We start from the raw sequence: 288358 nt of genomic DNA on the forward strand, positions 1-288358 counted from the left end.
AGAACCCTAAGTCTGGGTCTGTCCAAAGACTTCAAAAAAAAAAAAAAAGCCTCAAAACAAAGTGCAGAAAAAGCCTTTTGCACTTGACCTCAAAAAGAAGAGACAGAAGGTATTTTCCTGAAAAGATAATTTCCCTCTACTTTTTTGGTCTCTGAGATTTACCAAGTTGATAATGTTCTTCTCCATCTTAAAGCCCGTCTGCTGCTGCTGCTAAGTCGCTTCAGTCGTGTCCGACTCTGTGCGACCCCAGAGACGACAGCCCACCAGCCTCCCCCATCCCTGGGATTCTCTAGGCAGGAACACTGGAGTCAGTTGCCATTTCCTTCTCCAATGCATGAAAGTGAAAAAGTGAAAGTGAAGTCGCTCAGTCGTGTCTGACTTTTAGCAACCCCATGGACTGCAGCCCACCAGGCTCCTCCGTCTATGGGATTTTCCAGGCAAGAGTACTGGAGTGGGGTGCCATTGCCTTCTCCGTCTAATGCCATTGCTGCTAAGTCGCTTCAGTCGTGTCCGACTCTGCGCGATCCCATAGACAGCAGCCCACCAGGCTCCCCCGTCCCTGGGATTCTCCAGGCAAGAACACTGGAGTGGGTTGCGATTTCCTTCTCCAATGCATGAAAGTGAAAAGTAAAAGTGAAGTCGCTCAGTCGTGTCCGACTCCTAGGGACCCCATGGACTGCAGCCCACCAGGCTCCTCTGTCCATGGGATTTTCCAGGCAAGAGTACTGGAGTGAGGTGCCATTGACTTCTCTGTCTAATGCCATTACAGAAATGCTAATGAGGCCTTGTCTGCATGGACAATATAGCCACATTGCTGTCATCCTACCTGCCTTCCCCTTTGCAATATGAGTGTCTTGGGAGTAGGACCTACATAGTCTCTGTTCCTGTAAGGAACTCGGAGTGGGGCTCTTACCAGGTACTTAATTATCATTTACTAAATAATGAATGGCAGTCACCCCCTTATCACCTGGATATTCATACTTAATTAAAGTGAAACAATAGAGCAAAGGATATAAATCTACTTTAAATAAAATGAGGCATTTTGTCCAGTGACCCAGTACCAAATTTCTCTGAGCTCTATCTCCTATTTGTCTTTCAAGTGAACACAGAACAGTTCTTAATCTAGTTCCTCTTTCTCTTCCAAGTTTACCTGATATGTCTAAGCCAAAAAACCCTTTAAAATATTTCAGTGAACTTGCCTGCTACACACATATAATTATCATATAATACACATTCCTACATATATGCCAATTAATCTTTTAAAATTTTCTTATTCTAAAAATGTTAAATAATATACTAAATGTACTGAATGAATATTGTTCATGTGAGCTTTGCCTTCACATGTTGCCAATCATATTATATGTAATATAATTGCAACATAAGGTAAAGGAGAAAACCCTCAAACTTATAATTGATATCAAATATAAGTAAACCTGTACTTACTGATTAGCTTAGACCAAATTTTCTTCAATCATTGAACTATTTCATAAGGACTATGGCATGTATCACAGAGATAAAGAGCCAAAATTCAGAGAATATTATGAAGAGGTAAAGCCCTGCAAAATTTGAAATATCTCAACTATTTCTTTGAGATAATGTTACTGATGGGTTAGTTTGCTCTTGTCAAATTTTTCACCTTGCCCCTTTCAATTTTACAATCTTATTACTGAACCAAGATTGCTAAGAATGTTGCATGTTCATTCATTTTATAAACCTTTTTAGAAAATATAATCTCTGTGTTCATTAAATGCATCATTCCTGAAAACAAAGATAAGACCTTTCATAGGTGAATTATTTAGTCTACAGATAATTTAAATCCTTTGCTTTATCCATGGATAAATATTTTTTCATTTCAGTTATCATTACCACGCTGAGAAGATTAAGAACTAATAGTGGGAAGCAAAGACTTTAAAAGGTATGGATGATAATATAGATCCAGCATATAGTTTAAAAGTGTTTCACTTTTCTATTCTCCTTTTCATCACTGTTCTTCAATTTCCAATTTCCCCTAGGTAAGCATGTATTTTTAAACTATAAATGACAAAGCAGATCTCATAACTCACTTAATATCTGTATAATGAATTAACTTGGTAGTTGACCTCTGGCTGACATTACATTTTTAAAGGGAATTTGGGGGATGGGTGGAGAACTACATCTCAAAGCCACTACTGCTTTTTGTATTTGCCTCTAAAATATAGATTTCATAAAATCTGCTTATGTTGTTACTTTTAAAAGAGATGCAAATAACTTTAGACTCTATTAAAAGAAAAAAACAAAGTACAAATTGCATTTGGATTTTCTAATATTCTTGATTTCCATAAGTTAACGTATATATTTTAAAAATTCTATCAGGTGATTAAATTTATGAGAATTTTGAGGAAAAAAAACAGTAGCGGAGGGTACTAGTTATTAAAATACAATATAAAGCTATATCAGTTAAAATAAATTGATATTGATGCATGAAATGAGACAAATGGGACATGATAAAGCAACATATATTGTAAGATGTGATCCTTAATATGGGATAACAGGATCTGTATCAGTGTCAACTGGGATATTTTTGTTGTCTTGAAACTTTGATGAAATCCCAATCTCAGGACCCCAGGGATATCTGTTTCACATATTCTAAACAGAAGAACTAGACACATTCCCCATGGCACTTACTAAGAAATCAACACAAATCCTGATAAGGAATTCATAGGGGTTTTTCAGAGTGAGGCTTTCTTTGGAGACAATTGTACCCTTGGTAGAAAATACTACACATTTCTCTTCTTTGCTCATACTGGGCAAAGTCATGCTTTTTCAACATCTACCACCAAAGTGAATGGAACTTCAAGAGAATTATTCACCAATTCTGATTTGTGTGAACAAAAATCAGTTCAGTTGCTCAGTCACGTCTGACTCTTTGTCACCCCATGGACTGCAGCATATCAGGCTTCCCTGTCCTTCACCAACTCCCAGAGCTTGCTCAAACTCACGTCCATCGAGTCAGTGATGCCATCCAACTACACCATCCCTTCTCCTTCTGTCGTCCCCTTCTCCTCCTGCCTTCAATCTTTCCCAGCATCAGGGTCTTTTGCGAGGAGTCAGTTCTTCACATCAGGTGGCCAAAGAATTGGAGTTTCAGCTTCAGCATCAGTCCTTTAAATGAATATTCAGAACTGATTTCCTTTTGGATTGGCTGGTTTGTTTCCTTGCAATCCAAGGGGCTCTCAAGAATCTTTTCCAATACCACAATTCAAAAGCATCAATTCTTCAGCACTCAACTTACTTTATGGTCCAACTCTCACATCCAAAATGACTACTGGAAAAACCATAGCTTTGACTAGAGAGACCTTTGTTGGCAAAGTAATGTCTCTGCTTTTTAATGTGCTGTCTAGGCTTGTAATAGCTTTTCTTCCAAGGAGCAAGTGTCTTTTAATTTTATGATTACAGTCACCATCAGCAATGATATTGGAGCCCAAGAAAAGAAAGTCTGTGGAGGGGAGGCATTTCCTCACACAGACTGGATGTTTCTGAGCTCTGAAAACTTAGGTCTGATCTGGTGCTGCTATTAAAACGGAGTGTGGTGTGAAAATCTTTTAGGGAACTTAATCGAGGTTCTCTAGAGTGTGAGAAGTGTACCATAGAGATGAGAGCCTGATTCTCCCATAGCAAAGTTTGAATGTGACAGGCTGTCTTGAATTGCCTGAGATGGCAGGTCAAAAACCAATCTATAGATTTGAATGGATTGGGGGTTTGTTTGTCATAAAGACACCTTGGAAAGTAATGCTTCTAGACTAGTCCCATTTTGAAAGGCTTTCTCCAAAGAACTTCCTGCCTGGAGGAACAGACTTTAGGAGGAAGAGGCTGTAGAGGGTGTACTAGGAAAGCAGGAGCTGACTGGGAGTCTTAGGAGGTCAGCAGGAGTGTACATCATCTCTAAACTGGGCAGAGGTCCAGGGAGCCAGAGAGGAAGAGGTCTTCAGATCACTAAATCACCCCTTAAGAGATGGAGTTAGCCTTTGGCTACCTGCCATGGAAGAGAGTTTTCAACATCTGGCCAAGTAAAAAAAAATACGTTTGTGCTCTTTTTTGTCTGATTCCCAGCTTCTCTTATCCTTAACTTAGAAGGGCCAGAAATAGCAGTGAGTGAATGGAAAGGAAGTAATGAATAAAACCAAAACCAACCAACTGCACCTTGGAGCAAAGAGAAGATACTTTAAATTGAATGTAAGGTACACATTTTAAAAATTCATTTGGTTGGGAAATTTTAGTACTTGAAAATAAGGTCTATTTATTAATACCTCAAATTGGCCATAAAAGCCACCAGGCTCCATGACAGTTTTAAAATATGTCTTCAAATTCTTTGACATTCTTCCTATCAAGAGATAGAGTATCTGCCCCTTCTCCTTGTACCTGGTGAGTCTTTGTGACTGTCATTATGAATGAAACACAGCAAAAGTAGCTCTGGGTGACTTCTGAGCCTAAATCAAATAGGGAATGCCCCTGGCCTTCTGGCTTCTCTTGGACACTTACACTGTGAGCCTTCAGCTACAGTGGAAGAAGTTTGGCCATTCATGCAGGTCGCATACAGAAACCATATTGAGACAGAGATAGCAAGACAGAGATAGAGGTTCATTGAACACTGGGTTGCAACCAAAGAGGTGAGTGAAGTGCGTATGGCATTTGCCTTGGCACAAAATTTAAGGGAGGGGTACCAAAAAAACCTAATGATCAAAATAAATCATATTTTAATGCAATGTTAAAAAATAAATTTGAGGAAAATAATGAATGAAACATCAGCATTTTAAATAAGGACAGGATCAGTATTCCTGATTATTCCTTTTTCCTCCCACTTCAGTATGGCTCACTCAGCAAGGCTGGTACTCATCTGATTAACTACAAAGGACCCAAGGCAACTTTCTGGGGTGATGAAAATATCTGACATCTTGATTTGTTGGTGTCTATATAATTATCAAAATGGACTGAAATGCACATTTGAGATGTGTACATTTTATTGTTTGTAATTATACCACTCTCTATTTGTGTATAAGTATTTGAGTTGTGAATAGGCATGGAATCTAATTCAGTCTAAGGAGTGTTGAAGGAATGCTGCAGGAGGTGTGAGGGACAGAGTTTCATTGGTTTTTAAAAGCAAGTGAGCACACTGGATGGTCTGTGAGCAGCATTCTGTGTGTATGTGACACTTGGGACTGCCCTGTTTACCTAGCTGCCAGCCTGAATATGAAGCTGACACATGGAGATGGGTGGGGTCAAAAGAGTCAGAGCCAAAAGGGCCAGAGCCCTAACTGATCTATGCCTGATTACTGGGTTTCCTCTGGACATGAACCAGCATCCATTTTATTTAAAAGTCAGTTTATGTTGGATTTTCTATTACAAATTCAGAGAGACACACAATGAAAGCAATAAACAGAAACAGGAGGCAAGAGGAGCCAGTGGTGGGCAGAAGTCATGAGTCAACAGAAGTAATACACCTAGCGTTGTGAACAGAACCTACCATTTTCCAGGCACTGTGCTCCCACAGGTTGAAAGACAGGACATGAGACAGACAAGATCTCTGCTCTCATGGGGTTTAGAGGCTAGCTGGGGTTGGGAGACAGGATAAAGGACAAGCAACCATTCTGGACAAATGGTGACTGCAGCCCTGAAATTAAAGATGCTTACTGCTTGGAAGGAAAGTTATGACCAACCTAGATAGCATATTCAAAAGCAGAGACATTACTTTGCCAACAAAGGTCCATCTAGTCAAGGCTATGGTTTTTCTAGTGGTCATGTATGGATGTGAAAGTTGGACTATGAAGAAAGCTGAGCACGCAAGAATTGATACTTTTGAACTGTGGTATTGGAGAAGACTCTTGAGAGTCCCTTGGACTGCAAGGAGATCCAACCAGTCCATCCTAAAGGAGACCAATCCTGGGTGTTCATTGGAGGGACTGATGCTGAAGCTGAAACTCCAATACTTTGGCCACCTTATGTGAAGAGTTGACTTATTGGAAAAGACTCTGATGCTGGGACGGATTGGGGGCAGGAGGAGAAGGGGACGACAGAGGATGAGATGGCTGGATGGCACCACTGACTCGATGGACTTGAGTTTGAGTGAACTCCGGGAGTTGGTGATGGACGGGGAGGCCTGGCATGCTGTGATTCATGGGGCCACAGAGAGTCGGACATGACTGAGCGACTGATCTGAACTGAACTGACTGAAACACTTAAAAGAAAGTAATACAGGGTAATGTGGCCTGAGAGAGACTACTGCTTCTGTTGGAGCAGGAGAGAAGCCTTCTTCACAGAGGTGATATTTGACCTGTGACCTCAATGAGGAGGAGATGTGAGCTGTATGAAGCTCTGAAGAAAAATCTTTTCAGGTAAAGATATAGCAGCACATTCCCAGAAGACAAGAAAGAGATGAAAGAGTGGAAACTCCTTAAGAACTTTAATGTGCACTTGGAGGTCTGGTTAAACTGAAGATGCAAAGTCAGAATTTTGGTATGATGACTGAGATTCTGCATTTCTGACAAGCTCCCAAGCAATGCAAATATTTCTGGTTTATGGACCATATGTGGAGTAGCAAGGCCCTACAGAGTTGCTCCCCAAAGTGTGGTCTACAGCTTGGTCCACATTGACATTTCAAGTTACTTTGAATATCTTTATATTAATTTAACATTGATGCAACATCCATGCATGTAATCACTTTTTTAGTAATCTATTTTAAGCACAATGGGCAGTGATACACTGGGAGTTTAAAGTGCAAAATATGACTCTGCATAGATAGTTTGAGAAACACTACCTGAGAGCCTACAGTGCTACAGCTGGAGAGACTGAATTATCTTCTATAACTGCTAAGAAGCTGGAAACTGTGAAGAAGCTACAAAAACTGCAAAGAAGCTACAAAAACTGCAAAGAAGTTGGAAACAAGGTATGATGGAGACTAGAAATAAAATGTCAGGTGCAAAAAATGGGGATTAGGACAATCAACATTACCATTATCACCACACACATGCATAAAGACAGACAGACAGATAGCTAGACACACACACACACACACACACACACACACACACACACACACAAAGCTTCCATACAGAACTCGTGGCAGCCAGGCATCTATCATCTATTTCTCCGATAAACACCCAGAAATATCCTTTGTAAACATTTCAATGACTATAAGCCAAGACTTCCTCCTTCTGGAAATTAGAGTCTCCTAAGTGCTATTTCCTCAAAAGTGAAACACATGGGTCAAGAAGGCATCCCAAGGATAGAGACTAGAACTGTTTATTGCCTCTTTATTAAATAGATCAGAACACTAAGGATCACCAGACTTCCAAGGAACCAATTTAAACAAATATTTTCAGAGGAAGATGGAAAACAAGTGAAATAGGGTAAGGACTATGTGACACATAGTGTCATAATTTGACACAGTGAGTCAAAATTATGGTAGAAATGCAGAGACTCAAAGAAAACCTGGTCTGTAGTGCTACATCCTTTGAAATAAGCTTACAGTTTTCTCTGCACATTTGTAGTATAACCAGAAATATATCACATTTCTCAGTGAGTTTCACCTATGGAAACTCTTGTCTTTCCCGCATTCCTAGCTATTCTTTAACAACTCCTACTAGATGACAGAACCCCGTGTGTTCCTAGGAAGTTGAAAGTACTGTTTAGATCACTGTGAATGGCTTAATATGTATGTTTTATCAGTTTGAAAGCTTTTAGTTGCAAATTACAGAAGACACAATTCACACTAGTTTAAGAACGAAAGGATATTTTTTGTCTCATGTAAATGAAAATAGAAAAGAGGGCACGGACTTCAGGTAAAGTGTGATCTAGTCACCCAGTGGCACTCTCAAAAACACAATTTCTTTTCTCTATTCTTTCTGTCATCACAAAGGAGGTGTATTACCTAAAAATTATGATATGACTTAAGCAAGTTCTCATTATGAGTATTGCTTATTTATTTTGACTTTTTTTTTGGATGACTGATTTATACTCTAATAGTATACATGATGCAGAAGAAATACTTTACAGGAGAGAGATTCCAAATGTCATTCTAGCTGGTATAAACTCAAGTCAGATTATTTGGATGTGTTCCACCCCCAAAACAAGCTCTTCCTAAAGCTTTCTCTTAGCTTTTCCTCACTGCACCATAATTCTGTGGGACCATGAGTAAAGAGAGTCAAGGTCAGATGGTCATGACCTCCCAATGCCCTTTCTTTCTTCCTCTGATAAGACCCAGTCTCACACACAGTATGCAGTGCCTGTCTTCTTCATCTTTTTTTTTTTTCCCCTTCTCTTCTTCTATAAACAGTTTGTTATATGAAGAGAGACAGATTACTCTACATGTTCTCAAAAGAGATATAATTTTTACATTTTTCACATGCCTGGCATTCTCTCTCAGCCATACTTTCCTCCTAATGGATTTCTTGTAGACATATATTTATTATCCTAACATTCTTCTTTTTTCAATCTTGTCTGTTTTCAATTATCAAAAAAAGTTAAAGATTGTTTAAAATAGCCTATTTTTTTCTAACATTGAACAAACAGAAGAAAAAAAAAAAGTATCCAAACTCCTTTCTTTTAGTTGAGAAACTGCTGCTGCTGCTAAGTCGCGTCAGTCGTGTCCGACTCTGTGCGACCCCATAGACGCAGCCCACCAGGCTCCTCTGTCCCTGGGATTCTCCAGGCAAGAATACTGGAGTGAGTTGCCATTTCCTTCTCCAACCAGAGGCCAGTTAAAATCATAAAGTTATCCAGCCAACACTGAATATAAAAACCTTTCTACAAACTATGCTGCTGCTGCTGCTAAGTTGCTTCAGTCGTGTTCGACTTTGTGCGACCCCATAGATGGCAACCCACCAGGCCCCGCCGTCCCTGGGATTCTCCAGGCAAGAACACTGGAGTGGGTTGCCATTTCCTCCTCCAATGCAGGAAAGTGAAAAGTGAAAGTGAAGTCGCTCAGTCCTGTCCGACTCTTAGCGACCCCATGGACTGCAGCCTACCAGGCTCCTCCATCCATGGGATTTTCCAGGCAAGAGTACTGGAGTGGGGTGCCACTGCCTTCTCCTCTACAAACTATAATAAATAAAAAATGAATATTTGTTATATATTCCTGCTAATCCTTAGGCAGGAAGAAATGTAAATACATCAACTAGTTTGCATTTAAATGGAGCATTATTAGTTAATAACAGACACAGCAGTTTAAAGATATGGAAATCAACCATTGGCCTACAATTAGAATTCCTCCAAAGTCATTTAGTCCTGGGAAAAGGATCTGGTTCATACACAATACTGACCTGGGGGCCCTGTAGTAACATCTACCAAGTGAGGGAGGGACTGGATCGCTGTCAGGAAAGCAGAACAAAGACTCTTTTGCCTGGGAGGCAACTTTCTATCTTGATGGATCATACATGGAATTTCCAGGATTTCTTTCTGGCAGACACTAAGGGTTTTGAGTAGACAAATTGGACCTTTCGCCAGTATCCGAGTTTTATATACTTAATTGATATTTGTATCAATACTTGTTAAATTATTAAAAAATCTAGCTAATACTGGAAGTCCACAGAATTTTTCCCGTACAAAATTGGTCTGAACATTATTCAGATTTGATAGAAACAAATTAGTGTGCAGAATGCTTCCCTGGGAAAACAACTGGGATGTAGACAATGTGCCTAATTCCCTCATCATCAGATCTGAAGACTGTGCTTGACATGAAATAGAAAGAATAGAAAGAATCATTAATCTATACTTTATCTGCTTTATACTTGGGCTTTTTCTGTAAGATTTTATTTTAATTAAAAAAACATTTTTTAAACCAGTGCAATAAACCACACTGTCTTGTTTCTACCAGAAAGCGTGTGTCTGGGTTAGAACAAGCATAAGAGAAAACAGCAGTAATAATACGGGTTTACTTCGAAAGGAGATGATCTTGAGTGGAATCATCCCAGTGCTGGATAGTTTTATGGAAGAAGCAATGGAAACAAAATGCTTTTTTGACCACTGATGTATTACCATTTAAGCTGGGCATGTACAATTTGCTTTGCTAAATGAGACCAGAACAACAGTATCTTTTAAACCAATTCATTATTTTAATCTCATGTATAGACTTGCGACAAACCAAAATATTAAATTTGTGTATGCTTAAAATGCCATTTTGCCTTTCAAGACTCTCAGAATACCTTTAGTCGCTAGGTATGGCATCATTTTCCTTTTGTACTTCTACAAACTAGTATTTTATGCACTTCCTTTACATCTGAGAATTACCAGATTTGGAAAAGGACGAATGGAAGGGCTTTGCTCTTCAAAGAGGAGGAATCATCTGGAATTTTTAAGCAATAAGAGAATTCTTTCCAAATGGGATACCTGGAGATGTCTTTACGACAAGAAAATGAAAGTTATATAGATAAATCATTCATTTCTGCATTCATGTATTTAGCCCATGTCAACTGAACACTAATTAGATATGAAACATTTTTCTGTGCTCTGAGGATAAAATGTGATGTGGGCACTTCTCTCAAGTAGTTTATGGTCTCAGAGAGAATGGAAAGATTGCATATATAACTAAATGCATAAACTAAATGTATAATTATAGAGTAGGATGAATACTATGGAACAAGTGTATAGATGAGAATGTATCTCAATGGGTTTATCCTAATTATGGGAAACATGGAATAAAGTCCATGGCAGTGCTATTCACTGAAATACTGAACTGTGAAAGATGGCCTGAGCAGAAATATCATGGCTTCATTTTGAGTAATCTAGGTTTGAGACAGATATATAGAGGAAAGTCAAATAAACACTCAGATGAAGACGTCTGGATTGAAGATAACAGTTTAGGAATCCTTAACCAATAAATGATAAACCAGAGGTGAGAATGAACTGACTTAGAGATAGAGTTAAAAAGAAATCAGGGCCTATCATTGAGTCTTGAGGAATTCCATTTAAAGATTAAAGAGTGATTAGTTGGCAAAGAATATCGAAGAGTGGTCTGACAGAGGCAGAGCAGCTTTGCAGCTAATAAAGGTGATGATTCTGGGTCCTTCTTTTGCCTGGGAAAAGCCCTAGCAACAGGTTTACATGGTACCGTAGTTTTGTAAAATGTTCACAGGAAGGATATCTTTGTTTTTCTTTTCTTAAAGCAGAGTCTCAAATTGTATGAGCTTCAGGACTCACACATCTGCCCCTAAGAGGAAGGCGTAAAATCAAGAGAAGGTGATTGCATGGAAAGACAAGGGGAGGGAAACAGTTCAGGGAGAGAATGTGAACACTTACGGATGCACCTGAGAAGACAGGAATAGGAGGCGAGAGACATATCTATTGGATTTAGTGGATGGAAGACCACTGTGTCCCTAGTAAAGTCCCTTCAGTGCCCTGATGGGCCAGGAAGCCAGGTTCGGTTAGTTGGTTTCAACAAACTTAACTGTGAAGGAAAAGGGGAAAGTGTGGTAGCTGATGAGAAAGGAGCTGCTCAGGAAGGTTATTTTCTTTTTTCCTTTGTCCCTCCATCCTTCCCTTTCTTTTTTCCTTGCTTCCTTCCTTCCTCCCTCCTTCCCTCTCTCCTCTCTTCCTCCTCTTCTGTCTGTCTTTCAGAATGGTGAAACCTGAGAGTGCTGATTGAAAGGTTACACAACACAGAGGTGTGCTGAGGAGACAAGGGGAAACCTTAAGCTGAGCTGAGCTTTCCGCTTATTATATCAACTTTTATTTTCAAAAGACTCAGAGGAAATGAATATCCATATACTATGAAGAAATCTAGTCAGTATTTTTGTTTCACTGGTGGGAAAAACTAGACGAATTCATAATGTTTATAAAAGCACAAGGGTCCTTGGGCTGAGGATACTCCATCCAGGGCACTGAGGTCACTTTACTCAATTCCTAGTCATTTGCAGGCAAATGTTTTATTTTGTAGCTTTCTGAAAATATCCATTTAAAAACTCAAACCAATTTCCCCCTGAAGTCTTGTCTATTTTATAACCTATTTCCCCTCAAATAGTTGGTAAATATTGTAGAAATATATACAAATCGCTTTTTAAAGACAAATCAAAAATTACAATTCTGCCAAGGAAAAATAGATTTTTAATTCAGGATATTAAATACATTCTTTAAACATTCTAATTGGGCTTTTGCGTATCCTTTAATGTATGCCCTAATGTTATACTTATGTATTGAAAAGGGAGCAATTTTCTTTCCCAGGCAAGATTCCTGGGACTCATGAATCGAGGATTTCAGAAAGATAATCTTAATCGGCACAAGATAGAAATAAATATGCTTTTTCTGGCACCTTGTAATTCTGAAGCCTTCTTACATTTTTTTTGTGTCTTTTAGTTCGATTATTGTCAAAAAATGGACACTGATGAGCTAAAAGTTACTTTTTTACAAAGTGAGATTAGCGCCCAGGCATCCTCACTAAAGTGCTTCTCATCACTTTAACAAGCAAAGAGACAGACAGACTGTGAGAGAGTGTGAGGGAGAGAGAGACAGTGTGTGTGTGTGTTAGTCGCTCAGTCGTGTCCACCTCTTTGTGACCCCATGGACTGTATGTAGTCAGTCCATGGAATTCTCCAAGCAAGAATACTGGAGTGGGTGGCCCTTTCCGTTGGGATTAAAAAGAAAAAAAAGAGGTTCTCAGATTTAGTAATAGGGCCTACCAGTTTCCAAAGGTTGCCAGATTCAACAAATAAAATCAAGGCTGCTCAGTTAAATCCGAAATTCAGATAAACAATTTTTTAGTGTATAGAAAGTGAAAGTGAAGTTGCTCAGTCGTGTCCGACTCTTTGCGATCCCATGGACTATAGCCTACTAGGGTCCTCCGTCCACGGGATTTTCCAGTAAAGAATACTGGAGTGGGTTGCCATTTCTTTCTCCAGGAGATCTTCCCGACCTAGGGATTGAACCCAGGTCTCTCGCATTGTAGGCAGATGCTTTACCGTCTGAGCCACCAGGGAAGTGTAAGAATTTAGTGTAGAAGAATATTCCAAATATTGCATGGGGCAGGCTTGTCCAAATGAACGCTTCTTTTTTTAAAAAATTTGACATTGGAATTAAACGGGGCTTCTCCCCAGCAACCTCGCAGAGCCCACTCCCCACATCCCAGCCGAGCGCCCGCCGAGCTGGTTTAAACCCCGGGCCGGCCGGCTGGGCCGCGCCCCCTGATTGGCCGAGGCGCGCCCGCCGCCCCGCCGGCCGCAGGCGTCACGCAGCCCGGGCGGCCCGAGCCTCGCCGCCGCCAACGCCGCCGCCTCCGCGGCAGCCCCGGTTGGCGCAAGTGCGGCGCGCGCAGGGGGAGGGGGCGACGGAGGCTGAAGCTGGCGTCGGGCCGCTGGTGGCCGGGCGGGATTAAGTTTCTCGGTCGCACGGGAGCGTCTGTGCGCGTTCATCCCGAAGCTCCTCCCCGGGCCGTTACTTCGGGACAGAAGAGAGCAAGCGTGGGCGAGGCGAGGCTCCCCGCGTCCCCACCCTCCGCCCCTTTAGCGTTCCCGCCGGGGGCGGCCGTCGCGAGCCGGGTAAGCCGCGCCGGGGCCCGGGCCGGGAGGCCGGAGCGCGCCCCCGCGGCCTGCGCGCACCCCGGCTGGGAAGGTGCGCGGGTGCCGGGGGCTGGGCGCTCAGGGCGGGCGGCGGGAGGGGTGCGCTTGCCCCACCCCGCGCTACCGAGAAGACGCTGCTTTGGCTCTTGAAATAAGGGGAGTCTGGAAGTTTCCTTTGCGACTCGCCGGGTTCCCGAGCGGTTGTCCTGGTTCTTTCAGCCACTTCCCTCCTCTTCTGCTCTTGTTGACTCTAAGAGGCTGAAAAGTTTCATCTTTTCGTTCGCCTGGAAGGGCATACTAAGGGTGCCAGCGAGAGGAGTCCCGGGCCTGGCACGGGCGCCTGTTGCTGTTCGCTGCACTGGCCGCGCCCCAGGCCGGACGCCCACTCCATCGCTCCGCGAGGGTGGGCAGGGGATGGGGATGCGCCCCTAGACTGGCGATCCTCGCCTCGGCTGCAGCGGGGCACCCAGAACCGGCGGCTCACTGGTACCCGCCCCCACTCTTCACCCGTTCCCCTAGCGCCCGTGCCCTTAACATCTCGTGTCCGCGTTGATGGGCGCATTTTGCTCTCTCCTCCTTCCACTCTGCCCCGCCACCCCCAGCCCGCGCCAGTGGGGCGCCTTTGTCTGCAATTTCGCAGCCTCCGGATGCCGGATGTTTCTAGGGAAGCGCTGCTCTGAATACGCTGTGCGTGTATGTTTGTTTCACCGGTGGTGATGGTGTAAATTCTTGCTTGCGTTCTTATGGAGGCACAAAGGCTAGGCTATTCTTTCCTGTAGATCGCGTGGAAATTCAAGCTGGGACTGCGGAGAGGAGGAGGGGCCGTGCGAAGGCCGAGGGTGGCCGACTCTGCTCAGTGTCCGGGGGCGAGTCGAGGGAGGCGGGATGTCTCCCTCCATCTCCGCGGCTGGGGTTGCTGAGGTCGCTCTGCTAGGGCAGAACCTGGGTATGGGCGCTATGTGCTGTGGGCGGAATGGGAGCGGGTGGCAGCTAGTGTTTCAGAGATACCAGATGAGAGGTCCTTACTTTCCCCGGCCTAGAAGGAAACCTCTCCCAAGTTCTTTTGATGTCGAGAGGGGAATAATCTGAAAAGTGGCCAAACTTGTCATCCAGCTTTGTTGGACAGCTGTGGCGTAAACATCCCTTTTTGTGTTTCTCTGAACATTTCTCATTTAGGTTGCCTTTTAAGAATAAATAATATCTAGTCTGAAAAACTTACAAGGTGATGGCAGTGGGATTTCAGGATTACATGTACATTTGGGTATAGGTGACTAAAGTGAACTTTATGTAAGAATTGCATCATCTAAATTTTCTTAATACTTGCTTTAGCCCTTGGTAGAATTTAGGCAGTTGAATTAAAAAACCCCACAAAACTTGAAGTTCCTTGGCTAGAGTTCTAATGCAATGCCAAGCTCAAGATGAATGCACCTGCCCTCTTGCCTGAGGGAGGGGCTGGAAGCTTTGGAGGGTGGTGGAGATAATTTTGTCTGGGGTGCCCAGATTTCCTGCTTGCTAATGGGCTAGTTTACACATGGGCGACATTTATCTAGACTGGGCTGTACTGCACACTCTGCTCCTCACAGTTGACAGGAAAATCCTTAAAAGCAGAGATTTGTAAACTTAAGGGCCATGGGCCAAATCTTTCTGCCGCAGCCTGTTTTTTTTCCCCTAAAGTTTAAGAGCTTTGGATGGTTTGTACACTTTTAAATGGTCGAAAAACACAATCAAAAGAATAACATTTCATGACGTGAAAATTACATGAAAATCACATTTCAGTGCCCATAAAGTTTAATTGGAGCACAGCCACATTCATTCCTTTTGTCTGTGATGCATTCTTACTGTTGGTATCTGCTTTCACAGAAGCAGTGACATAGTTGACTGGTTGCATAGTTGAGATAGAGATGGATAGCCTTCAGAGTCTGAAAAGTTTACTGTCTTACTTTACAGAAAAAGTTGCCAATCAAGATCAGGCTTCAGAAGTATCGCTTACATACTCCCTCTTGTGATGAGTGTATTGTTTAATTTCATTGCCTTTTAAGTACTGTTTCTGGTATCCTAGGAAATGGCAGACTGTTCCCCAGTAGTTGGACAAGTTAATGTGTTGGATTTTCTCATTTCCATGTTTCACTCTCAAAAAGTTTTCTTAACCTTTTGGCATCTTTCTTTTTTATTATTTTTTTTTTTTGTGACTTTATTTATTTATTTATTTTTATTCTTCCAATTTTATTTTATTTTTAAACTTTACATAATTGTATTAGTTTTGCCAAACATCAAAATGAATCCGCCACAGGTATACATGTGTTCCCCATCCCGAACCCTCCTCCCTCCTCCCTCCCCATACCATCCCTCTGGGCCGTCCCAGTGCACCAGCCCCAAGCATCCAGCATCATGCATCGAACCTGGACTGGCAACTCATTTCACACATGATATTTTACATGTTTCATTGCCATTCTCCCAAATCTTCCCACCCTCTCCCTCTCCCACAGAGTCCATAAGACTGTTCTATACATCACTGTCTCTTTTGCTGTCTCGTACACCGGGTTATTGTTACCATCTTTCTAAATTCCATATATATGCGTTAGAATACTGTATTTATGTTTTTCCTTCTGGCTTACTTCACTCTGTATAATAGGCTCCAGTTTCATCCACCTCATTAGAACTGATTCAAATGTATTCTTTTTAATGGCTGAGTAATACTCCATTGTGTATATGTACCACAGCTTTCTTATCCATTCATCTGCTGATGGACATCTAGGTTGCTTCCATGTCTTGGCTATTATAAACAGTGCTGCGATGAACATTGGGGTACACGTGTCTCTTTCCCTTCTGGTTTCCTCAGTGTGTATGCCCAGCAGTGGGGTTGCTGGATCATAAGGCAGTTCTATTTCCAGTTTTTTAAGGAATCTCCACACTGTTCTCCATAGTGGCTGTACTAGTTTGCATTCCCACCAACAGTGTAAGAGGGTTCCCTTTTCTCCACACCCTCTCCAGCATTTATTATTTGTAGACTTTTGGATCGCAGCCATTCTGACTGGTGTGAAATGGTACCTCATAGTGGTTTTGATTTGCATTTCTCTGATAATGAGTGATGTTGAGCATCTAGAATCTAAATGTTGAGCATTTAGAATCTAGCCTAAAGTAGGGTTTCTGATAAACAGAAACTATATATTTAGTTATTTTAAGTTTAATATAGATAGCTATATCTCAGGGTGTTCTGCAGTGAGTTCTGGTGACTTCTAGTTACTCTGCTACCTGAGCAGTTTTGATAACTATATCTTTATTTATGTAGAGAGAAGCAGAGGTTGGGGGGTGTCATAAATTCCTTTCCACAAGTGAGTTGTCACTTACACAAAGGTATTTTAGGGGGCTCCTTGACTCATCATTGCTCGTCTTGCCTACCTTATTTGTAAAACAAACAAAAAATCGATGAAGTTTATCTCAACGTATTACTACTAGATTGCTCACATGTGATACCTTCCCTCCCGTTTCCTTGGCTCTTTTCAGTATTTCTTTTCCCTTCACTTGTTTCTGGTTTCCTTTCTTCCTTTAACACACTTCACTGTATTGCCTGAGCGCAGTGGTGGTTGTTGCTGGGGAAGGGAGAGGTGGAAGTCAGGTTTTGTTGTGTTCCAAATTTCTGGCATGTAGGCAGTGCCCTGTGTGGTCCCTGCAGTCCTCTTTGTGTGTTAGGTAACTTTTGAATGCATAAATACGGTGTCAGAGTAGAGGCTGTCCCCAGAGTTGACTACATGTCTGCAAGGCTTGGTGCTCTGAGATATTTATGGAAGGCCTTGAAATGTAATTTGGAGAAGACAATGGCACCCCACTCCAGCACTCTTGCCTGGAAAATCCCATGGACGGAGGAGCCTGGAAGGTTGCAGTCCATGGGGTCGCTGAGGGTCGGACACGACTGAGCGACTTCACTTCACTCACTTTGAAACGTAATTTCACATTGATTCAGGTCTTCAGCTGCTGTGGTGGAGGGGCTCTGCTTTCCAAAGAAATGCACCCATTGTCTAGGGTTTAGATTAAGGGATTTGAAGCTGGAGAGTAGCAATGAATTGCCTGGAAGATACTGTCCTGCGTTAAGAGCAGATGATTTTCTCCAGATTACATCTGAAGTCTGATGTCATAGACTTGATTCAGGTTGAGTTGCTCCATTTTGTATATTTACAATATGCACAAAGCCCTCTGTGCTTTTCACAAAAGATCTTTGGGCAGAGATAACATATTGGATTGGAAATGTCCCTATATGTTATTAGAGCAAGATACACGTCTATCAGCCAAAGATTCTGTAATTGAGTGAAGAAGTAAACACCTTCCTGTACAATTCAGGACAGCTTGATGGTGCATGTGAATGATGATATAGCACCAGTTGTATTTTCTAAACAGTCACATGTGCTCTTAAAACACATTTGGCCTAAAGTAGCAGTTCATTTGATATTGTTATTAATACATTGTTACATAACATTATCAACCCCATCTTTAAAACAAGAATGGAATTATTTTGTCTTGTAAATTAGTTTCCTGCGTAAAAGAGCATCAGTATAAATACAATTGGAAATGACATGTAGTATGGTGAAGTTGATATACTGTGCTTAAATAATTATAGTGGATTCCACATGGGTGGGGCTTCCCTAGTGGCCCAGACAGTAAAGAGAATGCCTGCAGTGCAGGAGACCGGGGTTCGATCCCTGGGTCGGGAAGATCCCCTGGAAAAGGAAATGGCCACCCACTGTAGATTCCTTGCCTGGAAAATTCCATGGATGAGGAGCCTGGTAGTCCATGGAGTCACAAAGAGTGGGACACGACTGAGCGACTTCACTTTCATTTTCCACATGGGCAGCTAAGAATAAGGAGATGAACTGTTTCTAGATAGAGAAAACTGATATCCTTGATTTCCTGTGAGATACTTCCCAAGAAGGTCTAAGATAGTCATTCATTGAGTAGATAGTAATAGATTAGGAGATATGAGAAACTGAATTAGGCACTGGAGAGAGCACAAAATAAACACAACGTTCCAGAAGATTACTGTCACATTCTTAAGTACTGGAGGTTAGAACTTCAGCATATAAATTTGGGGGGGACCCACAATTCATGATAGATTCTTACAGACACCGTAAGGCTCTCTCAGACTGTAGGTTGTAAACTCGTGAGACCTTGAAACACTGGACTGTTTCGGAGTCAGGGAGGGAAGTCCTGTAGGAGGCTGCTGTGGTGGTGTAACTAAGCATTACTGTGGTAATTTGATGTTTGGAAAGAAAGGAAAACTGTTATGTGAGGAAAAGGGTATATTATCTTTGGTCTGAGGCCACTCATTTTGTCTCTTCTGATGTTCACTGGGAAATTGGCCTTTTCTTTTTGTAGACAGAATTCGTTTTAAGTGTTTCATAAAAGCATCAGTTTTCTTAAAATATTTTTTCTCTCACAAAATGAGTAAAACATTAAATTTGGCAAAGATGAACTATTAGCATTGTCAGCATCTCGTGATGCTTTTGGAGTGTGATTAAAACAGTATAATTTGTTATTTAGATTATATTGGCCTGACAATTGTGTGTATATCCTGTGCACATTTTTGTGGGCAAATATTTGGCATAGTCTTTTTTCCCCCCAGAAATTTATTCTCCATTTTGAAAAAATATAATTTAAAAAGTAATTTATATCCTATATCATAAAATAAAAAAACTTTTTTGAAGTGATGAAATTGTATTTGTTAGAGAAATGTTAAAGCAGTTCTTGGAGAGCTGAGTTTTTTTTTTAAAAAGGTAAAACAATACTTAAATTCCTGCTTTTTTTCTTCTTGACTGTGGTGGTTAAATTTGTTTGGTCTAGGGAATTGTTATCTATATCTTCCTTTTAGTTTTATTTACATCTGCAAAATCAGCATTCATTATTATGCTGTTGTAAACCAGTCTACCTCCATATCTGAGGTGCTATAAATAAATAAATGCAGGAGGGGAAAGTGAAAAGTAAAACACTTATAAGAAAGGAAATAAAACAGAAACATCAGTTACTAGACAACAAAAAAACAAAACAAAAACTTAAGGAAAAACCTATTTCGCTTGTGCTGATGATTTAATGTTGACAGTAAGAATACATTTAGGAATGCTTTCCATTTACTTTATTACTTATGTTTTAAAACATAAGATAGTTTTTTCTTTTAGTGACTTACTTTGATGATTAAGAAAGCACATTGAAAAATATGGATGACATAGACAGGTGTAAAGAAACTGAAAACTTAGCTATAGTTCTCTCACCTAGGTGCTGCTGCTGCTGCTGCTAAGTGGCTTCAGTCGTGTCTGACTCTGTGCGACCCCATAGACGGCAGCCCACCAGGTTCCCCTATCCCTGGGATTCTCCAGGCAAGAGTACTGGAGTGGGGTGCCATTGCCTTCTCCACATCTAGGTGCTATCCCTCCCTAAAGAAAACAAGTATTTTGTGAAATGAGGACGCCCAGCTTGTTTTGATATACAAGTGAACAAGTACAACTGTTGATCAGTAGTTTTCACTAATTGTCATTCTTCTCAGTGAGGATAATTTGAGATTATTAAACATCCATACATTTGAATTGACATTAACAGCATCCGTTAGAAGCAGTGTCTCTTGACTCTTTAAAGAGGTATAATATGGCTGAGCATCATGTGGTACACAGGATGCCAGTGGAGAAGGCGTGTTTAAATCTTGATCTGGGCTTAAAAGTAAATGTTTTTATAGACCTATATAGTTAATTTTGGATTAACTTTACAATATGTAATTAGGTGGGCCCTAGAATGCCTTCGGAGAAGGCAATGGCACCCCACTCCAGTACTCTTGCCTGGAAAATCCCATGGACGGAGGAGCCTGGTAGGCTGCAGTCCATGGGGTCGCTAAAAGTCGGACATGACTGAGAGACTTCACTTTCACTTTTCACTTTCGTGCATTGGAGAAGGAAATGGCAACCCACTCCAGTGTTCTTGCCTGGAGAATCCCAGGGATGGTGGAGCCTGGTGGGCTGCCGTCAGTGGGGTTGCACAGAGTTGGACATGAGTGAAGCAACTTAGCAGCAGTAGCAGCAGTAGTATGCCTTGCTTCAGGGACCTAGCTGAAAAAAATGATAATGGGAATCTGTTATCCATTGCTCATAAGACATCACTAAACTGACAAAACTGTGACAATAGAAGCATAAATACTAAAGATTATTCTACAGTTGAAAAGGTCCTCTCTGATCTATACAAGGAATGGCTAGCTTCTCTTGTATGTTGCTAGTTCTCCTCTTCACCAACAGGTCCAGTTTGTCTGAGGCTTTACTGGATAATGTTGAAAAGGTTTAAGTCAAGTATCCCGTCTTTCTCCCCCCATCCACCCCAGGCTTTTGAAGGTAATTTGTTTTAGTAAGTCAAACATGAAGTCTGCCTCTGGGCAACATTTATTTCCTACTTTAGCACTGGAGGAGCCTCATCTATAGGAGTCAGTGAAGTTTTGACTGACATTGACCCCCTGCTTGGCTACTTCATTCATGATTTATCTGGGAGTGGTGAATGTATTCATGCTATTCCCTTTTAGAAAAAGTGCAGTGCTGGAATGCCTCTTTATACTGATTAAATCTGCAGAATATACATATATTTGTGTGTATTTATCTCTCTTATCAATTAGTTCAGTTGCTCAGTCCTGTCTGACTCTTTGTGACCCCATGGACTGCGGCAAGCCAGGCTTCCCTGTCCATTACCAACTCCTGGAGCCTACTCAAATTCATGTCCATTGCGTCAGTGATACCATTCAACCATCTCATCCTCTGTTGTCCCCTTTTCCTCCTGCCTTCAGTCATTTCCAGCATCAGGGTCTTTTATTTATTTATTTTTTTCATTTCATACGTGATATTTTACATGTTTCAATGCCATTCTCCCAAATCTTCCCACCCTCACCCTCTCCCACAGAGTCCATAAGACTGTTCTATACATCAGTGTCTCTTTTACTGTCTCGTACACAGGGTTATTGTTACCATCATATATATAGAATTTAGAAAGATGGTAACATCAGGGTCTTTTACAGTGGTGGCCAAAGTATTGGAGCTTCAGCTTCAACGTCAGTCCTTCAAATGAATATTCAGGACTAATTTCCTTTAGGATGGACTGGTTGGATCTCCTTGCAGTCCAAGGGACTCTCAAGAGTATTCTCCAACACCACAGTTCAAAAGCATCAATTCTTCATCAGTCAGCTTTCTTTATAGTCCAGCTCTCACATCCATACATGACTACTGGAAAAACCATAGCTTTGACTAGATGGACCTTTGTTGGCAGAGTAATGTCTCTGATTTTTAATATGCAGTTTAGGTTCATCATAGCTTTTCTTCCAAGGAGCAAGCGTCTTTTAATTTCATGGCTGTAGTCACCCTCTGCAGTGGTTTTGGAGCCCATAAAAATAATCTCTCTCATTGTTTCTATTGTTTCCCCATCTATTTGGCCTAAAGTGATTGGACTGGATGCCATGATCTTAGTTTTCTGAATGTTGAGCTTTAAGCCAACTTTTTCACTGTTCTCTTTCACTTTCATCAAGAGACTCATTAGTTCTTCTTTGCTTTCTGCCATAAGGGTGGTGTCATCTGCGTATCTGAGGTATTGATATTTCTCCCGGCAATCTCAATTCCAGCTTGTGCTTCATCCAACCCAGCATTTTGCATGAATACTGTGAATAGAAATTAAATAAGCAGGGTGACAATACACAGCCTTGACGTACTCCTTTCTGATTTGGAACCAGTCTGTTGTTCCATGTCCAGTTCTAACTGTTACTTCTTGAACTGCATACGGTTTCTCAGGAGGCAGGTCAGGTGGTCTGGTATTCCCATCTCTTTAAGAATTTCCCACAGTTTGTTGTGATCCACACAGTCAAAGGCTTTAGCGTAGCAATAAAGGAAAAGTAGATGTTTTTCTGGAACTCTGTTGCTTTTTTGATGATCCAGCGGATGTTGGCAATTTGATCTCTGGTTCCTCTGCCTTTTCTAAATCCAGCTTGAACATCTGGAAGTTCATGGTTCACGTACTGTTGAAGCCTGGCTTGGATAATTTTGAGCATTGCTTTGCTAGCATGTGAGATGAGTGCAATTGTGTGGTAGTTTGAACAGTCTTTGGCATTGCCTTTCTTTGGGATTGGAATGAAAATTGACCTTTCCCAGTCCTGTAGCCACTGCTAAGTTTGCCAGATTTGCAGGCATATTGAGTGCAGCACTTTCACAGCGTCATCTTTTAGAATGTGAAATAGCTCAACTGGAATTCCATCATCTCCGCTAACTTTGTTCGTAGTGATGCTTCCTAAGGCCCACTTGACTTTGCATTCCAGGATGTGTGGCTCTAGGTGAGTGATCACACCATCATGATTGTCTGGGCCATGAACTTTTTTGTATGGTTCTTCTGTGTATTCTTGCCACCTCTTCTTAATATCTTCTGCTTCTGTTTGTTCTATACCATTTCTGTCCTTTTTTGTGCTCATCTTTGCATGAAATGTTCCCTTGGTATCTCTGATTTTCTTGAAGAGATCTCTAGTCTTTTCCATTCTATTGTTTTCCTCTATTTCTTTGCACTGATCATTGAGGAAGTCTTTCTTATCTCTCCTTGCTTTTCTTTGGAACTCTGCATTCAAATGCGTGTCTCTTTCCTTTTCTCCTTTGCCTTTAGCTTCTTTTCTTTTCTCAGCTGTTTGTCTATAGCCATAGCCATATATCTATCAATATCTTTGTCTGTGTAAACAGTCCCCCTTGGCCTGAATTTTTCTCCCTAGGCTGCTCTGTTAAATTCAATGAGTATCTGTTGGGTACTAAACTCAGGATGTTTAGACTCTCCCGTTTTCTCAAGGAGTGAGGAGGGCTTGTTTAAGTATTTTACTGAGGTATTAATATAATCAAAATTCACATATGATAAACTTCATGTATTGAAATTGTATAGCTTGTTGGGTTTTGGCCCTTGTGAAACATCCTGGCAGTCAAGACCGAGCATGTCCATCCCTGGCAGATTTTTTTTCATGCCCCTTGGTAATCCTTTCCTGCCTTGCCTACTTCCCCATCTCCAAGTAACCACTGATCTGCTTTCTGTCACTGTAGATTAGTTTGCATTCTCTAGAGCTTTAAATAGATGGAGTCATACAGTGTGTTCTTTGTGTCTGACTGTTTTGACTCTATTTTGGGTTCATCCGTGTTGCCTTTACTTGTGTTTTTTTACTGTTTATTGCTGAGTATTAGTTCATTGTATGAATATACCATTCAGAGTTTTTTTTTTTTTAATAATTCAGGATTTTCTTATACTTCGTTGTCTTGTAGTGTGCTTGTTTGGTTTCAACTGTGTTGAGTCAGACTTTTGTATTTGATAGTTTTACTCTATCTTCTTAAATTCCTGTCCCTTTTTGATCAACATAAAATTTGAATACCCTTATTTAATGTTAGTTGAAGTTTCAAAATATGTAAGTTATGTTTTGTTTAAAAAAAAAGCCTAGTAAATTGTAAAATAAGGAGGTTTAAATTTTTCTAATTTTTGAAGATGTCCGCTAATTAAAAAAAAAAAGTTGCATGAGTATTGAGGCTTTCCACAAGCTTTTGTATATGACATTATGAAGTCACTCTTAGTATTGAGCCCCGAGCTTTATTCCAGAGTACTTGCCTAGTTCTCCTGACCGTTGGACATATTTTTGGTAGCTCTTACAATTTTTGAAAGTTTTATTGGTTACTTCTTTTGACAACTTTATGTAACAATCATATAGTGAATTGGATAACAAAGGAGTAATTTGGTGCCTGAATTATCCAAATAATTGCCCCCCAGTGTATGTTACACCTAAGATCATTGGACACACCAGGAATTGGAGAAGGGATAGTCATTATTTTATGAAAACATGTTATTCTTACTGGGGTCATTCAGATTTCTCAGGCCATTTTTTAACATGTATATGTTTGTTGCTACTTTCTCATCACTTGATTGAAATTTTGTGTAACAACAAAAACTACAAACCCCAGAACACCACCATTAAAGCAGGTGCACTCTCTGGATTATTACAAAAGTAAAAGTTGGTTTATAATCTTACTTTTAACAGCCCTTTGAGTGCCATAGTAAAATACAGTTAATGTATGTGATTAAATAGTAGATGGGTTAATTAAGAAGCAAATAGTCATGTTTATTGAAAGAGTAAGATCTTTTAAATTGTTTTTAGAGAGAAAATACCAGGTTGTTAGGATGGCCTTAGTGAGTCCTATGGAATTACATAAGGTAACTAAATAGTGTAGCCTGTTATAATTATTTCTGAATTAGTAGTGAGGGGATTGAATTGGTCCACACTTACTTATCTTATATGGCTAAGGTTTGTGTTTGAGTAGGTTCATATTACTTTTGACTTCTTTGTATAATTTTCCCTTAGCTGAGCCACTTGGAATCTGGCCAGCATGATGGAAATTATCAACTGATTTTCCTCAGTGTGTCTTCAGCAGTGTAGACTACCACTGCCTAAGGAGCATATCAGCTGGTTTAGAGAGTGGCATCTCTTTGCTGTCAGAGGAATACTGCATTCTCTCTAGAAAGCTTTTAGTACAGGTTATGAAAAACATTGGTTTCAGTTACTATGGACAGACTTTATTTTTGAGTGTTTGCCTGTTCAGTTAATGGACAATCTAGAGGTGAATTTGTTTTGGTTTAGTATGGAGGTCAGAGAAGGCACTGGCCCTCCACTCCAGTGTTCTTGCCTGGAAAATCTCATGGACGGAAGAGTCTAGTAGGCTGTGGTCCATGGGGTCACTAAGAGTTGGACACGACTGAGCAACTTCACTTTGACTTTTCACTTTCATGCATTGGAGAAGGAAATGGCAACCCACTCCAGTGTTCTTGCCTGGAGAATCCCAGGGACGGGGCAGCCTAGTGGCTGCCGTCTATGGAGTCACACAGAGTTGGACACGGCTGAAACGACTTAGCAGCAGCAGCAGCATGGAGGTAAATAAGAGAGCCTGATCACTGATTTTTTAGATTTTTTTTTTCCCCATGTTTTGCGTGCTTGTGTGCTCAGTTGTGTCCAACACTTTGCGACCCTGTAGACTGTAGCCCACCAGGCTTCTCTGTCTGTAGGATTTCCCAGGCAAGAGTACTAGAGTGGGTTGCCATTTCCTACTCGACGGGATTTTCCCTCAGGGATTGAACCTGTGTCTCTTGTGTTTCTTGCTTTGGTAGGCAAATTCTTTACCACTGAGCTCCCTGGAAAGCCCAGATTTTCCATGTATGTAGATACTATTTCATCTTGGATCTGGCTGGAATATTTTGATTCCACTAGGATTTTGAATTTTTCTTACAAATAATTGTTTGATGTCTAAGATATTTTGATTTTCTGTATTTAATTTGACTTGATTAAGGTTATTTTCCATAAGTCAGGGACTTGCCTTGTGTCTCAGCTGGTAGAGAATCTGCCTGCAATGCCAGAGGCCTGGGTTCGATCCCTGGGTTGGGAAGATCCCCTGGAGAAGGGAACAGCTACCTACTCCTGTATTCTGGCCTGGAGAATTCCATAGACTGTATAGTCTATGGGGTTGCAAAGAGTTGGACTTAACTGAGCGCCTTTCACTTTCCATAAGTCATTTGTTATCACATTGGTATAGGAACCAAAGTGATGTCAAATGTGATGTCAATGATGATCCTTATTTAGGGTCAGCTAAATAAACAGTAACCTGGCCTAGAGTGTTGGCCCTGGTGGGAGTTTTTAAGTACCTGTTGAGAGTGATAAAGCATGAAGAGCCCTTACTTCTAATGGATTTTTACTCCTAAAGTAATTCTTATGTTCTATTTTTAAATGTCTGTGTTTCCCAGAGTTCCAGTCTGTTCTCTCCTTAATCTCTATTTTCTCCCTGATTAATCTTCTTTATCTTCAGCAACATCTTTAGGCCAGGGATTCCCTGATTTATACTTCCAAATTTTTTTTCTCCTTAGATTCACTTATGTAATTGATTCATTCTTTCAGCAAATATTTATTGAGTGCCCACTTGGGGCCAGCCACTGTTTCTGGGGCTGGTGATATAGTCCAGTGAGAAAAAGAAATCAACAACATTTAAAAATACAAATAAAAGTTCCTACCCTCATGGAGCCTAAATTCTATTGTTTCCTGTTTTCTAGACATTTCAAGCTCAATATGCCCAAAAGGAATGCATTTCTACCCCCTTTCTCTAAGTGACATTTCTTTTTCTGCTCTTTAAGCTAATGATGCTCTGGTATTTTTAGTTTCCCAGATTAGAAATGCTAAGAGTTGACCTCTGCTGCTGTCATTCAAACATTACACCTGTCCCACACACACAACTAGTGGTCATTGGTCCTTTTAATACTCTCTAATGTGTGTGTCTGTATCACTTCTCTTGTTTCTTGTCATTAATCTTGCTCACATTTCTGCATTCCCACCCCCCTCCACCCCCCACCCTACCCCAGGTCTGGGCTGTTTTTAACAACCTAACGTCTGTTTGTTCTATTATTAGTTCTTTTCTATTTTTTAAAACGTATTTATTTATTTCTTTTGCTGTGCCAGGTCACAATTTGGTTGAGAATTGTGGGATTTTTTCTTAGTTATGCCGTAAGGAATCTTCAGTTGAGGCTCATGAACCCTCGGTTTGCAGGATGGAACCTGGGCCCCTTATGTTGGAAGCTCTGAGACTTAACCACTGGACCTCCAGGGAAATCCCTAGTTCTTTTCTATTTTTGATGAACTATGTAGCCTATTGCCAGATTTTTTTTCCCCCAGAAAACAAATTTTAGTAACTCCCCCTCTTCCCTGCCACCCCTGCCCCATGTATCTAAAATTCACTGCTCTCCCCCTGTAGGGCAAAGTCCCACGAAGGCCATGAAAACATGGCTTTCCTCTCCTGTCTAGCATGGCAGCCTTGTGCTACAGAACCATTGTCATTAAATTATGTGGCTTTGTTGTCTTAGCAGGTGTCTTTCCATTTATAAGAGATGCCATTCCCTCTCCTGGCTGTCCCTCATATCCCAAGTTGCAGGTCTTTCAGGACGATTCACATGTCAAGTTCTCAGTTTTTTCTTCTGACTCATTCTGATAGCATTGGTTCCTTTTACTCTCCCAAAATTTAGCACATCTTGTTGCAGTATAATTATGTACTGTTTTCTACAAAATTGAGAGCTCGGAAGCAAGGTACCTGTCTTTATTTTTCTTTGCCATATGGTTTAGTGATAGAGGCAGATAGTACGGTTTGTTTTTTTTGAGGGGGGGCTTAAAGTTTATAGAATTTAGGATGGCTTTCTTAAAAAAAACAAAAACACAATTATGAATGCAAAATTAGATGTGAAAGTGTGTATTTATTTGTATGAGAATGGAAGTATCTGGTGCAAGTATCTGCCTGCTGAATCTACCTGTGCCTTATGCTTTGGAAAATGTAAGTGCTTATTTAAAACTTGCTAAAATAGTGCTGTGTATATATAATTTTTTATCGTTATTGATTTTCTGAAGTTAGGGATAGGAAACAACAGCATCAGTCAGCCATTCTGATACCAATACCGTTGATATTAATAATAATGCCTAATGCTTCTGCTAAGTCGCTTCAGTCGTGTCCGACTCTGTGCGACCCCATAGATGGCAGCCCACCAGGCTCCCCTGTCCCTGGGATTCTCCAGGCAAGAACACTGGAGTGGGTTGCCATTTCCTTCTCCAATGCATGAAAGTGAAAAGTGAAAGTGAAGTTGCTCAGTCAGGTCCGACTCTTAGCGACCCCATGGACTGCAGCCTACCAGGCTCCTCTGTCCATGGGATTTTCCAGGCAAGAGTATTGGAGTGGGGTGCCATTGCTTCTATAACTTCCCATTTTCTAAACTTTTTCACATACTTTATCTCAGGAGATTCTGATAACTGACTCAAAAGATAGTGACTCAAATGTAATGAGTTTTACTGTGTTTGGATACAGGAAGATTGAGTTGCAGTTCTTCCTTTGAGATCAGATTTTACATTGGCAGGGAGATGATTCAGTTCTTCTGGGCATCTGTGACCTTAGTCAGCACGCCCTCCACCTCCTGTTAGCCTGGCCAATGCTAAGGACTTCTCAGGGCTTTCTAACTTGCTTTGCTGTCCTTCAGCTTTCTATTTCTTCCCCCTTTCAGTTTCTTCACCTCAATATTTCTTCTTCCTTTCTTCCTGTTCGTTTATCTCTGTCTTGTCAGACACCCCATCTATTCCCTCTCCGTCTGTCTCCTCTGGTTGGTAACTTAACACTTTTTAAAGTGTCAGTTATTTGACTAAGCTGAATTTTGGACTACACTTTCTTTGGGTTCATTTCTACTTCTTTGAAGTATTTTAGAGCGAGTGATTTGTGGGATCTTCAGTAGTACAAAAAGTACGTGTATTTTTCAGCAATGGGAAAGCTGTCCTAAAGCTAAATGCTTTATTTACTACATAGGTAAGACATAGTGTAACTTACAAGACCAAGGTCAGAAATGATCAAATTTTCACTCCTGTTAAAGAGTTACGTTCAAATTGGAAACAGCAGATACTCAGTTCAGTTAAGTCGCTCAGTCCTGTCTGACTCTGCGACCCCATGGACTGTAGCACGCCAGGCTTCCCTGTCCATCACCAACTCCCGGAGTTTACCCAAGCTCATGTCCATTGAGTTGGTGCAGACACTAGAAGACGAAATAATGATAGCAGCGGCTTTTGTATGCCTGTTTCTTCTAGGCATTTTGCATATGTTACTGTTAATGCTTACTTTACAACAGCAGCTCCAAGAAGTTAACTTGCCCAGAATCTCAACTAGTGAAATGGTAAGAATGTTTTTTCAAGAGAGCCTTATAGTAGCAGTTTGGGACCTCTGAAAGCATGGCTGTTTGAGGCTACTTATCTGAAGGTAAGTAGCTATTTTCTTTCTTGTAGTATTATTATTAGAGCACAGAGCTATGATTTGGTGGAAAGCACTTGACTTTCATGTCAGTCAAACTCAGATTGGCTTTTAATGTTAGCTCTGTTGCTTACATACTTCATGAGTATAGGAGAAAATACTTCAATCTTTCAGCCTCAGTTTTCTTACTTGAAAGTGGGTATATCTAATATTCAGCTATTGGTAGGTTTAAACATATGCATGTTTGTGAAGCACATATTCTGTGTTTAAGAAGATAGGGATATATGACAGCTATTTCATAAATGGTTTCATTTCAAAGAGTAACAATAAATGCCAGTTCATTGTCTAAAAAACTCACTTATGGAAGAGTTATTATACTAGATGCAACAGAAGCCAATTCTTATATACAGTTTTATTATCAGTTGTTATTGAAGAGCATATTTTAACAGTCTTAAATGACACATTATTGGCTTAGTTGTGGATTACAACACACCTGCATTTTAAATATTCCAGTGGTGACTATATATGAGGAAACCTTTGGCTCTTTAAGAGAATATTTGGTGGTTAATTTGTACCTGAGCAATAAAGTTGCTTTAAAAAAAAAATCCACAAAATGACATGGAAAATGAAACAGTTCATTGTTTAGGGAATTTAATAGACACCCAATCTAACGGAGTAAGATTTTTAAGCTTATTATTTCTCCATTTTTCTTCTGCCCCCGTATCCTCTTGTAGATGAATTAAGACTACCTTTGGTTGAAACTTTCAGATAGTTATTGATGTTTTATTATGTAAACTTTGCAGTGCCCCTGCATAATAATGGCTGTAGAAATAGGATTGTTTAATAAAAGGTCTGAGTTATGTAATCTTGGGAAAGTTAGTAATCTCTTTGACCTTTTACTCCTTATCAACAAAATAAGGTGTTAACAAATTGTTTTGGTAAAAGGTCACAAACTTTTCTGATGTCTTTAAATAAGATATTTGAAATTATTAAGCATTAATAATTGCAAAAATGCATTAGTTTCTTCTGCCAGCTAAACTTAAGGGTTCTAAATGCTCCATGACAAATATGGCAAAGAATGGACTTAGAGCAAGAGAGCATTATCTTTCGTGAGCCCTTCTCAGCACATGCCTGGTACTTTTCAGCACATGCCTGGTATTTCTCAGCATAGCAAAGGGTTGTAACTGAGTCAACATGGGTGCAGATCTCTAGTCACCACAAGCATAGTCCAGGAAAGAAAAACAGCTACGTTAAGTCACATTTCAGTATGCCGTTTTCTTCCCAGAGGGTTTCCTGTTGGAAATTTGAGGCTGCCCTTTTCTGATTAAAGTTTGTAAACGTTGTCTGTGTTTCCATCCAGATTCAGCAAAGGGAAATCATGAAAGCCACAGACGGAATTTAGGAAGCACTGATTGATGGGGAAAAATAAAAATATCTAACTACGTTTAGTACTTACAGCTAAATGATAGCTAAGTGGCGATATTATAGACAACGCTTCATAATTTTTGTAGAAAAGATTCCAGAACAGGAAAAACTGTTTGGGAATGGTGGATGTAGAGTTATTTTTTAAATCATGGGGCAAAGCCCTTGGATGACCTTTGATGAATAGCATGAACTAGTTGGATGGGGAGGTAAGTTGAAGCAGTATGGTTGTGATATTCTGACCTTCCATCTCCTAGTTCCACAGTGTATCTGTGTTGAAAAGTATGTCTCTCTTTACTGTTCTTTAGGGCTTTCCCCTAAGGAATCATTGAGTCACAACTGACGAAGCCATCAATTGTTTTGTTATATGCCAGTATTGTCACTGAGATCTCACAAATTCATCTCTGAGAGGGCAGCCAGGAACGACAGAGCTTCGTCTATCACCTCCTCTTGCAGTAGGTCAGTCTTAACACAGAACTGACTGGCAGCTGCCGGGCCGTGTTACAGGGTCCTGTGGGGACGCTTTGTGTATTCGTGCTTTTTCTAAGCACCAGGGACACCATTGGCCCTGCCCACTGGAGAATTGCTTCGTTCCAGGCAGGCAAAGGGCAGGAGGCAGGCGCCTGCAGTACTTTTTCTGGTGGATTTTGCCAGCTAGAGGAATGACACCTGAGGATCCTGTGGCAGAGTTAATCCCCCTGTCCATTTTTGGTTTCCCTCAGTTCAGTTATACGGCTGGAGTGAGTGCTGTATGAACAGCTGGCTGCCTCTGGAGTCTGATGTGGACCCAGTGTTGTTTGCCTGCAGGGGCAGCCCTTGGAGGGATTCCCCTGCCTGGTTCTGTCCAAGAAGTGCGCCCAGCCTGTTGCTGCTTGGCTCTCAACACTGACAGTGTGGTGGCAAACAGGAGCAAACTGCCCACCAACCTAAATTCCTGCGTTTAGCTAGGGGATGAGAGAACAGAAGAGGCTAAATCTTTATTCTCAGAAGCATCTAAATCTTTTTACGGAGTCACCATATTTGGTGTGAGTTGATTTGGGCAGAGGGTCCCTTTCCTGTAGGGGTGATTGCTTTAAGAGAGAACAAAATGGATGGAAAATACATAAAAATGGTTGCCCAAGAGAAGGGATTGGAATCTCCAATTCTCTAGCAGTGTGTATGTGTGTGTCTCCTTGGTTGTTCTTTAAAAAAAAATAGATGGATGATGGAGGAGGAAGGAAATGAATATAGTACAACGGACTATAAACTTAATTGGTTTGTAGTATATTTAAAAAAAGTCTGGCCTTTCAAAAAGTCAATTGAGTAATAAAGCAGCCTGGGGTTCTAATCCCAGACACACTGCTGATTCTTATTGTTTAAATTGTTATAGTTATTTTTTAAATTATAGTTCACCAGACCTTCACAAACTTGCATTTGTCTGTGCCCTATGTGTTTTTTAAGGCTGCTTTCAATCATAAAATTGACTTTATCTTTGAGTGTGAGCAATAAATAAGGAGCTTGACTCAAAATCATCACAAAATATAATTTATGTGTGTGTTTCTAGAAGTGGATATGAATCTGGCAAAATGTATGTATAAAATTAGTATCTTTGTGCTTTTAGGAAATCCGCAGTTAAGGACAGAACATGTTATACCTTTTGAAAGGACAATGAACCTTTCACTTCAGGCCAACAGTTTTAAAAATAAAAGGAAGTAGCTTTCAAAACCAAAATAAAGTTAATGAACATTAAATAAAGTTAATGTTTGTTAGTATAAACACATTGTTGTGTAAGTGTGTCTGTAAGTTACTAAATAGCCTAATATCTATATGTATTTTCAGTAAGTTCTTTTCTCCATATTAGAAAATTCCTAGGAAAAGGAATGAGATGATTATTATCACCAAATTTGTTTAGAGTATGTAGATTCCTGATCAGAGTAATGATTATAATTTATGTATTTCCAAATGTGGATTAATATGCCATTTGCCCATATTATAATTTTAGCTTAAATATATTGTGTGACTTTTCATAATATTGAATCATCATTTACATATACATGAAAGATAAGTTTTCTTTCAACTGAAACAAATTTATATTTATGTACTCTCTTGGGTTGACCCGTCATTTCCAGTGGTGGGGTTTTAGTTTGCTGTGTGTGTGTTTGGAAGTAGAACAGTAATAGTCATTTATCACTTCCTGCCCTGCTGCTCAGTCTCACTTGGAATTAGCTAATCCGGGGCCATAGATCTGCTTCGGAGGCTCTTATCTCACAGGGCTTGGTAAAACTAGAAGCAGTACTTCTAGCCATCAGAAAATCAGAATAAATTTGCTTTTAATGGTACAAATACAGATTCCTTATGAAAACTTTATAATGTACATTTTATGATGTGTATATTATAGTGAATCCTCATGTATCCATTATTCACTTTTAATAGCCACTGTTTCATGTCCAGTCATATTTCTTCTGTCCTCTTCCATTTTTTGGAAGAAAATACCATGCATTTCACCACTTTATCCATAAATACTTCAACTCAATTAATTTTAATACATTTTAAACATTTTAGACATTTTAAAACATTCTAAAATTATAGTTTCCTTAAAAAAGTAGAGAAAGCTAAAGTCACCTTTTGACCTCTCTCTAATCAAAAGCTACCACTTCCATCTGTCCACTCCTAAAAGTAACTATAACTGTAATTGATTTTAGAATGTGTCCTTTTATCAATAACTCATTGTTGTAATGATGAAATCACATAAATACCTTTTTATGTGTAGCATATATTATTATTCTATATATTAAAAATTATAGGTTGACATCAGACTGTTTACAACTCTCATTTTCATTTTTGAGATACAGATTGTGAGCCTGTTCTTCAGTGAGTCTAACCTGTTTATATTTATTGTGAATATGGATATCTGAATTTATTTCATTTCTCTTTTTTTAATGATGCTTTTTCCTTTTTCTTTATTTTCTATATTCCCAAACTCTTTTAGATTGCTTGAGTATGGTTTGTTCCATCTTTTTTCCTCCTGGTTTATAAATTGTAAATTCTATTTTTTTTTTTTTTTTTAGTGTTTTAATTTTAACCTACATGTTTGGCTTATTTTTCTAGTGGAGTTTGAAGTGAAAGTATTTCTATTCTCCTTTGACTAGAATATTTTAGCCAGGAATATTTTCATTACTTGTGAATGTTTTCCTCAGTTACTGTGGTTTCATTTATAGAATGAAACCTTATTAGTCAGATCTCCCATTCCTTTATCAACAGTAGATTTATGATTTCTTTGATTTAAGCCTGATGACTTTTCTCAGGCTCTGATCAAAACTGAATCCTTTACAGTATTTTATTCACCTGCTGTAGTAGAAGTTCCCCATGCTCTGTTTTTTTGAAGTAACTATCTCTCTTGTAAAATTCTTAATTGTCTCAGTTTTCATATTAAAGTTGTATTTGCTTGTAAGTCCCCTCAAATCTTTATTGGAAGTAGAGTATCCACATGAATTAAAGGAGGAAGGGTTCATCTTAAGAAAGATACTGGTTTATTTGGGATGTGATAGTATGATGCTGTACCGAAGCAGAGTATGATAGGTGTGTTTGATTGGAACAGAGAGCCTCATACAGATTACCTTTGGCAAAGTGGAGTGCACGGTAAAAATGGATGTCAGTGGCTGTTTCTTGGGGGCCAGTTTTACTTAGTTTTCCTCTCATTCACTGTGTTGGGTCTCCCAGGCTATACTTGCCTCTCTCCTAATGTCAGCTGTGTTCTTCTGTCTCTGTCCACTGATTTGTTTCTGTCTCTCATAACTCAAGCCTATGTGTGCTCCACCTTAGCTTCTTCATTCTTACTCATGCTTCTATCTTTTCAACTCTAGCTCTACTACTAATTGGTTAATTCTTTCAAATTCTCAAGAGAGAGACTCTAGCCCAGTTTTACCTCTTAGGTCAGCACTTAGGTTGTCTTCCATTGAGAGAGGGGCCCACCCTTTGCTTCCTTGGTTATGGTTGGAGGAGGGGGGCATAGCATAGTATGCAATGGCATATTCCTTGGAGCAGGGGCTGTGGGAAGGTTGCAGTCTGCAGTAATTAGTTCAGGCTGCTGTAAATAATGCCATAGACTGGGTGGCTGAAACAGTAGAAATTTATTTCCCCACTGCTGTAAAAGGCTGGGAAGTTCACCCTCAAGGTCTAGCAGGGTTTGGTTTCGGGTGAGAGCTCTCTTCCTGGTTTTGTGGATGGCCACTTTCTCACTGTGTACTTCCAAAGAAAAAGCATGGCTTTTCTTTCTTGCTTGCATGTGATAAGAGGGGGAAAAGGAAGGAGGGAGAGGAACATAGATACCTCTTTGTCTTCTTATAAGGTTTTCAGTCCTCTTGGTTTAGGACCCCACCCTTATAACCTCATTTAAACTTGATTATTTCCTAAAAACCCTATCTCCAAATATAATCTCATTGAGGGTTACAGCTTCAACAAATGAAGTTTGGGGGCCTAGCAGTCTTATAAGGCACTGTAACACTCACTCAGCCTTTTAAACTCTTGATCAGGACAGAGCTTTATGTCTAGAACATCATATCACTTACTATTTTTTTTTTGAATATTCTCAATCTTGATGGTGTTAATATTACCATCCGATCAGTAACTCAAGCAGGAAAGCTGAGATTCTTCCTAGACTCATCTGCCTTATCTTCACATCACCAGGTCCTGTTGCTTACAGCTCTTAATCCTCAGATCTGTCTCCCATTTTCATTTACTTTTCACTTTCATCTCTTTGAAAATGCTTCTTAACTGGTCTTCTTGCTTCCAGTTTTTATTTCTTTTATAGATACTCCACACCATCACCAGAATGATCTTTCTAAACCAAAGATTGGCTGTATCACTCACTCTACCAAAAGAAGCTTCAGTTTTAAATAAACTCTTCACAGATGGCACCCAGGGCCCTCAGTGATTTACCCTGTAGCCACATCTGTTCCTCGCCACCTCTCTTTTCCTTGTCCTTCAGGCCCAGTCCAGGCCTAAGTAAGGGCTTGCAGTGCTCAGAAGGTACTGTGTGCTCTTGCCCCTGTGTGGGCAGCCTTCCATCACCCCTTCTGTCCTACCTCCCAACTGTTTTTTAAAATTCCATGCACGGGTCGCTGCCTCCAGGAAGCTTTCCCTTTTCTCTTCAGTTTGGGTTTGATGGCATCTCTCTTTTGTATTCTTATTATTTCCAATGTCTGTTTGCTTTTTTTTTTCTTCTTCCATTCACTTGGCCCATGAGTTCTCAGACTGTGTCCTCATTCCTCTAATTCTCCCACCCAGAAACATGCTCATCATGTAGGCACTCTGTGAGTTGCTGAATCAATAAATAAGAGAATTTGAGTTCTTTTGTAAGCTTGTGACCCATCTCAGCATATTCATTTTGGACAGGTAATTTATCTTTTCATTTTATAAAAGAAGGATGAGACCATCAATCAGTATGTGACTTACATTAAGGCAAGGTTCCTGGATACTAGATTTTCTTTGATTTGAAAGAGCAAAAAGAATGAATAAATTCTATTATTATTGAAGGAGTTTGGAGAGATTCATAAATGTCAACTTCAAAAGAAAGATTTTGTTCACAAATGCTTTTCTGATCAAGCCTGTAAAAATGAGGGAGAAGTCCTACAGAACAGATGCTAAAAAGAGCTGACTATTTTCTGTTGGATGATTGCATGATGCTGGTGGGTAGCTGGACAGTTTTGTGCTCTTGGAACAGTAGTTCAGTAACCCTAGAATATGAATTATGACTGCCAGTGTCAGTTTTTCTGTCATGGCCAATTGACTTTACGACAAATTGCCTACAAATGACTACAGCCTTGCATTTGTCTACTAACTTCAGGTAGTGCTGAGGCAGCTAAGAATGAGATGAATGCTAAATTTAAATGCATTAACGGATGCTGAGCAACTTTGACAAGCCGTGAACCATTGCAGCAAGCTCTTTTAGTGGTGTACTTCTTTTACAGTCAAAATAGTTAAGATATCTAGAAAATTGTATGCATTTGGGGCAGTTTCTGTTAGTAGAATTATTTTTAGCATAAGACATTTTCACTTGTTAGTTGCCATATAATCTGTGTTGGGCAAGAATGATTTGTTTTATGTTTCAAGTAATGATTCTCAACTACACAAAAGCTGTGCCTGCACATTACCAGTACAACTTGTTGAAAAGTAAAATGATTCCTAATTAATCAGTTTCTGTTTCTAAAAGAAATGAAAGAAGCTGTTTGATTTTTATCCTCGATTGGAACCAGTGTTATCAACCACTTGATGGAGAATCGAAAGGTCACGGCTAAAATCATAAAGAGGATTTTTAAAGGATTTGTCATTAAAGTTCTTCAGGAATCATAGAGTCCTTAGATTAAAAATGGTTTTTAAAATTTGCATTTTTCCTAAGCTAATATATACAAAGTAGGCTTGCCAGATACAATAATGGATCCCTGGTTAAATTTGAATTTCAGATAATCAAGTTAGTGTTTAGTGTGATTATATCCCAAGTATTTTGTGGGATATGCCTGTACTAGAATTTATTCATTTATCTGAATTTCAGATTAAACTGGGTATCCTTTATTATTATTTGCTAAATCTGGCCACCGTATACTGACACAAAATATTAAAATCCAGAAGAAATGCAGCTCAAAATGTTCTGTTCTCCACCTCTTGACATCCAACCACTAGTGTCTTTGGAAAGCTTGCAGGAATAGTCTAGGCTTTTATATATATAAACATTTATGATAAGGGTTTCTCTGAAAGAATAAGCAATTCTACTTCCACGTAACTGACTTTAGGTGAACTTTTGGATGCCAGGGTGTTTCACAATTGAGAACTACTTACTCTGTGCTTTCTCTGCAGACTCCTCATGAATCAGTGGGCCTCTGAATCCATAGGCCAACCTCCATCCCCCACCAAGCCATGACTACTATTTATCTTTTGAAGTTAATTTTTCATAGAGGAAAGAGCATAGAACTAAATTTTATTGTGCATACCAAGTACTCATGTAAGTAATTGTATTCTTTCAAAACTTTATGAATACCATTCACTTGTAATTATAGATTCCAAGCTCAGAAAAGACAGATGAGTGACATAACAAGGGTGTAGAGCTAGTAAATGGTCAGGCTGAAATTTTAACTCAGGTCATCAGACTCTCTCGTCAATGCCCTTTCATTACTGTCACGCTTCCTCTGGGGCAGTTGCATTAACTACATGTTTGTAGTCCTGGACTTCCTGCTGTTGGGGTATCTTTCCATTTGTTTGTTTGTCAGAAGTTAATAATTTTTTGAGAGAGGACCTAATAATACTCTTTTATGAAGGATTCTTATATTGTCCTTTAAGATCTTCCTATATTTTTCCCTGTGAAACCATGCAAGGCTTGGCCTTGGAATGCTCATCTACATGTGATCAACATTAATCATAAAAACAGAGAGGTAGGTGTTTTGCAGTGAGCTGAAAATTTGTATGTTTATCTCACTTCTCATAACAAACCCAAAGAGTAAGTGTATTTTCTAGGAAACTGAGGTTCATATGATAGGCCCCTTGTTCAAGGCTGTATCACTCTTAATTTCACATTAGAGTCAATGCTCTTTTTTCTTAACTTTTTATCTTTCTGAGTTAAGTTTTCATAGGGGAAAGAGCATAGAATTAAATTTTATTGTGCATACCAAGCACTCATGTATATAATTTTACTTTTTCAAAACTTTATGAGATTTTCTAATACAAGTGTCAGTACTTGAGCTGTTTGACTATTTGAAATGGAGTCATTTTAAATTGTCGGGCTTAAGAAAGGTCAATAGGTATTATTCTCAGAGTTTACACAGAGCTAACCATCAATGGTCTGTGCATCTGCTCCTGCATACCAGATTCTTCTTTTTCTCCCAAAGGCATTCTTTCTCAAACAGGGGGTCAGCTTGTTCCTTCTCAGAGAAGTCCCCTGTCTCATCTTTTAGATGAAAAGTGAGGATCTCTGGTTCTGAATTCCTCTTCTCCATTGAAGGAATGACCCACTGACTTCTGATGACTGTGGGTTTTCTTCAAGGGGAAGGATCAGTACAACTTGGAGTCAGTTGTACAAAACTGTTGGACAGCAGAGATTCAGGATGAGCTAGTGATGTGGGTATTGTCAGCGGAGACCTGCATCCCGTACTTGAAAGAGTTTAGATGAGTATAATCAGAGAAAGATAAGATCTGTGTGGGTTGAAGGAGTTTTTTTGAGTAGGGAAAAAGATTATTGACAGGAGGGTATTTTAAAAATGTAAAATATCTTTGGAATGTTGTGCTCTCCTTTATTCAGTTTTTCATCCATGGTTTAATATATCTTGCACTCACTCGCTGATTGAGCATCACAGTTCATTTCTTAATTGGTGTGTCTGAATTGTCTTCCCAGTTAAGACTAGGAGCATTCAACAGCAGGGTCATATCTTCTACTTTTTATCTTAAAAATATTTTTTTGCCTACAGAATTTCTTATTCAGAGCCTAGTAAGCTCCTTCCACTTTGGGTAAGGATCTGTAAGTGAATCCAGAGTTATAGTGGTCTCTGTTGAGGAGCTTTTAAGGAAATATTTTGGATACTTCCACCAACTTACTTGGGGCTTCCCATGTGGCTCAGTGGTAAAGAATCCGCCTGCCAATGCAAAAGATATGAGTTTGATCCCTGGTTTGGGAATATTCTCTGGAGGAGGAAATGGCAACCCTCCCCCAAATATTCTTGCCTGGAGAATTCCATGGACAGAGAAGCCTGGTGGGCTACAGTCCATTGGGTCCCAAAGAGTCAGACATGACTGAGCAACTGAGCACCAACTTATTTAAAATAGATTTTATGCCTTTTACCTTATTATACAAATGCAATCTGTATACATTTATGCAAATCTTATTCAAATATAAGATAATTTTGAATAAATCCTAAAATGAATACTTTTTTTTTTTAACCTATACAGAAAACTATCTTATCTCCACAATATCTTAATGGTCAGAGGAATCATAGTAGTATCAAGTGGTTTTTAAAATATTTAGTTTTAGAACATAACTTTAAAGTTGTAAAACATAACCATTTCATTTTCTTTTCTCCCTAGAGTTCCATTGTAGTCGTTGGTTTATAATCATTCTAAAGAAGAACACTGAAATTTGGAAAAAAATGTTAGAAACTATAGGTAAGACCTATTTCTTCCTGTTTTGATAATGATTTAAAATTCTTCCATTGGGATCTTTGAAATATGTTCTACATATTAAAATTCTGTCTATAATAATTTGGTTATTTTTTTTATCCACTATCATTGTACTAGGGCAATGTGTTTCGATATTTAGATGGTTTCATACGAAGTGTTATCAAATCACATCATTTATAAGCAAAAGTTAAAAGCATATGAAGTGTTCTACCAAATTTGGGTTTTAAGAAAGCTTAATGTAAACCCAGTTCCAATTTATGAACTCAGTTCTGGTTAAAGTTTGTTTCTGGATAGCACCAGAAGTATAACAGTATTTTTAATACTGAAGGTCATTGCCTGTGTCTTACTTTTACTTTACTCTTGGCAGGTTAAATAGTACTGAGCTTTTAAGTTGGTAAAACTGTTATAACAGTACCGAATAGGTTGACAAACTTGAGTGACAATTTATGGTAGTTTAATTTCTGCAGTAGATAATTTAGGTTGAAATATCCAACAAATTTTCTAGACTTCTGTGTTGATCTTTTTTTTCCCCCACACTGTACTGCTCTTTAGTTTTAGAGAAGCTAGTTTATAGAACTGGTTTCAGATATGTCAGGTATGGAACATCCAGTCTGTCATGGTCCCTTATCTGACACTGCAGTCTTCACCTTTTCCTGGGAACGCTTTGGGTGTGATTATTGGAAGGTATTGGAAGGTATCTGTGATGCCTTGATGATCATGGCTGATACCTTGACACCTGCAGGTTTTGAGGAGTAGTGGGAAGTGGGTGGCAGGAAAGGAGGAACTGTTTTTGTGATCATGAGGATCATTACTGTTGACTTTTGTTCCTGGTACTATGACCATAATAAGAATGCATGGGTGCACATTTCCTATCACCTATTTTATACTAAAGTCACACAGAGTAAAGACTAATAGTTTACATAGGAAAGTTCCTCATAAGAAAGTGGACAGCAAAGGGGAAATACAGAATTATTTAAGCCATTACCTATAATCTTCATTTTGTAAGTTATTACTGAGTTGTACACCTTTCAAGAATTGATGTGAGAATTCATACTAGATTTATTTTTTGAGATACCATGGGAAATATGACCTAAAATCAGTTCTTAGGCATACCTTTATTACTGTTTGCTTTTAAAATTCTGCATATGAGTGTTTAACTTTGTGCATGAACTCATGGTCAGCATTAGTTAATATTTTAGTTTCTCCATTCCTGCATAATCATATTTTTGCTATCAAAAAATGTCTCTAGTGATAGTTCGCACTCTTTTATTACTATGATATGGCAAATATATTTTAATAGATATCGTCGAGAATATGTTAGGGCATATATCTTAGCAGTCTCCAGTATTTTTTAAAAATTGTAGCTTCACTTACATGGAAGGGAGAGAGGGAGTGAGAGTGGGATTTTGAGAGATGTTTTTAACTGTTATTTATGGTAGCATTGAACTGTCTAGAGTCTTGCATGTTGGATGTTAGGATTATTAAGGATGCCCTTATGGAAAATACTAACTTTGGCACCTTGGTACCTTACACAGGTGATTAATAAATAAATTGTATTCAGTTTTATGCTTATGTACGTATGCTATTTAACTTGGAGGTGAGACATTTCAAGCACTAAAAAATTGTGTTTTTGAAGGAATATGTGTTATTGTAATGTATTTTCAAGTAAATGCAAAAATATATAATGCATTGCCTCTTACTTAATACATGAAATTGTTATATTTTAACTGTTATACTTCATCAGTGACATTATTTACCTCTACTTATTAGTTATATTTCTAATTTTTCTTATATATACATTTTTAATAAAAAAGAAATAGCATTTATAAGATCACAGAATGTTTGGTTTTAATTAATTTTTATAAAAGTTGAAACAGCTGGTATTAGAAGCATGTCAGATATGCATCATCTGAATTTGTTTCCATACTTAGTTAGTTGCATGTACCGTACACTATAACCAGTTGGCTGCTTTTAAACAAACTTTCTTATTAGAGGCTTCAAGGTTTGAAGAATGTATTTAGAGTGACATGTTTTAGTCCCTTCTTTTTTCCAAGTCAATTTTCATGTCTCCCAAGAAATAGTTTTAGAATTTCTATAAGCATGGTTTGATGCCTGTCTTTTGAATCCTGTTACTGACTAACACTGCTCTTTGGTTTAGACAAAAATCGGGCCCTGCAGGCAGCAGAGCGCTTGCAGGCCAAGCTGCGGGAACGTGGGGATGCAGCAAATGAAGACAAACTGAACCTTCTCAAGTCAGTGCTGCAGAGCCCGCTCTTCAGCCAGATTCTGAATTTTCAGACTTCCATACAGCAGCTGAAAGACCAGGTAAGACATGGTGTGTATCCACAGGAGGCCTGCAGAGCATGGCATAGAGCTTGTAAAGTCTCCTGTTTTTTTCTGAAAGGCTGATTGTTGTATGTGTGAATTAATTGTTAATGAGGTCATTTAAACCTCCAAGTGAGACTTCATGTTCACTGTGGCTCCCCACTTGGCTGTGCCCTCAGTTATTTTCTTAATGGTCATGGCTGTATATTGTAAATGATATGACATTGTGTTGAAAGCTGTGGGAAAATGGAAGAATGAGTTCCTGCAGGAGAGGAAGATGATAAAAATATGTTTAGGGTGGATGGCTGTAGCTTGGTTTCCATCATCACTGTGACTCATGGTTCATGTGATTGTGCTTATTCAAATTCAGACATTCATCACACTTAGAAGATTTCAGATGAGCCTAGATTTGCATGTGTAATCATGTATGTGAAGAAAGGAAATCACCTCTATGTTGACAATAGAAGGAATAATTACATTGTCATCACTTAGAGGCATTGCAATTCTCACTTCTAAAAAGAGTGTAAGTAGCAATTGCTACCATGACAGCATCAGATGGTGATAAACATTAGGACTTCTAAATGTAACACAGTGTTTATTTCTGTAAAAATTATGAGCACTAAAAAGTCCTAGCGTTTATATTAAAATTGAAACATAATGCAATGACAGAATGAAAACTGAAGTCATATGGTCACTGAACTTACTTAATGTAATCACCATTTCTCAGGTTTTTTAAAAATAGTTTTTAAATGGTAGTTATCCTCACAAGGTTTGAAGTTTATCTAATTATGTCTTCAGTCCAAGTTAATTCTCATTCTGATGTTTTTAGCATTAATCTAATGGTTATGGCTAGCCAATATTCTGCCTTAAAAGTTTAACATGAAACCTGAAGATTAGTTTCATAATTCAGTTGAAGAACAGCTTCAATTAACAACAACAAAAACCCCAAAATCTGCCAAATGGAAAAAGAACAGTAGTAGCAATAGAGAAGGAATTTGTTAAATGTCATATAACTTCTTAATCTAGCTATTTTAATGACCCCCCCCAAATTAAGTACATAGATCAAGAAGAATCTTTAAAAATATTTCTCTCAAGTGAATTTGTACACACTAATTTTAAAAGTGATGATCATGAATTAAGAAAAAGAGGTGGATTCATTATATATAATTGTGTTTTTTTCCTTTGTAAATTATTGAAAAAATTGGTTTCAGGTACTCATTTTCAGAATGGATTGGCATTCTTTTGGAGAAACCAGTATTATGGATATTAGTATAATTATGGTATAGAAAATTACCTGGTTTTTAAACAATGTGAAGATGTTTTACAGATATCTTCTCCCCTTATTGTATTATGTGGAAATATGACTTGAATGAGAGGGAAAGCTGAAAGAAAAATTACTAGTGATTATGTTAGGAAATGCTGTTAGTCTAGTGAAGCAGCTGTCAAAATGTCCCTGCTATCTAGTCTTATGTAAGGGGAATAGCTTTTGTACTTGACAGGTCTGCTGAAAGGAGGGAAGAAAAAGGACTGCTTGTTGTTGAGCTTGTTTTACCCTTTCCGAATGGAACTAGGATATGGGATCTGAAACTATTTGGGGCCCGTGTAATTCAACCTAAAACTTCTTTGGAAATTACTGAGGATAATATCATGGAGCCTCGTAGTCTAGGACTATGGACAGTATGATCTCATTTTATTAATGACAAATGCTGTTATACAGTTGACCCTTGAATAACCTGGGTTTGAACTGTACAAACTTGTATTTTCTCTTCCTTATGATGTTTTTGATAATGTTTTCTTTTCTCTAGTTTGCTTTATTATAAGAATATGGTATATAATATATATAACATACAAAATATGTGTTAATTGACTATGTTATAGGTGAGACTTTAGTCAGTAGTAGGCTATTAGTAGTTAACTTTTGGAGGAGTCAAAGCTATAATACTTGGATTTTTGACTGCATCGTAATTGATGTCTCACCCCACTCCTCGCCCCTGTGTTGTGCAGGGGTCAACTGTATTTCAAGGCTGTGATGTTCGTGAATTATGTAGGTGTGTTTGACATGACTTTCCTGTTTTCGGCTCATTGGTCACCTCTTCAAATAGTGAAAGGGACCGTGGAAACTATCTGTTCATCCCCCTGCTGATTATAACAGATTAGTTTACAGAGTAGAGCCAGAGGTGGAACTTGGACTTCTTGGCTCCCAAGGCGCAGTCCTTTCCCACGTTTGACCCTGAAGCTTGTCTTACATCTCCCCCAGACCAAGGTTAACAGTGCCTGGATGCCATGAGTTTAGTGTCTGTTGAAACCATAGATAACGTCCCACAGTTTTTGTACTCTTCACTTTACTCTCCATTCTTTACCAGTTCAAAATCATTTATTTTTTTCCCTTGCCTGACTAGAGAAAATTTTCAAAAACTTGTAATATTTTCTGTTTTAAAGTTAAACGTATATATTCTAAGTGTTATCATGTTAGATTTAAATTTTCTATATCATTTACCAACTGCTAATTTATTATTATTTGTAATTTAATATTTAAGTAGTGCATCTAAGGAGTGAGTAGCTATACAAATCTGATGAATGGCCAACTTTTATTTATTATCTTTCACCTAAATTACATTTTCAAGTATTTAATTTTATATGCATGATAGGAGCAAGTTACTATCTCTGTCTCTTTTAGTATTACTGTAAAGTTTGACCCCTTTAATTTTTCTCTGCCATCATTCTGCCTTTTAGAAGCAAAGGGAGTGAATAATTGAAAAGCCCAAGGTATATTCACCATATGGGGAACATGATCATATTGTTGTATTAATGACAGATGTTAACATGCCTTGTTGAATTAAACCTACTATTTTTTTTCCCCTTTTCATTACTTCTTTTCAGTAATGTTTGATTTTTCCAATTTGCTTCTTCAGTATTAAGACAGCCCTTAGAAATCAAACTGTTTCCCTTTGGCAAATTAAACACTTGACAGGTGTGTAACTGAGAGGGCAAAAAAGCCATGCCCTGAAGGGATGTGCTATTTAAATATTGTCAAAAATATTAACAGGTCTGAGAGTATAATTGATGCCTCTGGTTAACTCTGCCACATTGTGTATTGTTCTAACCACCAGCTAAAAGGATGTGTGCTGTTAAACCTAAATAATCTCTAATAGCTCCAGTTCATTTCCTATTGCATGATCCTGTTTAAGTGAAGGGGGGTGGATAACTGTGACTTTGTGTCAATGATCTGTCAAATGCAAATTCTCAAGTAGTGTCCTCTCTGTCACCTAGTCATCCAGGCTAATAACTGCAGGGCTTAATGCATATTCATGACAAAAATCCAGCTATTGTGGAGGAAATAAACACGTTAGCAATTTAATAATAGAAACTTGTCAGACCAGAGGATATTGGATTAGCATATTTATTCTGTAACGTTTGTCCAACCCAATATAGGTGGATGCTACTTTCCTGATTAATTAATTGCCTTGCCTTCTGAAATGACTAAGGGTACTAAGTTAAATCGGAAAACTGTGAATTAAAATTATTAACTTTATTAGAAAGGACTGATACTTAAAATTGTCATTGCTAAGATTTTTTAAAATTATGGTTACAGAGCCCAATTCTAACATTGAAGAAATGATGTGGATATCAGGGTTACAAAAGCTGCTGATCTGGAAAATTAGCCTTGGGGCACAGTATTCTGGAGGTTTCTCCTTGTCAGGGATTTCCAGCCTTTTTGGAGTATGGCACTCCTTATTTTGTTGTTGTTTGATTTCCAGGTTCCTGGTTTGTTCACCTTTCTCACAGGGAAGTGTTGGCTTACCTATATATCATCTAGATGCATATGTGTATATATATAAAAAATTAAACCAGATTTTTCTAGGTTTTTATTTGGAAATTTTATGAAATTTCTTGGAATTATTGGAGAGACATTGATTTAACTTAAAACAAGTATTGGAAATTATTCTTCAGTGTTGATTAGAGTAATTCAGTCCTTTTTCATTTTTATTCTCGAAAAATATGGTCTTCACGGTATAAAAGTCATGGTTTTATATTTCTGTGTTTCTAAGTTTTATCTTTTCACATTCTGAAAAAAGTTTGGGACAACTCCTGAGGGCAAAACATCCTAATAGATGGTGCAAATGTAAATCTAAATAAAGATCAAATAAAAATATTAGAGAACTAGATATACCAAGTCTCTTGGGTGGCTAAAATTGAGTATATAATTTAATTCTCATTTCCCAGGACAAAGGCAAAAAAGAACCAGATGATTGTATATTGCTCAATATGAGACATCATTCAATAAACCAAATTTTCCCTTGGCAGTGGGAAGGGTATGGGAGCTCATGTTTTTTTTTTTTTTAATAGAAAGCTCATAATCATTTAGTAATAAACCTTTGTTGAACACTTAAAATAAATAAAAATGCAATGAATAAGTAAGATGGAGATTCTTACCTATCTAGAGGGAAAGAACATATATAATCTTATGTCATTAAATAGAAAAACAAGCTAAGTGGTATAAAAGGAAGAGGGAGGAAGAAATTACTAACTTTGACTAGAGGAAAACTTCACATTGGAGGTGACATCGAAGATGGGTTTTGAAAAATGAGTAGAAGTTTTCTGTAGAGATAGAGGGAATTATTTCAGGTAATGGGAAGAGTGTTTAAAAATGTAGAGCTGTTCTCAGTTCAGGGTTACTGTACACTTTCTCTCCAGGGGACACTGAACAGTGTGTGGAGACACTTTAGATGGTCGCACTTGTGGGTTGGAGGGGTGGGACAACGCTAGAGGCGTGTAATATATGGAGTCCCGGGATGCTGCTCCACATCCTCAATATAGAGGACAGCCCCTCAAACAGGGAATTGCTGGGTTTAGAGAGTCTTCAGTTCTGAGGTTGACAAATCTTGACAGAGAGTCGAGGATATACCTGTGTTATCAGAGAAATAGGGTATGGGAGGCTATTGACAGAAGAGGAAACTTTGGAGCCAGACTGTGAAGGCTTTAGTAAGGTTTTCTGTTTTTCTCTTTCTGTTTTTTATCATCATTGCTCTTTTGCACTCAGCTTTCCATATCATTTTTTTTTGTAACAAGTTGAAGTTGTATCAACTTTATCTCTTAAGGTGCTATTTAATACAATATTTTTTTTTCTGTTTATGTTGCTTTATTACAACAAAAACAAAATATTGTATTTAATACAATATTTTAACAATTATTTATTTTTATTTCTGCACATTTTAAAGACTGTAGTAAAAAACATACCACATAAAGGTGCTATTTATTTTTTTTATTTTTTTTAAAGGTGCTATTTAATACAATATTTTAACAATTATTTATTTTTATTTCTGTACATTTTAAAGACTGTGGTAAAAAACATACCACATAAAATGAAGGTAAAGGTTTTAATGACATTTTGATGGATAAGACCCTCACATATAATTGTAAAATACATGAATCATTCTTCAAAGGGCTGTTTCTTTCATCTTTTGAAGTCTGAAATACACTAAGGATACACACTAATTTAGTAATGACTTTTCTGCTAAAGCATGCATGAGATAATGTACCCCATGTATATTTTTCTGATCCTCTGTCTTAAAACAAAAGCACACTTTATAGAACCTAGAGAAGCAGGCAGTCAGTGTGTACTTCAGAGTTTTATGTCTGTGTTAGTTGCTTAGTTGTATCCAACTCTTTACCACCCCATGGACTGTAGCCCACCAATCTCCTCTGTCCATGGAATTCTCCAGGCAAGAATACTGAAGTAGGTTGCCATTCCCTTCTCCAGGGGATCTTCCTGATCTAGGTATCGAACCTGGGTCCTGCACTGCAGGCAGATTCTTTACTGTCTGAACCACCAGGCACTGACAGTAAACTTCAGAAGGTCACTTTCAAATACCTGACATCAGCAGAGGGTATTAGATGGAACATCACCATGCTGGGGCCTGCCCAAAGAGCCACTCTTCTGTATTTGTAGGACCGATAAATCAAGTTCATGGCCAAAGTGTTGAGGTATGCTGCTTTTAAGCAGTAATATCAACACCTCTGACATCTTGCATTTATGATTTTTAGATTGATGAAAAGTTGAAAATTTTGATAATTGAGCACTTGCTTGCTCTGTTTTGACTTAGGTAATTAATAAACACCCACTATTTTGTGTAATTCTTGTCTCAAAGAGCAGAAATGCCTGTGTTTCCTCAGCCTGATTTATTAACTATATAAAAGATGAAAATGTAACCCTGTGTTGATGGTTTCTAATTTGAGACTGAAATGAAGATGATTCATCTGTAAGCTTGCTGTCAGGAAAAGGGAAATGACTACTGTCTCTCAAGAATGCTTAGGTTAAATTATGACTTGGTGTGAAGGGAGGGGAATGGAGAGAAAGAATATATGCCTCAACCTATTAACAAGAATTATCTAGAAGTCAAATAGAATTCTTCCCAGTTGATGTTGCCTGTGAGAATTAAAAAATATTTTTCTTACCCTTAAAATGGTTTTACTTTTATGATTGAGCATTACAGCAGCCTAACAGAAAGTGTCTGTAAGACTTCAATGTACATTATCTAGGAGAAGTTACGAGAAGAGTTGAGTCTCATGTTTTTGCATTTACCATAAAGTTTATTTACTGTCAGAATTTCAAATACTTTATTTTTGGTACAATAACAGCTTTTAAATGTTTGTTCCTTTAACTAAAAGTTTGTAAATATAGAGCCTTTGAAGGGACTAAAATTCTTGTTTTATCCTGGGCAAGAAGGCAATGTTCAAGCTTTTTATACAGTGCTGGATTAAAATGCAACACCATCTTGCCATTGAGTATGCATGTGTGTCTAAAACAGCAAATGGTGCTAATTGTATGGTGTTTTTGTGACAAAGTTAAATGGTCTTCGGAGAAGAGGGAAAAAAAAAATAAGAAATTTACTGAGTATAATCTAAATCAGTTTTTTAACCCACGAATTTAGAACAATAGAGGTTGATTTGCATTTGAAGTATGGCAACAGTAAGAACCATTCCTTTTAGGAAACCCTTGTGTGCTATGGACTCTGTCTCATTTATTCAGTCCATCAGTTTTTTGAGGTGGGGTTTCTCCACACTTTGTCCAGTGAGGAAATAGGGGCTAAGAGAGATTATATAACTTTATCTGGACCATACAGTTATTCGTTGGTAGATTTAGGGGAAGAATCTAGGTCTGTGTGACTCTGAAGCCAATATTTTTTTTTTTCCTTCTAATTTACACTTTTTCTAAGTCCTTAGTTCTATAACATAAAGGAAAAAATAGGTTTAAAAAAAACAGTTAATAGCAATCATAAAGAGAAATGAATTTAGTCTTTTGTAAATTCAAATGTATTAAAATTTGCTGTTTCCCTTGAATTATCTCTCCTAAATTTTAATCAGAAATCCTTTTAAATATAAACCAGAAGTTTCATTCTCCTTTTATTTATAATTAGGCAAACTTCTAAAGTAAATGGACTGGGTAGAGTAATAGTAAGATGGAGAGCCAGCATGGTAAAGTAACATCAGTTTTCATGTGCCCATTTTCATATATTTATACTTGTCTAGAGGGTTTTATTTTTATTTTTCTCTAAGCAGACTGTGAACAGTGAATCAATTTTATCTTCTAGAAATGTGGGACTGGTAGAAAAAACACTGCAAACATTCTAACATGTCATTTGTCTAAATTTTTAATTTCTAAAATTTGTGGTGACATTCGAAATAAAGTTAATTTTTATACCTTTGCCCCTTTACTGTAGAAAATTCCAGCATACTTTGATAAGAATATTATTTTTGGTCAAGCTACATTCTTTACACTCTTTTTCTTTGGAAATTTTGTTCAGAAAGCACAGAAGTGTTGAGATTTAAATAAAGGAAAGACATTCTGTAAATACACATCAACACACATGCCTAGACTAGTGGTGTATATGCTGCGCGCCACTGCGCCATTTGTTCTTAACAAGCATGAGAAGGGGCTGAAGAATTCATTTGTTTGGAGGTTTGTTTGGAATCCATTTCCCACTTTTGGGATAAAATCCATGACACGTTCATCTTTGAATACCTTGTTCCTAACATGACACTTAACTCAGACTCAGTAAACAATTAATGATTACATGAATGTTCTTGAATATTCAGAACTGTTGCACATTAATAATTTGTCTTTCCTTGCTAGATAACTAGTTTTTTATATCAATAAACTAGCCACATAACTAAAGTTACTTTGAAGACCCCTCATTTTTCTCTTAGGAACCATATTAAATAGATACATCACTCATCATTCATCATCATCATAATTCACTTGGAAGGAGTTCTTACTGTGTGCCAGGAGCTCTTCCATGTTTCATCATTACAACAATACTATAAAGCAGAGGATAATATTTTCCTCATTTTATAGAGGGGTAATGGAAGCACAGAGAGGTTAGGTGAGGGAGTTGGTATTTGAATGCAGGCAAGCTGACTCCAGAGCTCAGGTCTTAATCATAAAACTCTGTTGCTTTTTGTTTCACTGTCCTTGTAAACAGTATAATGAACATAATTTAAGGAATTCCTGGTTATCTCGAGGCCTTCGTTTTGATTATCTGCTCTCAGATGCTGGCAGTGTTGTAGTGTTGTTCAGAGACCGACAATGATCTTAACCATGAGTTTATTTGTTTAAATGAAAAAAATATATATTAATCTTGACTGAGCCCTTTTTTGCTCCTCCTTTAGTTGTAAAATGGGAGCTAAATAGCATGGATTTTAAAAATGGAAGGCCTAAGCCCAGTGTTTACCAAGAGCTCAGTAAATAACCCGTTCTCTGTTTATTGCTTCCTCTTCTGTGGAGATTTAACGTTCTCAGGCCGTGGCTCTCAGTTTCCTCTCATGACCCCATTACATTCTTAAACATTTCTGAGGACCTCAAAGAGCTTTTATTTCTGTGGTTTTATCCATCAATATTTATATCAGGTTAGACATTAAAATTGAGAACTTTTGTAAATATTTACTTAGTAGTACATAAAAAATAACAGTAATAAGCCCATTACATTTAAAAGTTGGTGAAAAGAGTGGCATTGTTTTACATTTTTGCATTTTTCTTTAACATGGCTCAGTAGAAGATATCGGATTCTCATATCTGCTTCTGGATTTGATCTGTTTGGATTTGTTGTTTTAGTTTATGAACATGAGAAAATCTGGCTTCACACAAGTATGTAGACGGAAAAGGAGAGGGGTGTATATAGCCTTCAGATAATTGTGGTTAGTTATCCTTATTTGATAGGGCACCAGTCTCTTGTTAGTTTCTTAGAGGCTAGTTGCAGTGTGGAATCTGAAACCAAAACAGGGAATACTTCCCTGTGCTTTGAATTTTTACTTTCATTACCCATGCATAATTTTATATTACATTGGTCATTTGGAAAATTTGAAAAATAGAAAAATTGCACTTCACCTTTCATTACATAGTATCAGAAAATTAGACTTGCTGATATTGCTTCTGATCTTATCAATGTGTCTTTAAATTATGGAAAAGTGTCAAGCCCAGGTTGGCAGATGCAAGTTTTTCAAAATTCTTAATTTTTACTTGAAAGCTCAAATTTTACTACTGGCAACAATTACTGTCAGTTGTTTTCTTTGAAGTGTCAGGCATACTTTATTTTTGAGAAAGTGTCTGCCATATACCAAAGTCTGTATAATCAGTTTTTGGATTTAAGTCATTTTTCACGTAATACAGTGCCGATGAAAAAAATAACCTAGTTTAGCTTGCAACTCAAACAATAGTGCTTTTCTTGTGACGATTGTATTTTTAATATATGAGAAGTACTTCATATTTACTTACCACTTTGAATCACAGAATTTTAAAAGACATACTTTTAAGAGTCAATATTGAATAAAATTAATAGTTTTTACTACTACTACTTTACTACTGATTTACTTTTGAATCACACACACACAAAAAAGGACTTTTGTATGTGATTCTGTGGTAGGGGAATAGACTTGTTCTTGCGAAGAGGAGCTGAAAATGATTTGTTGCCCTTTTTTTTCACAGCCTTCCACAGACACCTCTTTTATTACTGTCCCATCCCCTAGAGCCGAATGTCTTGAACATTTCAGGTGCTGAATAAGTATTCCAATGAAAGAAAGGAAGGTCTCATAGAAAATGTAAAATTATACACTGTTTTGTCTTAAAGCCCCACTCGCCGCAAGCCCCTTCCCTTCCTTAAAACTCGCTGCTCCATTTTGTAACTTGTTTAGTTCAGGAACTGTGAGCTACTTTATGTCCAAAATAGTCTCGTCACATTAAGCAAATCTGCTTTGAACATGCAATTCAATTTCTTTAATTAGCTTTAAAAATAAGGATCATTAAATCAGAGTGCCACCATCAATTACTGTGCTAGGGTTTGCCTGTTCAATAATGCATCAGAGTTGTGCTCTACTCAGTATTTCTCTGAAAGATTTATGGAAAAGGAGACCTCCCCTCTCTTGGTTCCAAACTTGAAATAGAGCTTTATTATGTATAAAATTTTTTTCCTATTCTGCCATTTTAGGTGCTGTATTTCATTGAATACTATCAGGATTCTATCCCTCTTTGCAGTTCATATTTGGGATCAGTTCCAGAGAGTGTTTTACAGCATTTTTGTAAATTCACAAGAAAATAAGCACTTTTCTTGCTCTGCATGAAGAAAAGACAAGGTGTGGAATACAAAAAAAAAAAAAAAAAAAAGTCCACAGTTCTGTGAGGTGCACCTGTTATGGCAAAATCCTCAGAGTGAGCCTTGCTTCTTATTTTTCACTATGTTGAGGAGTAACAAACAGAAAATTGGAGAATTGAACTAGCAATATATATTTATAAATTTGTTTAAAATCTAACTAAAACTGGGGTTGTAAAAGCAGTAGTCATTTTTCTTACTTAATTTAAATAATATATTTTAGCTTGTAAATGATAGAAATATAATATTTATCAAATGTATATAAGTGTTTGGGTGATTTTATTCTCATTGTTGTACTATGAATTCAGATTAAGTCAAAATAACAGGACCACAAATTAGGTTTGGATGATTTATATAGTAATGCTTTGGGAAATTCAGTTTGATCCTAAGCAATCATGTTCATAGACAATTACACAAGTATTTCTGGAAAGATTTATGTTTGCCATTAAATAGAGCTAGTAATGTTAACTTCTTTTCAGTTAACAGCCTAAAAGGGATAGATAAAAAGTAAGAAGTCAGTATTCAGCATTTTGAAGCTGTTTTAGTTAAATGAATTTATTTGAAAATTTTCTGTTAATCTTTTTGACTATTTTTGGAATGATGTTTATTTTGAAGAATAGTATATTTATTATTGAAAACATAATAAAAAGCAGTTTATAATTTAAAAATCTTACAAGTATATCAGCCTTGTAGTAGGGTGGGTCAAATACCTTAGTATAAAAGTATAAGATAGTGTAATGATTGTTTTTCTTCTAATTTGATGTGCAATTAAATGATACGAGTGTTAAAAATTTATAACCTTTAAGGAACAAATTTAGATGTGCTTCAGCAGTTAAGACATGTTTGCTGAGGATTCATCTTGACTTGAGCACTTGTAAAAATTTATTTTGGGAATGGGAATTAGCCTCTTGAATCTATATCAAGCCTGTGGAAGGTAATCTATCACAGTAATAGGCTAAACTTCATCTTCAGATCCATTTCTTCATTTTCCTTTGTTTATGGTGAATTTTAGATAACTGAACTTTCAGTTTCTGTCAGAAAAGATTTAGCTCGATACATAGAGGTTATTCCTAACCCCCCCCATTTAGGAGAAGTGTGTATCATTCACACTTCTTTTTTTGTTGTTTATCATTGAAATGTATCGTTCATTGGGGCACCCCCAGGTTCTCTGCTCTGATTGTAAAACTTACTTGTAAACTTAAAAATATTAAGCAAGAACATATTCAGTACAATTAAAGGAAAATTGCATAGCTCAAGGATTTTTCACAAATTGAATGTAGAAGTATGACCCTTTCCATAAATCACAGTGTAGAAAATTACCAGCACTCTATAATACTCTCTGTTCCTGCAGTCAGTCCTAACAATCCCAAAGGAATCACTTATTTTTTCCAGATGATTTGAGTTATGTTGACATATATTCTGATGCTGGGAGGGATTGAGGGCAGGAGGGGAAGGGGACGACAGAGGATGAGATGGCTGGATGGCATCACTGACTTGATGGACATGAGTCTGAGTGAACTCCGGGAGTTGGTGATGGACACGGAGGCCTGGCGTGCTGCGATTCATGGGGTCGGACACGACTGAGTGACTGAACCGACTGACTGACATATATTGTTGTATAAGTTTAAGATGTACAACGTGATATTTGAGATATTTGATACATGTATACATTGCAAAATGATTATCAACAGTAAGGCCAGTTAATACATCTGTCCCTTCACATAATTAACCATTTATATGTGTATGTGCTGAAAACTTTAAAAATCGACTGTCTTATTAGCTTTCAAGTATATAATACAGATTATTAACTGTAGCCATCATTGCTGTACGTTAGATCCTAGAATTTATTCATTTCTTACCTGAAAGTTTGTGCCCTTTTGACCAACATTTCCCCATTTCCCATACCCTGCGGTCCCTAGTAACCACCGGTCTACTCTTTGTTTCTATGAGTTTGGCTTTTTTAGATTCCACATGTAAGTCAGATCATACACTGTTTTGACTTCCATCCCATAGATAAGTATTTGAATTTTATATATTAGAGTCTGAGTATATATACTTTTGTACATGGCTTCTTTGTCTTCGCTTAGTGTCTATGAGATTCATTATCTTGTTCTTTGTAGCTGTCTTTCATTTTTCATTGCATGAGTACACTGGAATATATTTTTCCTTTCTTCTGTTGACTGTGAAAGAAAGTGAAAGTGAAAGTTGCTTAGTCGTGTCCGACTCTTTGTGACACTATGGACTATAGAGTCCATGGAATTCTCCAGGCCAGAATACTGGAGTGGGTAGCCTTTCCCCTCTGCAGGGGATCTTCCCAACCCATGGATTGAACCCAGATCTCCCACATTGTAAGCAGATTCTTTACCAGCTGAGCCACAAGGGAAGCCCAACAACACTGGAGTGGGTAGTCTATCCCTTCTCCAGTGGATCTTTCTGACCCAGGAATCAAGCTGGGGTCTCTTGCATTGTAGATGGATTCTTTTACCAACTGAGCTATCAGGGACTGTTGACTATAATTTTGCCTACCCCCTCCCAGTGTTTGACTGTATTATAAATAAAACTTCCATAAATGTTCTAACATGTATCTTTTGATGTTCACAAGTCTGCATTTCTCAGGAGTGAAATTTCTGGGTCTTAAGGTATATATTCAGCATTTGTATATTCTGTCTAGCTGTTTCCCAAATCAGTTGTCAATCTCTCCTTATAATGTATGAAAATCCTCGTCCATATCATTGCCTTTACTTGCTACTGCCAGCTTTAGTATTCTTCCCCCTCCCCCCATTAACTACTCTAGGGTACTTGTAGTATCACATTATTGATTTAATTTGCATTTCTCAATAATGTTGAATACCTTTTTGCATGTTTGTTGGACATTTAGAAATCCTCTTTCGTGGAATTTCTATGTCTTTTGTCCACTTTTCTGTTTTGTCAGTTCAGTTCAGTTCAGTCGCTCAGTCGTGTCCGACTCTTTGTGACCCCATGAATTGTAGCATGCCAGGCCTCCCTGTCCATCACCAACTCCTGGAGTCTACCCCAACCCATGTCCATCCAGTCAGTGATGCCATCCAGCCATCTCATCCTCTGTCGTCCCCTTCTCCTCCTGCCCCCAATCTTTTCCAGCATTAGGGTCTTTTCCAATGAGTCAGCTCTTTGCATGGGGTGGCCAAAGTATTGGAGTTTCACCTTCAGCATCAGTCCTTCCAATGAACACCCAGGACTGGTCTCCTTTAGGATGGACTGGTTGGATCTCCTTGCAGTCCAAAGGACTCTCAAGAGTCTTCTCCAACACCACAGTTCAAAAGCATCAATTCTTCGGGACTCAGCTTTCTTCACAGTCCAACTCTCACTTCCATACATGACCACTGGAAAAACCATAGCCTTGACAAGACAGACTTTTGTTTGCGAAGTAACGTCTTTGCTTTTAAATATACTATGTAGATTGGTCATAACTTTACTTCCAAGGAGTAAGTGTCTTTTAATTTCATGGCTGCAATCACCATCTGCAGTGGTTTTTCGAGCCCAAAAATATAAAGTCTGACACTGTTTCCCCATCTATAGACATTGTCAGTCCTTCTCTTATTGACTGACAAGGTTATTTTTTTTAATATATTCTGAATACAACTTTTTTGTTGAACATACGTATCACACCTGTCTTTTTCTGCTTTGTGTTTTGCCTTTTGACTCCCATAATTATATCTTTTGATGACCAGACATTTAAAAAATGTATAATGTCCAATTTATAAAACTTTGCTGGAGATTTATCTATTTTATTAATCCATTTCTTTCAAAAGACCAACTTTTGCCTTTCTTGAATTTTCTTTGTATTTTTAAAAAAATTTCCTCAATTCTGGCCTAACCTATGTTATTTTCTTCCTTTTTTGGGTTTTGCATGTTCTCTTTTAGCTTTTTTACAATATGCTTAGCTCATCGCATTTTATGCTTTCATTTTTCTAAATATATTCATTTAAGTCTGAATCTAAGCATTGTGTTAGCTGCATCCCATAATTTTGATTTGTTTTATCTTATCATTTAATTAAAATGTTTAATTTTTAATATAGTTTCTTTTATCCATGGTTTACTTAGAATGTATTGCTTAATTGACATGCTTTGGTTTTCATGTTACCTTTCTGTTATTGGTTTCTAGCTTACTTTACTGTATTCCGAGGTCTCTATTTGAGGTTTGTTGACACTTGCTTTGTGAACTGCCCGTAGTCTACTTTGATAACCATTTCTTTTACATTTGGAAGGAATTTAACATTCAGCAATTGTTGAGCTCACTGTTCTATGTATGTTAATTAGGTCAACATTATTTAGAATGTTTCCTTATTGATCTTTTTTTCATTCTGTCACGTCTGAGAGAGACATGTTATAAATTCTAATTATGATTGTGGATTTATCTATTTCTCATTTGCCCTGTTTTTTAAAAAATTAATTTATCTTTTAATTGAAGGATAATTGGTTTACAGAATTTTGTTGTTTTCTGTCAAACATCTTGACGACTCAGCCATAGGTGTACATATATCCCTTCCTTCTTGACCCTCCATCCCATCTCCCTCCCCATCCCATCCCTCTAGGTTGATACAGATACCCTGTTTGAGTTCCCTGAGACAGACAGACTGAAACCACAATCACAGAAAACTAGCCAATATGATCACATGGACCAGAGCCCTGTCTAACTCAGTGAAACTAAGCCATGGTGTGTGGGGCCACGCAAGATGGGCGGGTCATGGTGGAGAGGTCTGACAGAATGTGGTCCACTGGAGAAGGGAATGGCAAACCACTTCAGTATTCTTGCCTTGACAACCCCATGAACAGTATGAAAAGGCAAAAAGATAGGACACTGAAAGATGAACTCCCCAGGTTGGTAGGTGCCCAATATGCTATTGGAGATCAGTGGAGAAATAACTCCAGAAAGAATGAAGGGATGGAGCCAAAACAAAAAATATACCCAGTTGTGGATGTGACTGGTGATAGAAACAAGGTTTGATGCTGTAAAGAGCAATATTGCATAGGAACCTGGAATGTTAGGTTCATGAATCAAGGCAAATTGGAAGTGGTCAAACAGGAGATGGTAAGAGTGAATGTCGACATTCTAGGAATCAGTGAACTAAAATGGACTGGAATGGGTGAATTTAACTGAGATGACCATTATATCTACTACAGTGGGCAGGAATCCCTTAGAAGAAATAGAGTAGCCATCATAGTCAACAAAGAGTCCGAAATGCAGTACTTGGATGTAATCTCAAAAATGACAGAGTGATCTCTGTTTGTTTCCAAGGCAAACTGTTCAATATCACGGTAATCCAAGTCTATGCCCTGACCAGTAATGCTGAAGAAGCTGAAGTTGAACTGTTCTATGAAGACCTACAAGACCTTTTAGAACTAACACCCAAAAAAGATGTCCTTTTCATTATAGGGGACTGGAATGCAAAAGTAGGAAGTCAAGAAACACCTGGAATAACAGGCAAATTTGGCCTTGGAGTACAGAATGAAACAGGGAAAGGCTAATAGTGTTTTGCCAAGAGAACACACTGGTCATAGCAAACACCCTCTTCCAGCAACACAAGGACACACAAGATGGCCAACACTGAAATCAGATTGATTATATTCTTTGCAGCCAAAGATGGAGAAGCTCTATACAGTCAGCAGAAACAAGACTGGGAGCGGACTATGACTCAGACCATGAACTCCGTATTGCCAAATTCAGACTGAAATTAAAGAAAGTGGAGAAAATCACTAAACCACTGAGGTACGACCGAAATCAAATCCCTTATGATGATACAGTGGAAGTGAGAAATAGATTTAAGGGCCTAGATCTGATAGACAGAGTACCTGATGAACTATGGATGGAGGTTTGTGACATTGTACAGGAGACAGGGATCAAGACCATCTCCAAGAAAAAGAAATGCAAAAAGGCAAAATGGCTATCTAAGGAGGCCTTACAAATAGCTGTGAAAAGAAGAGAAGCAAAAAGCAAAGGAGAAAAGGAAAGATATAAGCATCTGAATGCAGAGTTCCAAAGAATAGCAAGGAGAGATAAGAAAGCCTTCCTCAGCGATCAATGCAAAGAAATAGAGGAAAACAACAGAACGGGAAAGACTAGAGATCTCTTCAAGAAAATTAGAGATACCAAGGGAATATTTCATGTAAAGATGGGCTGAATAAATGACTGAAATGGTGTGGACCAAACAAAAGCAGAAGATATTAAGAAGAGGTGGCAAGAATACACAGAAGAACTGTGCAGAAAAGATGTTCACAGCCCAGATAATCACGATGGTGTGATCACTCACCTAGAGCCAAACATCCTGGAATGTGAAGTCAAGTGGGCCTTAGGAAGCGTCAGTACAAACAAGATAGTGGAGGTGATGGAATTCTAGTTGAGCTATTTCAAATCCTAAAAGATGATGCTCTGAAAGTGCTGCACTCAGTATGCGAGCAAATTTGGAAAACTCAGCAGTGGCCACATGAGTGGAAGGTCAGTTTTTCATTCCAGTCTCTAAGAAAGGCAATGCCAGAGAATGCGCAAACTACCACACAGTTGCACTCATCTCACACACTAGTAAAGTAATGCTCAAAATTCTCCAAGCCAGGCTTCAGCAATACGTGAACCGTGAACTTCAGATGTTTAAGCTGGTTTTAGAAAAGGCAGAGGAACCAGAGATCAAATTGCCAGCATCCACTGGATCATCAAAAAAGCAAAGAGAATTCCAGAAAAACATCTATTTCTGCTTTGTTGACTATGCCAAAGTCTTTGACTATGTGGATCGCAATAAACTGTGGTAAATTCTGAAAGAGATGGGAATACCAGACCACCTGACCTGCCTCTTGAGAAACCTGTATGCAGGTCAGGAAGCAACGGTTAGAACTGGACATGGAACAACAGACTGGTTCCAAAAGGAAAAGGAGTATGTCAAGGCTATATTGTCCCCTGCTTATTTAACTTATATGCAGTACATCATGAGAAACACTCAGCTGGAAGAAGCACAAGCTGGAATCAAGATTGCCGGGAGAACTATCATTATCCTCAGATATGTAGATTATACCACCCTTATGGCAGAAAGTGAGGAAAAACTAAAGAGCCTCTTCAAGAAAGTGAAAGAGGAGATTGAAAAAGTTGGCTTAAAGCTCAATATTCAGAAAACTAAGATCATGGCATCTGGTTCCATCACTTCCTGTCAAATAGATGAGGAACAATGGAAACAGTGACAGTTCATTTTTTGGGCTCCAAAATTACTGCAGATGGTGACTGCAGCCATGAAATTAAAAGATGGTTGCGCCTTGGAAGAAAAGTTATGACCAACCTAGGCAGCATATTAAAAAACAGAGACATTACTTTGCCAACAAAGGTCCATCTAGTCAAAGCTATAATTTTTCCAGTGGTCATGTATGGATTTGAGCTATAAAGAAAGCTGAGCACTTGGAGAATTGATGCTTTTGAACTGTGGTGTTGGAGAAGACTCTTGGGAGTCCCTTGGAGTGCAAGGAGATCCAGTCAGTCCGTCCTAAAGGAAATCAGTCCTTAACAGTCATTGGAAGGACTGACGCTGATGCTAAAACTCCAGTAATTTCGCTACCTGATATGAAGAATTGACTCATTTGAAAAAACCCTGATGCTGGGAAATATTGAAGGCAGAAGAAGGAGACGACCGAGGATGAGATGGCTGGATGGCATCACCCACTCAGTGGACGTGAGTTTGAGTGAACTCCAGGAATTGATGATGAACAAGGAGGCCTGACGTGCTGCAGTCCATGGAGTCACAGAGTCAGATACAACTGAGCAACTCAAGTGAGCTGCACTTTGCTATATTCACTGGTTAGCTCTATAATTTTCTGATAGTATCTTTAGGGTTTTCTTGGTATAGTATCATGTCATCTGCAAACAGTGAGAGCCTTACTTCTTCCTCTCTGCTCTGGATTCCTTTTATTTGTGTTTCTTCACTTGATTGCTGTAGCTAGGACTTCCAAAACTGTGTTGAATAATAGTGGTGAGATGGGGACATCCTTGTCTTGTGCCTGATCTTAGGGGGAATGCCCTATCTTTTTGAGATTATCTTTTTAGATTGCCAAGATTGTTTCTTAACTTGTTTGTTGAATTGACCCTTTGTCTCTAGGGATTGTCCATTTTTGTGTCCAGTAGTGTTTCTTGACATCTACTTGTCTGATATTAGTTCTGTTGTACTAGACTTCTGTTGGTTAATTGAAGTGTGATGTATTTTTTTCCCTTCTTCCTACTTCATCTTTACTATATCTCTTATTTATTATTAATTTATATCTTTGGTAATCAGTATGCATTTGATTTTTACTGTGTTATCCAATCTGACAATTTTAGTCTTTTGGGTATTTAACTCCTTCATATTTAATTATTTATAAATTTGACATTTTTGTTTTCATATTCTTTTATGCCTGTTTTGTATTAGTTAAGTTTTTAATATCATCTTCTTCCTGTATTAGCATGTTATTTATACTTAATTTTATTATTCTTTTATTGATTAGCTTAAAGATATAGTATCCCTGACCTATTTCAGTTAACCCTAAAAAGTTATTTTGAGTTAATTATGTATTCACAGAAAATTTTCAGTATGTATGGTATGTGTGCTTCATCAAGTTTCTTCCAGTGGTTCCAATCTTAGTAAAGCATCATGTCACAAAACTGGTATTGATAAAATGTGTGTTAATTTTTCAAATTTGTGTTATTTTTCTACTCGTGTAGATTTGTGTAACTACACACCATCTAAGTACTGATCTATCTAGCACCACAAAGATCTCCCTTATGCTACCTTTTGTATCCAGCCATATATTCCACACCATTCCTGACCCTAGAATGGTGTATATGTATATAGTTTTTAAAGAATATTAAAAGTTTAATAATTATGTGACTGTTTGATATTATCTTTTTTCACTCAACATGATCCCTCCAAGTTATTGTGCATTTTAATATTTTGTTTCTTTTTGTTGCTTAGAATTATTCTGGCTATGAATGTACTTACTGGGGGATACTTTGTTTCCAGTATTTTACTCTTATCAATGAAGGTACTGTGAGCAATTTTGTACATGTTTTTTGTGGACATAGATTTTCTTGTTTTTCATTTCTCTATAGCAGGAGTGCCATTACTGGGTCATATGGTAAATATACTGTATGTTTCAGAAACAGCCAAACTGTTTTCCAAAGGCACTCTACTGTTTTACAGTCTTTACATTTCTCCACATCCTGATCCGGGTGTGCCATTGCCATTACTTGTTTTTATTTAGTTATTCTTTCAGGTATAGAGTGATACCTCATTGTGCTTGTAATCTGCATTTCTTTAATGGATCAGATGCTGAACACCTTTATGTTCTTGCTTGTCATCTCTGTGTCCTCTTTGGTTCAATGTCTGTGTCTTTTGTTCATTTTTAATTGAATTTCTTAAACTTTTGAGTTTTGGATTTTCTTTATGTATTTTAGGTCTGACTTCTTTGTCAGATATACATATCCTTAACTTGATTTTACTTTAGTACTTGCACTACTTCCTGGAAAATAAAAGGAATTTAATATATTTCCACCCCTTTAACCTACTCCTGTAGTTTGTGTAATTGTTCATGTAGTTTAATTCTACATGAATTTAAAACTTCACAAGTTTTAGATTATGTGTCATAACCAATTTCTGTTGTTTCACTCACATTTTAAACCCCTTCCTGTGCTTTTCAGTGTTTTCTGCATTCAGGAAATTCCATCAGAGGCCATTTTCTTTCTGCCAGAGAATTCATTTTGGTATTTATTTTGTCCCAAACTGAGACAATGCTTTGTGTGTGTGTGTGTGGGGGAGTTGTTCTGAAAATGTTGGGTTGTCAGTTCTTTAAAATTTTTAAGTCAGATGTCAGCTTTATTCTTCTTTGAAGATAAGGTCCCTTTTTGCTCCGGTAGCTTTTAAGGTCTTCCCTCTGTCTTGGCTTTCAGCTGCTTTACTATTATGTACTGTGTAGACAGCCTGGAAGATGGACACCAGATAATCTGTAGTTTCTGGTAATTGTGCTCTTGTATGATAACCTTCTTGAGTGTGGGCTGGGCTTACTGATTTACTTCTAATGAATAGACTAGAGCAGATCTGACACTTTCTTTTTGATCTTTTAAAGTTTTTTGTTTTTTTTTGTTTTGTTACAGCTTTTATGCACATTTTCTGATTAATCTCAGAGGAAGGGTTATTCTGATATAGTTATTTACAGAGGGTGAGCTTAATTGTATTCAGAACTAAAGAGAATTCTTGTTTTCTTGGAATGCTGTTATAGAAGATGCAGCTGTCTTAGTACACCTGAAAATTAGTTGTTTGCTAGGTGGAAAAGATGCGGTCTTTTTCTCCTGTAACATATATTGACTGATGGTCAGAGGACTAAACACTTGTTTACTCAGGTGTTTTCTTGTCTGTTTGGTTCCGTAAGTATAGATGTATTAAAAAAGTCATTTTAGAGTAGTCTGTTTGGTTCTGTAAGTATAGATTTATTAAAAAAGTCATTTTAGAGTTGCTTATGCCAGTCATAATTATTTTTATATTTGTAGGGTTCTATCATGTATAAAATATATGATGAGATATTTTTCTCTAAAAACTTATTTAAATTCTTTTGAAAGACTACATAGATGATAAAACAATTGTTGGTGAGTTGGTTGTGTTAGATAAAACTGTGAAGAAGAAAGATCTCATTAAAGGTTCTTTATTAAAGTTATTTCTCGCATGCCCATGTACTTGCTTCACCTTTTAAAGAGAGAGTGACTAAATTTGAAAAAAATCATATTGTATGAGTGTGATTTATACAAGAAAGAAGATGGGGACCTCAGATACATTAAGGTATTTGTAAATGGCTGTGCATGTGTTTTGCGTTAAAACAGTGTGCTTAAATTGTATAATTGTCCTTTGTTAATGATTTTTGCCTTATCTGACCTTTTAGAGTAAGTGAACCTTTTGCTGGTTCTGACTGTGGCTTGTAAGAGAGCCTCTTCCTGTCGTAAATACTGAGATGGTATTTCATATTACCATTCACAAAGAATTTGACAAGTTTTTAACTGAATACCTTACTTAATTTTCATTTAATTTATCTTAGGTGTTGGCACTAATGAAACATCCCTAATTAAATTAATACATGTTTATTTAGTAAGAACATGAAAGATCTTTTTAGACTGAAATAGCCAGAAGCTAAACTGAAAACATAATTATTTAATGACTCTTGTTCATCTACGAGTAACTTCCCTAAATAATACAGATTGTATATCTGTATAATCAAATCACCAGATAGTTGTGTTTTCTTCTGCTTATTTTATATTGTGTAAACCAAGATGGGAGTCAAGGTCTTTTTATTAACCATCTGTACTGGGTCTGCTGTGAACTGACTAGTCACGTCAGAGAAGATTTGCTCCTATCCTTCCAGGAGATTTTATTTCAGAAAACCATTTTAATAAAGCTGTAGCAGAGTCATAGCTGTGCCTTTGTGTTTTTCCCTATGGGAATAAAATTTCAAATTAAAAAACACGTCTTTTGTATGGTATAATTAAATTATAGTTTTTACATATGTGATCTCTTTGCTTTTACATTTGTATAGACCTCAGTGGCTGGATGGAGATAGGAGGAGTCATTGTCATTGGTTAAGCCTTTAACAAATTTGGAGAAGACAGTCAATATCCAGTATCATATAGCTTAATATGTATATATAACTTCACTCTTAGAATGCCTTCACACCTTGTCTAACATAGTTTCAGCGCTTCTTCAGCAGTTAACTTCATATAGACTCTTTGTTCTTATAACATGACTTGTTCATTCTAGCTCACTGTAGCAAAGCTCCAATTATTTTTTCCCTATGCAAACATCCCATAGGCATTAGGTCTTGGTGTGCGAGATCCTCAGCCTGTCACAGATTTCATGATCCTGTCTGCTTCAACCTGTACAGTGTATCTTCTCCTGGCAGACTTTATTGAAGTTGTCATGCTCAGGTTTAAAAAAAAATCAGGTTTGGAGTAAGAAGCTTCCTTTCGGGGGAAAAAAAAAAAAATTGATCATGTCTGCTGTAGATTTTAAAAGAAGCATTTGAAAGAATTCCCTGAAGCTTCTTCCTCGAACACACTGATGTCTTTTTCATTTGCCTTTATTGATAGCCAACCAAATAATTGTGGATTGTTGGTAACTATGGTGATTTACTGAATTTCCTGTTTTATTTTTCACGACAGGTAACAAACTCTTAGGCATCAGTTGGTGACATATTGTGAAGTATTTTGATTGCTTCTGTTAGTGGAAGCCATTTACTAATGTCTCCTTCCTAGAAATTGATATCTAAATGATTGTTGCCTTGTGTATAATACAAAGATGACAGGAAAAGATATAGGTCATAATCTACTTACTAAGTGTGTGACTTTGTGTAATCATCTCATGTGTAAAATGGAAATGGTGATTCTTGGAGGTTTGTTGGGCAGATTAAATCGGAGTAGATCCTTAAAAATTGAATAAACTGTGGCGGATTCATTTTGATATTTGGCAAAACTAATACAATTATGTAAAGTTTAAAAATAAAATAAAATTAGAAAAAAAAAAAGAAATTGAATAAACATTTATTCTGCAAATGGATATTGAATGCCAGCTCCATGCAAGACACTACCATAGAGAATGAGGATACAGTAGAGAATAAAATCGGAGAAGGCAATGGCACCCCACTCCAGTACTCTTGCCTGGAAAATTCCATGGATGGAGGAGCCTGGTAGGCTGCAGTCCATGGGGTCGCTAAAAGTCGGACACGACTGAGCGACTTCCCTTTCACTTTTCACTTTCATGCATTGGAGAAGGAAATGGCAACCCACTCCAGTGTTCTTGCCTGGAGAATCCCAGGGACGGGGGGAGCCTGGTGGGCTTCCATCTGTGGGGTCACACAGAGTCAGACACGACTGAAGCGACTTAGCAGCAGCAGCAGCTGCTGCAGAGAATAAAATAATCAGGTTTTATTGATCCACTGCAGTATTCTATGTTCTAGTCTGTCTCTACAGATTGGGATGGAAGCTACTTAACAACAGAGAACATGTAGGTGATAATAAGCACCATGAAGAAAAACAGGGCAGAGTCAGCTCATGGAGCGTAATTCTGGGATGCACTGTCGGGGAGCCTTCTCTGAGGTGATGATGTTGAGTGCACTTGGATGAAGTAAAGATGTAAGCATGTAGATTATTGGGGGAAAGATGTGTAGCCTTGATGGCTAGAGAGAGCAGCTTAGTGGTTTGAGGAACAGCGATCAGTTATAGCTGAAGCTCTGTGTGTGAAGGACAGAGTGCTGATGAGTTTAGAGAGTGATCCAAAAATCAGAAGACTATATCATTGATATAGTCTTCTGATTAATTATAAAAAAAAGTTATATTCCATATACTTTATATAAAACTAGGTCTGATTGTTTGCACTAGTTGAATGATTATTTACCTTAATGAAAATTATTATTGTTTATATTTATTATTATTTAGTATTAATATGTTAATATTATCATTTAATTTTATGGATATATTAATATTTAGTATAATATTGTTTGATAATATATTCAGTTCAGTTCAGTTGCTCAGTCGTGCCCGACTCTTTGAGACCCCATGAACCGCAGCATGCCAGGCCTCCCTGTCCATCACCAACTCCTGGAGTCCACTCAAACCCATGTCCATCAAGTCAGTGATGCCATCCAGCCATCTCATCCTCTGTCATCCCCTTCTCCTCCTGCCCTCAATCTTTTCCAGCATCCGGGTCTTTTCAAATGAGTCAGCTTTTCACATCAGGTGGCCAAAGTATTGGAGTTTCAGCTTTAGCATCAGTTCTTCCAGTGAACATCCAGGACTGATCTCTTTTAGGATGAACTGGTTGGATCTCCTTGCAGTCCAAGGGACTCTCAAGAGTCTTCTCCAACACCACAGTTCAAAATCATAAATTCTTCGGCACTCAGTTTTCTTCATAGTCCAGCTGTCACATCCATACATGACTACTGGAAAAACCATAGCCTTGACTAGATGGACCTTTGTTGGCAAAGTAATGTCTCTGCTTTTTAATATGGTGTCTATATTATTAGATTATTTAGGTCTGTATAACAGGCACATGCAAGTAACTAGAATATTTTTCCAAAATGGAATGATCTTTTTTGTTGTTGTTTACTAATGTTATTGTACCTGGAGCTAGCCATACTGTGAAGTTTACGGGCACTGTCCTTCAGAATGGCAGCTCTGCCCAAACTTGAGACATAAACAGCAATGAGTTAAGCTCCAAATACAGAGTTGGTAGGAAGAGTCCACACAGGACCACTCTCACTTCTGATACCAACCATGTATGTTGAGGAGGTTCCGCAAACCACCCTCAGGTTCAGTAATTCATTAGAAGGACCTATTGAACTTACTAAAAGCTGTTCAACTCATGATTATGGTCTGTTATAGGGAAGGATACAGGTAAATAATTAGCATAAGAATGAGATGCACAGCACCGAGTCTGGGAGCATTCCTGATGTGACGCTTCTGTTCCTCAGGAAGTATTCTCTTCCCAAATTTGTGTGTGTGACAGTTCATATGGAGTATTGCCAACTCAGGAAGCTCACATGAGCTTGGTGTACACAGTATTTATTGGGACATTATTTCATATGTATGATTAATTGCCCATGTGAGATGACTTAGTTTCAGAGTTTGAGTGGATATCATGTGGCCTTGGGGCCCACTGTGAACAACAGAGACACTTCTGTCATCTGGAAACATTCCAAGGATTTAGAAATTACTTCTCTGAACTGGAGACAAAGGCCAGGCCTCTCTTTGGGAAAGACCAAATTCTTTACTGCATAAGTTGTTATGAAAATTCGAGTAATATAGTAAGTAAATGTCTCCCTGGATTCCCATATCTTGGGGACAACTATGTCTCCCTGGATTGCCATATCTTGGAGACAACTATTGCTGTATTGGTTATTTAGTATATATTGTTCCAGGTGTTTAATAATTTTTTGAATGTACATTGAACTATACTTTAGTTATTGTTCATTAACAAGGCTTTTTCACTTAAGAACCTTATGTATAGATGTATGTGTTTTTGTGTGTTTAAACGAGTACCTTGACATTGAATGCTAATTTTTTCCATATAATTAGTGTTTAAAACTTTTTCCACCTAGAAATTGTGCTTCATTGAACATCCTTGCATGTACATCTTTGTGCGTTTTTCTAATTTTTCTTCTTGAAATAGAGTTGCTGAATAAAACAGTATGGACATTTTGAAATTTCATAGTGCTTCATTATTACCCCTCTTGGGATGATTTCTATGAGGTAGCTTCTGGAATATCAAAATTATTAATAATCTCCTTATTACTCTTAGGTAAACTTTGCAACTTCAACAATTTCAAATGTCGAGTATGGTCACATTCCTCATCTCAGCCCAGGTGTAATTCCTACTCTACAAAATGAATCATTTTTATCATCCCCAAATAATGGAAATCTGGAAGTTCTTACAGGATTCGGTACTGCACATATCAATGGGAAACCTGCTTGTGATGAATTTGATCAACTGATCAAAAATATGGCCCAGGTAAGAGCATTTGTTCCTGTTAGTTATGATAGAATGTGTCCTGGATAATTTGAAGAATACTTGCATATTTATATTGCATATGTTAAATATATACTTTAAATATATTATTATAATAGACAATATGGCAACGATATATTTTGTTTTATATTCTTTTATAAATTTTATTACATTTTACTGAAAGTGAAAGTGAAGTTGTTCAGTTGTGTCCGACTCTTTGCGACCCCATGGACTATAGCCTACTAGGCTCCTCCCTCCATGGGATTCTCCAGGCAAGAATACTGGAGTGGGTTGCCATTTCCTTCTCTAGGGGATCTTCCCGACCCAGGGATCGAACCCAGGTCTCCCACATTCCAGGTAGACGCTTTAACCTCTGAGCCACCAGGGAAACCTGAACATTTTACTGAACAACAATGTAAAGTATATCTTAAATGTATATTATACTATGATATATATTCTTATTTATGAAGACATTTTTAACATTGAAAAAATTAGAATGAAAAAGATGCAGATTTCATGTAAGTTTAAGTGCTTCAGGGATTTTTCTAAATGAAGGTTATCTTAGAAAAAATTAAAAAAAATTTAAACAGATTAATGCCACTAATAAGACTATGACTGCAGTGGCTGGCATGTAATTATATTCCTTGCTTCTTTTTCTGGATAGGGTCGCCAGATAGAAGTTTTTGACCTCCTCAAACCTCCATGTGGAGGCCTTGGGTTCAGTGTGGTGGGACTGAGGAGTGAAAACCGGGGAGAGCTGGGTATATTTGTGCAGGAGATCCAGGAGGGCAGTGTGGCCCACAGGTGAGACTGTCATTGTGACTTCCCTGTTTTTGATACCACATTCAGAAGGGGCTGCTCACCCTAGAAGAATTTCAAGAAACAAAAATGCCTAAAAACAATATAAAATGTTATTAAACAGTTTTTAGAAATCATTAACATTGCTACAATAACAAGAAAGTCCTTTGAAAGCAGAGTAACTTTTAAATATAGTCATGACTTAATCACTTTTTAGTAAGGAAACAGAAATTTGACTAGGACATTATTCCCGTTGTTTTTAAACAGGCTCTTTTTGATTAAATTTAAAAATTATAGAAAAGCATTCAAGTGGTCTATGATAATATGAGCTGGATTTTATTAACATGCTCAAAACAACAACTAAGAGCTGTATTTTATTAATATGCTCAAAGCAAAAAGTAAACATATCCTTCTTTGCATTCATCTGTAGAAGATAATAGCAGTACTAAAATACAACGTATAGGTTGAATGAGTAGCTAAAAAGAAGATGGCTGTTGACTGGGAGTGGTTGACTAGGTTAGGTCAGCTGGGGCCAAAGCATATATATTTTTCCCTTCCATTTTTATTGAGATATAATTGACATATAGCACTATGTAAGTTTAAGGTGTATAGCATCATGATTGGACTTACATAAATCATGGAGTGAATATCATGGTAGGTTTTGTGAACAGCATGTCACATAGAACAAAATTAAAGAAATAGAGAAAAAATATGTTAGGAGTACAATTGCAAGAAAAAACTTACGTAGTGTGGACATTAGAAAATAGAATTAAAAATAACCTGAAAATGCATGCCAAAGAAGAGGTCATTTTCTTGAGATCTATCAGTTCTCTTTTATTCCCCTTTTCATTGTTAGAGATGGAAGATTGAAGGAAACTGACCAAATCCTTGCTATTAATGGACAGGCACTTGATCAGACAATTACACATCAGCAGGCCATCAGCATCCTGCAGAAAGCCAAAGATACTGTCCAGCTGGTTATTGCCAGAGGCTCATTGCCTCAGCTTATCAGCCCCATAGTTTCCCGTTCTCCATCTGCGGCGAGCACAATTTCAGCTCATTCTAACCCGGTGAGTACATAAGTTTTTCAAGGGGAACAGAACATATTTTTCTAATTCTTTAAGGTTTTGCACAGGTTTGCAATTCCTGTAGATTCTTTGTAATTCTTGAGTTTTTGCCTTTTTTGTTCTTTTTTCCCTTCTGTGCATAGAATATATTTTATGCAATTATGATTAAGTTTCTGGCTTCCAAAAACTTTTATCTTTATTTATGTAGCTTTTTAACTTGAATTCATTCCTAAAAAAGGAAAAAGTCCCTTAAAAAATTGACTATCTGTAAACAAATAAAATCTTGACTTTACTTTTTAAGTTGTTAGAGTTAGCTATCAGTGACTTTAACAGGTCATTTTATTTGGGGGCATCCCAGGTGGCTCAGACAGTAAAGAATCCCCCTACAGTGCAGGAGACCTAGGTTCAATCCCTGGGTCAGGAAGATACACTGGAGAAGGGAATGGCTACCCACTCCAGTGTTTCTGTCTGGGAAATTCCTTGGACAGAGGAGCTTGGCGGGCTATAATCCATAGGGTCGCAAAGAGTTGGACACGACTGAGTGATTAACACTTTCTCACTTAACTTGAAATCTCATGCAACAAGATTTATGTAGAAGAAATTTTTAACAGCTAACATTTTTTTTTCTCTTTTTCTTTGATCATCTTTTTTTAAATTCTACAAAGGATCTTGCCAGTCTGTATCTTTAACTGGTTAAATGGAGCCACTGTAATGATATATTGATAATTTCAAGAAGCAAAACTAATACAATTTGTAAAGTTTAAAAATAAAATAAAATTAAAAAAAAAAAAGAATGGTTATATCAACAGTAGTAACAACCTGTTGAAAGAAAAGTGTACTAAATAAAAGGGACCCTGTTAAAACTCATTATTATGTTTCACTCATTTAATACTAATCACAAAATAATATTCATAGAAATCTCAACTACAATAAAATTTTAGTTTTCAAATTCACATGAGGGCTTTGTTTTCAGGTTCACTGGCAGCATGTGGAAACCATTGAATTGGTCAATGATGGTTCTGGTCTGGGCTTTGGCATCGTAGGAGGAAAAGCAACTGGTGTGATTGTGAAGACCATTCTGCCTGGAGGTGTAGCTGATCAGGTAAGCTATTCCAGCAGTTACTTTATGTTTTATATGATAATACAGCTTCATCTTGTATATTTCTGTCAAAAAGAAGAGACTTTGGCTTTAGATAAGGTCGGATTCTTTTGTTTCACTGGGCTTGTTTGTAAAATTATTTTCTTTGACTTGGGGTGAAATGCATTTCAGAAGAGACCTTGATTTTCATTTACAGTTCCAGTGATCTTAAGACTTTCAAATCAGAGAGGAAAGCCCAGGTTGTGATTTTGATCATTTTAAAGGTAGATATTCTTTATTATGATTGTAAGTCATTTTTATAAGCCTATCTATCTATTTTATAGCTACAAGGTATTGTGGAAAAAAAGAATATTTCATTACTGAGGGGGAAAAACAAGAGTACAGCCTATTTTTTATTACTTAGAGTAGTTCATTAAGCCATTGCCATTTATGCTATATAAAATTGTTGGAATATATGTGAGAAAATAGTTACTAATTGTGATTTATATTTTAATTTGACAAGTTCTCGTGTCTTCTTTGCCTTGATAATAATGTTTTGTGTATGAAGCTATTTGCTTTTGCATGTGTATTTGAACTTAGGAAGTCAGGGTTATCAAATATTGTTCATATTGGTAAATAAAAGGCAAATTTATGGGCAACCTTATTAGTAGAGGTATTGAGAGTAACTCAATAGCATGTGTCTTTTCTCACTTTTAAGTATTAGCCAGTATCAAGTGAAATCTCTCTAATTGACAGACTTGTGATGAATAAGCTTTCTCTTCTGTATAGAGTTGCACTAATACTGTAGGTACTTGCCACATACCACTTTTAAGTTCAAATTTGAATTTATTAAAATTAAATAATATTACCACCTCAGCTTTTCTATAAGATGAGCTATATTTCAAGTGCTCTGGAACAACAGGCCCCAACCTTTTTGACACCAGGTACCATTTCGTGGAGGACGGTTTTTCCACAGACTGGGGTGACGCAGATGGTTTCAGGATGATTTAAGTGCATTACATTTATGTGCAGTTTATTTCTAATCTAACGCTGCTGCTGATATGATAGGAGGTACCGGTTCACAGCCTGGAGTTGGGGATCTCTACTCTAGAGCAGTATGTTGCTTGTAGCTGCCATATTGGACACTGCAGAACATTTTAATGACTGCAGAATGTTCTTGTGGACAGTGCTTGTATGGAGGCTTACCAGATCGGTGTTCACTTCCCTTGTCTATCTGAATTTACATCTTGCAAAGATTTCATCTGCAAGCGAGTCCTTTAGGGATATTTATCTTTGAAATGGCAAGGCAGAAAGTTGTGATATTAACTCAGAGCTTTTTTTGTGGTTCACACTGCATTTTGAGTAATATATGTTTGTATAGTGAGTTATACCTCATCTTTCAGTTCAGTTCAGTTCAGTTGCTCAGTCGTGTCCAACTCTTTGCGGCCCCATGGACTGCAGCATGCCAGGCCTCCCTGTCTATCACCAACTCCTGGGGTTCACTCAGACTCATGTCCATTGAGTCGGTGATGCCATCCAACCATCTCATCCTCTGTTGTCCCCTTCTCCTGCCTTCAGTCTTTCCCAGCATCAGGGTCTTTTCAGATGAGTCAGTTCTTCACATCAGGTAGCCAAAGTATTGGAGTTTCAGCTTTACCTAGTGGCATTTTCTCTCTTTTATTTTTCTCAAAAAATTCAAAGAAGGGCAAGTGCTTTCTTGCATCAAGTGTATAGAAATCAAATTGAAAAGCTCATATAAGTTATTGATTTAAATAATATTTATTTAAATATTTTGGTTACTTATATCACATTGAATGATGTTAGGATGCTTCAAAAGAGGGTTAGCACTACACTATGTTTAATGTACCAAGAATTCACAGTATGGCTCTTTTTTGTTATTCCCATTCTCTCATTTAGAGTTTCTCTGATGAAGTTAATAATAATAACAACAAGCTGACTAACCAATTCCTTTTTATTTAGCATGGGCGATTATGCAGTGGAGACCACATTCTAAAGATTGGTGATACAGATCTAGCAGGAATGAGCAGTGAGCAGGTAGCCCAAGTCCTCAGACAGTGTGGAAATAGAGTGAAGTTGATGATTGCAAGAGGTGCCATTGAAGAACCAACAGCACCTACCTCTTTGGGCATCACCCTTTCCTCATCCCCAGCTTCTACGCCAGAAATTCGGGTAAGGATATAAAAAGTTAATGGGAAGGTCATTGATTATATCACTTGGATGACAGTGATGTTTGTTTAGAAACTAGATTTATTAATGTTAGTGTATTATTGCTAAAGAATGAAACAAAATTCAAATAGAGAATGTTTTAGCACTAATAATAGTTTATTGAATAGGAATACTATCTCACAAATGAAGGATAGATTGATTAATGTTTTGCATTTTTTTCTAAGCAACACTTTTATGAGGATAAGTGTTTTGAAGTATGAATAAATTTAAATGAATTATATGCTACTAATACCTAAAATGTTTTATTCTATATTTTTCTTATTTTGAAGGTCTTCTGTTAGGTGGGTTATAAGTTCTAATCTTTCCCTTTCAACAACTTGCTTCTTAGTGTCTTTTGGAGGGCAAGGTGGATGAATAAAACTTATAAAACCTTTCAATATTATTGTTTTAAGGTATGTCATATAATTGTTATAAGATTTGTAATGAGAAGTCGCTATTCTTGACCTAGTTATATAAGTTTTTTAGACACAAGTTATGCTTTCAGGGTGGTAACAAAAGCTTTATTCATAGACAGAGCATTCATTCCATCTTTGTTCTTGATCTGCAAAAAGCTAGAATATTTCAAAATTATTATAGTGTAATGTTATCTCAAATAGTTAAAGTCACACAGTGTCATGGATTAAATATCAACAACATGATTTTATCCAGAAATTTCTTGAATATTTAAGAAGAGAATTATACTCACTTTCTATATGTTTTCTAGCAAATTCTAGTTCTACATTCCTTTCTTGTAGATCTAAAAGCAGGTTTTTTTTCTATTACAGTTTTTTTTTTTTTTCCAAATAGTTGCTACCAATTCCTTTTTTATTATTCTAACCTCCTCTACAAGCCCTTTAAAACTTTATTAGAACACTTGAAATTTCCATGAATCTGTTGTTTTTAGGATTGTGTTTGGTTGCTATTTTTTGCAGGGAGAAAAAAGTAAAGAAAGCCTGTTTATGAAAGTATTTAAGTGGCATTCTTTTGTGGTAAACAAAACATTTTATTCAGCAATATATAAATGATTGCAATACCGAAAACCACTTGATGTAATTGAAAGCTTAGAAAAATATCTATTCTGTGCATATCATCATTTCTGAAGCTTGTGCCCCTTTTAAAACCATTCGATAGTCAAATTGCCACCCTCTAAAATAGCACTTGCATAAGTCTTATTAAAAATAGAAAACACATTTGTTACAATTGAAGCAGATTTCATCCTGTCATTTTCTTGTAATTATCTAAACTTTAAGCTTTTGCTAAGTTTGCATAGATAATTATGTGCAATGAAAAAATAAATCAAACTTTACTATAAAATTTTATATCTCATTTAGGTGACTATCAGTGAGATATAGAGTATGCTTAAAGAAAATCAAAAAGCATTACCAGCTAGCCCCATTCTGCCTGTCTATTCAAATCATAGCCTTCTTTCTTCTGTGATCTTCCCAGGGTACTTTCTGGAATCTGCTGACACCACACCAGTATATAATACCAGCAACTTGTTGATGACTTACTGCACTAATCCATTCATGCTTTATTCAGGGAGCCTTGCCCTTTAGTCCAGTATATAATAACAAGTCTACATATTAGAGAATGCTGCTTCCAAATATCATTCCAGGGTGAAGGAAATCAGCATGGGAAGGCATGCTTTCCTTCTAAAGGGCTTTTCATGTTGAAGTTTGAATTTATAAAGCAAATACAAAGACAGTTTTAATTAATATTTGGTACCTTTCACTGGATTTCAAAATAACCATCAGTCTATTAATATTTTATCTGGAGGACAGGTTCACCTTCATGATGTTCGAATCAGCTTCTAAGTTAAGACAGGAATAATGGCATGTCTTGAGCAGGCAGTGTGGCCCTTACATTCTAAGGGGGTTTGCATACTATGCATCTTTTAAGAGCAGGGGCTCTGCAACCAGCACCTCTGCATTTGAATTCTTCCTCTATTAGATGGTTCACTGTGAGTCCTTGGAAAAGTTTATGTTCCTCAGTTTCCCTGGATAAAAACTGACAGTAATTGTACTTGATTCATAGGCTTCTTCTAAGGAGTAAATTGATTGAGACATATCAAATGTCTATTATGTAGAAACTGCTCAATGAATGTTAGCTGGACTTTTTCTTATTCCTGATAGACAGCTGAGCAAAGTGATGCTTAGAAAAAGTCAATGACAAAGCTAGGTTTGAGCTTGTTAATGTGGATTCAAAGCCTTATTTCAACTCTATTATATCCTCTAACTTCTTCAAAAAGGAAGTTGAGCCACTCCTGAAAATATAATCTGTTAATAAGAAACTAATTTTTTTATGATTTTCACAAAAAACCAATAATGTATTTCTCTGAAGAGGGTGTTCAGCTTTACTCCTGACATTGCTTTTGAGTAAAAATGTGATGCTGAGGCCAATTTGTCAAGATTGAAGGAGTAATCCCTAACTATAATTCTTTAGCAGAGTTCTTTAAGAACTAATTACATCATACCTTTTCTAAATGAAGAGTGTGGCTTGAAAAAGCTTGTTTTGTTTGTCTGTGTGTTTATTTATATGTTTTTTTTTTTTTTTTTTACAAATTGTATTTCAGGTTGATGCTTCAACTCAGAAAAGTGAAGAAAGTGAGACATTTGACGTAGAACTCACTAAAAATGTCCAAGGATTAGGAATTACCATTGCTGGATACATTGGAGATAAAAAATTAGGTAGTTTTTAAATATTAATATTCTATTTCTTTTATCTTGGCAATTGCCTCTAATGTCTTTGTCTTATGAAATACTGAATCAACATAATATATTTTCATGTGTCTGATGTATTTTCATGATAAACTGATGGAAGTTTTTCTTTGGAATAGTGCAGGTTACTGTGATATTTTATTTCACATAAACAAAACCATTGTCTTTTTCTGTAGCCGAGGTTTCTAGTAGTGATTTTGTTTGTGTGGTTTGTTGATTTATATCTACTCAGAATTAGGACTTTATTTTTAGGAGAATGGAGGATGGGTATTCTTTGAGTGCATTTTGTAAATAGTAAAACAAAACGAACTTGTTTCTAATCTTAGAACCTTCAGGGATCTTTGTTAAGAGCATTACAAAGAGCAGTGCTGTGGAACATGATGGAAGAATCCAAATTGGAGACCAAATTATAGCAGTAAGTAACACGTTTAATGACAGCTTTGTTAATTTTCAGGGTTGAGAGATGCATTCTCCTGGTTTACACCTGGTTTACAGGTAGCTCTGTACTAATTTAACCTTTTGTGATTTTAGGTGTCATTATTACTCATTATATTATTAGGTGGAAATCAGAGCATTGGATAGAAGGTTTATTGATGTCATTTCTGAAAGTGGGACTCTTTCTTGAATAGCTTCTGATAGATCTAATTTCTGGTTTTAATGAGTTTGGTACATTAATAATCTTTCTTGTGTTTTAGCTGCAGATATTCTGAAGATAAAGACCATACATTATAACTTTTAGTGTATTTGAATCTGAATTTGAGTTGTGTGCATTTTTTAATATCAGCAGAATGACAGTATTTTGTTGGCACCATGACCAAGGCTTCTTTAGCTATAAGAGTATAAAGAAATAGAGTCAGACCCTCTTAGTTAGATCAAGGCAGCATTGTTTTCCTAGTAACATTAGTATGTTTGACCATATAGCTGTTCAAGGTGGTGTAAAAAGAATCCAGCTTTCAGTTCTGTGTTTAGTTGTAAACTGACCTACCCTAACTACTTTTCAGAACATGAGTCCAAGAAGCCCCGCATCAAGGGCTTTCTGGTTAAATAAGTTTAGGGAAAGCTTCCTGGGATACAGTTTCTTAGGGATTCACAGTACACACTGAAAAATAAAAAAACTGAGAAGTTTTCCAATAAAGAATCTTGTTTAACTCTTTTATTTCAGAGGTTCCTAAACTTTTGTAATCATGGGTTCTTTCTTCCCCCAAACATATATTAATATTCTCTGTAGTAGATTTGGAGAATGCTGATTTATCTTAATATGCATTTGTTTATATTTTAATGAAGTCTCAATTTTCCCCTTGAGGTCTTAATAATAGTAAGAAAATAGAATGTTAAGATAGAAGAGTCCTGCCCACTGCAGCATTATTCACAAAGAGCTAAGATGAGTAAGTGACCCAGAGTTCCCAGAGTTCCATCTGCAGATAAATGGATAAAAATGTGTTCTATACATACGTAGAATATTATTTAGTCTTATAAAGAAGAAATTTCTGTTACATCCTATGACATGGATAAACCTCGAGAGCATTATGGTGAGTGAAATCAGCCAGGCTGTGTGCTTCCACTTGTATGCAGTATCAGAAGTAGTCATGCTTATGGAAGCAGAAAGTAGAACAGTTACTGCGAGGGGCGGCCTAGAGGAGGAGACGGGGAGCTGTTGTTCAGTCGGTTTAAAGTTTCAGTTTGCAAGATGAAAATGTTCCAGAAATGTATGACAACCTGAATATACTTCACTCTACTGAACTATACACATAAAGATGGGAAGGATGGTAAATTTTATGTTTTTGTGTTTTCTTTCACAACTAAACTAAAAGATAGAGATGTTCTTTATCTGTATGTGTCCTTTGCTTCTACATCGCAATTCCCTGACTTTGCTTCATCTTAGTTCTATAAAACTCCTAACTACACCTGTTCACCTCTTGAAATCTGCTCTAAAGATCAAGTTGTGCACGTCACATAAGCTGACCGTATTCTGTAAAAGAGCTTTCCTGTTGTATCTCTGTTTTAACATACAGTGAAAATTCTCTACTTTTTTTTTTATTTTGGAGGAAAAAGAGAAGGAGAGAGTGAATATAATATACACATACTCTAAATCTATATAAGTGATAAAGAATTAAAAATTGAATACATAGCTAATTGGCCCCCCAGGCTATATATTTTAAACCAATAGAATGCTTTCTTAAAAATCAGCATTCTTGAGCTAAAACTCAGGAGAACATACAAATTTACTCATTTAAAGTATATGATTCAGAAACTCTTAGTATGTTTATAGTTGTGTCTTCATGATCACAGTCAATTTTTGAACAGTTTCATTTCCTTTGAGAGAAATCCTGTCTCGTTAGCAGTTACTCCCTAGTTCTTAGATCCTCCTTGCCCTGAACAACTACCAACCTACTTTCTGTCTTTTTAGCCTGTTTTGGACATTTCACGTAAATAGACTCATTCAATAAGTGGTGCTTTGTGATTTGCTTCTTTTGCTTAGCATAGTGTTTTCAAGTAGGGTGGAACAATGTCCATCCATGTGTAGCATCATCAATTCTGAGTTTATTTTTTTAGTTGAATAATATTCTATTGTATTAACACACCATATTTTATTTATCCATTCATCAGTTGATGGACATTTGAGTTGTTTCTACTTTTTGGCTATTATGGACAATGCCACTATAAACATTCATGTATAGATTTTGTGTGGATATATGTTTTCATTTCTCCTGAGTGTATATTTGGGAGTATAATTGCTGAATCATATACCTCTATATTTAACCATTTAGTGAGAAGCAGGATTCCTTTACCTATGATATTGAGATAAAGAAACTTTCCTTGTATGATTTTTAAGAAAACCAAATAGGTTATTTATTTAAAATACATAGTATACTTGGTACATAAGTATGGTTTAGTTAATTAAGCAGATATTTATTGAGAGTCTGAAATGATTACACATGTAAGTCTCACAAAATCTTCCCTTCAAATTTGTGATTATTTGCATTGATTTATAACTGGAATCTCATATAAGTTTGCTTGGACAAGTGCTAACGGAGATTGTTGACTCATAAGTGGAAGCACCTTTTTTCTGAAGTATTTTCTTGCTTTCAATAAAGTCACTGCCTTTGCTCTCATCAGTGTTATGATTTTTTATTTTTAGCAACATTCTCTTACTTCAAAGTTAGAAGCACCTTGATTTTTAAGAAATATCATGCAGTGCTTTGATCATCCATTAATTTTGTGTAAAATGCCATCATTTTATATAGTCTTTTGAGAGATGGGTAGGGAAGTTCTTAACGCTAGTTGTTTTTCACGACTGCTGTCTTTAATTTTTTTTTTTTTCAATTTTGTCTTGGCAGCAACTATTTTGAACTATAATGTTTTTATTTTTAATTGTTGAAGTGGAGAGAGGATTAAGAAATTATTTTCTATTATTTAAGGATGTATTATTTAAAAAAATAAAGTCTTTTATTATAAGATTCCTGTTTTATGAATTATGCTCTCTTAACCCCTAGGGTGTCACTGTAGGTATTACAGGGGCAGGAAATAGAGCCAATGAGACTTTTTCTTTACTACATAAGAATTAATTTAATAAAGCAACTCTATTTTGTAAAGTCAACCAAACTTGTCATTAGACAAAAAGTCATATATTAATTTTTTTAGGTTGGTATACAGATATCTTTGATAAAAGCAGTATAGAATTATGCATCTGATTTAAAAAAAATGTTATATAGGAAATGTATCATGAAAAGAAAATATGGAAAGGTATCAGATGTTGCCTTTGCTATTCTGTGACTTTGTTAGTAGTCTCAATTTCCCTCTTTGTATGTGTGTATAATTATAGGCCGTGTTGGAGGAGGGCTTGGCCAGCTAGATTGAGTGTACTGAGGAGGTGGCTTTTCCATTTGTTCTAACTAGGATTTCTCCCTTATAATTATTCATAGCAGTGTCTGCACTGCACTGCCATCTCCTCAAGATGGCACCCAGACAGTTTACTGTCATTGTGCCTCGTTCCACAGCACTTTTGTCTCTGCGACAGTTGGGTCTCTTATTGTGATAATGAGGAACCAGAGCTGGCCTGAGCCCTCATTCAGGTTTCAGTGCCTTGTCCCATATGTATGACGTGTGTAATTATGTTGAGCAGAAAGTGCTTCCATAAGGCTTGGGGTTTTTATGTTTATTAATCACTTCTTCATTTTATTAATAATAGTACCTCTTGAAATCTGCTATTAAATCAAATATTAATAAAAGTTCCTGAGTAACTTTTCAGTACAAAGCGCCATGCACTATAATTTTGGAAAAGTACGTACCATTATTCGCACATTACACATGAGGATCCTGAGAAACTCTGAACCAAAGTCTAGGATTAAAAGTCTGTACTTATTCCATTACAGCAATTTCTTCTGTGCTAGTACCTGCCATCTGGGAGGTTTGAGTAAGGAATATACTTTTAAATTCAGGTCATCAGGTTTTGGGGGGAAAAGGAAACATGTTTTTTCTTTACATAATGAACTTTATTGCTACTTAGTAGACAAAATCATATACATTTGATTTTTCTTAAACCACATAAGGGATTGAGCTGTAGAAATCTATTGCACATGAAAACTTGCAGCCTAAGTTATGTGCATTTTAAGAATTTTTATGGCACCTCAAAGTTGAGATTTTTGTGAGATTTTTCTCTATGGTTACCCTGAGAATAAATAACATGTTTATTTCTTTTAGAGTAATTTTTGTCTTTGAGGTCTAAAGGACATTAAATTTGAACATGGCTTAAAAAGCTCTTCTAATAGAAACCACTCTTAATACTTTATGATTTTAACATTTCAGAAAATTTCCATGTATCTGTACTTAGGATTGTATTAGTTTATACCTTTCTATTATTTATTTAGTTTAGAAATATACCTGGTATGTATGGTTGTATCAGCACAGTTGGATCTATCATAATATACTTAAGCACCTCTTATTCATGGAGAGGTATATTGTTTATAGTGGTTTGCTATTATAAATAACTGTGTTACATACCATTTTGTATATCTTTTATGGACCAAGACTTAAAACTTCTAAGTTTGCTGTAATAGTGTTGTTTGGATTTGAATTTTACTTATTACTCAGCACTAAACCTTGTATGTCACATTTTTCTCACTTGGAGTTTTAAATCTGATTAATTGCTCAGTCAGCTAGAGTGTTTTTTGAGTGAATTTCATAGGAAGAGAATGGTTGGTAGACTTTCAGAAGCTTTTCTCTCTGAGAACCTTTTATGTTGCCTTTGCACACTTGGACAGTTTGGCTGGCAATAACATAGACTTCACATAAAGAAGACCTGGGGGGATAGTCTTAAACAGCTTTTTAAAATTTGTCTTTAGATGTCTATCTTCTATAGGCAAAGGTCTTCCTTTTCCCCTGGAGGAAATCTTGGTCAAGTTATTATTCTCAGAGTAAAATGTCCTATGGCCAATCAGGATCACCAAATACAGCTCTAATTTAGTAATTAAAGATTTCCCATCCTAAATGATATTCTAATTTCAACCCCCACCCTGGCCTAGCAGAAGCCTACTATGAACTGGTAGAGATAGAGAGTGCACTCCTAGTCTGTCTTCCATACCGAGCTTTTCTTTTCCTCCCTCCCCTTCTTGTTATGCCTGCTGACCCTTACCAGCATGAAGGAAGAGAGTAAAAGACAGCAAGGCACTTCATCCCTGACTGGCACTTCCATAACATGGTTTTTTGCTCTGTGAGCCTGGCTCATGCTTAAATGTGACAGTCACTTAGGGTTCCTTCTTGGGTTTCTGGGAGACTCTACTAGAGATATTTGACCGAGCGTTCCATGACAGATGGTGGATTTTTCATCTGACTGACTCTTCTTCCCTTTGGCTGCAGTTTCTCAACATTCTGCTCCATAAATTCTCATTTTTGGGCACCATCATTCCCTAGGGGTACTCTTGGGTAGGTTTCAACGTGGCTCCAGCCTGGCTTTCTCGTGTGTGTATGCGTGTTTGTGTGTGTGTGTGGCCCCCTTCTGATCTGTGCCCAGACAGAGTCAGGCTGTCAAACAGTTCTCGATAATAATAGCAGTTTTCTCTTGTTTCACTGTCAGAGCAGTTAAAGATCCTCGCCCTTAACCTCCTGATAGAGCTAAACACAAGGTACTTACTGCATCCTTCCTTACAACATGTGACACAGCTCTTTGAACTTGTGGTCATAGGTTGAACATCTGTGTAGGGATTTATAGCACTCTTCTCTAAAAAAGCAAAGCAACCTCCTCTTACTTGCTGTTAAGTCACTTCAGTCATGTCCGACTCTGTGCGACCCCATAGACGGAAGCCCTCCAGGCTCCCCTGTCCCTGGGATTCTCCAGGCAAGAACACTGGAGTGGACTGCCATTTCCTTCTCCAATGCATGAAAGTGAAAAGTGAAAGTTGCTTAGTCGTATCTGACTCTTAGCGACCCCATGGACTGCAGTCTACCAGGCTCCTCCGTCCATGGGATTTTCCAGGCAAGAGTACTGGAGTGGGATGCCATTGCCTTCTCCGACCTCGTCTTAAGTCTTTGTTAATCTCTAACAGCCCAGCCCTTTAATGTCCTAAATGTGTACAGATTATAATTCCAGACTGCTTAAATTTCTGCTTTGTGGTCTTCTCATAACACACTTTGGTATAAGATATAATTATAACATCTCATGCTATAATTGATGCTATCAGATGCTATCTTATGATACTATAGGATAACATCATAGCATCTCAACCATAATTTCCATTTTCATATATGTTACACTGAGTATAAAATTTTGGGTTCATAATTTCTTTCACAAGTTATCTGCTCACTCTGTTTCCTAGAAGGTAATAGGCTTTTTTCTTTTGATTTTTGAAATCCAAGAATTTAATTAAGATTTGTCTGAGTGTTAGTCTTGTTTCTAGTTTTTCATATACCTCTGATTTATAGAGGCAGATTTCTTTATCTCCTCATAATTTCCTTGATTATTTTTCCTTAGTTATTTCCTTCTCCCATGTAATTTTTTGTAATTATATTGATTTTCTGCTGCTGCTGCTGCTGCTGAGTCGCCTCAGTCGTGTCCGACTCTGTGCGACCCTGTGGACTGCAGCCTACCAGGCTTTTCCATCCATGGGATTCTCCATGCAAGAATACTGTAGTGGGTTGCCATTTCCTTCTAGATCAGCCTTAATATGTGTTCAGTCTTATTTCCCTGATCATTTTTATCTACCTGTTCTTATCCTCTGAAAACATAGGAAAATTGCGTATTCCTATCTTCCATTCCATGATTTTGTACAGTATGTAAAATGCTGTTGATGCCTTCATTGCAATAGTTTTCTTTTTTCTTTTTTGGTAGATACTTGTTTCTTCTTTGTATGTATTCTCTCCACTTCCATAAATACAATGAAAAATGAATCTCTTTGAAAAGAAGCTTCAGAAAATATCATTCTGTTCCCTGCAGTGACAGTCTCATTGGAAGATATTTGTACTCACACTTCAGGGCACACATTTTCTTTCAGACTGTGGTATTCTATTCCTGTGACCTTTTTTTTCCCTCATAGATCTGTGAGAACTATGCTTGTGCAAAAGGGGGATGAGATGGATTTTTATATAAATAGTTCAGGAATTGCAAAGCAAGAAGGAAGGAGACAGTTTAAATTTGCAAGTCAGTTTCACTTGTAGATTGATAGACTGTAGAGGAAACCAGGAGAACAGGACGAAGAGCATGGTGTGTCTGTACTGACGGGTGGTTTTCTGTGCGTGTTGTGGACTTGGTTGGGGTCGTGTGTGGATGCATGTGTGTGCATAGTGTGACTTCATTGCGTGTATATGGTTCTGTGTGGCGTATGCTCCCAGCTTGGTGTGATGCCTGGCACTTGATTGGTTTTTGGAATCACCAGTTGAAGTGCACATGTACCTTCTGACTGGCTCCTGTTAATGAAAGACGGTTGTTGGATTTTACGGATGTTTCATCTGGCAGACCACACAAGATGTTCCCTCACATGTAGATGCAGCTGCCCTGCCTTCAATCTGGTCATATTCAGACCATTCCTCATAGAAGCTCCTCCAAGTTATTGGTATAAGGACTTGTCTTCTTCCATGGTTTCCAGTTTTGTTTTAGTGTTTTCTCTGTTGTTATATTTTAATTCATCTTTCTAAAAGGGGATCAATAAGATAGAGATGGGAGGAAAGAGGAGAGAGTTAAATACCTATGTTAAAGTTGCCATTTAGTACAAAAGTATCATACAAAACTTAACTTGCAGAGTATCAAACTGATCATTTCAATCAGAGGTCTCGATTTTTTATTGAATATCCTCATTGTTTAAAAAAAAACAAACTATGTCAGTCTATCAAGCGATCAATCGATCTATAATCTATTCCTTTCTCCTTCGTATTTATATATGCTATATGATATATAATGCATCTTGTTTTATATATTTATTATATATTATTTTATATACAGTTAATATATGAATTATATATATGTGTATATAGAACTAAATGAGATTTAAAAATATATTTAATTATGAATTTTATTACATTCTTCCAGAAACCTCTACAGTAAAGGTACTTCATCTTGGAGATCACTGATAAGAGGTCTTATTGTAGTTCTCATTCATTTGGTAAATATTTGAATGCCTACTATGGTCAGGACTGTGCTCAGAAAAGCATGATACTTGCATAGCCATTTTACAGCTATTTCACAATTCAAAAAGTGTATCAGTGACTTTGAATTTCAGCATTAATTGTATTGTACTACTTTTTCAACTTTCCAAATTTTTCCTTTTAAAATTTTATGTATTTTAAAAATTAAGCGTTATAACCTGCATTTATTTATTCAGAAATATAATTTGCTTCACAAGTAGATCTTTGCTATATGAGCCAGTTTCCCATTTGTGAATATCTACTCTGAAAACAGCACTGGTTTTGTTGTGTTTGTGTGTGTGTGTGTGTGTGGCCGCATGGCTTGTGGGTTGTGTTCCCCGCTCAGAGATGCCTGAACCTGGGCCGTCAGCAGTGAGAACACAGAGTCCTAACCACTGGACCACCAGGGAATTCCCAGCATTTTGTTTTGCTGACACACAGAACCTGTCCTCTTGGAGGATGCAGTCATAGACCAAATAATGCTGGAAAACATAAAATTAAATTTCTGATAAATGCCATGAAGGAGAATTGGTAAAGGGGGCTTTAACTATAGTCATGGGCATCAATAGCTTAATTGTGGAAATAACTATTGAACTAAGCAGTTATGGGCTTTTTCCTCAGTGAATAAATTAGAAATAGTGTGGGCTGGAGAGGGCTGTCCAGAGAATCTAGACTGCGGGAACTGAATTTGCAAAGACCTCATGACTGGAAGGAGTGCTGCAAGTCAGAGAAAGGGAAAGGATCCTCTGGAGCTGGAGGGCAGAGAAATAGACAGGATGCTGCAGGACAAGGTCAATTATGCAAGGTGGGGTTGACACAGGCAATTCTAAGCCACACTGAGAATTGGGAGCACATCTTAAGGATTGTTCTATGTAAGGCGGGGTGGGGTGATAGGATCATATCTGTAGTTTGCAAAGATCATTGGGGCACCCTCAAGTGTTTTGTCATTTGTGAACAGGAAAAAGGGAAAATGTTTTTTGAAGAGGCAAAGATATAAAAAAGGAAGGTAGTTTCGTTATCTTTCTTTGGAATTTGTCAGCACTCTCAGTGACCACTTTCTTTACGATCATCTATACCTCTATGTCCTACCTTGTATTGGTTTCCAAGCTTGACTGTGTATTTGGATCTCTTGAACTTCCTGATGTTCAAGCTGTTTTTAGAAAAGGCAGAGGAACCAGAGATCAAACTGCCAACATCCACTGGATCATGGAAAAAGCAAGAGAGTTCCAGAAAAACATCTATTTCTGCTTTATTGACTATGCCAAAGCCTTTGACTGTGTGGATCACAATAAACTGTGGAAAATTCTGAAAGAGATGGGAATACCAGACCACCTGATCTGCCTCTTGAGAAATCTGTATGCAGATCAGGAAGCAACAGTTAGAACTGGACATGGAACAACAGACTGGTTCCAAATAGGAAAAGGAGTTCGTCAAAGCTGTTTATTGTCACCCTGTTTATTTGACTTATATGCAGAGTACATCAGGAGAAATGCTGGACTGAAAGAAACACAAGCTGGAATCAAGATTGCCGGGAGAAATATCAATAAACCTCAGATATGCAGATGACACCACCCTTATGGCAGAAAGTAAAGAGGAACTCAAAAGCCTCTTGATGAAAGTGAAAGTGGAGAGTGAAAAAGTTGGCTTAAAGCTCAACATTCAGAAAACGAAGATCATGGCATCCGGTCCCATCACTTCATGGGAAATAGATGGGGAAACAGTGGAAACAGTGTCAGACTTTGTGTTTCTGGGCTCCAAAATCACTGCAGATTGGTGACTGCAGCCATGAAATTAAAAGATGCTTACTCCTTGGAAGGAAAGTTATGACCAACCTAGATAGCATATTCAAAAGCAGAGACATTACTTTGCCAACAAAGACTCGTCTAGTCAAGGCTATGGTTTTTCCTGTGGTCATGTATGGATGTGAGAGTTGGACTGTGAAGAAGGCTGAGCGTTGAAAAATTGATGCTTTTGAACTGTGGTGTTGGAGAAGACTCTTGAGAGTCCCTTGGACTGCAAGGAGATCCAACCAGTCCATTCTGAAGGAGATCAGCCCTGGGATTTTTTTGGAAGGAATGATGCTAAAGCTGAAAGTCCAGTACTTTGGCCACCTCATGCGAAGAGTTGACTCATTGGAAAAGATTCTGATGCTGGGAGGGATTGGGGGCAGGAGGAGAAGGGGACAACAGAGGATGAGATGGCTGGATGGCACCACCGACTCGATGGACGTGAGTCTGAGTGAACTCCGGGAGTTGGTGATAGACAGGGAGGCCTGGCGTGCTGCTCTTCATGGGGTCGCAAAGAGTCGGACACGACTGAGCGAATGATCTGATCTGATCTGATCTGAGAAATATAGAAGAATATTTTAAGAGATAGAGAATCCTGGGCCTTACCCTGAGACCCGCTGGCTTATAATTTCTAGAAAAGGGACTCCATCACTTATATTAAAACAAATGAAACACCCCTGTGTGATTCCAGTGCATCTGAGCTAGTACTGGTCCCCAAACAGGTGTTAGCCCGTTCCCTAACTAGGGGAGTACTCATTCCTAATTCTGTTCTCACTGACCAGCAGTAACCACGTGTCTCATGGGTTGGTATCCTTTTATTTTTACCATGTCTTGTTCTAACCATACCATAGGTAGATGGCACAAACCTTCAGGGTTTTACCAATCAACAAGCAGTGGAGGTGTTGCGACACACGGGGCAGACTGTGCACCTGACGCTAATGAGAAGAACTAAGCAGGATGCTGAACTGGCGTCACGGGAGGACGTCACAAAAGACGCAGTTTTGTCTCCTGTTAATGCAAATGTTAGCAAAGGTGAGGACACGTGAGTCTGATTTTTCGGTTGGACTCATATCAGTTTTTTTCTAATTCTGAAATTATTTAAATAACATCTTTGTTGTGACTATTCATTAGGAACCAAGTAAAAAGGGATTTTAATACAATGGGGATTAACTGCAACCAGGGATTTGTCTGTTAACTGTAGAAACAGCTTCTGAATAAAGCAGATTTCTGTCCTGTTTTCTCAGTTACCACTTCTCATTTAGAATCATGTACAGTCATTTCCCTTTCTGCTTTTGCCTTACTTTGGGGTGTCATTGATACATTTTCTCTTTAGGGGGAAGTTTGTTCTGCCTAGATTATGTATGTGAGCCCTGTAATGTTTCCAAATTGCCCAGCCTTTTCTCGAAGGAATCCGCTTTAAGTCAGTGTCTAGGCTTGACTAGCTCGGTCAATAGACCGTGAGACCCTCATTTCCACATTTAGAAATGTCATTCATAAGTGTTTGTACATGAACATCTCTGAAAATTACCAAAATTCCCGCGTAGCCCTCTGATGTAAGCATTTATTCGTAGAAGTCAGGCTGCTGGTTTGAAAGTGTGTTTCATTTCTCAAACTGTTGACCATTTATTCCACACACTACTAATTGCAGACCAGGAAACAGGGAGGCAAATCCCAGGGGAATTTTATCACCTCTTTGTTCCATTAGCAGGAGAACTTTCCTGTAAGTACCTATGATTGTTGAAAACTTTAGATACAAAAAGTTAGCTCTCACCTAGGTGTTCAAATAAAGTGGAGTTTGAAAAAGTCAAGTTGCTGGATTATATTACAGGCCCAAGTGCTAAAATCTTCTTATCTTTAAGATAATTATCAAGAAGATGAAGATTCTTTATCTCTGAGGAGAAACACCAGCATATTACCAATTGAAGAAGAAGGTAAACACATGGAGCCAGGTTATTATGATATTTATTACTTTTTTTAGAGAAATGACTTTTACAGATGTGGTTCAACCTCTATGGATATATTATAAATTATTAGAAAAATAGCTTTCAAAAAAGAGTGTTATATCCTTGTTTAGAGATGTGATTAAGTGCTCTAGTTGTTTAAAATTGTTTATTTATAACTGGCCGATTTTCTTGCTGAATCAGTCTTCGTTTTTTAAAAACTAGAACCTTTAGAAATCATTCTGTTACCTACATGGTTTTATTTCATTCCCCTTATTTCTTAAGATAGAACCAATATGTCTCTTACTGAACAAGCAACAGTAAAGGGTTAAAGCATTTAAAAAATAAACATAAAAAATGAATCTTTAAAGTATAAACTCTTAAATGAAAGTATGACTATTTTGCAGGCTTTTTCTCCAAATTTTTTTCACACTGCTTAAAGAAATTTTAAGGCAGCATTGTTACACATAATTATGTCAACATGTTGCTGCCATCTTTCTGGGCTGGGTGGTCCATGCTTCCTTTACCTGTCATATTGCTTTAGGTGTTTGGCATACTAAATCCACTGAATGAAGCCCAAGACAGATTTCCTTATGGGAGTTCTGCCCTTCACTAAATAGTTACATCAAAGCACTGCAGTTCATTAAAATATTTGCTCCTTCATTGTTAAGTATTTTTCTTGCTGAAAATTGTGATTTAACTTTTTTGGTTTAAGTGAATATTTGTTTTCACAGTGATATCCCAAGAGTGAGTAGGATTCTCAGGTGTTAATCACAGTCTGCAATTTTTACACTAGTAAGTGTAGGAATTATTTAGGATAAAGTGAATATCACAAGAACTTTGTTGTTTAGTCGCTCTTTCATGTCCGACTCTGTGACCACATAGACTGTAGCACGCCAGTTTCCCTGTCCTTCACTATCTCTTGTAGTTTGCTCAAACTCATGTCCATTGAGTCGATGCCATCCAACCATCTCATCCTCTGTTGCCTCTTTATCATCCTGCCCCCAATCTTTCCCAGCATTAGGGTCTTTTCCAATGAGTTGGCCCTTTGCATCAGGTGGTCAAAGTATTGGAGCTTCAGCATCAGTCCTTCCAATGAATATTCAGGGTTAATTTCCTTTAGGATTGACTCGTTGCTGTCCAAGGTACTCTCAAGAGTCTTCTCTAGCACCACAGTTTCTGGAAAAGGATAAAAAATGTTTCAAAGCATGAAACTCGAGATAGTAGATGGAGTGAGTGTAGTGGAGGGCCTTAAAGGCTCAACTGTCTGTTTTACTTCGGTGATGTGCGTTGAGAGTGAGAGGGTCTAGACTTGGGATCAGGAGTCCCACAATCTTTTTAAAATAAAGGAAAAAAATATCTAAATGATTCTAGTGCCTCTACTCAAGTGCTGGTCCTCAGACAAGGGATATGATATCGTTGCCTCTTCCACAGAAATTCAACTCATTGTGTGAACCTGGGCAAGTCATTTGACTTTTCAGTAACAGCAGAATTGGACTTTCAGGTTTTTTTAAGTATGCCTGGAATCTCATCTTGGGGCATTTGGGGAAGGGGGAACATGGAGGGTTTTTGTGACTGTAGATTGATTGAATGAATACAAATCTTTTATTATTAGCTTACAGATTCCTACTTTCTTTATTCAGAATCTCACCCTCCTTGAATCACTGCTCACTTGCATAACCACTGCAGAATCAGAGAAATGGGTTATGGGAGGAGGTGGGACTGAACTGACCCTCCTGTTTTTAACTCTCATCAGGTTGAAAGGTTTCCTATAATTTGTGTTCACTCCTGCACATGTATCCTCTCAGCACTGAATATGCTTTTGAAGAGAAAAATACTTATTTTGGGCAGCTAGTCTCCAGATTTTTAAAGAAATACATAGTTTACTATTTCTAGTTTCTCAAGGAGAAAGCTGAATATTATTAATTTAAAGCATAAAAAACCTGAATAGGCCTGGAGTGAAAGCCCATTCATTCCACTAACAAGCAGGCAGTTAATGAGACATCTGAACTTTAGAATACTCTTTAAATTTGAGAATTGAATGCTAAAAGTGATGTTGAAAATCTAATTTAGGGAGTAGTGCCTTGTAAAGATTTTTTTAAAAGACAGCATTTATGAGTGAGAAATATGATGGCATAGGAAATCCTTGACTATGACTTGAAAATTATCCTCAACCAGTTTATTTTGTTTTAATTCAGTATTGTTTACATAATTATTTTGTGACTTTCTTCACAAAATAGATTTCACTTTCCTTTTTTTTTTCAACCAATTAGTATGATTCCTATTATAGGGATTTAATTTAATCTACATTTCCCATTTGTTTCTTATTTTTTATTTATATTTTCTCATTGTACATGGAGTACATGGAGTTGCATATATTATTTGTTAATTTCTTTTGTTTGTTTTTTTCTGAGTCATAGCATGTTCCCTTCTGTACTGTGTAGAACCAAATGAAAATGAAAGAGATTAACATAGAAGGCAGCATAGTGTTTTAATAGGCACTAGAGGGCCATCAAGTGAATCCTAGAGCTACTTAGAGTCCTTATTCTTTCAAATAAAAGTTAGATAATATATGGATACTTTAATTGAAATACAGTTAAGACCTAAAAGATATCTCTTAAAAGAGAATAGTGTTGGAATATACAGTTCTAAAGCGAATTGTTAAAATGAGTAGAGAAATAAGAGTAAATCATATATTAGGAGAAGAGTCAAACTTATTATTGTTATGTCGGTTCTTCCTCAGTTCTTGTGTCATTTCAACAAAAATTTGGTATGACGGACTGAAGGGTTTAGAACAACAGACAGTTACAGCTCAGTTCAGCTCAAGCAGACAGATCTTTTATCAGACAGACATGGGAGCAGGCCGACTCCAAAGGAGTTGTCATCCTCCTCCTGAGTCCTCTTGGTGTCCCCCTTTTTATACTTTCTGTCTCCTCCTTTTGGTTATGCCCTGTGCAAAATGCAAAATAGGGCTTGTACTCACCACTGGTTAGTGAAAGTGAATGCAAATGGGCACCCTCTCAAAGCCTGTTGACAACTGCAAGTTATATAACAGCAGGATATGTTGTTTACGCCTTCCCATAATTCAGTCTTTTGTCAGATGTGTGTGTGTGTGTGTGTAGAGGATTTATGGACCCTTAGTGGGCTCCTTCCTAGCTACCTCAAGGTTTCCTGGAGGAGCCCCTGTGGTTAGTGTGCCTTGGGCGCATGTGCCGGAGTTGGACAAATCTGTGGTTATTTTGTAGCATATTTGTGAGCTCCCCTGGGTGTGTCTAGGATGGGCTTTAGAGATCAGCTTGCATCCTTTTCAGCCGGGCCACCCTCATTGCTTATGCCTAACTTCCTACCTAACAGTATGACAGACAGGTTCTCATCCTGTGTCTCTGGTACAGAATATTGAAACATGGAGATTTTTGTAGTATGTCACTAATTGTGTCTACTCTTCCATTAGTGTCAGCTGAGAGAGAAGAAATAGAAGATGCTCAACAACAGGAAGCTGCCCTACTGACCAAGTGGCAAAGGATTATGGGGATTAATTATGAAATTGTGGTACGTTAGCTTCCCCTCCCCAACTTCCTAACTTGTGAACTGTATTTGAGCGGGGAGTTTCTGACAGTAATAAAGGTGACTATTATAAATAGTCAAAGATGTCTATTGTAAATAGTCCTAGAGAAGTTGCAAACACCAGGGTTTTTTTCAAAGACCTATATGTGCTTATTCAGATATTAAAAAATTCAAATTGGAGAAAGTTGGATAGTAAATAACCAAGGTGCTAAAGTACATGGAATGGAAGTTTTAGAACTTATAATTCATCACTATTTCTGGTTGTAGTGTATATTATATAGGTAAAATGAAGAGTTTTTCTGATTCTCATTCCTGGCATTTATGGAAATAATCTGTATAGAATGACAGAATTTACTTGAAAATAAAACAAAAATCATCATGACTTAGTACAGAATTGTAAAAAGAACTTTTTCCTATTTACTCTTTATCATTCTTATGCTCTTACTCTTCTTGAGGGTTTTTAGTCTGCATGCTTTTTTCATTTTACTTAGGCCATAGTGAACCATTTCATGTTTATGTAATGACTTGCATACCTATTGTAATCTGCTATTCTAAAAAGTGTTTTAATGAAGTGGACATTGATTATGAATCTTTAGGTATGTACCAGCAAATTTCAGGAATTTCAAAAGGAACAATAAAGTACTTGGTTAGGTAAAAATTTTGGTATTGCTTATGATGTTCAAGTAGCTCTAGATTAAAGGTGATAAAACCCAAGAGATAATTACATATAATATTAATAAAAATAACACTTACTGAGTACTTTGTGTCAAGCAGTATTCTCAGTGTTCTTTTAATCCTCATTACAAAGTGTTTTTTTAATCAATTTGTATCAAATAAGATTTGAGTAAGTACAGCTGTGACTACCATTTTAAATTGAGTCAAGAAAGAATACAACAAAGTCCAGCTTAATTATGGTTAGTTTAGCATGAAACGAAAGTCGGGAGGCTCCTCTGTGGGGTGGGGTTAACATGGCTGGCACGCACAGCTGAGACTGCACTCCTTTGGGTCATTCTTGAGTGGTAAGAGGACGCTTTCACTAGCCACTCCTCACAGAGGTCAGAATGGAGAGTGGACTTTCAACTGCCCTTTGTCTACATGTTATTTTGGTGGCACTTCCAGTAATGTATCAAGGTTGAAAATTTATTATAAGTCAGAAAGGGCTAAGCTGTTTATAGGCCCTTATCAAACACAGGAAAATATGACAGGTCTGGATTTACAGTTGCTTCCTATGTAGTTACACTGCACAATTGAAGTAATAGGAGGAGTGGGGTAGTAGAGAGAAGCATTGATAGATGTATTTGGGGACATGGATGGCTGCATGGAGGAAGTGATAACCTAAATAAGGAATTGAAGGATTTTGTCAACAACAGATTTAAAACTCAGATAATGCAGCTTCCAGTATTAACTCTGTGCTCATTATCATTAAGATTTGAAAAAGATCTTTTATAATTAAACAGTATTTTTCTCAGTCTCTCTATCGCTCAGTTCCCTTAACTATAAAGGGGATAAAGCAGATCGTCTTTAGTATACTTTCTGATTTTAATATTATAGTGATTGCACTGTCTGTAAAAATAGTGATTTCCTAATGTTCTTCGTTATTTAGAGTAACAGTAGAAAATAAAAAGTTTACTCTCCCGTTTTAAGCTTTGATTCACTTTTAAAGACAAGTGTTGTCCCCTTGATACAGTGTGCGGTCCAGAGCCTGGGCCATGAGTTCAGACTGCTGAGGTTCAAAGCGCTTTTGTTAGCTGTGTGACTATTGAAACTGACCTCTCAGAACCTCATTTTTGTAAGTTTGGAAGCAGGGATAGACATTGTACCTATTTATGAAAAGTAAGTGAGATAATCTGTGTAATGGGATTAGTGTAGTCCTAGCACATGGAAGGTGGTAAGGGTGTGTCTCTCTGTGTGTGGTTTGAGCTCAGGCTTCTGGTTTTATCAGTGGTCCTCTGACTACCCTCCATCTGGTATTAGCATCTTCCATAACACAGAGTGTCTTGGAAACTTGCACCTGGCTGCTTCCTCTTGGTTTGTGTTGGTTCAGGGAACTAATAGACATCAGTACTCTTTCCTAGGCAAAATGTTAAAGGTTTGCAGCTTTAAAATAAGGTTTTTGAAGGTTTTGTGAGAAATTTGACCTTCTGGGGGGTGAACATAAAATACATATACAGAAAAAGAAAAAAAATGAATATTAAAAATCGTGATGATATTTCTCCTTTCAGGTGGCTCATGTGAGCAAGTTCAGTGAGAACAGTGGGTTGGGAATAAGTCTGGAAGCAACAGTAGGCCATCATTTTATTCGATCTGTCCTCCCAGAAGGTCCTGTTGGACACAGTGGGAAGCTTTTCAGTGGAGATGAGCTGTTGGAAGTAAGCAAGCTATTCCATCTTCCCCTTCGTAAATAAAATTCTGAAAAGGCTGTGGGATGCTTAATGTGGTAAACAATTAAGTTCTTATTTTAAGTTCCTCCTCCAAAGGGTACTTGAGAGAGATACACAAGTAAAACTTTACACAGAGCAGAAATTTCCAATCTGTATGTACATTGATCATCAGACCTAATTCCATGCATGGTTTTTGTTTGTTTTAGGTCCAAAGAATATAAAAACTGTCTTTACATTTTTTTAAACATTCAAATTTTAGAATAGGTAATATATTCACATTTCATAATCACATATAAGACAAAAATATTCTCCAGTGAGAAGTGTTTTTTTTCTGTCCCAACCCTTCATTAGGTGTAACTGCTTATTATTGGTTCTATGCAATCTTCCAGATATTTTTAATGAATATGTATGAAATTTGAACTTATTAATTTATCCTACTTTTAAAAGGTATTAGTATATAATAAAATACATGCCATTTTTTATCTTGAATTTTTTCATTTAATGGTAATATATCATGTTAAAACAAGCTTTATTCTTTGGGAATAATTTTATTAATTCTCCCTTTCCAAACTATTACACAGGCATATGAAACATGGGTGAAAGCTAGTGATCTTTCTGTGACTACTTTAGAAAGTCTAGTTCCAATAAGAGTGTAGTGTTGCATGTAAATTATTTTAGGCAACACTACTACAGATCCGGCCATAGTTCTGAGCATAGTATAGCTATGATCATCCCTTGAGTACAATTTATATTAATGTCATAAAAAATTGCTTTGAAGTGTTAGGAAGTGTTCTTTCTTGGTCAACTTTTCTTTTTGCACAGGTGAATGGCATAACTCTACTTGGGGAGAATCACCAGGATGTGGTGACTATTTTAAAAGAGCTGCCTATAGAGGTGACAATGGTGTGCTGTCGTCGAACGGTACCACCTACTGCCCCGTCAGAGTTGGAGAGCCTGGACTTATGTGACATTGAACTAACAGAAAAGGTATCAGACACGCAGATACAGGAGACTAATCTGAATGTATAATGGGAAGGCTATATGGCATTTAAAAATCTTTAAGCCTTTTTTTCTCTTACTTGGTACTGATTTCCTCACAAATCCTGTGGCGTATAGGATAGATCTTGGAGTCAGATAGACATAGGTTTGAATCAGGCTTGACCCTTACTCTCTCTGTGACCATGGGCAAGTCACTTCATCTTTCTGAATCTCACTTTTCTTGAGGTAAAGTGTCAGTCGTTAGGTATTATTGCAAAATAGGTGCTTCTATAATTTATTTATAGTATTCCTATGAAATAGACACTTGTCCCCCTTAACAGAGGGAAAATTGAAATATGAAAGTAGTGAATATATAGTACATATCTAGTCAAAGATACTTTGGGTGATAAGAATAAACGTGAACGTGAAGTCGCTCAGTCGTGCCCGACTCTTTGCGACCCCATGGACTGTAGCCTACCAGGCTCCTCTGTCCATGGGATTTTCCAGGCAATAGTACTGGAGTGGATTGCCATTTCCTTCTCCAAGGGATCTTCCCAACCGAGGGATCGAACCCGGGTCTCCCGCATCGTAGACAGACACTTTACTGTCTGAGCCACCAGGGAGGTCCTCATAAAACCTAGCCAGGCCTAATTCCATGGCCCTGGCCCTAGCCCTTGCCCTCGGCAGTGGTTCACACCCTGAAGAGTGGCTTCTCTCTGGATCCTAATAAATCCACCTCTTATCACTTTGTCTCTCAATGAATTTTTGCAATGAGACATCAGAGCCTGAGTTTCATTCGTTTTGGCCGAGCTTGAGTCCCGGGAGAGAGCTGAAGGACAGGAGGAAAAAGCAGTGGGAAAAACGTGCCAAGGAATCCCCTTCATAGCCCACCGGAAGATTTGCTAAATATCTGACCGGTGCTCACAGTTTCATTGGCCTGATCCTTGGCACAGAGAAGAGAAAGGACAGAAGAACCCCCACCGGCTTGGGTAACAGCTACTGGGGCTCAGCAGATAGCACCTTTGGGACATGCTGCGGAGTAGGCTCTCCAGAGTCCCTCAGTTGTGCCCCTGCCGCCCGCCTGTTCTCGGGAGGTTCGAGGAAACAAGAAATGAGAGATTGTAAAGGTCCCTACAGCCATAGGAGCGAGGACCTCTAACCTTAACCGGAGGTCTTCTGGAATCTGAGACTGGGCCGCGTGAGCTTTCTGCTGAGTTCAGTTGTCGCTGTCCCAGTTTCCAGTACGATGGGCCTTCCCCTGCGCTGGGTTTCTTCGCCTTAAGAATAGGGGAAAATAAGAAACATAATGCCAAATTCTGTAGAAATCAGTCTAGCACCATACGTGTCCAGATATATTTTATGTGATATAAATGGAATTATTACAATAAACCAGGTGGACAGATTTGCATCCATGGTCCTACTGTACAGTAATTGTTAAAAAAGCAAAGATAACATTTAAAGTAACATTTCATCATCAAAAACATGTTTTTCCTATCTAGTGTCTTCAAGAGATATACAAAACTGAATTAATCTAGATTCCCTGTAATTTATTTGACTAAAAGATGCTAATGTTTGAACCCCTATTTTTGTGCCAAGTGCTTTTTAAATATTACCTTACTTAATCCACAAAAATTCTTTGAGACGGGTAACTGTGAAGCCCAGGTTAAGAATGCAGCTCAAGGCAACACAGATAAAATAAAAATAATAGAGGAAGTCTTCAAGCTAAGGCCAGTGTGTCAAGTATCGTCTTGCCACTGTGCTTGTTAATTTATTAATGAAATAATCACGTGCACAACTCATAGGATTTTAGAAACCTTGTTTGCTCAGTGTGTAGAACTTATACATACAGCCATTTCCTCTTGAATTGTTCTAATTTATCATAAGCATTCTTTTTCTTTAATATCAATAATAGCTTTACATTTCTTTTTCTAACAACAGATGTGATTCAGACACTGATGAAAAAAGGTGAAAATTAGACAATATTATGCTGCTAAGATAGAATCACTATATATTTTTATGGAAGCTCTTTGAAACATACATTTTAAGTGCCTATTACAAGTTAGGTTATTTCTAAGTTGCTACCTTAATTCATAAAGATTTCTTGGTAAACTGTTGCTGCTCATATGTGAATGCTATATTCTGGACAGATGCTGGGAATCTCCCTTTTCCTCATAGTGTTGGTATGTACATCTGCAGATCTAGTACATCTGAAATAAGAGCTGTCTGGTCTGTTTATCCAGCCTCACATAGATCTAGGTGAGTTCATCGGGTCCTCGGAGACAGAGGATCCTGTGCTGACAATGACTGATGTGGGTCGGAATGCAGAGGAAGTTCAAGGACCTTTGGCTATGTGGGAAGCCGATATTCAGAACATAGAGCTGGAGAAAGGGAGCCAAGGACTTGGTTTTAGCATTTTAGATTACCAGGTAAATATATCCTACTTCTAACAAATTTTTTTAAAAAAAGATAACAGATGCTAAATGCATATTGTTACTGGCAGAGCAAAAGTAGGTAATACTTTAGAGTCATCAAATATGTGTCTTGTTTCTAATCTTTCAGAATAATAATTTATAATAAGATGATTATTATAAAGCATTTTTTTTGACATTGAGATTTTTGAGCTCTTTTATATTTCAGCTCTTGGAAATTTGAAGACTATGCAGAATACTTTTTAGGAATATCATAGAAATACAGTTTTCCTGTTTCTTTGGGGAATATATCTAAATTGTTTTTATTTCCTTGCTCTTAATGGATGGTTCATATTTGAACCATATTTGGTAAGACAGAAACTATCAATACTTTTTTTGTCTGAAGTGAATGATAGATATATCATTTTGGATATATTGTAAATTCTCATATTATTTGACCAAACTTGATGAATAATCTTAAATTAGGTCAGGTCAGGTGTAGCAGCATCCTCGTGCTGCGCTCGGTGCCGAGTTACTGAGGGGATGCTACTGCTGGGTGATGAGGTGCAGCTGCTGCTCCTCATTAATTAATACTGAGCTGGAAGGCTGTCTCAGATGACTCCAGAGAGTTGTATTCTTTCTCAGGCGTGGTTCTGGAGTCTTATTCTAATATTAAGGTTGCTGTGTATCAGAAAACTGCATTATCAATTATGATATGGCCTCCTTCTGTATTTCTTCATTCCTAAAACAAGCCCTTTCCTCAGAACACTCATATCTACTAATGTTCCACAATAGTAACAGCCTGTCAGTAAATGCCGCTGTTAATAATTCATTCATCTCAGATGATAGTTATAAAGTTGGACAGTTTATCAATAGCTGAAGTCACACTTTTAAATTTACCTATAAAATTTAAAACATCTACTTGGGAACCATTGAAAGTGGGGATGCCATTGTTTAGGGTGGACTCTTCCTACACTCTTCAAAATGGAGATTGCCTTCACCCAGACAATTCACTGGAATTGTTGTATGGAATTTGTAAAAGACACTTTGAAAAATTTACCCATCCATTACAATGCAGAGAGTGCAACCTGTAATAACATTTTTAAGTGTAGAGAGGAGTTGCCTGCTCTTTGCTTTCTCGTCCTTTCAGGATCCAGTCGATCCAGCAAGCACTGTGATCGTCATTCGTTCTTTGGTGCCTGGTGGAATTGCTGAAAAGGATGGACGACTTCTCCCTGGAGATCGACTCATGTTTGTCAATGATGTTAACTTGGAAAACAGCAGTCTCGAAGAAGCTGTCCAGGCCCTGAAGGGTGCACCATCAGGAACTGTGAGAATAGGAGTTGCCAAGCCTTTGCCTGTAAGAATTCAGATTTTATTGATTTCTTTTTATTTACAAATAAAAGTGACTTTCAGCCTTTTTGCTTCAGGTATTTTCATGATTGAATCATGACTTTTGATACTTTTCATCAGCATGGTTATTGGCTTCATGAGTGTAAAAATTTAGTTTTGAGTAATTTTTTTTTTAAAGGATAAAGGAAAGAAACAGCCAGGAAGTTCAGAAGTAAATTTAAAAGTTAATGTTCTGTGGTTCACTTTTAGCTTTTTTTAATTCAAAAATAAGGTCATGATCAATATACAAAGAAATGTTTTCAAAGAAATAGCCTTTAAAATATCTATACCAATAAGTTGACGTATTAGAGAAATTAATAACAAGAGCTAACAGTGGAATCTTCAGTTATAGTGGAAGAAATAGAATCTCTGTCAGAGTGGATTACATCCCGGTATTCTGTTGACTTCAAAATATTTGTTGTATAATTACTGCAGAGCAAGAAATTGAACTTTCTAATTTAGGTACATCAGCCTGTAGTTCTCCTCCTGGGAGGGAATAGCATTCATGTTATTAATTACTGCAATATAAAAACAACTAATAAATTCATGCTACGTAATGTCAGTATGATTATTTGGTACAGTGATTGCAACGTAGCACTTATCATTGAATTGCAATGAAATATTAGAGACAGTCTCAATATTTGTGTTTTTTCTCAGTGTATAAATATATTTTAAGTAGAAAAGACAAATAATATTTTCTCTTAAATAAACATAGACACATAGATATATTTGCATAAACATCGAATAAAAGTCTGTTGACGTCAAAGAGTTTATTTAGATTGTAAGCTTGTTGATGTATTTAAAATATTGAGTAGATTTTTTATGCTCTGCTTTTCATTCCATAACAGATTTTGGTAAGCTGTGAAAATGTATTTATGAAAACAGGAAGAAAGGGAAGAAGAAAGGGAATATTAAGCAAACCTTAAATTAAACCAGGATTGTAGGAATCAGAACAAGGGTTCAGTATGAAGAGTGTAAGAATGAAGATAGTGCATTATGGGACTCTACATATTTATTAATATTGACCATACATTTGGTTATGGTCTTTCTGTTACACAAAGAAAATGCCAAACATGATCAATACACGTGTTTTACTTCCCTTAAGGAAAAATTAAGTGCCACTTAACTCTGAAGCAATCTTTTTTTTTTTCCCTAGCTAGTTCCAAAATAAGTTTCTTTCATATGAGTATTTAGTATTTCAAATTGAATATGCATTGCAATTGTGATAAATCTCATTTATATGAAGTCAGTTTTACTAAAAATTAAGCTCATATGTATGGGCATAGAAGATAAGGATTTTCTTTCTCTGAAATACTTTTGCACATATTGGTGATACAGGGTGATGTAGGCAAGACAATCTAAATGTTTTAGCCTGTTTTTTCCTGATATTGTAAGAAGAATGCTAGGTTTTCCATCACTGTGATCATGGTTATAATTTGACTCCTCAAGAGTGCAATATAAGTGTATCGTATACATACAGAGTTGGTGGTGTATTTTAAGCCATGCTAAATTAAGAGACTTCATTGAGAGTTTACTAAAGGTCCTTGTCAAAGAAATTAACATTTTTTAAAATAATCAGGAGTGCAGTATAAGTATATTGTATACATACAGAGTTGGTGGTGATGGTTGTATTTTGAGCCATACTAAATTAAGAGACTCCGTTGAGAGTTCACTAACTATCCTTGTCAGAGAAATTACATTCTTTAAAGTAATATTCTAGTAAGGAATGACAGAGAGATATTGGTCCTTCTTTTTAATGTTTTCTTTTTCTGCAAAATCTTCTATATCTTAACACCTAAAAGTCGCCTTATTTCTGTATTCAGAAGTCATTGTTTAACTTGAGTATTTGGTAGGTGACCAGAAGTGACCAGAAGATTATTATAATGTAAAAAATTGTTGATTTTGATAATCTTTGTAAGAAGGGTGAAAAAATTTGTAGAAAGGGATTCTCATCTAACAGATGATGTTGGTATTGGGATAAACATTCTTACTGTGTCTTAAAATATAAAACTGTTCAACATGAATATTTATTATATTTCTTGCTCATCATTTATGTTAAAGTTGTTTGTTTATGATGACTTTATAACTTGAAAACATTATTTGAAAACTTTCCAATTTTTCCTCCCCACTTTACTTTTTTTCTCCCCTCTCCTCTGCTTTCCCTTCCCTCCCTTTTTCCTGTTCCTCCTCTTTTTCATGAACTCATCCTCAAACACTGAGCTTCATTCTCCCTGCAGCTGTCCCCAGAAGAGGGTTATGTTTCTGCTAAGGAGGATTCCTTTCTCTACCCGCCACATTCCTGCGAGGAGGAAGGGCTGGCTGATAAAGCCCTCTTCAGGGCTGACTTGGCTCTGGTTAGTAGTGCACTGGCTTATCAAGCTTTCTTTCAAAATCTTAAATGTCTTATTTTTGCTTTTCAAAACATTCTGAAGTCTTACTGTATTCTTTGTTCATTATATTTTGGAAAACTTAACATTTTGTTTTCAACTTCAGTAGTTCTCACAGTTCAAAATGAGAAGAAAAGCAAACCATTATATACCTGAAAAATGTTGGATTTGTGGCAGAAATTCAGTTAGGAGTGTATTATGTCAACATGTAAATTTAATCTTTACATCATACCAAAAGTTATTAAAGCACTTGTTTGCTCTAAATACATACTTGAGTATCTCTAAGCATACTTTAACTGTTTTCAGTATTCATAGATCAGTTATTTTAGCTTCCTTTTAATGGTGTAACAGTTATATTATTTCATTAGATATTAATAATATGAAAGTCACATACATTGGTTCACTTACGGATTAAGAGTACAGAAGCTTCCAAAAGAGGGAATGTTCCTGTTTTCTATGAATACGTGTTTGTTAACATTATTGATTTACCATTAGGGACCACTAGAGGCCAACTTTGTTGGGTGAATACATGGTTCTTGCTCCTGAGAACCTTATGGGCTGGTAGAGGAGCCAGTGCTATGTTAATAAAGTATAAAACTAAATACCAGATATAAACATGCATATGCATATGACATTTATACAAGTGTAAAAATTACACATCCTGTTCCTAGTACTTCTTTCATTAAAGCCAGGTTCCTGACCTAAAATTTTTTTGGAGGGCTGGGAAGCATTCCTTAGTGTGACTAGAAAGGAGTATTTTAAATTCTTGTCTTAGTGGTGTTGGACTAGAGAGAGGTTTCAAACCTGTGAAATTCTCCGTTAGGTGTTTATAACTAATTGTGCACATCTTGCTTTGATTCTAATAATCCTATTGTTGAAAGATATGGTTCTTCTTATTAGTTATTTTTCAATTGCCAGCTCCTGAATCAGCCATTTGGAGTTTTGGTGTATATTTTAATCAGTACAGTTATTTCACATTATAATTCCAGGTAACTGGAAAAAGTATTTTTTTAAATTATAGAAATATTTAAACTTAGAATTGCTCCAAGCCCTTGGTTGTTACCTTTTGCCCTTTCATTGATGAGACAGAATAACCCTCTATGCTAGCTCCAGTTTGTCTTTGTTCTATTACAGTGGTTAGTTTCTGATGTGTTGAAGAGAGTGAAGAGGTCCTGCAGAAAATAGAATAGACCAGAGAATGATACGAGTATGCCCTTTAGTCTTAGTAACAGAACAGAATTCCCATCTGATACTATTGTTTTTATTCCTAGGTGAACGCAAATGATGCTGACTTAGCAGATGAATCTGCCTTTGAGTCACAGTACTCTCCTGATAATGACAGTATCTACTCTACTCAAGCCTCTCTTTTATCTCTTCATGGCAGTGCTTGTAGTGATAACCTGAATTATGGTCCCTCCCTTCCATCTTCTCCTCCCAAGGTACAAAGGAAATGCCATTTTATTTATGAGAGAACTTATTGCCCAGAGATCATTGCTAATGGGATTTTGTGGGAGTGGCATGTTAAAGACCTTATGTTTATGCAGTGATGACTTCACTCTTAAAGTGCAGTTTCCTTTAGGTGGTGTTAGCTGAGTATCTTGTAGACTCCAAGGTACTATTTAAATCTGGGTTCTGTGATACAGTGTGACAGATACAAGAGTTCAAAACTTTGATTAGGATTTGCATATTAGACAAAAATTTTAATGAAATGTATTTCTTAAATTGTGTTTTTGGTAGTGTCTACTTTGGAAAAATTACAAGAGTAACTTTATTTTCTGAACGGTTTTAAATCTGATTTCCATGGAAAGTTGGTTAGTAAAATAGTCCTTGCATTAGTTTGTTATTTATTATCTAAGTTGAACTTAATGCCGTCATATATTTTTATATAAAATAATGCCAGAGAATACTTTATGTAAAAACCACAGTGAATAGCAAAGAATGTTTAAGTCACTGGAAGTGAATGAAGAATTTAGCTACTGTATGATATGTCTGTGCCATGGACATTTTAGAAATAGATTACTGGTGTAAGTGCCTCATCCAACTCTATTCATTTTCTTGGTGACACACTCTATAATTTTTTTTCCTTTCTTTATTTAATTTTTTTCTGTAATTTTTAATAAGTAACATTTTATAAAGCTTATTCAGTCTTTTGTGTGTGAGATGATATATCACTGTTTGAATTTGGATTTCTAATTGGTTATGAAGTGGAACAGGTTTTCATATATTGGCCATCTGTTTTTCATATCCAGCAATGACATCTTCATATCTTTTGGTCATTTTATAATGGAGTTGCTTATCTTTCTATTGATTTCTTGGACTCATTTATATTTCCTAGAAATTTAATAAACAGAGCAATTTAGTGTGTGTTTATTTATGAATGTGTATATTTTGAAAATCTGAAAATGCGTAGGAATGATTCCTTTTAACTTCAGGAAAGAAGTTATTCTTGGAGAAAAAATGAAAGCATGGGAAAATGGTTGTATCTGTAATATCAGTACATTATATCCTTTTAAGAAGAAAGAGAAATTGAAGAAAATATGCCAAAATATTGCTGTATGTTAAATCTGGGCAAAAGGTTCATATATGGATATATTTTCCTTATTTTTCCATGTTGGAAGTATACTGTAAATGAACATAATCATTACAGTAAAAGATTGGAAAATAATTCTTTTTTAAATATATAAAGTATATATTTTCCACATAAATTCAGTGGGAAGGAAATCTGTATTTATGAGTCGGTTGGAAAGTAGAATTTCAGTAGGCCTTGGACAATTTTCCTCCTTTTCTGATTAACAAAAAATTTTTTGGCCAGAACATTTTCAAAGCATTTTCTTTTATGTTCAAGATGCACCTGTTATCCTTGCAAACGATGCTGGGCAATCTCCTTGAATTGGTTTGCAAGGTATAATCTTGAATGGAGCAGCTGCTCCTCTCTCACCACACCTGAGACTATCTGACTGAGTCCTGTCTGGAACATACTCCTTCTTTAGTGGCCTCAAGGCTGAAAGCTGAGTTCATCTCCTAATGGAATCTTCTAATCTGCTGCATAGCACGCTCCTTCTTGCCAGTGGGACATATTGCATTGTTTAACTTAGTAATTGTTACTTAAAGGGATTACACAATGTGCATACTGAGAAGCATATATTTTACAGGGCAAATGCTGGCTATGTGCAGCACAACATTTTGGCTTACTGAAGTCCAAGGCAGTTTACTCTTTTGTTGAAGCAAATTTTGGCACGCTGGCCTATCAACTGAAATATTTAAACTACAAAACAACAAAGGAAACACTAATGAGGGTGTTTTAAAACACATTGTGAAACTCCTGTGTGATTTCGGTTTTCTTAGAAAGTAGGACTGTTTGTGTATCGTCGTGCATCTTTGCCACTTTTTTGGCTTGTTTGTATTTGTTTTGTGGCATTTTTTTAGTACTAAGATATTTTGCTGGAAAATTGAAAAGTTAGATTATTCATTCATCTTCCTATTTCTTTGCACTAAATTTATTTTTAAAAGACAGAGCGGCAGTTTGTTATAGAACTTAGAGCCGACCATTTTTCTTAAAGAAAAGTGAGCTCATTTGGGGATTCTTTAATTGATAAAATGATACCACATGTGATCTTTAAGAAAAAGAGAAACCTCCATACAGATTTGAAAGAAGGATAAAAGAGTGAGAGGATCTCAGTGATTCCTCAAATTTTTGACTTTGCTAATTATGTAATAATCTCGTAGCCTTAAATGGTGACTGGAAATGCACAAATAAGTTTACCTGTTTTCTTTACCCTGATGAGAAGGCTTTGACCTTTGCCAGGCATGCTGCTGGAAGGGCTAAGAGCTGATCACCCAGAACAGGGTCTTATTATAGAGGGAGGCCTTCTTCCTAAGCGCAGAGCCTGGACCTAGACCACTCACTGCCTAGATTAGCACTGTAGGCATACATTGAAGCTCCTCTGCACAGAATTCTCCCATTTGGGGGATCATTCTGCCTTTTTTTTTTTTTTTTAATAAAGGAGTTGTGTTTGCTTAATTTGATTAATAATCATTTAGGGACTTAGGGGAAAAAACATTACTCAAGAATCTGAAAAATATGGCCATTTCCAGCGGTATTTGGATTAATAGAGTCAGGTCACTGAAAGGTGGACATTAAAGGCAAGAAGCTGGTGGGTTTTCTCATTCTTCTAGGTTTTTCATTACTGTTTTTATCCTCGTTTCCTTCTAAACTCCAAAGACATAATAGAATGCAGAAATAGTTGTTTTAGAAACTTACTAAATACTTGTACACTTTTGTTTTAAAGCTCAATAATGGTTTTGTGGGAGAAGATACTTTTTCTCTATTTTCACTTAATAGTCCAATCAGTAAAGGTTCAGTAGCTGTGTAATGCATTTCCTCTTCTTCTTATCCACACGCCCATGCACCACACTCCCTAGTGTACCCATGGTCTCTCTTCTTGCTCCAGCGATGAAAAGATTACCAGTTTGGTGCATGTCCTGCATTCTTGAATGCTGGTCCCTGGAAATGCGATTGATTCTAGTGTAAGTTGAGCTTCATGTTTGTCACCATAGAAACCCCTCTTCATACCTTTACAAATCAAACAAAACCAATGGATTCCATGCTTTAAAAAAAAAATAAAAATCTACATATTTGTAGGAATAAATCTCCACTAGTGTCATTCTGTAGCATAAAATATTGCTACCTTCACAGTTATGTTTTAAATCTTGATACCAGTTTTTATTACTTTGTGGAGAAAGGATCTCAAAAACTGATTACATCACTATAATCAAGATGATGAGAGTGATTGTGGAAATCTTAGTGATAAAACTATGAGCTAGCAAAGGTACTAAAGATCTTACCTTCTCTCTCAGTAGGGTAAGAGTACAGATAGGAAAGGAAGTGTACCTTATCTCAGAAAGAGTGGGAGTGCAATGCAAATTGGAGCAGCTGTCCTTATGGTATATTTTTCTAAAGTATAGAAAGATTTCTGTGGTAGACTGATTATTGAAAAAAAAAGCAGGTTGTGTCCACTGAATGCTCAAGTTTTTAATCTTGTCTATGTAAATATATTCTCTGGGTAAATAATGTGCCTAAGTATAACATTAATATGCATTACACTATATTTTCAAGTATAATTGTCATTTTCATTTAACTTTTCCCCCATTTTCCCTAAGAACATAAATGTATCAAGTGGAAGTACCTATTAAGGTGGATTTTTGAAAGATTCCAGTTTAGATAACCAAGTTGTACTGGGAAATTGTAGTTATTTTTGGACATCTTATGAGGGAAGAACTGCTTTTCTTTTAGATCCATAAGACTTTTAAAAATAAAACTCAGTTGTTGTTCAGCAACCAGAAATGTTTCTGAAGTAGGCGTGTGTTGTCTGCTGTGTTGATGAGCTCTTTCTTTCATATGTGGCAGTGTTAACTCCTTCATGAATAATGCATGGAGATTTCTGTTACATGGTTTCTAGTAAACCCCAGCTAACAAGGGCAACTTGACCTCTTTTTCCGGTGGAAAGTAGTTTTGATTGCCACCTTTATTTGAGGAGCGGTAAGGATGATCTCTGCTAATTATTATAATTAATGTAGAAATACAGAAGCTAACCACTATTCTATTAAGTACTTTGTGTTGTATTTTTTTTTTTCCGAAAGACTAAAAATTGGTTGTATGAGCCAACAGGTTATTATTTAGGTTTTGGTATTGTGGAGGATGATACTTTTCTATCCTTTGTTTCTGAGGATGTTAAAGATGTTAGTTGCTTGCATGATTTTCCCACTTGCCTCAATTCTTTATATCACGAATGTTTGATAATTCCAAAGAGACAGACACTTGATTAAACTAGTGTAATAAATTGTGTTGAAGCGATTGATTGCCAATTTAGAAAAAAAAAAAATGAAAAGGATGCATATCTCACATCAAACTCTGAAAAATAAATCTACTACTACTACTAAGTCACTTCAGTTGTGTCCGACTCTGTGTGACCCCAGAGATGGCAGCCCACCAGGCTTCCCCGTCCCTGGGATTCTCCAGGCAAGAACACTGGAGTGGGTTGCCATTTCCTTCTCCAATGCGTGAAAGTGAAAAGTGAAAGTGAAGTCTCTCAGTCGTATCCAACTCTTAGCGACCCCATGGACTGCAGCCTACCAGGCTCCTCCATCCATGGGATTTTCCAGGCAAGAGTACTGAAGTAGGTTGCCATTGCCTTCTCCAGAAAAATAAATCTAGATGGGTTAAAACCATATCAGAAAACAAACCATTTATAAAGTTGGAGAAAAATACTAAAAAGTATTTCATTTATTCTGTGTAGAAAGAGGACTTATTAAGCAGCTTATAAAACCAGAAGCATAAAGAAATTGACCAGTCTGATTGCATAAATAATTTTAATAAAGAATTACATAATTCTTGATTACATAAGGCATTAACTTCTGCACATTTATGTATATGACATATACAGACTTAAAAGATAATTGACAACCTTGGAAGTACTTGCGGTATATATCACAGTGACTCAGAATATATCAATGACGACATATTTACTGACATTGGAAATCTCTCATATTGAGGTATAAAGATACTTCAAAAAATCAAGTAGGAATATAGTATTTAGTATAATTTTTAAAAATGGATATGAATATGTGCATATGTGTGCATGTGTACTTATACAGATACATAAAAAACTCTGATGAATAAACACCCAACTAATGCCAGCCATTTATTTCTACTGAGGAAAGGACTGGCAGAATGAGCAGTGAAGGAAGACTTTCATACTGTAATCTGTGTGCAGTATGGTCCAAATTATTTTTGATAATAATATATTCATACACTGATTTTATACTTTAAAAACATCAGTAAAAGGATTGAAAGAACAGTTGATACATTTATTCAACAGCAGTTCGTGGGACACTACTTGTCCAAAGCACAGAAGTGATACAATATATGTGTTGTAAGTAGATAATATATATTTATGTAGAGCTGTAGAATTTTAGAATTTCATGGAATTCTAGAGATTACTTTGCATAAAGCCGAGATCAAACCAGTTAATCCTAAAGGAAATCAGTCCTGAACATTCACTAGAAGGACTGATGCTGAAGCTGAAGCTCCAATACTTTGGCCTCCTGATGTGAGGAGCCCACCTATTAGAAAAGACTCTGATGCTGGGAAAGATTGAAGGCAGGAGGAGAAGGGGACGACAGAGGATGAGATGGTTGGATGGCATCACCAACTCGATGGACATGAGTTTGAGCAAGCTCTGGGAGTTGGTGATGGACAGGGAAGCCTGGCATACTGCAGTCCATGGGGTGGCAAAGAGTTGGACATGACTGAGCAACTGTCAACAACAACAAAGAAAAATTCTGTGATATTATTATTAATAAAGAGCCTGGATTGGAATCCACATCTTAGGACAACTTTTCTTAGTACTATTCCTTCTGCTGCAACTTTCAGAGTACTTAAGAAAAAATTCCCTGTAAAAATGTGGATTGTGTGACTTTCTGTTTGACTACATAAATACCTACAAATCCCTATCCAAATAATTTTTTCTTGGAGGTTCTTGTAAGTAGAAACTACTCAATCAATGTCATATTCTTTATATTCTGAATCTTAGAACTAATAAGAATTTCAGATAGATTGGAAATGAACTACTTTTTAAATGATATTTAGAAATATAAGTTATTTACTTTCCTATGTTTATGGAACTCTGAATAATTTTATTTGTGAGTATAACAAAATATTGTATCTTAATAAGCTTATTAAGTACTAGTGTATTGTAATAGTATGACTCAGTACTAGATGTATGTTTTGCAGGAAGAGTATATGTATTTATAAAAAGAAACATATGCAACATATAAGCTGAGCAGTGAGTTTGTACATCTGCTAATACTTTTTAAGTAATATTGTGTATGTTTTTTACTAAATAGTTGTTCATTAAGATCATAGGAAATGCACTGATAGAATTCTGGCCATAATTTTTAATTTTGTTCTTTAATCATCAGGATATTGCTGAAAATTCCTCAGATTCAGTACTTGATCTGCAGATGTCCTTGGAGGAGCTATATGCCCAAAATCTCTTGCAAAGACAGGACGAGAGTGCGCCTTCAGTGGACTTGAGCATGGGGCCGGCTTCTGGCTTTACCGTGAACGACTATACACCTGCAAATGCTATTGAACAGCAGTACGAATGTGACGGCTTAAGAGCGTGGACTGAATCTCACCTACCAAATGAAGTTCTGTCAAGTGCAGAGCTGAGTTCTCCTGTGCTGACTGATTCGACTGGAAAGGTGACATTCTAAAGATACAGTCTGTGTACGATGGTGAGGTTGGGAGCAGTGAAGGCTTAGGTTACTCTGGCTTCTCTCTCATTTGGAGCCAGTGCTCTCCTGAAGCTCCGATTTTCAAAAGACAACCTATGAACTTGTTGTGTAAGTTCTTGCTGAGTAAAGCACAACCAGCTAGAGAGTATGGGTGATGTTGAAATCACACTCCAAAGTCTAGTGTTTTCCTTTCCACATGACTTATTTTTATTTTCTGACAGGGCTCCAAGTTCTTAATTCCACAAGGCTCCCTGGCCTCTGCTGCTGAGTGTGTCATGCTCCAAAATACACCCAGAGAATCTTTCGAGAGGACTATTGTGATAGCAAAAGGCAATTCTAGCTTAGGTAAGTTTCTTTTCCACATACACCTTCTGTCCTAACCCCCTTGCCAAGAGGAAGTGTTGAACATAGAGTCAATACTTTTAACTGTAGATAAGAAGATAGATGTGATAAAATTTACCATAATTTTAATGTTAATTCTTTTTGTACTCACTACAGTTATCTGAAATGGTTAACAGGTTTACTTCAGACTATCTTAAATCTGTCACTCTCTTATTAATTAAAAGTATTCACAAGCCTTGTTTCCATTCAAGTGAAAGATATACAAATTGTGTATGAGACAGAAAGTAAGGAAAGGGAAGGAACTTTTAGAAAATGAGAAGTCAGCGACTTGGAATTCTAAATTCTTTGGAAAAGTAAATTATTAATTTCTTTGAATGGTACCAGTTATGTGTGCGTTAGTTTGTATTTAATTTCTTTCATTCACTGAAATAAAGACTAAAAAGACAGGTGTGCCATTACCAAAGCATTAATGCAGTTCTTCAACAGTCCTTCCCAGGTGTGAGGGTTTTCCACCCATAAAAGATTGTGACTGATTAAAAATCTCAAATCTTCTGATTTGGGCAAAGACTGTCTGTAGAAATAAAATCCTAATTACACTAGCTAAAATTATTTCAAGGCAGCTCACATTTATACTTCTTTTGACTTAGGCAGTGACATGATTCAGCTCTGTGTTTAGTGCTCAGTACTGAAATAGGGTCAAGAATAATTTCCCCCAGAAGCCTGATTGCAGTCTAAGACTCTGGTTAGCTCTGTGTCAGAGGTCTTCTTTCTCTTAGGATGTAACCAGCCAGTACCCTTTATGTTGGTATCTATGGTGGGATTTGGTTTCCTTGTTATATTTGGGAGTTGGCAGAGGAGTCGAGCGGCAACACCACTGTAGCTGGTGATTGGGATTCCAATCTGTCTCCTAGATTTTTTTCCATTTGGTGGTAGCTGGGTCCTACCAACAGTAGCTAAAAGGAGAATTGTAGCAGAGAATTTCTCGTTGGTTATAATATCTCTTATATATTACATTTAATAGAATGTTACAAAACTTAAGCTACAGAACTTTCTCTAATCATTAATTATGGGATACGTGCTGTAAACAGCTAACTGCCAGAATTATTTCATCTGCTAATGCAGTGTTTGTGAGAGCATGTTACTTGGAACACTAGTTCTGTAGGATGTTAACAGGAGTTATACTTGGGTTCCGAGCTTGGGATGTGATAAACTTAGGGAGACAGGTGTTTCTGTTAGCATCGCTCGGTAGCTCTGCACTTGTGCCTTGTGTATCTGTAAGTACATGTTCCAAGATGCAGCACTTCTCACACATCATTGGCCACAGAACCCATTTTTAAAATTAACTCATAAGACAGAAATTTTGCAGAGCCTGTATGAGAAACCCTCTTCTAGCTTATGTATTGACTCAACTCTCAAACATTATTTCTGTATTCTGGCCACTATTCTAGACTCCATGATATAATTGTTTTCTTCAAGGAGCATGAGTTTAAGAGAGTAGACTGACTGATGTATAGATCCCTTATTGCATTAACATATCATACCTGCCATGAGTGGCATTCACACCAAGAACACTGAAGACGTAAATGAAGGAGTAGCCAAGCCCTCCTCTCCGAGTTTGGAGGAGTGTAGACAGATATTAAAGAAGAGAAGATGTTTGATTTCATCCTGGAAAAAGAAATAGATTTTACCACCTCGTTGAGGCATTGGAAACATTGGAAGCTGCTAGAGCCAAGGCAGAGAAAAGCATCAGTGGGTTTGTTTGGTGTGGATCAAGTGTGGCACAGTGGCAGGCAAAGCAAGAGCTGAAGCTGAAGGAGTGACAGAATTCGTTACATTTAGTTGGCGGGGGGTATTATATGTACACATAGGTGTAATGACCTTTGAAAAATTAATTTAAAAGTTTAATTGATGGTTTTTGATAGATCTGCTGTACGTTGGCTAGTTACGTTGTATTAGAATCTGAAAGGTAAAAGCACAGGTAAAACAGGAAGAAGGAAAGTGTTACCTTTTCTTCACCGATGAAGTATTAGGAATTTCTTAGACTCAGGAATTTCTCTGGAAGAACTCAGCCCTTACAAGGTGGAACCAGAGCTCACACCAGAATCTGTCTCTGATTTTTGCTCATCAAGTCACCCAAGGCTGTGTTAGCACTGTTGTAATAGCAAGCGTAATTTTGAAGCTGAATTACAATTTGCATTTAGCCTTTAGAAAGCGATATATTTGTAGAAATGAGTAGAGATGCCTTTTAAAATATATTCTGTGCCTTTTCTTCTGTTTTTCTTTTGTACTTTGTTGAGCACTTTGAAAGGAACATTGCATGTGCTCTTCTCAAAAAATTCTTTGAATAACCCCAAATGTGGACATTATCCCCATTGATTAGATGAGTAAACTGCAGACCAGTGTGAGGTTAAGTCCGTTGTCCAAAGCCACAGTGATGAGAAGTGCTGCAAGTCAGGTTTGGAACCAGTTCTCTGTTTCTGCAGTACATGGTTTGCAGTATTGTCCTGTACATCTTTTAGGACAAAATTGAGAGATCTTACAAGTTACAACCAAAATCCAGTCAGTAGGCACTACCTTGAAGTTGTTGAAACCTAAAAGTGATCATTTGGTGAAAGGAAAGTATAAGCTGAGCTAACTGATGTCAACTTCTTTTTTTAATATTGTTGACATGACCTGACAGCTTTCATAACTGGTAGAGTCATGAGTTAAATATGCTGTTAAGAAAGAATTTAGAGGTCATGTTGGCCATAGCTTGTGAAAACTTGTCCCATGTCTGTGGCTTGCTTTATTGTAGGATCCATGGTGGGCAAGATTCCCAGGATGGGCCACTGAGTTAAATTGTGTTTTGTAGTCTTGCATTTTTTTTTTTTTTAAACTATAGTTGTCTCGAGGGACTTGGTAGTTAACGTGGCAGCATTAGGGCAAACCAAAGTGCTTATTGAAACATTTCAGAACCAGCCTCTCTGCTCAAAAGAAACCCACCTCGTTTGAAAATGTGTCTAAACTTGTTTATTGGTTTATGATAAGCAGAGGTGTTTCCTTAATGACAATATACTTAAAACTCATTTGTATGAGTCTTAACAGAATCTTTTAAAGTATATTTGATTAATAGCTCATTTCTATCTGCATATGGTAACTAGAAGTCTGGGTGGCTCCTTTCCAGGCATGAAATATCAGGCTGGGAACATATTGCAGTCAGGATCATTTCTTTAAAAATATTTGAAATATCATGTGTAATGTGGTATAATTACAGTTAATACATGGGCCTCTCTAGTGGCTCAGATATTAAAGAATCTGCAAGAGACCAGGGCTTGATCCCTGAATTGGGAGGATTCCCTGGAGAAGGGAATGGCAACCCACTCCAGTATTCTTGCCTGAAGAATTCCATGGACAGAGGAGCATGGTGGACAACAGTCCATGGGGTCCCGAAGAGTCAGACGTGACTGTTAGAGAGGATTTCTTTCTATTAAAAATTATAAAACCTAAAAATGAGTTAGTGGCTTCTCTCAAAGTCTTTGTAAATGTCTTTATCGACTTATATCTCTCCTTATATTGTTTAATCATATAATCTTGTTTTGAAAGGAAATTTTAGTACTTGATTCTAAATGAAATTATATTATCTATATATTATTGTATGTAAATTTTAAAATTTCAATCAGTTCAGTTCAGTTCCGTCGCTCTGTCGTGTCCAACTCTGCTACCCCGTGGACTGCAGCATGCCAGCCTTCCATGTCCATTACCATCTCGTAGAGCTTACTCAAACTCATGTCCTTCAAGATGGTGATGCCTTCCAATCATCTCATCCTCTGTTGTACCCTTCTTCTCCTGCCTTCAAACTTCCGCATCATCAGGGCCTTTTCCAATGAGTCAGTTTTTCGCATCAGGTGGCCAAAAATTTCAGTAGGTTTGATATTTTTAAAGGTGTAGTTGAGAGTAGGGGGAGAAGGAACAATTCAAATGGAATTGTTGAGAATGTTTTCCTGAAGAAGTGATATTCAAGAATGAGAAGTTGTTAGCTGTGCAAGAGCTACAGAAAGGGGGTATCAGGCAAGGACTCTGAAAAGGGAGGCTTAGTGTATTTCTGAAAGGCATTGTTACTAGAACGTGGTGGGGAGGCAAGGAGGACATGACGCAGAAGAAGGGTGCCCATCAGGAGGACCAGGCCAGGAGTTCCATATAGACAGAGCCATGTATTGTAGGTATGTTGTATATTTGCACAATGCTGCTGCTGCTAAGTCGCTTCAGTCGTGTCCGACTCTGTGCAGCCCCATAGACGGCAGCCTACCAGGCTCCCATGTCTCTGGGATTCTCCAGGCAAGAATACTGGAGTGTGTTGCCATTTCCTTCTCCAATGTATGAAAGTGAAAAGTGAAAGTGAAGTCGCTCTGTCGTGTCAGACTCTTAGCGACCCCATAGACTGCAGCCTACCAGGCTCCTCCCTCCATGGGATTTTCCAGGCAAGTACTGGAGTGGGGTGCCATTGCCTTCTCTGCTATTTGCACAATAGGAAACTGTTAAAAATATTCTTAGCATAGAGAATGATGTGATATGATCTATCTGCTGTGAGAAGAATGAAATGGCAGGAACAACTTTGGAAGTCAGGAGACCAGTTACAATGCTGGTTCAAAAGGTGAGGCGTGATGATGAGAAGTGATGGCTTGGTCTAGTTTAGTATGGACATGGAGAAAAGTGAACGAATTCAAGGTAAGTTTTGGGGATAGAAATGATGGAACTTGCTGATGGATTAAATATTGGGAGTGGGAGGGGTAAGAATCCAGAACACCAACATTACTGCTTTGAATAATGGAGAGTAGTGTTGTTGTTCAGTCGCTCAGTCATGTCTGACTCTGCGACCACCTGGACTGCAGCATGCCAGATTTCCCTGTCCTTCACCATCTCCCTGAGCTTGGTCAAACTCATGTCCATCAAGTCGGTGATGCCGTCCAGCCACGTCATCCTCTGTCGTTCCCTTCTCCAGCCTTCAGTCTTTCCCAGCATCAGGGTCTTTTCTAATGAGTCGGCTCTTCGCATCAGATGGCCAAAGTAATGGAGCTTCAGCTCCAGCACCGGTCCTTCCAAGGAATATTCAGAATTGGTTTCCTTTAGGATTGACTGGTTGGATCTCCTTGCAGTCCAGGGGACTCTCAAGACTCTTCTTCAACTCCACAGTTCAAAAGCATCAATTCCTTGGCACTCAGCCTTCTTTATGGTCTACTTTCACATCCATACATGACTACTGGAAAAACTGTAGCTTTGACTAGATGGACCTTTGTTGGCAAAGTAACGTCTCTGCTTTTTAATATGCTGTCTACGTTGGTCATAGCTTTTCTTCCAAGGAGCAAGCGTCTTTTAATTTCATGGCTACAGTCACCATCTGCAGTGATTTTGGAGCCCAAGAAAATAGTCTGTCAGTGTTTCTCCATCTATTTGCCATGAAGTGATGGGACTGGATTCCATCATCTTAGTTTTTTGAATGTTGAGTTTTAAGCCAGGTTTTTCACTCTCCTGTAGTGAAAAAGGAAGAGTAGTATGGTGGTGCTGTAAACAAAAACGGGAGGACAGATGGAGAAATGAGGGTAAATAGAGACTAGGGAATTCAATTTTATACTTACTAGGGCTGTATTTCTTACGAATCATCCAGAGACCATGTCAAGAGCACAAGTGAATATCAAAATCTGGAGCTATTGAAGTTCAGATTTGGAAATAATGCAGTAATAGATTATTGTTTACATCAGTTTAATTCAGCTGACTACTGTACATTTAGGCACTGTGATAGGCACTGCAGATAAGACTTGAATACAAGCTTCTTAGTAATTCTGTTATGCTTTTTTAAAAAGATTATTTTTATTTATTTTTGTTGCACTTCTGTGGTGGCTCATATGGTAAAGAATGTGCTTGTGATGCAGGAGACCCATGTTTAATCCTTGGGTTGGCAGTATCCCCTGGAGGATAATTGTGTTAGTTTCTGCCTTACAACATCATGAACCAGTCATAACTGTGTGTGTGTGTGTAATGAATCAAAACTATGTATGTATCCCCTCCATCTTGAGCCGCCACCCAATTCCACCCCTCCAGGTCATCACAGAGTGCCAGGCTGGCTCCTTGTGTTATATATCAGCTTCCCAGAGCTATCTGTTTCACACACGGCAGTAGATGTATGTCAATGCTACTTTCTCAGTTCGTCCCATGTGCTGTGTCCACAAGTGCATTCTCTGTGTCTGTGTCTCTGTTCCTTCCCTGCACATAGGTTCATCAGTACCATTTTCCTGGATTCCATATAGATGCTTTAATATACTATCTTTGTTTTTCTCTGAATTACCTCATTCTGTATAACAGGCTCTAGGTTCATCTACCTCACTACTGACTCATATTTCTTCCTTTTTTTTTTTGAATATTTATATTTAAATTTATTTTTAAGTGGCATTATCAACATATTTTTATATTATCAGATGCCAAATATTTGATTTTTTTCAGTACTACATACATATTCACAACTTATAGCTAACCCAAAGACCCAGTTAACTGTGCTTTATTAATTAGTAATCTCGAAAGGCTAGTTAACAACTTAGAAATAACTTTTTGAAGAATTTGTCCAGTCATTATTGTATATATGTATTTCATTTTTTTTTTGTTTTTTTTTTTAATTTTATTTTATTTTTAAATTTTACAATATTGTATTGGTTTTGCCAAATATCAAAATGAATCCGCCACCGGTATACACATGTTCCCCATCCTGAACCCTCCTACCTCTTCCCTCCCCATACCATCCCTCTGGGTCGTCCCAGTGCACCAGCCCCAGGCATCCAGTACCGTGCATTGAACCTGGACTGGCGACTCGTTTCATATATGATATTATACGTATTTCAATGCCATTCTCCCAAATCATCCCACCTTCTCCCTCTCCCACAGAGTCCAAAAGACTGGTCTATACATCGGTGTCTCTTTTGCTGTCTCGTATACAGGGTTATTGTTACCATCTTTCTAAATTCCATATATATGCGTTACTATACTGTATTAGTGTTTTTCTTTCTGGCTTACTTCACTCTGTATAATTGGCTCCAGTTTCATCCACCTCATTAGAACTGATTCAAATGTCTTCTTTTTAATGGCTGAGTAATACTCCATTGTGTATATGTACCACAGCTTTCTTATCCATTCATCTGCTGATGGACATCTAGGTTGCTTCCATGTCCTGGCTATTATAAACAGTGCTGCGATGAACATTGGGGTACACGTGTCTCTTTCAATTCTGGTTTCCTCAGTGTGTATGCCCAGCAGTGGGATTGCTGGATCATAAGGCAATTCTAGTTCCAGTTTTTGAAGGAATCTCCACACTGTTCTCCATAGTGGCTGTACTAGTTTGCATTCCCACCAACAGTGTAAGAGGGTTCCCTTTTCTCCACACCCTCTCCAGCATTTATTGCTTGTAGACTTTTGGATCGCAGCCATTCTGACTGGCGTGAAATGGTACCTCTTAGTGGTTTTGATTTGCATTTCTCTGATAATGAGTGATGTTGAGCATCTTTTCATGTGTTTGTTAGCCATCTGTATGTCTTCTTTGGAGAAATGTCTATTTAGTTCTTTGGCCCATTTTTTGATTGGGTCATTTATTTTTCTGGAGTTGAGCTGTAGGAGTTGCTTGTATATTTTTGAGATTAATTGTTTGTCAGTTGCTTCATTTGCTATTATTTTCTCCCATTCTGAAGGCTGTCTTTTCACCTTGCTTATAGTTTCCTTTGATGTGCAGAAGCTTTTAAGTTTAATTAGGTCCCATTTGTTTATTTTTGCTTTTGTTTCCAATATTCTGGGAGGTGGGTCATAGAGGATCCTGCTGTGATATATGTCGGAGAGTGTTTTGCCTATGTTCTCCTCTAGGAGTTTTATAGTTTCTGGTCTTACGTTTAGATCTTTAATCCATTTTGAGTTTATTTTTGTGTATGGTGTTAGAAAGTGCTCTAGTTTCATACTTTTACAAGTGGTTGACCGGTTTTCCCAGCACCACTTGTTAAAGAGATTGTCTTTAATCCATTGTGTATTCTTGCCTCCTTTGTCAAAGATAAGGTGTCCATATGTGCGTGGATTTATCTCTGGGCTTTCTATTTTGTTCCATTGATCTATATTTCTGTCTTTGTGCCAGTACCATACTGTCTTGATGACTGTGGCTTTGTAGTAGAGCCTGAAGTCAGGCAGGTTGATTCCTCCAGTTCCATTCTTCTTTCTCAAGATAGCTTTGGCTATTTGAGGTTTTTTGTATTTCCGTACAAATTGTGAAATTTTTTGTTCTAGCTCTGTGAAGAATACCATTGGTAGCTTGATAGGGATTGCATTGAATCTATAAATTGCTTTGGGTAGTATACTCATTTTCACTATATTGATTCTTCCAATCCATGAACATGGTATATTTCTGCATCTATTAGTGTCCTCTTTGATTTCTTTCACCAGTGTTTTATAGTTTTCTATATATAGGTCTTTAGTTTCTTTAGGTAGATATATTCCTAAGTATTTTATTCTTTCCATTGCAATGGTGAATGGAATTGTTTCCTTAATTTCTCTTTCTGTTTTCTCATTATTAGCATATAGGAATGCAAGGGATTTCTGTGTGTTGATTTTATATCCTGCAACTTCACTATAATCATTATTTACTTCTAGTAATTTTCTGGTGGAGTCTTTAGGGTTTTCTATGTAGAGGGTCATGTCACCTGCAAACAGTGAGAGTTTTACTTCTTCTTTTCCAATTTGGATTCCATTTATTTCTCTTTCTGCTCTGATTGCTGTGGCCAAAACTTCCAAAACTATGTTGAATAGTAATGGTGCAAGTGGGCACCCTTGTCTTGTTCCTGACTTTAGAGGAAATGCTTTCAATTTTTCACCATTGAGGATAATGTTTGCTGTGGGTTTGTCATATATAGCTTTTATTATGTTGAGGTATATTCCTTCTATTCCTGCTTTCTGGAGTGTTTTTATCATAAATGGGTGTTGAATTTTGTCAAAGGCTTTCTCTGCATCTATTGAGATAATCATATGGTTTTTGTTTTTCAATTTGTTAATGTGGTGTATTACATTGATTGATTTGAGGGTATTGAAGAATCCTTGCATCCCTGGGATAAAGCCCACTTGATCATGGTGTATGATCTTTTTAATGTGTTGTTGGATTCTGATTGCTAGAATTTTGTTAAGGATTTTTGCATCTATGTTCCTCAGTGATATTGGCCTGTAGTTGTCTTTTTTTGTGGGATCTTTGTCAGGTTTTGGTATTAGGGTGATGGTGGCCTCATAGAATGAGTTTGGAAGTTTACCTTCCTCTGCAATTTTCTGGAAGAGTTTGAGTAGGATAGGTGTTAGCTCTTCTCTAAATTTTTGGTAGAATTCAGCTGTGAAGCCGTCTGGACCTGGGCTTTTGTTTGCTGGAAGATATCTGATTACAGTTTCAATTTCCGTGCTTGTGATGGGTCTGTTAAGATTTTCTATTTCTTCCTGGTCCAGTTTTGGAAAGTTGTACTTTTCTAAGAATTTGTCCATTTCTTCCACGTTGTCCATTTTATTGGCATATAATTGTTGATAGTAGTCTCTTATGATCCTTTGTATTTCTGTGTTGTTTGTTGTGATCTCTGCATTTTCATTTCTAATTTTATTGATTTAATTTTTCTCCCTCTGTTTCTTTATGAGTCTGGCTAATGGTTTGTCAATTTTATTTATCCTTTCAAAGAACCAGCTTTTGGCTTTGTTGATTTTTGCTATGGTCTCTTTTGTTTCTTTTGCATTTATTTCTGTCCTAATTTTTAAGATTTCTTTCCTTCTACTAACCCTGGCATTCTTCATTTCTTCCTTTTCTAGTTGCTTTAGGTGTAGAGTTAGGTTATTTATTTGACTTTTTTCTTGTTTCTTGAGGTATGCCTGTATTGCTATGAACTTTCCCCTTAGGACTACTTTTACAGTGTCCCACAGGTTTTGGGTTGTTGTGTTTTCATTTTCATTCGTTTCTATGCAAATTTTGATTTCTTTTTTGATTTCTTCTGTGATTTGTTGGTTATTCAGCAGCGTTTTGTTCAGCCTCCATATGTTGGAATTTTTAATAGTTTTTCTCCTGTATTTGAGATCTAATCTTAGTGCATTGTGGTCAGAAAAGATGCTTGGAATGATTTCTATTTTTTTGAATTTACCAAGGCTAGATTTATGGCCCAGGATGTGATCTGTCCTGGAGAAGGTTCCATGTGCGCTTGAGAAAAAGGTGAAATTCATTGTTTGGGGATGAAATGTCCTATAGATATCAATTAGGTCTAACTGGTCTATTGTATCGTTTAAAGTTTGTTTTTCCTTGTTAATTTTCTGTTTAGTTGATCTATCCATAGGTGTGAGTGGGGTATTAAAGTCTCCCACTATTATTGTGTTATTGTTAATTTCTCCTTTCATACTTGTTAGCATTTTTCTTACATATTGTGGTGCTCCCGTGTTGGGTGCATATATATTTATAATTGTTATATCTTCTTCTTGGATTGATCCTTTGATCATTATGTAGTGACCATCTTTTTCTCTTTTCACAGCCTTTGTTTTAAAGTCTATTTTATCTGATATGAGTATTGCTACTCCTGCTTTCTTTTGGTCCCTATTTGCATGGAAAATTTTTTCCCAGCCCTTCACTTTCAGTCTGTATGTGTCCCCTGTTTTGAGGTGGGTCTCTTGAAGACAGCATATGTAGGGGTCTTGTTTTTGTATCCATTCAGCCAGTCTTTGTCTTTTGGTTGGGGCATTCAACCCATTTACGTTTAAGGTAATTATTTATAAGTATGATCCCTTTGCTGAGCTACATTCACTGTACAGTGTAGACCCTGTTTCATCTCTAACATATTTAATGTAGAGTGTCTTTAGATAAAATCTCAGAAACATTTCTAAATTGACTTTAAAAATATTTGAAGCTCATGTTTTCCTTTCCTTTTGATTGTTTTTACTGCTTAAAAAGTTTTGTTGTTGTTCAGTTGCTCAGTCTTGTCCAACACTTTGCAACCGCGTGGACTGCAGCATGTCCAGCTTCCCTGTCCTTCACCATCTTGCTCAAGCTCATGTCTGTTGAGTTGGTGATGCCATCCACCATCTCATCCTGTTTTGTCCACTTCTCCTCCTGCCTTCAATCTTTTCCAGCATCAGGGTCTTTTCTAATGAGTCGGCTCTTCAAATCAGGTGACCAAAGTATTGAAGCTTCTGCTTCAGCATCAGTCCCTCCAGTGAATATTCAGGATTGATTTCCTTTAGAATTGACTGGCTTGATCTCCTTGCAGTCCAAGGGACTCAAGAATCTTCTCCAGCATCACACTTTAAAGGCATCAGTTCTTTAGCACTCAGCCTTTTTTATGGTCCAAAGCTTAAAAAGTTACTCTTGTTCTTTTATATATGAATCTGTAGAGATTATTAAATTCAAATTAAATGAATTTGAAAGTCATGCTTTTTAAAAAATATTAAGGTGTAGTCGATTTACAATTTTGTGTTAGTTTTTGGTTTACAGCAAAGTGGTTCAGTTATAAATGTACATAATAGTTTACATTTACTAATTCTAAACTCCCAATTCATCCACATGCCCCACCCCCCAGCCCCTTGGCAACCACAAGTCTGTACTTACTGTGGGTCTGTTTCTTTTGTAAATAACTTAATTTTTGTCATATTTTGGATTCTACATGTAAGTGGGATCAAATGGTATTTGTCTTTGTCTTTCTGACTTAATTTAGTATGATGATCTCTCAGTTTATCCTTGCTGCTGCAAATGGCGTTATTTCATTTCTTTTTATGACTGAGTACTGTTCCATTGTATGTATGTATTTGTGTATGTATGTGTGTATAATGTATATACATATATGTATATACACACACACCACATCTTTATCCATTCATCTATCTTTGGACATTTAAGTTGTTTCTGTGTCTTGTTTATTGCAAGTGGTTTGCTATGTATTATAGATGGTGTGCGTAAATCTTTTCGAGTTACAATTTTTTCTAGATATATATCCAGGAATGGATTACTGGATCATATGACAATTCTGTTTTTTGTTTTTTGAGGTTTCTCCATACTGTTTTCCATAGGGGCTGTACCAATTTGCATTTCTGTCATCAATGTGGAGGGTTCCTTTTTCTCCACATTCCCTTCAGCATTTGTTATTTGTAGACTTTTTAGTGATGGCAGTTCTGACCAGTATGAAGTGGTACCTCATTGTACCCATTTCATTTGCATTTCTAAATAATTAGCAATGTTGAGATCTTTTCATGTGCATGTTGTCCATCTGTATGTCTTCTTTGGAGAAATGTCTATTTAGGTCTTATGCTCTTTTTTTGATGGAGTTGTTGGTTTTTTGGTTGTTATAGTTATATGCGCTGTTTGTATATTTTGGAAATTAAGCTCTTGTTGCAAATATTTTTTTCCAGTCCATAGGTTGTCTTTTTGTTTATGGTTTCCTTTGGTATGCAGAAAACTTGTAAGTTTGATTAGGTCTTATTTGTTTATTTTTGTTTTTATTTTTATTGCTGTGGGGGACTGTGAAAGTCATGTATTCAACATGTGTTCCTCCTTTTCCATAGGAATGACAGTAAGTGCTAATAAAGATGGCTTGGGGGTGATTGTTCGAAGCATTATTCACGGAGGTGCCATTAGCCGAGATGGTCGGATTGCTGTTGGGGACTGCATCTTGTGTATTAATGAAGAATCTACTATCAGTTTAACCAATGCCCAGGCACGAGCCCTGTTGAGAAGGCATTCTCTCATTGGGCCTGACATAAAGTAAGTATCATTTGGACCATAGTTTGGCTTGGGAAATAAAGGAATTTCAATCTATTAATCAGAATTTTCTCAGTGCATACTTCTGTTTGATATACAAAAATGATCATATATTTAATACTAATCATTGAAGAATTTGACTATTCCTGAAAAGTTATTGATTGCATTGATTGTAGACTTTAGGAGAGTTTATCTGCAGTCAATAACTTCTTAATGCTGCTGCTGCTAAGTCTCATCAGTCGTGTCCAACTCTGTGCAACTGCATAGATGGCAGCCCAACAGGCTCCTCTGTCCCTGGAATTCTCCTGGCAAGAATATGGAGTGGGTTGCCATTTCTTTCTCCAATGCATGAAAGTGAAAAGTGAAAGTGAAGTCACTCAGTCGTGTCCGACTCTTTGCGACCCCATGGACTGCAGCCTACCAGGCTCCTCTGTCCATGGGATTCTCTAGGCAAGAGTATTAGGGTGGATTGCCATTGCCTTCTCCTTCTTAATACTAAGAGTACTGAAAAAAAGTTGACCCTTGAATAACACAGGTTTGAATTTCTCAGGTCCATATATGCATAGATTTGTTTCAGTAAATATACAGTTGGCTCTCTGTGGGTTTCATATCCTAAGTTGTAGCCAACTTTGGATCCAAATTTCCATCTGAGATTGATTTAATCCGTAGATGTAAGACTTGTGGATACAGAGGGTCAGCTGTACTCTGGCATTTCATATATAAGGGATTTGAGCATCCATGGCTTTTGGTATCCAAAGCACCTGGAGTCAATCCCCTGCAGATACCTAACGACAACAATATTTCAAAACCATGTTGCCTACCATTATTATTTTTAATTTTCCAGTGATTTCTGCAAAAATCTTTATATGAGATATGAGATCTCTTTTATTGAGCAGGATGGTCCACACTTAGGAACTTACATAGAAGTTTGGATTGGCCTCAGTATAGCAAATTGTACTACCTAATGATCTGTATGAATATTCCCAAGTAAGCCAGTTCTTTAGGGGTCAGCCAAGATTGTATAGAAGCAATCTGACCCATAATTTTCCCTTTGTTGAACTGCTTTTCAACCCATATAAGAGAATTCACAAAAATGCTGTTATGGTCTGATGGTAGCTCATGCAGGCTAGTTTGTGAAGAAGACTTTAAATATCTCATCATCTCATAATGTACTAAAAGCATGTCATATATGTGGTTTGTTTTTTAAATCATTAAACATTTCTTGAGCCAGCATAAAAATCACTACTTAGCCTTATTGTCAGATCGTCACACCTGAAGAATGTAATAGCTTGCCTTTTTTTCCCTCTATCATTAATAATTAAATATTTGCATTTAATGTATAAGGGATAAAATAGTAAAATAAGAATTCAAAGAAAGATTGTTTAAATTGATGTGATGAATACTAGTATGGAAGACTTTTTTGTATTAATATGATCTTACTGACTGCATTCTGTATTTTTATTTTATAAAATACATATTGGTAGAGCTTAGGTAAGAAAGATTGTATTTAAAATCTGTTTTTCATTTTTCCATTGATAAAAAGCAGACAAATACATGCTGTTTAGAGTAGGTTCTGTAGTCTTATATAAAGGAGATTTTTATTTTTAGGGTGGAATTTCACTAAGGGGCGTTCATATTTTTAATGCCTTTTTGGCTTTTATTTTATAATAAACAGATCATCAGGTCATGTGACACTCTCATGATTATTTTTTTAATCATGCAAGTAAGAGTGAAGATCATTAAAAATTTCAGTGCCTCTACAGTAAATGAAAGAGAAATATTAAGTGCTTTCCTCACCACTTGCAGGCTAGTGTCCATTCCTTTTCCTTCAAAGATGAACGATAAGGATCTACATGCAAACTCTTTTATTTTCAGTTCAGTTCAGTTCAGTTGCTCAGTCATGTCCAACTGTTTATGACCCCATGAACTGCAGCACTCCAGGCCTCCCTGTCCATCACCAACTCCCGGAGTCCACCCAAACCCACATCCATTAAGTCCGTGATGCCATCCAACCGTCTCATCCTCTGTCGTCCCCTTCTCCCCCTGCCCTCAGTCTTTCCCAGCATCAGGGTCTTTTCCAATGAGTCAGCTCTTTGCATCAGGTGGCTAAAGTATTGGAGTTTCAGCTTCAACATCAGTCCTTCCAGTGAACACCCAGGACTGATCTCCTTTAGGATGGACTAGTTGGATCTCCTTGCAGTCCAAGGGACTCTCAAGAGTCTTCTCCAACACCACAGTTCAAAAGCATCAATTCTTTGGTGCTCAGCTTTCTTTATAGTCCAACTCTCACATCCGTACATGACCACTGGAAAAACTGTAGCCTTGACTAGACGGACCTTTGTTGGCAAAGTTATGTCTCTGCTTTTTAATATGCTGTCTAGGTTGGTCATAACTTTCCTTCCAAGGAGTAAGTATCTTTTAATTTGTGGCTGCAGTCACTATCTGCAGTAATTTTGGAGCCCAGAAAAATAAAGTCAGCCACTGTTTCCACTGTTTCTCCATCTATTTGCCATGAAGTGATGGGACGGGATGCCATGATCTAAGTTTTCTGAATGTTGAGCTTTAAGCCAACTTTTTCACCCTCCTCTTCCACTTTCATCAAGAGGCTCTTTATTTTAGAGGTAATCTAAACAGATGACCTCATGACTGATCATTTGATTTTTTGTGCGATAATGCTTGTCTTATGTCATGAACCCTAATGCAAGTCTCCTGTTCACTTTTTGGCACTCTGAACGCTAGAATTGGTACTTGGTTTTAATTTTACCTCCGAGTTGTAAATGTCCTGCAGAATTTAAAAACTGGCCAGAAAATAAGACCACTGTGACAATGATTTAGCTTAAATCTTGTTCCTAGTCAACTCTAGAAGAGCTGAAAAGCTATCCAGCACATATTCAGGCTACAATCTTTTTCTCCTGTCCTGTTTTGTTTTGATTTGTTTTGTTGTTTTTTTTTTCCCCATCCTCTGGTGTAGCACCAGAATTTACCCATTTATGCCTTCAGCAGGTTTATTATGACTGTAAAGGGTATCTGCTCTGCTGCTACTGCTGCTAAGTCGCTTCAGTCGTGTCCGACTCTGTGCGACCCCATAGACGGCAGCCCACCAGGCTCCTCTGTCCATGGGATTCTCCAGGCAAGAACACTGGAGTGGGTTGCCATTTCCTTCTCCAATACATGAAAGTGAAAAGTCAAAGTGAAGTCGCTCAGTCTTGTCCAACTCCTAGTGACCCCATGGACTGCAGCCTACCAGGCTCCTCTGTCCGTGGGATTTTCCCAGGCAAGAGTACTGGAGTGGGGTACCATTGCATTCTCCAAAAGGGTATCTAGAAATCCATATATATCTACAGATTCATAAACAGTTGCTTTCGTATCCCAGGAAGCAAAATGTAATGTAGTATCTTACATTAGAAAGAGAAAATAAAAATCCTACAACCTTCTCTCCTCTGGAAATCAGTCTATCAATCAGTCTTTCTTACAAGTTCACGTGGGTGCGTACACACACACACACACTCTCACAAACACACCCACAAATCACCTTGATTCCTTCTCGGGCATACTGTTAAAGCTGTGATTTACATGGCTATAGTTTTGACTCATTGGGTAAATGATAAAAAGAAATGAGAATAATAGCATCCTTTTTCAAGTAAATTTGTCAGATGATAAATAGCCATTTAGATTGACCAGGGCTGAGCAGCGTGTTCCATATACATTTTGCATTAAGTAGTTTTGGCCCTTTCTTCTCCCTTTCACTTGCTTTCACAAACAAAAGATTTAAAATTACTTTGAAAACTATGTGGGTGATTTCTCCCAAACAGAACGTCTAATCCTTCCATTACTGTGAATGAAACCACGACCTAAGTGCCAGTCAAATGTTGTAGCCATTGCCTTGATCTAGGCTCCATCCATGCCTCTTCTTATTTCTCATGAGGAAGCTGGCTTAATCTGGGGTAGTGGTGGAGAAATGTATTGTAGGTACTTAATAAAAATGTACTTTGGTTGTTTCAATTACATAACTGATTGGTTTTAGTAAAGCATTGCTTATTGAGACAGTGAACTGGCTTTCTTTACTGCCGTTTAAGAGAGGTGGCTAGGAACTGAACATGTGTGCCTTCGTGCATGCCTGGGTAGATAATTTGCATTTCAAGAGTTCAGAAACAGCCAGTTGAAGTTCCAGGTTTCATTATTTTCTATGGAAAACCAGATGTGAAGCCTCACCAGAATGCATTCTGTCTCACTTCACACTCCACCTTGCCAGGGGCGCTTATATTTCTGTAATAATAGCCAGGGTTCTGTGTTTCACGGCAGCTGCTTGTAACATCTGCCAGATAATTACCAAGCTGAATCTGAATTCACCTGCCTTAACCTAAAGTGTGGGATGAATTCCTGATCAAGGAATAAAAGATTGATTGCAGTTACATTTTTCTGTGCTTGTTAATAATTACTGCTATAGACACCAGTAAAGAGCAGATGCTTTTCTGGGGGAGGTGTAGATAGGAGGGCTGTGGAAAGGGGAAGAAACAACCAGGAGCACCCACTTTTAACTCCATATGTATGCATCTCACATTCAGCTCAAGACACTGACATTTGTTAACACCATTGTAAAAAGATGCCACGGCGTATGCTTCACATTCTAGATTCTCCGCAGCACCTGCTGACGATTGAGCCCCCTTTTATGTGTGAGTATCGGTGATTCAAAAGCTCATTATGGCTGTGTGTTACAACTTGTCTGTGAAAACCACTTCGTGCTTTTGTAACATCCCTATGCGGGGCTAGATCCAGAGAGAGATTCAGTGTATATACATTTTCCGTTTTTTTTTTTTTTTTCTTCTTTATATAAGAGCGTATTTCCAACAGAGCTATGAGATGGTTACATTTTCACATTGCAGTGGTGATTGTGAACTCATTTGAAAATCATGTTTTCCTCCTACTGAAGCTTTCTGGCTCTTTTGTTGGGGGCGATCACCTCTGGATTAACAACTGTTACGTTTCAGCATCACTAATGCTGCTCTGTTTTCTTGTACTCCATGTATATAACCTAAGGTTAGTTTTTGCCTTTAAGAATTTTTAACACTCAGAGAAGCTGCTTTAGTGTGTTTATGCAGTTCGGTGTGTGTTTTGGTGTTCTCGGTTGGTGTCTGGAGGTTTTGTATGGCCGTGTGACCAGGCGTGTATTATAATGGCTCTGCATGGGCTAGTGCGCTGTGGGATGCTTGTTCCAGTGCCCTTGCTGTCCGAATTAGGCTAAATATATGAAAACTGCTTTCTTTCTCACTGCCCCCTAACATATCAGAAAAACATTTCTAAAACTCTTCCTTGGTAAACCTTAACACCTTTGAACAAATACAGAGAAGAATTCATTTTCAACAGTGTCTCGGATAGACGCATCATTTCTTTCTCAAACCAAACCAGTATTTAATTAAAAAATTTAATACTTTGAACTGATTATTCTTATTTTTCTTGTCTTCTAGCCTTTTTGACCTCACCGAGCTTTTCTTTTTCTTAAGGTTATATTTATATGAGTTTTACCTTTACTGAACCTTCAGAAATAATTTTCAGATATAATTCAGAAATAATTTTCTTGAATAGACTTTTCAAATTTATGATTTATATTTATTTTTCTTTGTATAGAAGACAGTCTTCTTTCCAAGTATAATGTGTTCTGCATTTTTGACTCATTATTTTTGAAGGGATAAATGCAGATTTGCTATTCAATATATTTTTGTTACACTGTGGAAATGATGTTTTTGTAGATGAATAAATAAAGTAGGGCCAGAATTAGAATACAGCTCTCTCACCCACACTAGTCCTAAATCACTGAATTGTGTTTTTCACTTCAGTTGGATCCTTGAGGTGAAGGTGTCACAAAATGTCATAAGGGTGCCGGTTTCTGCCAGAATGATCGGATGTGGGGGCCAGGCTGGCTGAAGCTCTATTAGAGCACTGTTTTACGTGTGTGTTGCGCTTCTTGACTTACAACAGCCTCATCAAAAGTGACATCTTTTCATTATTGGGGATATGGAGATCCATTAGTGGGTGATTTACCTTACCAGAACACTCCAGAGAAGCAACAGTACTCTGTCCTCTGACTCTAAACATAAGCGACCTCACAGAGTGAATGCCTTTTATGGAATCACCGGTATATATTATATATCCTCCTTATTCAATAAATTATGCCATTAGTATACTTCTATTATTATATTATATTCTTATAACAAGAAAGGTAATCCTTTATCTTTGCCCTCCAGTGCTAAGATTTTGCTACTTACCATCTTCATGCGTAAGCTATGGTTAGCCGGCATAACAGTCTTCATGATTTTTGTGTTGTGCATTTTTGATACATGCTTTTGTTTCTTTGCACAAATATCCTGAAATGCCTTGAAGTTCTTTCTTTCACTTGCCATGCCACGTGTTAGTTTGAGGATCCAGAACAGACTACTTCAACAGGTGTATCAGTTGTGTCGCCTCTTAGGACAGCAGTAAACTTGACTTTTCAGATGTCATTTCTAAGCATTATAACTATAGTCAGCAACTTGCTCAGTGCCTTCCACATATAGGCGTTCAGCCAGCACGTGTTGAATTAGTGCGTGACCATTCAAGTGTCAGTCTTCTCTGGAACCAAAATGAACATAAACATTTTTACATATTAGTAAGCAAATCTTTCTATGCACTGATAATGGTTTAACTCAGACTTGAGTTAATACTTTAATAAAGCTAGGATATGATTACTGATAGTACTTGTTAATGTCCGTAATTAATTGTGTCTTATGGGAGAATGTAATTTTGAATGCCCAGTGTTTAGTAGAGTTTACCCAGTGTGTTTCTGCTAAGGCACCCAAAAATATTTGGAGAAAATAAATGTTATTACTGAAAATTACTTTTCTAAGGATTTCTAGATCTCTTTAATTAAAAAAAAATTGCTGTTAGTCTTCTCATTTTGAAATATATATTATGCTGTTTTCTTCCCCCATATGATTATCAGTAAACAGATAATTATCAGCAGCCTTTAAATTTTTAATTTCTGTTGTTATTATTGCCTATAGAATACTTGATTCTTTTGAAGTTTAGAGTCTCTACTCAGTAAGCTGATTTAAATGAGTTGTGTGAAAAAGTAGAGATGAGGGACAAAATAAGTTTATTTCATATTTTGGAAGATTCTCCCAATAAGCGAGCTTTGCTTTCATGGATTGTGTCTTGTTCCAGAATTACTTATGTACCCGCAGAATATTTGGAAGAGTTCAAAATAAGCTTGGGGCAGCAATCTGGAGGAATAATGGCACTGGATATTTTTGCTTCCTACACTGGCAGGTAAGTCTGCTGTGTGAATGATCAATACAGCAAGTTATAAAGAAGAGTTTTGAATCCAGTGTCAGGGAGGCCTAGCAATGAAAAAGACTGGATTCTTTTTCTCTCTTTCAAGATTAAAAAAAAAAAAAAATCACCCCCCTTTCCCATATTACTGGGCTTCCCTAGTGGCTCCATGGTAAAGAATCCACCTACCAAGCAGGAGATGCAAGTTCAATCCCTGGGTTGGAAAGATCCCCTGGAGAAGGAAATGGCAATCTGCTCCAATATTCTTGCCTGGGAAATCCCATGGGCAGAGGAACCTGGCGGGCAACAGTCCATGGGGTCACAAAAGAGCTGGACGTGCCTTAGCAACTAAACAACAGCAACCCATATTACTTAAGGAGTGATCACATATTGTGGGAAATTTGGGGAAAATATGAAAAGCAAGAAATTAAATCTGTCTTTAGTTGTATCAGTCCATATACCACTGTCAACTTACTGAGTTTTGGGGAATTTACCTCAGATATGACTATGGTTTCATTCACTCCCTGGAACCTACAATTTCTATGGTATTGTATCACTTTTCCTCTGTCATAAACATTTTCAAACTTTATTTATTTACTCATTAACATACATACAGATTCACAAACATTTTTAATGGTTATGTTTTTCCTCTTTTGGAGAATGTTGAGCTGAACGTCTTTGTGTATATACATTTTAGGTACAGAATGTTTGGCTTTTTAAAGCCTCTTTATACACAGTGTATTGAGAACCTTTGAATATACAGGAAATATAGTTTTTTCCTCCCTTAGGAAAGAGAGAAACTAGATTTTGATATTGCTGCTGAGTTTAGCACAAGGAGAGAAATAATGTCAAATTGCTTTTCTGGAAAGAATACACTATACATTTTCAGTTGTGGGCCTGTTTTTTTTCCAGTTACATTAGCAGCTGAGTAACAGATTTCTCCTTAAGCATGCTGTAAAGAAGAAATAGCTTTGCAAACATTCTGAGGTCTGCTCACAACAGTTCTAACAACCCATAATATTCTGGTGTCCAGTGACTCTGCAGGCATTGTAACATCACATCACTCTTTCCTCTGCAAATTGTATGTGGCTACAGCTATGCAGACAGTGTTAAAGAAGGAGAGGTTTGTTATGTGTTTAATAAAGGGAAGGAATGTCATGGCCCAAAGGGCCCCTTGAATTTTATGGGAAAAAGACTATTCATTCCACCCTTTGCAAAGCTCAGCCATACTTCTCTGTAGAATTTCCATCTTAGGGCTAATGACATGAATTGATTACAACTACGTGGTACTTCCTGTTAAAAAGCTAGATGCAGTAATTTCCAGTGTCCCTCTGAAATACCATTTCACATGGCTTAATTAGAGAATATGACAAGATAACATGATATTCTTACTAAATTCTGAGGCCTTAAGAGCACTCAAAATGTTAATATTAAAACAAAAAAGCCAGTTTCAGCATGCTGGTTCTCTCCTAGCACACAAAGGAAAAGAACCTGAGCTGTCAGTACTGTGAATAACTGCTTCCCTGCAAAAAAGTGTATTTACTGCTAATATAAGGATGCTCAAAACAAAAACAGTGTGCATCCTGTTTTCCTCCCTTAGGAAAGGCAGAAACTAGATTTTGATGCTGCTGCTGAGTTCAGAACAGGGAGAGAAATAATGTCAAATTGCTATCCCGAAAAGAATGCACAATACGTTTTCAGCTGTGGGCCTGTATTTTTTTCAGTTATATTAACAACTGAGTAACAGATTTCTCTTTAAGCATGCAGGCGGAATCGGCACCAGAGAGATTAAGTTACTTGCTCAAGTTTCATAACTAATGGGTGGAAGAATCAAGGTTAAATCATGGTTGGGCTCCATGTTCTTAACCATTGGATCCAAAAAAAGAATTATACTAGTCCTGTATGAAATTATGGGGCCGCATAGCATGGAGTTTAAGAGCTCAGGTTTTGTAGTAAACTGGCCCAATTCAAGTCTCATCTCTGTTCCTTTACTGTGTGACTTGGTGCCAGTTTCTGGAATCTTAATGCACATATAGAGTGTTGCTTGTTATAGCTCACAGGAACTTATTTGATATTCAACAATCAAACATGAGTGCCGAGAAGTCTAATTCATTCTTGGCTGAGTGAGTGTGGGGACACAGAACAGGTTCATTCTGCTGAGGTGCACACGGCTTGAGTCCTGTAAACCCTGCCTGAAGATGGATAAAGAATAATCAACACATTTATAGGAACGTATCTGGGTTAGTGAAATGATTCGAGACTGGACAGTCATCTGAAGAGAATGGAGCTTTTTGTATGAGAAGACTCCAGGTGTTTGTCATCGTACAGCTCACAAGCCAGGAGCGTATGATGCGCTCTGTGTGACTGCATCTGAGCAGCTCCCCCTGCCTGGGCTTTAGGGTAATAACTGGATATTTTAGAGAAGGACTCTTTCTTACTTCCCATTCCTCTCTGTATTCTGTACCTGCTTTTTCTGTCATATTCTCCCCAGTGGTATTTCCAGAGGGTTAGGCTCTGTTTCCCCCCACTGCCTTGCATCTTTCAGATTGAGGTTCACTCAGACTATTTCATTCTCAGTCAGCTTCTTAACGTCATTTTGAAAATCTTTCTTTGGCTCCATTCCTGACAGTCCTGTCCCACAGTCAGGATTAGTCTCTGTGAGCCCAGCCTCATTCAGAGTCTCCTTTCTCAATTACAGAAGGAGAATTCCGTCACAAGACCGATAGGTAGGAACCACAGGCAGGTGGATTTCCCTCTGACAAAGCAGAGATCTAACTTTCAGGTCAAAGAGAGTGAGACATTCTGGGAGAGCCTGCACAGTTGTTTGGCAGAAATGTTGGGAAACACATTGAGGCACAGGTGGATTATTGGATTAGATGACTTCTGATCTCAAGGTCTGAAGATGATATAATTTGACAGAGTTCAGTATTCCTGTTGGGGGAGAATGGATATAATTTGAACATATGCTGTCTTCAGATTTTTTTTAATTTCTGTAAGTATCAGTTGCAAGTATTTATTGAATTAGAGTTTTTAAAGCTTTCTCTATTTTAAGAAGAATATTTTTCTTTAGAAATCCAATTTTTCCTAATAGCATAAGACCATGCCATAATTGATTTAACCATTCTTTGTTGTCCTGACAATACCATTTATTGATGCAAAGTGTACCTTTGGTAAAAACCAAATATTTTTGGACAAGATTATTATCTTACAGTTGTATTTATAGTTAGTTAAGAGTTGGACGCATTTTGTTACATGCTTGGCATTTGGCAAAATGTGAATTCCTGCAGAAATTGACAACTGACCCTGGACTCAAGTGCCTGTACACTGCTTCCGTAAGAATACTGTGGCTGGCTCCTTTGGATGGGCAGAAGTGGGCCATAAGCATTTTCCGTCTGTCTTCAAAAGATGAAGGGAAAGCATTGGTCCGTCCTGAGGAGGTAGAGATGCTGCACTCCTGGCATACTTGATGTTCAGTTCTGTCAGGCCAGGGATCCAGTGGGACTGTACAAGCTTATAACACACATGGGGTGTCTGCCTTCTCACACATGGGAAAAATTTAGGAAATAGTTTTTGAATAGTTGCTCTTAAAAATTCTGGCATTTCCCCATTCTTTTCACTCCCTTCCTTCCTTTGTCCATGTTTCATTAGGAAAGAAAAAGACTAGACAAGACACTTTGTGTTCTGCTGTATCTCCAGACTCAGTTACAGTGCTGGGTGCTCAGTCACTCAGTTGTGTCTGACTCTTTGTGACCCCATGGACTGTAGCCAGCCAGGCTCCTCTGTCCAAGGGTTTCCCAGGCAAGAATACTGGAGTGGGTTGCCATTCCCTTCTCCAGGGGATCTTTCCAACTGAGGGATCAAACCCACATGGGTTTGTTCAGGTGCCACCTGGGAAGTTCAGGTATAGTAGATTGATTCCAGTATGAGGTTTTTATTTTATGTAATCAGGTTTTATTTTCCCTTTAATGTAAAATATTATATACTTACTAGCCAAGTGTGATGAAAATATGAAGCAGTTCTGTATTTTTAGCCAAACCAATAATAAAGTACCTAGAAGACAGCCTGTGTGGTTTTACTAGGATTGTGGAGTACTCACTGTCTAACTCTTTACCAGAGACATTCCAGAGCTACCAGAGCGAGAAGAAGGAGAGGGGGAAGAAAGTGACCTTCAAAATGCAGCCTACAGCAACTGGAATCAGCCTAGGCGGTAAGGACTATTTCTGTATTCTGCCTACTCAGGGTTTAAAGATAGAGAGGGGTGGTTTCAAGTACTAGATTATAACTTGCTACTGTGACTTTGAGCAAGCTGTTTAATATTGCTCACCGTCCATTTCTCTGTGGCCACAGAGTGGAGAAGATAGTATGTATCACACAGGGTTAACACTAATATGTACTTGAGGATTTGGCACAAATGGCACCCCAGTCCAGTACTCTTGCCTGGAAAATCCCATGGACAGAGGAGCCTGGTAGGCTGCAGTCAGTGGGGTCGCTAGGAGTCGGACACGACTGAGCGACTTCACTTTCACTTTTCACTTTCATGCATTGGAGAAGAAAATAGCAACCCACTCCAGTGTTCTTGCCTGGAGAATCCCAGGGACGGGGAAGCCTGGTGGGCTGCCTTCTGTGGGGTCCACAGAGTTGGACACGACTGAAGCGACTTAGCAGCAGCAGCAGCAGCAGCAGCAGGGACTAAATAAAATTGACTAGAGAAAATTATGCATAGGTAGTTGGAATATTTTTTGTGGAGATTATCTTAGGCAAACAACCAAATGTTAACTTGAAATTTTTCTATTTGTAGAAAGTAGATATTCAAACATATAAATTCAAAATGTATGTGTGAGCGTATTATCATAGGCTGTGGTTATTTTAACACATGGTTTTTCTAGAATGAATTTCATATATAATAGGAATGATGACTTTCCTAAATCTACTCATATATACCTCTGTATATCACTAAGGTGTATTTTCCTGTTCTGAGTAGAAGATTCAGTTTAGTAGGAATTTACTGAGTCCTGATTATTGACAAGATGAGAGGCAGATAGTTTGTAAATAACAGGGAAGTGTAAGACATAAATCCTGCCTTTATGGAAGCTGCTGTGTATTGAGTTAGACAAGGTGTAGAGAGACACGAAATAATGAAAGAAAAATGTAAGATATTTTGCATTAAGGGTAAAATATAATCAGTGGACACTTTCTCTAAACAGATTTAAAGTTGAATGTCAGAGAGGTGCCTTTTACATATTTATTAACTATTTATTCTACAATGAAAAAATAAAATTCTCAAGATAGAAAAATTTCTACTCTTCTGATGTGTAATACAGTTTGATGATTTGCCTAGCTCATAAATGAACTTTAGGCTGCATAACCTTTAAACAATTTCTAGGTTGAATCATGTTCAAAGTATAGGAAACCTTTTATGTTGCTTTCGTAAGAAACAGCATCTCAGGCCAAATAAAATGACTTTTTGATTTCAATTTTTATTTAAAAAATTTTTTTTTATTTTTTATTTTGTTTTTAAACTTTACAATATTGTATTAGTTTTGCCAAATATCGAAATGAATCCGCCACAGGTATACCCGCGTTCCCCATCCTAAACCCTCTTCCCTCCTCCCTCCCCTACCCTCCCTCTGGGTCATCCCAGTAAAAAGTTATTCAGACTGCTTTAAAAATCAAAGTCTTGCTGCATTATTGCCCACATTGAGAATAGAAGTGTTAGATTTGTAGCAGAAAAAATATTGTAAGTGTGCTCAGTCTCTTGGTCATGTCTAACTCTTTGTAACCCCATGGACTGTAGCCTGCCAGGCTCCTCTGTCCATGGAATTTTTCAGGCAAGAATACTGGAGTAGGTTGCCATTTCCTACTCCAATTATAAGATGTTAGGTTTTTTGTTTATTTGAAGATAGAGGCAGAAGTAAGTTAGATGGAATTATAAATACAGATGGAATTACAATACTAGATGGAAATATATGTATATATACACACACATACAATGGAATACTATTACTCAGTCATAAAATAGTGATATTCTTCCACAGGGTGAAATAAGTCAGATAGAGAAATCCTGTATTTTGTCACATATATGTGGGCTCTAAAAAATAAACCAATGTCTATACAAGACAGAGATGGACTCACAGATACAGAAAACAGACTAGTGATTACCAAAGGGGAGAGAAAAGGCAGGAGGGGCAAATTAGGGGTGAGAGATTAAGAGATATAGACTACTATGCATAAAATAATAAGTAACAAGGATATACTGTATAGCACAGGGAATTATGGCCATAATCTTGTAATAATTTCTAATGGAGTTAATCTGTAAAAATACTGAATCACTGTACTGTGTCAGTATACTTAAATAACATATTTTTGAAAGAGTAATTACATTCTTAATTTAAAAATAAAAAGGTAGAACCATTAACATTTGGAAGAGAATTTAATATCATAATGCACTTAAAGTCCTTAGTACAATGCTTGGTACACAGTGAGGACTCAAGTCAGTGGTTGGTCCTAGCAGTCACCAGCGTCTTCTTCATTATTACTCATACCAGAGCAAGTGAAAATTGTTGAGCACAGGAGTCATTATGAAATTTTCTTATGAGGAGAAATTGCGTACAACTTCTGGACCAGAAGATTTTTATACTTTAATTCTCAATTTTAACCTTCACATCACACTGAGTGATGTCTCTAATGGTGGTAACTAGTTTACCGAGAAAGTATGTCTACAGATTCTGTAAATCTTAAAGAAGATAATCTGCCCTCACTAACCATATGGAATCCCTCAATTTTTTTTAGGGGAGAAGTTCATAGAAGTTCATGAGGAAGCTTACCAAAATAATTAGAGCTTTTAGTAAATAAGGAACAAGGGTCATGAATAAGCTTTACAGCTTTGGAAACCTGCTGGACATTCTTTCATGCAGTCAAGAAAAATCTGTAAATAACCTGTGTTACACTTTTATTTTGCATGTGATTTTCTTGTGCAGGATTATATCATACTGTATGTATCATTTTCCAGCTTACTTACTCTTAAATGAATGTTTCTGTACACTCTCATGTGGATACAAAAATATCCAATTCATTCAGTTTACTTGTGGCAGTGCCTTTCAGTATATGAATATAGCTCAGTTTATTTTCAGATTGATATTTGAGTAGTTAACAGTTAATTATTATAATAATCTTGTGTAGTAAGTATATTTTCTTACACATTGGAGAATTTGTCTAGATATGTATTCCAAAGGGAAATTGCTGACTTGTAGATTTAATTCTATTATTTACTAGAAGTTGTCAAATTGCTTTTTAAGGTGGGTGTACCAATTTTTAGTTTTATTTCCAATATATGAGAGCTTTTTTCCCCCATATCCTTGTTACCACATCATATGATCATCTTTAAAAATGCTTTTATCAACCCAGTGGATAGAATATGGTACATTGAGCCCAGTTACTCTTAGTAAACAATGTGTAAGCATAACAGATTGAGGTGCTGGTGTACAGGTTTGTTCATTTGTCATATGAATTGAATATTATACCTTGTTGACATTACTTCAGTAATCATAGTTATCATCATCATAATAAGAGCAGTCAGATTTATTGATTGCTTTATTAATTTGTAAAATGGTTTTGCACATGACATACATTCATTAATTTAATCCTCACAGCAACTCTCTGATGTTGGGGCTCTTGTTTGATCCATTTTCCAGCTGAGGTAAGGAAAAGAGAGACTAAGGGAGTAAAAGAGGGTCACCCAGTTGTTAAGTAGCAGAAGGGCAGGAATTAAGCCCAGGAACTCTTGGTTCAGTGTTCAGGCAACCTGGCCTCAGAGCTCTATTTTACCTTTGATTTTATTAATTTCACTTTTTGAAAATCTGTGTTCTCCAAAAAGGCTGACATTTTTCTGTAAAACCAGCCCTGCATGTGTTCTGCACGGTTTTTCTTTTATAGGTCTCTTATTTTCTTCTTAACATGGAATGTTGACCGTGTTCTGCTTCATGAATCCTGGGTCGGTTCCTCAGTGCTGGGGTCATTTTGGCAGCTCTGTTTTTGGTTATTTGCTCTGATGATTTGAAGAATTACAGCATTTCCTCTTAGGACTGGATCTAATACCACTTTGCTGTCTATGGTACATCGTGAGGAGGCACAGGGTACTGGTATCCAAAGGCTGTTTAACCTCCGTGCCTCTTCCCTTTGTAAAACAGAGTGACAAGAGCATCCACCTCACAGGAGTGACTTGAAAATAAAATCAAAGTATATGGAACTCACTTGGAGAATAAGGCTGAGTACATAAGCCCTCAATGAGTTTTTGCTGCAACTGCTATTTTTAGTGTCCAGAGAATCATGAGAACCATTCTCTAACATATATCCACTACTAAGAATCTATGAGACATTTTCTTTTGTTCTTTTATTTATTTATTTTTTTTTTAAAAGAAGAGAGAATGAGTCCCACCTATATATTCTGGATTCTTAAATATTAAAGACAGTGGCTGACTCTACTGACTTTACTACTTTGCTGTTTTACCTTAGACATGGGAAGAAATTGGTTCTTGTCTTTCACAGAATTCCTAGAATGAAAGAAAGTGATGAAAAGAATTTTAACTAGTTTAAGCTTTTCTCACAAATTTGTTAAGATGAAGAATCATAGTGAGATCCCTTTAAACTAAACCACAGATCTTTAGGTCTTAGATTTCTAATAAAGAAAAAAAGTGCTGATCAGAGAAAAGAAGTATTTCCTCATCTGCTTCCTGTGACCAGTTGTCCCTCTTCTCACTTCACCGTGGTGCTTTTTAACCCCCGTCTTTTCTTACCGGGACCTCCCTCAGCACCCAGGAGTCCTACCTCCAACCTTTCGTTTCCTCTGGGAGCACTTCACATGTCAAGGTTGAGGGTATGCTGAACCAAGCTTTCTTGTCCTATCTGATGTCCAGCATCGGCTCCCTTCCTGCAGGTTAGAGTAGAATGCAGAGTCTCATTACCTGTCTTAGAACTTTCTACTTGGTATCCCTGTTTGCTTCCAGTCATCTGAGCCCCTTCATCTTGGCCAAACACCTTGGTGCTAATCACTTTATTCTTGTGTCCTGGCCTTTTCATAAGACATGTACTTTCAGTTCATCCATGGTTCTGACCGCTATCTACAGGTATTGGATATGAGTTCATGCACTTATTATGTGGGTGGAGGAAGTGCATTTAGGACAGAGGCAGTAGCAAGCACCAAGGCCCCAGGATGGGAGATGAACCTCAGCAACAGCAGGAGGATGTGGTCGCCAAGTGGAAAGAGGAGAGTGGAGAGCTGAGGAGGATGTATTTAGGAGATGGCGATGGGCTCAGGTCACAGAGGACTGTGTTAGCAACCGCTCTTCATGCCCCGACTGTTAGTTTCTAGCTCTGTGTTGGCGAGGCAGACTGTTGCAGAGGTAAGCTTCTCATTCAGTATATTCAGAAATGTTCTCTCTCTTAACTGGGTTGCTAAGCTTAGAAGCTACCATCTGTTTGAGAGTAGCTGAATTTTTTAACGTCTGCAGTATTAGAGCCCCTGGAAGGTGGCCCTTTTATATTCATTTGTGCCTCAGCCTGGAGTATGAGCCTAATATTAACTTGTAACAAATCAGTTTCAAAAATACATTATTAATAGTATTTATCAGACTCTATAAAACACTTAATTGGAAAATTAATTTATAGTGATTTTGTCTTAATATGGGTAAAACTTTAACAAATTGAGCAAATGATATTTACAAAATTTAGTATAATATCTTATTCCTTTGAATTTTTAAAAATGTATTTAGTAGTATTATTATTTTTACTCGTTTGAACCACTTTTAATCTTGTAGGTTAGTGGCATAAAGTGTGTTCACGTTGCTTTGTAACCATCACTGCCATCCATCTCTGGAACTTTTTTGATCTTGCGGAACTAAGACTCTGTGCCCAGTAAACAGTAACCTCTTATTTCCCCCTCCCTGCATCATCTAGCAACCACTGTTCTCCATTAGTCTCTGTGAATTTGACTATTCTAGGTACATTGTATAAGTGGAATCATATAGGATTTGTCCTTTATTTCATTTAGCATAGTGTTCTCAGAGATGATCTATGTCTTAGCATGCATCAGAATTTCCTTCCTTTTTTTTTAAAATTTTATTTTATTTTTAAACTTTACAATATTCTTTGTATTTATATGCCTTTTGTTGATTCATTCATCTATTCATGGGCACTTGGGTTGCTTCTACCTTTTGGCTTGTAAATAATATTTTCTTATTGTGAATTGTGAAAAATATTTCTATGAACTATACTATACATGTATGTCTTCAAGACCTTGCTTTGAATTCTTTTGGGTATATACCCAGGAGTGGAATTGCCAGATCATATGTTAATTCTTTTTTTAATTTTTTGAGGAATTTCTATACTCTTTTTCCATAGCAGCTGTAACATTTCACATGGGTACAAACAGTGCACAAGGCTTCTAATTTCCCCATAATTTGTACAATTTATCGCTGCCAAACTTATTTTCTGTTTTTTTGGTTTTTTTTGCATTAGCCATCTTACTGAGTGTGAGGGGGTATTTCTTAGTAGTTTTTTGTTGTTGCCCTGGGTCTTCATTGCTGCGCGTGGGCTTTCTCTAGTTACAGCAAGTGGGGGCCACTCGCCAGATGCGGTGTGTGGGCTTCTCCTTGCAGTGGCTTCTCTTGTTGCAGAGCACGGGCTCTAGGTGCACGGGCTTCAGTAGTGGCAGCACGTGGGCTCATAGCAGTGTTGATACACGTAATGGTTAGTGATATTGAGCATCTTTTTATGTGCTTATAGGACATTTGTCTGTCGTCCCCAGAGAAATATCTAGTCAAGTTCTTTGCCCAATTTTGATTATTTTCTTTGTTATCATTGAGTTGTAGGGGTTCTATATATATTCTGGATGTTCATCCCTTATCAGATTTGTGGTTTGCAAATATTTTCCCTTTCTTTGGGTTGCTGTTTTACTCACTTGATAGTACTTTTTGATGAAAAAAAGCTTTTACTTTTGCTGATACCAAATTTGTCCGTTTTTAATTTGCTGTCTTTGCCTTTGTTGTTATAGCCAAGAAATCATTGCCAAACCCAACTTTACGAGGCTTTCTCCCTATACTTTCTTATGAGACTTTAAAATTTTCTTTATTTTTTATAGGGTTGAACTTTGGCGAGAACCAAGCAAGTCCTTGGGCATCAGCATTGTTGGTGGACGAGGGATGGGGAGTCGTCTAAGCAATGGTGAAGTGATGAGGGGCATTTTCATCAAACATGTTCTTGAAGATAGTCCAGCTGGCAAAAATGGAACCCTGAAACCTGGCGATAGAATAGTAGAGGTACCCTCCAGTTAGCTTTCTGTGCTAAAATTACTCACCTGGGCCATCCTCTTTACCAAGGGAATCATCATCTTTACACTGACTCAACACTCGAGTAAAATATGTTTGTTGTTAAAGAATTTCTTTCTTATTTTTTTGTTTTCATCCATAATTTTTATCTTCAGTATATGATGACAAATTATATATATATTGATAGGTGTTTGGAGGTATAACCAATTGTTCTAAAAAATGTCGGTGCTGAGATAAATTACTAAGTTCAGTTAAAAAAACAAAGCAAATTTCTTGGGGAATAATTGTTTAATGTATGTGTGCACACACAAAATGTACACATCACAGATGAACCCTCAAATGAGACGTTATTTCAGGAAATACCTAAATGTTGTTGGATAAGATTTTTTTAAATGAGTCTTTTTGGTGAAGTTTTTAGTGCTAATATCCTCATTACCTTTTGTGAAAGGTCTCCCCACCACCCCCACCACCCCAAGTTTGGCTTTTCCTCCATATCATGGCTTTGCCCATTCCCCACTCATCACAGAGGGCTGTGTGTATGAGTGTGCACGTGTGTATTGGTATGTATGTGCTTGTGTGTACACATTTCGTTATATGTAAGAGAGAAGCATTTGGTCAAATTGTATCTAATCCCTTCATTCAAAGCTAAGTTTAATATTTTATATCTACTCTTCTCACAAGTCACTACTCATACTCAAAAAGTATTCCTAGAGCAACTGTTGCATTCCAGGTGCTGTAACAGGCTCTGGGCATCCCACGGTAAATAAAACATCCAGCCTGCCTGTCAAGCGGGACAGACCTGACAAGTAATCAGGTCACTTCAGGATAGTGTGATGAATTATTTGATTAACATAAGCATGGTTTTAGTAAATGTGTAGAGGAAGGCCAGCAAATCCTGACCCAGATTTGCTGGGTTGTCAGGAGGTAGAGAGTCAATTAAGAGAGACAACTTCCAAACAAAAAACATATGATCACTTTGTTATTTTGGCAACCATTAGTTTTATTTTGTACAAGTGATTGTCTCTCATTTTCTAAATCCATATAACTTACACACTAAGATGCCTTAATTTTATAGAAGAAGTTGGTAAGAATCAGCCACAACTTGAACACTGTGGGCATTGATTTATTGTTTAAAGTATATGTACACTGAGAACTGAAGAAAGAAGATTGAGGTTTGCGAGAAAGCAAGGGCTCTGTCTGATGTTTCATTTTTTTTTTCCTTCTGACCATTTATAAGAAAGAATTATGGGTTTTTTTTTCTCTCTTCCTATATCTTTGCTCTTCATTAAATGATACCTTAGCCCCATGTTAAAGAAGTCTTTCATTAGAGTACTACATAAAATTGCTAATTTAAGTTTATCTAAGGCAATTTATTTTATGAGTACTTCACTACTGAATACTTTTGACCTAAGTAGAAAAATTAAGAAATGTTTATAATTATTTTGAGAAAGGATTAATCATACTTTGCACCAAAATGTTGTTTTAATGTATCAGTAGAGTTAAACACGCCTTTGAAATTGGAATGAAGGTTTTTTTCCATGTGGTAAAATACTGCTCAGTGGCAGTTTCTTGAATTCAGTTATGTGCAGGGGCCTTTTTCAGTAAATAAGAAAGCCTTAGACCTCTGTGATCCTTGGAATTCCAGAACATGACTCTGCTAAGAATCTCTGACAGTGTGTGAACTAGAGACCTATGAAATATTCCGTGGAAAGTATACAGTTCTTTAGACTTGAGCAAAGATATTTAATTTTCTATTACATTTTCCCACAAATGAAATATATAGTAAACATATATACTTTTATTTTGCAAAAAGTTAGAAGCCATTTTTAATATGCACTGAAAGAGATTTTGCTATTTTATCTAAGTATCAACCTGAGGGAAGTTTTCAATAAAATACGGTGTATAATTCTTTTAAAGGTGATAAGGTTCTTTGCAGAGATCTAATAATTTTATTTTTCAGAATTGTGTCTACTCTTACTTTTCTATTTTTATTGTATATATCATTCTCTGGTAATTGGAAATGTTAAAAGTGTACCAGTATCCTATAATTTTCCGGCAAGATTAGCATTTGGCCTCTCAGACTGTTTTCCTTCCTGTTCATGTAGTGCGTAAGCTAAGCTGATCATCACCCAGGCAAGCCGTGGTCAATAAAAAATTCCAAAATAACTTTAATTCTCAAGCTATTTATACAAGATTTGCTAACAAGTAAGCACAATTTCTTGGCTTCCAGCTCGTGTCATGTCTATTGCAAAGATTCTTTTGCCAAACAAACCTTACCATAAGCTGATTTTTCTGTACATTAGAATTTTGTTTTTAACTTCAAGCTTCCCTAATAGAAAAACACAAAGCATCACATAGCCACTTCCCAGACCGCTCTGTGATGACTGGGAAGAAAATTTGTACAGTGACTTTTATGATGAAAACAGTGCTACTAGGCAGTTCCCTTGTATTGTTTCTTTGATGATGCTGATTTGTCAATTTAAAGGAACAACTGGGCAGTGTAAGGGAAGTAGAAGCAGGGCCTTCATTCTAATTGATTATTATTTCAGTTGATTTTTGGAGACATAAATCTGTGTCCAAGAAAAGGGACCAGAAGTCTGCTGGACAGATGAAAAATTCTGGAGCCTCACAAGTAGTCTCAAATATTTTTGAATCTGAAAAAGATTTTTTAGGAACCTCACCCAGGATTCTCAAAACTCCAGATCGGCAAATTGTTCTGTTGTTCTATAGCTTCTTAAAATGTTAAGCTGAGGCCTTCCATTGCAGGTGGATGGCATGGACCTCAGAGATGCAAGCCATGAACAAGCTGTGGAAGCCATTCGGAAAGCAGGCAACCCTGTAGTCTTTCTGGTACAGAGCATTATAAACAGACCAAGGGTAAGCGAAAACAAAGGGCAAGGTAGGCGCATCCAACAGCGTTCAACTTGGAATCTGCCGCCTCCAGGGCCAAGTTGCTTCTAGGACCCGAGATCAAGCCTGAAAATCTCAGGAGACTTAAAAAGTTTATTTTGCTTTTTCCCCCCATTGAGTTATCCTGAAAATCCTTCTACCATGTATAACAGACACTTGAAGTCTGTTGAAAACACATAAAAGTAGGATTGACTGGTGGCCCATAGGCATCTAGATAGATAATCATTAGTTTCACTATAGGCATAAAATATGTAAGTTGTTAAGAAGGATGTGGTGGAGTTATTCAGGTTGATAGTCTGTGACATCTAGTCAGGTCTCTGAGAAACTAGAGAGAGTTCATTTTCTTTATAAATTTAGAATTTCCAGTATGCAATCTGTGATTTCCTGTGCATGGTCTTTAATGCATCTGTCTATCCGAGTGGACATTAACTTTCCATATGATGGATTTTTTTGTTTGTTTGTTTTTGTTTAAGCTGTACGTTTATATACTCAGAATTTCATACCTGCTGTTTCCCAGCCACCATCACTGAGTAGCTCTGATCACTGTGTAGCCACTGGTGGACAGAGACCTATTAATCCATTTTACTGTTGGTTATTACAAGTGAAATGGCTTTAAAAATATTTTAGAAATCTAAGCACATCCAGCGCATGTTGTTGATGAAGATACTAAGAGAAGCTTTGTATATTTGATATGTCGCCAAAGATGAACGTTATGCCAGTAGTTTAAAACTATTTTTTCTATATCTTCTTTATGCCTCAATGGAAAAAAAAATTTTTTTTTCCTGTTCAGTACCTCTTAAACATACTGGGCCTTAGAAAGTTCTTGAGATTTACTGAGAAGTTAACATAGCATTTCAGGAGTTTCTTAGATGTCCTGAGGCTCATACAGGGTCCACTTCTGAATATAAGAATCTCTGTCATACTGATTCTTTTTGAAATAACTGCTTATTAGCTTTTAGTGTTTGTTGTCTTTAAAAAGACAATGTTAACACATGTAAGAAAAGTGAAAAAGATCATCTGAAATTTAAAATGTGTAATTTTATTCATACAATATATTTAATTTTAATTTTTAAAATTAAAATTTAAGATAGTAATGCTCAAGTTACGGAGGAAGCAGCGTAGTGAAAAGGTTCTTAGTGATTAGTAAAAGGAACTTTTCAATATTCGGTGCCCCAGGAAACAAAGTGACCAGATTTATGTTGTTGGTTTTTCCTTTTGTTGTCAAGACAGGTGTAGCTCTGGTCTGAGTTCATGCTAAGAAATGAATTAGTAGTTCCTAATGTAAGCAGTTATCTTCACATTTGCAGTTTTTAATCATTCGGTTATTTATTGTTAGGTGATAATTATACATTCAGATAAGAAAATCTGCCAAATGATGGGACCAGATCATCCTGCATTCTTTTCAAATGCTGTTCAGTTTGTTTAAATAACTACAGGTCTTTCTACATTTGTTTCCATTTGTTGTGTTAAACATAGACACAGCAGGATGATGTTGGTAAATGGCTGTTTAAGTTAAGTTAAAGTTGTTTTCTGTGTGTGTGGGTGGGTTTTATTCTTTTTCTATTTTTACTTTCCAACTTTTGTATCATTTAGGACAGTGCTACAAACTGCTGAGTCGGATTCTCAGATTACTTTTAAATATTAAATTGCAAATATTTCTTTCAATGCCAAGCTGCATTTTCTAATGTGCTAGGAAGATATTTTCTCATGCACCTGGAAAATATCCCTATTTTATTATCTGAGGTATAATGACGCCTGATTTATAGTAATATTCCAGAATAAATCTTGCTTAGAATGACATATGTAGTCAAATGATACGTGACAAGGTTTAGGATTGATACCCTAAAACAAAACACCTTGGCACACTGAATATTTAATGGAAGTTATTTGAGAAAAGGCAGGTGCTAGAAGGACTCTGACCTCTCCTTTCTCCCCCGAAGCGGGTCATAAGACTCTCCTGAGAGATCTTCAGGAGAGGCGCAGCCTTACCTCCAGATGAGGAGGACCCCTGAGAGGAATCTGAATGAACAGGCCTTGCTAAGTTTTCCCCAGTTAACTATGCTTAGCTCATGCTGTTTTGTCCTGTCATATTTCCCCCAACTTTTACTCTTCATCAGACCTCCTATAAAAGCACTCAGACTTAACCATTTCTTCTGGTCTTCATTTCCCAGTGGAGGCTCTGTGTCACACAGAGCTTAGGTTACATCAATATGCATGTTTTTTTCTCATTAATTTGTTGTTACAGAGATCCAACCAAGAGTCTTAAGATGGGTACAGGAAAGACCTCTCTCCTCCTCTACAGTGATATTTTGCTTTGGGAAATTAGAAAAAAAATTGTTTTTAAAATGAGATATTGGGCTTCCCAGGTGGTGCTAGTAGTAAAGAACCCACCTGAAAATGCAGAAGACATGAGAGATGCAGGTACAGTCCCTGGGTCCAGAAGATCTCATGGAGGAGGGCATGGCAACCACTCCAGTATTCTTGCCTGGAGAATCCCATGGACAGAGGAGCCTGGCAGGCTTTAGTTCATAGGGTTGCAAAGAGTTGGATATGACTATAGTGACTTAGGACTTCCCCAATAGCTTAGTGGATAAAGAATTTGCCTGTAATGCAGGTAGATGTGGTTTGATCCCTGGGTTAGGAAGATCCTCTGGAGAAGGAAACAGCTACCCCCTCCAGTATCCTTGCCTGAAAAATGCCGTGGACAGAGAACCTGGCAGGCTACAGTTCGTGGGGTCACAAGAGTTGGACACAACTTAGCATGCACACCTTAGCTCAGTACAACAAAATGAGATAGTAATACTTAGTTTTTAGTAATTTACTTATCTGTGGAAATAATCGTGTCTCCAGGAATCTACAGGGAAAAATATCTTAAATACTTCAGAGTCTCTTTGGGCTTCCGTGGTGGCTCAGTGGTAAAGAATCTGCCTGCCAGTGTAGGAGACATGGGTTCAATCCCTGGGTTGAGAAGATCCCCTGGAGGAGGAGATAGTATTCAACTCCAGTATTCTTGCCTGGAGAGTCCCATGGACAGAAGGGCCCAGCAGGCTACAGTCCATTGGGTCTGTCGCAGAGTTGGACACAACTTAGCGACCAAACAAGAGTCTCTTAATGGTAAATGTTTTATTTGTGGATGTAATAAAGCATCAAGAAAATATTGTACATAGACTAAAAACTAGTCAGTCTTTTTAGCTCTTCAACTGTTCAAGAATTAGAACTTCCCAGAACTCACCCTGATAATTCCACTGATATGACAGTTCACAATTCAGTCTGACCACATTGTCATATTAAGGAGTGGGCCCCACTCATTTGGGCCAGAGGATGATTTTGTCTTCCCTGTGCTTCTTAGTTAATAACACTTCTATTTTTATCAGCCCTTGGAACTATAAACACAGTTTTGTCATTGATTTTTTAATGAGAAATACACTCTCCCTATAAATCCTTCCCTAATAATAGAATGTTCTGCTATTTCATGTGCTGTGCTCATCCTGTACTTTTATACTCTCCTTTCAGGGCCAAATTCTAATCCTATGTGAGCTTCAAGTTGAAAATGCAAAAAGCAAAGCCAAACAAAAAAACCAGAGCTTTTTTCAAATATTCCATTTCTTGTCGTCATTATTTTGATTCATCTTGTTCTACAGAATTATAAAGGAAATGTAAAACCGTACAATTCCACGTATGAGGATTAGAAATAATCTGCCTTCCATAACATTATTTTGCCTAGAGTGTGTTTTTAATCTCTGCCTGGTCATTTCTTCCACCTTAATAAATGGTCTTTTTGGTTTTTTTTTTTTTTTTGCATTTGTGATCTTCCCTTTTGTAAAGCAGGAGTTGACATTTTAAATTGAAAAGCAGAGGGAAAGTTGAGATGAGCAGAAATGTCAGCATGCCCATTTCTTTTGACCATCTTCCTTCTGTAGGAAAAAACTTTGTAGGAAGAGCAGATTGAAAGGGTGATGAGGCATAAGCTTCAGTATAGCCGTACTGAGTGAGGATAGTCTTTGTAGAGTGCAGGGTGGTGTCACATGACAACCTCTTCCTACTCTCCATGCTTGCCAGTAGGGCTTTTTTATAGAGAGAAGTAACACAAACAGTTAATTAGAGCCAAACTGAATTTTAAATGTCTGCAATTTCCTCTGAAAGATATAGTCAATAAAAGAAAAAGTAGTGTGAAAAAAAATTTATTGTGCTAAGGAAATTACTTTTTTTTTTTTTACTATGAAAATGCTAGATTCTCTTTGGCAGTCATCCTGCCTGTAATATGTATATTTCAACTCCAATAGTTCAAGCTCAGGACATATCAGGCGAGCCATAAAACCTATGTGAACACTCTAAGGCAGGACCTCAGATATTACCCAAACCTCATAAATTCCCCAATAAGATGGGAACTTTTATAGGAAATTAAAAATAGCTGTCTGTCTGTATTTTGTGGTGTTCCTAGCACCACAAAAAGTGGGCAGAAATAGAGAACAACACTGTAGGAAGTGGTTCATTTCTTTAAAAATTATTGATTTCCTTGTTTAAATAATACTGTTGATTGAAGCAACCTTAAAACCTAATCAAGGTATAAAAAGACTCCTAACTGAGAAACAAAATAACAGAACACTGAAGATTACCAGTGGACTAGAAGACACATGTTTAATTTGCATTCTGCAACTGATAGACTCTTATTTTTGTGGTTTTTTTTTTAACCAAAACAGCATAATTTGCTTCTAAGTGTAAATAAAAAGCCATTTATGGTTTTTAATACTGAAGCATGTTTACTGATATGCATGGAACATATATATTAATATAAGTGGGTGAAATATATAGGCTTATCTGTCCATGATAGTGACAACATTCAGTGAAAATGAAAGAAATTTGGGGCCAGTTTGATAGACTTGCTTCCTTATATGTTTTGTGGCCAGATTTAGATTTGAGTGTGGATTCAGGTTGCTCTAGGAAACACTTAGTTCTAGACTGTTTGATAAGATGTTGTTATTAATGATGAAATCTGATAGGATCTGATGTCACATAGTTATTTAAATCAGTCATTACTTTATCCTTATATTGGAGTTGTTTTAAATACATTTCTCTTGCGCTCAGCGCCTCTTATGTTTCCTTTTAGAAATCCCCTTTGCCTTCCTTGCCGCACAACCTTTACCCTAAGTACAAGTTCAGCAGCACTAACCCATTTGCTGGTTCTCTACAGTTCAACGCTGACAAGGTTGGATAATGACCGTTGTCTTGCCATTGCCTTTTCCAATGTTTTGTTCTTTGTTGCTAGTGTGCATTTGTCCCAGTTCAGTGTTGACTGAATTTGGGCAAGGACAAAAAACAACTGTGTGTTTGGAGTGGGCATGCAAATCCTTTCTTAAGCACATTTTCTTGCCAGAACCTATTCATTTTTATAGCTGAAATTAGATGGCCCTTCTGAAGAGTAAGGGAAAATCGTGAGTCTACTGCCCTTCTTATATTTTGGTGTGAATTGAATTTTCAGATATATAAATTTTTCTTAGTTGCAAAACATATAAGCTACTTTCATACATAATTTCTCTAAAAACCTTGTATTGATTTAAGTCCTTCTTAGACTTATACAAGGTGGTCCTAAAAGCTCTTCCTTAATCAGCCCGCACATAATTGTGTATGTGTGAGAATCTGTTGAATATTCATAAAGGATGTCCACGTAAATGCCTGATCAGGAAGCACGGAATTGTTTCAACGTTTGTAAATCTATACTAGGATTTGTCATATTCTGATGAAATTATAAATCCAAAAATGAAAGAAAAACTTATGAGAATTTGTATACTATAATTTGATTGTGAAAGGAGAAAAGCTGTTTTTTCAGGAAGCATTTTATGAATATTCATTGGATTTTCATGTTATTGTAATATAGATAATCAAAGATACTGTATCTGAAGGAATATGTTTTCTGTTACTGTAGGCATTACAGAAATCAAGTAGAGTTCTCTTCCGTTGTTCCCCAACTAATCCTTTTGCTCCCACACCGTTTAAGGTTTGTCTTCGTATGAAGTTCTCACGAGTCAGTGAGTGTGTTACAGTGTGCTATGCGTGTACATTATACTTGTGTGCATACATGGCATGGAGTGATTTCAAGTACACTGCATTTTTGCCAGTGAAGGCTGAATGGTCTTCATTAAAGAATTGTGTTTTTGTGGATAAATTTTTAGAAGTGTCAACAGCAAGCTAAATTCTACAATCTCAGTAAGAATGAGAGTATCAGGCATAACAAAATAGAACACTTATTTCCTTTTTAGTAAATGCAGGCTTATATTGACTTTATGATTAACCAGCTATGTTAGGGCAACATTTGAGTTTATTCACAGTATGAAAATGTTCTGCCTAAGTAAGATCCTGAATAGTTTTTAGGCAAGCAAGTTTTGTTTGTTCATTTGTTTTTTAAGGAAAATAACAGCTCAGGAAAGTTATGCAGAGAGTAAGATCTATAAAATTTGCATCTGTAAATTTATTAAAATTATGACAATTTTAAGTTAGACTTGATTCTACTTTTTGAAAATGAAATGGGCTTAATTCATGCTTCTCAAATTTTCCATTGTTAGTAAATTTTTAAAAGAATTTTAATGAGAAAAATTCTAAATTACATGTTTCTCCCTGCTTTAGTATCATTACTGACCCTTCTGAATCAAATGAAGTTTTTTGTTTGTTTGTTCTTATGTATTTGTGCATTGCTTTTTTGAAAGTTTTATGGCACAGCACTTGGGAAGATAACAGGATTCTGTTGGCACTAATAATTTTTGTCTGTTTGACCAGTGGTATGTAAACCAAGCATTTTAAATACAGCAGATTCTGTGACTTGAAAATCTGTTGCCCATCCATTAGTGGCTGTCAATCAGCTCACCTGTGCTTTGCCAGAAAAATAATAATTCATGTTTACCCGGACCGTTTTGGGGGCAGCTTAGAGTCCTGAAGTAGTGTCTGAATCATCAAAGAAAGATCATATTCAGCGCCCTGTGGTTTTATTTTTAGGTGTATTTTGACTCAACACCATTGAATCATTTCTAAGTATTTGTACATTCCTTTCATTTAGTGTATCATGTAAGAAGTACTTTTAATCACATTTTTTCCAGCTATACACATGTAGAATAAAACGAGGCATATCAGAGGGATTTTTGTATAGGGAAAAAACAAACAAACAAACAAACAAACAGTAAAATAGACAAAGAAGGAGAAATGTAGGCTCAAGGCATCAGGGACAACCTGAAAACGTGTTAGAACTTTAGCTGGGTATCTGTGACCCTTGATTGAGGTACTCTGTGTCTTACTGTGGAAACTGGAGGAGAAAACATGACACAGTGGAAAGTGCATTGGGTTAGGTTAGAAATTAAGCAAAGAGAAGTCTAGTTTCGCAAGGTTATTCTGAATAAAATCTTTCGCCTCTCATGGCCTTGGTATTTAATCTGTAAATGAATAAAATGGACTCAGTGACGTAAAGATGTTTCTAACTGTAATCTGCTTGAGAATCTATAATATCAAACCTTGACCCACTACGTTTCAATTAAGAATAGGAAAGAACCCGATGATACCAAACCACCCCCCCCTTTTTTTTTTAAATTAAGACTTGTAGATTTAAGTGACAGCAAACATACCAATCAAGCTTTGGCTTTTTATGAAGTATTCAACCCTGTTTTTCCATTTATGTTTAGGGCTACCTTGGCAAGCGGATGGTGGTTTTGTCCCTTAAAACCAGCCCCTCAGATCTGAATTTGTGTGCTCTTTGCTAACAAGCAGTCACTCTGGTAGAGGATCCTGCATGTGCAGTGCTTTTTCATGAATTTGTTGAGTCATGTGGAGAGAGGATTCAGGTAGCAATAAAAGTATTTATATATAATCTCACTAACAAGCTTTGAACTGCTTTGTTTGATTACCATTTTTAGTTTGTTTCCAGTTTCTTGGAAGACTTTTTTAGACTTCCACAATCTTGTCTAGATGAGTTTTGAATGAGATTTTTTTCCCCCAAAACACAAAATTTGTACAGCTTTCCATCTTCAGTTATTTAAGCCTGCAAATTGAGTAATTCTTCACCTTAAAATACCATGTAATCGTTTAATGGATCATGCTCTGAACATACTGATTTGTTTAGTGTATTTAAGCTTTACCTGAATCCTGTCTGCCATTTTTATATATGTGTATTTTCCCATTATTTAATATGTTAGATCTTTTAAAGCTAGTAGTTTGGTTTTTGATGTTGCAGTCTTATTTCTTTTCCTTGAGTTTTCCTTCCTTAGACTGCACATACCCACTGCAGTCTTCTTGTTCCCACAGGTGCCCAGTCAGTCAGAATCAGAGCCAGAAAACCCTCCTCTGTGCCACTCGCCTCCACCCCAGCCTCCAGTGTTGGCAGAAATGAGTGGGGATCACGCTCTGTCATCTGCAAATGAAACCTCAGAAGATGTGGATGAAGAGGATGAGTTTGGTTACAGCTGGAGTAAGTTGTCTGTTTCAAATGCATTGACTTGTAAGAGGTATCAAACTGTTCATAGCTCTGGTTCTCTCAAGGCTTATGCCCCAGATGGGTAAATACATTTCATCTTCAGTTACACATAATGCAGTTTTGTGTAGAAAAAAACTAATGTTTGTTGTAGTTGAGTATAGCACACATTCCTGAGGCTTGAAATCACATTCTTCTGTTTTGTAAATCTGCAACCCTGTTCAAGCATGCTTTGCATTTTTCTGCAAGTTGAGGTGGTCAGGGCACTCTCTCAGAAGCTCTATTGGATCCGCTCTCTCATGCTCTCCAACAGAGCATCACCCCTTTTAGGCCTCAGATTCCTCATTATAAAATGCATTTGTTGATGCTATTTAAACAGCCTGGAATTTAGGTATTTCCGTACTAACACGGTAACATAGTGTAAGTGTTGAGATTAAAAAGTTGGGGCATTTGGCAAGTTGGTTAACGACCTCTTAAGTTGTAGCATGGTGGTTATTCCCCTTTTTAAATGCGTTTTCTGCCTCAGGTTGCTAAGGGTTAATTAGATAATGTCTGAGCACGATGCCTGATGCACAGGAATCATTTGAGGGCAATTATTGATAGAATCATGGGAGTGTCTCTGTTTCCTAACAAAATAAGCCATTTTACAGAGGTTAAACCAAAGTTATGTTTCAGTGCTCTAAAAAGTTTCGTTTAAAAAAATGTAATTGTTTTCCTTAAGAATACTGTGGTATGTGCTTTGGGGAAGTACAAAGTATAAAATTTGTACTGCTAGATTCTAGAAGGAATCAGGAAATGGCAGTTTATGAAATTGATGCAATTAAGAATTAATATAGAATGCATGACATTAACCCTTTAGTAAGATTTTCTAAGGGATGATTTGTAAAGTTTGCAGTTTTCTTAGTCTTATTTCTCATTAAATTAGAATATTTTGCTAATCCATCAAACTGGCCAGAATGTACTCTGAGGAAAACATGAAATGGAATGTTTCAGTTACCTATTATCATATTCCAAACCACTCCAAAACTTAATGTCTCAAGAAAGCAGGTTATTAGCTCCCTCACGTGCCTTGTGGTAAGTGTTAGCCACTGGCTGGTTGTCATCTGGGCCTGGGACACCTACCAGATTACAGAATAAATGCTACCTTTTGAACATGGGAGATGGGAGATAGGAAAGGTCTCATTTAATGAGAACAGGTACGTCCATATGTCTTGGTTGGATAGCTCTGTGCAATAAGAAAACCCATTCCATCTAATCTGGATCTGTGTACCAAGCACTACCCAGCATAATGCAATGTGCAGTGTCCGTGTTGCTGTGGGAGAAAAGTTTCCCCTGACCAGGGAAGACAAATCCTCTGGATGTTCTGTTCTCTGCAAATGATAAAGTAACTTTCTGTTTTAATCACAGTCTTTGGAGAGCTTATTCACGTGATCACATGGTTCACTCCTTTGGGTCTGCTCACCTCAGGTGAACTGATGAGTCAGACACCGTACTCTCTGCATCCTAGAGGCAGAAAAGCTACTCAGAATTTGGGTGCTCTAGGAAACCAGTCTTGACGCCCAGGAGGCCAGTCTGTTTAGCTTTCCTTAACCGCTAAGAATTAGTTTTTGGTACAGTCATGGCCTTATAATGCCATTCTCAATAACCTTCCAGAGTAAAGCCTTTGGCTGTGAATTATCTCTTACTCCCTGTGGTTTTTTGTTCTTGTTGTGTGCAGAAAATATCAGAGAACGTTACGGAACCCTCACAGGCGAGCTCCACATGATCGAACTAGAGAAAGGTCGTAGTGGTTTGGGTCTGAGTCTTGCTGGGAACAAAGACCGATCGAGGATGAGTGTTTTTATAGTGGGGATTGATCCAAATGGAGCAGCTGGGAAAGATGGTCAACTGCAGATTGCAGATGAGCTTCTAGAGGTAAGTTCTTACGGCAAACACTGCATTTACTCCCACTGAATTGGTGTGACAGAGCCATCAGTTTCCAGAAAACCCACCTGGGTCTCATATGGTGACTGAGAAAACTATCACTCACCTAATAACAAAGATGTACTGCAGCAAATTTGGCTCGAGAGCAAGTCTCTACTAAGTACGACCCATGTTCCCATTAACTTCCATTAAAGGTTGTGACTGTGTAGCACCAGAAAAAATTTTTGCCCCAAGACAGTAATAAAGATCACACTTCAAAAACATTTTTTAGTATGTGCTGCATTTTTATTAGGAGCTTTTGAAAAGCCAAATGACCAATCATGCCCCTGTAATGAGACTGATCACTGGACCTTCTAGAAGTTGAATCCCTCATGGTACACTTGATGGGGGTGGATTGTTGTGGGGTTGAATTTAAGGCTAAAAACCAAAAACAGTAATTCAGCCCACCAAGCAGAATAAACTTGCGGACTATACTTTTATAGTGTTTGGAATTGTGTTTGCTTGATTTTTTTGTCCTTGCCTCCTATAGGCTGGGATCCACGTGTCTTGACACTGCTTTAGCACATTTTCCCATGCCTCCTACGTTTCCCTCTTCGCTAGGAAGGCTCAGTCAGCAGCGGCTAACTGACAGGATGAGTGGCAGTCTCTGCTAGGCAGCGTGCTGCTTAAGCACCTTCCACTGCCTGAAGCCTGGGTATGCCAGCACTGCTTCTCCCAGTGGCCCACCCCCAGGCCTTCAGTGCTGACATTAACTGTGAACTGTGATAGTCAGGCCTTCCCAGGATGATCTGTGCTGATCACAGGTGCCTCTGCAGAGCCCTTGCTTGTGCAGAGTATTCTTCAGACTACACGCATGGAATTTTAATGTTGGTTTTCAACATGAGCTTTTTCTCTCAGCATCAAAGTCAGGTTCATGTTGTGGGAAAGAAAATGTATGTACTATTTTAAAGGAAGAAAAAAAAATATGCTTTTCATTAGATTGTTGTTGTTTAGTTGCCAAGTCCTAGCTCACTCTTGTGAGCCCATGGACTGTAGCTCACCAGGTTCCTCTGTCCATGAGATTCTTCAGGCAAGAATACTGGAGTGGGTTGCCATTTCCTTCTCGGGGAAATCTTCCCAACCCAGAAGATCAAACATTGGCAGGCATATTCTTTACCACTGCGCCACCAGGGAAGTCCTTTGCATTAGAAAGGAGATAAAAATTTGTAAAATTAAAATTCTGGGCTCGATTAATGATATTTATTTCTCATAGATCAATGGTCAAATTTTATATGGAAGAAGTCATCAGAATGCTTCATCAATCATCAAATGTGCCCCTTCTAAAGTAAAAATAATTTTTATCAGGTGAGCATTTTCTTTTCCTGGTTTATAAATATTTTTCCTTAGCCGTTCAATTCTGATTCTTTTGAATAAAAATGAAACATATATGAACGTGTAAGTGTTGTAGTTCCAAGCCTTTGTGGCTACAGAATTTTGTCTAATTATCTGAGTCTTCAAGCTAAAGAATGAAAATAGTATGAATGGTCATGATATTACAGGTTAGTGCTTTTTTTCCTTTAGAAATAAAGATGCAGTGAGTCAGATGGCTGTATGTCCTGGACATACAGTGGAACCCTCGCCTGCTACCTCAGAGAATCTTCAAAACAAGGAGGTTTGTAGCTTATATTTGTTTCTCTGGGAAGCCTTAGTTTATGCATCACTTATTAATTTAGCTAACAATTATAGAGCCCTTTCAGGGATATAAGAGAGAAGTGAATTTCTTGATCCTCTTGATCCCCAATATGTTTATAGCCTAGTTTATGGAACACTCATGTAAATAAGCATGGCTTACATGAAGCCCAGTAGTAGAGCCTGTCAAGGGAATAATGAAGGCAGAAAAGGAGTTGACACTGTTACCTCTGGGGAGAGAATGCAAACATAGGGGAGGTCTCACATGAGGTGTACATTGAGAGTAGGTGTCTGGGGCCGTAAACACTGCAAGCAGAGGACATGGATTGAGGGATGGGCTGGAGGCTCTGGCAAATGCAGAGAATTGATAACTGCAGAGCTCTGTTGAACAGTGGGAGGCAGGGAACAGGTAGGGTTGGATCATGAGGATCACCATGCAGACCTTGTCTTTTAGGCTATATGTTTGCAGACTCAAAGAATGATTATTTTTAAGAACTCTGGAAATGGTACAGAGAAAAATCACAGGTTGCAGGACAGAGAAGTTGAAGGGAGCAAGAGAATTAAAGTAATTCACGGGATAGATATGGAGGACCTGAACTGATGCCCAAAAATAAAAGAGAGAGAGAGAAGAAATGGTTGTGTCAGGTCTTTAGAACCCAAATAGATATTACTTCATCCCTAACTAAATATATTCAGTGAGGAAAAATGACTGGTTGAGAATGTATTCATCCACCACCAGGTACCATTTAGGGGCTGAGCATAGGCTGGAGAATGAAACAGATGAGATGTACCAGGTTTCCAGATGTCTGATTTGGTGACTTTAATAGATGGTTATCTTTTATCAAAATAGAAAAAGTAAAAAAGAAAAGCAGGTATTTATTTAAAAATAGAGAACTTTCTCTCTGAGGCAGCTTAAGAATGAAGTGTCTATTGGAAAGCTCGGTAGAAGTGTTCACGGGGACGTTTGGTCTCGAGTTTAGAGATGAATCCCCATAGATGCCAGCTTGGGAGCCATGGGAGCTCAGGCTCTGTCTGTGGAGGACATTGAGAAAAGATGAGAGCCGAGGGCAGAATTGTATGATATCAGTTGTAAGGAGAATTGACAAGTCCAAAATGAAGAATCAGGCGGGTGGGTCGCACAGCAGCTGAGGAGGGCTCCTGCGAGAAGGTGAATAAAGAGGGTTCATTGTATTTGCCAATAGATGATTATTAGTGATTTTGATAAAGCAAATGGTGGATAAGAAATTTAGGAAAGAGAAGGCAGTGGCCAGAGGATGACACAAATTTAAGAGAGTTTTGGTGAAAGCTTTGTGTTTACTTTGTTTAGAATGAGTAAAAGGAGATAGAGAATGAAAACTTAAAATTAGAGGAAGTATGATACTGTCAGTGGAAAAGGGTATGAATTGGAAACACTCTTCCCTAAATTAATATCTAAACATTAGGCTTTTCTGTACGCAAGATGCACAAATCACTTGTCTCATGCTGGTGAACGGACTCACTGATCATAATGGGGAACTGAGTGAATCAAGTGGTTTTTCAAGATTGTAAAGGAGAACATTTTATTTTCATGTGAGTTGTACCAAAAACGTCCATCAAGAAAATGGATTTTAGTAACTTTCGGGTAAAACATTTAACAGCTCCTACATTCACTTGATGTCTAGCACAGTGAAACATAGTGAATGGTGCCTCTGCTGGCGTTCTGTATGTCAGTGCTTGTGCTGTTCGGAGCTGGGTAACTATTAGGCATCATTGTAGAGTAAATCCATACAGTCTTGTGAAGCATTTTATGTTTCTGTGCTCCAAAATAATTACTGTCTAATCACACCTCATTCATATCTTTAAGATATAATGTTCATAAATGTCATGAAGTATTAAGATTATAATGATGGAATATAGCATATGAAATAATGTTAATTAAGCGGCCCCTTTGAGGCTTCCCTGGTGGCTCAGCAGTAAATAATCTACCTGCCAATGCAGGGGACATGGGTTCAGTCCCTGGATCAAGAAGATCCCCCAGGTTAGGAAATGGCAGCCCGCTCCAGTATCCTTACCTACAAAATCTCATGGACATAGGAGCCTAGTGGGCTACAGTCCACGGGGTTGCAAAAAGTCGGACACAACTTAGTGACTAGACAACAATAAACAACTATTTGGTCAAGCAAAACAACATAACATTTGCCTATTTTGTTGCCTTTTTCCCTCTGCCAGGCTGAACCGAGTGTTACTACTTCTGAGGCAGTTGTTGACCTCAGTTCGTTGACAAACGTGCAACACCTAGAACTTCCTAAGGTAAATCTGCTTAGAATTGGACTGAAATGATGTGAGGACCGTGACACTGGTGTTCTGATTCACTGTTTCCCAAAACTAGTCTCCACAGACCAGCAGCATCAGCATCACCTGAGAGCTTGTTAGAACTGCAGGTGCTTGGCCCACCCTGATCTCCCGAAGGAGCAGCTCTGGGGTGTGCCCTCAGCTCATGTTTTAATAAGCCTTCTCCATGATGCCAGCGTACACTAACGTTTGATAACCATTGTGCTAATTGATACTTGAGCAGGGGCCCAGCTTCTCCTGCTTTTATGATTATCCCAAGGTATGACATTTAGTGATCTTGTGTTTAATTTATTTACAAGGACTTGCTATGGACGATATAAAACATTAAACAAGTTACAGGCTTTGTCCTTTGTCAGACCGAAAGCCCAAATGCCTAGAAGTCTCACTGATAGGCATCGTTGAGGTATTTGCTTTTGAAAATATCTGAACCTTGGATTCAAGTGACCACTTGAAAGAGGTGGTTTGTTGAACAGAATCCTGTAAATGCTTTTAGGTGCTGCAGGTTCATGCTGGAATGCAGGTGGACAGTGGATGAACAGAATAAACAGAAAGAGCAGTGACATGCTCAGGGAAGAGGAGGGGAACGGAGGAGGTGGAATGGGGGGACAGAGGGATTTTGTGTGTAATGCTACAGCAGAAAGGAGTGCTTTCCTCCGAGACTCCCAGCTCCAAGGCAGGGCACCAAAGGCCGTCTGACTGGGTTGAATCCTATTTCATCAGTTACAGACTTAACACATTTTGTGATCTTGCTTTGCCTCCATTTTTCTTACCTGTAAATTGGAGATGATAGTCTTACCTTTGATATTGTAATTAGAAAGGTTAAATGAGTTGTTTATAAACTGGTGGGCATAATGCCTGATATGTGGTCAAAGTTTGTTAAGCACTTAGTGGAAAAAAATACTGATTCTTCTTGGTTTATTTTTTTTTTTTTAATAAATAACCCTGTACAAAAATGGATTGCTCTGATATTATCATGTACTTTTTTTTTAATTATTATTTTTTTATGATCTTATCATATACTTTTAAGAAACATTGTCATGGGCAGTTTGTGTTGTGGGTAAAGGGAAAAGAACAGAAGTCATTAAAGCTTTTCTGTCAAAAAGTCCATACATGTCCATTCCAGCATCCCTCATTCTGTTGCCATGTCAGAGAGAGTCCTTTGAGACAGCAGGGGAGAGGGGACAGGATATTTTAGAGGTTTAGAGATGTTAAGGAACGTATCCAGATTTCCAAATCTAGCCCGCAAGTATATTATAGCTGAGTTCTGCTTACCGTAAACCTGTGTAATTGTCTCTGTATTACGCACATGAAAAGAGTGGTGGTAGGGAGGACGTGCAATGACAGTCTGGAATGTCATCAAGCATTAATGGTCTCTGTCAGCAAAGCAGCGGTATTCGTAATCTTTAAAATGATGATGAAGCTTTACCTCGATGCCATGATCCTAAAAGTGCATGGCAAGCATGGCTCTCATGTAAGCTCCTTTGTCTCTTGCTTTCTGTCTGCCTGGATGGCAACTGTAATAAGGGAAGTTGCTCTAACCAGAATGAAAATATTCACTACCCTATGGTAGATTTTATTCATATAAACGCTAAGAAGAGGTAAAAGCCAGCATTATGGAACACCTGGTTTTGATAAAAGAAAGTATGGAAAATATAGCTAAAGTAAGTGTAGCTCTTCTAGCCTTGGCAGGTTTTCAGGGTAAGTCTTTGGACTCATGAGTTGAGAGCATTTTCACTCTGTATCAAACCAAAACCCGAGTCTTTGAAGTAACCAGTGTGGATTTTCAGCCCCAGAAAGCACAGAGCATGTGTCAGGGCAGCCTGTCTGCTGAAGGATAAGGGATAGTGGAACAGGCGTGCAAGGACCGGTATTAGTGGTTATGTCTAAGCCAGAAGAAGGAGGCAGGAGTGTGCTTTGGTTTTGAGTCACTTAACCAATTACACAGAACTGAATTCTCAAACGTACATTCATTAAGTTGTTGAATACATTTTTATTTTCTGAATCTACTGATAAAGTGACTAGAGATATGTTAGTTGGTGTATGTGCTGAAAAGAAAAGACCCTGATGCTGGGAAAGATTGAAGGCAGGAGGAGAAGGGGACGACAGAGGATAAGATGGTTGGATGGCATCACTGACTCAATGGACGTGAGTTTGAGCAAGGTCTGGGAGTTGGTGATGAACAGGGAAGGCTGGCGTCCTGCAGTCCATGGGGTCGCAAAGAGTCGGACACGACTGAGTACTAGAGATACTAGACATAGGGGAGGAATGAGAACATTTGAATATTTGATGGAGGAGAAATTTAATCCGACTAAAGTAATTCAAAGTTTGCTTAAGAAAAGGGGATTTCGAAGAGTGGATTTTAAAACACCTTTAATTGCTTTTCTAGCCTTTGAATGTTCAGAAGTTTCGGTCACATACCTTTCTGTTTGGATAAATTTCATGTTTCACATTTCCTAAGTGTTTCTGTTTTTGTTTCTGTAGGATCAGGGGGGTTTGGGCATTGCCATAAGTGAAGAAGATACAGTCAGTGGGGTCATCATAAAGAGTCTAACAGAGCATGGGGCAGCAGCCAAGGTGAGGCCTCCCCCTTCTTACAGTCAGAAACTGGTGAGGAAGGGAATTCTGTCTGTAAAATCACTCAAAAGTTTCCATGTTTCCATCTAGGATGGACGGCTGAAAGTTGGAGATCAGATCTTGGCTGTAGATGATGAAGTTGTTGTTGGCTATCCTGTTGAAAAGGTACTTATCCAAAAGAAAGTAAATGGTACTGTGAACTCATCCTTGGAAATGGCTAAGTGTGTGGGGGTGGGGGTCAGTCATGGGATCAAACCTGTTTAGCTGTATTAGATATCTGCAAGGAAGAGAGGAGATTTGAAAAGTACTTAATTTCTACTTTCTGTTTTCTAATTAAGATGATAAGTATTTTTCCTGTTACCTGATAAATTCAGTATTCAGTGGGCATTTTTGATAAATATCATTTCAGTTTTCTTGAAGGAAAACTTCAAACTTCTAAACAAATGACAACTTAGTATTAAAACCAAAGGAATATTTTTAATGAATATTTGCTCCTGTGTTGTTTTTGTTCAGGAACTAAGTCATGTCTGTCTCTGTGACTCTGTAAACTACAGCACACCAGGCTTCCCTGTCCTTCAGTATCTCCCTGTATTTGCTCAAACTCATCTCCATTGAGTCGGTGATACCATCCAATCATCTCATGCACTATCGCCCTCTTCACCTCCTGCCCTCAATCTTTCCCATTGTCAGGGTCTATTCAGATGAGTCGGCTCTTTACATCTAGTGGCCAAAGTATTGGAACTTCAGCTTCAGCATCAGTCCTTCCAGTGAATATTCAGGGTTGATTTCCTTTAGGATTGACTGGCTTGATCTGCTTGTTGTCTAAGGGACTCTCAAGAGTCTTCTCTAGCACTGCAATTCGAAAGCATCAGTTCTTTAACACTCAGCCTCCTTTATGGTCCAATTCTCACATCCGTACATGATTACTGGAAAAAACATAGCTTTGACTATAAGAACCTTTGTTAGCAAAGTGATGTCTCTGCTTTTTAATATACTGTCTATGGATTTGCTTCTATAAATATCCACTATTTATATTGCTTTATAAACAGGTTTTAAAACTCAGACATTAAATTATTATAACTTTTAAGTGGATAAATAGTTGTTTATGCCTGAGTTTCTTCCTTCTCAAAAGTGATCTTAATACTGTACTTACTGGGAGTTTCACTTGAGCCTTTGGTAAATGCTAGAAAAACAAACAAACAAACAAACTGTGTTTCTTTGAGATTTGGTGGGTCACTGTGTCCATTTATACATTGGCCAGCAAGGTGCTTAAATCATTTTAAAATTCAGTTTGTGTTATTTTGGAGGAAAATTGCTTCACAGTGTTATGGTGGTCTCTGCCATACATCAGTGTGAATCAGTTATAACTATATATGTATCTCCTCCATCTTGAGCCTCCCCACCCCCAATTCCACCCCTCCAGGTCATCACAGAGTGCCAGCCTGGGCTCCCTGTGTCATATAGCAACTTCCTGTTAGCTATCTATTTTATACAGGATAGTATAAATATGGCAGTGCTACTTTCTCAATTTCTCCTAGCCTCTCCTTACCCACTGTGTCCACAAGTCTGTTCTCTATGTTTGCGTCTTTATTTCTTTCCTCTAAATAAGTTCATCAGTACTAGTTTTCTACATCCCATATATATGCGTTAATATATGATATTTGTTTTTCTAACATCACTCTGTATAACAGACTCCAGGTTCATCCACCTCACTACAACTGATCTGTTCCTTTTTCTGTCTAAGTAATAATCCTGTGTGTATGTGTGTGTGGTAACTGCGATTTCTTTATCCATTCATCTGTCAGGATGTCTAGATTGCTTCCTTGTCCTAGCTCTTGTAAATAGTGCTGCATTGAACATTGCGGTACATGTGTCTTTTTGACTTGTGGTTTTCTCAGGGTATAAACCCAGTAGTGTGATCGTTGGGTTTTATTGCTGGGTTTTTATCTGGTAGTTTTATTCCCAGTTTGTTAAGGACTCTCCATACTGTTCTCCCTCGTGGCTGTACCAGTTTACATGTCCACTGACAGTGCGAGAGGGTTCCTTTTCTCCACATATTCTCTAGCATTTTTGCTTGTGGTTTCTTTTGTTTTTGTTTTTTTTAATAATGGCAATTCTGATTGGGGTGAGTTGATACCTCATTGTAGTTGTGATTTTCTTTTCTCTAATAATGAGCTATATTGATCATCTTTTTATGTATTTATTGGCCATCTTCTTATATATCTTCCTTGGAGAAGAAGATATCTTCTTTAGGTCTTCTGCCCAGTGTGTGATTGGACAGTTTTTGTTTTTGTATTATTGAACTGTATGAGCTGCTTGTGTATTTTGGGATTAATCCTTTGTCAGTTTCGCTTGCAGTTTTTTCTCCCATTCTGAGGTTTGTCTTTTTATATTATTAATAGTTTAGTTTGCTATACAAAAGCTTTTAAGTTTAATTAGGCCCCGTTTGTTTATTTTTCTCTGTTTCCAGTACTCTAGGAGGTGGGTCAAAGAGGAGCTTGCAGTGATTTATGTCAAAGTGTGCACTGCCTATTTTCCTCTTAAGAGCTTTATGGTTTCTGACCTTACATTTAAGTCTCTAATGCATTTTGAGTTTATTTTTGTGTATGGTGTTAGAAAGTGTTCTCATTCTTTCACACGTAGCTGTCCAGTCTTTCCAGCACCACTTTTAATAATTGTATAGGTTTTATTCTTTAACCCACATGTGTGTGTTTTTAACATTCCATTTGGCTTGATTCTTCTCTTGCATAGTTTTCTTTATCTTGCTTTTAGCATAAATGTTCCCATTTTATTAAAAATGTTTATGTAAGCTGCTTCACGTTGTCTATAGAAACAGAAGTATGGCATTGAAACATGTGAAATGTCATGTATGAAACGAGATGCCAGTCCAGGTTCAATGCACGATGCTGGATGCTTGGGACTGGTGCACTGGGACGACCCAGAGGGATGGTATGGGGAGGGAGGAGGGAGGAGGGTTAAGGATGGATTTTCTTTTAAAAATTTAAAATAAATAAAAATTGAAAAAAAAAAAAAGAAAAAGAAACAGAAGTAGTTCATTTCAATCACTCGGTCGTGTCCGACTCTTTGTGACCACGTGGACTACAGCACACCAGGATTCCCTGTGTATCACCAAATCCTGGAGCTTGCTCATACTCAGTCCATCCAGTCAGTGATGCCATCCAACCATCTTATGCTCTGTTGTCTCGTTCTCCTCCTGCCTTCAATCTTTCCCAGCATCAGGGTCATTTCAGATGAGTCAGGCCTTCAGGTCAGGGGGCCAAAGTATTGGAGCTTCAGCTTCAGCATCAGTCCTTCCAATGAATATTCAGGACTGATCTCCTTTAGGATGGACTGGTTGGATCTCCTTGCAGTCCAAGGGACTCTCAGGAGTCTTCTCCAAAACCACAGTTCAAAAGCATCAATTCTTCAGCACTCAGCTTTCTTGATAGTCCAGCTCTCACATCCATACATGACTACTGAAAAAACCATAGCTTTGACTAGACAGACCTTTGTTGGCAATGTAATGTCTCTGCTTTTTAATATGCTATCTAGGTTGGTCACAGCTTTTCTTCTGAGAAGCAAACATCTTCTAATTCCATGGCTTTAGTCACCATCTGCAGTGATTTTGGAGCCCAAAGGAATAAAGTCTGTCACTGTTTCCATTATTTCCCCATCTATTCTCCATGAAGTAATGGCACCAGATGCCATGATCTTCGTTTTCTGAATGTTGAGCTTTAAGCCAACTTTTTCACTCCTCTTTTACCTTCGTCAAGAGTCTATTTTTTTTTTTCACATTTTTTTTCTTTTTTTTTTAAATTTTATTTTATTTTTAAACTTTACAATATTGTATTGGTTTTGCCAAATATCAAAATGAATCCGCCACAGGTATACACATGTTCCCCATCCTGAACCCTCCTCCCTCCTCCCTCCCCATACCATCCCTCTGGGTCGTCCCAGTGCACCAGCCCCAAGCATCCAGTATCGTGCATGGAACCTGGACTGGCAACTCGTTTCATACATGATAGTATACGTATTTCAATGCCATTCTCCCAAATCATCCCACCCTCTCCCTCTCCCACAGAGTCCAAAAGACTGTTCTATACATCAGTGTCTCTTTTGCTGTCTCATATACAGGGTTATTGTTACCATCTTTCTAAATTCCATATATACTGTATTGGTGTTTTTCTTTCTGACTTACTTCACTCTGTATAATAGGCTCCAGTTTCATCCACCTCATTAGAACTGATTCAAATGTATTCTTTTTAATGGCTGAGTAATACTCCATTGTGTATATGTACCACAGCTTTCTTATCCATTCATCTGCTGATGGGCATCTAGGTTGCTTCCATGTCCTGGCTATTATAAACAGTGCTGCAATGAACATTGGGGTACACGTGTCTCTTTCCCTTCTGGTTTCCTCAATGTGTATGCCCAGCAGTGGGATTGCTGGATCATAAGGCAGTTCAATTTCCAGTTTTTTAAGGAATCTCCACACTGTTCTCCATAGTGGCTGTACTAGTTTGCATTCCCACCAACAGTGTAAGAGGGTTCCCTTTTCTCCACACCCTCTCCAGCATTTATTGCTTGTAGACTTTTGGATCGCAGCCATTCTGACTGGTGTGAAATGGTACCTCTTAGTGGTTTTGATTTGCATTTCTCTGATAATGAGTGATGTTGAGCATCTTTTCATGTGTTTGTTAGTCATCTGTATTCCTCTTTGCTTTCTGCCATAAGGGTGGTGTCATCTGCATATCTGAGGTTATTGATATTTCTCCCAGCAATCTTTATTCCAGCTTGTGATTCATCTAGCCTGACATTTCACATAATGTATCTGCATATAAGTTAAATAAACAGGGTGACAATATACAGCCTTGATTTACTCGTGCTCCTGTTTAGAACCAGTCTGTTGTTCCATGTCCAGTTCTAACTGTTACTTCTTGACCTGCATATAGATTTCTCAAGAGGCAGGTCAGGAGGTCTGGTATTCCCATCTCTTTCAGAATTTTCCACAGTTTGTTGTGATCCACACAGTCAAGGGTTTGGCACAGTCAGTAAAGCAGAAGTTGATGTTTTTCTGGAACTCTCTTGCTTTTTTGATGATCCAGCAGATGTTGGCAATTTGCTCTCTGGTTTCTTTGCCTTTTCTAAGTCCAGCTTGAACATCTGAAGTTCATGGTTCACATATTGTTGAAGCCTGGCTTAGAAAATTTTGAGTATTACTTTGCTAGCATGTGAAATGAGTGCAGTTGTGTGGTAGTTTAAACAGTCTCTGGCATTGCCTTTCTTTGGGATTGGAATGAAAACTGACCTTTTCCAGCCCTTGACCGCTGGTGAGTTTTCCAAATTAGCTGGCATATTGAGTGTAGCACTTTCATAGCATCGTCTTTTAGGATTTGAAGTAGCTCAACTGGAATTCCATCATTTCCACTAGCTTTGTTCGTAGTGATGCTTCCTAAGGCCAACTCGACTTCAAATTCCAGAATGTCTGGCTCTAGGTGAGTGATCACACCATTGTGATTATCTGGGTCGTGAAGATCTTTTTTGTACAGTTCTTCTGTGTACTCTTGCCACCTCTTCTTAATATTTCTGCTCTGTTACCATACCATTTCTGTCCTTTATTTTGCCCATTTTTGCGTGAAATGTTCTCTTAGTATCTCTAATTTTCTTGAAGAGCCCTCTAGTCTTTCCCATTCTATTGTTTTCCTCTATTTCTTTGCATTGTTCACTTAGGAAGGCTTTATCTCTCCTTGCTATCTTTGGAGCTCTGCATTCAGATGGGTATGTCTTTCCTTGTCTCCTTTGCCTTTAGCGTCTCTTTTCTCAGCTATATATAAGGCCTTGTCAGACAACCGTTCTTCCATTTCTTTTTCTTGGGTATGGTCTTCATCACTGCCTCTGGTACAATGTCAGGAAGGAACCTCTGTCCATAGTTTTTCAGGCACTCTGTCTATCAGATCTAATCCCTTGAATCTCTTTGTCAATTCTACTGTATAATTCTAAGAGATTTGATTTAGGTCTTACCTGAATGTTCTAGTGATTTTCCCTACTACAGGTAGGGAAACTACAGGTTCTTCAGTTTAAATCTGAATTTGGCAATGAGTTCATGATCTGAGCCACATCTATTCTTATTTTTGCTGATTGTATAGAGCTTCTGCATCTTTGGCTGGAAAGAATATAATCAATCTGATTTCGGTATTGACCATCTGGTGGTGTCCTTGTGTAGTGTCTTCTCTTGTGTCGTTGGAAGAGGGTGTTTCCTATGATCAGAAGTGGGTAAAGCACCCCATATTCTTCTAAGGTTGTAAGGATCCAGAGAAATGAACAGTATTAATTAGAAATGTTACAAGTGAAAGCTCTTTCTTATATAATGAAGAATATAGTCTGAAGTAGACTTTTTGGCCTTAATCAGTATCAGGAAATTTAAAAAACTAGAAACTGCAGCCATTCTTTCTTGACCTCTTGAGTCCTGGCAGGGAAAAAGTTTGCCTCTGACTCTTCTCTCAACCATAGATGTTTCCAATTACAGCTATCATAGTGGCTTTTTTTGTGTGTAAGTCTACTAACTTGCCTTTAATTTTATTTCTCCTCCACCCCAACCCCCTGCCAGTTTATTAACCTTCTGAAAACTGCAAAGACAAAAGTGAAATTGACGATTCGTGCTGAGAATCCAGACTCCCAGGCTACTACTTCAGGAACTGGTACAGCCAACGGAGAGAAAAAGAGCAGCCCCCAGTCTCCAGTGGCCCCACCGTCTAGCTCTCCGGAACCAGAGCCCATGCGAAGTAAGGGCTTGTCTCATGATGGTTCTCACACATGGCATGTTCAGACTCGGTATCAAGTCCCTGCTTGGGAGCCATCTGCCTGTATGTAGTCCACTGCTTGATAGGCTGTAGTCCGACAGCATTTTGGTGAAAGGATGGTACAAAGAGAAGGGATCTGGTGCTGTACATTAACCAGCCATAGAACCTTGGGGAACCCATCCAGCCACTCTAAGCCTCTGCTCACCCAACTCTAAGACAAAGGAGTGATACTCTTTGCTCTCCAAGGACCTTTTGCTAAGAGTATCTGTGACTCCAGGTATCTTACTAATACATGAGAGATCTCATTTTGTACATTCCTTGTTTATACTACTGAATAAGTAATGTAACTTCTTGGAACATCAGTATTCTCATTTTTAATATGGATACAATGATACCACTTCATTGGTAGAATCAACTTTGCCTGGCACTATATCAAACTCCTAAAATGTTGCTCATTGCCACATGTACACAGTGGATATGAGTTCTTCCTTTGGGTGTAAACAGCAGATACTGTTGAAGAGAACGAAGTAGATGAAATGGTTGGATATGGAGCTTGGGCTGACCATTTCACATGTCATTGAAATGTCAGTCTCGTACATTGAGGCAAATTATTCCTTTGAGGTTCTTTTTCAGAAAAATCACACTGATTTTCAGTAAAAGAATACATTTCAAGCTTTGTGGCATTTAAAAAAAGTAGTTAAAAACACTTTTTCTGCATTTGGAGAAAAAAGCTCTTTTAGTTTCTAAACTGAAACTTTCAGTTCTTTTGACAGGTTTTTAATGAAACAGCAGTTTAAAACATTTGTAATATAATTGGTTTAAAAGTCTGTTTTTATTTTTATTTTTTTTCTAATTTTATTTTATTTTTAAACTTTACATAATTGTATTAGTTTTGCCAAATATCAAAATGAATCCACCACAGGTATACATGTATTCCCCATCCCGAACCCTCCTCCCTCCTCCCTCCCCATACCATCCCTCTGGGCCGTCCCAGTGCACCAGCCCCAAGCATCCAGCATCGTGCATCGAACCTGGACTGGCAACTCGTTTCCTACATGATATTTTACATGTTTCATTGCCATTCTCCCAAATCTTCCCACCCTCTCCCTCTCCCACAGAGTCCATAAGACTGTTCTATACATCAGTGTCTCTTTTGCTGTCTCGTACGCCGGGTTATTGTTACCATTTTTCTAAATTCCATATATATGCATTAGTGTACTGTATTGGTGTTTTTCCTTCTGGCTTACTTCACTCTGTATAATAGGCTCCAGTTTCATCCACCTCATTAGAACTGATTCAAATGTATTCTTTTTAATGGCTGCATAATACTCCATTGTGTATATGTACCACAGCTTTTAAATTGAAGTATAGTTGATTTATGATGTGTTAATTTCTGCTGACTCAGTTGTATATATATGTGTGTGTGTGTGTGTGTGTGTGTGTACATATATATATACACGCATTCTTTTATATTCTTTCCATTAGAGTTTATCCTAGTACATTGAATCGGAGAAGGCAATGGCAACCCACTCCAGTACTCTTGCCTGGAAAATCCCATGGACGGAGGAGCCCGGTTGGCTGCAGTCCATGGGGGTGCTAACAGTCGGACATGACTGAGTGACTTCACTTTCACTTTTCACTTTCATGCATTGGAGAGGAAATGGCAACCCACTCCAGTGTTCTTGCCTGGAGAATCCCAGGGACAGGGGAGCCTGGTGGGCAGCCGTCTATGGGGTTGCATGGAGTTGGACACGACTGAAGCGACTTAGCGCCTGCAGCAGCAGTACATTGAATATAGTTCCCTGTACTATACAGTTGGACTTTATTGCTAAAAAATCTTAAAGTAATAAACATCTAATGGAAGTAATCCTTTATTTAGAAAGACTGAATAATTCTCTAAAATGTTAAAAAATATAGTAATTTTGTAATTTTTCAATATTAAGTTGATCCCTAAATAGCATGTCTGTAAACATATAAGATGCTAAATGGAAACATAGCATAAAGGAAAATATCTTTCACCTCTTCTTACCATTTCTGGAGCAAGAAACTAGTCTGCCTCTGATTCCTAAAAAGAACGTTTTCTCTAAAGCTAATCTATCAAGTCTACCAACTTTCTCTGAATATGCTATTTGCTTATGAATATTTCTTTGAATATGCTTTTTGGTATATCACTAAACGTAATATGAAGACTCTCATACAGCAGAGTATGAGATTATATTCTCCTTATTTTTTCATAATCCAATCTTATTTATTTAATTTTGAGCATATATGCACCAGTATTTAATATTCAAGTTTATAACACATTGAGACATTAAGAAACAAACTTCCGGTGGGGCTCACTTAATGTGTTATAAACCCAGATATTAAATCTGGTTGCATGTATGATTTGATTACAAATTTGATTACATAAGGAGAAAACCAAATCAGAAACCTAAAAAGCCATGAGTGGCAGGCACCATGACCAGAATTACTGATGTTCTTTATGTTTTGTCTTCCCTGAATGTGAGTTAGGTCTCCACTGCATATCTCAGTTCTAAGTTTTACGAATCAAAATTTCTTAAGAGATTTGTTTGGCTCCCATGAAACAGAATATCAGAGTGAAACTAGCAGCTGAGTTCAACTCTGTTCTCATTCCTTTTACCTATTATCTCCAGTAATTAAAGAAAAATACAGAATAGTGCAGAAAATAATTTACAGGTAATTTTGTACCCACTACACTAAGGTAACAATGATGATGTAATTATTTGTTGGATGGTTTTAAACACAACTAAAAGATTACGGTGGAATCGAAGTCTTCTTTGTCCCCAAACTCGGGCCCATGTTTCTGCTCCATCCCCCAAGGCAACCAGTGTGGTGAGTTTGATGTATATGCCTTCTGACCAATTTTTATTTGTATTTCACTTTAAACTTACTTTTAGGTACAAGCAGGTCGTCAACACCAGCAATCTTTGCTTCTGATCCTGCAACCTGCCCCATCATCCCAGGCTGTGAAACAACTATTGAGATTTCCAAAGGGCGGACAGGACTGGGCCTGAGCATCGTTGGGGGGTCCGACACACTGCTGGTGAGGGTGCAGTCAGAGATGCTCCACATATGCAGCCTCTTCAGTGGTCCCTGAGAGGTCACTGCAGGGAAATTGCCATCAGCCGTATGAAATGAAATACAAAGACTTAGGCAGTGTACCATTTCTTGTTACTTTAATTTGTGGGGCAATTACTCATTTACTTTGAGTAAGTCAACACTGACTTAGTAATATTCCTTTATACTTGTGATTGTGCCCTTTAGGTTCAAAATGTTTGTGTTAGTTTACCAGTTCCTGCCATATTTTAATCGTCTTTTTACTGACTGGATATCATTGGGTTAGACCCGTACTGAGAAAACATTTGATAAATTGGATAATTTATAGACAAAAATTTCTAATTGTCAAAAAATGCATTTAAAAGCCATTCATTCCACTTATAGATAGGAAACGTGAGGCATATCTGTTAATTTCATTTGTGGATAGGAAAGGTGATGTGTATCTATTATAAATAAGTGTGTGGGTGATTTATGTATTTTATAAATTTTTTCTTTAAAATTCCCTGTCATTTGAAAGACATACAAATTTCTTTAAGACTTGCAGCAACTTGTCTTGTTATGCTTTTCTTTGAATTTTGGTGCATGCCTCACATACAGATATAGTCAGTGTATAACCCTTATCAGTGTCTCTAAGAGTACCGTGTGCTTTGACTGCATTTCTGTTCACCATCCCTAGGGAGGATGGGGTAAAGCATGGTTTGTTTTGTTTGTGCCCTTAGGGTGCCATTATTATCCATGAAGTTTATGAGGAAGGAGCAGCATGTAAAGATGGAAGACTCTGGGCTGGAGATCAGATTTTAGAGGTACAGAATGCTGTGCATTTGACCTTTACCTCAAAGGAAAGGCAACTGTGGAGAGGGTGGTCTTTGTTTCTCTCCCTGCCCCTTCCTTTTCTCTTTCTCCCCACCCCTTCCCTTTTCCATCTTTCTTCACTTTACTCAACTCATCTACTTCCTCACCATCTGTGTCCCTCTTCTGTACAGGTAAATGGAATTGACTTGAGGAAGGCCACACATGATGAAGCAATAAATGTCCTAAGACAGACACCACAAAGGGTGCGCCTGACGCTGTACAGAGATGAGGCCCCATACAAAGAGGAGGACGTGTACGACACCCTCACCGTCGAGCTGCAGAAGAAGCCAGGGAAAGGCCTGGGGTTGAGTATTGTTGGTAAAAGGTATGACTAATCAGGGCAAAGGCAGTGATTTCCTGGAAAGGATTGAACTTAAATTTCTTTGAAGAGTACTAGTAGTAGTAGAATCTTTATCACCTGCTTGTGTTCTGTAGGTAGCTACTGTCAGCTGATGCTGGGAGGGATCGGGGGCAGGAGGAGAAGGGGACGACAGAGGATGAGATGGCTGGATGGCATCACTGACTCAATGGACGTGAGTCTCAGTGAACTCTGGGAGTTGGTGATGGACAGGGAGGCCTGGCGTGCTGCGATTCATGGGGTCGCAAAGGGTCGGACATGACTGAGTGACTGAACTGAACTGAACTGAACTGTCAGCCCATGCAGCAGTGGAACATCAGAAGATACTAATTTAGACTTTTTTAGTCGGTATTAAAAGATGCTTGCTCCTCGGAAGGAAAGCTATGACCAACCTAGGCAGTATATTAAAAAGGGCATCACTTTGCTGATAAAGGTCTGTATAGTCAAAGTTGTGGTTTTTCCTGTAGTCGTGAATAGATGTGAGAGTTGGACCATAAAGAAGGCTGAAAGAAGGCTAATTGCCAAAGATTTGATGAATTGTGTTGTTGGAGAAGACTCTTGGAAGTCCCTTGGACTGCAAGGAGATCAAACCAGTCAATCCTAAAGGAAATCAAGCCTGAATATTCACTGGAAGGACTGTTGCTGAAGCTAAAGCTCCCATACTTTGGCCACATGATGTGAAGAGCCAACTCATTGAAAAAGACCCTGATGCTGGGAAAGATTGAAGGCAAATGGAGATGGGGGCAACAGAGGATGAGATGTTTAGATAGCATCACCAACTCAATGGACATAAATTTGAGCAAACTCCGAGAAATAGTGGAAGACAGAGGAGGCTGGCATGCTGCAGTTCATGGAGTCTCAACGAGTAGGACATAGCAACTGAACAACAGCAACAAGACAAAAAGGCATTTGGTAATTTTGAGTACCTGCTGGGTGCCAAGAGATCTCTAAGGTTCTGGGAAATAAAGTTAAAAGAGGCATGAATGCTAACATCTGAAAACTCAGTTTGGTAAATGAGAATTAAATATATTCTTGCAACAAAGGAATCTATTAATGAGAGGCAGAAACATATTGTGAGGAATCCATGGAAGCAAAGGAGAAAGGGATCATGTGACCTTATTTAAGGAAAGTAGGTTAGGAAAACTGCTTTATAAAAAAAGTGCCTGAGATGAAGCTAAAAGTGTGATATGTGAGAGGTGATCTAACAAAAGGAGAAGGAGGATATTCTAAGAAGCATCAGCATGACAAGAGCACACCACCTGAAGGAAACAGAGAGTGTAAATTAAGAGGCCTGGAGTAGTAGGTCAGTGAATTTACATAAATTGAATACCTAATTTATTTAAATATGTATATATTGGTAATGTTAAAAATAATTTAATCTAGTAAATTCCAGCACAGTTATTCTAAAGATGGGAAAACCGTATCACACGATGAAATGACTTGTTTGAGGTCAAGACCTTGGCAAGAAGAAGTGATGCAATTAAACCTTACTAAATGTTTCTACATGGTCATCTTTATATCTCAACAGGAAGTCATTGAGTTATTTTTACTTTTATGAAAAGAAGGTTGTGAATAAGCTTAATAGTTGTTCATTTTGCATAAACCTATCTTGTATGAAAGTTAGACCCGTAATGATTTAAATGAGACATCACAGCAAAGGTATGTAATTTTGAGTAACAAATGGTTTTAGTTTGAGACACATCCGTTGTTTCTTTTAAGTAATGTTAATGATGTTGTTGATAATAGCAACATATTTATATAGGCACAGGTCAATATCCATTCAAGGCTTCAATATAGTGTAGAAAGAACAATAGATTTTTCTCCCGGTGACTGACTCTTAAGTCCCTTTTTTTCCATTTAGTAGCTATGTGACCTATAAAATGTGCATAATAACCACTTCTACTCACAGTTTTTAAGTGTTGAATAAATATGCTTATGAAAGATATGTTTAATCTATAAAATATTATAAAGACATAAGATACTATTATTATACAAAATTCTCAGCTTCACAAGTGTTGATAAAGCAATAAGACTTTTAAAGTCATAAAAATAGAAGTAAAATTTTCAATTCTAAAATGTTAGCCTTTTTAAGCATTGCATTCCAATTGGGAAAAAATAATAATGGTGGTATTTAAAAATCACACTTACAGAAATGATACTGGAGTGTTTGTGTCCGATGTTGTCAAAGGAGGCATTGCAGATGCTGATGGGCGACTGCTACAGGGAGACCAGATACTGACGGTGAATGGAGAGGACGTCCGTCATGCAACGCAGGAAGCCGTTGCGGCTCTGCTGAAGGTAGAAATCCAGTGCCATAGATGGTTATGTGTAATAGCGTAGGAGAAGGAGGAGCTGCCACATGCAACAAGTATTCATTTAATATGTTCTCTCAAATAAGACATATGTTAGACAACATACTTCAGTGGTAAATCTCTACACTTATGATCAGCTCTTTATTATATGGTTATGTATTTATAGAGTAGTAGTAAGTATTTTCCCCTGGAGAAGGAAATGGCAAACCACTCCAGTATTCTTGCCTGGGAAATCCCATGGACAGTGGAGCCTGGCGGGCTGCAGTCTGTGAGGTTGCAGAGTCAGACACGACTGAGTGAGGGAGCACACACAGTAAGAAGAATTATGAACTGAATATCTGTGATCTTAGCAGATATTTTATCATAAAGTGATTGTTATGTGGTTCTTTTCTTGAAAGAAAAGCACATCTTCAGGCCACAAAAGAGGAAAAAATGTCTTTATGTCAATTCACCCCGCCTCCATATTTATATCTGGATGTATTCTTAGGACCTCTGGCATAAGGGGAGAATCTCATACTGGCGGGGATGCTCCCACAGAAAGGCGGGAGATCAGAGGGGGCAAGCAGAGTACCTCTGAAAGTCATGCTTTCTGGACTGCCCCGCCCTGCCCTAACCCTTTACTGGGCACACTAAGTTGGACATCTTTATATTGAGTTGGCCAAAAATTTCATTCAGGTTTTTTTTGTACCATCTTATAGAAAAACCCAGATGAACTTTTTTGCCAACCCAGTATTTCCCCAGAGATGAAGAATGCATAAGAGTGTTTGCAGATTTACCTGGCAGTTCCTTCAACAGTTACCATTGTTGTTAATTCAGTAATTATAAGGCCTCCATCCCAAGGTATAGCTGCTAAGCTTAAATACGTTCGTTTTACATTGTGAAGTCTCTTTCCTCCAAAGTAAATTCCATGAAGAATCATTTGCTGATTGGAAAGGCAGCACCGGTCTAATTTAAAAAGTGAGTTATAAAATACAGGCTGGTCACTTAAAAATACAGTTCTTGGAGATTTAGATGTATTTCCTCTCAATTCTTATCTCATTGTTTTCCTTTACCTAACACGTGTTTTTATGACCCGAAGTGTAGTTCAAAGTTGACTAGACACCTGTTGCCATCAGAATCCATGTCGTGTGGTACACGTTCAGTAACATGAGCATATAACTTCATGATATTATTAAGCAGCAGTGGATAATGTCAGAGGTCTCAGATTCTAGTCAGAACCTCTTCAGTTGTTAAGCTGAGCTTCACAGAGGGATTTCAAGTGAGCATATTGTAGTTAACCTCTGGTTTGCATAGGACCTGGTATGTATATATAAATTTAGTTTTTAATAAAGCATACTTAAAATATCATTTCTTCTTGGAGTTATTTTCAAAAAATAAAGTAATTAGAGTTCTTTAAGGAAAAGTCTCTTCCTTCAGGAGATAAATTGAAAATGATAGTTAATTCTGTGAGACAAAAACCTCTCAAAGATACAGAAGGAGGCATCCATAATGTAACATAGATAATTTTAGAACCAGTTAAATCCTCATTTAAAAACCAGTTTGCCAGTATATGATGAGAGCCTTAAATATCCCTGTAGCTTTGCTATTTGTAACTGCTGCTGCATTTTGTTGTTTTGACTTAGTAATTCTTCATTTTAAAGTCTTGCATCAGTAATCCTCAGTACACAAAAAATTTTACATAGGTAAAGTTCATTGCAGTGCTCTTTGTTATAATGGAAAATCTGGAAGCAACACAGTTGACAATACTGCATGTGTTTGACATTTTGATGAGCATTGTATGTGGATTATTCTATCACAGCAGCCTATAATGATCTCTGTTTTTTAAAATGCAGAGTAAAAGACTTATCAAGGTAGATGTCTGTTAAGTTCACACAGCGAGTAAATCACACAGACTGGATTTAAACCAGTGTATCTGACTCCAAAAAGCCGGTTCTCACCCCCCTCATTTTGCTGCTTCCACATTAGACTGTATAGCACTTCTTGCATGCCTGTGATTTATTTGTAAAGGGCAACAGGGAAATTTTCCTCAAATCTCATTTGATGTCTACAGCAGTATGGCTTAAATATTGCGTAATAGGTCTATTCAGGTGCAGTGTGGCAGTAGAGAGCTTATGTTATCTGAGTACCTCTGCTATTGAAAGCAAAGCAACTTGTTGCAGCAGTGGTTATTTATTGCTTTTGTTATGTTGTTTAAAATCCAAATTCCTTAGCTCATTTGGCTCTACATTAGTGTGTTGCATGAGAGAATTGGTTGATTCTCCACTTCTCTTTGCCTGGACAGACACCCTCTCCATGTAAATCATGAGCTAGTAAGACAGACTACTACTGATTTGTTGTTACAGTTTTTACTAGTTTTAATGTTTTAGAAAAACCTTTCCACAAAGGATGGGAGATATCCTTGCCTGTAGAAATTCCAAAGGAAACATGACTTTCAAAAACCCAGCCGTAAAGAATAAAGTGTAATCCTAAAGCTGACTGTAGCATTTTATTTAAATGTTTCTGTCAAACAACCTCCCCCTAGTGTTCCCTAGGCACAGTAACCTTGGAAGTTGGAAGAGTCAAAACTGGTCCATTCCATTCGGAGAGGAGACCTTCTCAAAGCAGCCAGGTACGTAGCTGTGGAATTCCTCAAGGTGATGCAGTTCACAGGCCGAAAGGAGTTCAAAGATGGCCTTTCCTGTCAGTCTGTCCAAGGTCCTGTACGCAGGCCTGGCAGCATGGCATAGCAGCTAGGGTACAGAGTTTGAGAGATGGGAATGGACAGGCAAGCAAGGTAAAGCTCTTAAGTAGTTTGTGAGTCATTCTGAGAAACAATCCCAACCATTCTTCTTTTCTGACATGATTCTTTTTGCATAATCTCAAAAGTGAACCAATTAATACATTATAAAGCCTACCAAGATAGCATATGTTTAAACTATTCTTATAGCAAACATTTATCAGCCAGCATTCAACTGAAAAGAATCTTGTGTAGGTGAACTGTACAACCTCACCACTACATATAAAACACAGTGATAGCCTGTCTTAAAGACCTCACAGTCACCCCTAAATGATTACCATTTGTTTCCTGTCCCCTGGCTCTATTTCTGCAGTTGTGTAAGTTCGCATCTGTGTGCAACTAGATTAAATTTAGAGAAGATTAGCTTGGGTGAGATTATGTTGGAATCAAATTCTTTTACCTTTAATTAGTTATGTCGCTGGGCACATTCTTCCTTAAAAAGAAAACAAAACTCAGTGGAAACTGTTTATATTGATTACCTTTCTAATTATCAAACGCTACTATTGCTTAACAAGTATTTCTAAGTGCATTAAAGTAATTATGAAATAAGTCATACTTAAGGGGTATTATTACTTCCCAAACTCTCTAAGACAACTGTTATGTCTTTGTAGATGAGTGAAGCCAGCCTGTCCTCATTCACTTTTCCACTTTCGGGATCCGGTACACCTGAGTTACTGGAAAGTAGTTCAAAGAAGAATGCACGTAAGATTGGACTGAAACGTTGAGCATGATTTACTGGATTGAATTTTGGCCATCAACACTGGTTTTTTCCCCCTGTTTTACTTTACCTCTGAAGCTTTCTTCCCTCTAAATCATCCTAAACTCTAACATAGGTGCAAACACGAGTGCCTGCAAAAACTGAGAACAGCGTGAAGCAATGCCTGTGGCAGCGTGTCCCATTGATGTTTTCCCTGGGAGACCTACTAACATTAGAATCAGTATTCTGTCATTTTTTTCTTACGAAGAAGATTGGTGTGTTTTATTTTTATCCCTGTTCTCTATTTAATGTAATAGCAATAAATCAGAAGATGCCATTAGTTGAAGCCATCTATTTTTCATAAGATTGCAAAAATGTTGATTGAGAAAATGAATATGATCCTCCTGTGTTTTAATTACATGAAATCATGACGCAGAGGGTTTTTTGGCTTGGAGCATCGGTTGAAAGTTGTTCAAATTGAAGAAACTAACCATATGGCAGTCTCTGTGTGCAGTGTGACTAATATTCTAGAAGTTTAGGCACTTAAGTCCATGGATTCTTGTTAATGTTTCCATGACTTTATTCCTCTCAGCTGTGCACATGTGTCTCTCTGTCCAAAACACATCCTGTCCTTGCCTCATTCAGAGTGGATTATGCAGTTGTATAAGCGGTGCGTGAAATAAGAAGGAAGATATGGGATGGTGTGCCATTTTTTCAGTTGGGAGCCCCTCTGTAAGACAAATGTAATCATGTGTGCTAGTAACTTTGAACACCCTATTTCCAAAAACATTGGGATACCTCACTTAGGTACTTAGTCCCATTTAGTTTTAGAATCAACTAAAATTTAAACTATTATTAACATTAAAAATGTGTTAATAATCATATTTTTCTCTTGTTTTTTTCATTTACAGTGGCATCTGAAATACAGGGATTAAGAACTGTTGAAATTAAAAAGGTAATGGGGAGAGAGAAAATAGTATACACGCTGATGGCTCCAAGGTCGTCTGCATGTTTTCCTGTTAGCTGCCTCACTGCTTTATGGGACCATCTGATAAAATATGTATTACATGCAGTGAAAATAGCACAATCTAGACTCTGCTGAATTTCCTTGTTTGAAAAATCATTTTTGGTATACCCTTTTTTGCCCAAAATGGTATCAACCCAGCCCCACACAAAATATGCCGGGCCTCTCTGACTTCTTTTATGGATCAGTAAACCTTTGCCTTCTTCAGACTTTCAGAAGAAGTTTCCCATTCTTCTGAAACAGATTCTTCTGACAGCTATGTACAACAGAGAAAAGAAAAGCAAATTTAAGTGCTGAGCACGCTTGTAGACACTTCATACCATTGCCATTTCATTCAGTAGTCACTGCAGCTCTTTGTAAGAGGCCCGGTTATTTCCATTTTGTCCATGAAGAGCTAGAGATTCATTGAAAGCAGTGGACTTGTTCCAGGTCCCAGCATTTGTTAGTGTGGGTTTGAGGCTTTGAATGCAGGTCCCTGTTGTCCTCATTCCCTGTAACATGATTTTTATTTAGCCTGTTGTGGTTTCTTTTACCTCCCAAACAGATGCTTAGTTTTCTGTCACATTAAGGACTTGTATCAGATAAATTAATGCAGTTTTCTTGGGCATCCTTTTCCTCCCTCAAGTCTAGATCAGAAATAACTATAGAACTCTGTGCCAAAGAGAACAAAAGCCAATGAAAGATAACAGTTTGACCAAAATACTCTGTCTCTCCTGTGGCAGGGGCCCACTGACTCATTGGGTATCAGCATTGCTGGAGGAGTGGGCAGTCCACTGGGTGATGTTCCTATATTTATTGCGATGATGCACCCGAATGGAGTTGCAGCTCAGACGCAGAAACTCAGAGTAAGTTCTACAAAGTCCCTGGTAGCCTTAGCAAATCTGCCAATAGGTTTTATAAGCCCTTTGCATCTGGCCAACTGTTGCAAGCAGTTTGAAATGTCTCTATCAGCTTTTAAATCAGCTAATCTGGCTGCAACAGGGGTTGCTTTGAGTAAAAAATGAAGAAATTTTAAAAGAAGAATTTGCTGTTGTAAGCAATTTGTCCATAAATGAAATGGGATAATTTGTAGTTGTTTTTTAATATTTTTATTTGCTTGAAATCCTGTGGAAAAAGTTAAAAGAAAGCAGAAAGTACTCTCAGAAAGTATTGGCAGAGTGAAGTAAGATTATTTTTTTGAAGTGAAATTTTTTATTTACATGTCTTTTTGGTATTTTATTAAATTTCAAATTATCATTTATGTTGCATTTATTTTATTTATCTGTTTTGCAGAAGTTTGATGTAAATGTGGTTTATAATGTGAAACTACAAAACTTGCTTCAAAATTGAGGGATTTTTCATTTGTAGAGCACTATGATAGAATTTATGCTAACTGCCCAGTTCTGAAATCATGAGACTATTCCATTAGTAACTCAGTCTCTACACAGTAAAATCTGTATGGCCTCATGCCTTAAAATTGTCTCAAACAATGACCACTGTTTGGAAATGCTATGTAAATCAGTAATGGTTCAATCTCCCTTTGATATGTGAATTTCTGACTAGCACTTTAGAACTAATTGTACGGATAACACAGGGGTTAGAAAACTTTTTCTGAAGGACTTTTCTCTAAAGATGAATATTTTAGACTTTGCAGGGCTTATGTGTCTGTATTGCAGTTACTCAACTCTACCCTGTGAATGCAGCCAAATAATTGTGCCTGTCTTACAACCACATTTTACTTACCAAAATAAATGGGGGGCCAGTCTTGGCCTATCAGCCACAGTTTGCCAACCCTTGACTTATAGTCACAGATAATGTATGTAATAACAATATCCAGAGGAATTCCTGTTCACAAATGATAACAGATGCAGTGTTCTTTGGGAGAAATGCAGAGAAGGGAAGTCTGGTTCACTGTCCCTGGTCCCAAAGATGATAGAACATAGCCATTATGTGCAGCTTCTCTCTGTGGTTGCTGCTGCTAGGAATGGGAGGTTTCCTTGGTTATATTTCTGGTGCTGATTAGCAGTATATGTGTCGCGTGGAGGCTGGGGAAGCAAATGGTCCCCCTCTCCATGGCTTTGTAGTAGATGGCTATTTCTCTCCATCACAGGTTGGGGATAGGATTGTCACTATCTGCGGCACATCCACTGAGGGGATGACTCACACCCAGGCAGTTAACTTACTGAAAAATGCCTCTGGCTCCATTGAAATGCAGGTAAGATTTTTATCCCAACTCTTCCGATTGTGAGTAGCTTGAGGACACATGAGCTTTGATGTTAAAACTATAAAGTGAAATTTCCTGCTCGTATTTTATTTACTGTTTCCCTTGAACAGAAATGATTACATTGAGAGTTCCAAGAAAGTACATAGGAAATACATTCTGTCACATTTTTTTCTTAATGTATGTATTATTTCATAGTTTTTATATCTAAGGGGGAAAATTCTCAGTCTTGGCAGAATATGATTAATTGCTGAAATTTTCAGTGGTGTGATTGAGTGGCTTGTATTCTAAAGATCTTTAGAAATCAATTGCATGTGATACCATGTTTGAAAGCATCAAGAACTTGATAGAATGGAATCAGTAGAATATCCTTAGTGTCAAAGATACCTCTGGACCTTATGAAATTTATGTTAACAAAAATGATTAAGTGAATGATGAAATACACATTTTTAATCCCAGTGCTCTTTTTGAAGAAGAATTACTGATGTCTTCCTAGCCACATGAGCGTGTTTTTCTATTTATATTTCTTCTGTGTTCAGGTGGTTGCTGGAGGAGATGTGAGTGTGGTCACAGGTCATCAACAGGAGCCTGCCAGTTCTAGTCTTTCTTTCACTGGGCTGACGTCAAGTAGTATATTTCAGGATGACTTAGGGTGAGCTCGCATACTATCATTTGTATGTCCCTATGAGCCACATCAAGGTGAAATGATGGGAGATAAAGTATAAAATCTGAAAGCCAGGTGTGTCTAAGCTCTTTAAGTTTGGTATGGATTTAGTTTATCAAAGACAGGTAGGTAGGTAGATGACAGACAGGCATGTATGTGTGCTACTGCTCTTCCTACATTTTCATCTCCTGAGTTTTTTGAAGGAACATTTTAGTCTTGGGGTCAGTCTATCCTTTTAAAAATGTCTATATTACCTAATCATTTAATAGATCATACTTTTGAGTAAAAAAACTTGACAATTACCCAAAACTTGAGTACAAAAGAATTAGAATATAGAGAGAGAAGAGAGGAGCATATTAGAAATTTTAAATTATTTGATGCTGCTTTTATTTTGTTTATCTATTTTTGTCTCTGAGCTTGGGAATACTGATGTTTATGACTTATTCCATCTTAGTCTTCGGTGCTTGTTCCTCTCACTTTAAATGAACTGGAAAAAGAAAGAGCTGCTACAGTGTACAATGAGAAGTTGCCATAAATATGTTAGGTTAAGGGTAGTATACATGGGTAATAGAATCAGGGAGTTAAGTAGGACTTTATTAGATTATGTAAATTTAAGATATGTAGCACAGCAGACACTGACAATTGAAGCATCCCCGAATACCCATGGTTTTCTCACTGTTGGTGACAGAGAATTATATCAGCTTTAGGTGGGTGTCAGATAACCCATTGATATACATAGAAGATCTAATGGCTCTTGTTTTCTTGCCTTTTCTGTAGGCCTCCTCAGTGTAAGTCTATTACCCTAGACCGAGGACCAGATGGCTTAGGCTTCAGTATAGTAGGAGGATATGGCAGTCCTCATGGAGACTTACCCATTTACGTTAAAACAGTGTTTGCGAAGGTAAGCTTTCAAATTTTAACTACCCTTTCCCCCCCAAAATGTTCACTAATAGTGGTCAGCAGCTGGCTTATTAGTTTATGGCCTGAGGTAATGCCAAATGGTCAACATTTGATTATTTTCTTGCACAACTCCCTACAGAAACAGGTCATTAAGTATTTTTGTCCAATTTGAGGTTTAGTTATGTTTAAAGGAATATAGGCTCAAACTGAAGTTCCATGGGTGCTCTCAACAATATACATAAAATTCATGAACTTGAGTTAGACAGTCAGGCCTGATTGTTTTCCTTTGCAAACAAGATGCATATAGTTGAATGTCTTTTGAAAATAGGACATTTTAAATATGTGTATGTTAAAGAGCTCTGGCATTTCTTTTTTTTTGCATTTTTTATTGTGAAATATAAAATAGGCACAGAAGAGTACATGTAATACATATGCAGAATAGCTAAGATGTGTTTATTTTGCAAGTTTCATTTCATTAAATGGAATAGAAAAATAACTGCTAAAATTTTTTGCGTATCCAGCAGCCCTGTCACCTACCACAAACGAGCTATGTGTATTCAGTGTATGTGGATTCAGTGAAGAAAAGAAAACCATTATATATAGTTATAATCATATAGCATCCTGTTGGATGGGAAGAATGTTTAGGATGCAAGTTATTAAAACATTAGTGAGGCTGTTAAAATAATTTAAACCCATATAATTATTATTTGGTAATTTGTTGTGAAGACAATTTTTAGGAACTATAAAATTAGATGAAATTTCCTACAGGAGAAAATTCAGATTCTCAAAATTTTGCAGCACAAAGAAACAATATGTTTAACCTACTAAAAGATTTCATTTAGGGGCTTTAGATTAGTGTATCATTCTTTTGAGTACTTACCTATGGAGGTTTCATTCTATTATTATTTTTTAACCAATATAAAGTGCTATATCTATAGCAATCTAACAATAAGCCTATTTTGTGAGATTTTTTTAAAGCCATTGGTATGTCCAAAAACACAAATAGCATTTGCCAGTAAATAAAAGAGTCATGCAATCCTTTTTCTCAGCCTCAGAACAGTTTATTTAAGGCATGCTAGTTAGAGCATATTTTAAGAATTTCATCATTATGGATTCCTCATTAACTTTTCCATATTTTTTATCTTATATTTAATTGCATAATTGCCTACTGTAAGTATGCCTTAAGATAGGGTTCTTCTACAAACAGCAGTGTCTGTGTTTAGTCTTAATCATTTAGGGCCCATAAGGAATATGAAGACTCCATCTACGCTTGGGAAGTAAAGAATCAAGCAGCTTAAGCTTCCTTTTTGAAGCCACAGAAAGAATTAGGATTAGAGTTTGCATGACTTGGGCCTCATCCTGCGCTTGTCAACATACATGTGGGCTTTTGTGCTTCTGCAGAACTTTGGGTTCAGTGGCCCTCATGTCATTGTCCTATAAAACTGCTTTTGTCCTACAAAACTGCTAATCCTTTGTTTTCTTTCTGTAGGTCTTCTTTACAGGATAAAAAAAATCTTGGATTCTATGAAATCATTCCTACTAGGCATATTCCCAAATATTCTTTATTAATTTGAGTTCCCACCAACTGCTGTGCTGAACAGCCAAAAAACCATCCAACTAATCTACTGACTGCTAAATTCTCCCTCAAATTGGAATCTCAGTGCTAAAGCCATTTAGGAGCAAGGCTTCCTTTGTGTCTGTTCATCATTGCTTAATGGCTGTGGAGCACCCGTGGAGCACTGAGAGCAATGTGTGTGTACACGCAGAGCAATTTACATTCTTGTTTGGATCTTTTTCTGTTGTGTAGCTGTGAGGCAGCATTTTTTTTTTTTTTTTTTTTGAGTAGTAAATAAGCCCACTTTATAATTGCAGGGAGCAGCCTCCGAAGATGGCCGTCTAAAGAGGGGTGATCAGATCATTGCTGTCAATGGGCAGAGTCTGGAAGGCGTAACCCATGAAGAAGCCGTTGCCATCCTTAAGCGGACAAAAGGCACTGTCACTTTGATGGTTCTCTCCTGAATTTGCTGCCAGAATTGAGCCACTACAACTTCTCCCTCTCATCCCACACTATAAAGAGAGTGATCCTGCACATTCTTCCCAGGCTGTGTTCACTGGGCTCTTCAATACTGTAGGAAAAAAAATAATATTTAAGTTTGTTTTGTCATATGGAAATGATTTTCTTACTGACACCCTAGCATCACATTCCCATTCTCTTTATATTTTGTGATGCAAACTCAAAGAGAAGGGCTCTTTGTTTGCATAGATAAAGCTGGTCTTTCTTCCTGAAGATACCTGACATTTTATAATCAGGTGGGCAAATTTTAATGTGTGATCAGTGGTTAGTAGAGAAAGAAAAAGTCACTCAAAAGCTAACCGAGGAAAAGTGGCTTCATGAAATTAAGGTGAAAAATGAAAGTATAAGGAAGAAAATCTCGAGTTTTATAAAAATGTATTTTGTTAATCTACCTTCTCTCCCCACTTCTAACTAAGAAAAGTTGTACTGAAAGTCTTTAAAAATTCTTTCAATATTTAATTATTTTAAATATTACTTATTAAACATTGCATCTCCTAGCTCTAATATATACATATATAGTTTTCTCCAAAAATGGGCTTCATGATTGAGTAAAATAGCAGCAATAGGAATCAATGTCCCTAAATTTGTAAAGAAACCATTTATTGCACATCTTGAGGTTCATTTTCATATTTTACATCACCTTTCTATAAGTAAAATGATGGCCTTGTCCTGTATTGACTGTGGTTTCTCTAGAAAGCCTCCATGCTAACCATGCAGGAGCGTGGAAGGGTCTCTGAATTGTCAGTGCTGGTATTAAGGGATGCTTTGCTGAAAATGTGTCTGTGTGCTGTGCAATTGGTTTTCAGTTAGTATTAATCTTAATGACAGAGAAAAAAGCAATGTGTTAGTAATTATTTTGGTTGTATGCCATTAGTAAATTGATAGAAAAATTAAGGGGATTAACATAACTTAATTTCATTGCTTTATATTAACATCTTATAATACAATAGTTTAAGAATAAGGGAAACAGATGGAACTGTTTATTGAGACAACTGGTGAGGAATTATCATGTGTTCATTCCCATTTTAGAGCGTGAAACTCCTACATTAGAATATATAAAGTCATTTTGAATATTATCTATATTTGTAACAAAAGTAGTGTACAGATATTTTATTACAGCACTTTTGTGTAAATGCAGAATTGAAGTGAATAAATAAGTTTCATGGTACACCAAAAAAAAAAGGCAGGCATATTATTTTCTGTTCTTTTCACTGGGAAAGAGCCTTATTGTTCAAAATTTGCAATTTAAAATTGGTTTTTATCATGTCTAACTGAACATATGGTGTCCATAGTTACAGTTAGAGGAACTTTGGACAACTGCATTATGAAAAGCTCAATGTTTTTTATGCCCAGATTTTTTATGTTAAAGATTCATAAACTCTGCATAGAGGAAGAAAACAGTATTGAAGAGAGAGAGGTGTTGTGCCTGTATGTGCTTTTCTGAAATGCTATGAGTGAAGCAATGTTTTGAATTGTTCCTTAGAGGGATCAAGAATTAAAGCATGTTCAGATAGAAAAAGTCATAATGAAAATTATTCTTAATAGCATGAGAAATATGAGTTGAACACTGAACAAGGAATTGGGGAACCTTTGTTCTGCCACTTCTTTCCCTAATTAACTAATGAACATATGCATTCCCTCTGATTTATCTCCTGTGTGAAGTGATAGGTTATTTTATCCCAAATCTTATTGTCAAGTTCTAAAATATAAAAATTCTGTGATTCTTAGATATACAAAATGAATGGATAGAGCTACATGTTCCAAGAATTCAGGAGATATTCTTCCCAACTAACTCTTGTAAACTGAGATACCTGATGCTGCAAAATACATTTCAGGATCCCAGTGACACAGTCAACTTCTTAGTCGCCAAGGAATGGCCCTTCAGCATGAAGGCATGTCAGGATCCTCTCATGGTTGGCTGCTGGAAGCTGAGCCACCCACTTTTATGTTTTAACTAGCAAAGGTCTTATGGAGGCCACTCTGTGGCATGCCCTAGGAAGGCAAGTTAACCAATGAATGTTGGCTTGAGTATGTGTGTGAGAGTGCTACAGTGACAGCAGCCCAACAGGTAACTGTACTATTCTGTGTAGCATTGCCCCCAAAATTATGTCTCCCAGGAACCTCAGAATGTGACTTTATTTAGAAACAGGGTATTTGTAGATGTAGTCAGTTCAGTTAAAATGAAGTCATGCTGGATTATAGTGGGCCCAAAATCCTTAAGAGAAGGCCAGGCAGAGACAGAAAGACATAGAAGACCATGTAAAGATAGGGAACAAAAAACAAACAAAAAATATCTGCAGCCACCAGAAGCTCGATGAGACTAGGAAGAATTTTTCCCTGGAGTCTTCGGAGACACCTTGTCCCTTAATTTCAGACATCTGGCCTCCAGAACACTGAGAATCAATTCCTGCTGTTTTAAACCACCTCATGTGTAGTACTTTGCAATGGAAGCCCTAGGACACACTTAACAGAGTATCTTGGATGTTTTTATATTCTTAGCTACCATTGCTGTGCCTGGCAAATACGAGAGACTGTATACATTTTTATTCAGTATGTAGATGATTGAATTATAAGTTGTGGTTAATTTCATGGTATTACCTTGTTTTAGTTAAGCTAGCTATGGCCTTTATATTGAATTCAAAACAAAGCAGTGGGAATGCCACTTAGGGGTGTGGAATACTAGGGGAAAGCGTCCCTCCTGAACTGCTGTTAATTAACAAAGTCGAAGCATGTGGACACGAAGAGAAGGAGGGAAGAAAGGAAGGAAAAGAAGATTTGAGAGGAAAAGAATATAGATACATCAGCATTGGAGAATGACAGAGGCTTATGCTTCTTATATTATTCCTTCTTGGAAACGTTAAGATTTCTCGGTGGGGAAGGAAGAAAGTGTTTGAGCAAAGAGTTTGAAGACTTGAACATTATAGTATTAATGCCAAATGCAACTCAAGACCATGTACAACTCACGATTGTGGCTTGCCTGTAATAGGTTCAGTATATTTGCTTGTGTGATTAAATCACATTGATGAATGCCAGACATTTCTGGTTTCTTTGTGACATCTTCTGAATGATGATGATGGTGAAAATGATGATGTGTTTAATTTCAACATCTACTGATACATAGCAGCTGATGTTGCAGTGTGGTGTAGCAAGTCAGTAGAACCCATTTATCAGAATAGTGATGGAATTGGAAACATGAAAGATTAAGATTCATGAAAAACAAGAAAAAGATTTTTTTTTCCCATTTTAAGGCTTTTGATAAAGCAGATTTTGATTGATTCAAAGAAGCAAAGGAAGCTCTTCCCTGCTCTGAGATTACTGTGCCAAGCTGCCTTAGATCTGGCCATCTAGCTTACTGTCTGAGAATGCCAGACGGTGATTTAGTGCCTTTCTTCAGATCTCCATTATGGTGAGTGGAGAAGTTGAAAGGATGCCTGCAGGGAGACGAGAATCAATAAGCTTTTGAGGTCTAGGTGTGGAAATGTCAAAACTATCATCACCTGCTTTCAGCAGCCCTGGTGTGTTGTTTCGTGTCAGTGACAAGTATTCTGGAATGCATTTGATTTGTGCAAAGATGTTCCTCAACTTTGTCTACCAAAAAGTAATGTTTAACTTTGACTCTTCCTAAAGGGAGTTATTTTATTTTTACAGCGGGATTGGACTCTGTTACCTCAAGTAAAGAAAAAATGTTGGCGGCAGGAACATTTCTAAATGAAGTGTGTGGAGACTAGGAAAGCAAATATGGTTACTATGATTTTTGTATAATTGACCTTGCAGCTTTTTGCCTTCAAAATATAGTTCCTCCATTTTATGTAAATTAGAAAAAAATTTTATCATTTTTCTAGGAATTTTATTTAGCATTCAAGTACTGGTAAGTTCAGTCATAGGCCCTACAAAGGAATTCTTTCAAGACAGTGACAGACAATGGTAATGACCTCAGTATTCTCTCACTGAAAATGTTTCTTGATGTTTCAAAAAAAATTACAACCATCATCAAAAAGGCAGCTTCTAAGAGGGTGCTTTAACTTGTTCATTTAATAAAGGACATTTTTTGGAAAGTTGTGTCATTTGCTGATTCTTCGTGATCGTTTCTCCCTCCTTCCGACATCCTTCCCCTCCTCACATGTGTATTTTCTGAAATAAACAATTACCCTTGGAAAACCTACTCTTTCTCTTTTTTTCTTATTGATGTATTAGAAGTTGTGATTTTTCACGTGAGTCTACCCTGAAGTATTTGGCATTCAAAATTCCACTCTCTAAATTTCATTTCCCTAAAGGTCTTTTATGCATTCAGTAAAACTTAACAGATTTACCTTGCTTTGGAAAATTAGATAACTGTTTAAACCATGCCTATGATAAGCTGTCAAGGAATGTGATGGTTATTGTAGTGGTATATCCTGAAAGACATAGAGTAATATAAATTCAGTAGCTTTCTTTAAATAGATTTGTTTTCATTTTTATATAACCATATCATTTTGCTTCTGAAGTTGGATGCAAAATAACATCACCAATTCAATGGACATGAGTTTGAGCAAACCCCGGCAGATAGTGAAGGACAGGGAAACCTGGTGCACTCAGTCCATGGGGTCGCAAAGAGTCGGACACAACTTAGCAACTAAACAACAAAACAGTTTGAGTGGTTTTGCATAGACTCTTCATGGTGTTTATCATGTCCTCATACAACTGCTGCTGCTGCTGCTGCTGCTAAGTCACTTCAGTCGTGTCCAACCCTCAGCGACCCATGGACTGCAGCCCACCAGGCTCATCCATCCATGAGATTTTCCAGGCAGGAGTACTGGAGTGGGGTGCCATTGCCTTCTCCGACAACTCTGCTATTAATTACTAAATATTTATCGTTAAAATAGACTCCCATTTAACTTAAGTGTGCTTAACAGCAGAGTTGTATCTCACTACTTTAAGTGGAAAACCATGTTATTTGCTGTAAATTTTAGGGTAACTATGAGCAAAAGCAATGTTATTAAATTGTCAAAATACCATTGCCTACCAAGGATGAAAACTTGAAGTCTACGCTCTGTGAGGGAGATTTACAAATACTAGAATGGTGTTAATGACTCAGTGGAGACACTCCTGGACTTAAAAGAACTGAAAGAAAAATAGCTTGTTCATAATGTGATTTAAAGTTTTCTAGTGCCTTGTCATTATGCCCTACAAAAAAAGATCTCTCAATATACTATCTGTTTGGAAAAAACTCTGAATGGTTTTGTTTGTAGATTCCTTTTGAAAACGTAAAAGGAAGCCATTCAATTCCTATTTTAAGAGTATTAGTTAATGAGGTTAAGATTTTGTGTATAAGACTTTCACTGAAATCAGAATTGGGTCCTCACCTCCAATGCTTTAGTATTGGCAATCTGAGTTTGAAATAAAGGACAAATGACATAAATTAATGGAGTAAAATTAATGTTGTGATAATATTAAATAAAGCTAATGTCTCCTGCACCTGGAGGGCGATGCAGATGGTAGGCATACCTAATTATGCACCCTGCTGCCTTTAAGTGTACTGATAAAAATCTCTCAGCTGAGTATAAAATATGTTCGTTCAGTGGCTCCAGACACATTTGAGTAAGACAGCAAGCACAATACATAAAAAAACATAGCCTAACATATATTTTTTTGAGGAAAACATGCAATTCTGTGCTGCTGTTGCTAAGTCGCTTCAGTCGTGTCCGACTCTGTGCGACCCCATAGACGGCAGCCCACCAGGCTCCCCGGTCCCTGGGATTCTCCAGGCAAGAACACTGGAGTGGGTTGCCATTTCTTTCTCCAATGCATAAAAGTGAAAGTGAAGTCTCTCTGTCACGCCCGACTCTTAGAAACCCCATGGACTGCAGCCTTTCAGGCTCCTCCGTCCATGGGATTTTCCAGGCAAGAGTACTGGAGTGGGGTGCCATTGCCTTCTCTGATGCAATTCTGTAAGTTAAATGATTAAATATTTGCCTGGTTTTTAAAGTAAATCATTCTTAGAGTCATAGTCTTTGTCCTTTCTGTGTATATTAGAATATACGTCAGTTCCATTAGGAAAAGATTTTCTCAAACGAGCTAGGAAGTAGTTTAAGTTTACATTTTTACTTTCTATACATTAGTTATAAAGATAAATTTACAATAGAATCCTAAGTCATCTGATTGCTTACCCTAGGTACCAATTAGACTGGCCAAATATCACTCAGATATGTATAAATTTGCTCAATTGTTTAAGAAGTAGTTACTCTAGATAACATGTAATAATTAGATAATCTTTTTTTTTTTTTTTTTTACTACCGGTATTTCAGAGATGTCACTGAACTTTATAAAACTTATGTATTTTCTTCCTTCAAGGAATGTGAATTCTGGCTTTGTTTTGTTACAGTTGGATACCTATGCATTTAAAAGTGCAACTTCCCAAGTTTTAGCTTCAGAATGATTTTTTAAATGCTTTTATGATACTTCTTATATACATCCCTTATTTTTCTTATAATTAGATGTATGTCTGTAACCTGTGTGCATGCTAAGTCAGTTTACTTGTGTCCAGCTCCGTGAACTTATGGACTGTAGCCCACCAGGCTCCTCTGTCAGTTTCTCTAGGCAAGAATATTGGAGTGGTAGCCATGCCCTCCTGCAGGTATCTTCTCGACCTAGGATTGAACCCTTGTCTCTTACAACTCCAGTATTGGCAGGCAGGTTCTTTACTACTAGTGCCACCTGGAAAGCCCATTTATATAGCCAACATTTTAAAAAATGACAAGTAAAATACTCTTCTTCAGACAGTTTTTATCAAAATAGATCTAAGGCCAGATGTTCATTTTATGATAAGGATGCTGGCTCATTTAAAAAAAAATTCAGGGCTAGGGAGCATATAATTTCTTCATCTTTTGTTCTTAGGGCTAATGAGTAAAGGAATTATACATTTTAAAATATACATTTGTAATGTTTCTTGGCATTTGGATAAAAAAATGGGAATTATGTTCAACTCAGTCATCTACATTTATTGTTAAGTACCTATTAGTCCTATTCAGTAGTTAATTTTTTTATAGCTTTTCCTTTCTGTATGTTACAGGTATTCATGTAACAAAGTCATCAAGTCTCAACACCCACTTTGACTGCCTTGAATGAATGTAAGTCAGAGCTGATGAATGTCTTACACTGAAGGAGCTCTAGATTTCTCTGAAATCCATCGTGGGCCTCTGGGTCTCAAGGCCCTGGATTCATTTCCTGGCTTGGTCCCAGACTGAAGGGCAGTTGACCTCTTGGAGTCTCTGCCTCCTTGACTGTAAAAGGGAAATAATAGTGTCTTCCTCTCAGCTTCATTAGTGTCAAATGAGGTGATGTATCTGCTCCTGGTGGCACTAGGTAAATTGATAGATATATTTTTAGTATTTCTTAAGTTAGTATAACTTCAGGGCTGCTATGATACCTGTAGTGAAATTGTGGGGCTCATCTAGAGTAGAATGTGCTGTCACCAGTCTTAAATTATATCCCAATTTTGAAATAAACTTGTCAAGTGTCCTCTTAGTTTCTCATCCTAGAAATGTCCTCATACTTTCTGTTAGAATGGAAAGCAAAGTCAGAAATTACTCCAGAAGAGCTGAGAACGACATAATCTCATTCGTTGATGAAGCAAATGTGTCACTCCTTAACATTTTAAATAAGATATTTTGGTATGGGAGTTATTTAAGCCTAGTGAGAGGCTTTATCATCAATCTGAGCCCCATCTCTTGCATAATAAGCAGAGTTTCTAATTTTGAAAGTAAATGGGAAGTTGTTCAATATTCATCACCCCATAATCTCTCCTAGTCCTCTGTGTTCAATTAATAGGAAAAGTAAACTTTATTTTCATCTTTTTTAGGTACAATCTTTTCAGAAGGGAGGGAATGAAGACATGAGCTTGGTAGACTAAACAGTCATCTAGAAGGAAGTTGGTGAGGTCAGATCCTCCTTTCTTAGATATTATTTATCAAGTGATTGATACTGAACAAGTTGGGGAAATGTAAGGTGGAAATTGTATGCATTGCTAGTGATTAAATGCTTTAGTCCCTTCCCTTCCACCACCCCTCCCCCTGCCCAAGGATTTAAGGAAACATTATTAGGTTTTAAAGAGGACTACTCCCAAGTGACAATCACAGTTGATTATAAAATCAGCTTCAAGTTGTATGATCTGCCTCCTGATGGTTCATACTGTAAAAGATTGAGGTGAGGGCCTCTGTTTGGATCCTGCAGCATGCTTTTCTTTAGGTGTGATGAAGGGTGATGTTTTTCCGTACTAGAGAGCAGATGACTAGTACATGCAAGCCTAATTTCTAGGTTTGGACATTGGGAGGGGTAAGCCTATAAAGCATTCTCAGTCCCCACTTGTTAATAAAATGGTTTATGGGTATTTACAAAAGAAATCATGCTTTTCAATTACTTAAATATTAGAAGTCAGTTAAGAGCAGAGAATCATCTTAAACCTTTATAAGGCACTGAAATCCCAATGAATGTATATGTTTACACCAGCTGTGCAGAAGTGATCCTTTGCAGGTAGATGAGCTCCTGAGAAAGTTGGAAATGGAAGTCCTAAAGTGGAAAAACGTTGGTAGGTTTTCCCTGATGACCATGGATCACATATTTCTTCATACTTTGTGATAATGTTGGGCTTCCCTGGTAGCTCAGCTGGTAGAGAATCTGCCTGCAGTGTGGGAGATCTGGGTTTGATCCCTGGGTTGGGAAGATCCCCTGGAGAAGGGAAAGGCTACTCACTTTAGTATTCTGGACTGTAGAATTCCATGGACTGTATAGGCCATAGGGTCACAAAGAGTCAGACACAACTGAGAAACTTTCACTTGTGATGATGTTATTACTTAGAAAACTTAACTATTTTTCAAGTGAAAACAAGAAAAAATTATTAAAGTAGCTTTAACTTTCCATACAGGGATTCTAAATACTAGAGAAGATAGTTTAGTTGCTAAAGAATTTGAATGGGATTGTGGAAAATGTTCCCTACTTGAAAGAGAAAAAAATGAAATTAGAGATATAAGTCTTTCCTTTATTAAGGCCAGATACTAGGTTTTGACAATTATTTTTCTTAATGGGGATAATATCTTCCAACTAAGGTTTTTAAAGTCGAAATAGGTAATAGATGTGAAAGTTTTTAGTCCCAAAGCATCAGTTCAGTTGCTCAGTCATGTCCAACTCTTTGCAAGCCCACGAACCACAGCATGCCAGGCCTCTCTGTCCATCACCAACTCCCGGAGTTTACCCAAACTCATGTCCATCGAGTAGGTGATGCCATCCAACCATCTCATCCTCTGTCATCCCCTTCTCCTCCTGCCCTCAATCTTCACCAGCATCATGGTCTTTTCAAATGTGTCAGCTCTTTACATCAGGTGGCCAAAGTAGTGGAGTTTCAGCTTCAACATCAGTCCTTCCAATAAACACCCAGGACTGATCTCCTTTAGGAGGGACTGGTTGGATCCCCTTGCAGTTCAACAGACTCTCAAGAGTCTTCTCTAATACCACAGTTCAAAAGCATCAATTCTTCGGTGCTTAGCTTTCTTCACAGTCCAACTCTCACATCCACACATGACCACTGGAAAAACCATAGCCTTGACTAGACAGACCTTGTTGGCAAAGTAATATCTCTGCTTTTTAATATGCTATCTAGGTTGGTCAAACTTTCCTTCCAAGGAATAAGCATCTTTTAATTTCATGGCAGCAATCACCATCTGCAGTGATTTTGGAGCCCCCAAAAATAAAGTCTGACACTGTTTCCACTGTTTCCCCATTTATTTCCCATGAAGTGATGGGACTAGATGCCATGATCTTAGTTTTGTGAATGTTGAGCTTTAAGCCAACCTTTTCACTCTCTCCTTTCACTTTCGTCAAGACGCTCTTTAGTTCCTCTTCACTTTCTGCCATAAGGGTGGTGTCATCTGCATATCTGAGGTTATTGATATTTCTCCCAGCAATCTTGATTCCAGCTTGTGCTTCTTCTAGCCCGGCATTTCTCATGATGTACTCTGCATAGAAGTTAAATAAGCAGGGTGACAATATACAGCCTTGATGTACTCCTTTTCCTATTTGGAACCAGTCTGCTGTTCCATGTCCAGTTCTAACTGTTATTTCCTGACCTGCCTATAGATTTCTCAAGGGGCAGGTCAGGTGTTCTGGTATTTCCATCTGTTTGAGAATTTTCCACAGTTTATTGTGATCCATACAGTCAAAAGGCTTTGGCGTAGTCAGTAAAGCAGAAATAGATGTTTTTCTGGAACTCTTGATTTTTTGATGATCCGGTGGATGTTGGCAATTTGATCTCTGGTTCCTCTACCTTTTCTAAAACTAGCTTGAACATCTGGAAGTTCATGGTTCATGTATAGCTTGGAGAATTTTGAGCATTACTTTAGTAGCATGTGAGATGAGTGCAATTGTTTGGTAGTTTGAGCAATCTTTGGCATTGCTTTTCTTAGAGATTGGAATGAAACCAGCATTTTCCAGTCCTGTGGCAACTGCTGAGTTTTCCAAATTTGCTGACATATTGAGTGCAGCACTTTCACAGCATCATCTTTTAGGATTTGAAATAGCTCAAAGCATAGATCATTATTATCTATTAGCTAACCCACACATTTATGACTTTTTTGATTAAAAGTTATCAAATTGACCAGTCCTGTCAAAATAATATATTTTGTCATTTTCCTGTTACATAGCTCTAGAAATATTCCTACTCATACAATGTTTTATTAATGAATGAAACATTTATATATGCCACTCTTTTCCAAAAGTGTTAGGTGGTGTATGTATTTAAAATTTGTGTTATGTAATTTTTAAAAAATTAATAATGATAAATCCATTAAAGAGCAAAACCACACTCATTCCCAAGCATGATCTTTCCCCCATTAATGTGTCTTGAACATAACCATTTACAGCAGATAGTTAAATCATGTTGCTTTAATTTTTGTACCTTATGGGCTTTATTCAGTTCAGTTAAGTAGCTCAGTCATGTCCGACTCTTTGTGATCCCATGGACTGCAGCACACCAGGCTTCCCTGTCCATCACCAACTCCTAGAGCTTGCTCAAACTTATATCCATTGAGTCGGTGATGCCATCCAGCCATCTCATTCTCTGTTGTCCCCTTTTCCTCCTGCTTTCAATCTTTCCCAGCATCAGGGTCTTTTCCAGTGAGTCAGTTCTTTGCATCAGGTGGCCAAAGTATTGGAACTTCAGCTTCAGCATCAGTCCTTCCAATGACTATTCAGGACTGATTTCCTTTAGGTGGACTGGTTGGATCTCCTTGCAGTCCAAGGGACTCTTAAGAGTTTTCTCTAACATCATAGTTCAAAATTATCAGTTCTTCAGTGCTCAGCCTTCCTTATGGTCCAACTCTCACATCCGTACATGACTACTGGAAAAACCATAGCTTTGACTAGACCAGCCTTTGTTGGTATTGTAATGTCTCTGCTTTTTAATATGCTGTCTAGGTTTGTCACAGCTTTTGTTCCAAGGAGCAAGCGTCTTTTAATTTCATGGCTTCAGTAACCATCTGTAGTGATTTTGTAGCCCAAGAAAATAAAGTCTGTCACTGTTTCCACTGTTTCCCCATCTATTTTCCATGAAGTGATGGGACCAGATGCCATGATCTTAGTTTTTTGAATGTTGAATTCTAAGTTAGCTTTTTCTCTCTCCTCTTTCACCTTTATCGAGAGGCTCTTTAGTTGCCCTGTGACCTTGTGCCAGTAGGTGACTTTTCTGAACTTCAGTGTCCTCATTTCTAAAAGGAGGACTATGATGAATGCTTTCTAGGATTGTCATACAATATCTTTTCTCTAGTCCCCTCTTAGAAGTGTTATCCCATACAGAGGTGAGGGAAATAATATTAGCTCAGGAGTGTTACTCAGCAAAGTAGAGAGAGGTGAGTGAGGGAAAGAAGGCAGGAAGAAAGAAAAAGTTGATTTAGAGAAAAGAAGAATATCTTTAGCCCCAAGACTATTATAAAAATTCTACTATTGAATATGAAAGTTAAATACTTTCTTCCTTAGAGTCAATGGAAAACAAAAAGACAAGACCAATTACACGTTGGAGGAAAAAAAGCAGAATTTACAAAATCTCACATACTACATATAAATAAATAATAAGACCTTTATAAGTACTTAGTAACTACAAATAAATAAATGATAGAATCATTTTGGAACAGACTTGACCAGATCAAGGTAAAAGAAACCAAAAATAATACCAGTGGGCCCAATGCTAGTTTTCATCTTCTGCAACTTTTTTCTCTTTTCCTTCTTTTCAGACTTTTTATTTAACTTTGACTTTGCCAACAAGGGTCCATCTAGTGAAGGCTATGGTTTTTCCTGTGGTCATGTATGGATGCAAGAGTTGGACTGTGAAGAAAGCTGAGCGCTGAAGAATTAATGCTTTTGAACTGTGGTGTTGGAGAAGACTCTTGAGAGTCCCTTGGACTGCAAGGAGATCCAACCAGTCCCTCCTAAAGGAGATCAGTCCTGGGTATTCATTGGAAGGACTGATGCTGAAGCTGAAACTCCAGTACTTTGGCCACCTCATGCAAAGAGTTGACTCATTGGAAAAGACCCTGATGCTGGGAAGGATTGGGGGCAGGAGGAGAAGGGGACAACAGAGGATGAGATGGCTGGATGGCATCACCGACTCGATGGACATGAGTCTGAGTAAACTTCTGGAGTTGGTGATGGACAGGGAGGCCTGGCATGCTGCAGTCCACGGGGTCCCAAAAGTCGGATATGACTGAGTGACCGAACTGAACTGAACTGAAGAGAATTTTGATAAATCATGGATGTTTTTCACTCTCTGAGGAAGTAGGAAAATTACACAAGGTTTTAAGGGGTTGAAGGGCAGAATGCTGCTGCTGTTTGTTCCTGTAGATATTGCTGAAACTTAGGGCTAGTGGATGGTTTCCATAGGAACGCTTGGTATCTAGGTAGAAGCTAGCAGAATGGTTTTAACCTTTCCAGAATGTCCTTGAAGAAAAGTTACCTCTTACTCAATTGAAGTTACTCCCCAAGATAGTCTTTATTATAAAAAAGAATATATTATATGTATCTTATTTAATCAAGCCCACTTTCCACAATATATCAACCTGAGAACAGCATCTACTGGACAAACAGTAAATCTTCATAAATGTTAGTACTAAGGCCCTGTTTATCTCTTTGACTTCTACCTTAGGTAGTACTAATGATAATCAGAATAGTCTGTTCCAGTGGTACCAGTTGATACCATGCAGAGAATATTTCCTCTGTACTTTAATCTGTGAACCATCTGAAATCCTTTAAGAAGCATCCTTAGAGGTGGCATGATGAAAAAGTGAAGTAAAGCCATAATCTAGATATTTTAGTTTATAGAGTGTAGATTTGGCTTGACGTATAATCAAAGTATTAACAAAGTACTCAACACCTAGAGTTATAGATGTAATGTTTGATAAATGAGGTATGAGTTGATAACCAGAGTACTCTTTGGCCCAATATTTTTTTTTTTTCCACCTGTGTTCTGCATGAACTCTTAAGACAGTGAATGTTTCCTGGAAATAGATGATTGATTAGCGGTTCAGTGACTGTCAGGACAGCCTCTGTAGGATCTTCCCCAGTCTTCCCTTCTCCCTCCACCAAACAACCCTCTCCTTTTAGTGAAAATATTTATCCCCATTGTAGCAGTTCCCTTGCAATACCAACTCTGTTTCTGTCCTTGTTATTCTCTCCAGTGTTGTTCACAACTGTCAAAGATGATTTGATGCCTCTCTTAAAAAAGTAGATAAGAGCTAAATTCCTGGAAATCTTTTAATCTTTGCCTTGGATTAAAAAAAAAAGAGAGAAGGAGCAGTGGGTACAAACATTTCCTCGAGACATGTCATAACCTTAAGGACTCTGGTTAGTGAGACTAAGAGAGCTCATTGCTAAGGTAAACTGAAGGGAAGGGCCATCTGACTGTGACTGTCAGGGAGAACCCCAGTTCCAACCCATTGTTTTACTACAAAGACTGAAGAACCACAGCTCATTCTCGGAATTGTTGTCATACTTCATCTAGAAGTGCTCTCAACACCTTTTTGACAAAGGAAGGAAATGAAGTTTGTGGAAGTTAAGGGATCAGACAGTTGCATGAAGTCCCGTTGTCTTTACTCTCTGATAGCAAAATGCGCCATCCCTGATAACTCAGTCTTTTCTGTCCGTAGCTTATTTATCAACTTCTCAATCACTTTTGCTTTCCTGTCAGCCCTCTTCAGATTGCCAGTACATATTATATGGTAGACTTGAAGTCTAAAGCTGATTTTCATAACATGATCAGTGGATGAACTATAATTAATGATAAATGGGCTGTATTGGAAGAAGCACAGACTGGCAACTAAAATATGCAACTGAAAGGAGACTGAAGTGTTTATTTCATTTATGGAGCTTTAGGTTTATGCTCATTAAACTTTCTTAAATATCGTTTGACTGATCTCTATCTTACTCCAGTCTTCACTCTCAAAGAAAGGATTGCAAATTCCATCCCCTCGCCTGCTCATTTCCTAGTCTTTTTCCCATACTATGTGCTGCGCTGTTTCTTTGCTCCATCTTCAGGCTAGAATGGCCACGTATGTCTGGCAAGTGGGGCAGGTTGACCCAGGACTTCTGGCTAACTCAGAAACTCTACATAAAGTCCTTGACTGTCATGGAGGGAAATGCAGAGTAGCCCATAGGAAATGATAACTCTGATCACCTCTCTTGGCAAAATCATCTATCTGGTTTCAGCACATACATAAATGATGGCAAGCAAAAAAGATAAAAAGAAGAAAGAAAAGAAATCTTGTCTTGGAAGAATGTATAGGGAAGGTTAGGTGGACTTACGTGAATATAGCATAAATATGTAGTGAGATTGTATCTGGAACTGTGGAATACCTGTTTTTCTATGCACTGCATAGTTCTCACTCCACTCCTTCTGCCCCTCACCTATCTTTCTTTCTTTCCCTCTCCTAAACAAACAAACAACTTTCCCCCCTCCCCAGCCCACAGTAAAATATAAGCAAACTCTCAAAGTAGCTGCTGGCAAAAGTATTGGAGGAGGAAGTTTAAGTTTTTAATACACAGTGTTTTCATTCCCCCAAACAATATCAGAATATGGCTGCTGAGGAAGAAGGAATAGAAGGAATTAAAGGCCTTAAAGTGGGATGCAGGGGAAAGAATTGCCTGATGTAAGACCCAGAAGCTGAGGGGAGGGCGCTTGGGGCCCTCTTGTCCTTGAGTGAATGTCTCCCATTGACAGTTTGCGTGGATCCACCAGCAGTGCCCTGATTCTGACAGACACTCCAGGTCGGGGAACTGGAGGAAGGGGCACTGAAGGACTTGGGTAGGTTTGGCAACATGAGGGAAAGGTCTTCCTCCCTGGTTAGGGAGAGTGCATATCATTATCAGTTACAAAGTTCTGTAAGAGGGGAGCAAGGACCATGGCACTTCTGTTTCTCACAAGCAAACATTGAAGTCCCCATACAAAGGGTATCTCTAATTCCTGAGTGGCTAGCATTTCAAAATTTTGTAGGAGAATAATTGGAGATGAAGAGGATGGTGGTTGAGAATAGCATTTGGGACATGGTTTACCACTGCTCTAGCTAATGGTTAGCCTGGGCACAGACTGGTTAGTTAAAGGGAGAAACTTCCCTTGCTTGAACTTCATATAACCTAGCAGCACTGTCCTCCCACAAGGCAGTGCTCTGTGATCACTGAGGGTGTCTATCCCTGTTTTGTCCGGAGAAGGCAATGGCACCCCACTCCAGTGCTCTTGCCTGGAAAATCCCATGGACAGAGGAGCCTGGTAGGCTGCAGTCCATGGGGTCGCTAAGAGTTGGACATGACTGAGCGACTTCACTTTCACTTTTCACTTTCATGCATTGGAGAAGGAAATGGCAACCCACTCCAGTATTCTTGCCTGGAGAATCCCAGGGTCGGGGGAGCCTGGTGGGCTGCTGTCTATGGGGTCGCAGAGTCAGACATGACTGAAGTGATTTAGCATAGCATAGCATCCCTGTTTTGCCAGGGTGTGTCCTGAGCAGAGACCAGAAGGGAAAGAGTTTACTTTCATTCTGCAATCAGCAGGTCAAAATGGTTATCTTGGTTCCTAGCATGCCCTTGGTTCAAAGCCCCACTTCACATTTCCTGTCTCTTATGAAGACCTTTTATTGTTCTTGTCTTTGTCCTTGGTCTAGATTGTGCTGTTCTGAGTTGCTCACACATGTCCAACTCTTTGCAACCCCATGGACTGTAGCCCATCAGGCTCCTCTCTCCATGGGGATTCTCCAGGCAAGAATGCTGGAGTGGCTTTCTATGCCCCTCCTCAAGGGGATCTTCCCAAGCCAGAGATCAAACCCAGAACTCCCGCATTGCAGGCAGGTTCTTTACCATCTGAGCTACCAGGAAAGCCCCTAGATTGTCTACTTATGTTGTATTCTGTTACATGTTTAAACAATTGACCTAGAAAAACTAGTGTTTGGTATGTGTTAAATACCATGTTTGAAGGGGCTTCCCCTGTGGCTCAGCTGGTAAAGAATCCTCCTGCAGTGAGGGAGACCTGGGTTTTATCCCTGAGTTGGGAAGATCCTGGGAGAAGGGAAAGGCTATCCACTCCAGTATTTTGGCTTGGAGAATTCCATGGACTGTATAGTCCTGCTGCTGCTGCTAAGTCACTTCAGTCGTGTCTGACTCTCTGTGACCCCATAGACGGCAGCCACCAGGCTCTCCCCTCCCTGGGATTCTCCAGGCAAGAACACTGGAGTGGGTTGCCATTTCCTTCTCCAACGCATGAAAGTGAAAAGTGAAAGTGAAGTCACTCAGTTGTGTCCTACCAGGCTCCTCCATCCATGGGATTTTCCAGGCAAGAGTACTGGAGTGGGGTGCAATGGGGCTGCAAAGAGTCAGACATGACTGAGCAACTTTCACTTTCAGACTTTGTTAGAGGAGGAAGATAAGTCAAATATTTTTGTGGAGATCAAAGAAAGCCTTGGATGTGCTCAAGAACTCTGGAAGTGAAATGCAAGCTGGTTCTTTGTGAGTCCTGATTTTGCTTCCAAGTGTAAGACTTCTGTGTTTTTTAAGTTTTTTGATCCACTTGTGTCACTAACACTACTCGTTTGGACTAGTTGTGCAATCATGCCACTCTACTCAGATGCATCTTAGGTGTTCTGCTGTGTAGAAACATGTCCATGCTTTGCTTAGTCTACAGCTTGGCCCTGAGTTTTCCAATCTGATTCTCCAGTTCTGTTTCAGAGAAGTGCTAGTCCTATCACTCTGTTTATAATTTTCAAAACATGATTGGTATATGCTGGCCTCCGTGATTCTATTAACACTTACCTTTTTCTGAAATAACCTTTTCTTTAACCTGTCCCTGGATTCATTCTTTGAGACCTAGCTCAAATCATTTATTCTTCATCAAGTTATCTCTTTACTGAGCTAGTATGTGTTAAAGTGCTTCCCATGGCAAGTACTTAGAACACTGATTATTGTTAATCAGAACTCATCTTTCTTCTTATGCTCATAAAATTTCATCTCTGTGAAGAAGGAAATGGAAACCCACTCCATTTTTCTTGCCTGGGAAAGTCCATGGACAGAAGAGCCTGGCGGGCAGCAGTCCATGGGATTACATGACTGAGCACGCATGTATGCAGGGGATGGGGGGTAAGGGTGATGGTGAAAGTGTTAGTCTCTCAGTTGTGTCCGACTCTTTGTGACCCCATGGACTGTAACCTGTCACACTCTTCTGTCCATGGAATTCTCCATGGAGATGGGTTGGTAGCAATAAACAGGTAAAACTTAAAAAAAAATTTATCTCTGGCATAGAGTTTTTTGAGTGTTACATATTACCTACTAAAAAAAATCTTGTATGGTCTAAAAATAATTTGTTGGATCGTTGGTTAAACTCAGTTAAAGAGATTTGTTTTATGTCAGGCTTCTCAGAATGTCAAATACAGCAATATATTGTAAATCTTCACTGAGTGTGGGATACCATTTTCCAAACCAAATTGACCAAAAATATCTGGTGAGACTGAAGTTCCAAGGAATACATTGTAAGGAAGCACATCTCTACTCCATTAGACTTTGATCTAATAAAGTCATTTGGCTATATATTCTCTTCCCCAATAAATTTTAAGCTTCTGGCTGGACCAATCCAGCCAGAATCAAATTTTTTTTTCCCCATGAAATATTACATGTATCATATAGCAGGCCATATTACATTTTCTTTTTGAGAGAGAAGGATTTTTTTTTTTTCCCTAAAGGAACTGGAAAGGAGTTGAAAGCAAGGAAGTTAGCATGTGTTTATTATGTTTAAGAAATTAATTGAGTTGTGAATGGTAAAAAGGAAACCCTCTGTGCCTGTCCAGCACACAGAGAGCATGGAGCTGGACAGGGAAATACTGGGTCAGCTTTTGGCATGCCCACAAAGTTGCAACAAAGTAATTTAACTGATATTAGAAGATTAGGTTGTAGAGTACAAGCCAGTCCTTTTACAGTCAAATATGGTTCCAAGTTGGCTGCTCTTCCTTGGTAAGTTCTTATGTATGGGTATATTTTAGTATTCCAATATCTACATCTTTCTAGGTTATTAAATTTGACCAAAACCTTGATCACATATTATGGATCTGGCATGTGGTCATTCTAAAGTGAATACTAAATAAAAGGCCTGAAAATCCTTGACTTTCCATAAGGTTAAAAATTTTAAATTATAGAAGAATCTAATCCACTGATATTATAGAGGAACCATCTTCAAAATTACCAGCAATCTATGGTTAAACTGGGACTAAAACTCAGGTTTCCTGACAATGAGTGACTCTTTTCATTGAACACAAGTATTTAAATGTGATTTGAATTCTTTTTAAAAGAATTCAGTACTTAAATGATTTATAATAATAGTATCTTCCCATATTAATTTCATTGAGGGGAATTAGCCAAGTATTAATCTTGTACATTTGAAATTGGAGCCAAGAAGATGAATGGATAATAGCTGATTATTGTCATTAACTTATTGAGCTGTACTTTGAAAAGTTCAGACATTAAACCATGAGACTTCATCATCATCACTATGTATAAATTTCTAGAAGAATGCTATCTGAAAGATCGTTCAGATTCAGCTCGTTCTTTGACAGGAGTAAGCTGCAGATGAACAACATTTTCAGTTGCTGTTGAAGTTTATTGTTTCTCAGATTGTGTCTGTGAGTTGGCATTAATTTCTTTTCATCTACATTCTCCATGAAAATGTAAGGCAAACCTCCCATCAGTATACTATCATTCCAGCAACTAAGTTTTGTGATAGATATGGAAAAACAAAAATAAGCAATGTTACATATATATGTATCTACACACATATATATTTATATGGCTTCCCAGCTGGTGCTGCTGGTTAAGAACCCACCTACCAAGGCAGGAGACATAAGAGACGAGGGTTCAATCCCTGGGTCAGAAAGCTCCTCTGGAGGAGAGCATGGTAACCCGCTCTAGTATTCCTACCTGTAGAATCCCCATGGACAGAGGAGCCTGTTGGGCTACAGTCCATGAAATTGCAGAGTTGGACACACTGAAGTGACTTAGCATGCAGCATGCATATGTATTTTTTATTTGCGCTGAGTCTTAGTTGCGGCACACAGGATCTTTGATCTTCATTGCAGCGTGCAGACTCTTAGTTGAGGCACGTGGGATCTAGCTCCCTGCCAGAGATCAAACTCAAGACCTGTGCCCCGTACCACCAGGGAATCCTAACAAAATTGCATTTTGATTATTACTCTGTTTACTACTGAGCCAAGAGTCCTGCATAAGCTTGATTAAATGTCTGTTTGTTTGATAGTGATTGTAATATTAAGTTATAGAACAAACCCATTTTGTGGTAAATTAATGTTTTGAGAAGTTTCAAAGCATTTGTGCATGTATAGTCAGTTGGAATCATATGTGATTATAAAGCTCATTCAATATATGGAAATGCGTTACAGGTTGAGATTAGCAATGAACACTATTAAGATATCTCAGGGTAAGTTTTTGCAAGTACAAGTCCCATTTAAAGGGAAAATTTAAGGATAAATACATTGAGGATTAGCGTACAACTTTTAGAGATACAATACTAAGTGTAGCAGATGAACTAACCTTACACCCGCACCTAAATATGAGGCTCACGACGTGAACATGAGCTGTGTTGGTTTTGACAGCCGTCGCTGGTTCCTGTATGTATATAACGGTGCAACACTGACACCACTGGGCCAGACTTATCTTACTTCTTAAGTTTCAAGGTATTAAAACAAGTTAGATGTTTAAGAGAAATGGAGGTAACTGAGTAAAGCGTGTGGATGATTATGAAACTATGCTGTTGAATTTGGGGGACAGCTGGGGACGACTTTCCACCAGTGCCTTTTACAAAGTGCTGACTTTGTGTTTGGAATGCTACTTCAATGACTGAAAAAATACAGACCAGATCATAAATATGCCTGATGGAATAAAATCAGGCTGTTCATAATACTCCAAAAAATGTTGCCAATTGGCCAAACACCTTTGTATTTAGTTTACATTTTCAAAGAGAAAATAAACCCATGAGAAGAAAAGAAATCCATGGAACAGTTTAATTTTTTTCCCAGAATCCAGCCACTAGAGGGCAGGAGAGTCCACGGTACTTTGACTTTGATGGGCATTACCTGCCCCATTCCTCAGACCCCCTTCCCCACTCTGTCTTCAGCCCATCTTTCTCTTTCTGAATAGATAAATGTTTTTTCAGAAAGGAGGCGGTTTCTTCTTTCTAAAATACTGGAGCATAACATTTTGTAGAAACATATCTGAGATACAAGTAGAATATGAGATACATCTTTTTCCAGATTTAAGGGTGTGATTATATTCTTTTTATCTCTATTAAAATTAGCTCTATTTTGAAGTAAGTACTTGGGGCAAAAAAAGGAGGAAGCATATCCACAGGCTTTTCTGTAGCTATTGAAAAAATTAATATAAAATGCTAAATTAGTTAATTCTTAAGTCAATTCTTAAGAAATCTTCCATTCCTGAAAAGCTAACTTAAAGTGAGAAAATACAAGAGTGATAAAGCCAAGCTCTTTGTATTCTTAATAAGAAACTCTGTATGAAGAAGATAAAATAATAGCCACACAAAATACTTGAAACTTATAAGCTTAGATTTTCATTGATGTTATCATTGCATATAATTGCTAGAATTTGGAAGAGAAAAAAGGCTTTTTCAAATTTATTTTTCAGTTTTCTTTATCTTTCTCTCTTCTAACAAAAGCTTTTATCTTTGGCAAAACAAAAGATTTAGTCGAAATTGTTCTTTGACAAGTTGAAACTGATTGTGTGAGTACTTTGTGTTTTATCCAATAAAGAAAGATTATGTTTTAATACATCACTGATAAGTTAAAATAATTTCATTTTGATATTTGGCAAAACTAATACAATTATGTAAAGTTTAAAAATAAAATAAAATTAAAAAAAAAAAGAAAGGAATAAGGCAACAACAAAAAAAAATTATTTCTTAATATTTTACTTGTTCGATGCTATTAAAATGGTATTGCTTTCTCAATCTTAAAAAAAAAAAAAAATAATTTCTTTGGTTTCTGCTTCCACTTCTATCAGTGATCATCACTGCATTTGTCAACATTTTGTGCATAAAATTTCCTCCGCAGGGGAAAAAATAAAGTAAACTTAGCTAGGATCTTTGGAGTAGAAATACTTAAATTTTTAATTTTAATTTAAATTTTTCTATGAACATAGTTACAGAACTGGTAGTTTTACTTGCCAAAGAATGGAATTCGATAGAGAAATATTTTTTGAGAAATATGAGCTTTCCTTAGAAAATTTGATTAAGTATGGTTAAACCTTCACCTATACTCTTAAGCAACTATTTATTCCCCACACAGTATTGGGCATAGAGCAGATACTCAATTTGTTCAAGAAAAATTAGCATCTGTTGATTGTATCGAAATTCCAAACGTGCTGGGAATTCTTAGCCCTTCCTTATGGAAGTTAATAGTTTCTAGAGTAATAAATGTTCAATATTGCTGCTACTGCTGCTAAGTCGCTTCAGTCGTGTCCGACTCTGTGGGACCCCATAGACGGCAGCCCACCAGGCTCCCCCGTCCCTGGGATTCTCCAGGCAAGAACACTGGAGTGGGTTGCCATTTCCTTCTGCAATGCAGAAAAGTGAAAAGTGAAAGTGAAGTCGCTCAGTCGTGTCCGAACCTTAGCGACCCCATGGACTGCAGCCTACCAGGCTCCTCCGTCCATGGGATTTTCCAGGCAAGAGTACTGGAATGGGGTGCCATTGCATTGCTAACTCTAGGATAAATTAATTTTAAAACTTATATTTGTTAATTTTGGTTAAAGTTTCCCAATCTCCTCATAAAAGTGCTCCATGATAAGTGTTTTTTTCCAGTGAAAGTGAATTGGGTTATTGTTGCAGAGCATTGTAAAACAAACTTTAAGACTATTACTGCAAGCAAACTGCAGTGTCTCAAAGACAGTGTTGTCAATTACTGGCCTAAGTGATAAATTTTCTCCAACTTCCCTGTGTGTTGTCAGCAGGATTTTTTTTTTTTTTTTTTGGTAACTCCCATACATAGTTTTGGTACTTTGCCACTCCTGCACAAATTTACTTTGTATATTTGCAAAAGATTTAGTTCTGGATGTGGCCTAGGGCTTGATAGGCAACTTCCTGGAAAGGCTTTGCAGTAAGAGCTTTGTAGACAAAAATTGTCCTGGTTCAGGTTAAGTTTCTCTTTGGTGTGTAAGTCTATTGCTCACGCAGTGGCTCAGTTTACATTGGCCCTTCTTAGGGAACTAGGAGGACGTGATATTAAGGCAACAGTGCACACATATCAAAAGAATCCAGTCTTATTTTTTAACAAGATTTCTTGGGAGGCAGCCACCATAGATTCTAACACTTCTTTCTTAAAAAAAAAAAAAAATCCAGGTTAACCTCAAATATGCTACTTTGTTCTCCTCAGAGTGGAATAGAAATCCTCCGACCCTAAAGCAGAACGTTGGTATTTCAGGTATGAAGACCTGCATTTGTCAAGTGACTTTTCCGAAAATGGAAGCCTGTCAGAGCTGCTGTTTATCTCATGAAATTGCCCATTTTAAATAAGACATTCTTATTTGGCAATTATTCCTGAGGAAGGTTTTTTATGAGGGTTGGGAGAGGTCCTTTTCTTCCTCTCTGTGGATTGGATTACAGTTAAAAGAGATACTTGATCAGATTAAGCTGGAAAGAGGGTAACCTGAGTTAACCCAGTATTTAATCCAGTTCAGCTAACATTGCAGCCTAGACTACCACTTTGCTAATATTTCCTCTGTTGGACTTGAGAGCCAGCCTGCCCTGGAGAGCAACCTTCAGTTAATCCTCTTCTAGGCTCATAGTTCAGTCATCCCCTGGTATCTGTAGCATCATTTCTGAGTGGCCGCCAACATTTTAGCTTTTTACACCAGACTCTGATTTCCTATCCAACCATTGTTTACTCAGAGCTTATAATGACTAATTCCCTCTTTACATTACAGAATTGAATATTTAAAACACTCATGTGATGGGAACAGTGATCTCCATTTTACAGATGAAGAAAATAAAAAAAAAAAAACAGATAAATCAATTATCAATCTAAGGTCACACAGTTTAAAGGGCAAGAGTGAGAATCAAAGCCACATCTTTTGATGTCAACTTCCATTCTTGCTTTGGCCAAAACTGTAGCTGTAGTTCCATGCCAAGGAGGGAAAATGGTATGAACTGGACTAAATGAGGGTTTGAAAGCAAAAGCCAAGTTAAGAGTCATTGCTATTAATGGGAACCATTGCATGAACCCCCATAGCCTTCTTGCACCTACAGACTTTATGCTGCCCTCAAACACATCATTATAACTCGGGATGCAGCTGTTCTGCTAATGTCTTTAACAGGAAGGTTGCACCACGATTCGTGCCTAATAAGTGCCAGTGATACTGCAGCTATTTTATAGAGCAGCTAAACAAGTTTCAGCAACCCAGATTTTTATCTGCTTCAGCTGAAATGGCCAGTTACATTTTAATCTCAGTTACATAAATGATTGTTTTGAAAACAAGCCGGTACATTTCTAGAAGGTTATTTTCAAACTTTCTTTTGATGCCCATTCTTTTTTTGAAATAAAGGTGAATTCAATTACATTAAGTACAGAAAATTATGTAGAGTCACTGTTCACTATCGAATGGGTATTGTGGTCAGGATGTTTCGTGGAGATAAGATGAACTGTAGCTGAAATCACCTTTAATAAGGTATAATTTATATTCAGTGAAATGTACCAGATTTAGCTGTATATTTTAATATGCTTTGATAAATCTTCATGCCAATCATTCCAATATCCCCAAAAGTTTAGTTGTGTCACTTTTCAGTCAAATTCCACATTTGCAAGTTACCACTCCTGGTCACAGACAACCACTGACTTGCTCTCTGTACAACCAATTTTCTGTATGAGAATTTCATATGAGTAAAATTACATGAAGTATGTGTTACCTTTGTATTGACGTCTTTTGCTCAGCCCATCGGTGAGATATATGCTGTATGTTTTCGTACTTCATTTCTGAGTAGTAGTGCACTATTGAGGTGTCCAGTTTGCTTATTCATACCACTAGGATAGACATTTGTTTCAGGTTTTCAACTATTATAATAAAGATACTAAGAAGATTCTTAAAAAAGTTTTTGTGTCCATATAACACTTTTATTTCTCTTGGGTAAGACCTATATAGAATTGTTGGGTCATAAGGGAAATATTTGTATTCCCTGCATCAAAGCATGAGTTCTACTTTTAGTTGATACAGTCACCAAAATTTGATATGATCAGTCTTTTTTAATTTTAGTCATTTAAATGGCATGTGGTGATGTTATATTGTGGTTTTAATTTACATCTCGCTAATGAATAACAATTTGGACAACTTTTCCTGTGTTTATTTTCTATTTTATTTCTATTTGTATGTCTTCTTAGATGTATCTCTCCATATCTCTTATGCAGATTTTTAAATGGCATGTTTATTTTTCTAATTAATGAGTTTTAAGAGATCCTTTATTTTATCTGTAATTTCCCTCCCAGTTTAGATTTGTCCTTTCCTTCTCTTCCCAATGTCTTTCAAAAAGCAGAATTTTAATTTTGATGCAGTCTAATTATTAATTTGTTCTTTCATGGGTCATCCATTTTTCTGTGTATCTAAAAATTTTTGCCTAACTCAAAGTCACAAAGATTTTTTTCTAATTTACTACATGCTTATTAGATATAAGTTTTTATTATGGTCAATGACTTATTGTCAGTTAATTTTTATGTAATTTTTATATTTTGGATGAGGTATGAATGAGTTTTTTTTTTTTTTTTTTTTTGGTGTGTGTATATTCAGTTGATTCAGCACCTTTGTTAAAAAGACTGTCCTTTCTCCACTGAATTAATTATCTTTGCATTTTTTGGAAAATCAGTTGTTCATTTACATGTGACCTTATTTATGTTCTGTTGATCTATTTTGCTGTCTTTACATTTATATCACACTGTCTTTATTGTTCTAGCTTTAAATTAAGCTTTAAACTTTTTTAGTGTTAATCCTCCAAATCTGATCTTAATTTTCAAAATGCTTTTGGCTATTCTGGGAATTTTGCATTTCCATGAGATTTAGAATCAGATTTTTAATTTCTGAAAAACAAGTCTTTGAAGATTTTGAATGGGATTATGTTGAATATGTTGGAGAAGGCGATGGCAACCCACTCCAGTACTCTTGCCTGGAAAACCCCATGGATGGAGGAGCCTGGTAGGCTGCAGTCCATGGGGTTGCTAGGAGTCGGACATGACTGAGCAACTTCACTTTCACTTTTCACTTTCCTGCATTGGAGAAGGAAATGGCAACCCACTCCAGTGTTCTTGCCTGGAGAATCCCAGGGACGGGGGAGCCTGGTGGGCTGCCGTCTATGGGGTCGCACAGAGTCGGACACGACTGAAGTGACTTAGCAGCAGCAGCAGCAGCATGTTGAATATGTAAATCAATTTGGGGTGAAGTGATCCCTTAACCTCATTGAGTCTTTTGAACCATGAGCAAAGTCTATTTCTTCTTTATTTAGATTTCTTTGGTTTCTCTAACCAATCTTTTGTAGTTTTCAGCGTACAAGTCTTTTGCCTCTTTTATTAGATTTATTACTCTTAAATTCTTGTTATTGTAATTGATATTTTTTAAATGTCAAATTCTGGTTTTTTGCTTCTGTTATATAGAAATACAGTTGGTTTTATTGTTCTTGTGTTCTGCAAACTTACTGAACCACTTATTAGTGATGACAGCATTCTTTGCAGATTCTGTTAGCTTTTACATCTAGAAAATCATGTAATCTATGAATAAAAGAGTTTTATTTTTCCTTTCCAGTCTGAATGGTTTCAATTTATTTTTCATGATTTATTTCATTAGCTAGAATCTCCAGTATAATATTGACTAGAAATCTTTGTCTTATTTCAAAGTGTTTAGTTTTTCACTATGTAGTATGAAATTAACTGTGAGTTTTTTGTTTGTGCCTTTTATCCAGTTGAGTAAATTCCTTTTTTTCTAGTTTGCTAGGAATATATACCAAGTATGTTAGATTTTGTTCAGTGACTTTTTTGTTTCCCTTAAATTGGTATTTTTGTTGAGTTTATTAATATGTTAAAATACATCTATTTTTATTTCCAAATGTTCAACCAACCCTGACTTCCTAGAAAAAAACAAATTTGGTTGTAATGTGTTATAGTTTTAATATTTTATTTGACTCAACTTGCTAAAATTTTGTTTAGAATTTTTACATCTGCATTCATGAGGGATATTAGCATCTAGTTTTCTTATTAATGTCTTCATGTTTTGATATCAGAGTAATGTGGTTCTCATAAAATAAATTGTGGAATATTCTGTCCTTTTCAGTTTTTTGAAAGAGTTTATGTTTAATGATAATATTTCTTCCTTAAGTATTTGGTTGAAATTATCAGTGAAGTGATCTGGGCTTGGAGTTTTCTTTGTGGATTGGCTGGGCTGTGAACTAATATTAATACACATTCCATTCTCATAGGGTTGAGTGGTCTATAATGCTGATTAGGTCAAGTTGGTTGACAGTGCGTAAGATCCTCTGTATCTATAGTGATGATGATCTATTTATATGTTCTTTTAATTTTGAGAGAAGGCTATTGCAATTTCTTACTGAAATTATGGCTTTGTCTCTTTTGCTTTATAGTTTTATCAGTTTTTGCTTCATGTATTTTGAAGTCATATTATTAGAATATTTAAGATTGCTGTCCTCTTAATGAGTATATATTGTTTTGTTCTTTTGCATGTTTAGTAATTATTTTACTGTATATTGGACACTCAACATTGTAGTTTTCACAAGGATCATGTTTATATAGAATTGAATGTTTGAATTTGTTGTTTTTCTTAAAATAGTGGTGAGCTTGGTTCTGACAGCTAGTTACTTATCAACTTAACACATCACCTTGAACTTTTAGAGTCTTACTTTTAAGCCGTCTTGGTCTAAAGCAATCCTGGGTTTAAGCAGTCCCAGGTGGTGCTAGTGGCAAAGCACCAACCTGCAAATGCAGGAGACATAAGAGACTTAGGTCCAGTCCCTGGGTCAGGAAGATCCCCTGGCGGAGGGTATGGCAACCCACTCCAGTATTCTTGCCTGGAGAATCCCATGGACAGGGGAGCCTGGCGGGCTACAGTCCATAGGATCACAAAGGGCTGGACCCAACTGAAGTGACTTAGCATACACGAGTTGGTCTAGAGTGCTTTTACTTGCTCATTCTCTTTCACAGAGCAAAAATTTTTAATTTTTATGAATTACCATATTTTTGCTGTTGTATCTACAAACTCATTGTCAGACCCAAGGTCCCCTAGAGGTACTCCTGTGTTATTTTCTAGCAGGTTTGTAGTTTTGCATCTTACATTTAGGATTATGATCCATTTTGAGTTATTTTTTGTGAGGAGTATAAAATCTGTGTCTAAAATCATAGTCTTCAATATGAATGGCCAATTGTTCCAGCATCGTTTGTTGAAAAGACTTATCTTTTTTCTATTAATTTGCTTTTTTGGTGACAAAGCAAATGACTGTATTTGAGTGGACCTGGTGTTTTTTCTACATTTTAAAAAATAAAATGAAATATAATTAAAAAAAACACAAATGATCTATAAAGAGAAGGCTTCCATTTGTTAGATGATTGAATAAAGGTAATTTTGGTCCTTTGTTTCAGTAATCACTCCACAGCAATAAGGATAATGGCAGACACAGATTTTATCTTTGCTAACTGGAGGAGATTTTTTTAAACTCTAAATCACAGTATCCAGAAGAAGGATTGGGAGAAGTCGTACTGGTTAAACAACGATGCCAGGAGGCACCTAGGTTTTCTATGTGGGGCTGTGAATCTAACCAGCCGGAATTCCCCAGAGTCAATATACTTCCTAGGAGTAATTCCTTCTTTGGAAGAACAGAAATTGGTAATTGGGTTGGTTGCACAACTTTCCTGAAAGCAGTTTTATACTATAAAGAAGCACACAGACACACACAGACACACACACACACTCTCTCTCACACTCAACTCTGTTACATAAAGTACTTCAATATCAACCAGAAAGAATTTTTCGTATTTTGAAATGCTAGTCTCTCATCCATTTTACTTCCTTTTTTTGTTAATAAAGTTTTATTGGGAAACAGTTATGCCCACTCCTTTACCTGTGGTCTGTAATTGCTTCCATTCTACAATAGCAGAGTTGATTGGTTGCAACAAAGATAATATAGCTCACAAAGCCAAAAACATATACTGTATGATCCTTTCTAGAAAATGTTGCTTACCCTTGGAATAAAGGGAAATATGATAATCTCAAAAGCTATAGAAAAAACTGTTGATAAAATATCAATATTTATAATACACCAGAAATCAAACCATTTTTTTAACTGGTAGATGATAAAGTTGCTTCATTCAAAGATGATTAATATTTCTTTGAAAAATTTGAGATATTACAAAAAAAAAAAAACAGAGCAGCCAGAGAATATTGATGACTATATTGCCCTAAAACATGAAGATTGTGGTTGTAGGCATACATTTAAAATTTTAATGAGACACTTGTTTTTAATATATGGCATGGGTTCAAAGCAGAGATGTGAAGGCTCAGAGAGATTGCATTGTCCATAATTTTTATCTCAAAGAAATGGAAATACTAGAGACCACTAAAGAAATAAGTACCTTCTAGCTTCTTCATAGATTCGGTACAATATTCATTTAAATATTACTTGAGAAGTACAAAAAGCCAGGCCTGCCCCCTCTAACTCCTCTTCACCTGCCAGTCCTGGTATTATCCTCTCCTTCTCCCTAACACAAGAAGTTGAAGTAATTCTACTCCAGTAGGTCAGCTGGACACCCATGTATCAGCATTGATAATATTATATGGAAATGTATACTTACAACAAAAAAAGGAGGTGAGTTCTCAATGTGTGCTTTGGTGCCCTTGTCTAAGCATGTATCAGTTCATCACTTGAGGCTCGTTGAACATTGCATATAGCCTGGCTGTGCAGGTGAGATGTCTGTCTGTTGAACTGTGGTGCAGAGGGTACTCCTAGGAGTAACAAGCCACAAAATGGCTCTTGGCTAGGGAGAACAGATATAGTAAAGGGCCTCAGAGAATTAATGGGAATATTTGAAAGGAGGTTGCCAAGAAACAAGCACATTTTCTTGGGATGGTGAATATAGTATTTTTTGATTCAGTAAATCCAAGTCTGAATATAAGACCCTACTAGAAATCAGTTGTGTGACTTAAGCAAGTGACTCAGGCTCTGAGAGCACTGTCTGTGAAGTGCAGGAGATGATATTTGCATTGTCAGTTTTTGGCAGTTTTAATTGAGATGATGTTTGGAAAAAACCTAGATCAGAGTAGGCAGCACTCACGCTGCAATGCCCACGGGGCAGCGTTCCAGGTGTGAATGGCGCCGGTAGCTGTGGAACATGGAGGTCCTAGGCAGACAGTTATGGGGACTGTTATTATTGCTGCTTTTAAATTTTGCCCAAAGACAGCTCCAGCCAGTTCAGCCTATGGACTAATACAGGAAAATTAATTCTCTGCTCTTTCTGTTTACTTGCTGTTACTTTATAATTTATAGAGAGTCGGAGTGTGTCAAAAGAGCTTTAACTGATAGAAGAGGGTTCATGGTCAAAGCCCCGTTATTCCTTAACTAATTTGGGAAACTGAATCAGTTTAAAGGGTCTTTGGTTTCCTCATCTGTGAAAATAGAGAAGTGGATCAGATAACCTGTAATACTTTTGCCCCAATTTTTGATTTACAGCCTGGATCCCATTCAGTCCTTTCATCCTGGTACACACAGAAGAAATCTTGTTCTTAAAATGACAATGAAATTCATTGAACATGAATCCCCAGAGGGTAGGAGAAATGGGCCAGACTTCTCCTTCAAGTAGGTGGCATTTAGTCCTTGGCAAGAAAAGGAAGTTGTCAGACTAAAACTTGAAATATTCCTCTTCACTGATATAATATTAATTAAATCTGCTTAATCATTTCTGCAACTGTTAAGCAAAGAAGATTTAGGCAAGAAAACTCAGGGAGCAAGCAGATTGTGGAAAATTATGAGAACAGCAAGGACAGAATCATGTTTACAATTAAAGTTGAACCTTCTCCCCATCCTTGTCCTCCCCCTCCTTTTCCTCTTCCCCCTCTTACTCCCTCTTTTCCTCCTAATCGTAGTCTTCCTCCTCATCACCATCCTCCTCCTCTTTTTAATTTCAGAGAATCGAGCAGTGGTTCTAAGACCTTGGCAAATGGGCTGGGGCTCTACCCAGTTGGAACATCACACAGTTCCCATCTCCCAGGCAGTTACCCACAGTGGCTAATGCAGACTGAACATGCACAGAAGCCCCTTTCGAAGGAAAGCCATCACATCTACTCCCACTTTCTTAACAGGTTTTCTAAATCTTCAATAAGTTTGTGTTCACTGGGAATGAATGTCTGAATTTAGGCTTCAAAAATGTTCCTCCTGCTTTCCCAATCTGTGTAATTACTGTTTTTTTTTTCTTTTTTTCTGAAGCCTTTCAAAATACTATAATTAACAGATTGGCAGATAACCCATATAACTGCAGTTAAGGCAAATATAGTATGCAGCTGTCTTTGCATTAAGTGATTAAATCAAATAGCATAGTTTTGAAGTACATTTATAAAGCATAAATTTACCTCCTGGCAAAACTGTCTTAAGTAACACACCCTGCACCATCTGTTCATTCAGTATTAATACCATATTTCCCAGGACGAGAGCTATGGAGAAGCAGAGCTACCAGCTGTGCAGAATCAAGAGGTGCTAAGGGATCCTTTGGAATACTCAGCAACTTTCGGATCCCCTTATGGATGCTCACACTGATTGTGCATCTGAAACACACACATACGCACCACATAATGTATCACATGCCTGCAAGTACATACATTCATGCATGTGTGTACACATGCTGTATACACTCATGTGCACGCACATACACACACACCACCTCAATGTACAGATGACTCTATGCTCACTTTCCATGAATAAGACAATATACTGATGTTAAAAGCATTCATTCAAATACTTCATTAAATGACTCATTCAGCAATGCCTTATTCAGTGCCTCTGTGTGTCAGACTAGGCACTAGGCATTAGAGGTACACTGCTGAAGGGCTGTGGCCTCTCCTCTCATGGAGTGTACCATCTAGCACACAAGTCTCATTCATACACTCAGTACAGTACATGATAATGATTTTCAGGCAGGATAGAAACCCTAATTTAGGGTTTATTAAATCCAATAACTATAAATATTTCTCACTTCAAGGCTATGTGTAACTAAGTAAAAAGTGTTCAATAATCAAAAATGTATTCAGAACCTGTCATGAGTGGCAGCAGATTTAGTGGACAAAACAGGAGAAAGATGCTTCCAATTAAAGAAAACTGAAAGTGGCAGTTTGAATGAATCAGACTATTGTGCAGAGTTTAAGGGACATCCAGCAATAAATACTGAGACATGGGAAGCCTGAGTGAGTTTCATGGAGCAGCAGTGGCCGAACTTGATGCCCCCTGGTCTGGAAGCCTTCAAAAATATCCATGGCCAGATCACACCCCAGACCCATTAGATTAGAGAATCTAATGGATGGAGTTTAGACAATTCTCTTTTTCATGTTTTGGAGGTAAGTTTAATGAGCCCTATCCTGCAAGAAGTGGGGTTGGAGCTAGATGTCACATCATAGTATTGTCTAGAGCTGTGCTAGCCAATACGTTCACCACTAGCCACATGTGACCATTAGAAATTAATTAAAAAGAAATAAACGTCAGGTTCACAGTTGACTCACCACACTTCATGTGCTCAATAATCATTTGAGCCTGGTGATTACCTAATTGGACAGCACAGAACATTTCCATCTTTGCCAAAAATGCTATCGGAATGTGAACTAGATGAATGAAGAAGTGCATCATAATATGAATGAAGGCGTGACATCAGTGGCTGTGGGGAGCAGTGATTAGCTGCTGAGAGCAGTGGGAACTTGTGATAAAAGTATGTGAGGAGGGTGGGAGATGTTGATAGTGAAGGTCCCTCAGGTGGATGAGAATACTTAGGTTTGAAGTGATAGCAACCAGGGAGTATGCAAAGACTGGATATAGAAGAATGATAAAAGGAGAACTGTGTTAAAGAAAATGGCCTGGCATAATTGAGGATGGATGGAAGAAAGAGTAACTGCAATTTGCAAAGCTGATTCAAAAACATCCTCTTTTGTACCAGGCTCAGTCAGGAAGATGGAATGAAGACCTAGTCCAAAAAGCTAGAACATGTCTCACACCATTTTTAGTTTTCTCTGGGAAGTCACTCTGAAACTAATGTAAGCTTTAAAAAAGTCAAAGATAGGATGGATTCAAACTTGTCCATTTTCTTGGATATGCAAAGCTGAGCTTCCTAAGTCACAATTTATAGTTGGGAGGAATTGTATCAGCCATCCAGGCCAGTTTTATCACGTCATAAGTGGAAACAGAAGTACAGAGATGAGAAGTGAATTCCCCGTGGCCTCACAGCTAATGCAAGGCAAGCCTTGAACCAGAGTGGAGATTTTCCAATTTCCAGACTGGGGGTCCTCTTACATATCACTTTCCAGATTTTAGTGTATAGTGAAATTCAAAGCCAATCACACACACAAAATATTTTTCATGGAGTTTTCAGAATGGAAGAATGCTGAGGAGGAAAGCAAAGAGTAGGAATAGCCAGTTGAAAATTAAAGATCAGATATTATTGTTTTGTGAAGAAAAGTAGAAATAGGTTCTTAAATTTTGTGGTTTACATGAAGCACCAGGAATGAAAGCATATAAGCTCACCTTCTTTTATTGCTATTATGATTGTTTCTTTTCGAGGTATCAATTATTTGACCTTTGGGGACTTAGCATTATATAAAATCTTATCTACCGGAGACTATTACTCTCATGTGAACTACAATGCCTTGTTAGATAGACACAATGCTTTCTATTATTGCTGTTTAATCTGAAGAAAAACAAGGAAAACATTTCCCTTAGTAAAGTCTGAGTAACACAGAGCTGCCAGACTGGACTGCAAGATTCAGGCGGCAAAAGAAGGTAATCTGAGTTTTGTTTTATATCAATATTTATTATTGTATCAGCAGCTACATTTGATGTGCTTATAATTTATTAGTCATCTTTATTGGGAAGCAGAAACAAATTCTGTAGTTCTCATGAATCACATATCCTCCAGGCATTTTTTAAATCTAACTTTTGTTTACTGTCGCTTGTACTGAACATTTCTCATTGCAATTCATGGAGAAGCTGTTCACTAAAAACTAGTATCTGGCCTACTCCAGTATTTTCCATTTTATTAGTCAATGGGAGTTGGCTTTAAACTACCAAGCTTATAATTTATTCCCGGAACAGACAATTTAAACATTGTAGGATGTGTTCAAGCACAGCTCAAAGTTTTAACAAGGCTGTTCTCTTTATTTCAGAGCCCCTCCCTGTCAAGAAGGCTCTTGTATTTTAACAAAGAAAACACTCTTTTTTCTTTTTTTTCTCCAGTTTTCCTTTGAGCTAGAATGTGTATTGAAACACTTTATGAGAAAAGTAGTATGAAAAACTAAAGTTAATCTCCAAGAAGGAAAAAAAATGGGAGGCTTTTGAGGTCATATAAAAATTAACTGAAAAGATGGCACAATTATTTTGACAGCAGGTGGGATCTCTAAGCTGTTAATTAAGAGACTAACCATTAAGAACATGAAGACTCAGGTTTCCAGAGGTTTACTGATTCTTTTCTGGTATTTTGAGAAGTTTTGATTATATGGTACTATTTTTAAATGTCATTTTATAGCTTAAAAAATGACAGAGGAAGAACCTTAACAAAATGATCATCCTGAGGGGACAAGAGTAAAAACCACTGTATTACAGATTTTCATCTTACATAACTCCAAACTATTTCCCCTGTGGACAAAAGCCCATTCATTATGAGAAGTAGGTGATATAATTCAACATGCCTATGCTAGGCCAACTAATAAATCAGGCAGGTTGGTGCCCTCGGCAAGAGTGGTGTCTTTAGCTGATGGGATAAATAGATGGGTGGACAGATAGAAGAATGAACTGATGGATAGATGAGCAGGCAATATTAGTACTCATGTAAACAAATGTCACCCAGTCAAATAGAAAAAAATCAGGAAGAAACAAGAGAATTGCAAATTGGTAGATAGTCTCAATAATGATAGTAGAAGTAACTCAAAGAACACTGTGGGTTCTTTCTGGCAGGGACTTGGTCTAACTTTACATCCTCCACATCTGTCAAGGTTCCTCTCATTCAGCAGTAGTTGAATAATGTTGGATAAAAGGAGGTAGAAGAAAAAAGGAAGTGATGTGAAGGCTATCAAATTGCATTTCAGTGAACAAAAAATGGGGTATTTCTGTTAGAATCGAAGACTCAATATTACAGAAGGAAAGCAACTAGGGTGGAAATAAGGACTTTTAAAGATGTTATTCTGAAGCATCCTGTCTAGGAAGGCCTAAGGGGACCTTGTTAAAGGGGAGGGATATTGGAGATAGGACTATAGGACTGGAAGAACATGCAGGACCATGAAATAGGACAAGGCAGGGAGCACGGAGACCAAGGTAGTTGTGGAGGTGCTATTTCTAACTGTGGAGCCATGGACAAACCTTCTTTAGGACTCAGTTTTGTATTATATTAAATCCTTAATCTAATTTACCCCGTAGATCCTTTCCTAAGTCTAATGTACATTTTTGTAATCCATATGTTTCATTCCAGAAGTCCCTTGTCTAACTCCCTAGAAATAAAGGTAATTATTTTCTCTTTGGGGGAACGTAGGCAGAGAGCAGAAATACTGGTTATCATTTTATCTTCAGTTATGCCATGAATGACTTGCAGTTTTTCTTGTTTTTCAAATGTGATTTTATTATATGAAACCCTAAAATGCTAAGTCTCCATAGGATTTCTTAAAAGCAACACCTGGGAAAGAAGTTGGGTTTGAGGCAAAAAATTACTTTAAAATAAACTTATCTTAAAAATGTCAATATTTTAGTATGCATTTGAAACTACATAAGCAAAAGTGCCAAAACTTTTGTATTCTTTCCTTTTTAATAAAAACTGTTTAATAATATTTTGCATTGGAATACACGATAGAGCCTTATGTTTCATTGGTTTAAGCTTTCAAATTGGGAATTTCAAGAATTTAGTGAAACACACCCTTCATCCGCAGGTTTGGCAGGCCGCAGCTTTCAAATAACCATTCATACTCTCCATGCAATTATAGACTTTTTTCTAGAGGTAGATTTCTTTTTAGATACGTACAGTGATGCACAGAGGGCAACCCATGGATACCTATACCTGAATATTTATTTCTCTTCTGTAAGAGGCTGGAAACAAAATGTTTCTGTTGGTAGAAAATGACAACTATAGATTAAAAGGGAGATGTTCCACAAGTCACAGGAGGCATGGTAAAGTGAACATGTGGCAGCTTTACCCCAGTGTAGAAACACTTTGAAGAGAGATAGAAATGAAGTGAAATCTGCTCACCCAATAGTGGGTTTTAGTGGAAGAGAAAGGCTGAGGGGAAAGAACTCTCAGGAGAATCGCATAAAAGGCTGAAGTGGGGGGACGTTTGCCTGGAGCTGGTCCTCAACACACCAGCATTACGAGGTAGTGATATCAACATGCAAAAGTTTGAAGAACGGAGCACTTCATCTTGTTGAGGAGAATCAATCTATCGGCTTGTAGGACTGTGTCCCATGTATTAGTGGACTGGGAACTGTGGCAGGTGCATTTAGAAAAATTGGAATCTTCTGAAGAGAGGCATTTTAGGTCCAGAAAATCTTCTATTGGTTCTGTTAGTATTCTTAATCATAAGTCTATTTCTGTGAAAAAGGATTTTTATCTCTATTTTCCAGATAAAGGAACTGAGAGAGAAGCAGTTAAATGACTTTTCCCAGGCCACACCGCAGGTATGTTACAGGGCAAAGGTTTAAAATCATATTTACATGATTCTTTTATTTTTTGTATGTTTACATGTATGTATTTTTCTTTTATTTGCATTTACCAGTCATTTTTAAAATCCATGTGGAAAATGTTAGAACCATAGTTGCAATCATGTCTTGGTGTTTTTGTCTGAGTCAGGATCTAATAAAACTCCTTTAAAGTTGCAATCTCTGGACTTCCCTGGTGGTCAAGTGGTTAAGAATCTGCCTGCCAGTACAAGGATATGGATTCCACCCCTCTTTAGGGAAGATTCCACATGCTGCAGGGCATCTAAGCCAGGGAACCACAACCACCGAAACCTGAGCTCTAGAGGCCAAGCTCTGCAACGAGAGAAGCCACAGCAATGAGCAGCCCATGCACCTCGACTAGACAGTAGGCCACACCTGTCGCAACTAGAGAAGGCCTGCGTGTAGCAATGAAGACCCAGCACAGCCAAAAATAAATAAATACTCTTTTTTAAAGTTTGAATTTCTCACTTTGAAGAGTCGGATGTGGTATTGACAGCTGTGGGCATCAATGTGTGTGTCTCAAACACACATTGTTAAAACTCAGCAGGAATGATCATTGGACCGTTTCTTAATACCATTCATTAGGAATCAGTTTGAAACATAGAAATTTGCAAGACTAGTAAAGACAGTACCCAGATCCACTTATTGTTTATAATTTGTCCTATTTGCTCTGTCTTATCTACCACCTTTATTTCAGTATTATCAGTTCACCCACCCAGCAATGACCTTTGCAGCACGTTTTCCCTCTAGTTCAAAATACAATTAAGGATCACATATTTTGGATCCTTTACTTATAGTGTTTCTTTAGTCTCCTTTAATTTGGAACAGCTCCCAGGAGCAGAAAGACACTTGAATGAAAACTCTCAGAAAGTAATATGACACCATCCTTCTAGGGGAAAAAGTTGGGCAGGAAAGAGGTCAGAGTGGAGTTGGAGACTCCCATGCAAGATTCACTGACCATCTTCCCAGGCGTCGTAGAATTACCAGGGAAAATCCCAAACACCGTTAATCAGTGGTGATAATTTGTCTTTCTAAGGTATTTCATAACACCCAAGGTGATATTTCTCTACATCGTTCATCAGCTGCCTTCTACCTCAACTGTTTCTGGGATAATCTTCTTCCTGTGTGAGGGCTGACCTGGAGGACAGTGGGGAACAGAATCCCATTGAACGAGGCACAGATGTTTCTGAGGATCTGTGCCTTCTTCAGCCAAGGACACGTCAATTGAAGGCCTCACATCGAGGAAACCTTTGTTGCTTGAGTTTTCCAGAGAAGAAACAATGAAAAATTATTCCATCCACTTGATTTATTTGACTGTGCCAGGTCTTAGTTGCTGCATGTGGGATTGTGGGATCTAGCTCCCTGGTCAGGGATCAAACCTGGGTCCCCTCTGCTGGGAGCATAGAATCTCAGTCACTGGGCCACCAGGGAAGTCCTAGTTTATCCACTTTAAATGAATAACAGAAGTGGGAAACTGATTGTAATGAATGCTTGTAATGAATTCAATCCCGAAAAGCATTTATTTGTGATTGACGAATATCTTCATCTTGCCTAGATAGAGGGGAATGACATGAAGTTCCCAACTCTCATCCTTTTTTTGTCTTTCACATCACCACAAGGCCAGGAAGAGGATCAAAGATAGGAAGATGGAACACTCAACAGGTGTGTTTCTGCCCCTTCAACTCTGTGCTTCCCAAGGGTTAACCTTGAACTGTCTTTCTGTGGGGACCCAGGTTGACAGTCTCTGAGGATGTCAGTCATTAGAGTTAGTCATTCTCAGAAACAGAGCCATCAAAAGAGAAGTCTAAGGGAAGGAAATTAAAGTTCTTAGATTCCTGCTCTGGTCAGACATGGGACTAAAAGTATGATAGGGCTGGGCAATGGGGCTTGCCTACTCAGCGGTGGTATGAGTTGCATTGTACCCTAGTCAGGGTTATGCAGAGAAACAGAACCAACGGGATGTGTATATAAAGATTTGTTTAAGGAACTGGCTCATGTGATTATGGAGACTGGCAAGTCTGAGATCCACAGGGTGGCCTGGCAGGCTGGAGACCCAGGGAAGGACAGATGTTGCAGTTCAAGTCTGAAGGCCATCTGCTGGAAAATTCCTTTTTGCTCAGGGGAGGTCAGTCTCTTATTCTATTCAGGCCTTTAACTGATTAAATGAGGGCCACCCACATTATGAGAGAACGTGTGCTTTATGCAAGTGGACTGATTTAAATGTTAATCTTATGGAGAAGTACCCTCACAGCAACATCCACTCTGAATAGGTTTTAGCAAAGGCATAGTCATGTATCTTATTTGTAAAAATTTTATACAATAAACAGCTCTTCTTTTTGCCCCAGCAGATTTCACTTTGCATTTAGTATATTTGTGGCAAATATTCTTCTTTCTTTTTTCTTTATTGCTTCAGTTACAATACTAATTGTACCATTTCCACTCTTTATTTTAAATGATGTTTTCCATACAAATAAGTTGGTAATATCATTGTAAAATCATTCATTTCAATTTAATTATCAATTAAAATTATATAGATATCATAATAATCTGTGGTGTTTTCTTAAGATAGTCAAATAACACATCACAATATTGCATTGGTGCCTAGAAAAAAAAATTGAATTCATTGGCAATAACAAGCCATGTGCTTATATCTGATACTTGAAAAGATGCACTCATACCTCACATACAGTATAATTCAATATTTAATAAGATGCAATAGAGAAAAATGAAAGACTGAAATGGTATTAAATTGAAAAGTAATTTGCACTGTGCAGTGATGGATAGTTAGGTTGTTTCCATGGCTATTGTGAATAATTTATAACAAACATGGGCATCTATCTCTTCTAGATCCTGACTTCAATCCCCCTGAATATATAGCCAGAGGTAATTCTATTTGTAATTGTTTGAGGATCCTCACACTGTCTTCCATAGTAGCTACACCACTTTCTGTTCCCACAACAGAGCACAACTGTTTGCTTTTCTCCACATCCTCACTAATGCTTGTTGTCTATTGAAACTTTTTGATAATAGCCATCCTTCTCCAAAACAGACATACAAATGGCCAACAGGTACATAAAAAGGTGCTCAGCATCATTGATCTTCAGGGAAATGCAAATCAAATCCACAGTGAGACATCATCACCTCTGCTTTGGATCAAGACTTCAGACTTGCCTGGAAGTTCCCAGCCAGTGTCTGAGCATGTGGTGGCAGGGGGATTCTAGAACCTGACCATTTTGGCAGGACCTGGTTTATCAGTTTTCCATCTATAGTTCCTGTTTGGGCTGGTGGAGAATTTGCCTCCAGCAACTTTGCCCCTCCTGCCCCCTCCCTGCTTTCCTTCCTCAAGGGTCATCAGCACTGTCACCTGATGCCTTTCCTTACCCACACCTACTTCCTGCTCCTTCCGGTCCCCGATGGACATCATCACCCTTTCTCCCTTGTTAAACATCTTGTCCCCAAATTCCCTTTTCATGTCTGCTTCCAAGAGACACAGTTCCTTGAGTTGTTTCCCTTTTATTCTGCTCTGTGATTGCTTGAAATATTTAGTGTCTCCCATCCTTTCTTAGGGATGTTTTTAGATTCTCTGGCAGTAAAATCCCACATATTTCTACACACAACTTACTGAAATCTACATTGCTAAGGTTTATGTTATCAAGAAATCTAAGATGATATATTCATGTCCTCATATTCTGAAGTCTTCCTTTTTTGCTAATAACCACAAATGTTTTCTTTTTCTTTTATTTATATTTTAATTGTAGGATAATTAAATATTGTGATGGTTTTTGCCTTATTTTAACGTGAGTCTGACATAGGTATATACATATGCCCCCTTCCTCTTGTAGCCTCCTCCCACCTCTCTCCCCAGGTTGTCACAGAGCTCTGGCTTTGGGTTTCCAGTGTCATACAGCAAACTCCCACTGACCATCTGTTTTACATATGGTAATATGTGTGTTTCAGTGCTATTCTCTCAAATCATCCCACACTCTCCTTCCCTTACCATGTCCAAAAGTTCATTCTCTATTTCTGTTTCTCCTTTGCTGCCCTGCTCATAGGATCACCAGTACTATCTTTCTAGATGCCATACACAAGTGTTAATATATGATATTTGTCTTTTTCTGACTTAGTTCACACTGTATGATAGGCTCTAGGTTCATCCTCCTCATTAGAACTGACTCAAATGCATTCCTTTTTATAGCTGAGTAATATTCCATTGTGTATATATGCCACAACTTCCTTATCCACTCATCTGTTGATATCTAGGTTCTTCCATGTCCTGCTACCGCTGCTGCTAAGTCGCTTCAGTCGTGTCCAACTCTGCGACCCCATAGACAGCAGCCCACCAGGCTCCGCCTTCCCTGGGATTCTCCAGGCAAGAACACTGGAGTGGGTTGCCATTTCCTTCTCCAATGCATGAAAGAGAAAAGTGAAAGTGAAGTCGCTCAGTCGTGTCTGACTCTTCGAGACCCTATGGACTGCAGCCTACCAGGCTCCTCTGTCCATGGGATTTTCCAGGCAAGAATACTGGAGTGGGGTGCCATTGCCTTCTCTGGCTTCCATGTCCCAGCTATTGTAAATAGTGCTGCAGTGAACATTGGAGAATATATATACACCTCTTTTAGTTATGATAACCACAAATTTTTAACATTATATAAATCAAGTAACTCTAGAGTTGTAGCCATTTTGCCCAGCTGTGCTCTTTTATAGATCCTAGGATTTAGTTGAGAGCCAGAGTAATTAAGTGATTCATCTCAACTTGCAAAAATTATAGAAAAAATTTCCATCATAAGTGAATTGTCTCAAGAGAATGTCTTCACTTTCATGACATTTCTAATCAGAAAGGATTGATCCTAACCCTAGACTGCTCCTTTACTAATTTTGTTCAATTACTTGCTAATGTCTTTAAGATTATTTTACTCATCTAAGGCTTGATAGACTGGCTGTATATATGTGATGAGTGCCTTCTCCTTGGGGATATATATTCCATATATACTGGGGGAAAGCTATTTGCTAATGCCTAGATTAACAAGGAATGAGGTGATTATAGAAAGACCATTAATTAATATGTATTTAAATATTTAATTTTATTAGTCTGGGCCATCAAGTTAACAGAGTGCAGTATCAAAAGACATAAAAATGCTAATTAATAAAGAAAAATTAACTTTGATAATTTTTTGAATGTTTTTGAAAGTATTCTTTTTGCCCCCCCCCCCGTTCTGTCCATGGCTCCCCACCTTCCTCCTTCTTCATCCAAGTGGCTACTGCTCTGATTGTCTGTTATTCGATCAACAATTAACCCCAGGGAACAGAATATAGGATTTCCCAGGAAGGCATGATTGGCCTCCTTTCCTGCAGACATTGTGGTGCTTCTTGGGAAGAGAAACTCAGATTAGCTACTGAAAGGTGAGACAGAGCTGGGAGGTGCCTACTCAGACTTGGGTAGGAGGCAAGGAGGATGGCAGTTTACAACAATTATATTTTATAGTCCTGAAAGGATTAAACACATACACACCCAGTTAATTTGACCCCAGGAGGCATGTAAGCGATTTTCTTCCCCTAAGTAATTCTGTCAAATGTATCCATGTTTTCATTAACTGCTGAAATAATTTTTTCTATTCATTGCAGGGTTATACTGTATTTTTTTTGTGTTAATAAGTATTTATCCTCTTACTTTATACTATTATAATCATTAACTGCGGTGTGTAAATGTGCTCGTTATTACTGTCTAACTTTTGTTGAAAAAAAGCACAATAAAGGAGTGAAGGTGAAAAAAACATTACATAAAAAGCATGCAGCCAGAGTTTCCTGCCAAGTAGCAGGCACTGAATTCATGACATTTAGTTTCTGTGCCCAACAGCTATGTCCTGTGGTTTTATTGAAAGAGAATACTGATCAGCCCAGGGAACATAATATTCTTGAGAATTGCACATCTTGGATTTGAAGAAAATGAGAAATTGGAGGGAAAATATCCATGAGGTTCTTTCTCTCCTTCCTTCCTTCCTTCACTACCCTCCACTCGTTCTTTCTCTTTTTCTTGTTTTTTTTTTTTTAAATTGGAGTATAATTGCTTTACAATGTTGTGTTAATTTCTGCTGCACAACAGCATGAATCAGCTACAAGTATACATATATACCCTCCCTTGTGAGCCTCCCTCCCATGCATCCCGAATCCCACCCCTCTTGGTCTTGTGCAGCTCTTTGCCACCCTGTGGACTGCAGCACGCCAGGCCTCCCTGTCCATCACCGACTCCAGGAGTTTACTCAAGCCCACCCCTCTAGGTCATCACAAAATACTAACCTGAGCTTCTTGTTCTTTTTTTTTTTTTTAAAGGAAACAATTTAAGACACTGTAACTGTGCACCAGGAAGGCATCAGATGTAATATACAGATAAAGTAGCTTCCTCACAGAAGTATCCATTTGGAAAGTTTGTTACCACACAGAAAAAAAAAATGTACAACGTTAAGAACTAACCATAAGGAAAAGTGAAATTAAATGCTGGTAAGTGATACAAAAAGAATAAGCATTAAGGAGGAACAAATGCATGTATACATGGCTCAGTTACTTAAAAAAAGTCTCATAGCTGTCAAAGCACTTCAGGGATGTTGTGGATAAGCAATGTCTTGAATATGACTTTTTTTTTGTACACAATATTTTAAAGGAAACAAAATCTGGGGATTTTGCAAGTGCAGCCTTTTCACTATGCAGTATGTTAATGCGTCAGATTGGTTGTGCTGTGGAACAGCTTGAGGGAATGGCAGTATTTTAATAATATTATGTGGTAACCTGGCCTTTATAAATCATCTTTGTTTACCTGCAAGATGGTATTAGCTTAAGTACAGAAATGTCACTTCTACAGATATGTATCCTTATTTGATTTTTTATTTGTATTAATGAAGTAGCATTAATGTCTTTTTTTAAGGAGAGGAATTAGATTTGGAGGCGAGGAATGATGATTGTTGAAGATAAAAACAACCGTGACTGTAGTTGTGAGGGTTGGATGTTGGCTCCAGTTAATTCTTATTATTTTATATTTTTTCACCATGAGAAAGCTGACTGAATTTCTTACTAGTTACAGCTGAAAGGCAACAATAATGGAGCACCATGGAAGTATATCTGCTGTCCTCTTTCTTTGTCTTGAGTTATTCTAAAGTCTGTCTCACACACATTATTTAAAGAAGGGCCATTGGGACAGATGGAGAAACTGAAGCACAGAAAGTATAGCTCTGAGCAGTGGTTAGCTCTAAGCTGCACTTATTTATGCGTCTTGCAGAGTGTATTAAAAAAAATCTACATGTTTTTACTCTATTTTAGTGTTTTCTTCTCTGCATCAGATAATTTCTGTATGTGTTGATTGGTTTTAGAAATGCCTCCTTCTGAAAGTCTGCGGGAAGGTGACAGTGCTGGCTACCACACGCCCCTCCCGACGGCATCCGCTGCAGGAGCGCTGTTGTCAGGCTTGTCCACTACAATGAATTATGCATAACCGGAGGGTTAGTTCTTGGCATGGAAAAAGTGTGACATGTTAGATTAAAATTAAATATTGAGCAGGCGTCTTCCTAGAGAAATGAATCAAAGAAAGATGCTTCTTTATCACCAGTGAGTCTGGAAGCTTCCTGTTGTGAGTCTTTGCAAAAGGATTCACAAAGGAATGACTGTCACAACATGGCATCGAATGCGGAGGACTTCATGCCCCGCTCCGTCCTCCACGCAGGTTGGTGTTATGCAGAGGACACCATGCCCCACTCCATCCTCCACTCAGGTTGGTGTTATGCGGAGGACACCATGCCCCACTCCATCCTCCACGCAGGTTGGTGTTATAAGGAGGACGCCATGCCCCGCCCCGTCCTCCACGCAGGTTGGTGTTATAAGGAGGACGCCATGCCCCGCCCGGTCCTCCACGCAAGTTGGTGTTATAAGGAGAGCTGCCGTCTCTGGGGTCGCACAGAGTCGGACATGACCGAAGCGACTTAGCAGCAGCAGCAGCTCTTGGAAAGGACTTGATGATCTGGATCTTTCTGTAACTCTGCTGCTCTTTCCTTGCGCCCTTTATGGCCTTTGTTTGAGTGGGGCCTGCACTGAATCCACAGATCCATGGGGGGCAATTCTAAATCAAATTGCAACAACAATGATATCAGCCATGAAACTCAGAGGAAAACATCCCAAAGGATTTCCCTTTCCCCTCCTCACCCAGGAAAGCCCAGTGAGTAAGCACAGAAAACAGCAGAAGTCTACTGAGAGAAGATGAAGGACCCACTCAGAGCCACTCAGGTGGGCCTGGGAAGGGAAGAAAGGAAATACAATAGCTATCGAACAAAACAACCAACCTTCTCTTAAAATATCACCTCCAAATTTAACTTGCATTTGTTGGTCAATTTCCATATCGATTCCTTCTCCCCACCCCACCCCCCTTTTTTTTTGGTCACACACTAAAAGAGAATCAATATACCATCCCTGTTTTTCCAAGCAGAGTAAACCATGCACCAAAAAAGAGGTTATTTAGAATATGCCTATTACAAACTTGACCCTCCCAAATGAATCCAGTATTTTCAAGACCCTGGACTAAAATTTCTTAGGCCCTTCACCTGATATGGTAGCTGATGTTAAGCTCTGAGACTTGGCTAAGGATGTTCTAGGTCATTTCTTTCGCAAGGATGGGCTTGCGTCTGGTTGTTTATATCTCTGCAGACTAGAGGTTCCTTGGCAGATACTGGACTGCCATCTCTGATGGTGTTCCAGTGCCCCCTGAGGGCTTCTAAGTGTAATAAAAGCAAACGAAAATGTGACTTCATATGAAATAATTCACTATGCAGGAACAAAGCTGAATATGGGACTCAAAGGATCTCTGGAGTAAAGATTAACTGCCAGTCATCAGGAAACCTAAAGTCATTTGAAATAAGAGGTGCCACAAGCCAACAGATAGAAGCCATAAACGCATACAATATTAATAAAGCAATTACAGTAAGTGCTATAACGTTCTGCTTAGCAAATCTCTTGCCACTTCAAGAAACATCTGTCTCCGCCACTAGAAATTACTGTTAAAAAAACCGAACCAAACAAAACAAGCTGTGCTTTGTGTTTCAGCTTTTCATTCAGTATCCTGATCAGCCAGTCCACTGCCAAAGCTTCAATACCAATTTCATAGCCTATTCCCTGGGTTGGGTTTCCAATCCGTGTAGCCAATTGTACTTATCGTAAGCGGAGGAGCAATTAGCTGATGCACTGCATTGTGCAAACTGCCTGGATCCAGTCACGCGTAATGTCTCAGGAGGGTGGGGAGGAAATTCAAGTGACCAGATGAATCCTTATTTAACAGCAACTGGCTTGAGCCTTAGCTTCCCCAAATCCTGACAGTTGTTGGCTCCTTATACATTAAAAAAAATAAAATTTCATGTTTAATTACAGGGCACATGCTAGTGACTTTGCTGCTGGTCAGTAAAATTCAGACATGGCTGCTAGAGGGAGGAGTCTATGGCAATGAATGCCCACCTTTTCAGAAAACCAGCCTGACCTAGGTTCTGTTCCCTGTTTGAACAGGAATGACACAGATTCTCTGGAAGTTTCCTTTTCCATATTTGAAAATAGGAAATTCAATTCCTTCCCATCTCACAGGGAATTCAAACAGAAACTTTTCATGAAAATGCAGTGTATAGTGTATAACAGGGTAAAGACGTCCCAGTACACAAGCTGTGGAACACTTTATCCTGGAACAGTTAACAGTTTCTTAGAAAATAATTGAGAAGAAAGGCAACATGCCTAAGTAATCACTGACTCTTCTGTTGAGAAGAGACACAGCAACAAGGTTGTGTGATTCAAGAAAGTGGGAATGAAGATGTGCTTCAATTATGAAGAAGATAAAGGCTGTAATGGTTTCTTACGTGGAAAGTTATGACAGAAGATAAAATTTCACACGTCTGCTGCTTGGGGTTGTCAATCTAGGTGAGCAATTGGGTTAAGAACCGTTCACTCCAGTATTTAAATTAGAACCCTTCAAGTTATGTAGGTTTTTTTTTTTTTTTTTTCACATTTATCACAAAGCCCTGATTTAACTGATCACCAAATCCCTCTTCTTGTTATCTATGTCATAAAATGGGCTTCCTCTTATTATTCTCCTCACTGACTTTGTCCAGGCTGTCTCCATTTTTGTCTAGACTTCAGTGACCTGCTGAAGTCTTTCTGCCTGTGGTCTCCTGTTCCTTTGGTATGTTCCCCAAATAGGTAACAGTATGTTTTTCTAAAATTTGTATCTGATGTATCATTTCCCACTGCAGTCTTCTCCAGGAACTCCCTGCACCTAATGAACAAAGCCTGAGCTCTTTCGGTGTCCTGCCGAGCACTTGTGATAGGGCCCTTTGCGTGACTTTTTGCTTCCATGTGTCCTGACTTCATATATGGTCCTTTCCTTCCAGACTACTTGCAGTTGCTAGAATATGACACTCTTTTGTGCCGGGCAACGTGTACTTCTTTGTATGCCATTCTTTACTCTTGTCCACAGACCAGTCACTTCTTATCCTTTTCTCTTTAGATTATTATTATACATAAACCTGGGCTGGGTTTGCCGGTCACTTCTCTGCACATGCCAGCTTTTAGAGTACCACTCTTAATGTATATGAGATACAGCATCGTAACATACTAGAAAGAAGGGGGCTTTGGAATCAAACTTGAACTTAAGTCCTCGTTTATAACCTACATAGCATGTTATTTATACTCTTGGAAACCTAGTTTTCTCATTTGTCAAAAAGGAAAAGCATACTTAATTTTTATCAGGATTAAAAACAGCATGTAATGAAATACACCATGCTATACTTGTAAGGGCTCAACATACAACAGCCACAATAGATTACATCCTAATTGCTTTGTTAACTGTCTTCCTCATCTTGTTTAAACAGTGACCTCCTTGGAAAAAGGGATTATATCTTATTTCTTCTCGTTCATCAATCTGGCCTCAGGACCTAGCAAAGATCCTGGCACATAGCAATTGTATAATACATATTTGCTCAAAAGATAAAAAAAAAAAAAGATGAATGCTGAAATCTCTTTGAGAATTTGTACTATAGCAGGATTAGAAATAATGACATTGATAGTGTCTATACATCTCAATCATTTAATTGTATGGTTCCTGATCTTTCTTATGCTGACAAAATAACATCTTTGGAAGCAGTTTCTTCTGGAAGGACAGACTGCTATCAACATGAAACAAAGGCCTGTATATAACATAATCTCATGTTGATTTACCATCTTTCTCAGGTGGTTTGGATGGAATCTGATAGATGGCTCTGAATTTTGACTTCTAGTTGGAACATCCCATGTGAAGCAGAGAGTGGAAAGAGATAGGAGACGACCAGTCAATCAGAGGCCAGGCGGAGAAGTGTGCTGCAGTTCACATTTACAGCAGGGACTCCCCCCTTTCAGGGAGTTATTGAAGGATTTAAACAAGGATGTGACAGAACCAGATGTCTGCTTTAGCATTTTATATGGATAATGTGTACAGGATGATTCTCAAGGGAGTAAGTCTGAAGAATATCAGTTAAGAGGTTGTTGAAGATGGTGAAGGGCTGAAGTAAACAGAGGTCGGGACAAGCTTCAAGGTCATGTGACCTGTGCAGTCACATAAGCATGGTCCCCCACTTAGAAAGGTCCGGGGCTAGCTTTCATGCTCTGTTGTCATTGTCTTGAAACTTTTAATAATTTTCGATAAAAGGACCCAGAATTTTGCACTTGACTCTGCAAATTATGTAACTGGTCTTAGCAGAGGTAATAGGAGGGAAATCATATTGGATGGGCCAGCACTCAGGAAGAAAGTGTTCTGCTCCTCTTTGCTTTCCATTTATTGATGTGTTTATTGGCTGTGCTGGGTCTTCATTGCCGCATGCGGACATACTGTAGCTGTGTCAAGTGGAGGCTGCTCTTCACTGTGGTGCTCAGGGTTCTCATTGTGGTTCTCTTGTTTCAGAGCACAGGCCCTAGGCACACCGGCTTGGTAGTTGTAGCTCATTAGGCCCTAGTAGTTGGGGCACATGAGCTTAATTTCTCAACTGCATGTGGGGTCTTCTTGGACCAGGCATTTAACCTGTCCCTGCATTGGCAGGCAGAGTCTTTTAAGTTTCTGTCCTTCAATAAGAAATTTGGACATCTTATCCAGGCATTAGATAGTCAGGATTGACAAAGGATAGAAAAAAGTATCTCCATTTTTCTATCATTCCCTGATTAAAACATAAAATTTTATCTTATGCCCAAGTGGGATAAAAATTGTGTAAAGGACGTTGGAAGCCCAAGGCCAACTCCTTCTAGCCTGAAGGATTGTGACAGCAAGATATGAGAGAGAGGCTTGAAGGGGAGCGTGTCCTCCCAGCCTTCAGGTTCCCATGCAAGGCACAAGTTCACATGCCCTGAGGATGACATAGAGGCAGTGATGACCGTGAGAGCCTGGATTCTGCATCTCAGCAGCTGTCATTATTTTTCCAGAAGACTAGTATTTACTCTCACCCTGTACCCCTTGCCAAACAAAACTCTCAAGCTTTGCTGCAGTATTTGACTTTGGAGCAGAAGTCCCCATACTGATTGAGACTAGATTTCTTGACAGCCTGTTGTTGGGATGGTGCTCAGAGCTGAATTTAAGTGAATTAAAGAAAATAAAGTGTGCTGTTTCTGTTACCTAAATATGAGGTTGCAAATTCATACCTGCTGCATAGCCTAAAGCTAATGTCTGGTACTAAGAAGATAGAAATATTAAGATATAATCTTCATTGCAAGAAGCTAATTCCCTTATCAGAGTAAATATCTGAATATTTTAAATATCTGAAATCACATCATTATATTCCTTCCTCATGTGTAAGTTTAATAGACTTTTATATTGGTAGGAATTGTACAACCGCAATATATGTGAACAGTTGTTCAGTAGCTAAGTGCTATAAGGCTTTTCGTGACACCATGGACTGAAGCATGCCAGGCTCTTCTGTTCTCTACTATCTCCCAGAATTTGCTCAAATTCATGTCCATTGAATTGGTGATGATACCTCACCATCTCATCCTCTAATGCCTTCTCCTTTTGCCTTCAGTCTTTTCCAGTATCAGGGAACCTTTCAATGAGTCGGCTCTTCACATCAGGTACCAAAGTATTGAGGCCTCAGCTTCAGTACCAGTCCTTCCCGTGAATATTCAGGATTGGTTTCCTTTAGGATTGACTGGTTTGATCTCCTTGCAGTCCAAGGGACTCTCAAGAGTCTTCTCTAGCACCACAGTTTGAAAGCGTCAATTCTTCGATGCTCAGCCTTCTTTATGGTCCAATTCTCACATCTGTACAGGACTCCTGGAAAAATCACTGCAGCCACAAAATTAAAATGCTTGCTGCTTGGAAAATAGCTATAACAAACCTAGTTCAGTTGAGTCGCTCAGTCATGTCTGACTCTTTGCGACCCCATGAACCGCTGCACGCCAGGTCTCCCTGTCCATCACCAACTCCCAGAGTTTATCCAAACTCATGTCCATTGAGTCGGTGATGCCATCCAAACATCCTCTGTCGTCCCCTTCTCCCGCCTTCAATCTTTCCCAGCATCAGGGTCTTTTCAAATGAGTCAGCTCTTCGCATAAGGTGGCCAAAGTATTGGAGTTTCAGCTTCAACATCAGTCCTTCCAATGAACAACCAGGACTGATCTCCTTTAGGATGGACTGGTTGGATCTCCTTGCAGTCCAAGGGGCTCTCAAGAGTCTTCTCCAACACCACAGTTCAAAAGCATCAATTCTTCAGTGCTCAGCTTTCTTTATAGTCCAACTCTCACATCCTTACGTGACTAGACATTGTATTAAAAAGCAGAGATGTCACTTTGCCAACAAAGGTCTGTAGAGTCAAAGCTATGGTTTTCCCAATAGTCAGATATGGATGTGAGTGTTGAACTATAAAGAAAGCCGAACACTGAAGAATTTATGCTCTCAAACTGTGGTACTGGTGAAGACTCTTGAGAATCCCTTGGAAAGCAAGGAGATCAAACCAATCAAACTTAAAGGACATCATGCCTGAATATTCAGTGGAAGAACTGGTGCTGAAGCTGAAGCTCCAGTACTTTGGCTACCTGATGGGAAGAGCCAACTCATTGGAATAACCCCTTATTTCTGGGAAAGATAGAGGACAAGAGGAGAAGGGGGTGACAGAGGATGAGATGGTGGGATGGCATCACCAACTTAATGGACATGAGTTTGAGCGACCTCCGGGAGAGAGTGAAGGACAGGGAAGCCTGGCATGCTGCAGTTCATGGGTCTCGAAGAGCTGGACGACTTAGCAACTGAACAATAACACCTAAAACCATAGGTTTGACTCTGTGGAACTTTGTAGGCAAAGTAACATCTCTTCGTTTTAATACACTGTCTAAAATCTGTCCCTGTTTCCACTTTTTCCCCATCTATTTGCCATGAAGCAATGGGACTGGAAGTCATAATCTTAGCTTCTTTAATGTTGAGTTCCAAGCCAAGTTCCAAACTTGAGTTCCAAGTTTTTTCACTCTCCTCATTTACCCTCATTAAGAGGCTCTTTAGTTCCTCTTTACTTTAGAGTGGTGTCATCTGCATATTTGAGGTTGTTGATATTTCTCATGGCAGCCTCAATTCCAGTTTGTGATTCATCCAGTCCAGCATTTAGCATGATCTACTCTGCATAAAAGTTAAATAAACAGGGCAACAGTATATAGCCTCGACGTACTCCTTTCCCAATTTGGAACCTATCTGTTGTTCCCTGTCCAGTTCTAACTGTTGCTTCTTGACCTGCATACAGGTTTCTCAGGAGACAGGTAAGGTGGTATGGTACTCCCATTTCTTTAAGAATTTTCCACAGTTGATTGTGATCCACACAGTCAAAGGCTTTAGCGTAGTCAGTGAAGTACAAGTGGATGTTTTTCTGGAATTCCCTTACTTTCTCCATGATCCAGTGAATATTGTCTCTGGTTCCACAAACTCAGTGAATTTGATCTCTGGTTTCTCTGCCTTTTCTAAACCTAGCTGGTACATCAGTTCATGTACTGCTGAAGCCTAGCTTGAAAGATTTTGCGTATAATCTTGCTAGCATGTAAAATGAGCACACTTGCACAGTACTTTGAACGTTCTTTGGCATTGTCCTTCTTTGGGATTGGAATGAAAACTGACCTTTTCCAGTCCTTTGGCCATTGCTGAATTTTCCAAATTTGCTGACATATTGAGTGCAGCACTTTAATTACATCATCTTTTAGGACTTGAAATAGCTCAGCTGGAATTCCATTACCTCCACTAGCTTTGTTCATAGTCATGCTTCTTAAGGCCCACTTGACTTCACACTCCAGAATGTCTAGCTCTAGATGAGTGGCTACATTCATTATCTGGGTCATTAAGACCTTTTTTGTATAGTTCTTCTTTGTATCCTTGCCACCTCTTCTTAATCTCTTCTGCTTCTGTTAGATCTTTACCGTTTCTGTTATCATGCCCATCCTTGCATGAAATGTTCCCTTGATATCTCCAGTTTTCTGCAAGAGATCTCTCGTTTTTCATATTCTATTATTTTTCTTTTTCTTTTTTTTTTTTTGCATTGTTTATTTAAGAAGGCTTTCTTACCTCCCCTTACTCTTTTCTGGAGCTCTGCATTCAGTTAGTTATATCTTCCCCTTTCTACCTCGCCTTTCACTTCTCTTCTTTCCTCACCTATTTGTAAAACTTCCCCACTCACTTTGCCATCTTGCATTTCTTTTTCTTTGGGATGTTTTGGTCACTACCTCCTGTAGCGTTACAAACATCGGTCCATAGTTCTTAGGAACTCTGTGTACCAGATCTATCCCTTGAATCTATTTGTCATCTCCATTATATAATCATAAGGGATTTGATTTAGGTCATACCTGAATGGCCTAGTGGTTTTCCCTGCTGCTGCTAAGTCGCTTCAGTCGTGTCCGACTCTGTGCGACCCCATAGACGGCAGCCCACCAGGCTCCCCCGTCCCTGGAATTCTCCAGGCAAGAACACTGGAGTGGGTTGCCATTTCCTTCTCCAATGCAGGAAAGTGAAAAGTGAAAGTGAAATCACTCAGTCGTCTCTGACACTCAGCGACCCCATGGACTGCAGCCCACTAGGCTCCTCCGTCCATGGGACCTTCCAGGCAAAAGTACTGGAGTAGGGTGCAATTGCCCTCTCTGACTTTCTTCAGTTTAAGCCTGAATTTTGCAATAAGGAGCTCATGAACAGTTACATATTGTTAAAATTGATACACTCTGCATTTCCTAACTGCCACAGTATAGGGTTTAACATTATAATGCTCCTTCATACCTTCTTTACAATGCCTTTATTATAACTTTCCCTTTCATCTTTGTATAATTAAGAATTATTTGTTTTTATGGGATCTAAAGGGAAATAAGAACTACTAGGATAAGAAATAAAGTTGTTTGCACCTACCTACTTGGTATACATTTGTGGGGAGATTTTAGGTTTGTGCAGTTCTTAGTACTTACAAAAATGACGAACATCATCTCTTGCTGATAAAGGTATGGACCCATCACTTTTAATATTAACTATTTTGTGCTTTTCCAAAACTGTATATAAGATTCTAGAAGAAGTGATGGCTGTCCATCTTGATGGTCCCAGGTGCCCAAGTCTCTTATATGCACTGCACTGCATTTGCTACCGACAGCTCTAACATAGTTAGGACTAGTGTAAGATTTGCATGGAAAGAGCTGCTTTTCTGACAGTTGGCCTGCCACTCTTGAAGCCTACATTAGAACCAGATAGTAGTTATTTTCTTCTTATTTTTGTAATTGGTCCATAGGCCTGTAAACACTACTATTAATAGGTATCTCTTATTTTTTATTTTTACTTCATTTCCTTGATTGTTGAAAGCAAATATTTTTACTCTTAAAAAATTAGGAAGTGGAAAAATATTTAGATGCTTCCCAGGTGGCTCAGTGGTAAAGAATTCGTCTGCCAATGCAGGAGACTGGGGTTTGGTCCCTGGATCAGGGAAGATCCCCTGGAGATGGGCATGGCAATCCACTCCAGTATGCTTGCCTGGAAAATCCCATGGACAGAGGAGCCTAGCAGATTGCAGTCCATGGGGTCAGAAAAGAGTCAGACACAAACTAGTGACTAAACAACAATAGCAAACATACTTGCTGATGCTGTTAAGTCGCTTCAGTCGTGTCCGACTCTGTGTGACCCCATAGACAGCAGCCCACCGGGCTCTTCCATCCCTGGCATTCTCCAGGCAAGAACACTGGAGTGGGTTGCCATTTCTTTCTGCAATGCACACATGCATGCTAAGTTGCTTCAGTCATGTCTGACTCTAGCAAACATACTTAATGAAGAATTAAAATTGTTTTTCATAAGCAAACTTTTAAGTTTTGACCTGAATTATTTTATTTTTCCTATAAACTCATAAATACTTTCCATAAAAGTGTAATCTCTGCCTGGGATCATTCTAAGGGCATTACCTTCAGTTAATTTTCACAATGCTATGAATTTTGTAATTTTTAGCTTTTTTTGATGAGGAAACAGAGGCTCAGAGTCATTAATTTTCCCACTGTCACGTGGGAGATAAAGTCAGAGATAGGATTGGAACCCAGGTCTGATTCATTCTGAACTAGGAAATACTAATGCCTTAGTTGGGGCTTAAATGGTACATATATTTCATTATCTTTATTTTCCCATTAATATTAAAATGCAGTATTAAAATAAAAATAATTTTATTTTTCATTAGACATTTTCAAATATCTTTAATAACTATTAAACATTAATTATATGGATGTTTCATAATTCATTAAATTAGCTTCTTTATAAGTAATCTCCAAGGCATTCCCCAAACAGATCTAATCTTAAAGCTTTGTTGTATTGGTTTAACTTCAGCTTAAAGTCAGTTATGTATTTCTCTGATTGAGGGATGTTACTCCTTACTCGGGTTAAATTTTAACGGAGATTTTCCAGTGCATTTTAATTTTAGAAAATATTATACTGTGGGGATACTACATCTCATGATGGAAGAAAAACAGGAAGCACTCCTGTTTGAATCAGTGAGGGAGATGAGCAGCAGTTCTGTGCTACCTGACCCGCCCAGCAGATGGCGCCCTCACCATGGAGACTTAAATTGCACCCTGGGAGAGCTGCAGTTTTCATTGAATCATTGTAATTCTGTAGACAGAAAAATTCCTTACTTTTGCAGCTCTTGTCACTTTTAATTTGGAAAGATAAAGGACAGCATGTTAGAATCCAGATATTTCATGCACTGAAAGTTGAAGTGAGGTTGGGATAAAGTGCTTAGAGATGTCTGGGAAGGGGTAGCAGTTGGATTCCTTTCTTCAAAGTGTACCAGGGAACAAGATTTTTGAAAGGAATATGGGGCAGTCATAATTAAGGCTTTGTTTTTGAGTTTTTACTTTCTGAACATTGAAATATTTCATGTGCGAAGAAACACAAACAAGACCAGGAATAACCTGAGGCTGAAAACATTTGCAAAGTAAAGTGTGCCAGGTGTTTCTTCTGTGTGGTGGATTTCTCAACGTTCTATACCCTTGGATTGTGAAATATACAATTAAAGTGGAATGAACAATAAGAGAGATACGTGAAGAAAAGTAACTGTGGTTTTAACTTTCCATGATTTGAATATACTGAATTAAAATAAATAGACAACATACTTTTCTATCAAATCTAGTCTGGAGATGTATTTAGACGCTACAGTTAAATGAAACGGAAATTAATGTGTGTGTGTGTGTGTGTGTGTGTGTGTGTTTAAATAACGCTTCTAAAACATTTGGGGAGTTATGGTTTTTACTTATCATAAATAGGTACATTTTTTTCTAATGTCAGAAAAATTCTTTCCCATACTTGAATTATTGAGAAGTTTTTATTTTATTTTCAAGGAAGAGTAGCTTAAAATGGATTGGATAATTTCCAAGATTTTTAAAAATATGTTCTGATCTAGCTTAAGACTGTTAACACATATTTTTCAAAGACAAGGCAATTTGGTAAAAATAAAAAATTTTAGAAAATGAGGTTTTCTTAGCAAGAAATGGACTTAACAAAATAACTGTTTAAAAGCCTAGTTACTATATATTCGATTTGAACCAATAAAATCAAAACAGATTTTTTGATGGAAATTGAAACACTAACCCTGAAATTCATATGAAAAAGCAATGTACCTAGAATAACCAAAATTATCCTGAAAAAGAACAAAGCTGAAACACTTGAACTACCTTATTTTAAGACTTAACAATAAAACTATCATAGTTAAATTAATGTGGCAAGAATAGGCAGAGATCCTTGGAACTGACCATGTACCAACATAAAATAGTTGATTTTCAGGCAGAGCTTTATAATTAAATAACAAGAGTCTTCTCAATAATGTAGTCAGGCCTATTAAATAAACGTGGGGGTAAATCAACATTTACTCTTACCTCACAGTATGTAGAAATTAATTCAACATGAATCATAGAACTAAACAAAAAAGCTAAAGTCACAAAGCTCCTGGAAAATATATAACATCTTCAGAACCTTGTGTTTGGGGAGTTCCCTAGAGGGGGCACTATATCAGAATTAAACTTCCATTCAGTGAAAACCGCTGTAGACAATAAAAAGCAAAGCCATAGACAGGGAGAAGATATTTGCAAAATATATATTGGACCAATGATTTATATTCAGATTATGTAACTAATTCCTACAAATCAGAAAAAAAAAGAAAGATGACCTAACTTTTAAATTGGGAAATATCTTAAAGAACTTTACCAAGGAAGATTCCTAACTGACCAGTAAGTATGTGAAATGATGCTCAACATCAGGAGTCATCAAGGAACTACAAAATAAAACCAAAATGAGGTACTGCTATGCATACACTAGAATGACCAAAACTTTAAAAACTGGCCATACCCAGGATTGGTATGGATGCAGAGCAACTGGAGTTCCCAACGTGGATTAGGATGGATCCTAAATTTAATAACTCGTGTTTTTGTAAGAAGTGGGAAATAGAATCACAGAGACAGAGGAGATATACAGGGAAGAAGGTCATGTCAAGACTAGAGATTGGAGTCATGCTGACATAAGGTGAGGAGTGCCAAGAACTGCCAGCAGCCACCAGAAGCCAGAAGAGGCAAGTAAAGATTCTTCCCCAGAACCTTTGGAAGGAGTTTGCCTGTGATAGCACGTTGATATCACACTACCTGATTTCAGGAGTTCTAGATTCCCAAACTCTGAGACAATGCATTTCTGTTGTTTTCATCTACCCAGTTTGTGGTACTTTGTTATGGCACTCATAGTAAATGAATACAACCACCTTAGAAACTTAAGTGATAACCTTACACACACACACACACACACACACACACACACACACACACATATATCTGCTTTGAAGTGAAGCGTTAGTCACTCAGTTATGTCTGACTCTGCGACCCCATGGACTGTAGCCTGCCAGGCTCCTCTGTCCATGGGATTCTCCAGGCAAGAATGCTGGAGTGGGTTGCCATTCCCTTCTCCAGGGGACCTTCCCGACCTAGGGATCAAATCTGAATCTCTCATGTCTCCTGTATTGGCAGGCGAGTTCTTTACCACTCGCACCGCCTGGGAAGACCTATCTTATGACTCAGCAATTCCACTTCTTAGTGTTTAACCACAAAGACATGAAAGTATTTGTGTGCAACAATATTTGTATGAGAATATTGATAGTGGTCATGTATGGATGTGAGACTTGGACTATGAAAGCTGAGCGCCAAAGAATTGATGCTTTTGGACTGTGGTGCTGGAGAAGACTCTAGAGAGTCCCTTGGACTGCAAGGAGATCCAACCAGTCCATCCTAAAGAAGATCAGTCCTGAATATTCATTGGAAGGACTGATGATGAAGCTGAAACTCCAGTACTTTGGCCACCTTATGCGAAGAGCTGACTCATTGGAAAAGACCCTGATGCTGGGAAAGATTGAGGGCCGGAGGAGAAGGGGACGACAGAGGATGAGACGGTTGGAGGATATCACCGACTCAATGGACACGGTTTTGGGTGGACTCCAGGAGTTGGTGATGGACAGGGAGGCCTGGCGTGCAGTGGTTCATGGGGTTGCAAAGAGTCGAACACGACTGAGCGACTGAACTGAACTGATTGATAGTGGCTTTAATTGTTATAGCCAAAACTGGAAACAAATGTGTAAAATAAACACTATTTAGCAATAAAAAAAGAATAAAGTCTATAGCATGGTTGATCATCAAAAACCAAACCAGAGAAGATAGTAAAAGAAGCCAGAAATAAAAAGAGTATATAAGTCCATTTATATGAAGGTTAAGGTCAAGCTAAATTATTTTCAGGCAATAAAAATCAGACCAGTGTGGGAGGCAGTTGACCTGAGAGGGCCTGAAGGAACTATCTTAGGTACTGGGAAAGTTCTGTATCTCCACTCTGGACATGCGGTGTTGTTTATGTTAGTTTATAACATTTGATATGACATTTATCAGAAGCCACTGAGCTAGGTACTTAAGTAGATTCATTTTATTAAATGTAAATTATATCTCAACTTACCTTGTGGCTCAGTTGGTAAAGAATCCACCTGCAATGGGGGAGACCTGGGTTCAATCCCTGGGTTGGGAAGATCCCCTGGAGAAGGGATAGGCAACCCACTCCAGTACTCTGGCCTGGAGAATTCCATGGACTGTATAGTCCATGGGGTCACAAACAGTCAAATACAACTGAGCAAATTCCACCACTTTCATATCTCAACAAATGTTATAAAGAATCATAAATCTTGGAGCATTTCACCACATATGATATTTCCCTCAATTTAAAAAGAGAAAATCATTTAATTTTATGAAAATGTTTATCCCTGTTCTGTTTTTGAAAGCTGTTATTATCAAGTAATTTACTTTTTCTTTTCTGAGTTATCCAGTATACCTTGAATATATGAACCTCTGTCAGAGTCCACTTCTGTAAATGTTGGCAAAACCTTAGATTTCAATCTCCTTAATTGAGAGAATTCTAATAATTATTCAGGACATAATTTGCTGTGTTAGCTAGTTTGTTAGGAAGGCATAGGTCACTTTCAAGGGCTAGTCAAATGTGAAATAAAAAGACCTGTACTGCAAACTAAGAATGCACAGCTTTAAATAACCTTCGAAGTGTTCTAAGGCAATTTGCAGATGGGAGGAACAGACAGAATTTGGCCTGTCTGAGAACAAAGAACATACCAGCTTCAGGTGGGCAGTATCCAGTTCCGGTCTGACAGCTTCTTGGCAAGTTTTATATGTATCAAGTGCGACTGGATGGAAAGAGGACCTGAGGGGAAACACAGCAGAAAAGTGGGGGCAGGAGGAAGAGACAGGGAGGCCCCTGGAGGGAATCCGCGTTGCTCAGCTGCTTCTGTATTTATGGTGCAGTGCCAGCGCCATCATGTGGTCATCAGTGGAATTTCAGAGGGCGAAAAGCATTCTTTCCTCAATACCTTTGAAGAGTGGAATAAAAAATCCACGTCATCCCAAGAGTCTGAAAAACCTTAAGAGGAATATCACCCTATAATTCTTTTCCATTTAAAAACCGAAGGAATTCTTGACATCTAAATTAGTAACACATCTGGAATCGTGTTTGCTATCTGGTTATCTGTTATTTGCTCCTTCATTCATGGAACATTTACTAAACACTCTGTGCCAGACACGGTACTAAGCAGGAGGAAAGCAGGCATCATGGTCTTATGGGGCAGACAGACCTGCGATAAAAATATTAGAGCAATCACACAAATGCTCTAATGCAGGACTGAGAGGGACAGTGCCTTTGAAATGAGCCAACTGGAAGCTTTTAATATTTGCCAGACTTGCTGTGTTATACCCCCAAGCCCCCCATATTTGGTGTTCTAATCTTATTCCCTGAAAAGCCTGTGTTGATCCTATTGCTTGTGTCATTTTCCCATAGACTTTAAAATCTAGCTATAATTATTGATTTATATATTGTTTGATTCAATAATTATTTATTGAGATTCTACTATATACCAGGCATTATTGTTAGGTGCCAGGAGATGCAGATACAAAGGGAAAAGACAGGGAATATTTCTTTTTTTAAGCTTATGTTTGGGGAGTAAACTATTAAGAAAAAAAATATTTATATGTCATATATATATATATATATGTATATACATATATATGCTATTTTCTTACTTTTGGCCATTTTTTTGTTTTTATTTTCTCTTTCCCACCCATGTTATCCATTCCCCACTTACTAGCTTGTGAACAATTATTCTAAACTGTTTCAGGTTAGTTTGAGATTTTTAAGTCAAACTGCTTGATTTTTAAATTTTTGATTTAAACTGTTAAATCAAGACTTCTTTCTCAGGGGTTCTGGGAAATTGACTTCACTTCCTGTTGCTCAGAAGGGTTTCATTTATCAGTTAAGCTGCAAAGTCAGAATTTGGGTAAGACTTCTACCTTGGTTCCATTAAACGCTTCATTTGTCAGGTTTACTGTCAGTTTCTCCCAGCTGCTTTAGGGTCAGGCATGTGATAAACATGAACAGTCTCAGAATTTTATGATCGAAATAGCAAATTGTAGGAAGCTGGCAGCACTCTGCGTACACACCCAGCCCCTGCGCTCACGGCTGTCAGGGAGAGGACCACAGCTTCAGCCCCTTAGTCACACACAGAATAGGCTGTCTTTCCATTTGCTTCAGCTTTGGGAGCCAGAGCAGGCAAGGGAAACTCTTCTAGTGACCTGACATGAAAGAAGACTGAAATAATCATATGGAACTCACTAGAGGTAAGGGCCAGGAAGCCCTTCAAACTGAACTGCCCTTCCCACCAAGTTAAACAGCCCAGGGCCACAGCTTTCTTGGGGCTTCCCAGATGGTGCTAGTGGTAAAGAACCCACCTATAATGCAGGAGACACAAGAGACCCAAGTTTGGTTCCTAGGTCGAGAAGATCCCTTGGAGGAGGGCACGGCAACTCACCCCAGTATGCTTGCCTGGAGAATTCCTTAGACAGAGAAGCCTGGTGGGCTGCAGTCCATGGGGTTGCACAGAAAGGACACAACTTACGTGACTTAGCACGCACGCAGTGCCTCCTACCTGTAAGTCTTTTCAGCTTCCTGTTTGGCTTCTTTGGAAAGAATCTTCTATTTAAATTTGTAGAGAGTTTTTTTTTTTTTTTTTAATCTGAAGCAAATATAGACTGTGTTATTTCATTTAAAATATAATTGAAAATTCTATGTTTTGGCAACTTCCTTATAGTTCTAGGGTTTCAAACATTAAACACCAAACCAACCTTACACTCTTTATGAATTTCAAGGAAAATATCTCTGGATTCACAGTACCATCCAAGAGGAAAAAAACAAAATCTTTGGAAAAAAAACTTGTGATCAACAATGGAAAATATCGTTTGCCTAAATCTCTGTATATTTACACTGGTTGCAGTTGCTAAAATAGGTACTGTCTACATACTTTTGATAACTAAACTGAAATATTAGAAAATTCTCCTGTGTATCTCTGACTCTAACCTTTAAGGACATAAATCTGATCTATGTATGCTTATACATAAGAACAGTTATGTTTCATCAGAATTTTAAACATATTATTGTGCTGTGCTCAGTTGCTCACTCATGTCTGACTGTTTGTGTCCTTATGGACTGGAGCCCACCAGGCTCTCTGTCCATGGAATTTTTCAGGCAAGAATACTGTAGTGGGTTGCCATGCCCTCCTCCAGAGGATCTTCCCGACCCAGGGATCAAACCCGCATCTCTTGAGTCTCCTGTGTTGGCAAGCAAATTCTTTACTGGTGACTATTAAATAAGTCCAATAAGAGAACTGCATCTTCATTTTCAAATGCATATTTTAAATACTTTTCAGACCTTAAAAAGTCACCTGAAAGCATGCCTTGCAATTTTATTTTTGAGGTCTTCGCATTTAAGACATATGAATGAGCTGTTTTACCTTTGTGAAGAGAAACTGTGCTGTTCTTATCCCAGCATGCCTCTTCAGGATATCCTGCAAACCATCATTGGTTGAACCAATGAAGTGTCCTCACTGCACAACACAATAGAATGTACTGATGAGATAATCCTTTCCTTTGTGAAGGGCTGCTTCGAGAGACAGATTAACAGGCATGCGTTTTTAAGGTGGTGGTTCACAGCCAGCTTCATCAAACAGTATTTATAATCTTTGCAGTTTTATTGTAACAGTAACTAGTGATATTCTAACGTCAAATAAATAGACTTTTCTATTGAAAACGATTAGTATTCTCATGGTCATACATTTTTGGAGAACTTATTCCTTTAAAATTTCCCTCAGCCTAACCCTAAGGTACCTGAGGTGTCTGATGAAGGTCATCAGTATTGTAAACAGTTGATATAGAATCTTCAGAAATAAAGTCACACTTTCTCAACTCAGCCCCCTGAACCCCCAGGTCTATCCCAGTCTTACAGAGTCTTGAATTGTCTTTAAAATCCCTTCAAAATGTAAGTCTAGTCTCTATGTTACTATAAGGGTCTAATTAATCAAATAGAACAAAGGAAATAATAGCTTTGTACCCAAGGCAGTGAATGATATAGTGGATTATGCTTTCATGAGGCTATTTTTCTGAGCCTGAATTTGAAAATCAAAATACCAACTGCATAGCAATAGCATTATGTACCCATTCTCATGAAGGAAAAGAAAGTTTGTATAATTGGACACTGAGAGCAGAAAGTTATTTTAAAGATTATTGCTCTAGTTCATTGCTTTAAAAGTTCCTCAACTGTGTTGTTAATAACACAATAAAATAACAATAACCACAATAAAATAATAACACTACTGTGGTCACACTGTGTGCTAGATACCGTTTTAGGCAACTCACATATACTGACTTAATTAACCCTTATGACAGTGTTGTAAGGTTGGTAGTATTATTATTCCCATTTTATTGAGAAAACTGAGTCAAAGGAAGGAGGAGTAACATCCAGAGTCATCACGAGAGGAGGTGGTGGAGTCAGGACAGAGACTTGTCACCTGCTCTTCCTGCTGAATGGATCCCCATCTGTAGGCTGAACTCCTCCTCCATCTCCAACTTGGGTTGCAGAACATCTCTTCCCAAACGGCCCCCTGGATCATCAAATTCAGCACATTCCAGATGGAATGGAGGATCTGCTCCCACGTACCTGCTGCCTCCACCCTTGACTTCAATTGGCTGACTCACCTCCTCAGTTGTGATGAAAATGCCGTCATCTCTTCTATCCCCATCAATGCTGCCTCACCACACTTGATGTCTTTCAGTTCCCATGTTCTACCTGTGAGACGCCTTTAGCATCTCTTTCCTCATCCCCATCCGCAGGTTCCATTCTCTCCTAAGCAACTGCTTACCTTTCACCTGGACTTTTGAAATTGACCTTGAGTGGCTCTATCTTCATTCTCTCTTCTCCAGGGAATCCTACACACTGTACTCAGTGGAACTTAAATAAAACATACTTCAAATCATTTTTTCTGAGAAATTCCTAGTAGTTTGCTGATAAAATGCATAGTAAACTCCTGAACGTTCCCCTGTAGGTCGTTCATATCATAACCTCATCCTTGTTTGCTTCCTTCTTGCCATTTCATGCTTCTGTCTTTGCATATCCTTTGTTTGCTTGTGAAATGTTAATCAATTTGATTTTGTTGTGTTTGATCCACCATTGCAGTACCAGCCCACTGCTTCCAACTCACTACTGAGTGTCTTGTCTCTCCCAAGTTCTAGAGAGATGTCCACTTGTTTGGCCACGTCTTCTTTCCTAATTTTTCATCTCTCTCCCTTCCCTTTCATCCACTTTAAATCTTGGTTCAAGAATTCTCACTTAGGCTAGAAAAATGTTTCCTAGCTAATCTACCTCATTCTACATTCTCCTTTATTAAACTCACTCAGCGTTATCAGTATTAGGGTGACAGCATCAAAACACATGCTTTTACCTTATCAATTCTCTGTTCAAAAGTTAGAAGGACTTCCTTTTTATTATAAATCAAATTCCAAAGAGGTCTCCATATGGCATAACTCCAGGGAACCCTATTCAGGTTTTATTCTACTGGTGTCTGCAGACTTCTGAGTTTAGCATTAAGCAGTGTTTTGAGAGCCAATACTAAAAATATTATTGTTTTAGAACCACCCTGCCCTCTCCCAACCCCTGCAATGCAGACACCACCACCAGTAAAGGAAGGATCACTGCTTTCTGTAGTGTACTGGGGAAGCACTGGGCCAAATATTAATAGGTTCTTTTTCCTCAAGGACTTTCAGATGTCTTCAGTGTTCCCATGTGTATTATGAAACTTCAAAAAGAATCTCTATGGAAATGGATTGTTTTTGTTTTCCTCAGTTGCTCTTTGGTATTTCCCAGAGTTCTCTGACCTAGAGTTTAGGAAATCCTACCCCTAACCCACATCCTTTGCTCCTTTCATTGCCCAGGTGCAAGGACACCTCAGAATGGCCTTCCTTGACCATCTTGTTGGAAGTCGTCATCCCTCCCCATGCCATCCTCCGGTTTTGTTTTCTTCACAACGTTTGTCATGATTTGATGTGATGGTGCTTACTGCTAGTCGCTTGTTCGTTTATCTTTTCTCTAGCATGTAAGAGCCAAGGGAACCAGCCTTGTCTGGTGTTACTGTCTCTCCACCTGGAATATTACCTGATACACTTAATGAACTTTGTTTGTTTGTTTGTTTTTTTCCCCTGGAGGAAATATATGTTCCTACCAAAAGCCTTGCTCCTAACATCTCCGTATTTCTCTAACTAACTGAATTGAGGCTTATGTTGCGTGACTGAAATAAAACTTTCTCCTTCCCGATGACCTGACTCATCCAAATAGTATCTCTTCCACTGAACTCTGTAATGTTATTCTCTGAATAAGTCAATATATTTTGAACAGTTAATATTTTTTACAGAGAAAGTGCTACCTTATTCCCCCAACTGTAGGGAATTTGCCTTGTGGCCAGGATTGGTGTTATACAGTGGATGTCTCCAAAATACCCAGTACATGGCTTCTTGGGTAAGTAATAAATACATGTTTCTTGATTGAGTAGATATTTCTTTTCTGTCCCCTTGAAGGATGTAGTGCCATGCTCACATGTGGATTCCCTGGGAGGACTCCGTCTTAGCAGGAAGTATGTCCTGTGTTGGGAAGGAAACAGAGTTTCTGCAGCGGGAGACTCTTAGGAACTTGCTTTGGGTTCTCCTGTATGTGCTTTCTGGCAATTCCACGTTTTTGATAAGTCTCCCCTGCCATTAGCAACGTGGAACAGAAGTGGGGGGCTGTTGGGGAGAGTCTCCCTTCTGGCCTACAGAAAAGGAACTGACAGAGTGTGATCAGTCAGAGAGAGAGGGAATATGGGCCTTTCAGGGGAGCAAAGAAAGAAGGTGCCTCTTCTCAGTTTACAGAAAGGAAGTTTGCCATTAAACAACAATTTTAAAAGTGTGTATGATATGTTGTTTTGAGAATCCATTTCCTTAAAGTGCTTAATTTATATTATTTCTGCATATATTCTTTCATATACAATATGACAGAGGGAAATTATGGAAAATATAACTGATCAAATAGTTTTGTAATGGCCAAGAGTTTTTCAGTTTAAATATAATATACACAAGGGATACTGTTTGGGTGGAGATGCTATACATTCTCACCTTTAATATTTGTATTCTCAGAAAAAGTAGCTGTAATTGGAAGGAGTTGGAGTGAAAAGGTATAATGAACAAGTTAGGGAAAGAGCAGAGTTTGGGATCAAATAATACAGTATGAATGAAAATTCTTGTCTTGTGTATACATACATGGTCTTAAATGGAGCAGAGAGAGCCAAACCTCCCTGGCATCAGGGTCTTGGGTTGAGACAATACTTCCTGTAACAAATCAACAGTCATGTGCATTTATATGTAAGTCACTTGAATGTTAATCCATCTTTAAAATTATCACAGCAATTCCATTTCTTTTATGTAGGAATAAGATGTTCTTTGCTGAGACAGGTTAAGGTAGGGTTTTCATCCAAGTGTTGTGGATTAGGAACATCTGGAGAACCTAACCTTTTTTTTTTTTAATTACTGGAAAGCTTATAAGGCTTAGTGATTTATAACTTCTGTGTATTTTAACATGCCATCTGATTTTTTTCTTGGTAGAACTTTATTTCATTTGGAACCATTATGTGATGATGTAATATGCTACATATGAAACTTTTCTAATGAAAAAAGCCAGTATATCTGCTGCATGTCAAATTACATAGCCGGGAGAGACACGACTTGGAGCTGACTCCGCCTACGTGTTTGGATCTTCTGGAATGTTGTCAGGGTGCTAGTTTCAGCATGTCTCCAACCATTGCATTTCAGCCTAGCCTGGGACCTAAAGAAGAAAACCCCCCATTGACGAATTTGGCAGAGCTTTGAGATGCTCTGTGAGAAAAAGAGAAAATGTGTTGGGTTACCAAATACATTTGAGGAATTGCAGAATTCTAAGTCTCCTGTTTGGAAACTCATAAGACATATTAGCATATTAAGGCTTTGAGAATTCCTGTGCTTGTGTGTGTGCTCAGTCCAGTCATGTCTGACTCTTTGTGACACTATGGACTTTAGAGCTCTGCAAAATTGGCTCTGACGTACTCCCTTTACTTTCCTATCTTCATCTCCCATGTCTTTCTGTCACTCTCTGGCAACTCCATTGAAATGGGTTAGGCACAGTCACTGGGTCCGTCCCTGGGGTGGGCACAGTCACTATCTGTGGGTCTCCAGGATGCTAGGTATTCCAGGGGGCCTCAGTGGGATGACGGGAGCATCTTAGCTCTGTTGCATGTGCCTCTCAGCCTTGACTCCTCAACTAGCAGAGGACTAGTCTCCGGACAGAGATGCAAGAGCCAGCAAGCCTTTCTATGAGCTTGTATCAGTTTGCTAGTGTCCTATTGGCCAAAGCAGGTCACCTGGCTAGACACAAGCTCAGAGCAGGCAGGAACTCAGTGCTACAAAGCCTTAAACTAAGTGAAGTAAGTCAGACAGAGAAAGACAAATATCGTATCATATCACTGGGGAATCTAAAAAAATGATACAAGTGAACTTATTTATAAAAAAGAAACAGACCCACAGACTTAGAGAATGAATTTATGGTTGGTGAGGGCAGGGTTGAGAGAGGGATAGATTGGTAGTTTGGAATTGACACATACACACTGCTATATTTAAAACAGATAAACAGTGAGGACCCATTATAAAATAAACAAAATTTAAAAAATACATACAAAGAAAATGTGGATATAGCAAGAGGTGAGCAATTCAGGGTCCTTTTGTAAACTACTATACCTGTTGGAACTTTAAATTTTTTGTTTCCCTTTACTAGAATATAAGCTCCTTAAAGGCAAGGGTTTTGTTTTCATTTTTTTAATCTGTTTTTTTTTTTTTTTTTTTAGCTCCTTACTTTTTTTCACATAGAACAGTGACCTGTAAATAGTAGGTACTCAATAAATATTTGTGAATGAATACATAAAAATAAATCTGTTTAGTGGGGTCTAAGTCAACATTTTCAAATACGTTTTTTAGTTGATCCCATTTTTAGTGGAAAGCTAGATAAAATTTCATTGGAAACTAGAAACCCTTCAAATATCTTATGCCTTTCTTACTGAGAATTAAAACTCCAGTAATTAATGAAAAATGATCTTCACTGGAAAATTCCATGGACAGAGGAGCCTAGCAGGCTATGGTCCATAGGGTTGCAAAGAGTCAGACACAACTGAGAATGCACGCATGCACGACAATCTTTACTAAAAGAAACATTTCTCGGTATTTATCGTGCTTTCTTTCATTCACCTAAATTCTAGTAAATGACTTCCGTGTACCAGGCGTGTACTAGATGCTCATGGTAGAGAAAGAATACAGCTTCTGTCTCAGAGGTCTCAGATGAGCTGAAGAACAAATCTCTACAACAAAACTTCAAGCAATAGGATATGCTTTGTTGTAAAGTTGTTAACACAGCACCCAAGAACACAAAAGAAGAAGTGTTCAAATGTTCTGTAAGACATGAAAGAGAGCATTCTATCTTTGACTGCTTTATCTATTCAGACTGATAAAGTCATTCTTTTAATACAGCATGCTTTTTGCCAACATAGCTGTTCACACCATTTACTCAATCTTCACCCATCCAGACATCCACCCTTGTCCTCTGTTTTTTGTGAGTCCTACCTATCTTTCAAGTCTGACGAGCAATGAAACATTCTCTGAGTTGGCTCCCTGAATTCATCTGAATTCCATAGCATTTATTGTCTGTATCATATTCATGCATAATACCTGCACACATCTATTCTGCTGTTTTTTAAACAGACTAACTTTCATATAGTTCACTTTTTCATGTGTGAATATTTTGTCTTTTCAAAGAATTAATTACCATCTTGAAGGTTTTGTTGTTGTTTAGTCACTCAGTCATGTCCAACTCTTTGTAACACCATGGACTGTAGCCCACAAGGCTCCTCTGCCTGTGGAGTTTTGCAGTCAAGATTACTGGAGTGAGTTGCCATTTCCTTCTTGAAAGTAGGAATTGTGTTTCTCTTCTGGAATTGCTAAAATTAATGCCTGCTATAATAAGTGCTGCTGCTGATTAATTAGAAAGATATACTGAAAGCAAAGTTTTAACCTTCATTCTTCACCTGATTATGGTCAGGCCTGATAATGCATGTGGGCTCTTGGCTGTCAGTAAAGAAATATTTCTACTTAGGACTGGTGTTTATGTACTTACTGTCTTCATCTGAAAACCAGTTACTACTTTATATAAAGCTGCAACCATGAGCCAGTATTTGTAACAGGTTGAAATAAAAGTGACAAATTTTAAGAGGTTTTGGAAATGAATAAGAGGAAATTTTTAAATACCGAACTATAAATGCATAGGGAATAATGAGATTTCACTATTGACAAAGAAAATATTGAAAAGGGGAACAACAAAACAGCAAAGATAAGTTACCTGCTGTTCTTTGGCTCCAGGACAGAGCAGTGAAGCATTTGTCATCTGTCAATTAGTTTTGCAATTTATACACGCCTGTATATTCTATCCACCAGCCCCACAAAGCTGCCCTTTAGGGGAAAATTTTGCTTAACATGGTGCTTGATATGCAGGACCCCCCCCCTCAACTAAATCACAAAACTATCAAGTCAATTCATTTAGGTTGAGAAGAACCTGAATCTTACATTTGACTTGGAGGTCTTTAAAAACGCAAAAAGGAGCTCATCAGTATGCCTTGTATTCACAGATAGAAACTACTCCAAGTCATAATAATGATGAGAAGAGAAAGGAAATCATTAGTTTACTCAGTTATGGTAATTAACTCAAAAGAATCTGTTCAGATCCTATTGAAGACTATGTCTCACTCCATACATTTCTGGGCAGGTGACAGACTATATAAACCATTCAAAACTCCTTTTTTTCTTAAGTTCTACAGTCTCCGAGGAACTTCTTACACTTATTTACAGCTCTCTTATATTAGAGGATGGGTGCTGTGTACAGCTGATCAATTAACTGATTGCTTATGAATTTTTTTCCCATTTTAAGTGAATACATTTGGTTGGAGATCTCATTGGTATTCATCTTAAGCCTTATCCTTTTGGAATGAGCTAACGATGAATGTCTATGAATGTCTCCCACCTGCACAGTTGAGAAACCTGTTGCTGGACTCTGAGTAACCTCACAAAGGTTAGAGCTGTGACCTAAAATAATTTCTTTTAACAAATCTGGTGTTAGCTAAATACATCAGTAAACATACACATATGCTAGAATATATATAGTTTTTTTAATAGATATGTTATATTGCTATATTCTATTAAACTTGAATTTATTTCATTCCCACATTTTTTCCTTTCCTTTATGATATATGTAGATATTATAAGGAAAAACTTTGTTATTTGATTACATTAAAATCAGTTCAGCTCTAGTTAATGCAATAAGACAAGGCAAGATTAATAAGAAAGAAATGAAATTGTCTTTATTCACACATGATATGATCACCTATGTTAAAAATCCAAAAGAACTGACAAAATAACTCTGGGAACAAATGAGCAATTACAGCAAGGGTGCAAGATACAAGGTTAATATACAAAAATCATTCACTTTTCTTTGTACTAGAAATGAAAATGTAGAATTTGAAATTGTAACCAAAGATAAATATTAGAAAATCATTCTCAACATAAAAAGCTACATGGATGTGTAATTTCTTTTTAGAAATACCTTCCTCCCTCTAGAGAACAATAGATGTGAGTTTATAAAATTAGAAAAGCAAATTTTAAGTATTATGCAAGCTGTCACCTAACAAACTGACAAATATTCTTTTTTAAATAAAAATTTTATTTTTAATGTATTTTAAAGGTTATACCCATTTATGGTTATGAAAATATTGGCTATATTCCCCATGTTATAAAATAAATCACCATAGTCTATATTATTCTTTTAAGTTCAGTTCAGTCACTCATTCGTGTCTGACTCTTTGCAATCCCATGGACTGCAGCATGCCAGACCTCCCTGTCCATCACCAACTCCTGATGTTTACTCAAAATCATGTCCATTGAGTTGGTGATGCCATCCAACCATATCATCCTCTGATGTCCCCTTCTCCTCCTGCCTTCAATCATTCCCAGCATCAGGGTCTTTTCAAATGAGTCAGCTCTTCACATTAGGTGGCCCAAGTGTTGGGGTTTCAGCTTCAACATCAGTCCTTTCAATGAACACTCAGGCTGTTCTCCTTTAGGATGGACTGGTTGAATCTCCATGCAGTCCAAGGGACTCTCAAGAGTCTTCTCCAACACCACAGTTCAAAAGCATCAATTCTTCGGTACTCAGCTTTCTTTATAGTCCAACTCACATCCATACATGACTACTGGAAAAACCGTAGCCTTGACTAGATGGACCTTTGTTGGCAAAGTAATGTCTCTGCTTTTGAATATGCTGTCTAGATTGGTCATAACTTTCCTTCCAAGGAGTAAGCATCTTTTAATTTCATGGCTGCAGTCACCATCTGCAGTGATTTTGGAGCCCCCCAAAATAGAATCAGCCACTGTTTCCACTGTTTCGCCATCTATTTGCCATGAAGTGTTGGGATGGGAGGCCATTATCTTAGTTTTCTGAATGTTGACCTTTAAGCCAACTTTTTCACTCTCCTCTTTCATCAATAGGCTCTTTAGTTCTTCTTCACTTTCTGCCATAAGGGTGGTATCATCCGCATATCTGAGGTTATTGATATTTCTCCCAGCAAGATTGATTCCAGCTTCTGTTTCCTCCAGCCCAGTGTTTCTCACGATGTACTCTGCATATAAGTTAAATAAGCAGGGTGACAATATACAGCTTTGACATACTCCTTTTCCTATTTGGAATCAGTCTGTTGTTCCATGTCCAGTTCTAACTGTTGATTCCTGACCTGCATTCAGATTTCTCAAGAGGCAGGTTAGGTGGTCTGGTTTTCCTGTCTCTTTCAGAATTTTCCACAGTTTGTTGTGATCCATGCAGTCAAAGGCTTTGGCATAGTCAATAAAGCAGAAATAGATGTTTTTCTGGAAATCTTGTTCTGTCGATGATCCAGCAAATTTTGGCAATTTGATCTCTGGTCCCTTTGCCTTTTCTAAAACCAGCTTGAACATCTAAAAGTTCACGGTTCACATATTGCTGAAGTCTGGCTTGGAGAATTTTTAGCATTACTTTACTAGTGTGTGAGATGAGTGCAATTATGCAGTAGTTTGAGCATTCTTTGATGTTGCCTTTCTTTAAGATTGGAATGAAAACTGACCTTTTCCAGTCTTGTGGCCACTTCTGAGTTCTCCAAATTTGCTGGCATATTGAGTGCAGCACTTTTACAGCATCATCTTTCAGCTCAACTGGAATTCCATCACCTCCACTAGCTTTGTTCATAGTGATGCTTCCTAATGCCCACTTGACTTCACATTCTAGGATGTCTGGTTCTATGTGAGCAATCACACCATTGTGGTTATCTGGGTCATCAAGATCTTTTCTGTATAGTTCCTCTATGTATTCTTGCCACCTCTTCTTAATATGTTCAGCTTTTTAAGTTACTTTTTTTTTTTCAATTTTTCTTTTATTGAAGGATAATTTCTTTATAGAATTTTGTTGTTTTCTGTCAAACCTCAAAATGAATCAACCATAGGTATACATATATTCCCTCCGTTTTGAACCTCCCTCCCATCTCCCTCCCCATCCTACCCCTTAGGTTGAACAGAGCCCCTGTTTGAGTTTCCTGAGCCATATAGCAAATTTCCATTGGCTATCTATTTTACATATGGTAATGTAAGTTTCCATGTTACTCTTTCCACACATCTCACCCTCTCCTCCCCTCTCCTCATGTGCATAAGTTTTTCTCTATGTCTGTTTCTCCATTGCTACCATGTAAATAAATTCTTCAGAACCATTTTTCTAGATTCCATATATGTGCATTAGAATACAATATTTATCTTTCTCTTTCTGACTCACTTCACTCTGTATAATAGGTTCTAATTTCATCCACATCATCAGAACTGAGTCAAATGCATTCCTTTTTATGGCCGAGTAATATTCCATTGTGTATATGTACCAAAACTTCTTTATCTATTCATCTGTTGATGGGCATCTAAGTTACTTCCATGTTCTAGCTATTGTAAATAGCACTGGAATGCACAATAGGATACATGTGTATTTTTCAACCCTGGTTTCCTCAGGGTATATGCGTAGGGGTGGGATTGCTGGGTCATATGGTGGTTTTATCCCTAGTTTTTTAAGGAATCTGCATACTGTCTTCCATAGTGGTTGTATCAATTTACATTCCTACCAACAGTGCAAGAGTGTTCCCTTTTCTCCACAGCCACTCCAGCGTTTATTGTTTGTAGACTTTTTGAGGATGGCTATTCTGACTACCGTGAGGTGATATCTCATTGTGGTTTTGATTTGCATTTCTTTAATAATAATGAGCAATGTTGAGCATCTTTTCATGTGTTTTTTAACCATCTGTATGTCTTCTTTGGAGAAGTGTCTGTTTAGGTCTTTCCCCCACATTTTATTGGGTTGTTTGCTTTCCTGGTGTTGAGTTGTATGAGCTGCTTGTATATTTTGGAAATTATTCCTTTGTCAGTTGTTCCATTTGCCATTATTTTCTCCCATTCCGAGGGTTGTCTTTTCACCTTGATTATAGTTTCCTCTGCTGTGCGAAAGCTTTTAAATTCAACAGGTCCCATTTGTTTACTTTTGTTTTATATCTTTTACTCTGGAAGGTGGGTCATAGAGGATCCAGCTTTGATTTGTGTCACTGAGTGTTCTGCCTATGTTTTCCTCTAAGAGTTTCATATTTTCTGGTCCTACATTTAGGTCTTTAATCTATTTTGAGTCGATCGTTGTGTATGGTGTTAGAAAGTGTTCTAATTTCATTCTTTTACATGTAGCTGTCCAGTTTTCCCAGCACCATTTATTGAAGAGGCTGTCTTTGCCCCATTGTATATTCTTGCCTCTTTTGTCAAAAATAAGGTACCCATACATGCAAGGGTTCATTTCTGGGCTTTCTATCTTGTTCCATTGGTCTATATGTCCATTTTTGTGCCAGTGCCATACTGTCTTGATGACTGTGGCTTTGTAGTATAATCTGAAGTCAGGAAGGTTGATTCCTCCAGGTTCATTCTTCTTTCTCAAGACTGCTTTGGCTATTTGCAGTCTTTTGTGTTTCCATATGAATCGTGAAGTTTTTTGTTCTAGTTCTGTGAAAAATGCCATTGATAATTTGATAGGGATTGCATTGAATCTGTAGATTGTGTTTGGTAGTACAGTCATTTTCACAATATTGATTCTTCCTACTCAGGGACATGGACTATCTCTCCATCTGTTTATGTCATCTTTGATTTCTTTCATCAGTGTCTTATAATTTTCTGTGTACAGTTCTTTTGTCTCCTTAGGTAAGTTTATTCCTAGATATTTAATTCTTTTTGTGGTAGTGGTGAATGGGATTGATTCCTTAATTTCTCTTTCTGGTTTTTCATTGTTAGTATATAGAAATGCAAGTGATTTCTGTGTATTGATTTATATCCTGCAACTTTGCTAAATTCACTGATTAGCTCTAGCAATTTTCTGATACTATCTGTAGGGTTTTCTATGTATCATCTACAAACAGTGAGAGCTTTACTTCTACTTTTCTCATCTGGATTCCTTTTATTTCTTTTTCTTCTCTTACTGCTTTAGTTAGGACTTCCAGAACTATGTTGAATAATAGTGGTGAAAGTGGACACCCTTGTCTTGTTCCTGATCTTAGGGGGAATGCTTTCAGTTTCTCACCATTGAGAATAATGTTTGCTGTAGGCCTATCATATATGGCCTTTACTATGTTGAGGTAGATTCCTTCTATGCCCATTTTTTTGAAGAGTTTTAATCATAAATGGGTGCTAAATTTTGTCAAAGGCTTTTTCAGCATCTATTGAGATTTACATCTGGTTTTTATCTTTCAATTTGTCAATATTGTGTATCACATTGGTTGATTTGTGTATATTGAAGAATCCTTGCATTCCTGGAATAAACCAAACTTGATCATGGTGTATGAGCTTTTTGATGTGTTGCTGAATTCTGTTTGCTAAAAATTTGCTGAGGATTTTTGCATCTGTGTTCATCAGTGTTACTGGCATGTAGTTTTCTTTTTTCCTATTGTCTTTCTTTGGTTTTGGTACCAGGGTGATAGTGCCCTCATAGAATGAGTTTGGAAGTGTTCCTTCCTCTGCAGTTTTTTGAGAGTTTTAGAAGTATAGGCATTAGCTCTTCTCTAAAGGTTTGATAGAATTCTCCTGAGAGGCCATCTGGTCCTGGGCTTTTGTTTCTTAGAGAGATTTTTAATAACAGCTTCAATTTTAGTGCTTGTAATTGAGTTGTTCATAATTTCTATTTATTCCTGGTTCAGTCTTGGAAGATTGAACTTTTCTAAGAATCTGTCCATTTCCTCCAGGTTATCCATTTTATTCCCATATCGTTGTTCATATAAGTCTCTTATAATCCTTTGTATTTCTGCATTGTCTGTTGTAGCCTCTCCTTTTTCATTTCTAATTTTGTTGATTTGTTCTTCTCTCTATTTTTCTTGATGAGTCTGGCTAAAGGTTTGTCAGTTTTGTTTATCGTCTCAAAAGAACCAGTTTTATTAATCTCTACTATTATTTCTTTCATTTCTTTTTCACTTATTACTGCTCTGAACTTTATGATTTCTTTCCTTCTACTAATTTTGGATTTATTTTGTTCTTCTTTTTCCAGTTGTTTTGGGTGTAAAGTTAGGCTGTCTATTCAATGTTTTTCTTGTTTTATGAGATAGGATTGTATTGCTATAAACTTCCCTCTTAGAACTGCTTTTGCTGCATCCCATAGGTTTTGAGTTGTGTTTTCATAGCCACTTTTTTCTAGAAATTTTTTTATTTCCCTTTTGATTTCTTCAGTAATATGTTGGTCATTTAGAAACATGTTATTTAATCTTTATGTGTTTGTGTGTCTTACAGTTTTTTTCTTGTAATTGATATCTAGTCTCAGCATTGTGGTCAGAGAAGATGCTTGATATGATTTCAATTTTCTTAAATTTATTGAGGTTTGATATGTGACCCAAGATTTTGTCTATCCTGGAGAATGTTACATGTGCACTTGAGAAGAAGGTGTATTCTTCTGCCTTTGGATGGAATGTTCTGATGCTATCAATGAGATCCATCTCATCTAATGTGTCATTTAAGACTTGTGTTTCCTTATTAATTTTCCGTTTTGATGATCTGTACATTGGTGTGAGTGGGGTGTTAAAGACTCCTACTCTTATTGTGTTACGGTCAGTTTCTCCTTTTATGTCTGTTAGTGTTTGTCTTCTGTACTGAGGCACTCCTATGTTGGTTGCATAGATATTTACAATTGTTATGTCTTCCTCTTGGATTGATCCCTTGAACATTATGTAGTATCCTTCTTTATCTCATGTAATATTTTTTATTTTAAGGTCTGTTTTTTCTGGTATGAGGATTGCTACTCCAGCTTTCTTTTACTTCCCATTTGCATGGAATATATTTTTCCATTCTCTCACTTTCAGTCTATATGTGTCTTGAGGTCTAAAGTGGGTTTCTTGTAGACAGCATATATATGGGTCTTGTTTTTGTATCCATTCAGCCAGTCTGTGTCTTTTGGTTGAAGCATTTAATCCATTTACATTTAAAGTAATTATATATATATATATATATATTATTATATATATTATATATATTACATATATATATATATTATATATATTACACACACACACACACATATATATATATATATATATATATATGTTCCTATTGCCATTTTCTTAAAACTTTGGGGTTGATTTTGTAAATCTTTTTTCTTCTCTTGTATTTCTTGACTTTATAAGTCCATTCAACTCTTATTTTAAAGATGGTTTGGTAGTACTGAATTCTCTTAAATTTTGCTTGTCTGAAAAGCTTTTGATTTCTCCATCAGTTTTGAATGTGATCCTTGCCAGGTACAGTAATCTTGGTTGTAGATTTTTCCCTTTCAGTGCTTTAAATATATCCTCCCATTCCATTCTGGCCTGCAGAGTTTCTGCTGAAAGATCAGCTGTTAAGTGTATGGGGTTTCCCGTGTATGTTACTGGTTACTTCTCCCTTGTTGCTTTTAATATTATTTCCTTGGGTTTAGTCTTTTTTAGTTTAATTAGTGTGTGTCTTTGTGTGTTTCTCCTTGGGTTTATCCTATATCTGACTCTATGCCTCTTGGACTTGATGGACTATTTCCTTTTCCATGTTGGGAAAATTTTCAACTATAATTTCTTCAAAAAAACTTCTCATAACCTTTCATTTTCTCTACTTCTTTTGGGACCCCTTTTAATCGAATGTTGGTGCATTGATATCATCCCAGAGGTCTCTGAGTGTGTCCTCAGTTCTTTTCATTCTTTTCAATTTACTCTGTTCTTCAGAAGTTATTTCCACCATTTTATCTTCCAGCTCACTGATTTGTTATTCTGCTTCAGATATTCTGCTATTGACTCCTTCTAGAGTATTTTTAATTTCAGTAATTCTGTTGTTTGTCTCTGCGTGTTTATTCTTTAATTCTTCTAGGTCTCTGTTAATTGATTCTTGCATTTTCTCCATTTGCCTTCAAGGTTTTTGATCATCTTTACTATCATTATTCTGAATTCCTTTTCAGGTAGTTTGCCTATTTCCTCTTCATTTGTTTGGACTTCTGTGTTTCCAGTTTGTTCCTTCATTTGTGCAGTATTTCTCTGCCTTTTCATTATTATTTTTTTTAACTTATTATGTTTGAGGTCTCCTTTTCCCAGGCATCAAGGTTGAATTCTTTCTTCCTTTTGGTCTCTGTTTGGTCCAGTGGTTTGTGTAAGCTTCTTATAATGTGAGATTTGTGCTGAATTTTTGTTTGTTTGTTTGTTTTTCCTCTGATGGGCAAGGCTGAATGAGGTGGCAATCTTGTCTGCTGATGACTGGGTTTGTATTTTTGTTTTGTTTGCTATTTAGATAAGGTGTCCTGCTCAGGGTGCTATTGGTGGTTGGGTGATGCTGGGTCTTATATTACAGTGGTTTCCTTTGTGTGAGTTCTCACTATTTGATACCCCATAGGGTTAGTTCCGGAGAAGGCAATGGCACCACACTCCAGTACTCTTTTGCTTGGGAAACCCCATGGACAGAGGAGCCTGGTGGGCTGCAGTCCATGGGGTCACTAAGAGTCAGACACAACTGAGCAACTTCACTTTCACTTTTCACTTTCATGCATTGGAGAAGGAAATGGCAACCCACTCCAGTGTTCTTGCCTGGAGAATCCCAGGGACGGGGGAAGCCTGGTGGGCTGCTGTCTATGGGGTCACATAGAATTGGACACGACTGAAGTGACTTAGCAGCAGCAGCAGCAGCAGGGTTAGTTCTCTGGTAGTCTAGGGTCTTGGAGTCAGTGTTCCCACTCCAAAGGCTCAGGGCTTGATCTCTGATCAGGAAATAAGATACCACAAGTAGTTTGTTATGGCATTAAGAGAGATTAAAACAAATACCCCAAAATGAGAAACCAAACATGAACCCCAGACAAATGGCAGTTACAAAATCAGGCAAATAATAATTAAAATAATGGAATATACACATATACATATACACCCATGAGCAAAGTCAAAACAGTCCAACAAAAATAAAGTACAATAGATTGACCTGGAGAACAAAAGAAATTAAAAATTATATTTACCAGTCAGGAACAAAACTAACTAAAGCATAAACTGGAAATCAAATCTAAAGCAAGATGCCAAGTGGGGAATAAAGCAATGAAAACAAAACTAACAAATATTTTGAGAGGAAAAGAAAGAATAGATATGCAAAGTTAAATGGAAGTAGGTAAAGAAGATTTATATATATTAAAGATTAACTGAAAGGGGGAAAGAACAGTAGGAAAAGCAAAAAAAGAATAAATGTAGAAAAAATAATAGGTTTAAAAAATCAAAGTAAGAGAGAGAGAGAGAGAGAGAGAAAAGAAAAAAAAAAAAACTCCCCACAACTGCAAAAGCCCAATATAGTAGCAGCAGAGGTTTATAACAACAATAAAAATTTTGAGGAAAAAAAAAAAAGCTCAAAAGCTTAGATATCATAGTGCCAATAAAACCCAACTATCACAGAGGGGAGGAAAAAAAGGGAAAAAAAGAAAAGAAAAAAATCCAAAAGAATCTACAGAACAAGTCAAAACATAAGAATAATAAATGTTTTTCTTGAGTCACTGCTGTTAGAGTCCTTTCCCTCGCTGAGAGTCACAGTCTACCTCATCTCCCTACGATGCCCGCTGGACCTGCTGTGAGGGAAGTTCAGGTTCTAATCTGCTCCTACTCCTCTGTGTTCTTGCCTCCAATGTCCACAGCATCAGAACTAGTGTGTTTTCTTTTGTGGGAGCGCTCAGTGTCTTCATATATTCACAGACACAGAGTCTGCCTAGTTGATCATGTGGATTTAATCTGCATTTTGTACAACTGGTGGGAGGGTTTTGGATCTTCTTCTTTAGTCACACCGCCCCTGGGTTTCAATTGTGGTTTTATTTCCACCTCTGGATATGGGTCGTCCACTGGGGTTTGCTCCTGAGGCTGCCCTGGAGGACTTGGGTTTGCCCCTGTGGGGGCCAGATATGGAGGTAGTGCAGCTGCTTGGTTCGCAGGGGTTCTGGCAGCACCCAGTACTCAGGGGGGGTTGGTGGCTAGAGCAACAGGAAATATAGTGCTCTAGAAGAGTATGACAACCAGTATTGGCCAATGTGCTCCAGTATTCTTGCCTGGAGAACCCCAGTACCTGACAGAAAAGCCTGGCAGGCCACAGTCAACAGGGTCACAAAAAGTCGGACACTACCGAAGCGACCCTGTGAGCATAGATGCAAGAATTTTTTTGCCTGTGGCAGCTCTGCCCCCAGTGAGAATTGAGGGTGAAGGTAGCATAGCTGCTTGGCTTGCGAGGGCCCTGGCAGTGCCAAGTGTGCAGAGACACAGACTGCTACCACCACAGGAGTTATGGCCCTATCAGAGTCTTTTTTGGGGCCTGTTGTACCTGACGCTCAGAAGGCCCCTTTGGCCAGTCTTTCTCCATAGCTCTGCCCATTTGGGCACTTAGAAGGCTTCTTTGCCTGGGGTCCTTCTCTGTTGTTTGGCACATCAGAAGCCCCCCCCCACCCCCCCACCTGGGGTCCTACTCTGTAGATCGGCCTGTCAAGCACTTAAAGGGGCACCCTGGGTGGGGTCCTACTCTGTAGTTCAGTGCAACAGGCATTTGATGGGCCAGCCTCTCTATTGTTCAGCTGCCAGTGCTGGCGTGTGGTGGGGAGAAGGGCTATGGTGATGGCTCCACCCTCTACACGTGACTCGGCAGTATCGCCTTGCTTCCTTGGCTGCCTGGCTTACCCCCACAGGCATTTCCCACCACAGTCTCCTCCCTTACATCCCCTTGATCTGTCTTTCCGAAGTCAACAGCAGCCCTCGCCCTGGGATTGCTCCACAGTCCCTCAACTTCAGCTCCCAGCCACTGTGCCATCTAGGGTATGTATGGCTGTGGCAAGGACTGATTCTCATTCCATTTAGGCTGCCACAGATCAGCTGTTTCCCTCTCAGCCTTAAATGTTTCTCCTCTGATGCAGACAATTGCCTCAATGTGGGGATCAGACCCCTGCTTCAGTTCCCCCACCCACTGAGGGCAGGTTCAGGGGTGCTAACACTCCCATTTTTCCCCCTAGTTCCTTCATCCTACCAAGTTTTGTGTGGGTCTGTATATTCTTTTCTGCTGGTCAGGTACTCCTGTCTGCTCTCAGTTGGTGTTCTGTATGCATTTCTGTGTCTGAAGGTGTATTCCTGATGTATCCATGGAGAGAAATGTATTTCCTGTCCACCTACTCCTCCACCATCTTATTCCTCTGTAGTCTATCTTATAGGAAATAGTTTGTACCTCCCATGCCCCAATGCCTATGTTGCCTCCTTTGTATTTTTCAGATTCCACATATAAGTGGTATCATTTGCCTTTCTCTGTCTGACTTATTTCATTTAGCATAATATCCTCCAAGTCCATCTATGTTGTTGCAAATGGCAAAATTCCATTTTTTTTTTTTTTAGGGCTTAGTACTATTCTGTTTTATACACACACACACACACACACAACAGAGTATTCCATTGCTATCTAAGTCCCTTTAGTTGTTTCTGTCTCTTTGCAACCCTATGGAGTGTTGCCTGCCAGGCTCCTCTGTCCATGAGATTCTCCAGGCAAGAATACTGGGGTGGGTTGCCTTGACCTCCTCCAGGGGATCTTTATGACCCAGGGTTGGAATTTGTGTCTCTTATGTCTCCCACATTGGCAGAAGTGTTCTTTACCATTAGTGCCAACTGGGAAGACTATATATGCTATATGGACTATACACACACACACACACACACACACACACACACACACACGTTCTTTATCCATTCATCTACTGATGGACACTTGGATTGCTTTCATACTGGCAATTATGAATAATGCTCCTAGGAACATTGGGGTACATGTATCTTCTCAATTTAATATTTTTTTAATATATATGCACAGGAGTGGAATTTCTAGATCAAATGGTAGTTCTGTTTTTAATGTTTTGAGAAAACTTCATACTGTTTTCCACAGTGGCTGCACCAATTTACATTCCCACCAAGAGTGTACAAGTGTTCCTTTTACTCCACATCTGTGCCAAAATTTGTTATTTGTGTTCATTTTGATGATACCATCCTGACAGATAAAAGGTGATATCTCATTGTGCTTTTGATTTGCATTTCCCTGATTATTAGTGATGTTGAGCATCTTCTTATTGCCTGTTGGTCCTCTGCATTTCCTCTTTGGAAAAGTGTCTATTTAAATTTTTCTGCCTATTTTAAATTGGGTTGTTTGCTTTTTGATGTTGAAGTGTATGAACTATTTATATATGTTAGATAGTAATCCTTTATTGGTCATATTGGTGCAAATATTTTCTCCTGTTTAGTATGTTGTCTTATTTTTCAATGACTTTGTTGTCAAAAGCTTTTAAGTTTAATTAGGTCCTATTTATTTATTTTTGCTTCCCCCCCCCCCCCCCGCTTTACTTTAGGAAATGGATTAAAAAAATATTGCTGTGGTTTATGTCAAACAGTATTCTGCCTCTGTTTTCCCTCTAGGAGCATTCATTCCTACATTTAGGTCTTTAATCCATTTTAAGTTTATTTTTATATATGGTGTTAGAGAATGTTCTATTTTCATTCTTTTACATTTAGCTCTCTAATTTTTTCAGCACCACTATTGAAGAGACTGTCTTTTCTCCTTTGTATATTATTGCCTCCCTTGTCATAGATTGATTAACAATAAGTGTGAGTTTATTTTTGGGATCCCTGTCCTGTTCCATTGATCTGTGTGTTTGTTTTTATGCCAGTACCATACTGTTTTGATTACTTAGCTTTGTAGCATTGTCTGCAGTCAGAGAATATGATACCCCCAGTTTTTTCATCTTTCTCAAGATTGTTCTGGCTAGGGTATTTTGTGTTTCCATACAAATTACATCAAAATTATTTGTTCAGGTTTTGTGAAAAATGCCATTGGTAATTTCATAGCGATTGCATTGACTCTATAGATTCCCTTGGATACAATACTCATTTGAACAATATTGATTCTATCAATCCAAGAACATGGTGTATCTTTCTGTTTTGTGTCATCTTCAATATCTTTCATCAATGTCTTATAAGTTTTCTGAGTACAAGTCCTTTACCTCCTTCAGGACAGTTCAGTTCAGTCACTCAGTCCTGTCCAACTCTTTGCGGCCCCATGAATCTCAGCACACCAGGCCTCCCTGTCCATCACCAACTCCCAGAGTTCACCCAGACCACATCCATTGAGTCAGTGATGCCATCCAGCCATCTCACCCTCTGTCGTCCCCTTCTCCTCCTGCCCCCAATCCCTCCCAGCATCAGAGTCTTTTCCAATGAGTCAACTCTTTGCATGAGGTGGCCAAAGTACTGGAGTTTCAGCTTCAGCATCATTCTCTCCAAAGAAATCCCGGGGCTGATCTCCTTCAGAATGGACTGGTTGGATCTCCTTGCAGTCCAAGGGACTCTCAAGAGTCTTCTCCAACACCACACATCAAAAGCATCAATTCTTCAGCGCTCAGCCTTATTCACAGTCCAACTCTCACATCCATACATGACCACAGGAAAAACCATAGCCTGGACTAGACGGACTTTGTTGGCAAAGTAATGTCTCTGCTTTTGAATATGCTATCTAGGTTGGTTGTAACTTTCCTTCCAAGGAGTAAGCATCTTTTAATTTCATGGCTGCAGTCACCATCTGCAGTGATTTTAGAGCCCAGAAAAATAAAGTCTGACATTGTTTCCACTGTTTCCCTATCTATGTCCCATGAAGTGGTGGGACCAGATGCCATGATCTTCGTTTTCTGAATGTTGAGCTTTAAGCCAACTTTTTCATTCTCCACTTTCACTTTCATCAAGAGGCTTTTGAGTTCCTCTTCACTTTCTGCCATAAAGGTGGTGTCATCTGCATATCTGAGGTTATTGATATTTCTCCTGGCAATCTTGATTCCAGCTTGTGTTTCTTCCAGTCCAGCGTTTCTTGTGATGTACTCTGCATATAAGTTAAATAAGCAGGGTGATAATATACAGCCTTGACATACTCCTTTTCCTATTTGGAACCAGTCTGTTGTTCCATGTCCAGTTCTAACTGTTGCTTCCTGACCTGTATACAGGATTCTCAGGAGGCAGGTCAGGTGGTCTGGTATTCCCATCTCTTTCAGAATTTTCCACAGTTTATAGTGATCCACACAGTCAAAGGCTTTGGCATAGTCAATAAAGCAGAAATAGATGTTTTTCTGGAACTCTCTTGCTTTTCCCATGATCCAGTGGATGTTGGCAATTTGATCTCTGGTTCCTCTGCCTTTTTTAAAACCAGCTTGAACATCTGGAAGTTCACAGTTCATGTATTGCTGAAGCCTGGCCTGGAGAATTTTGAGCATTACTTTACTAGCATGTGAGATGAGTGCAATTGTGTGGTAGTTTGAGCATTCTTTTGCATTGCTTTTCTTTGGGATTGGAATGAAAACTGACCTTTTCCAGTCCTGTGGCCACTGCTGAGTTTTCCATATTTGCTGGCATATTGAGTGCAACACTTTCACAGCATCATCTTTCAGGATTTGAAATAGCTCAACTGGAATTCCATCACCTCCACTAGCTTTGTTCGTAGTGATGCTTTTGAAGGCCCACTTGACTTCACATTCCAGGATGTCTGGCTCTAGGTCAGTGATCACATCATCGTGATTATCTGGGTCATGAAGATCTTTTTTGTATAGTTCTTCTATGTATTCTTGCCATCTCTTCTTAATATCTTCTGCTTCTGTTAGGTCCATACCATTTCTGTCCTTTATCAAGCCCATCTTTGCATGAAATGTCCCCCTGGTATCTCTAATTTTCTTGAAGAGATCTCTAGTCTTTCCCATTCTGTTGTTTTCCTCTATTTGTTTGCATTGATCACTGAGGAAGGCTTTCTTGTCTCTTCTTGCTATTCTTTGGAACTCTGCATTCAGATGCTTATATCTTTCCTTTTCTCCTTTGCTTTTTGCTTCTCTTCTTTTCACAGCTATTTGTAAGGCCTCCCCAGACAGCCATTTTGCTTTTTTTTATTTCTTTTCCATGGGGATGGTCTTGATCCCTTTCTCCTGTACAATGTCATGAACCTCATTCCATAGTTCATCAGGCACTCTATCTATCAGATCTAGGCCCTTAAATCTATTTCTCACTTCCACTGTATAATCATAAGGGATTTGATTTAGGTCATACCTGAATGGTCTAGTGGTTTTCCCTACTTTCTTCAATTTCAGTCTGAATTTGGTTATAAGGAGTTCATGATCTGAGCCACAGTCAGCTCCTGGTCTTGTTTTGGTTAACTGTATAGAGCTTCTCCATCTTTGGTTGCAAATAATATAATCAATCTGATTTCGGTGTTGACCATCTGGTGATGTCCACGTGTAGAGTCTTCTCTTGTGTTGTTGGAACAGGGTGTTTGCTATGACCAGTGCATTTTCTTGGCAAAACTCTATTAGTCTTTGCCCTGCTTCATTCCGTATTCCAAGGCCAAATTTGCCTGTTACTCCAGGTGTGTCTTGACTTTCTACTTTTGCATTCCAGTCCCCTATAATGAAAACATCTTTTTTGGGTGTGTTCTAAAAGGTCTTGTAGGTCTTCATAGAACTGTTCAACTTCAGCTTCTTCAGCATTACTGGTTGGGGCATAGACTTGGATTACTGTGATATGGGTTTATTAGGTTTATTCCTAGGAATTTTATTCTTTTTTATACAATGGTAATAGACTTGTTTCCTTACTTCCTCTTTCTAATAGTTCATTGTTACTGTATACAAATATAACAGATTTCTGTATATTAGTTTTAAAGGTAAAATAGAATTCACCATAATAACAAGAAACGGGGGCTTTCATTTATAGTTATACATTAATATCATTTTAGAGAGCTTTTTTTTTTTTTACCTTATTTTCATTCCATTGCTTTCTATAAAATTTTACTCTCAAACATTAAATTGGTATTGTGAGGAGAGTGTAGAAGACAAGAAGCACAACTCAGTCTTATGATCTACCACTTTTTCCTCTCTGCTTTTTCCCCTCCCTCTCTGTCTGCTCTGCCTTCTTTCTCTCTCTCTAAAATGTTGAGAAATGGAGGTATTTAGTCAGTAAAGACAAATTATAAGTTTATGCCTATCTCTTCTCTAGTACAAAATGTAGATAATATAGAAATTTCTTTCCGGATTATTTTCTTGCCAAATGGCAAGGAATTTTTCAAGGACACACTAAAGACTTCCTGCCTCTGTACTCTTGGCTCATTGTCCCTTCAAGTTTCTGGCATAAACCATTGAAAGAAATTTAAAAATATATGCTCTATTAAATTTGATAGGAACATTTGCATTTTATAGAGAAAAGATTAACACATGATATATTTAATTTCAAGCTTTTGCAGGCTCATTTTAATTTTTCACTAGTATCACAGGGTGGAAACTAGCAGCTTAAGGGCCATTTTGTTACTTTGTCTAGTCAGACAGACTTGGGATTCTTAGGACTGTTTCAGCGTGACAATGGATATGCACGCATGAACTGGACACGGAATTACTGTGCATGTATATTCCAGCCTGATGTAGACTAACAGTGAGGCATCCCTAGTCACACTTGACAGAGGTACATTTTGATTGCCCAGGATTACTGTTCATGTGTAAGGTTTCCTAACAGTAATCTAATGCTCAGCTTTTAGGAACTTGGAATTTTCAGAACAGAAAGAAAAAGAGATCTCTTGTCAAATCCAGACTTTCTTCTCCTTAATCAGAATTCTTAAACTCTAATCTTTCTTTGTCTTGCTCTCACATCAGTCTTCGTTGGTGAAGTTTCTAAATTGGAGAGAAAAGTGAAAATATTGTCAGGGAAGATTTCTCCAAGAATTTATAGTACTTTCCTCGTAAAGTATACTGCTGCTACTGCTAAGTCGCTTCAGTCGTGTCCGACTCTGTGTGACCCCATAGACGGCAGCCCACGAGGCTCACCCGTCCCTGGGATTCTCCAGGCAAGAACACTGGAGTGGGTTGCCATTGCCTTCTCCAATGCAGGAAAGTGAAAAGTGAAAGCGAAGTCGCTGAGTCTTGTCCGATTCTTAGCGACCCCATGGACTGCGGCCCACTAGGCTCCTCCATCCATGGGGTTTTCCAGGCAGGAGTACTAGAGTGGGGTGCCATTGCCTTCTCCGATCGTAAAGGATGTTTATAGCTAAATATAAGTGTCAAAATTTAATTTTAAGTATTATCTTTCATGTGAGGATGTGAGCATGCTTAATTAACAATAATTAAGCTTCATGAAGCATATATTTTATGGTCAATTTAGTGGTAGGCAAGCAGACATTAAGGTAATGCAGACCTCAAACTAGACCCCATCTCCTATAGATAGGTATTCTGTGCTGAATACCCAGGACAACTCTCACATGTGGAAAGCTAACCAGCTTCCTAAAATTAAGGCCTCTGCTTTTAGAGAGCAAAAGAATGCCCTGGGAAAATTTGAGCAAAATAAAATAAAAGGGATAGAAGCATTTTAAGGAAAAGGCTTAGGAGTCTCCTGGGAGAAGAAAGTCCAAACTATAAAATAGCAGACAAAAATACATGTAAAATGTTAAGAGGAAATACCATAAACATTTTTACTTAATCACTGGTTCAGTGTTTGTGGGATTAATATCCTGTCTTCTGCCTTTACCTGTTTCAAACAGGAGTGGGAAGAAGAGAAGGAGCAAGCACAATCAGAGATATTTTCTTGAAGATGCAGAAGAAATAAGAAATTAATTTTTCTAAAAATTGTTTTTCTAAGAAATCCACTCTATTTCTTTTTAAAATACATGACCAAAATTTTTATTTAAATGTCAGACCATAAGGAATGTTGAAGTATTTTGGAATATCTAAATGTTTCCAGCTGCTATCTTAATTTTAAAATATTTCTTAAAGGGAATTTCCAGGCTGTTGGCAGCAACAAAATAGAATTTTTCTGTTTTTTTCCTCCTTGTTTCTGTTTCTATTATTGGATTTCACAATGTACCATATGATTTTCTTTGGAGAAGCAATAAAATGCAGTCATTTAGAAATTTATATTATGAGATGGTTAGGTAGCATCATCAACTCAATGGACATGAATTTGAGCAAATTCCATGAGACTGAGGAGGACAGGGAAGCCTGGCATGCTGCAGTCTGTGGGGTTGCAGAGAGTTGGACACAACTTAGTGACTGGACAACAATAATATAAAAGTATACATTTACATTAGTTTGGAGTTTTTCAAGTTAGTGGAGAATGGTATATTAAGATACAGTGTTTCCCTACTGATGCTAGAAAATCGGAACTAGAAGGAATGTATTTTGACAAAAGAGGTCATATAGAGAAGTAGAGATTAAGCTGGGGTTAGACACCACATGCCTTGCCCTGAGGACACAGGGAGTCCAAGGTTCGATCCTTGGGTTGCCCAGCAAAATGTGCAAATGAAAAACAATTTCCAGATTTCTGAAGGTGGTATGTAGGAAATAAAAGAAAGGGATGTTATTCATTAAACCTCCTCTAATCTAGGTAGGTCCTAACTCTGATTAGCAAGCCTGTAGACTGAAGTTAATCTTGCAAACCAAAGGTAAAAGAAGTGCCTGTCATATGCCTCCACTATATTTGAGTTATGTCTTCTCCCATCCCCTCTTCTTTAAGAGAGAATCTGCAACATCTGTAATTCTGAGCTCTTCCTTCTGGCCTAAGCTGTCTTCAGAAATAGTGAATATGAGACAAAAAGAAGGGGTTAGATAGTCTCTCTCATGAGTTTTGAAATGAGGCTACTGAGAGAATGAATTAGTAATCTGTGGAGACCAAGGCGGGGAACACTTAGGCAGTCCCTCAGATGAAGGCTGCCATTTTAGATTGACTTTGATGGTGTGCAAATAAGTCAGTCCCCCAAAAAGTGAAGTGGAGATAAGGAACATTGCAACCAGAGACAGAAACAGGCAGATACTGCTCTCAAGATGTTCCTGAGTGTGTATTGTGTTCAGAGGACTGAGCTCCAAGCTGGACAAGAGTTGGGGAGTGTGGTAGGTGAATGAGGCACTCAAAGACATGCCCATGTCCTCATTCCTGCTATCTGTAAATACTACCATATTTTGAAAATGGGTCTTCACAGATGTGATGAGAATCTTAAGATGGAGAGATCTTCCTGGCTTTTCTGAGTATGTCCTAAATGCCATCATGAGCATCCTGGTAAAAGAGAGGCAGAGGAAGATAAGACACACAAAGAAGGGAATGAGGCAATGTTACAAGAGAGGTAGAGATTGCAGTGATGTGGCCACAAGTCAAAGGGTGCTGATAACCCCCAGAAGCTGAAAGGATCAGAGGACAACTTCTCTCCTAGAGCCTCCAGTGGAAATGCAGCGCTACTGACAGACTCTTCTTCCATCTTGTCTCATGAAATCAACTTCAGATTTCTGGCCTCCAAAACTCTGAGAATAGATTGCTGATGGCTTAAGCCACCGGGTTTGTAGTCATTTGTTACTGAAGCTTTAGGAAACTAATACAGGGATTTCCTTAGCACAAAATGAAACATTCTGTTTCCAGGTAGTTAAAAAGCAATTAGATGGGAAAATCAAGCACATAGTTAACTTAAAAAAAAAAAAAAGTAATAAATTCCTTATGTAAAGGGTTGGTTAGCAAATGGCCACAAATTGACAGAAGAATGAATATATAATCTCACCTAGTGTGTTCTAAAATATGTGCTAGAGACAGCTGGTAGCCCAACTGGTAAAGAATCCTCCTGCAATGCAGGAGAACCCAGTTTGATTCCTGGGTCAGGAAGATCCCCTGGAGAAGGGATAGGCTATCCCACTCCAGTATTCTTGGGCTTCCCTGGTGGCTCAGACGGTAAAGAATTCACCTGCAGTGTGGGAGACCTGGGTTCAATCCCTGGGTTGGGAAGATTCCCTGGAGGAGGGCATGGCAACCCACTTCAGTATTCTTGCCTGGAGAATCCCCATGGACAGGACAAGCCTGGTGGGCTACAGTCCATGGGGTCTCAAAGAGTCAGACATGACTGAGCAACTAAGCATAGTACAGAGACAGCCTTAGAACTGGGCCCTGAAGTTAAACACAATTAGAGAATATTTTAAAATTTCAAGTGACAAAGCCCATAAGTGCATGATTGATACATTGTATCTTCCTCTCTCCTCAGTGAAAATAACATATTAAAAAAAACAGACTGAAAGTAAGTGAAATATCCCTTACAAGATGCTAGGCCGGCCTGTGAGCAAAGATCACTTTGTCTAATGATAAAGGTATGCATTTCTGTCAAACTTCTCCATTTATAAAACATAAAGTAAGCATTCTCAAAATTTATAGAATAGATCAAAAGTCAGATCTTTAAAAAAAATTTTATTTTATCTTTATCCTCTTTTTTTCCTCCCAAAGGTGTAAAAGTGCTCATTGTGCATTTGTGCTCAGTCGCTCAGTCATGTCCAACTCTTTGTGACCCTGTGGACTGTAGCCCACCAGGCTCCTCTGTCCATGGGATTCTCCCGGCAAGAATACTGGAGTGGGTTACTATTTCCTCCTCTAGGGGATCTTCCCGACCCAAGATCTAATTCGTGTCTCTCATGTCTCCTCCTTGACAGGTGGATTCTTTACCACTGTGCTACCTGGGAAGCCTGAAAATGTACATTGGACAGTATTAAATCTGAAAATTACTTTTCCCACTCTATCTGCCTTCTGAATTATCTCAGTTTTTCTTTTAGGTGATTAATGGCTTCTTTTTTATAGGAAAGGAAACAGGGCTATATATTTGAAAAAGGATCAATGGTAAATGACCACATTAGTGAAGGAGGAATAGAATTCAAATTCATAATAAATTAAAATTCACTACTCTCTCTTCACAAGGCTGAGAAACTCATGTTTAGTTGGAATATTGAGGCTGGATATTCTGTAAGAGGTAAGCTCATACAGGCTATGGCCATGGAATACTCCCTGCTTGTTACCTTCCAGGACTGCTTTCTGCTCAAATCTGTCATCTGTATCCTTACTATATTAAGCTGACCCTTTCCAAAAAGGAATTTATTAAGTAATATGCTTAGATTAAAAAGCGCCAACAAAACATTACACATGGATATTCCTAATGATTCCGAGACAAGTTTGGGTTGTATAAGATAAAAACATCAGGCCAAATTCTTCAGTGTTTGCCAAGGAAAAACACTGCTGCTTCCAAATGAAAAAGGAAACAAAGCATATTAGCTCCGGTAGACATTGTAATGCTTTCCAGTATTCAGTTTTCTCGCCTTTGTGAGTGTAGGGCAGACTACCCTTCCCAGATCCCTGGCAATGAGGTCAGGCCATTGACTCATTCTTGTTCATGAAATATGATTGGAAAAGCCTCTGTGTGGTTGTCTACTATTCTCTTGAAAGGAGTTCTGAAACTATATATTTTTCAATGAGCTTCCATGAGCTACAGATTTTGTGGAGCAGAAAAAAGTACTCTTGTATCGAACATTCAGAGTTAACAAGAAATAGCCTTTGTTGTATTAAGATGCTTAGATAGCAGAGTTAGTTTGCTACGTTACTTTGCTACTGTAGTATAACCTGCAGTTTATACTGACTAATTCTGTACTAGTCAACTGAATAAAGAAATAGGCAAACAAAAATTTAAGTTTAGAAAAAACTGGAGAGAAACTTACTTGGCTAACAGTACTGTGACTTTGCATGTATTTTTTATATTTGTATATTTCTAATTTATTTGTATATGTTTGTATCCATAAACTACTTTCATGGATGGACAAATTTTACTTTAAAAATTGTTATCTCAAAAAATCGTATCGAGCGCAAAGTGAAGACAACCGCTTTGTACTCCAAGAGATCTTTGTGTTCTGTCTTCTGGTTCTGTTCCCAGATGTTTTGCAAATAGAATATACTCTAAAGTAAGCTGGCATTTATCTATTGCCAGAGTTCAGATTTCATATTGGTGGCTTCTTCCAAGTTGTTCCTTAAATGCTTCCAGTCTTTACTTCAAACACATGTGAATTTCCCAGCATTTTGACACTCAGGTTGTTTTCTTAGCTGTTCAGTTCAGTTCAGTCACTCAGTCATGTCTGACTCTTTGCGACCCCATGAACCTCAGCATGCTAGGCCTCCCTGTCCATCACCAACTCCCGGAGTTCACCCAAACTCATGTCCATTGAGTCAGTGATGCCATCCAACCATCTCATCCTCTGTCATCTCCTTCTCCTCCAGCCCTCAATCTTTCCCAGCATCAGGGTCTTTTCAGATGACTCAGCTCTTCGCATCAGGTGGCCAAAGTATTGGAGTTTCAGCTTCAACATCAGTCCTTCCAATGAACACCCAGGACTGATCTCCTTTAGGATGGACTGGTTGGATCTCCTTAGCTGTAGAATGGTGCTTTATATGAAGAATGTAGAAAATTGTTGAAAACAATTTTGTTGAAATAACTGAAAAAACTGTTGAATAACTGTTGAAAACAGTTATTGAGACTTATTCTGGTTCTTTCCTTAATGTTATTTCAAGCCATGGAAACCCCTCCGTGGATCCTGGTAACATGTGAAGTTTTCCTACTAACCTGAAGTAGCAATTTCACCTTGGGAATGAGAATAGTTAAAAAGTGTGGAGATGTTTATGGGTATGTCTGTGTCTGATGGTGAACCACAAATGTTATGTATTGCTCCTCCATTCTCAGCTTTTCATTTCTGTCTTTTTAGGTTGATAGAGTTAGTTGGTTGCATTAAATATTGTTTTGATTGTTAAATATGTACAGTACATCAAACATTTAAGTAACCACCATGTGCATGCTAAGTGTTAAATCTCTTCAGTTGTGTCCGACTCTGTGACCCCAGGTACTGTAGCCCACCAGGCTCCTCTATCCATGGGATTCTCCAGGCAAGAATACTGGAGTGGGTTGCCGTTTCCTCCTCCAGGGCATCTTCCTGACCCAGGATCAAAACCGTGTCTCTTATGTCTCCTGCATTTGCAGGTGGGTTCTTTACCACTAGCTGACACCACTATTACTATCCAAAAACTATAGAGATATCTTGCAAATTAATAAAAAATGATAAATGGCCCCATAAGAAAATAGAAGAAGGATATGAACAAGCAGTTTACAAAAGAGGAAATCAGGATACCCATTATACATATAAAAAGATGTCCAATTTCACTAGTAATCAGGAGAATGCAACAGATAAATAGTATTTTGTAGCCATAAAACTAGACATAATTATAAAATATAATAATAATGATTAGCATGTCAGAAAGTAAATTCTAATAAATTGTTACTAGAAGTGAATATGATAGAATCAATGTTCAATTATTGGTAGAATGGTTTCTAATTATTTAGTTGGATTGAACAGTTCAGTTCAGTTCAGTTCAGTTACTCAGTCGTGTCTGACTCTTTGTGACCCCATGAACTGCAGCATGCCAGGCCTCCCTGTCCATCACCAACTCCCAGGGTTTACCCAGAGTCATGTCCATTGAGTTGGTGATGCCATCCAACCATCTCATCTCTATCATTCCCTTCTCCTCCCGCCCTAAATCTTTCCCAGCATCAGGATCTTTTCAAAAGAGTCAGCTCTTTGCAACAGGTGGACAAAGCACTGGAGTTTCAGCTTCAACATCAGTCCTTTTAATGAATATTCAGGACTGATCTCCTTTAGGATGGACTGGTTGGATCTCCTTGCAGTCCCAGGGACTCTCAAGAGTCTTCTCCAACACCACACTTCAAAAGCATCAATTCTTCAGTGCTCAGCTTTCTTTATAGTCCAACTCTCATATCCATGCATGACCACTGGAAAAACCATAGCCTTGACTAGACGGACCTTTGTTGACAAAGTAATGTCTCTGCTTTTTAATATGCTGTCTAGGTTGGTCATAACTTTCCTTCCAAAGAGTAAGCATCTTTTAATTTCATGGCTGCAATCACCATCTGCAGAGATTTGGAGCCTCAGAAAATAAAGTCAGCCACTATTTCCACTGTTTCCCCATCTTTTTGCCAGGAAGTGATGGGACCAGATGCCATAATCCTAGTTTTCTGAAAATTCAGCTTTAAGCCAACTTTTTCACTCTCCTCTTTCACTTTCATCAAGAGGCTCTTTAGTTCTTCTTCCCTTTCTGCCATAAGGGTGTCTACCCAAAAAAGATGTCTTGAATTCTTTACACCTGGTACCTCACAATATGGTTTAATTTAGAAATAGAATTATTGCAGATGTAATTGGTTAAGATGATGTCATACTTGAGTAAAGTGGGCACCTAATCTAACATGAATGATGCTCTTGTATGAAGGTGGCCATGTCAAGATACAAGGAGAATCACTTGAATGTGGAGGCAGATTAGATTTATGCTGTCTCAAACCAGAGAATGTCTGTGGCTACCAGAAGCTGAAAGTGGCTAGAAAGAGTCCTCTTCTAGAGATTTTGTTGATTGTATGGCCCTGCTAACACTTTGATTTCAGACTTCCTGGAAATTCAGAACTTCCGGAATTGGAAAACAACACGTTTCTGTTGCTTTAAGTCACCCCAGTTCCAAGTACCTTGATTTGATAGCCATAGAAACAAATGTATCTACTAAAGCTGACAATGTGCAATTGATAGTACCCAATCCTACTTACCTTTCTCACGCATTCACACAAAGAACCTAGTGTTCAAACTAAGATTTGCCAGAAGTATTCTAGGGACCTGAATATGAGATGGTCATATGTGTTATGTATGGACTGCAATAACTGATGTGTCCATAGAAGTATCCTAGGGACCTTGATAAGAGATGGCTATATGCATACAGAAAGACGAGGGTAAAGAGCAGTGAGCTAATATGGTTTTGGCCTCTCACCTTAGCTTTGTTTATTGGTTTTGTTTAACATTTCCCTTAAATAAAGACTTCCATCACTAACAATAACCTTGAAAAGAACTGGAATCAGAAAATGTTATTTTCTAAAGTGATGACATTTCCTTTGTATAAGGCCTTTGATCTAATTTACAGCTTTTTTAATTTGCACCTGCTTTTTGTATAAGTACTTTTATCTTTTTATTATACATGTTATAATTTGGTGAAGCCTTTTCTCTCTCCTGGTATTTTTACTCCTATATAAGTCATTTTATTCAGGACAAATTCGTAGTACTAATGTATCTATTGCTTGAATCAAGATTCTATTAATCACTTATTTGTTAGCTATTTTAACTTTTATTTCTACTTTTTTAGTAAACATTATATTTATTTATTTAGTAAACATTACATTTGATTAACAATGTGTTAGTTTCAGTGTTGTTGCCTGGAGAATCCCAGGGATGGGGGAGCCTGGTGGGCTGCCATCTATGGGGTCGCACAGAGTTGGACACAGCTGAAGCAACTTAGCAGTAGCAGCAGCAGCAGTTTCAGATGTACAGCAAAATGGTTCAGTTTTACATATATATATATGTATATTCTGGATCATCAAAAAAGCAAGAGAGTTCCAGAAAAACATCTATTTCTGCTTTATTGACTATACCAAAGCCTTTGACTGTGTGGATCACAATAAACTGTGGAAAATTCTGAAAGAGATGAGAATACCAGACCACCTGACCTGCCTCTTGAGAAATCTTTATGCAGGTCAGAAGCAACAGTTAGAACTGGACATGGAACAACAGACTGGTTTCAAATAGGAAAAGGAGTACGTCAAGGCTGTATATTGTCACCCTGCTTATTTAACTTATATGCAGAGTACATCATGAGAAATGCTGGGCTGGAGGAAGCACAAGCTGGAATCAAGATTGCTGGGAGAAATATCAATAACTTCAGATATGCAGATGACACCACCCTTATGGCAGAAAGTGAAGAAGAACTAAAGAGCCTCTTGATGAAAGTGAAAGAGGAGAGTGAAAAAGTTGGCTTAAAGCTCAAATTTCAGAAAACTAAGATTATGGCATCTGGTCTCATCACTTCCTGGCAAATAGATGGGGAAACAGTGGAAACAGTGGCTGACTTTTTTTTCTGGGGCTCCAAAATCACTGCAGATGGTGATAGCAGCCATGAAATTAAAAGACTCTTACTCCTTGGAAGGAAAGTTATGACCAACCTAGACAGCATATTAAAAAGCAGAGACATTACTTTGTCAACAAAGGTCCATCTAGTCAAGGCTGTTTTTCCAGTAGTCATGTATGGATGTGAGAGTTGGACTATAAAGTTGAGTGCCAAAGAATTGATGCTTTTGAAGTGTGGTGTTGGAGAAGACTCTTGAGAGTCAGACTGCAAGGAGATCCAACCAGTCCATCCTATAGGAGATCAGTCCTGGGTGTTCATTGGAAGGACTGATGTTGAAGTTGAAACTCCAATACTTTGGCGACTGGATATGAAGATGACTCATTTGAAATGACCCTGATGTTGGGAAAGATTGAAGGCAGGAGGAGAAGAGGATGACAGAGGATGGGATGGTTAGATGGAATCACCGACTCAATGGACATGGGTTTGGGTGGACTCTGGGAGTTGGTGATGGACAGGGGGGCCTGTTGTGCGTGGTTCATGGGGTCGCAAAGAGTCGGACACAACTGAGCAACTGAACTGAACTGATTCTTCTACAAAATATTGAGCAGAGTTCCTTGTGCTATATAGTAGGTCCTTGTTAGTTATCTATTTTATATGTAGTAGTGTATATATTTTAATCCCAACCTTTTAGTTTATCCCCCTGCCACGTTTCCCCTTTGGCAACCATACATTTGTTTTCAAAGTCTGCGAATCTGTTTCTGTTTGGTAAATAAGTTCATTTGTATCTTTTCTTTTTTAAACATTCCATGTATAAGTGATGTCACATGATATTTGTCTTTCTTTGTATGACTTACTTCACTTAGTGTGATAACCTCTTTGTCCAGCCAAATTACTACAAATGGCATTCTTTCTTTTTTTTTTATGACTAGTATTTCATTGTATATATATACTGCATCATCTTTATCCATTCCTCTGTTGATGGATATTTAGGTTACTTCCATGTCTTGGCTATGGTATTGTAAATAGTGCTGCAATGAACATTGGGGTGCATGTCTATTTTTGAATTATGTTTATCTCCAGATACATGCCTAGGAGTGGGATTGCTGGATCATATGGTAGTTCTATTTTTCATTTTTAAAAAAACCTTCATACTGTTCTCCATAGTGGTTGTACCAATTTGTTAGTATATTCCTACCAACAGTATAGTAGGGTTCCCTTTTCTCTACAATGTCAATCAAGATTCTATTAATCACATTTTTGTTAGCTATTGTAAATAGTTTGTTAACAGTTAAAAACAATATTGGATAGCATGAAATATGGATCAAATTTTATTATTTATTTATGTATATGAGCTATATGATCATTCCATTCTTCCAGCTTGATTTGTTGAAAAGACTATCCCTTGCCAGTTAATTGTCTATGAAACTTTGTTGAAAATCAGTTGATCTTGTTTGAATGAGTCTGCTTCTGGACTCTTTATTCTGTTCTTTTATGTCTCTATTTAGACCAATGTCACACTCTTGATTACTGTGGCTACATGGTAACTCTTGGAGTGAGGTAGTACTCTGACCTTGTTCCTTTTTCCCCAAGTTTACTTTGGCTATTTTAACTTACAACTGATTCAAAGTTATGGATCCTAGACCTAAATATAAAACCTAAAACTGTGAAACTTCTGAAATAAAACCCAAGAGAAAATATTTGTGATTGCATGTTTAGGCAAAGAACTTTTACATATGATATCAAAAGCATGAGTCATAAAAGTAAACATAGATAAATTAGATTTTATCAAAATTAAGAACTTCTGCTCTTTAAAATATACTGGTAAGAGAATGAAAAGTCACAACTCAGAGAAATACTTGTGAATCATATGTCTAATAAATAACTTGAATTACAGAGAGTTAAAGAACACTCAAAACTCAATAGTAAGATAACCCCCCAAAAATAAGAAAATTATTTTAAGAAATACCTCATCAAAGAAAACATCTAGATGGCAAATAACAGCATGGAAAGATGTTCCATATTTTAGGGAACCACAGATTAAAACGACAGGGAGATGTTACCTTGTATCTATTAGAATTTCTAATTAAAAAGATTGCCCAAGGCAAGTATCGGTGAAGATATGGAAGAATCTCAACTCTCATATACTTCTGGAAAGAATATAAAATGGTATAGGCACTTTGGAAAACAATTAGGCAGTATTTTGTACATGTAAGCATGTAGTACCATATAATCCAGTCATGATATTTCTAGGTGGGCAGTGGCACCCCACTCCAGTACTCTTGCCTGGAAAATCCCATGGATGGAGGAGCCTGGTAGGCTGCGGTCCATGGGATCGCTAGGAGTCGGACACGACTGAGCGACTTCACTTTCACTTCTCACTTTCATGCATTGAAGAAGGAAATGGCATCCCACTCCAGTGTTCTTGCCTGGAGAATCCCAGGGATGGGGGAGCCTGGTGGGCTGCCGTCTATGGGGTCGCACAGAGTTGGACACGACTGAAGTGACGCAGCAGAAGGAAAATAAAAGATATGTTTATACAGTGATATATGAACACGAAAATGTTTATAGCAGATTTATTTGTACGTGGGAAAGAGTCAAATTGCCCATCAATGGGCAGAGTTAACAAATTTTGGTATACCCATACAGTGAGTATTACTCAGCAATTAAAAGGAATGAACTGTTGATACATGCACTGGTGTGGATGGATTCTCCTCTAGCTTTTGTTTTGACATTTCTCCCTTCCTCTGTGTCAGCAGTACTGTGGGTCGTCTTCTTGCTCAGCCATAACCATCTCATTCCCGTCTCTTTACTTGTGTGTTTTCTTTTTTAACCTAGAAAACACCACTTCCTGTTTAGAGAGCTAATTTATATTCATCCTTGAGTTTGCAGTGTATACTTCAGTTCCTCTACAGAACTTGCCTTGACTGTGGAAGTCATTTTTAATGTGTTCCCGTGTGATTCTACTATCAGAATACCAGTGTGATTTCATTTAGATAGATACAGATTTTGGTGTCAAGCTGACCTCTCTCAGAATCTTCAGTGTGTGCTTTCCTAGCTGTATGACTTGGAGTAAGTAACACTGCAAACTAAGCCTCAGTTTTCTTCCGTTGTCAAGTGACTCTACTAAGTTTTATGAAAATTAGAAGAGATAATGCATATAAACTGTTTAGCATGGTACAAGAGTTTTTTAGTATTCATGATAGCTACTCCTTTACTGAATTTTTGTTTCTTGTTTATCATTCTCTACCATAACATTTAACAAGTTCTACTGGACAAGAGCTATCTTTCTTATTAACGGGTACATCCCTGGAATCTAGTAAAATGTCTGGCAAACAATAAGTAAATGGATGTAAGGATGAAAACTTAAGCTGCTATTTTTTCACTAGGAAAGATGTTCTACTGTTATTGAAATGTTATTCACTTTCCACAGGCTGCCGCAGAAACAAAAGCAGCCTATGTCCAGTGTGGCTCAGCCCCCTGGCTGCAGTTAACTGACCCAGGGATTGGTTGTATTAGACCAGTACATCTGTCCCTTTAGGGTTTTCACTTTGGCTCAGGAGATGGGTGGTCTAGTCTGTCTGTGTGCTTGAGTCTGTAAAATGCAAACTGTGGGAATTCTCAGTGACCTTATATTTTGCTACATTGGAGAAAAAAGCCTGTGATGAAAAAATAAGGAAGCTCTTAAGAGGAAAAAGGACACTGGACATTGGTGGGGGTGGGTGATGGGATACTGAGGCTGTGTGGTGAGGCCAGAAAAGGCCAAAGAGTAGTGAGATGTAGGTAGTGATTGTTAATAGTACTTAATTTCCACTCATTTTATCTCATGATTTATGGGGTCTGAGGACATTTGGGTCATTTGAACATGGCCTCTACATAAGTAGAGATTTTTCTTCTTAGACATGGGATTAGTTATAGTTCCTCAAGTCCTATAGTCAATATTACTCCTTGTTGAGGGAGACAAACACAATAATAGCTCGTGCATGTTTAACACTTTGTTCCCTTTACTCTTTTGAGGCCAAGTTCATAAAACAAGTACAGAAGCATTGTTGTATTAACTGTAAATATTTTAACATGCTATATCTCACAGTTAAGTACATGAACATTTTTGTTATTGTTTTAAATACCCTGTAGCTATCCACAGTAGGCAAGATATTTGGCTCAAGACAAGGAAAAAATATTTATAGCCTTTCCAGCTCAAATGTAGAGCATATGTGTGTCAAAGGACCATTAAATGCAGACACATTGTCTGATTCAAGGTTAGTGAGTGGATTGAAGGAAATTGCAAAGTGGTTAGGAAAATCCTCCAAGAAATCCAAACCTCTCTGATGAGGATCTAACCTAGCCGCTGAAACATTGATGCTTTTTAATCCTTCAGTTTAGGTATTTTGAAAATCTCCAGGTACCTGGCAAAATCTTAGAAGGTTTCCTCGTCCCCTGGCTTATCAACTTTTGCAAATACAATGCCTGAAGGCTATCATCCCAAACAGTCAGCTGTCAGCCAGGCATTTTCAAGGGAGTTGAGGCTCAGCTGGGAACAACCTGCCATACTCAGAATAGAATGAGAGCATCTGAGAAGATTATGTCTGCTGTTATCAGGATAAATGCACATATGTTCTTCCCAAAATACTCCTGAAGCTCACATCCACCGAAAAATACAGGCCATGTCACAAAAAAGTGGGCAACATTATACATCAGCTGCTATTTTATTTTCTTTAGGGGAACAAGTGGCATGAAGAATTGAGAATAAGAGGCTAGAATGATCATCTAAAAATTCTGATTCACTCATTAACATTCTCTTCTTTGACTTTTCCTACTTTTTCCCTAGGAGCCTCTGCTTCTCTCTCTGGTAAAACCTTATATTACAAATAAAGAATTAACAGAAGAAAATGGGAACCCATTGCCAAGATGATCTTTTATTCAGACAAATTCCTTTTTAAAGATAAGATAGTATCTGATAAGTCTTGTGGGCTCCTCTGTTAGAGTTCCAAAGTTAGAAATCTTTATTGCCATCTGAATGTAGATCATAGTGCAAATAAACTGGGTAATATATAATAGGATCTTCTCAGGTGGCTCAGTGGTAAAGAATCTGCCTGGCAATGCAGAAAGTGTGGGATTCATCCCTGGGTCAGGAAGATCCTCTGAAGAAGGAAATGGCAAGCCACTCCAGTACTCTTGGCTTGGAAATACTATGGACAGAGGAGCCTGGCGGACTACAGTCCATGGGGTCGCATAGAGCCAAATATGACTTAGTGAATAAACAACAACAACAAATATAGAATAGAATATGGAATAGAATTCTCTTTCTATCTTGAAATTTCAGTTAAGCCTCAAATTTAGGACAATAGGTGGTAATTTATCCATATTCTCAAAAGAGCTGGCTGTTAGATATACGCATCCTGGACTTACTAACAAGAGAAGAACTGGTCCAGTGACTGGTACCATGTCTAGAAGCCCAAGAGGCGGATCCCTTGAAAGGTATCTTTAGGGGAAGAGAGGGTTTTGACTTTTTTGCTTGCAGGGGTAGGGAAAGGAAGAGGTTTGGCTGATCCCCACTCCCATTCAAGTCAAAATCAGGAAATTCTAAGAGAATGCAGTGTAGAAATGTGGTGCTAGTAAAAAGTTGAATCTGCCTTCTTCCTGATAGCTGGGAAGGAGTAAGCTTTAGCTCTCGGGCCAGTCTCTGGAAGACACTGGGATAGAACTTGGTGAGGGTTCTCTCAGAAGAACCTAACAGTGTCTCCAGGAATTTAGGAGCGTGACTTAAATCAGTGTCTGTTTTTAGCTAGGGAAGGGGTAGCTGGATGAAATAGACATATGTGGAGACAGAGGGCCGAGTAGTAAACTGTAGATCCACATTAGATGTGACAAAGATGCTATGTGTGTTTGAGCCACAGAGAGGATCCTGCCTGCAGGTCCTTAGCTGTAAGGAGAGATAGACCCAATGGGAGGAAGGATTTGAACAGGTCAGCCAGGAAGTGCACTGCTCATGTTAGGGATGCTAAAGAGCCCACTTACTCCAATTATCACAGTATGAATGTCTGTGACATTTCTTTCATTCTACGGATGAAAGCAGATGGAAAATCAATGTACAGACACAGTCTGCTTTGAATGAAATTGGAACAGACTGGACATTTTAATACCTGAATGAGTGTTTCACAGACAGAGGTGGTGTCTTTGAGGTGTGGCGAAGGGGGAGCACACAGAGTTCTGCAGGTGGCAATGGGAGGAAAATCAAGTTGTCTTGTGTGTACTCTTAATCAGGGCTAAACCTTGTTGTTATTTATTTGTAGCCACTAGGTATCACAGCGAAATATACAAGTTTGAAAATTAAGAGTGAACATTTTTGACCTCAGAAATCAAATGATAATTGAATCATTATGTTTTCAATTTTTGAGATCATTGGAACAGAAAATAGAGACTCCCATTTCTCCCCCATCTGCATCCTCTAGTTAATCAGTTTGTAAGAAGTGGTGCAAACACCCAGAGGAACAGAGACACATCTGAGGACACGAGGAGCTGCCAGGCTTTATTCCCATCTGTTCTTCCTTAAACCTCTGTCTCACATTTCTGGCAGGCTGGTCAACATGGCTTTTCTGCTTCTAGTTTGTCTCTTGTTGCAGTGGCTCATCCTTTGGCGTGCTTGGTGCATGAGCCCTTAGAAGTCTCTGCTGTTTTTGCCCCCGAACCAGTGCCTGAGTGACTAATTTCCACAGCTTATCCAAGATGTCTTGTTGCAAATTGAAAAACTGGGTAAGCTCATGGCCTGGGATTGAGGAGAGCTGTGGTTCTGTGGCTGAGGTCAGGAAGGCAGCAGCAGCAGAGAACAGACTATGGTGTTTAACTGCTGCCTCTGGGAGAATGGCATTAAAACATGTATGATATCATAAAAAAATAATAAAAAAATTAAAATAAGACAGAAAAAGCCCTTTTGTTATTTATCTATTCATTTTCTATCTCACTCTTTGGAATGTAAGCTCCATAAAGGGACTCTCCCATCACCTAAAAAGTAGGTATCTGTAAGCTTTCTGCCATGAATGAATAAAATCTCTTCCTAGTAAACATAACCATAAATCCCACAGACTCAGGTATCATTTATTGAATACTTATTAGCATTCAAGCACTATGCTAGGAGCCTTACAGGTAGCGAGAAGGTCTTACTTAATTCACACACTGTTCAAAGAACTATGGAGGTGTTAGACTGCACCCTGCAGGCCTGCAAGCCCTGTGCTTGCCCAGCTTCAAAACCAATGAAGGAGCCCAGAATCAGACACAGAGAATCAGCGGGTTAATGAGTGGGGGAGCTTGCACATCTGAAGCAAGGTCCTAGAATGACACCCAATCGTGTACAGTTGATGGTGGGGCAGGACAGGGCCGCAGTCTTCATTCTCAGGGACAGGGAGAGGTTACTAGTTATTGGGGGAATACACCAAGTTGGCTCATTGGTTACCAGGAAAACCAGCAGAAGGGCACACCCCTCATCATCCCTTTGATAAGCCAACAGGTTCTGATCTAAAGGTCAGAACAGTCAAAAGCTAGGGCCTGGGTCAAATATGTAGGAAGTCCTGTGAGTCAGGTGTAGGCGAAGCAGGGGCTGGGCCAGGAGGGGATGTGCAGAGACAAAGAGAACAGCCATCTTGAGTGGCCTGTTATATCATATACTCGTTTTAGCTGAGAAAAGTAGGGTTAAGCAAGAATATGTGGTTTGCTTCAGATTTCCCAGAAAGGAAGGAGAATAGTTAGATGAGTCCAGCTACACTTCCCCACAGGTCATGCTGCTTTTGTGCTGCAAATACTGGCTCATTTATGTTTTTTTTTTTCTCATTGCAAACAAATTCTCAAAAGTACAGCACTTGTAAGGAATTACAAATGAAAAACTCAAGAAGGCCAAAGAATCTGGAGCCGTATGTGTGTATGCATGCTAAGTCACTTCAGTCATGTCCACATCATGTGACCCCAAGGACTGTGGCCCACCAGACTCCTCTGTCCTTGGGATTCTCCTGGCAAGAATACTGGAGTCGGTTGCCCTGCTCTCCTCCCGGTGATCTTCCCGACCCAGGGATCAAACCCACATCTCCCTCTTACTCTCCTGCATTGGCAAGTGAGTTCTTATATTACATGTCAAATAGATTCTTAACAATATTAATAAAAGGAGAAGATACTGATATTCTTATTCACAATTTAGTTTCCTGCTTTGTGATTTAATGAAATTAGATGTCACAGTGTGCTCAAGATGAAATAAATTTTCTGACTCTTGCTAACATAATTAAAGGATTAAAAATATGTCTTCTAATGTGACTAGTAAAGATCATACATATACTAACGTCACATACACTTGGGATTTCCTAGCCAAGCCTTCAAAAAATTTAATAACAGAGGGAGCATACATGATATAAATAGCCAATCTGATCATTTATTTGGCCAAAATGTTCATTTGGGGTTTTCTGTAAGATGTTACTGAAAAATCCAAACTTTTTGGCCAACCCAATAGATTTCAGTAAGCTTAGTTAAATCTTGCTGAATGAAAATGAAAAATTTCAATAAATTCTTATTTAATACCTTCATGAAATTACTGTCTCAGACATTAGTTTAAAAAAAAATACCCA

At 38.0% G+C, this 288358-nt stretch overlaps 1 protein-coding gene across 13 annotated transcripts; it reads left to right on the top strand.

Annotated features, from left to right (window-relative positions):
• Positions 1-13344: 13344 nt before the first annotated feature.
• Positions 13345-189504, top strand: MPDZ (multiple PDZ domain crumbs cell polarity complex component). 13 transcript variants are annotated; one of them, XM_019965939.2, is made up of 50 exons: positions 13345-13499; positions 37592-37736; positions 39806-39883; positions 42057-42223; positions 68187-68396; positions 69058-69197; positions 70048-70261; positions 71232-71360; positions 73317-73526; positions 76135-76249; positions 76606-76694; positions 87531-87711; positions 88539-88628; positions 92071-92168; positions 94406-94552; positions 95387-95551; positions 97783-97968; positions 99101-99310; positions 101580-101696; positions 103001-103168; positions 109710-109994; positions 110249-110372; positions 122931-123129; positions 130324-130428; positions 134546-134638; positions 141566-141743; positions 144519-144629; positions 149770-149868; positions 150586-150657; positions 152946-153108; positions 154829-155025; positions 156287-156378; positions 156595-156685; positions 158911-158991; positions 161515-161607; positions 161698-161772; positions 168215-168389; positions 171326-171471; positions 172205-172288; positions 172469-172662; positions 174846-174993; positions 177529-177615; positions 178395-178485; positions 179073-179150; positions 179392-179435; positions 180227-180349; positions 181594-181698; positions 182244-182356; positions 183146-183269; positions 185141-189504. In XM_019965939.2, exons 3-50 carry the CDS (start codon positions 39868-39870, stop codon positions 185285-185287), a joined length of 6369 nt encoding a protein of 2122 aa, XP_019821498.2. In that variant the 5' UTR covers positions 13345-13499; positions 37592-37736; positions 39806-39867; the 3' UTR covers positions 185288-189504. The 13 variants fall into 13 exon arrangements, with proteins under 13 accessions (XP_019821498.2, XP_019821497.2, XP_019821501.2 ...); XM_019965938.2 differs by lacking the exon at positions 37592-37736 and having other exon boundaries at positions 13347-13499; XM_019965942.2 differs by lacking the exon at positions 37592-37736 and having other exon boundaries at positions 13347-13499; positions 88539-88610.
• The last annotated feature ends 98854 nt before the right edge of the window (positions 189505-288358 follow it).

This window comes from Bos indicus, chromosome 8 (genome assembly GCF_029378745.1).
Source record: "Bos indicus isolate NIAB-ARS_2022 breed Sahiwal x Tharparkar chromosome 8, NIAB-ARS_B.indTharparkar_mat_pri_1.0, whole genome shotgun sequence".
NCBI lineage: Eukaryota > Metazoa > Chordata > Mammalia > Artiodactyla > Bovidae > Bos > Bos indicus.

Excerpts from the sequence above, each read along its gene's own strand:
- MPDZ (XM_019965939.2), top strand. Across the intron at positions 149,869-150,585 it reads TACAGTTCAACGCTGACAAG|GCATTACAGAAATCAAGTAG; the intron begins GTTGGATAATGA and ends CTGTTACTGTAG. Across the intron at positions 172,663-174,845 it reads TTGAGTATTGTTGGTAAAAG|AAATGATACTGGAGTGTTTG; the intron begins GTATGACTAATC and ends TCACACTTACAG.